The 256,507-nt window shown below is 40.7% G+C and overlaps 2 protein-coding genes, 9 non-coding genes and 1 pseudogene across 18 annotated transcripts; 11 read left to right on the top strand and 1 right to left on the bottom strand.

Annotated features, from left to right (window-relative positions):
* Positions 1 to 41,119: 41,119 nt before the first annotated feature.
* LOC102269773 (ubiquitin-conjugating enzyme E2 N-like) lies at positions 41,120 to 41,556 on the top strand (annotated as a pseudogene).
* Positions 41,557 to 48,951: 7,395 nt separating this feature from the next.
* PPEF1 (protein phosphatase with EF-hand domain 1) lies at positions 48,952 to 207,045 on the bottom strand. Of its 8 annotated transcripts, XM_070366535.1 has the most exons (22): positions 206,689 to 207,045; positions 205,905 to 206,148; positions 204,958 to 205,010; positions 177,331 to 177,414; positions 173,130 to 173,227; positions 172,064 to 172,137; positions 166,138 to 166,302; positions 137,318 to 137,445; positions 134,659 to 134,719; positions 125,279 to 125,439; positions 117,840 to 117,954; positions 112,856 to 112,902; positions 86,697 to 86,863; positions 83,835 to 83,871; positions 82,614 to 82,763; positions 78,500 to 78,643; positions 67,603 to 67,788; positions 66,076 to 66,218; positions 57,209 to 57,315; positions 53,693 to 53,856; positions 50,805 to 50,889; positions 48,954 to 49,609 (listed from the first exon to the last, which is right to left on the bottom strand). In XM_070366535.1, the coding sequence occupies exons 7-22, from the start codon at positions 166,208 to 166,210 to the stop codon at positions 49,401 to 49,403; spliced, it is 1,977 nt and encodes a 658-aa protein (XP_070222636.1). In that variant the 5' UTR covers positions 166,211 to 166,302; positions 172,064 to 172,137; positions 173,130 to 173,227; positions 177,331 to 177,414; positions 204,958 to 205,010; positions 205,905 to 206,148; positions 206,689 to 207,045; the 3' UTR covers positions 48,954 to 49,400. The 8 variants fall into 8 exon arrangements, with proteins under 8 accessions (XP_070222641.1, XP_070222642.1, XP_070222636.1 ...); XM_070366534.1 differs by lacking the exon at positions 172,064 to 172,137; XM_070366537.1 differs by lacking the exon at positions 172,064 to 172,137 and having other exon boundaries at positions 206,827 to 207,045.
* A 123-nt stretch (positions 207,046 to 207,168) lies between these two features.
* On the top strand, positions 207,169 to 207,241 carry TRNAV-UAC (transfer RNA valine (anticodon UAC)). Its single transcript has one exon. It is a non-coding gene; the product is annotated as a tRNA-Val (tRNA).
* Positions 207,242 to 211,108: 3,867 nt separating this feature from the next.
* Positions 211,109 to 211,181, top strand: TRNAF-GAA (transfer RNA phenylalanine (anticodon GAA)). Its single transcript has one exon. It is a non-coding gene; the product is annotated as a tRNA-Phe (tRNA).
* Positions 211,182 to 212,496: 1,315 nt separating this feature from the next.
* TRNAF-GAA (transfer RNA phenylalanine (anticodon GAA)) lies at positions 212,497 to 212,569 on the top strand. The gene has a single exon. It is a non-coding gene; the product is annotated as a tRNA-Phe (tRNA).
* A 1,168-nt stretch (positions 212,570 to 213,737) lies between these two features.
* TRNAF-GAA (transfer RNA phenylalanine (anticodon GAA)) lies at positions 213,738 to 213,810 on the top strand. The gene has a single exon. It is a non-coding gene; the product is annotated as a tRNA-Phe (tRNA).
* Positions 213,811 to 214,216: 406 nt separating this feature from the next.
* On the top strand, positions 214,217 to 214,292 carry TRNAF-GAA (transfer RNA phenylalanine (anticodon GAA)). The gene has a single exon. It is a non-coding gene; the product is annotated as a tRNA-Phe (tRNA).
* A 5,006-nt stretch (positions 214,293 to 219,298) lies between these two features.
* TRNAF-GAA (transfer RNA phenylalanine (anticodon GAA)) lies at positions 219,299 to 219,378 on the top strand. Its single transcript has one exon. It is a non-coding gene; the product is annotated as a tRNA-Phe (tRNA).
* Positions 219,379 to 220,276: 898 nt separating this feature from the next.
* On the top strand, positions 220,277 to 220,351 carry TRNAF-GAA (transfer RNA phenylalanine (anticodon GAA)). Its single transcript has one exon. It is a non-coding gene; the product is annotated as a tRNA-Phe (tRNA).
* A 416-nt stretch (positions 220,352 to 220,767) lies between these two features.
* Positions 220,768 to 220,840, top strand: TRNAF-GAA (transfer RNA phenylalanine (anticodon GAA)). The gene has a single exon. It is a non-coding gene; the product is annotated as a tRNA-Phe (tRNA).
* A 405-nt stretch (positions 220,841 to 221,245) lies between these two features.
* On the top strand, positions 221,246 to 221,320 carry TRNAV-GAC (transfer RNA valine (anticodon GAC)). The gene has a single exon. It is a non-coding gene; the product is annotated as a tRNA-Val (tRNA).
* Positions 221,321 to 230,712: 9,392 nt separating this feature from the next.
* RS1 (retinoschisin 1) lies at positions 230,713 to 245,957 on the top strand. The gene is made up of 6 exons (XM_070366624.1): positions 230,713 to 230,740; positions 231,211 to 231,236; positions 231,815 to 231,920; positions 240,675 to 240,816; positions 242,976 to 243,171; positions 245,592 to 245,957. Exons 1-6 carry the CDS (start codon positions 230,713 to 230,715, stop codon positions 245,742 to 245,744), a joined length of 651 nt encoding a protein of 216 aa, XP_070222725.1. The 3' UTR covers positions 245,745 to 245,957.
* Positions 245,958 to 256,507: the final 10,550 nt, after the last annotated feature.

Here is a 256,507-nt window from a genome sequence, read left to right as displayed (position 1 = left end):
TGGCAGGCTGTGGAACAGCCTAGTTAAAAGCAAGAGACAAAACAAGCAGGTCAGCAGGGAGAAGGGTCAAATCAGAGCTCAGAGCAAAGGTTCACTCTGAGCATGGCACCGGTGGAGGCTCTGCAGAACACGCTCGCCACCCTTCACCAGGACCACCCTGTTTTCTCAAAGATGACGCCAGAGGAAGATGAGAGGGCAGCCCTGAATGCTCCCCTGGATGCCACAGGCCTCCCTCTCTGCGCAGTCAAGGAAGAATAAGATAGCCGCCAGGGAAATGTTCTGGGTGATGGGGCAAGAGCTTGTCAAGAGTGTAAGGATGTCATCTACTGACCAGTACTGGACCTTGGCCTACAGCTGGCCAAACCCTAGGGGGCTTAGGGGAGGGCTCGAGACCAAGCCCATCTCTCTGTCTCCATGGAGCTTGGCCAGCAGGGCGGAGAGTCCTCCTTCCTGTCCTGGCTCAGACAATAAACCAATGAGCAAAGATGCATAATTTGTTGGGATGATAAGAGGCTGTCCTATGGGATGAGCAGAGAAGACCTCCGATAAGGTACAATTTGATTAGAGACGTGGAGGAAATGAGGGCCGGAACGTTCTTCTGAGGGAAAAAATGTGCCAGGTCAGGGGAACAGCCAGTTGCAAAGGTCTTGAGGCAGGAGTGCAGCCACCACGTTTCTGGAACAGGAAGGGGTCCAGAGAGTGCGAATGGCCCTGTCAAGTGTTGGAGCATAGACTTTGACCCCAAGTCACTGGGGGGCTGGGACAGAGGAATGCCCACCCTTCCAGAGAAGGGGCCTGTGAGGGCAGAAGGGAGAAGGGTTTCATTTTACAGCAGGTTTGGAGAGACGGGTGGGGAGGGTGAGAGGAAGGAGGCAAGTGCCCAGGACAATTGCACTTCTTTCCACTCCTCTTGGGAAGCACACAGGCTCCTCCTGGAGCCGGGAAATGGAGGCAAACAAATGACTGAACAGAGGGAAACTATTCCTGCCCCCTTCCTCAAGCCTCCTCCTCCTCAGGCTTGAAACCCTGTATGGCCCTTTTAGACCATTTTCGAGCAAATGTACACACGTGCACCCAACCATCAGCCCACCACGGCCAAGTTTCCTGTGCCAAGGCTGCGAGTCCTGCAGCAAGGGGCCACCAAGGGAACCAGGCTGGACCTTGTCCCTGGGGCTCCGCCTGAGGCTCGCAGTCTCCTGCTCTCCCTACCCCAGCAGAAAATTCTCCCAGTCCGCACCCCAGGGGACATCAAACCTTGTCTCTACCATCTGCAAGTGCCCAGCTGCCTTTCAGGTCGGGCCTTAGAAAGCATGAGGAAAATTGGGGGCCGAGGCCTTCCAGGCTCTAAAGGGTTCATGCTCTGAACTTTAAATAGCTGTGCTATGCTTTTAAATTTGACACATTTCTTTTTCTGAACCTAAAAACAGCACAATGGAGCAAGCAAGCAAGAAATGTAGTGAGTCATCCTCAGGAGGAAGGGAGCTAGGAGGTGGTGGTCAGGGGAACATGGGGTGGGGGGCAGGGTAAAGAGTGCAAACAGCAGTGGGAATACATGAGGCCAGTAGGATTGGCTGTGAGTCCTCTCTGGAATAAGTGACACTGTTCTCTGGGTGTCATCTGACACCTGGCACTTACCACTGACATCTGGTAAGCCTCGGGTGTATTGGAAAGACAGAGGAAGGTGGCAGAGATTTAAACCCAACATCTGCTCGAGTAGCACACCCCTCAGACATTAGTAAAGAACGCACTTTATCGCCATACATCCGCTTGCTTAGATGACCCTTCTCAGCACCAAGATTTTACAGTTGAGGAAACTGAGGCACAAGAGGCTTGTGAATTTCATAAATTCTCCCACATTAGGTCAGAACTAAAGCCTGGGTTTCAAGACTCCATGTTTACCTGCTGCTGCTACTGCTAAGTCGCTTCAGTCGTGTCCGACTCTGTGTGACCCCATAGACAGCAGCCCACCAGGCTCCCCTGTCCCTGGGATTCTCCAGGCAAGAACACTGTTTACCTAGATTTGGGCAAATACTGTGTTTCCTTTACAAACTTCTGTCAGAACACAGCCTCACGTTTTCTTGGATTACATAAAATTTGGACAGCAGGTATGGAGCGAACTACTGCAGGGGAAGGGAATTCTTGGTTTAGCATATAGGGATTAAAAGCCTACTGCAGCCTAGGATGATCCAAATCATGCTTGCAAACAGGCAGCCCAGATGCCTTCCAGCCAACTTCAGAACCAGTCATACCTGGAGGGGTGAATGCCAGACAGGCCTCCAGTGGGCACAGAGCTCAGGGCTACACTGATAGCACTCTGGGCATGGCCTGCAGTAGGTCCGGTGGCCCTTAGCTCCCAAGCTAAAGCTGGGAGGCCACGGCCTGCTCCACTTTCTCCAAGCACCCATTTCAATTCAGAAGAATCATGGTTAGTGCTTTGGAAACTGCAAAGCTCTTAGAGTATCTGTTTTAATGTAGACCCTGCCACTCAAGAGACCTTGACCACATGGTGAGCCTTTGACAAAACTGGGAGATGGAGGCAGCAGTTGTCTTAAGGCATCAAATCTGGCTTGATTGCATCCTGGGCCCCCGGCTCTTTCTCCACCAGGTGCTCTGGGGTCAGTCAGGCAAGAAGTCAGATCCCCACATTGCTGCTTGGAGCTGGGCATCCTTGGACTGTACATAGTCTCTTGGTGCCTCTCAGTTTTCTTGTCTATGAGATAGGATGGGGATTATATAAACTGTCCTCACTGGGAAGTTCCAGAGATTAGAAGGAAACTGTATGTAATAATCATCTTCATGTATATATCATAATGTCATATGATAATGCGTGTAACCACTGGCACATAGCAAAGGCTCAGTAGACAGTGGCTTATGCACCTCCCCCCTGGAGTCCCCACAGAGGCCTGCAGACTCTCAGTCCCCATGGGAGGCAGCCCAGTGCTTTTGAATGTGGACCATCAATTCAGACAAGCTTTTAGGTGCGTGCCTGTGGACAGCAAGTCCTTCCGCTGAGCCACCTTTCCTCATGAAAGGATTCAAAGGACCATTAAAAATTAGATAATAGGAATTAAAAACTTTTTAAAAGAAGATCCATCAGGACTGCAAGTTGGCAAAGCTTGGGTTAAGCCAAATTCAGGTGTTACACTCTACGGAGGTTACTGCCCTCTGCTCCGCCCTGAGCAGGGCTCTCTGCTGTGGACCAACAATCGAGCCGGGCAGATAGAGGCAGGAAGGGAGGTTGGCACTTTGGGGCTAAGCCAGGGAGCTGGCAGGACATGGTGTTGCTTTGCCAAGACCGTGAGAGATGCGTGGCTCATGAACAGTTCAGAGCACCGCCTCGGAGCTGGCACCCATGTATCTGGTCCAACGCCTCTGAGAAGTGAGCCTCATGAGAGCACCCCCATCTTCTATGATTGTTACAAGGATTAAATGCATTACTTCTTACAGTGCTTGGCTATCACTTGGTACCACAGTAAGTACTAAGTAAATGTTTGATTTTTTTCTAAAAAATCAGATAGTGAGGATAAAGCTCCTGGAAACTAGCAAACGTTCAATAAATTCCTGTGTAAAATCAGCCCCCAAATGCCATCTCTCCGCCACTGTCCTCACTCCAGCCAGTCTTTTGTTTCCTCTGAGAGGGTCCATGTTGCAGAAGTGAGTGTTAGAGGAAATAAGCCTTGATGGTCATTGGTCATTCCCAGCCCTTTCAGGGGTATTTACCTTTCACAAACCACATTTTACCCTCAGTGAAAACAATAACTTGTGGAATTTCCAGCCTCTGAGCTTGACAGTGTGATGCGGAGCTAAAGGCGAAAAGAGATGGGAGAGTCAAAGGCCTTCAACCCCCGCCTGTCATGGTTTCTGCTTGAGTATGGACTGGCACTAGGGTGTGCAGGCGGTATCCTCTGAAGACCTGTCTGTTCCCAGAACTCTAAAAAGCAGGACAAGGACTTCCCTGGTAGTCCAGTGGCTAAGACTCCACACTCTCAATGCAAGGGGGCAAGGTTCGATCCCTGGTCAGGGAACTAGATCCCACATGCCACAACTAAAGATCCTGCATGTCACAACTAAGACCCAGTACAGCCAAATAAGTACATAAATATAAAAAAATAGAACAAGCAAAATTTTACGAGTGGACAGATTCCTCCATGATTTCTCAGGGTACTTTCAGCTATACGTCATACACTACCCAACTATCAGTGGCTTAAACAATAAGCATCACCTCATTTAACAAGTCTGGAGCCAGGAGGTTGCAGGGTTGGTTCAGTGGCTCAATAATGTCATGAATGATCCATGTCCTTCCTATCTTCCTTTTCTATCATCCTCAGAATGTGTTGCTTCCTCTTCTCATGGTTACAAGATGGCTGCCACAGCACCAAACACCACACACTTAAAAGACAACATCCCACCATGAGTCAGAATCTCTCTTTCCCACCCTCTTTCTCTCTCCCCTCAACCCATTCCAGGCAGGGAAATCTTTCCCACAAGCCCCCTCATAGACTTTCCCATAATTCTAATTGGCCAGAACTGAGTCACATGCCTATCACTGATCACTGGCAAAGACAGTAAGGATTAACAGGATAGCTTTAGAGCTACTATACTGTTGAATAAACAAGCATTTGTGGTCCTGGGGGAAGGAGCCATTTTCTGAGACATCACCTGTCAAATGCCTGAAACAAACTTGGGTCCTATTAACAAGGAAGGAGGGGGATGGTTGCTGGACGGGCAACTTGGAGCCTGGCCTGAAACTGAAACCATCTCCCTTATCTCCCTACTTCCCCACATGGTAGGCTAAAGCAGAGAAACATAGACAAGATGAGACAAACCACAATACAGGTGAAGGTGTTAGAAAAAATTCTACAACAGAATCATGATCAAATGTTCCAGACTCACCAGTTAAAAGACAAATGTTGACAAATCAGGTTACTATGGAGAGATATGTCCTCTTTATTAAGCATATAGACTTGAAAGATTTAAAGGAAAAGGATGAAAAAGGACCCATTGGGCAAATATTAACAGAAACAGAGCTGGTATCACTGTGCTCGTGTCAGGTAAAATAGATTTCAGTACAAAAATTTAAAGTATTAAGGATTAAAAAGGTGACTATGTGATGATAAAAGCAAATTCACCAAGAAGATATTTCCATGTTAAACATGTATATACCCAACAAAATATTAGGAACTCCAAAATATATGAAGGAACCATTGATAGAACTACAAGGAAGAATCAATAAGTCAATCTTCCCAGTGCGAGATTTCAACACATGTCTTGACTACTGACAAGCACAGCATAACAAAATATCATCAAGGACAGAAGACTAAATGACACGATTAACCTTGATAAGAGGGACAGATAGACAAGTTGACAGAAGAGTGAGAATACACACTGGGGTCTCCATGAACATGTGGAGCATTAAAATTTTGATTATATACTAAGCCATTAAGAAAAACACTAATAAAAAAAAAGCTGGAGGAATCAGGCTCCCTGACTTCACAGACTACACTACAAAACTACAGTCATCAAAAGAGTATGATATAGGCACAAAAACAGATACATAGGTCAATGGAACAGAATAGAGAGTCAATAAATAAACCTTGCAACAAATTAATCTAGGACAAATGAGGCAATAATATATAAAGGAGAAAAGACAGTCTCTTCAAAAAGTAATGTTGGCCTAAAGCAACTAGAAAAAGAAGAAAGGAAAAACTCTAAAGTTAGGGGAAGGAAAGAAATCATAAAAATCAAAGCAGAAATAAATGAAAAATACATGAAGGAAACAATAGCAAAGATCAATAAAACTAAGAGTTGGTTCTTCAAAAAGATAAACAAAATTGACAGACCATTAGCCAGACTCATCAAGAAAAAAAGGGAGAAGATTCAAATCAACAAAATAAGAAATGAGAAAGAAGTTACAACAGACAACACAGAAATATAAGGGATCATAAGAGACTATTACAAGCAACTATATGCCAATAAAATAGACAACCTGGAAGAAATGGACAGATTCTTAGAAAAGTTCAACCTTTCAAGACTGAACCAGGAAGAAATATAAATTATGAACAAGGCAATTACAAACACTGAAATCAAAACTGTGCTCAAAAATCTCCCAAAAAAGCCCAGGGCCATAATGGCTTCATAGGTGAACTCTAGCAAATGTTTAGAGAAGGGCCAACATCTGCTGGATCATCAAAAAAGCAAGAGAGTTCCAGAAAAACATCTATTTCTGCTTTATTGACTATGCCAAAGCCTTTGACTGTGTGGATCACAATAAACTGTGGAAAATTCTGAAAGAGATGGGAATACAAGACCCCCTGACCTGCCTCTTGAGAAACCTATATGCAGGTCAGGAAACAACAGTTAGAACTGGATATGGAACAACAGACTGATTCCAAATAGGAAAAGGAGTACATCAAGGGTGTATATTGTCACCCTGTTTATTTAACTTCTATGCAGAGTACATCATGAGAAATGCTGGGCTGGAAGAAGCACAAGCTGGAATCAAGATTGCCAGGAGAATATCAATAACCTCAAATATGCAGATGACACCACCCTTATGGTAGAAAGTGAAGAGGAACTAAAAAGCCTCTTGATAAAAGTGAAAGAGGAGAGTGAAAAAGTTGGCTTAAAGCTCAACATTCAGAAAACAAAGATCATGGCATCTGGTCCCATCACTTCATGGGAAATAGATGGGGAAACAGTGGAAACAGTGTCAGACTTTATTTTTCTGGGCTCCAAAATCACTGCAGATGGTGACTGCAGCCATGAAATTAAAAGACGCTTACTCCTTGGAAGAAAAGTTATGACTAACCTAGATAGCATATTGAAAAGCAGAGACATTACTTTGCCAACAAAGGTCCATCTAGTCAAGGCTATGGTTTTTCCAGTGGTTATGTATGGATATGAGTTGGACTGTGAAGAAAGCTGAGCGCCGAAGAATTGATGCTTTTGAACTGTGGTGTTGGAGAAGACTCTTGAGAGTCCCTTGGACTGCAAGGAGATCCAACCAGTCCATTCTAAAGGAGATCAGTCCTGGGTGTTCTTTGGAAGGAATGACGCTAAAGCTGAAACTCCAGTACTTTGGCCACCTAATGCGAAGAGGTACTCATTGGAAAAGACTCTGATGCTGGGAGGGATTGGGGGCAGGAGGAGAAGGGGACAACAGAGGATGACATGGCTGGATGGCATCACCGACTCAATGGATGTAAGTTTGAGTGAACTCCGGGAATTGGTGATGGACAGGGAGGCCTGGCGTGCTGCGATTCATGGGACTGCAAAGAATCGGACACGACTGAGCAACTGAACTGAACTGAATGCCTATCCTTCTCAAACTCTTCCAAAAAATTGCAGAGGAAGGAATACTTCCAAACTTATTCTATGAGGCCATCATCACCCTGATACCAAAACCAAAGACACCACAAAAAAGAAAATGACAGGCCAATATCACTGATGAACATAGATGCAAAATTTCTCAACAAACTTTTAGCAAACAGAATCCAACAACACATTAAAAAGATTATACATCATGATCAAGTGGACTTTATCCCAGGGATGCAAACATTCTTCAATATTTGCAAGTTAATGTGATACACCATATTAACAATTTAAAAGATAAAATTATGATAATATCAATAGATGTAGGTAAAGCTTTTGACAAAATTCAGCACCCATTTATCATAAAAACTTTTCAGAAAATGGGCAGAGAAGGAAATTACCTCAGCATAATAAAGGCTATATATGACAAGCCCACAGCAAACATTATTCTCAATGGTGAAAAACTGAAAGCATTTCAAGATCAGGAACAAGATGAGGGTGCCCACTCTCGCCACTATTATTCAACATAGTTTTGAAACTCCTAGCTGTGGCAATCAAAGATATAGAAGTAAAAGGAATCCAGATTGGAAAAGAAAAAATAAAACTTTCACTGATTGCAGATGACATGATACTATAGATAGAAAACCCTAAAGATAGGATCAGAAAATTTCTAGAGCTAATCAGTGAATTTTGTAAAGTTTCAGGATACAAAATCAATACACAGAAATCCCTTGCTTTCCTACACAATAAGATGAAAAATCAGAAAGAAATATTAAGGAATCAATCCCATTCACTGTTGCAACCAAAAGAATAAAATGCCTAGGAATAAATCTACTTAAGGAGACAGAAGACTTATATACAGAAAATTATAAGACATTTGAAAAAAATCAAAGGCAATACAAACAGATGGAGAGATATACCATGTTCTTGGATTGGAAGAATCAATATTATGAAAATGACTACACTACCCAAACCAAACTACAAATTCAACGCAATCCCTATCAAATCACTGATGGCATTTTTCACAGAACTAAAACAAAAAATTTCACAATTCATATGGGAACACAAAATACTCACATAGCCACAGCAATCTTGAGAAAGAAAAATGGAGCAGAAGGAATCAACCTTCCTGACCTCAGACTATACTAAAAAGCTATAGTCATCAAGACAGGATGGTACTGGCACAAAAACAGACATATATACCAATGGAACAACATAGAATGCCCAAAGATAAACCCACACACCTCAGGGCACCTTCTCGTTGACAAAGGAGGCAACAATACACAATGGAGAAAAGGTAGTCTCTTCAGTAAGTGGTGCTGGGAAAACTGGACAGATACCTGTAAAAGAATGAAATTAGAACACTTTCTAACACCATACACAGAGATAAACTGAATGGATTAGAAACCTAAATGTAAGACCAGAAACTATAAAACTCTTAGAGGAAAACACAGGCAGAACACTGTATGACCATAAATCACAGCAAGATCCTCTATGACCCATCTCATAGACTAATGGAAATAAAAACAAAAATAAGTGGGACCTAATTAAACTTAAGAACTTCTGCACAACATAGGAAACCATAAACAAGATGAAAAGAGAACCCTTAGAATGGTAGGAAGTATTTGCCAACAAAACAACTGACAAGATTAATCTCCAAAATCTATTAATAAAAGCAGATCATACAGCAGGCTTCCCAGGTAGCGCTAGTGGTAAAGAACCTGTCTGCCAATGCAGTAGATGTAGGAGACTCAGCTTTGATCCCTGGGTTGGGAAGATCCCTTGGAGGAGGGCATGGCAACTCAGTGCAGTATTCTTGCCTGGAGAATCCCAGGGAAAGAGGAGCCTGGCGGGCTATAGTTCTTGGTGTTACAAAAAGTCAGACACAACTAAAGCAACTTAGCATGCACATGCACGCATGCAGCTCAATATCAGAAAAACAAACAACCCAATTAAAAAATCGTCAGAAGACCTAAATAGACATTTCTCCAAAGAAGACATACAGATGGCTAATAAACACATGAAAAAAGGCTTAACATCGCTTATGATTAGATAAATGCAAATCCAAACTACAATGAGGTATCATGTCACACCAGTCAGAGTGGCTACCACCAAAAATCTATCTGGAGAAGGAAATGGCAATCTACCACGGTAGTCTTGGCCTGCAAAATTTCATGGACAGAGGAGCCTAGTGGGCTACAGTCCACAGGGTTGCAAAGGAGTTGGACACGACTTAGCAACTAAACAACAATTTTATCCATGGTCTCCAATAAGCAGGATTGAAAATGGTTCCTGTTGGGAACAGGAGAAAAGATAGGTGGTCCTTAGCAGAATGGGCACAGTTTGGACTAGGTTATTACTTTATTTCAGAATTCAGAAGGTGCAATGACCATGGTCTAGGCTTTTCTGTGAAATTCTATTGCAACACACAGACACACAAAAATCTATAAACAATAAATGCTGAAGAGGATGTGGAGAATAGGGAACCCTCTTGTACTGTTGATGTGAATATAAACTGACAAAACCACTATGGAGAACAGTATGGAGATTCCTTAAAAAACTAGGAATAAAAACCACCACATGACCCAGTAATACCACTTCTAAGCATATACACTGAAGAAACCAAAACTGAAAGACACATGCGCCCCAATGTTCATTGCAGCATTATTTACAATAGCCAGAACATGGAAGCAACCTAGATGTCCATCAACAGATGAATAGATCAAAAAGCTGTGGTACATACATACAATGGAATATTACTAAGCCATAAAAAGGAATGAATTTGAGTCAGTTCTAGTGAGATGGATGAACATAGAGCCTGTTATACAGAGTGAAGTCAGAAAGATAAAAACAAAAATCATGTATTAATGCATTATATATATAAGCTATATACATATATAAAAATATATACAGATATGTATATATACACATATATACAAAGCTAGTGGACATGATGAAATTCCAGCTGAACTATTTCAAATCCTAAAAGATGATGCTGTTAAAGCACTGCACTCAATATGCCTGCAAATTTGGAAAATTCAGCAATGGCCACAGGACTGGAAAACGTTAGTTTTCATTCCAGTCCCAAAGAAAGGCAATGCCAAAGAATGCTCAAACTACTGTGCAATTGCACTCATTTCACATGCTAGAAAAGTAATGCTCAAAATTCTCCAAGCCAGGCTTCAACAGTATGTGAACTGAGAACTTGCAGATGTTCAAGCTGGATTTAGAAAAGACAGAGGAACCAGAGATCAAAATGCCAACACCTGTTGGATCATAGAAATAGCAAGGGAAATCCAGAAAAACATCTACTTCTGCTTCATTGATTACACTAAAGCCTTGACTGTGTGGATCACAACAAACTGGAAAATTCTTAAAAAGATAGGAATACCAGACCACCTTACCTGCCTCCTGAGAAACCTGTATATAGGTCAAGAAGCAACAGTTAGAACCAGATATGGAACAACAGACTAATTCAAAATTGGGAAAGGAGTATGTCAAGGCTGTATATTGTCACCCTGCTTATTTATCTTATATGTTGAGTACATCATGTGAAATGCCAGGATGGATGAAGCACATGCTGGAATCAAGATTGCCAGGAGAAACAGCAATAACCTCAGATATGCAGATGCCACCACCCTTACGTCAGACAGCAAAGAGGGTCTAAAGAGCCTCTTGATGAAGGTGAAAGACGAGAGTGAAAAAGCTGGCTTAAAACTCGACATTCAAAAAACGAAGATCATGGCATTCAGTCCCATCACTTCAAGGCAAACAGATGAGGAAACAATGGAAAAAGTGACAGACTTTATATAGTCAAAGCCATGGTTTTCCAGTAGTCACGTATGGATGTGAGAGCTGGACCATCAAGAAGTCTGAGCACCTAAGATTTGATGCTTTTGAATTGTGGCACTGGAAGACTCTTAAGAGTCCCATGGACTGCAAGGAGATCCAACCAGTCCATTCTAAAGGAAATCAGTCCTGAATATTCATTGGAAGGACTGATGCTGAAGCTCCAATACTTTGGCCACCTGATGTGAAGAGCTGACTCACTGGAAAAGATCCTGATGCTGGGAAAGATTGAAGGCAGGAGGAGAAGGGGACGACAGGATGAGCTGGTTGGATGGCATCACTGACTTGATGGACATGAGTTTGAGCAAGCTCTGGGAGATGGTGAAGGACAGGGAAGCCTGGCGGGCTGCAGTCCATTGGGGTCACAAAGAGTCAGACATGACTTAGCAACTGAACAACAACCAGGTGGGTCCACAGGATAGAGTCTGGCATGTACGGTGAGTTCAGTTTCTCAAATACCCTCAGACTTAAAAAAGAGCCAAATGAGATTCAACTTTAATTATGAATTATTTAGCAGGAATCGTGGTATAGACACGTGGAAAACAGTATGGAGGGTCTTCAAAGAAACTAAAAATAGAACCATGATGTGGTCCTTGTCACATGGTCCCCACCCCATTCCATGCCCCATCCCACTCCTGGGTATACATTCAAAGAAAATGAAACATTAATTCAAAAAAGTACATGCACCCCAATGTTCTAAACAGCATTATTTACGATAGCCAAGATACGGAAGCAACCCAAGTTTCCATCAACAGATGAACGGGTAAAGATGTGGTAAATATGCACACACACACACACAATGGAATACTACTCAGCTGTAAAAAGAATAGACTTCTGCAATTTGCAATAGTATGGATGAACCTAGAGAGCATTATGCTTAGTGAAATAAGTCTGACTGAAATAGACAAATACTCTATGTAATCATTTATATGTGGAATCTAAAAAATAAAATAAATCTATATTAAAAAACAGAGACTCACAAATACAGAGAAGTAATTAGTGGTTACTAGTAGGGAGAGGGAAGGGGGAGGGCCAAGATGGGGTAAGCAATGAAGAGGCATCAAATACTATATATAGAAATAAACAGGGCTTCCCTGGTGATTCAGTGGTTGGGAGTCTGCCTTGAAGTGCAGGGGACTCTGGTTTGATCCCTGGTCCAGGAGGATCCCACGTGCTGCGCTGCAGGGCAACTAAGCTCATGTGCCACCACCACCTACTGAGCCAGCACTCTAGGGCTTGTAAGCCACAACTACTGAGCCCACGTGCTGCAACTACTGAAGCCCGAGTGCCCTAGAGCCCCTGCTCCGTGGCGAGAGAGACCACTACAGTGAGAAGCCATGCACAGCAAAGAGTAGACAAAGCCCACAGGCAGCAACAAAGACCCACCACAGTCAAAAAAATAAAAAATAAGCAACAAGGATATACTGTACAGTACAGGAAATATAGCCAATATTTTATAATAACTATAAAGACCACAATCCTTGACCTTGAAAAATGTAAATAATCCCAAGACATTTACAAATCTTTTAAAATGGCTAAGTAACTCACAGGCAAAAGAGGAATTCAAATGACAGCTTCAAAATATCCAGACGTAAATGAGAATGGTGCATATCAAATCTTGTGACATACAGAAAAAACAATGCTTTGAGCGAAATTTATAACCTTAATACTTGCATTAGAAAATATGAAAACCTCAAGAAAACACAGGCAGAACACTGACATAAATCGCAGTAAGATCCTTTCTGAACAACCTCCTAGAGTAATGAAAGTAAAACAAAATGGAACATAATTAAACTTAAAAGCTTTGCACAGCAAAGGAAACCACAAACAAGATGAAAAGACAACCCTCAGAATGGTACAAAATATTTGCCAATGAAACAACTGACAAAGGGTTAATCTACAAAATCTATAAGTAGCTCATGCAGCTCACTACCAAAAATACAAACAACCCAATCAAAAAGTGGGCAGAAGACCTAAACAGACATTTTCCAAGGAAGACGTACAGATGGCTAACAAACATGAAAAAATGCTCAATATCACAAATTATTAGAGAAATGCAAACCAAAACCACAGTGAGGTATCACCTCTCACTGGTCAGATGATCATCATTAAAACATCTACAACCAACAAATGCTTGAAAGGATGTGGAAAAAAGGGAACTCAGGCACTGTTGATGGGAATGTTAACTGATACAGCCATTATGGAGAACAGTATGGAGGTGTCTTCAAAAACTAAACATAGAACTACCATATGACCCAGCAAAACCAGGGTGTATACCCTGAGAAAAACACAATTCAAAAAGACACATGTACCCCATGGAAAAGAAATGCAAAAAAGCAAAATGGCTGTCTGGGGAGGCCTTACAAATAGCTGTGAAAAGAAGAGAAGCCAAAAGCAAAGGAGAAAAGGAAAGATATAGGCATCTGAATGCAGAGTTCCAAAGAATAGCAAGGAGAGATAAGAAACCCTTCCTTAGCGATCAATGCAAAGAAATAGAGGAAAACAACAGAATGAAGACTAGAGATCTCTTCAAGAAAATTAGATACCAAGTGAATATTTCATGCAAAGATGGGCTCAATAAAGGACAGAAATGGTGTGGACCTAACAGAAGCAGAAGATATTAAGAAGAGGTGACAAGAATACACAGAAGAACTGTACAAAAAAGATCTTCATGACCAAGATAATCACAATGGTGTGATCACTCACCTAGAGCCAGACATACTGGAATGTGAAGTCAAGTGGGCCTTAGAAAGCATCACTATGCACAAAGCTAGTGGAGGTGATGGAATTTCAGTTGAGCTACTTCAAATCCTGAAAGATGATGCTGTGAAAGTGCTGCACTCGATATGTCAGCAAATTTGGAAAACTCAGCAGTGGCCACAGGACTGGAAAAGGTCAGTTTTCATTCCAACCCCTAAGAAAGGCAATGTCAAAGAATGCTCAAACTATCGCACAACTGCACTCATCTCACACACTAGTAAAGTAATGCTCAAAATTCTCCAAGCCAGGCTTCAGCAATACGTGAACTGTGAACTTCCAGATGTTCAAGCTGGTTTGAGAAAAGGCAGAGGAACCAGAGATCAAATTGCCAACATCTGCTGGACCGTCAAAAAAGCAAGAGAGTTCCAGAAAAACATCTATTTCTGCTTTACTGACTATGCCAAAGCCTTTGACTGTGTGGGTTGCAATAAACTGTGGAAAATTCTGAAAGAGATGGGAATACCAGACCACCTGACCTGCCTCTTGAGAAACCTATATGCAGGTCAGGAAACAACAGTTAGAACTGGACATGAAACAACAGACTGGTTCCAAATAGGAAAAGGAGTACGTCAAGGCTGTATATCGGCACCCTGCTTATTTAACTTCTGTGCAGAGTACATCATGAGAAACGCTGGGCTGGAAGAAGCACAAGCTGGAATCAAGATTGCTGGGAGAAATATCAATAACTCACATATGCAGATGATACCACCCTTATGGCAGAAAGTGAAGAAGAACTAAAAAGCCTCTTGATGAAAGTGAAAGAGAGTGAAAAAGTTGGCTTAAAGCTCAACAATCAGAAAATGAAGATCATGGCATCCGGTCCCATCACTTCATGGAAAATAGATGGGGAAACAGTGGAAACAGTGTCAGACTTTATTTTTTGGGGCTCCAAAATCACTGCAGATGATGAAATTAAAAGACGCTTACTCCTTGGAAGGAAAGTTATGACCAATCTAGATAGCATATTCAAAAGCAGAGACATTACTTTGCTAACAAAGGTCCATCTAGTCAAGGCTATGGTTTTTCCAGTGGTCATGTATGGATGTGAGTGTTAGACTGTGAAAAAAACTGAGCACTGAAGAATTGATGCTTTTGAACTGTGGTATTGGAGAAGACTCTTGAGAGTCCCTTGGACTGCAAGGAGATCCAACCACTCTATTCTGAAGGAGATCAGTCCTGGGTGTTCTTTGGAAGGAATGATGCTAAAGCCGAAACTCCAGTACTTTGGCCACCTCATGCAAAGAGTTGACTCATTGGAAAAGACTCTGATGCTGGGAGGGATTGGGGGCAGGAACAGAAGGGGACGACAGAGAATGAGATGGCTGGATGGTATCACCAACTTGATGGACGTGAGTTTGAGTGCACTCCGGGAGCTGGTGATGGACAGGGAGGCCTGGCGTGCTGTGATTCATGGGGTCGCAAAGAGTCAGACACAATTTACAATAGCCAGAACATGGAAGCTACCAAATATCCATTAACAGATGGATGGATAAAGAAGATGTACTACATATATACAATGGAATTTTAGCTATAAAAAGGAATGAAACTGGGTCATTTGTAGTGATATGGATGAACCTAGAGTCTGTCATACAGAGTGAAGTCAGACAGAGAAAAACAAATATCATATTAATGTATATATAAGGAATCTAGAAAAATGGTACTGAGGAACCTATTTCCAGGGCAGGAACAGAGATGCAGATGTAGAGAACAGACTGTGGACACATGGGGGAAGGAGAGGCAGGGGGAAGGAGAGCATGGGATGAACTGAAAGAGTAGCACTGACATATACACACCACCATGTGTAACACAGAGAGCTAATGGGAAGCTGCTGTACAGCACAGGGAGCTCAGCTTGGTGCTCTGTGATGATCAAGATGGGTGGGATGGAGGGAGAGAAGGAAGGAAGGTTCAAGAGGGACGGGTATATGTATAACTATGGTTGATTCACTTTGTTGTATAGCAGAAACTAACACTGTAAAGCAATTATACTCCAATTATAAAGAAAAAATGAAGGACTTCCCTGGTGGTCCAGTGGCTAAGACTTTTTGCTCTCAATGCAGGGGGCCTGGGTTCGATCCCTGGTCAGGGAACTAGATCCCACATGCCACAACTAGGGGTTCTCATGCTGCAACTAAGACCCGGTGCAGCCAAACAGAAAAAGAAAAAGAAAAGATAAGAACATCAAGATTGATGAGCTAGGTTTTCATTTTAATAAATTAGAGAATGAAAAACCAAAGATAATAAAATAAGCACAGATTACTGAAACAAAAGACAACAATATCAATACGCAAAAGATCAACAAAGCCAAAAGCGGCTTTTTTAGGAAAAGTAATGAAACAGGTTATTATGCAATATTGTTCTTTACAGCATTGGACTTTACATTCACCACCAGACACATCCTCAACTGAGCATTGTTTCTGCTTTGGTAAAGAACAATACTACACAGTAGCCTGGAATGTTAGGTACGAGAATCCTGCTAAATTGGACATGGTCAAGCAGGAGGTGGCGAGAGTGAACATCAACATTTTAGGAATCAGTGAACTAAAGTGGAAGAGAATGGGCAAATTTAATTCAGATAACCATTATATCTACTATCATGAGCAAGAAACCCTTAGAAGAAATGGATTAGTCCTCACAGTCAACAAGAGTCCGAAATGCAGTACTTGGGTGCAATCTCAAAAACTTCAGAATAACCTCAGTTCATTTCCAGGGCAAACCATTCAAAATCACAGTAATCTAAGTCTATGCCCCAACCACTAATGCTGAAGAAACTGAATTTGAATGGTTCAATGAAGATCTACAAGACCTTCTAGAACTAACACCCAAAAAAAGATGTTCTTTTCACCATAGGGGACTGGAATGCAAAGGTAGGAAGTCAGGGGATACCCAGAGTTACCCAGACTCCAAGGCAAGTCTGGCCTTGAAGTACAAAATGAAGCAGGGCAAAGGCTAACAGAGTTTTGCCAAGAGAATGCACTGGTCATAGCAAACACCCTTTTGCAACAATACAAGGGAAGGCTCTACACATGGTCATCACCAGATGGTCAATACTGAAATGAGACTGATTATATTCTTTGCAGCCAAAGATGGAGAAGCTCTATATGGTCAGCAATAACAAGACCTGGAGCTGACTGTGGCTCAGATCATGAGCTCCTTATTGTAAAATTCAGGCTTAAATTGAAAAAAGTAGGGAAAACCACTAGGCCATTCAGGTATGACCTAAATCAAATCCAAGAACTTCCAGATATACAAGCTGGATTTAGAAAAGGAAGAGGAAACCAGAGATCAAATTGTGAACATTTGTTGGATCATAGAAAACGTGAGGGAATTCCAAAAAAAAAAAAAAGTCTACCTGCGCTTCATTGACTACACTAAAGCCTTTGACCGTGTGGATCACAACAAGCTGTGAAAAATTTTCTAAAGAGATGGGAGTTCCAGACTACCTTACCTGTCTTCTGAGAAACCTGTATGCAGGACAAGAAGCAACAATTAGAACTGGACATGAAAAAACAGACTGGTTCAAAATTGGGAAAGCAGTGCATCAAGGCTGTATATTGTCACCCTGCTTGTTTAACATCTATGTCAACAGAGTACATCATGTGAAATGCAGGGTTGGATGAATCACAAGCCGGTATCAAGATTGCTGGGAGAAATATCAACAACCTCAGATATGCACATGATACCACTCTAAAAGCAGAAAGTAAAGAGGAACTAAAGAGCCTCTTGATGAAGGCGCAAGAGAGTGAAAATGCTGACTTAAAACTCAACATTCAAAAAACTAAGATCATGGCATCTGGTCCCATCACTTCATGGTAAATAGATGGGGAAACAATGGAAACAGTGCCAGATTCCATTTTCTTGGCCTCCAATATCACCACGGATGGTGGCTGCAGCCATGAAATTAAAAGACACTTGTTCCTTGGAAGGAAAGCTATGACAAAGCTAGACAGTGTATTAAAAAGCAGAGACATCACTTTGCCAACAAAGGTCCATATAGTCAGAGCTATGGTTTTTCCAGTAGTCATGTACAGATGTGAGAGCTGGACCACAAAGAAGGCTGAGCACCGAAAAATTGATGCTTTCAAACTGTAGTGCTGGAGAAAACTCTTGGGAGTCCCTTGGACAGCAAGGAGATTAAACCAGTCAATCCTAAAGGAAATCAACCCTGAATATTCATTGGAAGGACTGATGCTGAAGCTAAAGCTCCAATACTTTGGCCACCTGATGCAAAGAGCTGACTCATTGGAAAAGACCCTGATGTTGGGAAAATTGAGGGCAAGAGGAGAAAGGGACGACAGAGGATGAGATGGTTGGATGACATCACCAACTTGATGGACATGAGTTTACTTGAGCATGCTCTGGGAATTGGTGATGGACAGGGAAGCCTGGCGTGCTACAGTCCATGGGGTCGCAAAGAGTGGGACATGACTGAGCGACTGAACAACAATGAAATACAATGAAATGAAATGTATACAACAACAATGAAATGTTAAACATCATCTAGTTTGCACAAGAGAAGAAACATAAAAAGTATTATGAAAAGGGGGACATGAGTACAGAAAAACTAAATGTGAATAAAAAGATAATAAAGGATACTAGCAAATTCAACAATATGGCAGTAATTTTTAAGGTGAGAAAAGAAGTGTTGGCAATGCCTGTGGCACACTCATCATGAAGGCAGATGCCTGCAAGGGCTTCACCTGCCTGTAGTAAGAATAGCTTCTTGTGGTGGGATTTTTAGAGGGATTCAGAATGAATGAAAAGATTCAGAATGAATGGAAGGATTCAGAATGAATGAATGTGTGATGCAGCAACGTAAATGAATCTTCACAAAATAGCAGGACATCCAAAAGATTACAAACAGCATGACACTCTTCTTAAAAAATTCAACACATACACACACATTTTAGGAACAGATGCATATGAAACCCAAGAAAAGCAAAGGAGAGAGGAACAAAGCATTTGGGCGTCTTAAGATTCTGTCAGCTGGTAAGATGGGCATAGGATGGGGTTGAGGACCATGTGACGAGGTTTTAGTTAGTGTCGGGGTCCTGACTTTTGTTTGGGGTAGTGGGTTTGCATGCGCTTATGGTTAAAAATAGCTAGCTAAATAATTAAATAAATAGGAGCAGGCCATACCCGACCAATGATGCAAGCAGGTCGACCGGAGAAAAGAAGGTGGCAGAACAGGTACTGAGTTGGCAACCAACATCACTGTTCTTCCACACAATCTAGGGGACAGACAGAGTTGACACTGCTGAGCAGGTAAGGAGACAGGGAAAGTGAGCCACTGCTGGGCAAACAGAGCAGCTGAGATCAGCGCCTGATTCTGACAGGAACCAAGAGCCCCTGAGGATTCTATCTGGACCTTCCCTGATACAAACTAATGAAGGAAGAGAGGATTCCTGAGAGGGTAGTTTTAGCCTGAAACTATAAGGACCAGGGGACAGGCCATAGAGACCTTGGAAACATCATTCAGGCATCTCCTAGAGTCAAGTGCCTGGCTGCTGCAGGTGGGAGGTGGGGACCTCCATCAGCCTGGGGCAATTCAGGGGACAGGACAGGCAAGCAGCTGTATTTAGTGATGGAGTGGGGAGGGGTAAGGGGGTGGGACAAAGGTGCCCTCGTGGCAGGGATGTGAGTGGCACTGTGCTCCTGTGCTTCCCCAACCTGTGCGTGCCAGGCGCTCAGCTTTTCTTTCACCTGCACCATCCTTGCTGCTCTTACTTTCATTTTCCATGAACAAAAATAGAAGCTCAAGTCATTTTCCCCAGTTTCAGAGCTCCTTAGTGGCAGAGGGACAGAGGGGAAGAAATTGTGCAACTGCCAAGTGCTGAATAGGGTTGCTAAAGTTAGCAAATAAAAGCACGGAATGACAGTTAAATTTGAACTTCAGGTAAACAATGGATCAATTTTCAGTACATGCATGCCCCAGGCTAATATCTGGGACATGCTTATATTAAAAAATTATTTGTTGTCTGGGATTCAAATTTAATCAGGTGCTCTGTGTTTTATCAGGCAACAGTGAAGCCCGGGTATCAGGTCCCTCTGCCACCATTAGTTACTTAAGAAACAGACGGCAGTTCACCAGTTCATGTGAATTACGCCCAATGTTCAGTAGTGGAGGCAGATGTCCTGTTTTCCACTGAAATGCACTCTATTGCTTTCCCACTTTGCAGGGGTAGGGGAATTACTGGTTTTTCTGCTATCGAAGATGTAACTGGGTGTGTGGGGGGGTGCTCATCCCCTTGTGTGAGCTGATCCCCTTCCAAGGCAGAAGCTCCAGAGTCAAGTGGGGAGAGGAGGAGGCACCGCACGAGGCAGGCAGCCTCGGGTTTCCCACCACTCCGGCGCGAGGGAGCTTTGTCTAAATCCTGTTTCTCTCCTTCCATCGATCACCCCAGACACCTCTGCTCCAACGCTTGTGAAACTCAACTCCAGCCTCTGCATGAAAGGGAAGCCCAAGATGCAAACCTCGCACAAAGCTTTGCGGGCTTGTTGGAGGAGGCCCCCTCCTTACCCATGTCCCCTCAAGAGCTGTCTGCCATGCGGGATGTGACACATGGCCCCTGTGGAAAACCATTTCAGCTCTCGGGCCAGCAGGTTGGGCGGGTGGTGGGGGGAGCTGGGGTGCGCTCTGGAGACTTAGCGAGGCAGCCGGGAGGCGAGGCTATAATTAAATCAGACTGTGAACATATTGTTCGCGGAAACCTTGGCTGAGCATGAGTCATGATGTGGAAGTGCATCACACAGCTTCAGAATCCCCATTTATATTAGGGTTATTTGGGGTCTTCATACTTCGGCTCAGGATCCCCTGACAGATCCTTCATATTGATTCCCCCTTGTTGGGGGAAAGCCTCGAGCCTGCTAAGGGTCCAACTGGGCAGCCAGGAAGGACAGCAGACCCACCCCAGGGGTGGATGTCCGGGCTGCCAGGAAAGAAAAGGAGGGGAAATCTGTCCATTTCGACAAGTGTTAACATTTCAATTGTTTAAAGTGAAGTTTGTCAAGAGGTTGAAACTCCAGGTTAAAATGGACTTGCCAGGTCCTTGTGCAGGTTTTGGTTAACTGAGCCTCCAGAACAGGTAGCCCAGTGAGCACGCACAGGCCCGCCTCCACACCCCAGGCCCAGCAGGTGCTCACAGCCCTTTACACCCACTACCAACTCAATGTGTGACCCAAGTTGAATGGCTTCATCTCTCTGTGTCTATGAAATAGTAGTGATGGGAATAATATTTCCCTCTAGGGTGGCTGTGAAGATTCATGAGGTAATATGTGTGAAGTGCTTAGCACTTGGCTCAGCGGAAATGCTAATGTGTGACCTTTCAATACCACCACCAGCAGTGGACCTGGGGGCACTGCCAGGACCTGGGAATAGGGCCACCCAGGCTGTACAGAAGGCCACAGGCCAGAAACCTGGCAGAGGCAGGATGCACCAACTGGGGAGCCTGTAGGCCTGCCGTGCATCCTGTCCAGCCAAGATGGTTGCAGATGAGGAAATGCACCTTACGAATGTGAGCAACCAAATGTGGCACAGCCCCCTTCTGACTCCCCATCGGGTGCTCTTCCCCGCACTCCCTGAGGGCCCTGCTACACTGACTATTGGAGAGGGAAGCAGGTTGTGCCTGCTGGGAGATTTGCAGTGCACCAGGCGAAGAGGGACTATCTGCCACTTTGAGCCACACCAGGCTGGGGGCAGAGTCCCCTCACCACAAGGCAACCACCCTCATCACTCAGCTCACATTCAGGCTGCAAGTTCCAGCACTGTCACCTCGTTCCGATCCTCACACCAAACATAGGGGCCTTGGGGACAGGGAGGGAGGGTGCCCCGCTCTGTGGATTCCCTGGGTGCTTTTGAATCAAGAGCTGTTTCATCCACTGAGACCCAACATGTACCTCATGTTCCCTATGCTTTAAAAGATATTATCTACCATGCTGCAAGTGATAAATTAATTTGTTCTCCTCTAATTTATTAATTGGAGACCAACATAACGGCCAAATGGAGTTTTTGTACAGCAAGAAATAGTGTTCCCAAGCTGAGGAGCTGGGATTCCTGCCAAAAGCAAAGAAATGTGACATTTTTACTGGCCCAAGATGACTTATCAGAGCTCCAAGAACAGTCTCGGGAAGGCTTTATAAAACGACAACATCTCATGGACTCCTGTTATGATGACTGCCCTCCCAAGAGGTCCAGAGACCCCAGGAAGGGAGCCACAGGCTCCAATCCCACCATGGCAGTCTAAGCCTGCCCCCTGCCCTGCCCCCCACCCCGCCCCCTGGTGATAATGGTTGGGTGAGGACCCAAGGAGGTGATAGTGCTGAAGAAGAGGAAGGGACCTAATATCTGCTGCTGGGGTCAGGGCCTCCAGCCTATACCCAAGGCAGACTACCCACTCTGATAACTTGGGCCCTCGCCCCTTGGTGACAAGCCAAAGCAATAAAGGGACCAGAATATCACCTTCCTAGACCTTTAGACATACATGCCAAAGCTCTACCCTGTCCTAAGATGCTTAGGGTCTCAGGGAGTACTTCTACAACGGAGGAAATCCAGAGCCTTCCTAAGGATCCTCCTGGAGAACACAGCCAACAGGCCTGCAGTTCTCACCATATCAAGCCTGTGGAGCCACCCTTCCCATTCAGTATGCTCAGTTCTCACTCATTAGACATTGCACACACCTCACAGATGTACCCTAAAAGAGAGGAACAGACCCTGACTCTAAGCTGACCTAAGCATAAGCCATGTTTATTCAGTTACAAATTCTTGGCTTTGCTCTAAATCTCTGGTATTGTGGAAAGATCACTTGGATTAGAGTCAAAAGGACATCATATGGAATTTATCTCTGCTACTCTGTCACTTCAAACTCTGTGAAAGACTTAAAAATAAGACAAAACTTACACACCTATAAGTTCCATTAGAAGTCCATTTACCAGGCTCCTAGTGGTCCCATGGTAAAGAATCCACTTTGCAATGCAAGGGACACGGGTTCAATCCCTTATCCAGGAAGATTCCACATGCTGTGGGGCAACTGAGTCAGTGAGCCACAACTAATGAGACTACATTCAGGAGCCCAAGAGCCGCAACTACTAAAGCCTGAGCATCCTAGAGCTCATGCTCCACAACAGGAGAAGCCTCACTCCAACTAGAGAAAAGCCCACATGAATCAACAAAGACCCAGCACAATCAAAAATAAATAAATAAATATATAACAGTCTATTTATCCATAGTAAGTATCAATAAGGGGAAAAATGTAATGAGTGGCAACTTAAATTAGAAAAAAGAATAAAACAATTTAATAAATAAACACAAAGTAAGATGAGTAAAGTAAAATCTAGCCTAACAGTTCACCAAAGTTAATTACACTGAATTCACCCAATAAAAGAGTTAAAAATAAAAATGCAGGTATACGCCATTTAGAGGAAAAACAAAATAAAATGACAAAGACTGAAAATAAAATGCCAAAAACATATCACAGAAATACAAAAAAAGAAGAAAGCAGGAATAGCAGAGGTAAGGAGAAAATTAAGCCATATACAACAAACCCACAACAAACATTATCCTCAATGGTGAAAAACTGAAAGCATTTCCACTAAAAATCAGGAATGAGACAAGAGTGCCCACTTTCACCACTACTATTCAACATAGTTTTGGAAGTCCTAGCCACAGCAATGAGAAGAAAAGGAATAAAAGGAATCCAGATTGGAAAAGAAGAAGTAAGACGCTCCCTGTTTGCAGATGACATGATCCTCTACATAGAAAACCCTAAAGATATCACCAGAAAATTACTAGAGCTAATCAATGAATACAGTAAAGTTCCAGGATATAAAATTAATACACAGAAATCCCTTGTATTCCTATACAATAATAATCAGAAAACAAAAAGATAAATTAAGGAAATAATCCCATTAACCATTGTAACAAAAAGAATAAAATACTCAGGAATAAATGTACCTAAAGAAACAAAAGACCTAAATATAGAAAACTATAAACACTGATGAAAGAAACCAAAGATGACACAAATAGATGGAGAAATATACCATGTTCGTGTATTGGAGGAATCAATATAGTGAAAATGAGTAAACTACCCAAAGCAATCTATAGATTCAATGCAATCCCTATCAAGCTACCAACAGTATTTTTCACAGAACTAGAAAAATAATTTCACAATTTGTATGGAAACACAAAAGCCTCGAATAGCCAAAGCAATCTTGAGAAAGAAGCATGGAACTGGAGGAATCAAACTGCCTGACTTCAGACTATACTACAAAGCTACAGTCATCAAGACAGTGTGGTACTGGCACAAAGACAGAAATATAGATCAATGGCACAAAATAACAAGCCCAGAGATAAATCTACGCACCTATGGACATCTTATCTTTGACAAAGGAGGCAAAAATATACAATGGAGGAAAGACAATCTCTTTAACAAGTGGTGCTGGGAAAACTGATCAACCACCTGTAAAAGAATGAAACTAAATCACTTTCTAACACCATACACAAAAATAAAATAAAAATGGATTAAAGATCTAAACGTAAGTCCAGAAACTATAAAACTCCAAGAGGAAAACATAGGCAGAACACTCTCTGACATAAATCATAGCAAGATCCTCTATGACCCACCTCCCAGAGTAATGGAAATAAAAACAAAAATAAACAAATGGGACCTAATTAAACTTAAAAGCTTTTGCACAACGAAGGAAACTATAAGCAAGGTGAAAAGACAGCCTTCAGAATGGGAGAAAATAATAGTGAAAAAAGCAACTGACAAAGAATTAACCTTAAAAATATACAAGCAGCTCATGCAGCTCAATAGCAGAAAAATAAATGACCCAATCAAAAAATGGGCCAAAGAACTAAACAGACATTTCTCCAAAGAAGACATACAGATGGCTAACAAACACATGAAAAGATGTTCACCATCACTCATTATCAGAGAAATGCAAATCAAAACCACAATGAGGTACCATCTCATGCTGGTCAGAATGAGTGCCATCAAAAAGTTTACAAACAATAAATGTTGGAGAGGGTGTGGAGAAAAGGGAACCCTCTTACACTGTTGGTGCGAATGCAAACTAGTACAGCCACTATGGAGGACAGTGTGGTGATTCCTTAAAAAACTGGAAATAGAAATGCCATATGACCCAGCAATCACTGCTGGGCATACACACCAAGGAAACCAGAATTGAAAGAGACACATGTACCCCAATGTTCACTGCAGCACTGTTTACAATAGCCAGGACAGGGAAGCAACCTAGATGTCCATCAGCAAACGAATGGATCAGGAAGTTGTGGTACATATACACAATAGAACATTGCTCAGCTATAAAAAAGAACACATTTGAGTCAGTTCTAATGAGGTGGATGAAACTGGAGCCTATTATATGGCGTGAAGTAAGTCAGAAAGAGAACCATCAATATAGTATATTAACGCATATATATGGAATTTAGAAAGATGGTAACAATGACCCTATATGTGAGACAGCAGAAGAGACACAGATGTAAAGAACAGAGTTTTGGACTCTGTGGGAGAAGGCGAGGGTGGGATGATATGAGAGAATAGCACTGAAACATGTATATTACCATATGTAAAATAGATGACCAGTGCAAGTTCAATACATGAAGCAGGGCACTCAAAGCTGGTGCTCTGGGACAACCCAGAGGGATGGGATGGGGAGAGAGGTGGGAGGGGGTTTCAGGATGGGGGGACACCTGTACACCCATGGCTAATTCATGTTGATGTATGGCAAAAACCACAATATTGTAAAGTAATTAGCCTCCAATTAAAATAAATTAATTTAAAAAAAAGAAAGCAGGAATAGTAAAGGTAAGGAGAAAATTAAGGCTCAAACACTAAACAAGATCAAAAAGGACACTGTGTATGATAAAAACATATGAGATGTCAATTCATTCTGTGGAATTTTTTTTCTTGCTACTCCTTCTCTGTGGCTGCTGGGTCTCTTTCTAAAAAAAAAAAAAGAATATATAATTTTTATACATTTATGTTTATTAAGTAACACAGATGCCAAAATAGGCAAAAAAACACTATAGAAATGCAAAAAGAATATAATAAAAATGCAGTGTTAGAGGAATGCTTCAATTCACCTCTTTCAGAACTATTATACATCTAAGAAGCAAAAAGTTAGCAGAAGCATGGATGAGGTGATTGATTCAACTAACAATTTGGGGTAACAAATACATAGAGAGCGTGACATTCTTCAAATGGAAAATATACATTTTGCTTCTATGTACATGAAACACAGAAATAGGTTAGGTACATGGCTGCAAAGAAAATCTCATAAATCTTTAAGGAATAATGAAAGAGTGACACTTTAAAATATAGACTATTTTAAATGTGGAAAGAAAAACATTCTACTAGAAACCCCTTAAAGAGGATATTAAAAGGGGAATTATTGCCCAGAACCTAATGAAAAAGAGAACATTTCATATTAAAATTTACAGGATACAGTGAAAGCAGGGTTTAAAGGAAAATTTATAGCCTTAAATATCTTCATTATTCTAAAAACTGTCTAAAAATGAAGGACCTATAACCAATGTTAAGAAATTAGAAAAAAAAAAAAATAGCAAAGTACTAAACCCAGAGAAATCAGAAGAGAAAATCAGTATAGATAAAAGCACAGAGTAAATAAGTGTCCCTCCCCCAAAATAGTTCAAAGGAAAACTAAATGTAAAAGCTGGAACTTACAAAAGACAAATAACAAGGTCTTGTAAGCCCCCTTGCAAGGCAGATCAAGGGGAAAAGGAAGCAGCAGCAGTTCACAATAGAGGAATAAGAAAGGTGAGAAAACCACAGATTCAGTAGAAATTAATAGGACTATGAGGGAATTCCCTGGCAGTCCAGTGATTAGGACACCATGCTTTCACTGCCAAAGTCCCAGGTTCAATCTGTGGTCAGGAAACTAACATCCCATCAGTGGCATGGCCAAAAAACCACAACTATAAGAAACAGTAACATGTAATTGTAAACAATGTATAGGAAATGGATGATTTCTTTGCAAAACTGAAGCCAGCAAAACAGATCAACCTATTAAGATCAATTACCATGGATGAGGTTGGAAAGGAGAGTAGCTGTCCACCATGAAAAATGCACTGAGACCACACAGGCCCACAGATGAGGTTTGGGGAAAAATGGGTCTGCTGCTTTTTGTACCTGCTTCTCTCTAACTGAATGTATACACAAACGATGTATGGCTCCTATCAAAATGCAGATTTGAAGCCAGTAGGTCCACTGGACCCAAGACTCTGCATTTCTAACCAGTTCCCAGATGAGGCAGATGCTATTGGTACATGGACTCCACTTTGAGTAGCAAAGATTTAACTATTTTAGGCAGTGGAAAAAAAAAAAAAAAAAAGGGAGATTGGTTCAAGACGGCAGAAAAGAACACGCACTCGTTTCCTCCTGCAAGAGCACCAAAATCACAACTAGTTGTCAAAACCACCATCAAATAGGAGGACACTGGAACCCATCAAATAAAGTTTTCCCAAGTCCAAAGACAAAGGAAAAGCTTCAATGAGATGGTAAGAGTGGCACAATCACGATAAAATCAAATCCCATACTGGCCAGGTGGGTGACCCACAAGCTGGAGAACAACAATACCAAAGAAGTTCTCTTACTGTTGTGAAGGTTCTGAGCCCCATGTCTGGCTTCCCAGCCTGGGGATTAAAAAAAGGGACTGAGAATCCCCAGGGAATCTGACCCTGAAGGCCAGCGGGATTTGATTATAGCACTTCCACAGGACGGGGAGGGTGATGGGCGTCAGAGACTCCAGTCTCAAGGGGTACAAACCAAATCTTGCCTGTACTAAGACCCAGAGGAAAGAAGCAGTGACTCCACAGGAAACCGAGCCAGATCTACATACTAGTGTTGGAGGGTCTCCTGCAGAGGTCTGGGTGGACAGTGGCTCACCATGAGGATGGGAGCCCACCAGTCGTGAGAGGTGTCCTTGGTGTGAGCCCTCTTGGAGGTCACCATTAACCCGATCATACACTCTGTAGACCCCAGGGCTGGGTCACCTCAGGCCAAACAACTAAGAAGGAAGAAGCACAGCCCCAGCCATCAGCAGACAATAGGATTAAAGTTTTACTGAGCATGGCCTTGCCCACCAGAACAAGACCCAGTTTTTCCCACCGCCAGTCTCTCCGATCAGGAAGCTTACAGAAGCCTCCGCCTCATCCACCAGAGGGCAGACAGAAGAAGCAGGAAGAATCACAATCCTGCAGCTGCCAGAGTGAAAAGCACATCACAAAAAATTAATCAAAATGAAAAGGCAGAGTTATGTCCCAGATGAAGGGACAAGATAAAACCCCAGAAAAACTAAATGAAGTGGAGATAGACAACCATTCAGAAAAAGAATTCAGAATAATAACAGTGAAGATAATCTAGGGTCTCAGAAAAAGAATGGAGAAGATGCAAGAAATGTTTACCAAAGATCTGGAAGAACTAAAGAACAAACAGAGATGAACAATACACTGGAAGGAATAGATAGCAGAATAACTGAAGCAGAAGAATGGAAAAGTGACCTGGAAGACAGAATGGTGGAAATCACTGCCTCAAAACAAAATATACAATAAAAAAATTTTTTTAAATGAAGACAACATAAGAGATCTCTGAGACAACATTAAAAGCACCAACATTTGCATTGTAAGGGTTATAGAAGGAGAAGAGAGAAAGGACCTGACAAAATATTTGAGGATATAATAGTGGAAAACATCCCTAACATGGGAAAGGAAATAGTCAACCCAAGTCCAGGAAGCACAGAGAGTTCCAGGCAGGATAAACCCAAAGAGGAATACATCAAGACACATAGCAATCAAACTGACAAAAATGAAAGACAAAGATAAAATATTAAAAGCAACAAGGGAAAAATGACAAATAATATACAAGGGATCTCTAGAGATTTCTTCAAGAAAATTAGAGATACCAAGGGAACATTTAATGCAAAGATGGGCTCAATAAAGGACAGAAATGGTGTGGGCCTATCAGAAGCAGAAGATATTAAGAAGAGGTGGCAAGAATACAAAGAAGAACTGTACAAAAAAAGATCTTCACAACCAAGATAATCACGATGGTGTGATCACTCACCTAGAGGCAGACATACTGGAATGTGAAGTCAAGTGGGCCTTAGAAAGCATCACTACGAACAAAGCTAGTGGAGGTGATGGAATTCCAGTTGAGCTATTTCAAATTCTGAAAGATGATGCTGTGAAAGTGCTGCACTTGATATGTCAGCAAATTTGGAAAACTCAGCAGTGGCCACAGGACTGGAAAAGGTCAGTTTTCATTCCACTCCCAAAGAAAGGTAATGGCAAAGAATGCTCAAACTACTGAACAATTGCACTCATCTCACACGCTAGTAAAGGAATGCTCAAAATTCTCCAAGCCATGCTTCAGCAATACGTGAACCGTGAACTTCCAGATGTTCAAGCTGGTTTGAGAAAAGGCAGAGGAACCAGAGATCAAATTGCCAACATCTGTTGGATCAGAGAAAAAGCAAGAGAGTTCCAGAAAACATCTATTTCTGCTTTATTGACTATGCCAAAGCCTTTGTGTGGATCACAATAAATTGTGGAAAATTCTGAAAGAGATGGGAATACCAGACCACCTGATCTGCCTCTTGAGAAACCTATATGCAGGTCAGGAAGCAAGTTAGAACTGGACATGGAACAACAAACTGGTTCCAAATAGGAAAAGGAGTACGTCAAGGCTGTATATTGGCACCCTGCTTATTTAACTTCTATGCAGAGCACATCATGAGAAACGCTGGGCTGGAAGAAGCACAAGCTGGAATCAAGATTGCTGGGAGAAATATCAATAACCTCAGATATGCAGATGACACCACCCTTGTGGCAGAAAGTGAAGAGGAACTAAAAAGCCTCTTGATGAAAGTGAAAGTGGAGAGTGAAAAAGTTGGCTTAAAGCTCAACATTCAGAAAACTCAGATCATGGCATCTGGTCCCATCACTTCATGGGAAATAGATGGGGAAACAGTGGAAACAGTGTCAGACTTTATTTTGGGGGGGGCTCCAAATTCACTGCAGATGGTGATTGCAGCCATAAAATTAAAAGACGCTTACTCTTTGGATGGAAAGTTATGACCAACCTAGATAGCATATTCAAAAGCATAGAGATTACTTTGTCAACAAAGGTCCATCTAGTCAAGGCTATGGTTTTTCCAGTGGTCATGTATGGATGTGAAAGTTGGACTGTGAAGAAAGCTGAGTGCCGAAGAATTGATGATTTTGAACTGTGGTGTTGGAGAAGACTCTTGAGAGTCCCTTGGACTGCAAGGAGATCCAACCAGTCCATCCTAAAGGAGATCAGTCCTGGGTGTTCATTGGAAGGACTGATGCTGAAGCTGAAACTCCAGTACTTTGGCCACCTCATGCGAAGAGTTGACTCATTGGAAAAGACCCTGATGCTGGGAGGGACTGGGGGCAGGAGAAGGGGATGACAGAGGATCAGATGGCTGGATGGCATCACCGACTTGATGGACATGAGTTTGAGTGAAGTCCAGGAGTTGGTGATGGACAGGGAGGCCTGGCATGCTGCGGTTCATGGGGTCGCAAAGAGTCGGACATGACTGAGCGACTGAACAGAACTGAATATACAAGGGAACTCCCATAAGGTTATCGGCTGATTTCTCAACAGAAAACTCTACAAGCCAGAAGGGAATGGCATGATATATTTAAAGTGATAAAAGGGAAGAAACTACAACCAAGAATACTCTACCTAGCAATACTCTTGTTCAGATTTGACAGAGAATCAAAAGCTTTATAGGCAAGCAAAAGTTAAGAGAATTCAGCACCATCAAACCAGCTTTATTATAACAAATGCTAAAGGACTTCTCTAGGCAGGAAACACAAGAGAAGGAAAAGATTTACAAAAAACAAACCTCCAAAATTATGAAAATCATAATAGGATCATATATATCGATAATTACCTTAAGTGTAAATGGATTAAATGCACCACCAAATCACACAGACTGGCTGGGTGGATGAAAACATATGCATGTATTCACTTATACTTACCATATCACTCTACTTAACCTCCCAAATTGTATATAATTATTTTATATTGTTAGGTTAATCATGTTTTCATTATGGATTGCAATTAAATTTTATTTTTATCTGGCTATTGACTATGAAAACTGATAAACCATCTTTTACTATTGTGATTTGTTGTTGTTGTTTAGTCACTCAGTCGTGTCCGACTCTGTGACCCCATGGACTATAGCCCGCCAGGCTTCTCTGTCCATGGGATTCTCCAGGGAAGAATACTGGAGTGGGTTGCCATGCCCTTCTCCAACTACTGTGATTATGCAGCTATTATTCATTTTAATACCACTGTATCATGATGGGGCAACAGAAAATATTAACACTAGAATTCTGTATCACTAAAACTACCATTTAATAGAAAAATCTGTAATCACTTTTTAAAATCCACATGCACATTAGAACTATCTTGGAATTTTTTGAAAAGTACAAAAACGGCCAGCTATTGCTTTTCTTCCTCCAAATCTTCAAGTGTGAGTCTAATGAGCAGCCATGTTTAAAAACAACTAGATTACATGATGATATTTTACTTCTATCTACTTTGTTTCACTTTTTCTATTTCATATTGAGTGCTCTCATTTGTTTGTCCACTTATCCTTCTCATTTTTCTATTGTTCTTTCTCAAGCCTTTATTTAGTAAAAAAGCTTTTGTATACATATATATATATATATATATAGTATATATATCTATTTTTGAAAACTTATGAATTTTTGCCTACCAAAAAAAACTTACAGGACATTTTGGTTCCACTTGTTTAAGTGTGAATAGAATGCTAGATTTCTAATTTATATTGACTCAAAACTTTGATATTGTTTCATTTATTCTGATATCTAGTGTTACTGCTAAAAGTCTAGAAAGCTTATTATCTTAGTGATTTTTAAAAAAAAAATTTAAATGAGACTTAAAACTTCTAATCCAATTCTGAGAATATAAAGAAATACTATGTTGTAAAAAAAGAAAAATAAGAAATTAACATGTGATATATTAACTAAAATACAGACTTTTGTCCTAATTTCACAATATTTTATACTAGCATCAATTATTTGCTTTTATATCTTATTCAAGAGTCTACATTGTATTTAGTTGCATTGAGCAGCTTCAGATGCATGCAACAAATTCTGACAAATTCTTTTCATTTTTATTCTGTTACAATTATTTTCTAATTTTGTTATGGCTTTTTAGATACACCCATCATTTATAAGTGGACATTTAATTTTCAAATACATGGGATTTTATTTAAAGTATCTTTAATATTAATTTCTCATTTTGATACTTATTTCTCATTTAAATGCTTTCTTCTCTGCAATCACCCTCTGTTTTTTTTCAGTTTAACTTTATTGAGGCTTTTGATGGCTAAGTTGAAGATCACTCTTGGTAAATATCACATTGCACTTGAAAATATGTGGGTTATTGCGGGGAGCCGGTGAGGCATTCCACTCGTGACAAAGGTCATGAGGAAGGAGGCTCGGCATACGCAAAGGCGGGATCGAGCCTCAGGAGTCCCCCCGGATATTCTCGAGCATTTTCCCCCAAAAAACCAGAGTCTGCCTACTTTATTGCTTTGTGCTCTCACCTCTGACTTTACTGGGGGCTGTCCCCTACCACCATCTCGCTCTCTCTGTCAAAGAGTTAACTTACAACTTCAATTAATAAAGTTCCTGGGCAATTAGGAGTGTTTAAATCCAAACCCCTCTGATGGCTCTCTAACTCGCCTGACAAGTTTACCCGGACTCCTGCAGCTATGCATACGATTGTTTACAGTCTCCCAGCCTCGAGAGGCATGGGAAGCTTAAGATATTCAAATAGCTTAGAGCCTCTCAGAGAGTTAAAAACTGTCAGAATAAACTAGTAAAGGATTTCATTGATGAGTCAATGCTTGTTGCCAAGTTTTCACATCCCCTGAATTGTATCCTTGAATATGTATCAATTAATAGTGGGTATGTAGAAAAAATAAGTAGTGGCCTTGGTGTTAGTAACTTTAGACCCTTAAGGTAATAAATTCTTTCTTTGTTGTAAACCCATTACACATCCGCCCTATAGGAATGCAATTTTATCTTTGGAAGATGGTGCCAAACCTTGAAATAATTACTCTTAGAGAAAATAAGTCTTTGTTGATAAGTCCTTGTCAAGAGTCATAAATGTTAGTAGGCCTTCTGGCCAGAAGATGATGTAAATCACCTAAACCATTTGTATACGATACATTTGCAGGAAAGAAACCTTGGTTTTTGATAAGAACCAAAGACTGCTGACTTTGCATCCCCTATTATCCTCTATGTGTAACTTAGGGTATAAAAGCCCCTGTTAAAAATAAAGCTATGGGCCTTGCTCACCAACGCTTGGTCTCCCCATGTCATTCTTCCTTTAACTTCCAGCTGAGTCTCCATCTGGAGCGCTGAACCCACCACGCTTACTAATCATGCCTGGGCTTCTAAGACCCACTGAGAAGGTGTCTAGGTGAGACACCTTCCGCTATTCGAGAGAGGCGCCTGCGCCTACGTAAGTGGTGCAAACTTCTTGTCTTGAAGTTTTATTGGTCTCCCGCGTAAACCAAGCTACTCAGCTTCTTTTCTCCACTGAATTTTCCTACTGAGCTATCCTCATTCTATTGTTCTCTATATCTCTAATTAGCATATAAATAGTCGCCGACGCCGTCTCCCCTTCGAATACCCTGGATCAGCCGGGGCTGGTCCTCGGCAGGTTATTTTAAAAATCTTTTGATATTGATTTCTAACAGAATTATACAGTGATAAGAGAACAGACTCTGTATGATTTCAATACCTGTACACCATGAAATTTTTGCACTTTATGTCCCTAGATATGTTCCATTGTCTTTTACTTTATAGTCCATGGGAACTTGAATAGAATTTGAATCCTACAAAATAAATAAATAAATGCTTTCTTCTCTGCAATCATCCTCTGTGGTTTTTTTTCAGTCTTTTAACTTTACCAAGGTTTTCAATGGCTAAGTCAAAGATTTCTCTTAGTAAATGTCACATAGCACTTGAAAGTAAGTGGGATATATTCAAGTATCTTTTGATATTGATTTCTAACATAATTTCACAGTGATTAAGAGAATAGACTCTGTATGATTTCAGTATCTTTAGATAATGAAATTTTTGCACCTTGTTTGATGTCCCTGGATGTTTCAGTTTCTCCTAGTTTACAGTATATGGGAACTTGAACAGAATTTGTACCCTGCTGTTGTGTGAAAACTGTATAAATCTTACTTATGTTGAACAGGTTCACAGTGCTTTTCAGGTCTATTATATCCTTCAACTTTTCTGTCTATTCTATTAATTTTTGAGAGTTTGATATTGAAACTCCAACTAAAAATCTTAATTTATCTACTTAAAAATAATTGCAATATATAGTGGAACTATATGTAACTTTGTTCTGTGTTTTCCAAGTCTCCTGTAAATGTGTTATCGTACTTTCATAATTTAAAGTATAAAGAAACAAAAAACTTTTTTTTAAAGATAAGGTTTACCAATTCATTTTACAAAGCCAGCATACCTTAAATACCAAAACCAGACAAAGCTAATTTCAAGAAAAACAAATTCTCAACCTCAAATTCATTTATAAATATAGATACAAATTCTAAAAACAGATTAGCAAATAGACTTAGATATGAAATTTTAAAAATCACAAAGCGTTTCAGTATGAAGAAACCTATCAATACGAGTCTTTGTTTTAATAAACTGAGAAAGAAAATATAAGCATATTGATAGATGCTAAAAGCAGCCATATCCCGGGGACTTCCCTGCTGGTCCAGAGCTTAGGAATCCACCTGCCAATGCAGAGGATGTGGGCTCGATCTCCGGTTCAGGAAGATCCCATATGCCATAATGCAACTAGGCCCGTGTGCCACAACTAAAGAGCCTGTGCACTGCAATGAAAAGATCCTGCATGATGCAACAAAGATCCTGTGTGCTGCAACTAAGACCCATTGCAGCCAAATAAATAAAATACAATAAAGATAAAAGCAGCCATTCCTAATAAAAACTTGAAGGAAAATAGGAATACATGAAAACTAAGGATATTTATTTAAAAACCAACAGCAAAGATTATCTCAAATGCCAAAACCCTGAAAATATTTCATTAAAATCAAGGAGGAGACATGGGTGCACACTAATACCATTATTATTTAACACTGTTTTAGGGCTTTAGTGGTTCTCAACCCTGGATGCTCATAAAGAATCATCTGGAAAGCTTTCCTGAAATATATATCAATTTAATCTCTGACCATAGAAGTCTGGCACTAGAACTTTTTAAAAAGCTTCCTGGTTGATGTTAATGCAACCTGGGATTGGAATCATTGTCTTAGAAGCGTCATCAAATGCAGTATGCAAAGAAAATAAAACAGGTATAATCTTTGGGGAAAAAGTAGGCTTGCCAGAAAAATACTGAACATCTAGTTAAATTTGAATTTCTAATGAACAATGAATACACTTTTAGGATAACTATGTCCCATGCAATATATATTTCCAGACATAATTATTCTAAAAAATTACTCATTGTTTATCTGAAATTATATTTAACTTGGCATTCTGTATTTTTGCTTCCTATCTCTGGTAGCCTTGAATGAAAATATATAAATCAGATCTGTTTGTTGATACTGTAACTGTCTACCCCCAAAACCCAAGAGATACTATTAAAAAACTTTTAAAATTAATATTTGGTAAGAAGGTTGGATATCAGATATATTACAGTAATATATTGATGTTTTTTTACTCTAACAATAAGTACCTAGAAATGCAAATGGGATAAGTTTTCATTTATAATAGTGGCCAAAATGATAAAATACTTAGGAATATATTTAAGAATTTGTAACACAAATAACAAAAGTTTAATTTCTATACTATACAAAAATATCTTACAAACTGATAAGAAAAGGATGAAGAGAAAAAAAGAAAAAATTAAAAAAAGCAAAACAAGAAAAGGATGAAGAGCTCCAAAGAAAAGTAAGCCCCCCAAAACATGAATACACAATTCACAGAAGAGCAAGCCAGAACACATGAAAAGATGCTCAAATTCTTTAGTAGTTGGGGAATATAAATTAAAATACTTATGTGATGTCATTTTATACTCAGATTCATAAAACATAGAACTGTAATATCTAATGCTAGTAGAGACGAGGAAAAGGGAATTTTCATACACTGCTGAGGGAAATGGCACTGCCAAAGACTTTCTGGAAGCCAATGTTGCAAAAGCGTTGGACCCAACTTAGTGACTAGACAACAACAATACAGCAACAGCCTTTAATTTTAATATTAACCAGCAATTCGACTTCTGGCAGTATCCCTTTAGGAGGGCTGGATTAGTACTCCTACATAGGAACATACATTCAAAATTTATTGCAGCTTTACCTGAGTGGTCAAGAGCTGGAAACAAAGTAAAAAGCACCTATTAAAAAGCAGGATGGCTAAATAAAGGGTGATCCTTCATAGTGTGCATGTGTGCCAAGTCGCTTCAGTCATGTCTGACTCTTTGTGACACTATGGATTATAGCCTACCAGGCTCCTCTGTCCATAAGGATTCTCCAGGCAAGAATACTAGAGTGGGTTGCCATGCCCTTCCCCAGGGTATCTTCCAAACCCAGGGATTTAACCCACATCTCTTACGTCTCCTGCATTGGCAGACAGGTTCTTTACCATTAGTGCCACCTGGGAAGCCACTTTCATAGCACTGAAGTATAATAAATTAGTAAGAATAATAAGAAAAATAAATTAATGATCAAAAACATTCATGGCAGCACTGTCCATAATAACCATAGAGCCTATCAGTAGTACAATGGATAAATTCCAATATATTCAGTTCAGTTCAGTTCAATTCAGTCGCTCAGTCGTGTCCGACTCTTTGCGACCCCATGAATCGCAGCATGCCAGGCCTCCCTGTCCATCACCAACTCCCGGAGTGCACTCAAACTCACGTCCATCAAGTTGGTGATGCCATCCAGCCATCTCATCCTCTGTCGTCCTCTTTCGTCCTGCTCCCAATCCCTCCCAGCATCAGGGTCTTTTCCGATGACTCAATTCTTCGCATGAGGCGGCCAAAGTACTGGAGTTTAAGCTTCAGCATCAGTCCTTCCAATGAACACCCAGGACTGATCTCCTTTAGAATGGACTGGTTGGATCTCCTTGCAGTCCAAGGGACTCTCAAGAGTCTTCTCCAACACCACAGTTCAAAAGCATCAATTGTTCGGCACTCAGCTTTCTTCACAGTCCAACTCTCACATCCATACATGACCACTGGAAAAACCATAGCCTTGACTAGATGGACCTCTGTTGGCAGAGTAATATCACTGCTTTTAAATATGCTATCTAGGCATAACTTTCCATCCAAGGAGTAAGTGTCTTTTAATTTCATGGCTGCAATCACCATCTGCAGTGAATTTGGAGCCCCCCCCAAAATAAAGTCTGACACTGTTTCCACTGTTTCCCCATCTATTTCCCATGAATTGATGGGACCAGATGCCATGATCTGAGTTTTCTGAATGTTGAGCTTTAAGCCAACTTTTTCACTCTCCACTTTCACTTTCATTAAGAGGCTTTTTAGTTCCTCTTCACTTTCTGCCACAAGGGTGGTGTCATCTGCATATCTGAGGTTATTGATATTTCTCCCAGCAATCTTGATTCCAGCTTGTGCTTCTTCCAGCCCAGTGTTTCTCATGATGTACTCTGCATATAAGTTAAATAAGCAGGGTGCCGATATACAGCCTTGACGTACTCCTTTTCCTATTTGGAACCAGTCTGTTGTTTCATGTCCAGTTCTAACTGTTGCTTCCTGACCTGTATATAGGTTTCTCAAGAGGCAGGTCAGGTGGTCTGGTATTCCCATCTCTTTCAGAATTTTCCAGTTTATTGCAACCCACACAGTCAAAGGCTTTGGCATAGTATATTCCCACAATAAGAAATCATACAGTAATCAGTGAGAAAACTGTAACTCCATACATTCCGAATGTCATAAATACGTCATTAAAAAGGAGAATGTACTGAAAGGTTCCATTTATATAAAGCATAAAACAGTCTTAGAAGAAAATCTGTGCTGTTCCAAGTCAGGATAATGGTTAGTGTCAGGTGGGGGTAGAGTCGGGTATGTGGAAGGAGGTGTGAGGGGGATTCTGGGACACTGGTAGTGTTCTGTTTCTTGATTTGGGTGCTGGTTACATGGGTGTATTCACTATGGAAATTCACCAAGCAATACCCTCATGATTTGTACATTCAAAAAGAAAAGAATTAGAGCCATTACAGTTTACAGGGGTCTCAACTAGATGTTATTAGTTGAGAAATGCAGAATGCAAAAAATAATGACTACTAAAATACCATTTTATACACCATATAATAAACTACCTTGATTATATATTACTGTATACATAAATATATGTATATCTGATGACAAATATAGCTCTATATAGGTCTGTGTGTGTATTCCCAGTCATATCCAACTCTTTGAGACCCCATGGACTGTAGCCTGCCAGGCTTCTCTGTGCATGGGATTTCCCAGCAAGAATACTAGATTAGGTTTCTATTTTCTTCTCCAGAGGATCTTCCTGACCCAGGGATCGAACCCACATCTCCTGCATCAGCAGGAGGATTCTTCACCACCATCACCTGGCAAGCCCTCTATATAGGTCTACATGGGATAAATAAAAATATGGAAGACCACACAGTAGGTTAACATGGCTTCCCTGAGTGACAGAGAAGGGAGGTTAGGCCCTTGCTTACGTTAGAGAAGGAAAGCTGGAAGGACAAAAAAAATGTGCTCCTGTTTTTAAAAAAGTGTATAATATGATCCCATTTATGTTTTAAAAAAAACAGTAAAGAAGAAAATTATTTATTTAGAAATAGTTCTGCTGCTGCTGCTAAGTTGCTTCAGTCGTGTCCGACTCTGTGTGACCCCATAGACAGCAGCCCACCAGGCTCCCCTGTCCCTGGGATTCTCCAGGCAAGAACACTGGAGTGGGTTGCCATTTCCTTCTCCAATGCACGTAAGGGAAAAGGAAAAGTGAAGTCGCTCAGTCATGTCCAACTCTTCACAACCCCATGGACTTCAGCCCACCAGGCTCCTCCGTCCATGGGATTTTCCAGGCAAGAGTACTGGAGTGGGGTGCCACTGCCTTCTACCAGAGCTTAAAAACTGAGATCCAGTAAATGACACATATTGCATAATTCAAATACCATGGCTTATTATGAACACTGTTCAGGTAAAAATATGAAGTCTCAAGATTATTAACAAATAGCAGTGGATACAAAATGTCTAATTACTACCTTCCAGCATTATGGTGGACAATCTGAAGATTCTTTTATTATATTTACCTAGAAGTACTGAGTAAAATGTAACAATTACATTTAAATGTACAGCTAAGCTCACAAAAAATAAAAGCAAATCCCCAGGTGCCAAAAACAAAGATGGAAGTGAAAAAGCACAGGGGTGAGTGCTTAAATAGGGGGTATTGGTCTCTAACATCCAGGGTTTTGGTGTTAATTCCCACAGAGGGGTAGCAAATGAAGTTTTGGGAGGCTAGAATTGGAAATGAGAACTTTCTATAAAGCCAAGACCCTCAAAAGACTATTCTATTTATGTAAGGATTGAAAAACAAGAGAGACCACAGGACACAGGGCTTTGGGTGGGGGGGGGGAGGGGAAGAAAAGCTCTCCGAGAATTCAAAACCACAGGACTACAATTCACGCTGCTTTTACTCTACCCACATAGTTCAGAAACTCCAGATGAAAAAGCCACGGTAGAATTATTCCTCAAGCAGTGATACTCCTGGGACACAAAGCAGAAGTAAAAAAAACACTCTGAAGAGATACTTCTACATCCCAAATACCATGAGATTTTCCAAGTGGGGGGTGGGGGTGGGAAATATATATATTATATGTGTGTGTGTGTGTGTGTGTGTGTGTGTGTGTGTATAAGCCCTGCTAATGATGAGTTCACAATAAAAAAATGCCAAAGCCCCTGAGTGAACAATCCAACCTGGCCTAGTCTACATGTACAAAAAACAAACAATTCTACCCCACTAACTGCAAATACAGCAGGAGAGAAACAGAAAGTGCTTATAAAGGAAATACACATAAAATGACTGAAAACCAAAAAGGAAGCAATCAAATCCTAATAGAACTAAATTCTCTGAAATTAGGAACTTTTTGAGAATATAAGGAACTTCTAGAGAATACAGTTGATCTTATTTGCCTAGTTACATAATCGCTATATAATGAATTAGTGAATACTGAAGTTTACTCCTCCAGGAAATACAGAGTTTGGTCCTTGTGAGCCTATGGTCACACATTTCTGTCAATCAATAATGTCACCTTGTTTTGAGTGTGCTTCTGTTTAAGGACACCTCATGTAATATATTTAGTTGATTCCTTAACACTGAACTCACGGCAGCAATGTAACTCAGGCTTGAGCAAACCTTATCTAATACATGTATTTTCTTCTTAAGGTACCTCACAACCTTCCTGCACTCAGGAAAACTTTAGATAGCACTTCAGCACTATATACTAACGCATATATATGGAATTTAGAAAGATGGTAACAATAACCCTGTGTACGAGACAGCAAAAGAGACACTGATGTATAGAACAGTCTTATGGACTCTGTGGGAGAGGGAGAGGGTGGTAAGATTTGGGAGAATGGCATTGAAACATGTAAAATATCATGTATGAAACGAAAAAAAAAAAAATAGCAAGATAACCAACAAAAAAAAGCACACAAATTTATAAAAAACCAGCACTAAATGCACCTCAGAGAGGTGACTTGTTTATAGTATGAGAGAGACAAGAAAGCAGACCACCTCCTTGCCCCACCACAGCTGGGAATAGGTGCAACCCCAAACAATTGCTCCTTTGCATATGACCACCATAAACATTACTTTTGGGTTACACACAGATTTTTAGAGACTAGGTGAATTCGCAAATACAGAATCTGCAAATAATAAGGATCCGTTGTGCATCTGCTGTATCTTTATATTTCCAGAGTTGGAAAGGATATTTTTGGTTTTTGACAAGATGCAAAAAGCACAAATTATAAAGGAAAAGACTGACAAACTGGATAAATTAAAATAAAATAAATTGAAATTTAAAACTTTTGCTTCAAGACCAGAGGCCGAACTCGGGATCTGACAAGATGGCTAGGCTGCCCTGCAGGGTTATCAAGGAAACCTAGAGTCTGCTGGCAGAACCAGTTTCCGGCATTAAAGCAGAACTAGATGAGAGTAACGCCCATTATTTTCACGTGCTTGTTGCCAGGATTCCGCTTTTGAGGGAGGGAGTTTTCAACTTGAACTATTCCTTCCAGAAGACTACCCAATGGTAGCTCCTAAAGTACGATTCATGACCAAAATTTATCATCCTAATGTAGACAAGTTGGGAAGAGTAAGTTTAGATATTTTGAATAAGCGGTCCCTAGTACTGAAGATCTGAACAGTTCTGCCATATATCCAGGCTTTGTTCAATGCTCCCAATCCAGATGATTCATTAGCAAATGATGTAGTAGAGCAGTGGAAGACCAATGAAGCCCAAGCCACAGATACAGCTAGAGAGCATGGCCTATATATGCCATGAATATGGCATGAATAATATTTACATTGACCCAGTCACCAAGTGTTCTAAGACTTTCTCCTTTTTTGTTTGCATTTAATGAATACAGTCTTACAAACACTGCAGAATAAAATTCTAGAAAGCTTCAGTCCTTTGGTGATTAAATGCACATTAGCAAATCTATGTCTTGTCCTGATTCACTGTTGTGAAACATCAGCAGAGGCTAGAAGTATCATCAAAACTGTTGACAAACTTTTACAAGGGCCCCACTCTGCTTTTATTTATTTCCTCCATCATGGTTTAAGTATAAAGCACCGGAAATGAAGGAAGTTGTCAGGGTTAGCTGCAGGGGTTTGGGTATTTTTATTATTTTTTTGTGTGGGGAGGTAGTTTTAATTTTATGGGCTCCTTTCCTCACTTTTATGGTGATCTAATTGCACTGGTTAAAGCAGCTAACCAGTTCTTTAGATATATGCTCTCTATCCAAATCTAACTTTATTCAGATGATGTAGATAGACAAACTTGATTGTTTCAATCAAAATGGGAACATTAAACAAACATCACAGCCCTCACTCTGCTGTCAAGTGTAGAATCCTCTTCAAGAAAAAGCTTGTAACCATTTTGGATGGCTTTTCTGAAAACTTCTGTAAATCTTACTTTTTAGTAAAATATTTTTTGTTATTCTACTTATACTACTTTTGCCTTTGTACAGTTTATTGTGTATTTCATGGTTACAGTGTGATAATTCTATTTAAAAACTGATGGAACATTCTACAAAATAAAGGAAAACTTTTGCTTGAAGACATATCAATATATCAGAAAGTGAAAAATCAAGTCACAGACTGGACTAAGTTATCTGCTTCCCAAATTTAGAACACAGGATTAGTACCGCTCAATCAGCAATGTATAAAGTGTATTCAAGACACTTCTCAGAGCATATTATTTTGATGTCACTACACCAAATGTTTATCAAAAGCTTGAATCAGATAAAGAGTACTTCTGGAGGATTCCCTGAAGGAAGTGCAGATCACCCACCCCTCTAGACTGGTAATTACAAACTCAAAGGACTAGAGAAGCCAAGAAAATAACAAAATTAAATGAATGTAAATATGTGACCCATGGAGGTCACAGGCACATCTAAGGAACAGTTATTCACTCCACAGAACACTTTTGAAGGTTGATTTTTGCAATCAGATTGAAACAGAATGGGACCTTCTGGTCCTTGCCCCCCATGTCCTCTGCCTGCTTTTTGTTCATGGAAAAACTTTAGCCAAGGACTAAGTTTAATCAGAGAAATGAGAACATTTGAATGAAATGTTGTTCTCTTCTGAAAACAGTCAAAGGAGATCAAATAATAATAATGTATCTCTTTCAATTCTGGTTTCCTTGGTGTGTATGCCCAGGAGTGGGATTGCTGGGTCATAAGGCAGTTCTATTTCCAGTTTTTTAAGGAATCTCCACACTGTTCTCCATAATGGCTGTACTAGTTTGCATTCCCACCAACAGTTAAGAGGGTTCCCTTTTCCCCACACCCTCTCCAGCATTTATTGCTTATAGACTTTCGGATCACAGCCATTCTGACTGGCGTGAAATGGTACCTCATTGTGGTTTTGATTTGCATTTGTCTGATACTGAGTGATGTTGCGCATCTTTTCATATGTTTGTTAGCCATCTGTATGTCTTCTTTGGAGAAATGTCTATTTAGTTCTTTGGCCCATTTTTTGATTGGGTCATTTATTTTTCTGAAATTGAGCTGCAGGAGTTGCTTGTATATTTTTGAGATTAGTTGTTTGTCAGGTGCTTCCTTTGCTATTATTTTCTCCCATTCTGAAGGCTGTCTTTTCACCTTGCTTAGTTTCCTTTGTTGTGCAGAAGCTTTTAAGTTTAATTAGGTCCCATTTGTTTATTTTTGCTTTTATTTCCAATATTCTGGGAGGTGGGTCATAGAGGATCCTGCTGTGATGTATGTCAGAGAGTGTTTTGCCTATGTTCTCCTCCAGGAGTTTTATAGTTTCTGGTCTTATGTTTAGATCTTTAATCCAGAATTGAAAGAGACACGTGTACCCCAATGTTCATCGCAGCACTGTTTATAATAGCCAGGACATGGAAGCAACCTAGATGTCCATCAGCAGATGAATGGATAAGAAAGCTGTGGTACATATATACAATGGAGTATTACTCAGCCATTAAAAAGAATACATTTGAATCAGTTCTAATGAGGTGGATGAAACTGGAGCCTATTATACAGAGTGAAGTAAGCCACAAAGAAAAACACCAATACAGTATACCAATGCATATATATGGAATTTAGAAAGATGGTAACAATAACCCTGTATGCGAGACAGCAAAAGAGACACTGATGTATAGAACAGTCTTTTGGACTCTGTGGGAGAGGGAGAGGGTGGGATGATTTGGGAGAATGGCATTGAAACATGTATAATATCATATATGAAACAAATCGCCAGTCCAAGCTCGATGCATGATACTGGTTGCTTGGGGCTGGTGCACTGGGATGACCCAGAGGGATGGTATGGGGAGGGAGGAGGGAGGGGGTTTGGGATGGGGAACATGTGTATACCTGTGGTGGATTCATGCTGATGTATGGCAAAACCAATACAATATTGTAAAGTAATTAATCTCCAATTAAAATAAATAAATTTATATTAAAAAAAGAAAAACAAAAATGAAACCAAAATCTTCATAATCAACTGAATTCCCATTGTGAACACTTAAAATATAAAATTATCAAAATAATACATAAAATAATTTATGAAAATAAAAATTAATAAATAAAATAATAATAATAATGTAGTGATTAAGCATAGTCAAGGACCTTTAGTTCTTTCTCAAGGCCTATAGATAATATTCAGAGCCATATCCTGTCAGGTGTCTTATAGATACTGAAACCCCAGGTAGAGATGTTAACTACATGATGACCAGACTGTACCCATGACATAAGGGGCCACAATTCTGAGAACTGGCCTTAAAGAAATGGAAACAAACTGAGCCTGGAAATGAAGGTCAACTGTACTTAAAATAATGGAGATGACACTGGTTAAACCACTGATGACCAATTTGAGGTGATGGAATTCCAGTTGAGATATTTCAAATCCTAAAAGATGATGCTGTGAAAGTGTTGCACTCAATATGCCAGCAAATCTGGAAAACTCAGCAGTGGCCACAGGACTGGAAAAGGTCAGTTTTTATTCCAATCCCAAAGAAAGGCAATGCCAAAGAATGCTCAAACTATTGCACAATTGCACTCATCTCACATGCTAGCAAAGTAATGCTTAAAATTCTCCAAGCCAGGCTTCAACAGTACATGAACCATGAACTTCCAGATGCTCAAGCTGGATTTAGAAAAGGCAGAGGAACCAGAGATCAAATTGCCAACATCCTCTGGATCATCAAAACAGCAAGAGGGTTCCAGAAAAACATCTATTTTTGCCATCTAGTTTTACTTTATTGACTACACCAAAGCCTCTGACTGTGTGGATCACAACAAACTGCAGAAAATTCTTAGAGAGATGGGAATACCAGACCACTTGACCTGCCTCCTAAGAAATCTGTACGCAGGTCAAGAAGCAATAGTTAGAACTGGACATGAAACAACAGACTGGTTTCAAATAAAGAAAGGAGCATGTCAAGGCTGTATATTGTCACCCTGCTTATTTAACTTATATGCAGAGTACATCATGTGAAATACCAGGCTGGATGAAGCACAAGCTGGAATCAAGATTGCTGGGAGAAATATCAATAACCTCAGATATGCAGATGACACCACCCTTATGGCAGAAAGTGAAGAAGAACTAAAGAGCCTCTTGATCAAAGTGAAAAAGAGGAGAGTGAAAAAGTTGGCTTAAAACTCAACATTCAGAAAACTAAGATCATGGCATCCGGTCCCATGACGTCATGGAGAAACAGTGAGAGACTTTATTTTGGGGGGCTCTGAAATCACTGCAGATGGTGACTGCAGCCATGAAATTAAAAGATGCTTGCTCCTTGGAAGAAAAGCTATGACCAACCTAGATAGCATATTAAAAAGCAGAGACATTACTTTACCAACAAAGGTCTGTCTAGTCAAAGCTATGGTTTTTCCAGTAGTCATGTATGGATGTAAGAGTTGGACCATAAGGAAAGCTGAGCACCAAAGAACTGATACTTTTGAAGTGTGTTGTTGGAGAAGACTCTTGAGAGTCCCTTGGACTGCAAGGCGATCCAACTGGTCAATCCTAAAGGAAATCAGTCCTGAATATTCATGGAAGGACTAATGCTGAAGCTGAAACTCAATACTTTGGCCACCTTATGTGAATAAATGACTCATTTGAAAAGACCCCGATGCTGGGAAAGATCGAAGGTGGGAGGAGAAGGGGATGACAGAGGATGAGATGGTTGGATGGCATCACCGATGTGATGGACATGAGTTTGAGTAGGCTCTGGGAGTTGGTGATGGACAGGGAAGCCTGGCGTGCTGCAGTCCATGGCGTCACAGAGTTGGACACGATTGAGTGACTGAACTGAATTGACCAATTTGAAGATGACTGTAAGAGCTGACTATTCTGTTTCTTCATGAACCCTTCCTCTGTCTATCAAAGCTCTTACCCGCTGCTTGTTGGGGGCGGGGGGGTGGGCGGTGGTGGTGAGCTGGCCTTTGGATAGATGTCCACCCCCACGTCCTGCCCCCCACCCTAGTTGCCAGCACCTGAAATAAAGCAAACTTTCCTTTCCACCAACCCCGCCTGTTTATCGGCTTTTGAGAGGCGAGCAGCTGGACCCCACCTTTTGGTAACAAGATGACCACTTTAAAATCATGTATTTAAATTAACCAAACTAAGACACCCAAACCACATTTTTCCAATTTCTATTAAAATATAATTTTATGGATTCTAATATATTGTGAATATAACAGTCTACACTGAGGAAATTCAAAAATAAAGATCATGAAACATGTAAAAAAACAAACCAAAAAAAACCCCACAGAGGATTAGCACCATGAAGGGTTTTAGAAATCAATAAGAAAAAGATAAACAGATATTAGAAACACAAGCAAAGGATAAGAACAAGCATTTTCTTAGAAGAAAACAGACTAACCAACTAACTAATGAAAAGATGCTCAATTTCATTTGTAATTAAGAAATATAAATTTAAAATGAGAAATTTCACAACTCTATATTAATTGTATAACATATATACACACATACTTTGTAAAACTGAATTTTAGTTAAGCACAACTCTTCTCAAGCATAAGTTTGTGACATTAAATGATAATGTTTAGTAAAATCAAAGTACATTTTTTAGGTAAAATTTCCAACAAAGGCATACAATTAATCCCAGAGATTAGAAGCCCAAGGGAGAAAATGAAAGCTGTAGAAAGAAACCCAAGAATAAATAACCAAATGACATTCAGGAAGCAACAAAAAAAGACTCATCTGGTACTGCCAGAGATTGGATATTTCTTAAAACAACTATTCCAGGATAAGCAGTGGATTTTCATGTGAGATAATGCAGCAGAAGCTCAGCACACGTCAGCTTATACACAGTCAGAGTACTCGTTTTTTTTTTTTTTTTCAAAAATTATTTTTCCGGAACCACTCTCAGTACCAAATTCTGTATCAATCAGAGTTCAAACAGAGGCCAAACCAGTGAGGGAGGTGGGGAGAGGGGTGTGTGTGTGTAGACGTGGTTTATACAAATGTGGAAGCTGGTTAAGCAGGCTCTGTAGGGCTGTCGACAACATACCTGATTCTGGAGCTCGATGTCCACAGGGTAGGCAGGCAGGGCAGATCTGGAGCAGGCTCAAACCCACACGCACAAGCTGGCACCTCACAAGAACTTGGCATCCTGAGGAAGCCAGGGCCCTCCATCATGGCGCTAAACATACACTGGGCCTGAGGAACTTCATCACGGACCTAAACACACACCTGGCCCAGAAATTGCATCATGGCATTGAACACACACACCTGGCCCAGGTGCTCATCCTGCAGCTAAACCCACACAGTGGTCCCAGGAATAAGAGCAGCTGACATGGGATCCCAGGGAATACAGCAATTGCAGGCCTAGCTGCCGCTTCACACCAAGGTCAATCAGCAGTTCAGCAATAGCGTATAGGAGCTACACCATGGCTGCCACTTCTCTTTGCCTTCCAAATCTCTTAAGAATCTCCACCATGGTCCACCTTAAACAGAAACATGCAAGAAAGGGAATTCTGAGAACTGTAGTTCAGCCTAGCCAAATTGACACATTCTTTAATGGTTATGTGTCTCTTCAGATTCCCCTATTGCTCTTGAGTTAGCTGTAGCAAATTCTTTTTTTCCCTAGGAAAATTATGCATCATGATCAGAAAATGTAGTATCTTTGTTATTGATTGCTTAGTGTTTGATATATGTTTTGTGGTCTAATACATGACCAGTTTTTATAAATGTTCCATATGAGCTTGAAAATAATGTGTATTCTCTAAAACTGATTGCAGAATACATATACACATACATGATCAGGTAAATTAATTAGGTTGTCCAATCTTCTATACACAAGTTTTTTATGTAAGTGATCAATTACTGACAGATGTATATTAAAAATCTCCCTCTATCAATTTCTCCCAGCAGTTACGTCAATTTTTACACTATCACTTTTAAAACTCTACGTTTTTAGATGCATAATTTTATAACTATTATATCTTCCTGGTGAATCATTCCTTTTAGCATTCAGTAGTGACCTTTTGGGAGAGGAAATGGCAACCCACTCCAGTATTCTTGCCTGGGAAATACCATGGACAGAGGAGCCTGGTGGGTTACAGACCATGGAATCGCAAAGACTTAGACATGTCTGAGCAACTAAGCAACAACAATGACCTTTTTATCCAAATGATATTCTTTTCTAAAGTCTATCCTGTCCAAATGTAATATCACTGAATAAAGCTAATATCACTTAAACCATAGTAATAATACCATAATAGCAATTTAATTATGCTTTTTTTCACCTTGCCTTTGAGGTTTCTTTTACTTACCTGCCAATTCAGCAATGCATTTTTAAAAGATATTTGTTACATGTGATCCATTATTTCTGGTGTGTGTAGCAAGCAGGCATATTGATATTTAATCTGGCATATTGATAGATCCTGAAGTTCCCAAACTTAGAGAAAAATGAAACATGCACTCACCTTTAGTAGAAATCTCTTATGTTTGATATGCAATCAGAATGGCAGAATAAACTACACAATGTATACACAACCAAGCCCCATCTTACCAATGAAGGTGTCAAACTGTATTAATTATAGGGTTCCATCTGGATGTATTCACTTTTTATCTCCAATAGACAAGAAAAATTATGCTTTTTCAAACAATACACTCCAACACCCTCCCCCCAAGATTCTGATATGGCCCCCATCCCTGAAGTGTGGTTCTCCCACAACAGAAAATCACTGGTTTATGGTATCTCCAAAGAAGATTACAGTTTAAAGATGGAAACACTTTATTCCATTAATAGTTTTGTATTCCTCCTCCCAGCCCTCAGCCACTCACAGATGCTGTACTTTCCTCTGGTGTTCTGTGGGTTCTTTTCAATATGTTTCCAAACTGCTCAGGTCTCCTGGTCAGGTGGCATCCAAGAGACCAACACTAGGCTTAAATTCAGTTTCTACCCGACAATGTGGGACTCCCACTACTGGAGTCAAATTCTATAAGCTGACATTTAACCTAGTCTTACCAATAACAGCTTACTAGGGACTTACAATACCCACATTATACATCTACTTATGGCATAAATTGGGGTCTACTTCTGTCTACTGTTGAGTATGGATTTCAAGGGTCATGGTAAGGACTGTGTCAGAGATTTGGGCCAACTATTTCAAGGAGGGAAAGCCCTAATTCTTGTTATGCAAGCTTGGTGTCTGATTTGTTCAACTGGTCAAATTTATGCACTACATAGAAAGCCTTTAAAAACTCATTAAAGTCAATGCTTCCATCTTTGTTTAAGTCCATCCTTTCGGCGAGCTCATCAAACTGGGAATCATCAATATGGACACTGTAGTGACTTTTGAAAAGTTTCCACATGCTACGAAATTCTTCCATGGAGATCAGGCCTGAAAGAATATAGAAGGCTGTGAATAGTCATTTTTAAGACCCATCCTAGGGAGGGGTGGGGTTTCCCAGGGGGCCCAGTGGTAATGAATCCGCCTGCAATACAGGACACATGAGTTCGATCCCTGAGTCAGGAAGATCCCCTGGAGAAGGAGATGACAACTCACTCCAGTATTCTTGCATGGGAAATCCCATGGACAGAGGACCCTGGCAGGCAACAGTCCATGGGGCAGCAAAAGAGTCGGACATGACTTATCAACTAAATAACAACAAAAATGCCTGGCCGTTGAGAAACTGAAGGAAATGGAAAAGTAAGATTGTAAATGAAAGAAACAATATGTCAGTTTAAATTACCAAGTGATCCTGAGATTTTTTTTTAATTTATTAGTATTTTTTTACTTTACAATATTGTATTGGTTTTGCCATACATTAACATGCATCCGCCATTATTCTAAAGCTGGAATGAGTAAACAGTGAACCAAAGGTGGGGGAGGGGACTGCAGACTGTGGTACTAATACATGTAATGTAGAAATTACAAGATCTAAAACCTAAGGGCGAGGGACACGAAGGATGGTAGAGAGGAGAGCTACATCAAAGGAAAGGGAGAATTAGCCCTGAGACTCAATAAGAGGATTGTAAACAATGGCTCCACCATTTTCTATAGGCAGTAACTTACTTTTGTGTTTTGATTAGTGATTTTTTGGTATTTAATGCTCTCTGCAGTTGGGGATTATTTGATGATATTTTTTAAAGCTTCAAGATTATCTGATGATATTTTTTAAAGCTTGAAAATAAATAATTGTGCATCAAACCTAAGCAGAAAGAGTTTTCATAGTCCTCAGTCCAAAAAACAGAATCAGAACTCTAGGAATGATTTTTATTGCCAGAAATAATTATGATTTTTAAATGGACAGTTAATTCTTTTTCCATCTGTGCTGGTGATTTATAAAAGGAGCTGGTCTTATCTGACTAATGGATACATAAGCCTGTACCATATGGATTTGAATAGAGAGTTTGTGGCCAAACTAAAAAAAACAGTAATATTAAACATGAGTTTATCCCCATGCTCTCCTCTCTTCCCTGAGTTAAATCAAGTTTGGATGAAGAATGCATTAGATGAAAACAGAGTTCTGGTTTCAAATAAACAGACTAGCCTTTGCTTTCTACTGCTACTGAACCAATCGAAGCAAATTTACCTGAGTGATCAGAGTCAATGATATTAAAGATGATTTGCAGGTCAGATCGGTATCTGTACACTGTTTCAATTAGAGAAGACTGAACCTAAAATAAAGATTGTCTAAATGTTAAAACATACAGAATAGCAGATCAATTTTAGTAAAAGTAACAAACACACAACATGGTCACCAATTCAGAGTATGTGATTTAGATAGAAATTTGAGAAGGCAAGCCTTCCTTGGAGACCCAACCCTCTTAAATCAGATAAAAGACCATGCTCTTGTGTTCTGTAGTGTCTTCAGCCTATGTTCCTCAGAGGATGGTCCAAAGTGAATCTGGAAGGAGTAAATAACAATAGCCAATATTTATTGATAGCACCTGTGTGCCAAGCTCTGCATTCAGAGTGTCTATGGATTATTTCATTCAGTCCTCAAAAACAGGCCCAAGGAACACAACCATTATTGTGCCCATTTTACAGACTGGAAGACAAACAGGTAAAGTAAGTTTCAGAAGGTTCACATAATTGGTAAGTGAGATTTAAATCTTGGCCTGAAGCCAAGACCTATGAGCTTAGTCACCATGGTAAACTGTCTCTCAAGTGAAGCCAAAAGTCTCCTTCCTGTGGATATTTTAGCTTCCCATGTGTACATTTACTTCCTTTTCTCTAATCAACTTTTCATCTCCCCTGCAAACAATCACCCCAGTCCTAGTTCCCATCAGCTCACTTTCAGCCCAATATTGTAACTAGTTACTGATGAGTACCGAAGGTCTGACAATTCTCCCTGGGGTATTCCCATTTTAATAAGAAATTCTAAATTTTAAAATTCTTAATGTATAAGATATCAATAAGTCTATACTTTGTTGTTGTTGTTCAGTCGCTCAGTTGTGTCCGACTCTTTGCGACCCCATGGACTGCAGCACACCAGGCCTCCCTGTCCATCACCAATTCCTGTAGCCTACTCAAACTCATGTCCACTGAGTCGGTGATGCCATCCTACCATCTCATCCTGTCGTCCCCTTCTCCTCCTGCCTTCAATTTTTCCCAGCATCAGGATCTTTTCCAATGAGTTGGCTCTTCGTATCAGGTGGCCAAAGTATTGGAGCTTCAGCATCAGTCCTTTCAGTGAATATTCAGGGTTGATTTCCTTTAGGATTGACTGGTTTGATCTCCTTGCTGTCCAAGGGACTCTCAAGAGTCTTATCCAACACCACAGTTCAAAAGCATCAATTCTTTTGACATTCAGCCTTTATGGTTCAACTGTCACATCCGTACATGACTACTGAAAAAGCCATAGTTTTGACTAGACAGACCTTTGTTGGCAAAGTGATGTCTCTGCTTTTTAATACGCTGTCTATGTTTGTCATTGCTTTTCATCCAAGGAGCAAGTATCTTTTAATTTCATGGCTGCAGTCACAGTGATTTTGGAGCCCAAGAAAATAAAGTCTGTCACTGTTTCCATTGTTTCCCCATCTATTTGTCATGCAGTGATGGGGCCGGATGCCATGATCTTAGTTTTCTGAATGTTGAGTTTTAAGCCAGCTTTTTCATTCTCTTTCACCTTCATCAAGAGGCTCTTTAATTCCTCTTTGCTTTCTGCCATAAGGGTGGTGTCATCTACATATCTGAGGTTATTGCTAGTTCTCCTGACAATCTTGATTCCAGCTTGTGCTTCATCCATCCCAGTGTTTCTCATGATGTACTCTGCATATAAGTTAAATAAGCAAGGTGACAATATACAGCCTTGACATATTCCTTTCCCAATTTTGAATCAGTCCATTGTTCCATGTCTGGTTCTAACTGTTGCTTCTTGACCTGCATACAGGTTTCTCAGGAGGCAGGTAAAGTGGTCTGGTATTCCCATCTCTTTAAGAATTTCCCACAGTTTCTTGTGATCCACACAAAGGCTTTAGCATACTCAATGAAGCAGAAGTAGATGTTTTTCTGGAATTTTCTAGCTTTCTCTATGATCCAGCAGATGTTGGCAATTTGATCTCTGGTTCTGCCTTTTCTAAATCCAGCTTGTACATCTGGAAGTTCTCGGTTCACATACCATTGAAGCCTAGCTTGAAGGATTTTGAGCATTACTTTGCCAGCATGTGAAATGAGTGCAATTATGCAGTAGTTTGAACATTATTTGGCATTGCCCTTCTTAGGGATTGGAATGAAAACTGACCTTTTCCAGTCCTGTGGCCACTGCTGAGTTTTCCAAATTTGCTGGCATATTGAGTGCAGCACTTTCACAGCATCATCTTTTAGGATTTGAAATAGCTCAGCTGGAATTCCATCACCTCCATTAGCTTTGTTCATAGTGATGCTTTCTAAGGCCCACTTGACTTCACACTCCAGGATGTCTGGTTTTGGGTGAGTGAGCGTGCCACTGTGGTTATCCAGGTCATTAAGATCTTTTTGTATAGTTCTTCTTTGTATTCTTGCCACCTTTTCTTAATATCTTCTGCTTCTGTTAGGTCCATACTGTTTCTGTCCTTTATTGTGCCTATCTATGCCCAAAATGTTCCCTTGGTATCTCTAATTTTGTTTCTTGGTATCTATACTTACTGGCAGTTAATAGGAGTGTGTTGAGTGTTTTAAAAAGTGTATTACATGAAATGCAGATTTCATATCTGCTCTTCTGCTGAACAGAACTTAAGACAAGAATCACATATTTGACAGAGATTTGCTCGCAGAAACTTTTTCATTCTTCTCATTTTGGCTATCCTTACAACACACAAATTTCCTGAACAGATCACAACATACCTGGAACACCCCCCCTTAGCTGTTTTCCTAAGACTGCCATGCCCATCCACTAGCCAATTCCACTTTCAACTTTTTCAAAGAACTAAGGAACTCATAAGTTGTCCAGAGGATATTCAGTGCCAGCCAGGTTTTAACTGGTGTTATTTCACTTACCTCTTTCACAGGTTTCTGAATGTGGACATCCTGGAAGCCAGACATGTAGTCAATATTTCCATCTTTGTCTGTGGTTACCAGATGAGAACTCAGTGATCTCCATGGTAAGTTCAGCCCCAAAACATTCTCCATTGAAAAAGCCCACTGGCCCATTGAAAGTTTTCCTAATGGCAACAACAAAGCCCATATAATTGGTTGATAAGTTGATTTTTAAAAAATGCAACCTCATCAATGGAGCAAGCAGACAGCCTGGGTTTTGAGGTCTGGGTGCCTCTGCTACCCTTTATCATCTGTCTACCAGACCCCACAGCTCTGAGGGAAGATTAACTAAAGAAAGCCTTAGAGGTTCCATGGATCTTTTCCTTACTGTTATGGGTAAGTGATCAGAATTTGGGTATGCTAGATCTTTTTCCCTTTTTCTTACTAACAAAGTAAGGTATAATTATAATAGAAGACTTGAAAACACAAAAGGATATAAAAGATAAGATTACTTTTAACATTTGAGCATATTGCTCATGTCTCATTTTCTTAGGTAGTATCCTTTCATCCTCTAATATTACATGTAGTATTTAAAAATATACTTTTGCTTTCTGATTATTAAAGATACGCTCATTTGAAAGGATTTTGAATAAACAGAAAACATTACTATTTCTACTGTTTTTCTATGTATATAAACATGGACATAAAAAAAGGTACAATATTTTATATTTCTTAAAGCCAAATATACGTTGTACCATATGTTTCATATATGTGTATTACATATGGCAACACACACATACACAACAAACATAGATATTCTAACCTGATTCTTTACTTACAATCATGGACATGCATCTATGTTAATAAACATAAACCTACATCATTCTTTTAATGGCTGTGAAATTATTCCATTATTTTCTTAGGATCATTCCTAGAAGTAGAATTGCTAGACCTAAAGGTATGTACATTTTAAGGCTTCTGATATATTTTGCCAAACTGCTTTCAAGAAAGAGTAGTCATTTGATACCCCCACCAAGACCATTCACCACACACTTAGCTGCTAAGGACAAAGGTTATTTAGAAGTGTATTCCTCATTTCCAAGCCCAAGGGGATTTTCTAGCTACCTTATGTAATTAAGTTGTAGTTAATTTCACTATGTCAGAGAATTTATTCTATATGTTTCCAATACAAAATTTGTAGAGATTTGCTTTATGTTCCACTTAATGGTCAAACATAAATGTTCCATTTATGCTTGACAAGAGTGTATATTCTGCAATGTTGGATAGAGTTCAACATATGTCTTTTACAAAAAGTTTGTTAAACTTTTGTCTGTTTATACTTTCAGTTCCTGAGAAAAGAGTGTTACAATCTCCCACTATGACAATAGATTTTTCAACTTCTACTTGTTCAGTCCATTTTTGTTTTACACAGTTTTTAAGGAGACTATATAAATAGGTACATACACATTTCAAATGGATTCAATTAGAAAACTGAGTATTATTATAAAGTATCTCTTTATAGTTCTAATAATGTGTATCTCCTTGAAGTCTACTTTGTCTGATATTAATAGAGTTGTTCCCACTTTGTTTTTTTTCAATGTTTTGTATAGATCTTTCTAGACTTAAAATGAGGTTATAGCCCAATAAACCTATAATTAGTTGAAGATATAATAAATAAAAAATGCATTTAACACATCTAACCTACTGAACAACATAGCTTAGCCTAGCCTACCTTAAATGTGCTCAAAACACTTACATTAGCCTAGAGTTGAGCAAAATTATCTAATACAAAGCCTATTTTATAGTAAAGTGTTGACTATCTCATGTAATTTATTGAATAATGTTCTGAAAGTGAAAAATTGGCTGTATGAGTACGGGATGGTTGTAAATGTATCAGTTGTTTACCCTTGTGATCACCTGGATGGCTGGGAACTGTGGCTCAATACTACCACCCAGCATGAGAGAGCATCATACTATATATTGCTCGTCTGGGAAAAGGTCAAAATTCAAAATATGTTTCTCCTCAATGCATATGGCTTTCATACAATTTTAAAGTCAAAAACTCGTAAGTCAAACCACCATAAATTGGGGACAACCTGTACATATGATTCCACTGTCTACTGGCTTCTGTTGCAACTTTTGAGAAGTCTGATGTCACTCTAACTGTTGTATCTTGAGCAATGTGTGTTTCCTCTGGTTGCTTCTAAGATTTTCTTTTTGCTGTTGGTGTGCTGCAGTTTCACCACAAGTGTGTATAGGTGTGAATTTGATTTTATTTATCCTATTTGAGAATCACTGTTCCTCTTTACCTGTGAGTATGAGTTCTTTCAACAATTCTGGAAAACTCTCAGCCATTATCATGCAAAATATATTCTCTCTTACTGTCTCTCCTCCTGGGACCATGCTTAGATGTATATTAAACATTTTATTCTTAATCTTTCTAATTTTTTTTAGCAATATCTAATTTTGTATTTAACCCATTCATTATGGTTTTTAACAAGTTATTTTTATATCTATATAAAATAAAAATGGTTTTTTAGATCATTTTAAAATGCATACTTGTGACTCCATCTTTCATTTCTTTAAACATTTTCTTCCCTAGTAATTTTTACTTTGCATTTGATAATCCCAATATATGATATCCTTGGGAAACTAAATCTGTTGCTTATTGTTCCTGCTGACTCTCACTCATGCTCTCCTTGTTTGTTTGGGGATCTTTGGTTGCGACCTCATATTAATTGATCTCACTCTCTGGATATATTAGTGGTGCAAATTAGGGATACTTCCCATGAACATGGATTTACATTTGCTTGCCAGGAGTCAGGGCACTACAGACCTAGGATTACTCTGGTCACTTTGAGGATCTAGGCCTAATGTTGGAAGTCTCAAATTCAGCTTACTCATCTTTTCTACTATCCTACAGTTAATCCCAAGATTGACTGCTACAGCAATATTAGCATTTGCCCCCAAGACAATCGAGCCTATGATGCTTGCTTGCTGCTCCATGCTTTAACATGCAGCTTTAAAAATCCACTAGCAGGGAGAGGAAATATAGCCTAGAGATTTACTTTAATTACTGTGAAGCTCATAAATGCATTAAAATCCGGCATCCTCTAGAATCTGTCTCTTTTTTTTTTCTTTCTTTTATTTTTTTTACTTTACAATATTGTACTGGTTTTGCCATACATCAACATGAATCCACCATGGGTGTACACGTGTTCCCAATCCTGTACCCCCCTCCCACATCCCTCCCCATACCATCCCTCTGTCTCTTAACAGGAGGACTTTTGAGAGTATCTAGTCTCACATACTACCAGAATAGAAGTCAAATTCAGGGTTGTTGTTGTTAAGTTGAAAGACGCTTATTGAAAAGGAAGAATATGCTTTTTTCCAAGCATATAATGGATTATATTTTATCTCTATCATCCTTCAGTGGTAAAAGTAGAAAACTGAGCTTTTAAGACAGCAAAGAAAATGAAAACTAATCTGTATAGAACCTGGTATGTTCAGAAATGGTAAGCATTAAATTTTTTTTACCTGATTTATTGCGGTCTTGAAGTTGGAAAGCTCGAATGAGGTCAGTTTTTCGTGAAATCATTCTCTCTTTTAACATCCTGATGGCACTACTTTCAATAGCATTCACCCTATATTAAGAAAAAAACTGTTAGGTGAAAGTTACATAAGTCATTCTGTTCTGTTTCATTTTAATATACTGTGTTGCCACTTATCAGATTCTACATTAAATAAGTTTCTTAACCTCACATGTAACATATTATTAGGTGGTGAATGTGTTTATATGTGTGTGTGCACATGTTTTGTGAAATTTTAAAAGGATTATCACTGGTGTTTTCTTTTTGGTTTCAAAGATTCACATGAACAATTAGTGCATGAGAATGTCCAAGACAAGAAGGAAAACAGAGGGACTTGCTATAGAAGATGCTGGAATTTATCTTAACTTACTTAAACTAAAGAGCAGGCATTGACACAAGAGAAGACAGACACGTACCTGAATAGAATATAATGGAATTTTCATAAATACAGCTAACTATATATGGGAACAATATATATGATGAAGCAAGTATTAAAATTCAGTAGAAAAGGACAGTTTTTAAAATGGGGGCTAGCATAATTAACTCAATGTCTGGATGCTAAATTTCTACCTCAGACCATTTACAAAAATAAATTCACAATAAAGGAAGAACAGAGAAACAAAGTAGTTATCAGTCACATATCCCTCAAAAAAGCAAAATGGCATACGCAAATCCAACCATATCAAAAATAACATCATAGGTGAATAGATAAACAAATTTAAAAAAAAAAAACAGAGATTGTGAGACTGGATTAAAAAAACAAGATCCAACTATATGTTGTCTATAGGAGACACACTTTAGCTTCAAAGATACAAAGAGTTTGAAAGGAAAAAGTATACCATGTAAACACCAACCATTAGAGAGTTAGAGTGGCCAAATTTATAGTAAACAAAATAGATTTTAAGACAAAAGCTATTACTAGAGATAAAGAGGGATATTTTATAATGATAAAAGAACCAGTCAAGAAAATGGCAATAGCTCCAAATTGATCTACAGATTCAAAATAATCCCTATCAAAATCCCAGTGGGCATATTTTGCAGAAGTTGACAAGCTGATTCTAAAATTCACATGGAAATCAATCTTAAAAAAGAAGAGCCAAATTCAACTCACATTTCCCAATTTCAAACTTACAAAAAACCTTTACTAATCAAGACAGTGTGTCACTCACATTAGGACAGATATATAGGTCGATGGAATACAACTTAAAGTCCAGAAATAAACCCATACCTTTATGGTCAATTGATTTTGGACAACTGTGTCAAGAAAGTCAAATAGGGGAGGGATAGTCTTTCTAACTGATGTTGCTGGGACAATTAAATATCCACATTTTAAAGAATGAAGTTGAACCCCTACCTCATACCATACACAAAAATAAACTCAAAATGAGTAAAATATAAATCAAATGTAAGAGCTTAATCTATAAAGATAATTTATAAAATTATTGGAAGAAAACATAGAATAAATTTTCACGACTCTGAGTTAGACAATATCTTTTTAGATACATCATCACAAGCAAAGAAGAGAAAATAGATATATTTGATTTCATCAAAATTTAAAACTTTGGTGCTGTAAATAATAACATCAAGAAGGTAAAAATACATCCTACAGAATAGGAGAGACAATTTACAAATCCTATATCTAATAATCCCTTCATGGATCACAGCCTTCTTGAGGTGAAGGGGCTTGCATAACTCAATGAAGCTATGAGCCATGCTGTGCAGGGCCACAGAAGGCAGACAGGTCATAGTGGAGAGTTCTGACAAAATGTGGTCCACTGGAGGAGAGGATGGCACACCATTCCAGTATTCTTGCCATGAGAATTCCATGAACAATATGAAAAGGAAAAAAGACATGACACCAGAAGATTAGCCCCCCACATCAGAAGGTGTCCAATATGCTACTGGGGAAAAGCAGAGGGCAATTGCTAATAGCTCCAGAAAGAATGAAGCAGTTGGGCCAAAGCAGAAACAATGCTCCATTGTGGATGTACCTGGTGGTGAAAGTAAAGTCCGATGTTGTAAAGAATAATATTACATAGGAACCTGGAATGTTAGGTCCATGAATCAAGGTAAACTGAATGTGGTGAAGCAGGAGATGGCAAGAATGAGCATCGACATCTTAGGAATCAGTAAACTAAAATGGATGGGAATGGGCAAATTTAATTCAGATTACAATTATATCTACTACTGTGGGCAGGAATCCCTTAGAAGAAATGGAGTACTCCTCGTAGTCAACAAGAGTCTGAAAAGCAGTATTTGGGTGCAACCTCAAAAACAACAGAATGATCTCAGTTCATTTCCAAGGCAAACCACTCAGCATCACAGTAATCCAAATCTATGCCCCAACCACTGATATAAAAATGCTGAAGTTGACCTGTTCTATGAAGACCTACAAGACCTTCTAGAACTAACACCAAAAAAAGATGTCCTTTTCATCATAGGGGATTGGAATGCAAAGGCAGGAAGTCAAGAGATTTCCCAGAATAACAGGCAAGTTTGGCCTTGGAGTACAAAATGAAGCAGGGCAAAGGCTAACAGAGTTTTGTCAAGAGAACACACTGTTCACAGGAAACACCCTCTTCCAACCATACCTGGGAGGACTCTACACATGGATATCATCAAATGGCCAATACTGAAATCAGACTGATTATGTTCTTTGCAGTCAAAGATGGAGAAGCTCTATATAGTCAGCAAAAACAAGACCAGGAGCTGACTGTGGCTCAGATCATGAGCTCATTACAAAATTCAGACTTAAGGTAGGGAAAGCCACTAGGCCATTCAGGTATGACCTAAATCAAATCTCTTATGATTATACAATGGAGGTGACAAATAGATTTAAATGATTAGATCTGGCAGACAAGACTGCCTGAAAAACTACTGATGGAGGTTTGTAACACTGTACAGGAGGTGGTGACCAAAACCGTACCCAAGAAAAAGAAATGTGAGAGGACAAAGTGGTTGTCTGAGGAGGCTTTACAAATAGCTGAGAATAGAAGAAAAGAGAAAGGCAAGGGAGAAAGGGAAAGAACTGAATGCAGAGTTTCAAAGAATAGCAAGGAGAGATAAGGTCTTCTTAGTGAACAATACAAAGAAATAGAGGGAAACAACAGAATGGGGAAGACTAGAGATCTCTTCAAGAAAACTAGAGATATCAAGGGAACATTTCATCTAAAGACAGACACAATAAAGAACAGAAACAGTAAGTACCTAAGGAAGGAGAAGAGATTAAAAAGAGGTGGCAAAAATACACAGAAGAACTACACAAAATAGGTCTTAATGACTCAGATAACCACGATGGTATGGTCATTCACCTAGAGCCAGACATCTTGGAGTATGAAGTCAAGTGGGCCTTAGGAAGCATCACTACTACAAACAAAGCTAGTAGAGGTGACAGAATTCTAGCTGAGCTATTTCAAATCCTAAAAGCTGATGCTGTGAAAGTGCTACACTCAATATGTCAGTAAATTTGGAAAACTCAGCAGCTGCCAAAGGCTGGGAAAGGTCAGTTTTCATTCCAATCCCAAAAAAGGGCAATGCCAAAGAATGTTCAAACTACTGGACAATGGCATTCATTTCACATGCTAGAAAGGTTATGCTCAGTATCCTTCAAGCTAGGCTTCAGCAGTATGTGAACTAAGAACTTCTAGATGCACAAAGTTGGGTTTTGAAGAGGCAGAGGAACCAGAGATCAATTTGCCAACATTTGTTGGTTCACAGAGAAGGCAAGGGAATTCCAGAAAAACATCTACTTCTGCTTCACTGACCATGTTAAAGCCTTTGACTATGTGAATCACCACAAACTGTGGAAAACTCTTAAAGAGATGGGAACAGCAGACCACCTTATCTGTCTCCTGAAAAACCTGTATGCAGGTCGAGAAACAACAATTAAAACCAGACATGAAACAACAGATTGGTTCAAAATTGGGAAAGGAGTATGACAAGGTTGTATATTGTCACTCTGCTTACTTAACTTATATGCAGAGTATATCCTGCGAAATGTTTGGCTGGATGAAGCACAAGCTGTAATCAAGATTGCCAGAAGAAGTATCAACAACCTCAGATATGCAGATGATACCACTCTAATGGCAGGCAGTGAAGAGGAACTAAAGAGCCTCTTGATGAGGGTGAAAGAGGAGATCAAAAAAAGCTGGCTTAAAACTCAGCATTCAAAAAACTAAGATCATGGCATCCGGTCCCACCACTTCATGGCAAATAGATGGGGGGAAAGTGGAAGCAGGGACACATTTTATTTTCTTGGGCTCCAAAATCACTGCAGATGGTGACTGGAGCCATGAAATTAATAGATGCTCCTTGGAAGAAAGCCATAACAAACTTAGTGTATTAAAAAGCAGAGATATCACTTTGCCGACAAAGGTCCGTCTAGTCAAAGCTATGGTTTTTCCAGTAGTCATGTACGGATGTGAGAGTTGGACCATAAAGAAGGCTGAGCGCTGAAGAATTGATGCCTTCCAACTGTGGTGTTGGAGAAGACTCTTGAGAGTCCCTTGGACAGCAAGGAGATCAAACCAGTCAATCCTGAAGGAAATCAACCCTGAACTGGGAGGACTACTGCTGAAACTGAAGCTCCAATACTTTGGCCACCTGATGCAAAGAGCTGACTCATTGGAAAAGACCCTGATGCTGGGAAAGATTGAGGACAGGAGGAGAAGGGGGGGCAACACAGGCTGAGATGGTTGGATGGAATCACGGACTCAGAGGACATGATTTTGAGCAAAGTCCAAGTGATCGTGGAGGACAGAGCAGTCTGGCATGCTGTATCCCTCAGGTTTGCAAAGAGTTGGATATGACTTAGCAATCAAACAACCACAATATCTAATAAGTGACACAAATATAGGATATATAAACAACTCTAACAATGTAATAGTAAAAAGTGTAATAATTCAATAAAGAATGAAAAAAGGTGGGAATTCTCTGGCAGCACAGTGGCTAGAACTCTGATTCTTTCATTGATGGGGCTTGGTTCAATCCCTGGTCAGGGATCTGAAATCCCATAAGTCACATGGAACAGCCAAAAAAAAGGAAAAAGGATCTGAAACAGACATTTCTCCAAAGACAATATACAAATGTCCAATAAGAACCAAAAAGATCTTCAAAGTCAATGGTAGGTAAGGAAATACAAATCAAAATCAAGACCTCACATCCACTAAGATGGCTATAATCAAAAAGATCATAACAAGGGTTGTCAAGGATGTGGAGAAATTGGAATCCACATACATTGCTGATGGGAATGTAAAATCATGCATTCCCTTGGAAAAGAGCTTTCAAGTTCCTCAAAATATTAAACGTAAGAGTTGTTATAATTCTACTTTCAGGTATATACCCAAAAGAAATTAAATGTATAACAAAACCTTGTCCACCAAAGTTCAAAACATTACTCACAGTAACCAAAAAGTAGAAACAATCTACATTTCTCTTTTAAAAAAAATTATTTTATTTATTTATTTATTGGCCACGTGGCATGTGGAATCTTAGTTCCCCAACCAGGGATAAAACCCATGCCCCCTGCATTGGGAGCTCAGAGTCCCAACCACTGGGCCACCAGGAAGTCCTAATCACATTTCTATTAGCTGATAAATGAACAAAGAAAATGAGGTCTACTGATACAATGCAATGTTATTCAGCCATTAAAATAAATTGATACATGTTACAAAGGGAATGCCTTGGAGGAGTGCATGGCAACCCACTCCAGCATTCTTGCCTGGAGAATCCCATGAACAGCGGACCCTGGCAGGCTATATAGTCCATGGGGTTGCAAAGAGTCAAACATCACTGAAGCGATGAGCACATGCATACAACGTGAATGAACCTCAAAGGCAGCGTACTAAGTAAAAGAAGCTAGTTACAAAGACGACATATTATTTAATTTCATTTACATGACATATCCAGAATAGGCAAATCTATACAGAGAGAAAACAGACTGGTAGTTGACTAGAGTTGTGATGAGGGAGGTGATAATGATGAATGACTACTAATGGATACAAGTTGTCTTTACAGAATGGAACAAACATTCAACAATTAGATTATGGTAGTGAGAAGGCAATGGCACCCCACTCCAGTACTCTTGCCTGGAAAATCCCATGGACGGAGGAGCCAGGTGGGGCTGCAGTCCATCAGGTCGCTAAGAGTCAGATACAACTGTGCGACTTCACTTTCACTTTTCACTTTCACATATTGGAGAAGGAAATGGCAACCCACTCCAGTGTTCTTGCCTTGAGAATCCCAGGGACGGGGGAGCCTGGTGGGCGGCCGTCTATGGGGTCGCACAGAGTCAGACACGACTGAAGCGACGCAGCAGCAGCAGCAGCAGTGTTACACAACTGGGTAAATATACTAAATATCACTGGATTGTATACTTTAACTTAGTAAGCTATCATGAGAAACGCTGGGCTGGAAGAAGCACAAGCTGGAATCAAGATTGCTGGGAGAAATAGCAATAACCTCAGATATGCAGATGACACCACCCTTATGGCAGAAAGTGAAGAGGAACTAAAAAGCCTCTTGATGAAAGTGAAAGAGGAGAGTGAAAAAGTTGGCTTAAAAGCTCAACATTCAGAAAACGAAGATCATGGCATCCGGTCCCATCACTTCATGGGAAATAGATGGGGAAACAGTGGAAAGTATCAGACTTTATTTTTTGGGGGGCTCCAAAATCACTGCAGATGGTGATTGCAGCCATGAAATTTAAAGACACTTACTCCTTGGAAGGAAAGTTATGACCAACCTAGATAGCATATTCAAAAGCAGAGACATTACTTTGCCAACAAATGTCCATCTAGTCAAGGCTATGGTTTTTCCAGTGGTCATGTATGGATGTGAGAGTTGAACTGTGAAGATAGCTGAGCGCTAAAGAATTGATGCTTTTGAACTGTGGTGTTGGAGAAGACTCTTGAGAGTCCCTTGGACTGCAAGGAGATCCAACCAGTCCATTCTGAAGGAGATCAGTCCTGGGTATTCATTGGAAGGACTGATGCTGAAACTTCAATACTTTGGCCACCTCATGCGAAGAGCTGACCCATTGGAAAAGACCCTGATGCTGGGAATGATTGAGGGCAGGAGGAGAAGGGGACGCCAGACGATGAGATGGCTGGATGGCATCACCAACTCGATGGACATGGGTTTGGGTGAACTCCGGGAGTTTGTGATGGACAGGGAGGCCTGGCGTGCTGCAGTTCATGGGGTCACAAAGAGTTGGACACGACTGAATGAACTGAACTGAACTGAATGTAAAATTAATATGGAGACATTTTTCTATCACAGGTGAAAATCCAAAAGATAAAATGAAATTATAAAAATGTGATTTCATAGAACTAAAGCAATATCACGACATCAACAAAATATATATAACATGCCTGTAAAAGTCCTCCATCCCTCAAATGCAAAAAATTCCTAAAAATATATCAGAAAATGACAAATGGTCCAATGTAAAATGGGGGAATATGATAAACAGGAAATTCAAAGAAAAGAAAACACAATGTCCAAAAACAAGATGGATAAACTCAGCTGTATAAAAAAATGCTAATTAAAATAATTAGATTTACCATTTTTATCCATCAGTTTGTCAAAAATGAAGAAGGGTAATAAAACTGGAGATTAATGAGGATGTGGAGAAATTAATATGCTGTTTTCCAGATTGTTAACTGTGACAACTTTTTTGGAGTACCTAGCAAAATTTCAAACATATAAATCCCACATTTTAAAATTTCATGTTTAAAACAAGCACTAAAAACTTATGAATATGTGTATATATGTATGTACACATATACACACAGAGGAATGTTTGTTACAGTACTGCTTTTAAGTACAACACCCTGAAACCAATCTGGATGGCCATCAATTGAATACAATTTAGCTATCCATAATTGTTATGGCATACATATAGTATAGAATATTATGCATCTACTACAAAGAATGGGTTAGGTCTACATGTATGAACTCGGAGTGATGTTCATGATACAGTCTTTAGGGAAAGAGTCAGTTGCAGAATAGACTGTGCAGTGTGATTCTATCTTTGTTAAAAAAAAAAATGTATGTATGTTGTTTACTGTCTTTCTCCTTCCACTGGGATATGCTTTGATGATGAAAAAGACTTTTGCCTATTTTGTTTATTTCAATATCACCTGTGCCTAGAACAGTGTCTGACACATAGTAGGTGCTCAACATTTAAGTTCCATGAATGAGAAATTGCTAGTCTGTTTTTGTAGGAGCAAGGAGAAGAGGGTGGAAGGGTCCCCTCCAGGCTATTAATTTCAGCTGCCTCTGAGGAAAAAAATTACTGAGAAGTACTGGGAGAGATCACTAACATTTTCTTTATACAACTTTGTTTTAGCACACCTAACAACAAATATATTTGTTTTAGAATACAAAAATATTAAAAAGATAATGTCAAAGGGGGGAAATGAAGGTAAGGGATGCATGCCATCACACAGTGAGACACACTCAACTCCATCATATACACTTCTGGGTAGAGAAGGGACAAAGAGGCCAGAGCCAACTGGGTTGTGTTTGGGGGCAGAAAAGGCAAGAGCTTACGGGACTGGGTAGGTACAGAGACCTCCTTTTCCTTATATTCAATTAGGGACTGTTCATGGATGCTGACTGCTTTAGAACTACTGCTCTTGGTTTCAAATAAGAGCACATTCACCACTTGGTTTCCAGAATTATTTCACTTTGTTTCTACTAATGAGTAACAGGTAAGTTGTTTTCTTCAATCCCAAGGCTGCTCTTAGGCACTCTGGACTGGTTCTACGTGGTCACCATTACCAGAGCTCAGAAAGCTCCTTAGAGTATACACACCTTTGGTAAAGAGGCCTGAAGCATGTTGCCTTAGTTATTTGGTACTGGAAAAATCGAGGGGTCGTACCAGAACTCATTCTGATGTAAGCTCCTCGATTGCTACCTTCTTCATAATAATTAGACGCAGAAAATACAGTAATAACCTGGTTAAAGAAAAAGAACGTCAGGTTCACATAGTTCTCAAAATGTCCTTCAATAAAGTCAGAAACAGCTTAATTCTTAAAAACCAAAAGTTATACAAAATTCAAAATTCATACAAATTATCAAAGTCTAATGGGATTTCCTGTGATTCCACTGAAGAGAAGCAAGGTTTTTAAATCATTGTCCCCATGAGTACTAACTTCTAGCCACTCATCCCCACAGTGCATGGCCTTGCAATCCTGTATTCAATTTCAGTTCCTTACTGCTCAGTTTTGTAAATTCCAATTTTCCAGCAGGGTAAAGCTTTTATTTTTCTTTCCTTGTGATATTTGACCATTCAAAATAAAACTTGTGTAATATCACAGTCCTTTTCTTTTGTCTGTAGCTGACTGATTTACAGGGCTCAGGGCCCCCATCAAACCAGTGCTTCAAGGTCAGAGAAATAGTGGCTAGATAAGGGACCATGATCACTCTGTTGGGAAGGAACCAGTCTTGGGGGTGTGATGGAAGATGAAGAGTCTTGGAGCATAATACTTGTTAGTGACAGGAAAGCTGATTTAGACCTAATCCTGCCCAAATGCACATGTCACTTCAGACAAGCCACTGCTTTTTTCTGTTTTTTTTTTAATTACAAATAAACCCTAAAGAATACTTGCCTTACCATCCTGCAAAGGATGAGACTCCAATGAATTAAGAGAGTTAAGAAAAGTGAAAGTGTTGAAATAGAAGGAAAGGCCATGAAATTTGGTATTTCTTTTTAACTACTGCTGTTCACTAAGAGAAAGGGGGGCATCCCAGGACAACTTGGGGCCAGAAACCAGCTCCTCAGACCTCACCTCTCTAGCCTATCAGAAAGCACGGAAGAAGCAGAACACACTCCATTTCAGTGGTTGCTGCCAAACTGCCCACAGTGAGGGACCTGGCAGAGCTCCCCTAGTCAGTGAATAGAAGGGCAGTGTGTTTTGTGGCTCTGTTCTGCACAGGCAAGTACAAAAGGTAAAAGAGAGCAAGTGATTCACTGCCACCTTTCTGTGTTCTGGGAGGATACATACACTCTTCACCCCACTACTGGAGACTTGCCTTGCGATCAGCATAAAATAAAGCCTTTGTGTGTGTGTACTTAGGGTCCTATGTCAGTTCCTATCGCTGGGATTAGGAAGATCGGGGAAATAAACCAAGTATCTCTTGGGTAAGGGACAATGAGGCTCCTTCAAATAACCTCTGTGAACCCGACAGTCTCCTGTTCTTGTCTACCAAAGCATGGAGTTCTGTTCTGGGACTAGGGAAGACATCTTCCCATGGCCTTGAAGTCAAACATCCTGTAAAGAAAGACTAGGCCTCGAGGGAGGGATGTCGGTGAGGAGGTCACCCACACCGTTAGCTTACCTTCCCATCGTGGCAGATTTCATACCCTTCAGGCTTACACTCATGAGATCTAACAAGCATCTTCAACTGGTATTTATTAAGAATCTTGGAGGTAATGTCTGGTCCAAAGTAGCAGCCCCCTCCTCGGTTCGTGTTTGGGTAGCAGCCTCTTTTGCCTCTGGGATCACTCCAAAGGATATCGATAACCTTGGAACAACAAATTAGATTAGGCTGTCACTGACAAGTGAGAGTTTATCCTTCTACGTTCAACTTCTTTTCCAGAAACATTAACCCAGTTATCACAAAGTCTCACTATTTCTCACCATTTCCTAACTCTAATCCTCTTTCAAAACTGTTTCATACTCACCTCCTCCATGAATCTTTTCCAAAATAATTTCAATGCCCATAGCCACCACAATCCCATTCTACTCATCCCCAGTAACCAAACACAGCAATATTTAGTAATCACGAAGAATCAGCCTTTGGGCTTTTTTAAAATCTACATTTTTAAAATTCTATCTCCATTATTTCACAATTGCTGAATCTACAAGCTCTTTTCTCTTAAAAAGAACTTCACTGCCATGTTAAAAGCAGAAAGTCATTCCCCACAATGAACACACATTTATTTGGTGTTTTCAATTATGTTCAAACAGGTATGCTAGGTCTCCCAGCTATGGTTTTGGCCCTGGTTTTTGTCCTATTGAATAAACAGAATGAGAAGGCCTTTCCCCATCACAGATATAGTCAACTGTTCATCCAAGAATAGCTTCTAAAGCATCACCTTCACTTTTTGCCCCACCACCCCCTTGATGAGTTCATTCTCAGCTTCAGCAGTATATTTAGCCACTGACTGGTTTCCACAATGTGTTCTCTTGAATCCACAAGTATGTTATTAGTATAATATTTCCTTTTGGAGTTGAAACAGCAAATGCAGGCTGCATGATACTCAGGACTGAAGACCCAAGTTTCTAAGAATTTTTCATGAAATTTGGGGGCTCCCTGTTTGTACCTCTAATCTACATGAAACATTTCTTTATTTAAACATCTCCTATGGCATCCGGTCCTATCACTTCATGGGAAATAGATGGGGAAACAGTGTCAGACTTTATTTTTCTGGGCTCCAAAATCACTGCAGATGGTGACTGCAGCCATGAAATTAAAAGATGCTTACTCTTTGGAAGGAAAGTTATGACCAACCTAGATAGCATATTCAAAAGCAGAGACATTACTTTGCCAACAAAGGTCTGTCTAGTCAAGGCTATGGTTTCTCCTGTGGTCATGTATGGATGCGAGAGTTGGACGGTGAAGAAGGCTGAGCGCTGAAGAATTGATGCTTTTGAACTGTGGTGTTGGAGAAGACTCTTGAGAGTCCCTTGGACTGCAAGGAGATCGAACCAGTCCATTCTGAAGGAGATCAGCCCTGGGATTTCTTTGGAGGGAATGATACTAAAGCTGAAACTCCAGGACTTTGGCCACCTAATGCGAAGAGTTGACTCATTGGAAAAGACTCTGATGCTGGGAGGGATTGGGGGCAGGAGGAGAAGGGGACGACAGAGGATGAGATGGCTGGATGGCATCACTGACTCGATGGACGTGAGTCTCAGTGAACTCCGGGAGTTTGTGATGGACAGGGAGGCCTGGCGTGCTGTGATTCATGAGGTCACAAAGAGTCGGACACGACTGAGCGACTGAACTGAACTGATGGGAGCTTCAGTAGTAGTGTGAAAAACTAGCTTTAGAGCTAAAGCTATGCAACCTTGGAGATCAAACCAATCAATCCTAAAGGAAATCAGTCCTGAATATTCTTTGAAAGGACTGATGCTGAAGCTGAAACTCCAATACTTTGGCCACCTGATGTGAAGAACTGACTCATTTGAAAAGACCCTGATGCTGGGAGAGATTGAAGGCAGGAGGAGAAGGGGACCACAGAGGATGAGATGGTTGAATGGCATCACCGACTTGATGGACATGAGTTTGAGCAAGCTCCAGGAGTTGGTGATGGACAGGAAAGCCTGGTGTGCTGCAGTCCATGGGGTCGCAAAGAGTCAGACACAATTGAGTGACTGAACTGACTGATGCAACCTTGAGAAAAATCTCTGGGTCTCATTTTCTTTAAAATCAGAGGTTTGGGCCAGATGACTTGTAAAGTATTGCAAAGTTCTAACAGACTTTTTTTCTAATTTTTCATAGTCAAATAGACTGTATTTTCCACATGTTTCCTTGGAGGGCATGAAGAAGCATGTATTTTAAGTTGTGCAGTTATTCCAGTGAATCCAAGTCAGATCTTAAAATGAAGACCATCTCACACCAGTCAGAATGGCTGCCATCAAAAAGTCTACAAACAATAAATGCTAAAGAAGGTGTGGAGAAAAGGGAACCCTGTTACACTATTGGTGGGAATGCAAACTGGTACAGCCACTATGGAGAACAGTGTGGAGATTCCTTAAAAAACTGGAAATAGAACTGCTTTATGATCCAGCAGTCCCACTGTTGGGCATACACACCAAGGAAACCAGAACTGAAAGAGACACGTGTACCCCAATGTTCATCGCAGTACTGTTTACAATAGCCAGGACATGGAAGCAACCTAGATGTCCATCAGCAGATGAATGGAGAAGGAAGTTGTGGTACATACACACAATGGAACACATTTGAGTCAGTTCTAATGAGGTGGATGAAACTGGAGCCTATTATACAGAGTGAAGTAAGTCATAAAAAGAAACACAAATACTATATATTAACACTGCTGCTGCTGCGTCACTTCAGTTGTGTTCGACTCTGTGTAACCCCAGAGATAGCAGCCCACCAGGCTCCCCCGTCCCTGGGATTCTCCAGGCAAGAACACTGGAGTGGGTTGCCATTTCCTTCTCCAATATATCAACACATATATATGGAATTTAGAAAGACAGTAACAATGATCCTATATGCAAGGCAGCAAAAAAAAAAACACAGAAGAACAGACTTTTGGACTATGTGGGAGAAGGCCAGGGTGGGATGATTTGAGAGAATAGCATTGAAACATGTATACTACCATATGCAAAATAGATGACCAGTGCAAGTTTGATGCATGAAGCAGGGCACTCAAAGCCAGTGTTCTGGGACAACCCAGAGGGATGGGGTGGGGAGGGAGGTGAGATGGAAGTTCAGTATGGGGGACACATGTATACCCATGGCTGATTCATGTCCATGTATGGCAAAAACCATCACAATATATAAAGTAATTATCCTCCAATTAAAATAAATTAAGTAATCTTAAAAAAGGAAAAAAGACCTGAAATGGCTGTCCCACTAAACCTGACCCATTTACAGGTTTGGTATTGAAGGGGAGCTAGAAATAAGTAAGGGGAAAGACAGTGAGGTGGAGAGAAAAGAAAAACTGCTCTAGAATACTAAGTATCTCGTCAGAACTGGAGAAACCCTGCACCAGGCATATCCCAAACACTTGAAGATGACTGATTTTTTGATGACCGATTTCAGTGAGAATTAAAACCACACAAAGAAAAGTAGTATCATGATTCTCCTTTCTCCCCCATCAAATTCTAACACGGGCAGAACCCTACCCTACAAATAAATACAAAGAAATCTATTTATTTTGCTGGTGTTCATAACAAAAATAACATTTGCACTTGAAACTGAGTCATATCTGAATTTTACACCATGAATTCATGTTTTGGAGACATGATTTGACCTTTAATAAAATGAAAGTGAAAACATGGAACACAAAGAGGTGCATTTTATAAGGAGAGAATTAACTTCTAAATTCCTACCTGAGATGCAAGCCATTTACAGCCAAAATTACCCCAGGAAAACATTCTAAATTACTCTTAAAGCACATTATACATGATTTTGTATACAAAACCTTATACAAACATAGGGATGAGTGAACATTTTATATATGTGATAATGTACAATATATGATGAATTATATGAAACTAAAATTTTACACTTTTTTCTTTTTGCCAGATGCATATAGTTGAAATCTACATAAATTAAATGTACACATGCTGGAATTCTGTTGAACTAGAATAAGCACTGGCCATGAAAAGCTCTTCAGGTGTCACCTGGGAACCTACTCGGGCCTTAGCTGACTCCTCAACGAAATGAGGAAGATAGAGGTAACATTCACTTTTCTTTGGTTCAAAATCATAAAGGGTCATAAGGGGTATTAATTTTATAAAAGTGAGCTTCTTCAGAATCATCCATTCAATGAGTTCTACAATTCTTTTCTTTGCCAAGAATTCATCCACTTGACTAGGTTTACCCAGTCCATGACCACAATACAGATCTAACTCTGAGGCTCACAAAGAATGCTATAAAGGGCCCTTTGCTGGTGAAACAAATTCCTCTCTCTTCTCAACATCCTCTCCTCTGAAATGCAAGGGCCTTTGGGGTGGTGAGGGCATGAAAGAGTATTTACAACATTTCATCTTGAAAATTTTCAAACTAAAAATTGGAAAGGTTTTACTTTTATATGACCTAGTCAACAAAACTCTATTTGTGTCTCAGCCTTTAAACCTCTTAAATCCAAAATAAATCCTGCAAGAAGTGTCCCATGCCTGTCTACAGTTTTAAGTAATTCTGTTTTCAAAAGTATGCTTTGGGGAGAGATACTAGCTCAGAAAGATATATTGAAAAGCTTCTCTTCTAAAACACTAATACTGTAGATTCACTTCTGTATGTTCCGTTAGTTATGTGTCTTCCTTCCAGCTTTTGAACATGCCATTTTAAAAGCTGTGCTCATCACAAACCTTCCAGCAGGTACCTAGATGTCGTCAGAGGCCTACTCCTGTCTACCCATCACCTCGTTGAACAAGGGGAGACTAGAGTAGATCATTTCTTTCCTGAGACCTCCTACCACTCTTGTCATCTTTCCCTTCAGAAAAAGAGCATGGGCATTAAAGTCAAGCCTGGGATCAAATCCTGCTCAAATCAAATCCAGTGACTAGCCATGTGACTATAAAATTTAAATTGCAACTATTTAAAATTACAACTCTGTCCCCTACACCTCAAGTTCATGGTTTCTCCTAACCTTGTTCTAGTTTTAATTTTTTCCACAGAACGTCTCACTTAACATATGTACTTACTATTATATAATTATATATGTAATATAAATAACATGACTTCATATATACATATATATTTATGTTATTTAGCTCCTACGCCTAGAACGTGAACTCCATGAGGGAATAGATCTGAGTTCAATTACTTTCTCAAAAGCTTAGAACAGTCCCTGACACATAGAAGGTACTCAACAAATACTTGTTAAGCAAATTAAGAGAAGGAAGTCACTCAGGATATAAATAATTAAAATTATTTTTTAAACCTTTCTGGCCTCCTCCTTCTTACACATCTGTCCTAAAGAGGTTACGCTTGTTTCTATATGATGACTCAGCTTTGAGTACACACATTCCCCCCACATCTCAGGGAATATAAGATGAAACTTACATTATAGTCCTCTGCCAGGAATCATGCACTTCCATGATTATGGAACAAACAGCCTATGATCTTTATTGCAATATGGCCCATAGATATTAAGAAATAAAGCAATTGTGTTTTTAATCTGAAAATTTCAACTCTATCTAACTAAAGTGTGCATGACCATGACATACCAACAAATGAGGGAAAAAAATTAAAGGTACAATTGAAATTATTAAAATATTGGGAATGAAATCCTGGTCAATTTTATCCTGTGTCAGTTCCAGTCATGTACACTGAGTCTGTAAGATGCCTCATCTATATTGTTGGAATGAGGGGAGGTTCTATTATAGAATAATGGTCACCAGTTTCCTCCCTCCCACTTCTTAAGGCTCTATTCCTCTATAATTCTAACTCATCCAGGCTTCCAGATGTCATGATTTTCTTCTTGTGCAACTGCAATCTTTTTGGCATCATCCTTTTTATTCACCATAACCTTTGTTCTTTGGATTATGGATATCAAAATTTAAGGAGACATCCTTTCCTACTTGCTGTAGGATGCCTCTTATACTTGGTTTGACTGTTAAATATTTTGGATGCACAAGTCAGTGATGAATTCTATTTCTCCCTTACCATCTCTTCCCTCTCCCTCTCTATCCTCCCTCTTCTCCTTCTCCTTATTGATTAGACTGTGTTTTACATTTTCTAGAAATCACATTTTCAGAAATCACATTTTAGGTCAACATTTTCAGCAATCAAGGTATAAGGGTACAGAATCAAGAAATGAAGACTTCTTGGAAGTAAGCAATTAGAAGAAGGCTGCTGCTGTTGCTGCTAAGTCGCTTCAGTCTAGCAGTTTCATAATACTAGTAGCAAGAAGAGACCAGCTAGACGTTTAATTGATAGAATTAGGGGAAGGAACAGATAAGAAAGAACCTTCTGAGGGCCAGAACAAGACTTGATGATTGTCAACACTCTCTTTCCTGCAAAGGAGTTCAATTTTAATGTAATCAGATTGTGGAACTATTTTGTGAGCCCCAGGGCATTATTAAAAACAATAGCACAATCAGCTAGCAATTAGTGAAGGCTAATACTGGGTCTGATACAAAAAGAGGCAAATGGACCAAAGCTTAAAGGAGAAATCAGGGGAAAAGATAGTTGAAGAGAGCCTAGCTAAAGCTACAACCATCCATGGTAGTCAGGGAAACTGTGTGCATGCCCAAGGCAAGACCTCATGACGCATGACATCAGAAGCTACACAATGAAAAGGAACAGACTTCACCAAATTAGTCCAGACAAGCCAGTAAACAAATAAATGAGCAAAAAAAAAAAAAAAAAAAAAAAACAACAAGCCCCAGAGGAGCATGGGAATAATTAAAGTTACTGCTGCTGCTGCTGTTGCTGCTAAGTCGCTTCAGTCGTGTCCGACTCTGTGAGACCCCATAGAAAGTTACTATATTGCCTAAAATATCCAGTTTTCAACAAAAAATTACAAAACGTGCAAGAAAAAAATTTCACAGGGAAAACTAAGCAGACAATAAGCCTTTGAGGATTAGGAGTAGACAACAAACTGTGGAAAATTCTTAAAGAGATGGGAATACCAGACTACCTGACCTGCCTCTTGAGAAATCTGTATGCAGGTCAGGAAGCAATAGTTAGAACTGGACATGGAACAACAGACTGGTTCCAAATAGGGAAAGGAGTACGTCAAGGCTGTATATTGTCACCCTGTGACAATTTAACTTACATGCACAGTACATCATGAGAAATGCTGGGCTAGATGAAGCACAAGCTGGAATCAAGATTGATGGGAGAAATATCAATAACCTCAGATATGCAGATGACACCACCCTTATGGCAGAAAGCAAAGAAGAACTAAAGAGCCTCTTGATGAAAGTGAAAGAGGAGAGCGAAAAAGTTGGCTTAAAACTCAACATTCAGAAAACTAAGATCATGGCATCTGTTCCCATCACTTCATGGCAGATAGATGGGGAAACAATAGAAACAATGAGAGACTATTTTCTTGGGCTCCAAAATCATTGCAGATGGTGACTACAGCCATGAAATTAAAAGATGCTTACTCCTTGGAAGAAAAGTTACAACCAACCTAGTCAGTATATTAAAAAGCAGAGATATTACTTTGCCAACAAAGGTCAGTCTAGCCAAATCTATGGTTTTCCCAGTAGTCATGTATGGATGTGAGAGTTGGACTATAAAGAAAGCTGAGCACCGAAGAATTGATGCTTTTGAACTGTGGTGTTGGAGAAGACTCCTGAGAGTCCCTTGGACTGCAAGGAGATCCAACCAGTCAATCCTAAAGGAAATTAGTCCTGAATATTCATTGGAAGGACTGATGCTGAAGCTGAAACTCCAATACTTTGGCCACCTGATGCGAAGAACTGACTCATTTGAAAAGACCCTGATGCTGGGAGGGATTGGGGGCAGAAGGAGAAGGGGACGACAGAGGATGAGATGGTTGGATGGCATCACCGACTCAATGGAAATGAGTTTGAGTCTGTTGGTGATGGACAGGGAGGCCTGGCGTGCTGCAGTCCGTGGGGTCGCAAAGAGTTGAACATGACTGAGCAACTGAACTGAACTAGCAGACAAGTATTTCAAACCAATTATTATACATATATATAAAACACTTCACTGAATAAGAACAGAATACATTTTCTTCTCAAGAGCACACAAGAGCATTTTTCAAGATAGACTAAATGCTAGAGCATTAAAAAAAAAAAAGGCCTCAATAAGTTTTAAAAGGATTTCAATCATGTTAATATGTCCTTCAACCACAAATTCAAGTAAAAATAATTAAGAGAAGGAAATATGAGAAATCCACAAATATGCAGAAATTAAACAACATATTCCTAAATGACATATATGTTAAAGAAAAGTAATTAGAAAATTCTCTGATATGACTGAAAACAAAAGCACAACATAGCAAAATTCACAAGATGGAGCTAAAGCAGTACTCACAGGGAAATCTATAGCTTCGTTGGCAAAGGATAAAGAGTTCAAATGAAAGACACTAACTTTCACCTTAGGAAACTAGAAAAAGAAGACCAAAATAAATCTAAATCAGAAGGCAAGGAAAAAATAAAGACTAAAGCAGAAATAAATGGAGAGAACAGAAAATAGAGAAAAATAAAAATAAACAAAAATTGATTCTTTGAAGAGACCAATAAAACTGAAAATTTTAGTGAGACTGACCAAGCAAAAAGAGACTCAGATTACTAAAATCAGAAATGAAAGAGGAGGCATCGCTCACAAAGAAATTTCAAAATATATATTTTTAATAAATATATTTCATATATATGTATATGTTACAATCAACTTTAGGCCAACAAATTAGATAAACTAGATGAATGGACAAGTTTCAAGAAAGACACAAACTATCAAGGATACCAAGACACAACTACTCAAAAAGTAAAAAATCTGAATAGAACTATAGCAAGAAAGAAGACTGAATTAGTCATTTTAAAACTGCCTACAAAGAAAAAAGTCCAGGCTCAGATGGCTTCACTGATGAATTCTACTACATATTTGAAGAGTTAATATCAATACTTCACACAAACTCCTCCAAAAAAATAGAAGAGGAGATAATGCTTCCTATCTCATCCTATGAGGTCGATTTTACAATAATACCAAAGACATCACAAGAAAGAAAACTATAGACTAATATCCTTTATGAATATAAATATTAAAATCCTCAAAAAGTAGCAAAATGAAGCCAACAACAGACAAAATGGATTATATGCCATGACCAAGTGGGATTTATCCCAGAAATGTAAGATTGGTTTAACATCTGAAATCAATCAATGTAATACATCACATTAGTAGAATAAAGAACAAACAATACATGATTATCCTAACAGATACAGAAAAGCATTTGACAAAGTCCAACTGAACTGAACTGAACTGAACACTCTATCATGGTAAAAAACACCCAAGAAAGTAGGCACAGAAGAGAAATTCCTCAATCTGTTGAGGGATAGTTAACATATAAACAAACAACTAATATATTTAATGGGAAAGACTGAATGCTTCCCCCTAATATTAGGAATTAGACAAGGATGTCGACTCTGACCACTTCTATTTTTCAACACTATACTAGAGGTTCTAGACAGGACAATGAAGCAAAAAAAAGAAATAAAAGGCAGCCAGATTGGAAAGAAAGAAGCATGTTCTTGTTTATATTTAATACAAAGTCCCAGGGAATCCACTAAAAACCGTTAGAATAAACAAGTTTATCAAGGTTCACAACATGAGATCAGTATATAAAAGTCAATATATACCAGCAATGAACAATCCAAAATGTAATTAAGAAAACAATTCTATTTAATATAGTGTCAAAAGTATTTGGGAATAAACTAGGAATAACTTTAATAAGTGTTTCCATGTATGTGATCACAAAGCACTGTTGAAATGAAAGATCTAAACAAATGGAAAGACATCACACATTCATGGAATTAAAGATACAATATTGTTAAGATTGCAATAGTAACTAAATTGATCCACAAATTCAAGGCAATCCCTACCAAAATTTCAGCTCTTTTTTTTTTCATAAAGATTGACAAGCTGATTCTAAAATTCATATGGAAATTCAAGGGACCCAGAATAGTCAAAACAATCTTGAAAAAGAAGAAAGCTAGAGAACTCACACTTTATAGTTTCAAAACTTTCTACAAAGCTATAGTGATCAAAACTGTGTTATCCTGACATAAGGATAGACATATAGATCATCGGATAGAATCAAGAGTTTAGAAATAAACCTTCATATTTATGGTCAATTGATTTTTCATAAGGGTGCCAAGAAAATTCAATGAGAGGAAGTCTTTTTAACAAATGGTGCTGGGATAATTGGATATCCACATGCAATAAAATGAATTTGGACACCTACCTCACACTATTCACAAAAATTAACTCAAAATGGATCAGACACCTAAATGTAAGAGCTGAAACTATAAAATTTTCAGAGGAAAACATAGGAATAAATCTTCACGATTTGGGGTTAGGCAATGGCTTCTTAGATACAACACCAAAACTCAAAGCAAAAGCACTAATCTTTTATTCTGACTGAGTAAAAGGAGCCAGAGACAAAAGATCACACACTGTATGGGTCCTTTTCTATAATACGTCCAGAATAGACAAATGTACTAAGACCAAAAGGTCTAATCTGCAGGGATGGGAAGAGAATGGGAAGTGACTGGTAATAGGTATGTGAAGTTCCTTTTTCAGGTGATGAAAATATTCTAAATTTAGATTGTGGGGACAGTTGTACATTTTGAATATACCAAACTCAATGAATTATATACTTTAAGTGAGTGAATTATATGGTATGTGAATGATATTTCAATTAAGCTGTTAAAATATAGTAATGGATTTAGAGAAAAGGATATGATCTGCTGAGAAAGGCAAGCCATTTTTTATATATTACTAGGGACAAAATCATCTATGCTGCATCTTCACTGCCACTTTAGTGAACAGTCTGATTACTTACCTGCTCCCATTCCTGCTTTGTTAATTGTTCAGAAAAGGATCCACTTGTTCTGATTCCCAGAGCCACAGTGGCTGTACCCAGTTTATTTTTCTTCTCAGCACGGTCTCCATCCATTGGAATTGGCGGCATCAGCACAGATCTCATCTACAAAACAAATTCACGCTTTAGCCAAACCCTATGCTTAGTGTGCTGCACGTAGAAACTTCAGCACTAGTTGCTATTTTGTCTATATTATTGTGCCTCAACTCAATGGAAAATACATGATCACCTGTTCCATCTCACCTACCTCCTTCATCTTACTGATGCACTGATCTCTATAAACTGGGCCTGTTAAGCTCTGTTTGTACATTTTTCAACTAGAGACACTGTCTTACAGGGAAAGTTTCCCATTAGAGTTTCTAAAAGACCTCAGAGGCACAGATGTCAGTGGAGACATGTTCTTTGGCATTGTGACGGGAAATGGAAGATGCTAAGGGAAAATAAGTCTCCCTCTGAGCCTTTATCTATACATGGAGCTGAGAACTAATAGGCCTGGAGTTCAGAAACACCTCTTAAGAGGATGGCTGCTTTTCTTTTTGTTGTGTTTTCCAGGAGAAATGAGAGAAAGTATATCTATGTCCAAGAAAGTTCACAAAGGGGACATAAATTGAAAACTTTGGAAGCCTTCTAACTTGAGTGCACTGGGTTCTCAGTCTGAGGTGCCAGCAACTGAACATTATATCTAATCCTAGTAACAAAGGCGATGTATTTCTTTGGAAACAAAATGTCTTTCTGATAGTAGATCAATTACTATAATCCATTCTATGTTCCCTTATATAATTTGAGACTGCAATTTTATACTTGTTTCTCTGTAGCACCATACCTTTACACAAAACAATTTGAAGCAATGGTTCTATTACATTGGAAGCCTTAGTTCAGCGATGGACAATTCTCTGAGGTAGGCACTTAAGTTTCTTCTATAAACTACGGTGTCTATAAAATCTTACCTTTATTTTTCAAAAATAAAAGCAAACCGTATTCTGAGGTCCTATCTCATTGAGACGGTTGGAATTCAATTCAGCTGTTATTAGTGAGCTCACAGCCTACCTCCCTGTCTCCCCCCCAGCAAATGTCTCCAGGTCTTAGGCAGAGCAGAGTATTTTGGGAGAACACTCTGAACTCGGGGTCCACACAACTCACTTCTGATAAGGTCATCGGGCAGGACAAAGCCACATGGTCTCTTTAGTACTGTGGCTCTTCTGTTTTCAAAGCCATGTGGGATCAGGACACTTTGCCCAGTCCCTGCTGGGTGCCACATCATCATTTTCTCCTGGGGGTCCTACTAGCAATCTCTTCCCATAACCTCTGCCAAGGAGTTTGAAGAATACTAAACCAGAGGCTAAAGTATTATAGTCTTCCTTCTCTGTCCCTCTGCATTCACCACCCCATCCTTTCCAACCTGCCCACTTTACAAAATACCTTTAATGAACCTGCAGTGGAGGTTGTCATTGAGTTCCCCCAACTCTACCCCTTCCCCATGAACAACTAAATCATACAGCAGGTGTAAACGAGGAAGCATGTTCACCCCTACATTTGGAGGTCCAAACAGATGGGCAAGTGGGGGTTATAAAACTAACCTGAAACTCTGTTTTTGTATCTCATCTAGTAGAGTTCCAAAGGCTTAAACCTACTACTTTCATTACAGTTCAATTATATTTCACACAAAGAACACGTGCTACCAGTTCAACTTCATTCCAGCAGGGTAGACAAAAAACATACAAGTCAAATTTCTACCTTTAAAGCCAGTCTTAACAGTAGGTGGAACAATGATCCCCTAAGGGGGTGAAATGTGAGGTATCCTGGGAAAATTTCTGGCCTCAAAATTTCTTCCCAGGGTCTCTCTTGGTGACTGAAATTTAAACCTCAGTTTTAAGTATCATGAAAAAGAGGACAGAGTTGGAGAAGAGAGCTTTATGTTCAGAGCTTACTCTATGCCATCTTTTTCATCTAGGTAATTATATTTAATCTTCCCAGCAATTCAATATGGCAGGTATTTTTTAGCTTTAATGCATAGATGTGGGAACTGAGGCTTAGAAATCACTGGCACCTTACCCAGTCACCCAGCCAGGAAGGGGCAGAAGCAGGATGTAATAGATGCAATGTTAGCTACATCTGTCTGATGTCAGAGCTTCACAGTGTTTACTAGGTTAAGGTGGCTCTCAATTTAGGGTCGCCACAGAAATAGTAATGGACATTTCAGAGAAATGCTCTTAATATCTCAAAAAGCCTGAGAGAGGACTGGCTTCTCAGGCTAACCTCAGGAAAGGAAAAGTTTTCAATCTGATTAATTAGTAGTGGCTGCCACAGCTGATTAGTGCTGTTGTCACAGGGCCAGTGGTGGTGGAGTGTCGCATTCCCGCCATGTGCTTGCCAATATTTGACTGACAAAAACATCATGTTCCCTTGCTCTTGGCTAGAATCATATCCACTCATTATGTTAACAATTACTATCTCATGTTGATTCAAACAGCTTATTGGCTTGACTATTTGCTGAGATCCTAAAAAAGGTACCTTAAATTAGGGTGGCCTTAAAATTTATTGCAACTGGGGTGCTTCTGAGAGTAAAGGGAGGTGGTATTAACACCTACACCAAGACAACAGGTGTAAACCAGGAAGTATAGTTATCACTGGGTGAGGCTGGGGAGGGGGTATGTAAAATCAGCACAGAATCAGGAAAGGAGTTGTAAAAAAAAGTTTTTATCCAGTTTTACCTTAGGTTTGCCCTATTTCAGTCTTAAATCTCTTAGGAAATATTCATCAAACATTAATACTGACTACATCTTAGGTGCTGGAGTTATATCAGTGAACTAGAGAAGCAGGGGAAGATGATAAACAAATAGTACCACAATTGCTTATTTAATTTTGGTAACTGTTATGAAGGATAGGTACAAGGGGCTTGAGAGCATACGGACGGGGACCTGATCTAGTCAGGAGGTCGTGGAGGGCTTTCCAGGGGAGGGGTAGGTTTAAGCTGAAATTAGAAGGATGAGAAGGAGTTGGCGACAATATAATCATTCATATGTATATAAAGGTATAAGGACTCTAAAAACTCAAGGTGAACAGGAATCACATGTCCACATCAAATTAAATTCTGGTTCTAGATTCCCCTTGCCTGGATTGGTAGGAATTTGATTAACAGTCCTGAGGAGCAGGGTTCAGGTTTCTCACTAGGACCGCACATGATCACCGGGCTCAGAGCTGCCACTGGTCGTCATGCCCAGGTGGTTCCCCTGTTCCCCTAGTCTGGGGGCATTGGCTGGGCTCTTGACAGGCAGAAGGCAATTCCAGTCACTCTGCAAAGCCCCACCAAAGAAGCCTTTCACTAAGCCTCAGAGCTTCAGGCTCCACACAGCCACTTCCCTCAGAGGGTCAATATATATTCCTGCTTTGCTTCTGCTGTATTGAATATGGTTACTTAAGTTTAAAATATTAAACTATCCCCCCCCTTAAAAAAAATATGAGCCATTTAGAATACATATGGGAAATCACACCAATTCAGAAACAAACTGCTGTATGATTCTACTTCTAAAAGGCTCCTGGAGGAGTCAAATTCTTAGAGCTATAACACAGAATGGTGGCTGCCAAGGGCTGGGGAAGGTGGAATTGGGAATTAGTGTTTAATGGGTATTTTCAGTTTCAGAAAATGGAAAGTTTTAGAAATAGATGGTGGTGACAGTAGTGACAGTGGCACAATAATGTGAAAGTACTTAATGCCACTGAACTGCACACTTAAAAACGGTTAAAGTGTAAACTTATGTTGGTATATTTTACCACAACATTGATTAATTAGAAATTTTAACTTTTCAAAAATCAAGATTTTTCACTTTTAGAAACAATTATGAAATGCCAATATTTTCCCACTTTCACCATGAATTTTTAAAAATATTTTTTCTATGCATAGAAGTTATCAATTTAGTTCTTTATCACTCAATCATGGATTTTCTTAAAATTTTTACTCATTTTTTCAGAGTTATAGCAATCACTAAAACACAAATCTATATAAAACAATACATGAAAGGAGGTATGTATCCCTTTGTAAATCTGAGACAACATTCATGCAAACATTGCTTCTTACTTTGTTTCTTTCTATACGGTGGAGTAAATTCAAGTCTGTGGACTCTGATATCCCTCCATGTATGACCAGGACTTCATTGTCAATGATTGTACCAATTGGGAGCCAGGTATAGACCTCTTCCAAGATTTGTAAGATTTTTTTTCCATGCAGCTGTAAGTAAGAGCTTGAGTAAGTTTGTTTTTCTGATAGGTTCAATTTTACTCAATAGTCCCAACATATGGACAAAAACCAACAGTTTTCATGCCACCCAAACTAGGTCAGGATGGACACACTAACCAACAAGCATGCATGAATCATCTTTTAATTCTCTTTTTTTGATACTTTGACTTGCTGACCCAGGGGAAGAGACTGCCCCTCCCAAGGCTAGTTAATTCCTAGAGATAGAAAGGAGTTGTCTTTTGTATGTAAAGCAGGGTGCCTTTCATATGCAAATAAACCTAATCAGAGCCCATCCTCCCAACTAGTCCTTTGCGGATTTAACCAGCCTGCCAATGCAGGAAACATGAGACACCTGGGTTCCATTCCTGGGTCAGGAAGATTCTCCGGGAGGAGGGCATGGCAACCCACTCCAGTATTCTTGCCTTGAGACTCCCATGGACAGAGGAGCCTGGTGGGCTACAGTCCATGGGGTCACACAGAGTCAGACACGACTGAGCAGCACACCCAGGGCCACTATTTCCTGCTCTAATCACCCCAGGGCGAGCCAGATACCAGGCAACCATGGACAGCTTGTAAACCCCAGAGCCTGCTGAGATTACTCAAACGAGCCAATCCTAAACCTGCTTACACTGCCTCACCCATTTCTTCCTGAGAAAACCACAATAAAGGCTCTTGCCACTGCCTCTGACTGACCCTGAGGCGCAGCCCCATACAGTGTGGTGCTCCACTGACTTCAGTTTCTAAGGAATTGTGAGTAAAAACCTTTCCCTTCATGACAGTCATTTTCATGTTTTACCAAACCTGAGTAAAAAAATCCCAGGTATCTTTGAAACAACAGAGTCTGTATCTGTGTTAAAACTCACACAGAAGTCACAATGAAAAAGCTTCGTTTAGTCCAGAAAGAAAAACAGGTCTTCACCATGGCCAAGGCTTCCTTTTGTGCTTTTATTGGCCTGGATTCTGATTAATTTTCCCATCATCCTTCTTGAAGCTTTTTCTTTTTTTAAACTTCTATGTATAAACAGCAAAGAGGATGTAAAAAAAAAAGTAGATGAGTCTTACCTTATATTTATGTAAAATTTCTTTCGTGAAGCCATACCTGAAAAAAACAATGGGATTTCAACTCTCTCACTGAATGTTGATAACTCCCACTTACCTGAGTCAAGTCATGCAAAAAAGCGAGTCCTTGACATCTTACTATCACAAGTATCAAGAACTCAAGCAACTAGACTTCAGTTGGAACTGTTACTTACTCAAGTCTTTGCTAGGCACTATGGGAAAGAACAAAGGCAGCTGATGACGTCATCCCTACCCTCAAGGAGTTTAGAGTATAGCTGGGAAAAGAAGATAAATTTTCATGAAACCAATACAAGACAACTTAAGAAATATGTGGTGGGCACCCATGTCTGAGTACTGCAAGTATTCAGAGATGTGTGCTGTGGCCACTGAGGGAAGGTGTGTGGGAGAATGTTTTTCATTTAGATAGAATTTCTCAGACATCCTATACCTTATGGTAAATGAATGATTAGGAGGGAAAAAAGACCAAACAAAGACAAAGAAAAGCCTAGAAGGTAATAAGTTGGTTCTTAATACTCTCTCTGACATAGCTCATGTAATGGTATTGAGCGTTTTAATAAAAAGTATCAGGAAGTTTAATGCCTGAATAGCAGTCACTAAAAGGGATTTAATGATGAGATGTTTTTTCCAATACTTTCCTTGCCTTAAGATAATAATATATACCTTGAACACCCAACAAAGTGAAGTCAGAATGCAGCATACTCACTCCAGGTTTCCACACAAATCATGTCATGTGAAGCTTCTACAGTGTAACATGATGTTTCCTGAAATGAACTCAGTCCTGCCCATTCAACAGCACCTCAAATCTCAAATCAGCTTACCCCCAACTGAATTCATTATTCTCCCTCAGCCCACCTTTCTCCTCTTATCATGTTCCCAGTATCAGTGATATTGCAAATTCAACCTAGGAATCTGGAGGTCATCTTGATTCTCTCTTCTTTCAAGTCGTCCATATCATGTTACCAAGCCTTAAATCAATGCCTAAACTCCTCTTGAATCTATCTACTTCTTTGCTTCTCCATCTCCCAGTCTAAGTGAGAGCCCATCATCTATCTCTTCAACTCTTATATTTCCTACTGGCATCCCCATATCTATTCTTGTCCCTCACCAAACTACTCTTACTGCTGCATCTTACAACACAAATTTTATAATACTCTTCAATGATTTTCTTCTGTCCTCAGAAGAAAGCTCAAGTTCCTCTACAATAATTTCTTATGTCTCCAGCTCTATCAGGTACCATTCTGTTCTTCAGTTTATGCTTCTCCTATCTTGAATTTCTTTCAAATCTAAAAAGTCCTTTCTCAAGCTCTGCCTAAGTTGTCTCTTCACTGTGGAACACTGTTTCCCATCCACTCTTGCCATGGTCCTCTCTTGGTTTCCTAATTCATCCTTCAGGTCTCAGGCTAATGTCATATTTCTATGGGAGAACCTTCCAACCACCTCTCAGACAGGTTGGATCTCCCTCTTTACAAATTCATCACATTTGAAAAACCTGCTCAACTTGTGTCTTCCCTGCTAGATGTAAATTCTAGAAGGGCAGGGGCCATGTCTCTGTCAGTAACCATTCAGCCCTAGATCCTGAAGCTGAAGCTCCAACACTTTGGCCACCTGACGTGTAGCGGTGACTCACTGAAAAAGTCCCTGATGCTGGGAAAGACTGATGGCAGGAGGAGAAGGGGGTGACGGAGGATAAGATGGATGGATGGCATCACCAACTCAATGGACATGAGTCTGAGCAAACTCTGGGAAATGGTGAAGGACAGGGAAGCCTGGCATGCTACAGTTCATGGGGTCACAAAGAGTCGGACGACTAAGCGACTGAACAGCATCAACAAATAGAACTGAAGAGCTAAATAAATGGAAGAATAAATGGCATGCCCAAATAAATGTTTTGAGCTATATTACATATATGTATTGAGCTATATTTTATATATATATATATAGCCTCTGAAAATAGCCTTGGGAATTTTTTCCTTCATATTTAGCATTTTCTTCCATACCTTAGGGTTAGAATTGAAACTCTTGTTTTCAGGCCAAGTGCCAAAACTGCCCCAAAGAGAAAACTCATCAGTTGCTGAGCTTTGATGCAGTTACTCAAAAGCCCAGCACTGAAGCATCTAACATGCCATGCCTTCTACTTCCCTAGTGCAAACTGGATTCTGTTTTTTCATAAAACAAGAAACAAAAGGAAAAGAAAAGGAGGAGAGGAAGAAGAGAAGGAATGGAAAGGGGAAAGGAGGAAGAGGAAAGAAAGGAAAGAAGAACATTTGTCACTTACTATGCCTTTCACAGCAAAAACTGGTAAACCACTTAACCAATCTTTATTCCCCCAGCTTCCATTGAGTCAGATAGCTGAAATGCTATGTTACCACTATTCTCCAATATGTTTACGAACAACTATGCCAGAAGCCATCACCATGTCATAAAAAAATATACACATCAGTGAAAAACACAGTACTAGTTTCCGAGACAACTTCTGAGGCAAGCCAAAAGAGTATCGAGAGAATGAGTCCATCTAAACTTGCTCATAGAACAACCCCACCTCCAAACCTGGCCTAACACGTCTAGAAAGCACACAATTTGACTTGGGAAGGGTGGGCATGGGGGGAAGAACATAATAGAAGGGAGAAGGAAGGATTGGAAGAAAAGATAGGAAGGGAATTTTAGAGCAATTTATACTCACACAGTAGAGGATTGAGGGAGCTAAACTGGGATAAGAACTGAGATCTTCCTTGAGATTCTCATCCCTACTTCTCTACACTCACCTCTAACTCTCTGCTAGGAACTAAACATGGTAGCATTTTCCAGAACAGGAAACAAAAGAGGAAATCTACAGGGCTAGGTTACCTCATATTCATCATAAAATCCTCATGGTTGCCTCTGTTCAAGTGCAGGTCATTTGGGTACACAAGAAAACTCACAAACAGGATCATTAGGATCTCCATGGAATTTTTTCCTCGATCTACAAAATCACCATTAAAAACATATGGGTTGGTCACTGAGGGGAGACCATTCTGTGGAAGGAAGAGGGGGGAAAAGGAGCAGTTAAAAGAATGTACTTTTTAAAGTAAGGTCTTGTACTTAACGTTCACACGGATATGGAGAAAAGAGGCTGAGTCAGTTCTTCCACTGGGAAAAATCTGCTTACCCACTCAAGCCTATTTGACTCTTCCAGGGCAAGGGTGAAAGGTTTCACTCTTCTCCTGCAAGAGACCTTTTGGAAGTAAAGAATTAGCTTGGGACAGGAAGACTCCAGGGGGGTGGCTCATCCTACTCACTCCCACCCATGAAAACTATGAGTTTTCTCTGAAAGGACCTGATAATTATCCTATTAAAAATGGATTCTTTCATCTCTTCCTTGGGTAAAGAGGGAAAAACATTGAACTAAGTAAGAGCCAGAAGTCGTTCATTCTAAGGGACCCTCTGTTTAATTTCTCTAGGCTGTGATTCTCTCAATTTGTAAAAACAACTCCATCCCAGATCAAAAATGAGAGATAGGATATGAATGTACTCAGGAAAGTGTAAGGTACTGTCCAACTGTGAGCAGAGCTAATATACCATCAGTCCACTCTGATACAATTACACCAGGTGTTGGAGGCATGTGTTCTTGACTGCTCACCAACCAGAGCCATATTTGTTGTTTAATATGTTGATTACCACTCCTGAGCATAATACTTTAAAATATAGTGTTAGCATAAAAAAAGACTGGGATTAGGACAAAGGTCTTTATAGCGGCTATTCTTTCCTTTACTTCTGTACTAGTAAACTCTAAAATAAAACACGCCATGTCTGGTAGAGAAATGGTTGAGTGCATTTTTATTGCATAGTAAGATAATTCAAATGTCTAAAAAATACATTACAAAAAGAAAATTTTAAATACTTATATATTCTAATATATGTCCTCTTTCCAAAAAGTTACCTTCAAGAAGTAATTCACATATTCTAGATATGTTAAACTTTTTCAAATGATTTTTGATTTTCTCTTTTGTTAAGTTTCAAATTATGTAAGAAAATATTACTTTATACTCACCACCTAGTATTTATATACATTTTAAATTGTTCATATCAATATGACAAAAATAGTTGAAAAAAATAAAATACAAGTTGTAGCATATAACTTAGGAATTCCAGAAGTCAGTATGCAACAAAACATGTTCTAAAGGCAACTGGAAAACAGCAAGCAAGCAGTGGTGTAGCATTCTGGGCCAGAAGACTTATTCTCTAATTCAACTCCACTGTTACCCATGTGTCCCTGGGCAAGTTATTTGATCATTATGAACTCTAGTTTCCCATCTGTTAAATTATAACTTCCATGCTTATCATACAGGGCTACTTTGGAACTCACATGAGACTGTAGTGTGTAAAAACTACAGTGTGCTTTTACTATAGTGTGTAAAAATTATAAAGTACCACACAAACTAAGAGATTCATTTTATTATGACCTCCATGTTATTTCTAACTTTACAATCCCACTAATTTATATTGTCTTATACATGAATTCACATAACCTATTCACACTGGGCTTAGATAGTGTGAGCAATTATAAAACTATAGGTTATTGTTCATCAAAACATAAAGGAAAAGGCAGTGATTCTGCATCTCTAATACTCTTCCTTCCCCCAGACTTCAGCTGGCTGCGATGAGTAACCTGGAGAAGTCTGAGGAGTGCTGGAGGCTATAGGTTCTATCGGGATGTCCAGGACTGAAGGGGGCTTAAGGAGCAGCAGAGAGCCATGGAAGAACTAGGCCTGAGGGGACATGTAGACTCTGTGATTAAGGGGACACTTTGTCTCAGAGCATGTGTGTGGTCTTGGTTGTGGGGGAAGGATCTGTATCTTACCGGAAAGGCAGGAGAACTTTCACATCTCTGAAACTAAAAGAATACTAACACTTCATTTAGAGACACCTAGGAACACAGAGACTTCCTCTCACACTCTTGATGCAGAAGCAGAAAGTGTTGTTGTGCCTCCAACTATGGAGAAGCTTAAGCAGAAAATTAAAAATGGAAATAACCTCATATTTAAGAGGATCCAGTAACCAGAGAGAGGCAGACCAATCAGACCTACTAAAGTACCATTCCCTAATGAGGTAACAGTGCTGGAGGAGACAGAGGCCAACTTTTTAAAAAATGAGAGTACCATGAAATAAAGAACAGAAAGTCAGTAATTCTTGGCATTAAAAATATACTATTGAAATTTAAAATATCAATAGACTGGTGATAACTAAAAGATAGAATGGTTGAAAAATACATTGCTGACCTGAAAGAGCAAGCAGATGAAAAATCTCTCACAAAGAGCAAAAGGCAAAACGATGGAAATCATGAGGGATGAGTAAGACATTAGAGTTCAGAGTCAAGAGAACTAATATGCCAACAATAAGCATTCGAGAATCAGGAAAAAGGAACAGATGGAGAAGAGGCAATAATTACATAAATAAGAGAGGGAATTTTCTACGGTTTAAAATGAGACTTCACCCTGAAGTTTGAAAGAGCTCATGACTCCTGTGTTCAATGAACCTGTACTGATTGCTTGTTATGCACCAGACATAATTTTAGGTGTTAGAAACACAGAAGTAAACAATACGAAGTCCCTGCATTTAAAGAGTTTCCATTTAAAGAACCTAGCATCCACATGCCCCACAAAGGAAAACACTCAAGAACATATTTTAACCAAATAAGAGCAGTAACAATAAAAAGTCCTTAAGCCTGGGAAGACTAAGAGAAAAGATTACAGATGTGAACAGTGAACCTTGCAATACATAATTAAATATAAATCAATAGCAATAATGTAGAAATTGTTTTCTCTGAAACAGCTAACAGAAAAACCTAAATGAACTTTTTGGCCAACCCGATACAAAACAAGGATTCAAGAAATAGAAGAGATGTCGTATGAAGGAAATCTGATAATGGTCAAGAACTAAAAATCTGGCATGAGCCAAAACTAAGGATTTGTAGGGGATGTGAAGGGAGAAAAGTAAAATTCTCTACAAATCTCATCTGAATGGGGAATGTACATGGAAAGTGCGAAAACACATATTTATCTTCCTGGAGGAGAGAGAGGATGATGAAGAAGGAATAAAGTTATAGCTATTTGAGAAGTATACACGCATACATCATTTATTAGAAATGTCAGGAATGGGTAATGAATAGGAAAGCATGGTAAAAATGCCAAAGAAAACAATAATTTAAAAAACTTCACCAAAACAGCAAAAGGAAAGACTACTTTAAAGCACAAAACTCCAAGTATGTATAGTTTGTGAGAAATACACATGAAAAAAAATAAAGGGAGACTGAAAGCAAGGTAAATGAAACAAAGAAAAGGTAAAGATGAAAATATTAATATTTGACAAAGTGGAATTTAATATGCAAAGTGCTAAAAATTATCACAAAGCAACATTATATCATAATAATGGGCACTTTATAAAGAAAGTTTAATTTATAAACTTGTATTCAATAAACAAAAGAACAAGTTTTTGCTTCATATATTTACTATAAATGCAAGAAGAAAATTTTTAAAAACACAGAGTAAATTATTCAAACTTAATTATTGGTTTAAAATAATGTCCACAAATTATTTGATACTCCCTTTAAAAGGTGAAGCCTAACACCACTCCCTGAACGTGGGCTGGACTTAGTGATTTGCTTCTAAGGAAGGAATAAGAAACAAAAGCAAGAATGCCGGTGTGTAACTGTGGAGACTAAGTCATAAAGGAGACTACAGCCTCCTATCTGTTCTCTCGGATCACTCACTCTGGGAAACGCTACTGCTCTGTCATGAGAACACTCAGGTACCCTGTGGAGAGGACCATGTGGCTGTTCTGTCAGTAGCCAGTAGGGAGCTAACTGAAAAGCTGTGTCTGCAGCCATATGAGTCAGCAATCTTGGAAGTGGGTCCACCAGGTCCAGTCAACCTTACAAATGACTGCAGCCCTGGCCAACAGCTTGATAGCCAGCTCATGAGAGACCTTCAGGCAGAACCACCCAGCTAAGCTGTACTCACATTTCTGAATCACAGAAACTGTGAGATACTAAACATTTGCGGTTTTAAGCCAGTTAAGTACTGGGGTAATTTGTTATACAGAAATATATAATACACATATTTTAAAAGATACAAATGGAAAAAATTGAATGTATAGTTTACCCTTGAACATTGAGCGTTTGAGCTGCAAGGGTCCACTTAAACACAAATTTTTAGTGTAGTAAATACTACACTACTGCATGGTCCATTGTTGGTTGAATCTATGGATACAGAGGAACTGCTGATGAGGAAGGCCAACAATCAGTTATACATGGATTAACTCTTATATTGTTCAAGGGTCAACTGTATAACTAATGAACTTAATAGATAGAAATACGAAGAACTCTACATCCTATGAACAGCGGGTACAATTAATTTTTCATTTGTCCACGGAGGTTTCATGAGAATCTATCATATACTTGATTTCAAAGAAATTCTTAACAAATTCAAAATAATAAACATTTCATAGGATGCAGTCTCATATCATAATCCAATAAAACCTGAAGCAAATAATATGATGCAAAAAATTCTAGCTTTTTGAATTAAGGTCCTTGGAAATTAAATATTATGGTCTTCATACCATTGGATTAAAGAAGAAATTAACAGCAATATTATAAATTTGACAGAAGGCTCACTAACAGCTAAAGTAAGAAAAAATGTGTAGTCTTAAATGCCTTCATTATTAAAGAAATGCACATGAAAGACTATATTCACCTTAACACATCAGAAAAATAAAATCAATTAGATAAAGATAAAAGCTGAAATTAAATGGAAAACAAAAAATGAAAGCAATATAATCCAAAGAGTGATTCTTTGAAAGAACTAATAAAATTGATGATAAAACTCATCATAAGCTTGATTAAGGATAAGTAAAAAAAGATAACAAAAAACATTTAAGATTAAAGATTAGAAAAAGACAAAGATATAGAGAAGTAAGTTTTAAACTTATATATATATAAAGAGAATATAATATTGGAATCTGTGGCAATATACTTTGACAATCTAGAGATATGGAAGATTTTCTTGAAAATTAGAAGCTACTAAAACTGATTCTAGTAAAGATACTAAAACTGATCCTAAAACTGGAATGCGTGAATTTAACTCAAATGACCATTACATCTACTACTGTAGGCAAGAATTCCTTAGAAGAAATGGTGTAGCCCTCAGAGTCAACAGAAGAGTCTGAAATGCAGTACTTGGATGCAGGCTCAAAAATGACAATGATCTCTATTTGTTTTCAAGGCAAACCATTTAATATCATAGTAATCCCAGTAATCCAAGTTTACGCTCTGACCAGTACTGCCGAAGAAGCTGAAGTTGAACAGTTCTATGAAGACCCATAAGACCTTCTAGAACTAACACCCAAAAAAGATGTCCTCTTCATTAAAAGGGACTTGAGAGAGTCAGTTCCTAGGCAGGTTGATAGGGAGTCTAGGGGTCCCCAAAGAGAGAGGGGTCTGGAATTCTCAAGGAGGAAGAAAGGACAAACTTTTTTTCTTTCTCCACATTCCTTAGGATTATATAACAATAATGTATCCTGCCTAAGGACAGTCTTTGGATTAAACCTTCTGTTATCTTAAAATGTTAATTATGGGAGTAGACCTGGTCTTTACAAGGATGTATCTTGCCTGAGGACAGTGTTACCTTAAAATGTAAATTATGGGAGTAGGTCTGATGAGGTCTTTACAACCTCCAGACATTCTTTGGATTCATTAGACAGTATATAACTTCATTGTTAACACTAGCAAGCGGGTACTCTTTCTGCCCCCTTCTGATGCCTATGTCAGAAGCTTTCTCTATCTCCTTTATACTTTAATAAAACTTTATTACACAAAAGCTCTGAGCGATCAAGCCTCGTCTCTGGCCCCGGATTGAATTCTTCTCCTCCGGGGGCCAAGAATCCCGGTGTATTCACGTGATTCAACAACAACCTTTCATCTTGGGGGCTCGTCCGGGATCCTTCAGGACAAGGTAAGGATGCTTGGAGCTTTAGTTCTTTGTTCTCTTAGCGAACACGTTTTCTGCCGTGCTTTACTAACTCTACCGTGTGCTTGTGTGAATGAATGGCACGCCCTGCGTGAAGCAAGTAAGGGGCCCTGCTTGCGGTTCTACGGTGATCTCATACAGCTTATGGCAGAAACCTGTCGGGGCGTTATACCGACCTGCCAACGCCAAGAGGTACCCAATGTCTATTTCGGGAACCGACCAGAAATGGGCAAAGCGTGTGGACGAACTCTCCTTTCTTGGTCAAACTTTTCAGTTTCTTTGACCATTTCATAACTCCTTGGGAATTAGAAGTACTAACCTAATCTATCGGATCATAGACTTTCAAGGGACTTGTGATCTATACTGTTATTGTGTACTGTGGCTTAGGTCCCAAACTTAGATTGGTAGTCAAGAAAGTGCCTAGCCTCGCTAGAAATCGAAAGTTCGGAAGCTAGATGGAGCTCTAGCTCCCAGAACATCTCTGAGGTTAAAGGTTACTCAGATTGGGACTGCGATGGGTTTTTTTCTTCTTTGGTAATGCCGGCTCTTAGTGGATCAGAGGAGGCTGTTATACTGGTGTGGTGATGCTTGGAAAGAACATCTCAGTTTTATGTTCGCGTCGGTCTTATTGTGGTCAGGAAATACTCAGGGTCGTGCACAGGCACTCAGGTGACAAATGTTTCCCCCGGTAGTCTTAGCTTGGGAGGCATTCCAGAAGGTTACTCTGATTCACCCCGGGTGACATCAGAGGCAAACAAGGTTAAGGGTGAAGAGCTGGACGTCAAGTAGGGATGCTATCAAGTCTACCCCTGGTACATCCCCACCCCATCTCGGTGGTAGAACCGGGAGGGACGAGCACGGCCCCTGCGTCGGTAAGGGACAGACTAAGTCCGACCAGGAAGGAAAAGCTTTTGGTGTAACGTCTGTCTACACCCCCATCTACAGCAGGGAGGGACGCCTCCGGTAGAAAAAATGGCGCTGGTCGCTTTTTTTTCCTCTCTTACAGATGGGAGCTAACAATTCCAGCCTCACTCCTTTGAACTGTATCCTGAAAAACTGGGATAGATTTGATCCCCAGGGCTTAAAGTAGACACACCTGGTCTTCCTGTGTATACTGCATGGCCACGGTATCCATTGGAGGACGGTGAACGGTGGCCAGTTGGAGGGTCTCTTAAGTATAATACTGTTCTACAATTAGACCGGTTCTGTAAGGAACAAGGGAAATGGGTAGAAGTAGCATATGTGTTGCCCTTTTTCTCTCTGTGAAATATGCCAGACTTATGTCCTAAGGGTATAGATTTGGGCGTGAAATCTTCAGCTCCCTCCTATCCTCTTACTTTGCCCCCGTACCAGGGACTCCAAACTGGGATTCAAACTGCCCACATGGAGGTCCAAACAACTCCTGTCTCAATACGACCTCAGACTACTCTGGTTTCAGTAGAAACTCAGACCATCGAAGTAAGAGATGAGATGGAGGACAGGAGACAAAGAGAAGAGGAAAAACAGGTTTCTCCAATCTATCCCTGGGATCATATGCACAGAGCAGCCAGAGAGACTGAGGAACAGCCACACAAGCTGTTGCTTCTTTATGAAACACCCACCGGGAGAAATAATCAGTCTGTGAGAGTTAATAAGCCTTTTTCTTATCAAGAAATACAAAGAATCAAGGAGGATCTGGGAGACTATTTAGAGGACCCAGAAAAATATATTAGAGCTTTTAAAGGTGTTACTCTGCTTTATGACCTCACTTGGAAGGATGTGATGTATATCTTGGGACAAACGCTGACTCCTGAGTCAAAGACTCGAATTTTGGGAAAAGCGGTTGCTTATGGAGATGAATGGCTTGGTAATGAATCAGTAGGGAAGAGGGAGAACGAGATAGCGGCCCTCCCCACTGGGAATCAGGCAGTCCCAACTATAGAACCAGACTGGGACTACAACACAGCTAAAGGAAGATGGGATCAGAGTCATTTTGTTAGATGTATTCTTGAGGGACTTAGGCTGGCTCGTTCTAAGCCTTTAAACTATGGCAAATTGGCAGACATAGAACAGGAGGAGAAAGAAGCTCCTGGTAAATTCCTAGATAGACTGAGAGAAGGCCTTCGCAGATTCACTGAGATTGATCCCGAAAGTGAAGAGGGAAAAGTGATCTTAAAGGATAGATTTCTCACTCAGTCAGCTCCAGATATCCGCCGTAAGCTATTAAAACAGGCGTATGGACCAAATCAGTCTTTATATACTCTGTTACAACTGGCTCAGACAGTCTATTATGGTAGAGAATATGAGGAAAAGAAAGAAAGGCAAAAAACGACAAAGGAAAAGGCGGAAGCCTTGCCATGGCTATGAAAAACAGCCTGAGGAAAATGCCCAGAGGGGCCCAGGTGAAAAGGGATGGGCTTGCTACTACTGTGGAAAGGAGGGGCACCTCAAGCGAGATTGCCCTCAGGCATCTAAGCTGCCCCATGTCTAGTCTGCAAAGGACCACACTGGAAGAGAGACTGCCCCCAGAGGCGTAGGTCTCCCGGGTCGGACTCTCAAGACAAATCAGGACTGAAGGTGCCCGGGGGTCCCCACACAAGCTCCCGTCCTAATTACACCTGAGGAACCCCGGGTATTAATAGTTGTGGGGGGCCAATCCGTCGATTTCCTTTTAGATACTGGGGCAACTTATTCTGTGCTTACTGAAGCCCCTGGCCCACTTTCTTCCCGATCCGCTTCCGTAATGGGACTGTCTGGACGAGCCAAAAGGTATTATTTCAGTTATTCTTTATCTTGCAACTGGGTTTCTGTGCTGTTTTCACACGAGTTTCTGATCGTGCCAGAATCTCCCTCACCCCTTTTGGGAAGGGATATACTGAGCAAGGTCCATGCCTCTGTTTTCATGAATATGGAGCCCTCCCTTTCTCTCCCTTTAGTTGAACAAAATGTAAATCCTAGAGTATGGGCTGATGGAAAATCTGTGGGTCAAGCACAAAATGCTATTCCTGTAGTTGTCAAGCTCAAAGACCCACATAAGAAGTATCCACTGAAACCTGAAGTTAAGGAAGGGTTAAAACCCATCATCAAAAATTTAAAGGAGCAGGGACTATTAATTCCCTGTAACAGTCCTTGCAACACTCCTATTTTGGGTATAAAGAAATCGAATGGTAAATGGAGACTAGTTCAAGATTTACGAATAATAAATGAGGCTGTAGTTCCTTTACACCCCGAGGTGCCTAATCCTTATACTCTATTGTCTGAAATTCCTGAACGGGCCAAATATTTCTCAGTAATTGATTTAAAGGATGCCTTCTATTCAGTGCCTTTGGCGGAAGAAAGTCAATTCCTATTTGCCTTTGAAGACCCTACGCAGCCAGCTTCTCAGTTAACCTGGACAGTTTTGCCCCAGGGGTTTCGTGACAGTCCTCACTTATTCAGACAAAGTTCGTCACGAGATCTACAAAACTTTAATAGCTCTGAAGCAGTGGTGTTACAATATGTAGATGATATTTTGCTCTGTGCTGAGACAGAGGAAGCTTGTTCGAAAGCTTCAGAGGATTTCTTAAACTTTCTGGCAGGCTGTGGTTACAAGGCATCAAGAGAAAAGGCTCAGCTTTGTCAACAATCGGTTAGATATCTGGGCCTAATCATATCAGAAGGGACTAGGGCCATAGGCCCTGAGAGAATTAAACCTATACTAAATCACCCCCTACCTATGACTTTAAGACAATTGAGAGGATTTTGGGGAATCACAGGTTACTGTCACATTTGGATTCCGGGTTACAGGGAACTTGCTCGGCCTTTATATAAACTTATAGCTGAAACTCAGCAGGCCCAAACAGACAAACTGGTTTGGTCTCCAGAAACTCAAAAGGCTTTTAAGGTTCTTCAGACTGCTCTCCAGCTCTGAGCTTGCCCACAGGGTCAGAATTTAATTTGTCTGTCACTGAAAGAAAAGGTGTGGCATTGGGAGTTTTGACACAACCCCGAGGGCCTCACCAACAACCTATTGCTTATCTAAACAGAGAATTAGATGTAGTTTCACGTGGGTGGCCCCACTGCCTAAGAGTAACTGGGGCAGCGGCTTTATTAGCACCTGAAGCTTTAAAAATAATTAATGGACGAAACCTTACTGTACTGACTTCTCATGATGTGAGTGGAATCTTACATTCTAAGGTTAATATTTGGATGACAGACAGTAGGCTTCTTAAGTATCAGTTATTGTTGTTAGAAGGACCAGTAACTAAGCTTAAAGTTTGTGGAAATTTAAATCCTGCCTGAGAAGGAAAATGAAACACCTGATCACGATTGTTCTCAATTCCTAACTTTGAGCTATGCAGCTCAGGAGGATCTAAAGGATACCCCATTAGACAATCCTGACATGGAAATATTTACAGATGGCAGTTCTTTTGTTCAGGATGGAAAGCGTAAAGCAGGTTATGCTGTGGTGACTGCTGAACAGGTTTTGGAAGCAAAATCTCTCCCCCAGGGAACCAGTGCTCAGTTAGCGGAGCTTGTGGCCCTGACCCGAGCTCTAGAGTTAAGCAAAGGGCAGCGGATGGGCCTGATAATCTATGTGAGTCTACTTCTGCTGACTCCAAATATCCTGAGTCTGCTGTTGTATCCTCAAGACAATATATTCCTGTCCTGGGCTCACTCATATGCTACATTCCACAATCGGTCTAACTGCTGGGTCTGCAGAGAGCTCCCCTCTTCGTCAGTGGAAGGCTTCCTGTGGTGGACATCCCCACTTCAAGAAAAAGACTTTCTCCAAGTCTGTGAATACCTTCGACAACAATCACATGCGATGCCTCTTCTTCATCTGATGACGTCTACCAACCCTAAAATGGACTGGTGCAACTTTGTACTCTAACTATGGACATAATGTGACTTTTAATTTTGATTCCTCAATTGCCTCACTTTGGGAGACATTAACTAGTTCCCCATGGTGGACAACTATCTTAATTACAATAATTCTGGTGTTTTGTTTTGCTGTTTGCTCCTGCATCTGTAATTGTATAACTGGATTTGTTTCTAGCCATGAAAACTTTTAAGTTACAAATGGTTGCTCAAACTCCTGCTACTGCTGTAGCTTCCTCCAACTACTATTTGGGGCCCCTGGATCAGATATCCTCAATATGAGGATTAGGAGAATATGTTGCCTCACCAATTTAGGGACAACGCCCCTTATCAGCTCGGAAGTAGTTTTGGAACGAAAACGACGCCCCTTTTCCCTAGGCAACATAATTCTCCTAAAAGAAAAGGGGGGAATGAGAGAGTCAGTTCCTAGGCAGGTTGATAGGAGTCTAGGGTCCCCAAAGAGAGGGGGTCTGGAATTCTCAAGGAGGAAGAAAGGACAAACTTTTTTTCTTTCTCCACATTCCTTAGGATTATATAACAATAATGTATCCTGCCTAAGGACAGTCTTTGGATTAAACCTTCTGTTATCTTAAAATGTTAATTATGGGAGTAGACCTGGTCTTTACAAGGATGTATCTTGCCTGAGGACAGTGTTACCTTAAAATGTAAATTATGGGAGTAGGTCTGATGAGGTCTTTACAACCTCCAGACATTCTTTGGATTCATTAGACAGTATATAACTTCATTGTTAACACTAGCAAGCGGGTACTCTTTCTGCCCCCTTCTGATGCCTATGTCAGAAGCTTTCTCTATCTCCTTTATACTTTAATAAAACTTTATTACACAAAAGCTCTGAGCGATCAAGCCTCGTCTCTGGCCCCGGATTGAATTCTTCTCCTCCGGGGGCCAAGAATCCCGGTGTATTCACATGATTCAACAACAACCTTTCAGACTGGAAGGCAAAAGAAGGAAGTCAAGAGATACCTGGAGTAACAGGTAAATTTGGCCTTGGAGTACAAAATGAAGCAGGGCAAAGGCTAACAGAGTTTTGCCAAGAAAACGCACTGGTCATAGAAAACACCCTCTTCCAACAACACAAGAGAAGACTCTACACATGGACATCACCAGATAGTCAATATCGAAATCAGAATGATTACATTGTTTGCAGCCAAAGATGGAGAAGCTCTATACAGTCAGCAAAAACAAGACCGGGAGCTGACTGTGGCTCAGATTATAAACTCCTTATTGCCAAATTCAGACTTAAATTGAAGAGAGTAGGGAAAACCACTAGACCATTCAGGTATGACCTAAATCAAATCCCTTATGATTATATAGTGGAAGTGACAAATAGATTCAAGATATTGAGTGCATATTGCATATTGAGTGCAGCACTTTCCACAGCATCATCTTTCAGGATCTGGAATAGCTCAACTGGAATTCTATCACTGCTGGGAGCCAGTGCGAGGAACTCTGCCCATGACAAAGGTCATGAGGAAGGAGGCTCAGCATACGCAAAGGCGGGATTGAGCTTCAGGAGTCCGCCCAGGAAATTCTCGAGCATCTAGCCCCAAAACCAGAGTCTGCCTACTTTCTGCTTTGTGCCTTCACCTACACCTCTGACTTTACAGGGGGCTGTCCCCCACTACCTCTCTCTGAAAAAAGAGTTAGCTTACAGTTCCAGTTAATAATTCCTGGGTGTGACAGTGTTTAACCTACAAACTCCTTTGGAAATCCTCTAGCCTGCCTGAATAGGTTTTTCCGGCCACATGTGATTGTTCAGAGCCTCCCAACTGTGAGAGGCAGGAGATGTTCTAAACTGTCTAAACACAGATTCTTTTGAGTAGTTAAAAGATTGATTAGAAATTGTATTGGTGAAGGGATTTTCACTTGTTGGGCCAATGTTTGCTGCTAAGTTTCCATATCCCTTACCTGCTGTGTCCCTGGCAGTGTATTGATTAATATAATTTGTGTAAATAGTAGCTTTAATGTTTGTAACCTGGGACCCTTGAGTTAATTCTTTTTCTTGTTATAGCCCACCACACCTTTGCTCTGTAGGAATGCAACTTTATCTAATGCTTTTTGGAGGGTGGCTCCTGACCAATCACCTTTAGAGAAAAATAAGTTTTCTGAAGAAAGGGTCTTAAAATGTTAACAGGCCTCCGGGCCAGAAGATGATGCAAATCACCTAAGCTTTTGCATATGATAAGTTTGCAGGAAGAAAGCCTGGCTTGCTGCATGACTCTACCCCTTCCCCCATTATCCTCTATGCATAACTTAAGGTATAAAAACTACTTTGGAAAATAAAGTGCGGGCCTTGTTCACCGAAATTTGGTCTCACCATGTCGTTCTTTCTCTTACCTTCTGGCTGAATTATTCAGCCTCTTTCTTCACTGAATTTTCCTACTGAGCTATCCTTATTCTATTACTCTTTATATCCTTAATTAAAGTTTAATTAAGCAGTTGTTTCCTGATCATACCCATTTGAATGCAGAGTTCCAAAGAATAGCAAGGAGAAATAAGAAAGAAAGTCTTCCTCTGTGATCAATGCAAAGAAATAGATGAAAACAATAGAATGGGAAAGACGAGAGATCTCTTCAGAAAATTAGAGATACCAAGGGAAAATTTCATGCAAAGATGGGCTTGATAAAGGACACAAATAGTATGGACCTAACAGAAGCAGAAGATATTAAGAAGAGGTGGCAAGAATACACAGAAAAACTGTACAAAAAAGATCTTCATGACCCAGATAATCATGATGGTGTGATCACTGACTTAGAGCCAGACATCCTAGAATGTGAAGTCAAGTGGGCCTTAGAAAGCGTCACTATGCACAAAGCTAGTGGAGGTGATGGAATTCCAGTGGAGCTATTTCAAATCCTAAAAGATGATGCTGTGAAAGTGCTGCAATCAATATGCCAGCAAATCTGGAAAACTCAGCAATGGCCATAGGAAAAGGTGAGTTTTCATTCCAATCCCCAAGAAAGGCAATGCCAAAGAATGTTCAAACTACTGTGCAATTGCACTCATCTCACCCGGAGCAAAGTAATGCTCAAAATTCTCCAAGCCAGGCTTCAGCAATACATGAACCGTGAACTTCCAGATGTTCAAGCTGGATTTAGAAAAGGCAGAGGAACCAGAGATCCAATTGCCAACATCTGCTGGACCATCGAAAAAGCAAGAGAGCTCCAGAAAAACATCTACTTTTGCTTTATTGACTACGCCAAAGCCTCTGACTGTGTGGATCACAACAAACTGTGGAAAATTCTTAGAGATGGGAATACCAGACCATCTGATCTGTCTCCTGAGAAATCTGTATGCAGGTCAAGAAGCAATCGTTAGAACTGGACATAGAACAACAGACTGGTTCCAAATTGGGAAAGGAGTACATCAAGGCTGTAAATTGTCACCCTGCTTATTTAACTTATGCAGAGTATATCATGCAAAATGCTGAGCTGGATGAAGCACAAGCTGGAATTAAGACTGCCAGGAGAAATATCAATAACCTCAGATATGCAGATGATGTGACCCTTACGGCAGAAGGTGAGGAAGAACTAAAGAGCCTCTTGATTAAAGTGAAAGAGGAGAGTGAAAAAGTTGGCTTAAAACTCAACATTCAGATAACTAAGATCATGGCATCTGGTCGAATAACTTCATGGCAAATAAATGGAGAAACAATGGAAACAGTAAGAGACTTTATTTTGGGGGTCTCCAAAATCACTGCAGATGGTGACCGCAGCCATGAAATTAAAAGACGCTTGCTACTTGGAAGAAAAGCTATGATCAACCTAGACAGCATATTAAAAAGCAGAGGCATTACTTTACCAACAAAGGTCCATCTAGTCAAAGCTATGGTTTTTCCAGTAGTCATGTATGGATGTGAGAGTTGGACCATAAAGAAGGCTGAGCGCCAAGAATTGATGCTTTTGAACTGTGTTGTTGGAGAAGACTCTTGAGAGTCCCTTGGACTGCCAGGAGATCCAACCAGTCAATTCTAAAAGAAATCAGTCCTGAATATTCATTGGAAGGACTGATGCTGAAGCTGAAACTCCAATACTTTGGCCACCTGATGCAATGAACCAACTCATTTGAAAAGACCCTGATGCTGGGAAAGATTGAGGGCAGGAGGAGAAGGAGATAACAGAGGATGAGATGGGTGGATGGCATCATCGACGCAATGGACATGAGTTTGAGTAGGTTCCAGGAGTTGGTGATGGACAGGGAAGCCTGGCATCCTGCAGTTCACAGGGTCGCAGAGTCGGACACAACTGAGCAGACTGAACTGACTGAAAACTGATTCAAAAGAAATAGAACACTAAAAAAGTGCATTGGCTGCATACAGCATTTTTTTTAAGCATTTTTTGGTCAACTTTTTAATTTATTTTTTTAACTAGAAGATAATTGCTTTACAATATTGTGTTGGCTTCGCATGAATCAGCCATAGGTATATTATGTCCCCTCCTTCTTGAACCTCCCTCCACCTCCCACCCCATCCCACCCCTTCAAGTGGTCACAGAGCATCACCTTTCAGCTTCCTGTGTCATACACTAAATTTCCACTATCTATTTTACATATGGTAATGAGTACATCATGAGAAACGCTGGACTGGAAGAAACACAAGCTGGAATCAAGAGTGCAGAGAGAAATATCAATAACCTGAGATATGCAGATGACACCACCCTTATGGCAGAAAGTGAAGAGGAACTAAAAAGCCTCTTGATGAAAGTGAAAGAGGAGAGTGAAAAGTTGGCTTCAAGCTCAACATTCAGAAAACGAAGATCATGGCATCCGGTCCCATCACTTCATGGGAAATAGATGGGGAAACAGTGGAAACAGTGTCAGACTTTATTTTTCTGGGCTCCAAAATCACTGCAGATGGTGACTGCAGCCATGAAATTAAAAGACACTTACTCCTTGGAAGGAAAGTTATGACCAACCTCGATAGCATACTCAAAAGCAGAGACATTACTTTGCCAACAAAGGTCTGTCTAGTCAAGGCTATGGTTTTTCCTGTGGTCATGTATGGATGTGAGAGTTGGACTGTGAAGAAGGCTGAGTGCTGAAAAATTGATGCTTTTGAACTGTGGTGTTGGAGAAGACTCTTGAGAGTCCCTTGGACTGCAAGGAGATCCAACCAGTCCATTCTGAAGGAGATCAGCCCTGGGATTTCTTTGGAGGGAATGATACTAAAGCTGAAACTCCAGGACTTTGGCCACCTCATGTGAAGAGTTGACTCACTAGAAAAGACTCTGATGTTGGGAGGGATTGGGGGCAGGAGGAGAAGGGGACAACAGAGGATGAGATGGCTGGATGGCATCACTGACTCGATGGATGTGAGTCTGAATGAACTCCGGGAGTTGGTGATGGACGTGAGTCTCAGTGAACTCCGGGAGTTGGTGATGGACGTGAGTCTCAGTGAACTCCGGGAGTTGGTGATGGACAGGGAGGCCTGGCGTGCTGTGATTCATGGGGTTGCAAAGAGTCGGACACGACTGAGTGACTGATCTGATCTGATCTGAATGTATATGTTTCCATGCTACTCTCTCAATTTGTCCCATCCTTTCCTTCTCCAGCTGTAAAAAGGAATGCATTTGAGTCAGCTCTAATGATGTGGGTGAACCTAGAGCCTATTATACAGAGTGAAGTAAGTCAGAAAGAGAAAAACAAATATCGTATATTAACGCATATATATATATATAGCATCTAGACGGAGAAGGCAATGGCACCCCACTCCAATAGTTTGCCCAGAAAATCCCATGGACGGAGGAGCCTGGTGGGCTGCAGTCCGTGGGGTCGCGAAGAGTCAGACACGACTGAGTGACTTCCCTTTCATTTTTCATTTTCCTGCACTGGAGAAGGAAATGGCAACCCACTCCAGTGTTCTTGCCTGGAGAATCCCAGGGACGGGGGAGCCTGGTGGCTGCCGTCTATAGGGTCACACAGAGTCGGACACGACTAAGTGACTTAGCAGCATGGCATCTAGAAACATGCTACTGATGAACTTACTTGCAGGACAGCAATGCAGATGCAGACATAGAGAACAGACTTGCATGTGGCTTTATAGCAGAGCTCTCTTTCCATTTTCAAAAGCAAATAGTTTTTTTTTTTTTTAAGCAAATAGTTTGAGGTTCCTTCAACCAATGATTCCCATCCTTGCCTGCATATTAGAATCACATGATGATTCCTAGGTGTCCATCAGCATCTCTGGGAGTGGAGATGTACATCTCTCAGTAGTTTGGTGTTTTTTTTTTCCTATTTCCTTGGGTGATTACAAAGTTTAGCTAAGTTTGAGCACAAGGGATTTAAGTTCTAAACCACAGAAAAAGATGTAAATCTCTCCAATTTATCTGATAAGATCAGTATAACCTTAGTATAAAAATTTGAGAAAAACAGCAGCCAAAATTTGAACAAAGATGTAAACTATTTTTCACTGGGATGACCAATTTTCTGGTAGTAGAATTCATCTCCAGTTAAATCAACTTCGTTTACAGGTATTTCACCTCTTCTATGAGCCATGAATAGTGAATTTCTTTAGTCAAAGCTAATTTTAAGTCCCATATAGTAATGATCAGCTAAGCCATACACCTTACATAGCACACTTGACACCCAATAAGCTTTAACCTTTTCAAAAAAAATCACATGTCTTCAAAAGAATAAGGTTTGTGATAATGAAGCTCATTCAGTAGAAAATGTCACTGTCTCTGAAAGTGATTCTAAAAGGAGTCCTAATTATATACTGAACTTCTGTTAAGTGTTGAGCCTCTGAAGGCAAAGGCAAGACTTATTTGGGTGTATAGGATCTGCACTTAAGATACAACTGGTCCAGGACTAGTTGTATTACTTTACACAGTCTGAGTTCAAATACATTTTAGTCTTAGAATAATAGGAGAATTGGAAAACAGATAAAAAGATGATCTAAGTCTTCTGGGACGTGGGTCTCTAGGATATTTAGACTTCTGGTTACTGAGGCTTCTCTGGATTTCTTTCAAAAGAGGACTTACTGCCGCTGAGTGAACCCATCCTTCACTCAGTTCCAGTAAACCAAACTCTCTGGCTTATTCCGCAGCTGATACACTGACAGATATAGAAAACCCAGGGTTAACTACGACTCTGCACAGCATCAGATGACCTTCAAGGGGAAAAGCAGCAGACCACAATGAACTGAGTAGAGATAGAGAGTCCTATTTCCCTCTGATATATTTTACATAAGACATCTAGAAATAACTGCAATTTTTTTGGATATTTTCCCAAAGCACATCAAATAACCTCTGGACCTCAACTCCACATTATTTTAATTTTTATTTCATTTGCAAACTGTATTTAAGAGATCTGTTCCGATTGTAACATACTGTCTTAATTTTAAAGGGTAAAGAATTGACTGCTGTGGCAGTAGGAAGCATATCAGCAACAGAGAAAAAAGAAAATATTTAATGACCTTCACAGCTGGCAAATCTGGGTCATAAGGGGTGGGATGGAGGATGGTGGGGAAGAGAGAAAGAAAAGGAAAACAAGGCTGTGTGGCTCCCACGGACCGCATCAGTATGACACCGGCAGGGTTGAGAAGCAATTAGCTTCTCTCTGTCCATGTACATCTCTCTTTCAACTGCAGGAGGTCTCCACAGACAGCATCAGTTTAACAAACTAACTTTCCAATACTTAGTCTAAAATTTCCAGCTTTCTATTCAATGAGGAAAAATGTCTTGTAATTTTAGCAAGGCTAAAGTTCTGAATGAAGAATTCCAAATTGGTCACTTCAATTAAGCGAGAGTGCTGATTAAAATTAACCTTTTCAGGAAATAAAGTCTAAAAATAGGACCTAACTAATGCCAGTGGAAACAGTGACAGATTTTATTTTCTTGAGCTCCAAAATCACTATGGATGGTGACTGTAGCTATGAAATTAAAAGACGCTTACCCCTTGGAAGAAAAGCTATGACAAATCTAGACAGCATATTAAAAAGCAGAGACATCACTTTGCCAACAAAGGTCAGTATAGTCAAAGCTATGGTTTTTCCAGTGGTCATGTATGGATGTGAGAGTTGGACTGTGAAGAAAGCTGAGCGCTGAAGAATTGATGCTTTTGAACTGTGGTGTTGGAGAAGACTCTTGAGAGTCCCTTGGACTGCAAGGAGATCCAACCAGTCCATCCTGAAGGAAATCAACCCTGAATATTCATTAGAAGGATATATACTGAAGATCCAATACTATGGTCACCTGACGTGAAGAGCTGACTCACTGCTAAAGACCTTGATGCTAGGAAAGATTGAGGGCAGGAGAAGGGGGTGACAGAGGATGAGATGGTTGGATGGCATCACTGACTCAATGGAGATGAGTTTGAGCAAACTCCGGGAATTAGTGAAGGACAAGGAAGCCTGGCATACTGCAGTCCATGGGGTTGCAAAGAGTCAGACACAACCTAGCGACTGAACAACAACTAATGCCACGTAAATCTGTTCACTTGATGATATCCAAAGCCATATAAAGTTGAGATACTCTTTTAGTAAAGGTGTATCATGGTTAATCATATGGCATGCAAAGGAATTCCTTAAAACCTGATAGGATTGTGAGCTGAAACTGTCTAGCTTGGTCTTAAGGTGCTAAATTATACAATTTGTAAGGATAACCAAATATTAAAGAAACTAAAATGTCAAAACAAAAATGATCACTTGTACAAATTCCATCATTTATTGCAGCACACCACAAAAAGGGTGTGGGATTAATCTTTTCTGATTCTTCAAAACTTTCCTTCATGATTAGGCACTTACTAAATTACTAAAACTCTGTGAAGGGACTATCTTAATGTCACCTTATCCAGAAAGTCTCCCACGACTTAGGTGCCCCTCCAATGTGCTCCCTTGGAAACATGCATACCCCAATTATAACATGTCGTACCCTGAACTATCTTGTCTTTTTATTGGTTGACCTACCCCACTAAACTGTGATGCCTTTGGGGCCAAAAGTTGCATCTTAGTCATACTGTATCACCAACATAGCACAGTATCTCATTTATAATAGGTATTTAATAAATATATGTGAAATGAAATTTATACTCATCTTTGTATCTTCCCACAGTTTTTACACAGGGCTTTGAACACTGTAGGGACTGGATAAAAGTTTACTGAATGAGTAAATTAGTGGACAGATGCACTTCTGCATATGATCAGTTGTAACAAATAGAAGTCTTAAACTGAACCAGTCATTTGGATGAAAAGGGTAATATGGCAAGGCATCTCAGCGACCCTACATTGTAACTCTCCCTCTCAGGCTATGCCCTGTGTTGGCCCTGGACCAGCCCCAGCCCTGCAGCCTACTCACTCTATACTATAAAAAAGAAATGATGAGGGAGAAACTGTCTAGCAAAACACCAACTGAAAGATGAATTACAATTATGTTTTAATTCAAAGCCTGAGTTTTTCCTGGTTTCTCTTTTAGGTTGATGGAAAGAAAAAAGTTAGAGTACAGTATAAGCTTTGGCCACTTATAGCTTAAAAAATCTCCCACAGGATATAGTTTCCAAACTATTCCCTAAAATTCAGGTTCAACCAGAACTTAAATAAAATAAACCAATTTTAATTAATAATAAAGTACTTTTAATAAATTAAATAATAAGTTAAATAAGGATGAGTTAAAGCCTGGTCACTAGCTGCTTCTAGAAAGAAGAGAGTGAGCCCATGGCTTACACTGAGGTGCCTTAGTCCTGTGTGCTCCCATGAATGAACCAGAGGAGAGCGTCACATGCGGGCATTACCTATCACTGGGCTTTAACACATTGCTGATGCACTGAGTAACAAGAACCAGTCACCATCACAGAAACTCTACCTTTTCCTGAAGCAATCAAGTGACTGCTGTGGTCACAGTGAGCATTTGCTGTAATCCTCATGCAGGCAAGCTCTGCATCTGATGCCTCGAGAGAAACCCACCACTCTCTACCTCTCTCCTCATTTTTAAGGTGTTCTTCCTTTCCTCCTCATCTGCTTTCCTGGCCTATTACTCTTTCCTCACCTGATCTTTCTTTTTTTCATGCTCTCTCATCTTGTACCTAAGAACCAACAACACTCCTCATACTGCAGCACTGCTCAAACGAATTTTCCAGATCAATGAAGTTTATTCCTTTAAAAGCTAAAATACATTTTTAAATTACTTAACCATTCTGGCTAAGAGTTCTGAAAATGGGCCATTTGGTCTCTCTACTTCTTAACAGAGTGTACATCATAGAACTTCAAACTTTCTTGACCATGCAGGTTCATCAATCTAAGCATCCCCTCAGGCACATCCCCTCAGAAGGGCTCAGGACGGAGCTCTTCCCGACACACACAGCCCCATAACACTTAATGTTACTGCTTCATTTCTACCTCATTTTGATAGTTTTAGATCTCCTCGTACTGTCAGAAAGAATTTTATTTTTCATCGTTCTCATTCTATCTCACTTTTCCTTTCCCCTCTCACTCCCTAATCTGTGGCAGCGTGGGTAACCAGACAGGCAAACTTACAGGAATAATGTGTCAGATAAGGTTTTGCAGATATATGGTCATTGGGCATTGAGTAAGGGCCTAGAGCTCATCCCGTGAGTAAAGTTCATTGGATTTCTGACAGTGATTTCAAGAGTTCAGAGACCCTTTTTACTTAATTCTGGACTTGGAACCATAGGAGTGATAATAAGATGGGAGTTTGTTCTTTGGACAGGTGGATATCACTGTCCTTTGTATTCAGGTAGAAACGTTGTACCCAGAACAATTTCTGTTCATGGTTTTAGGCCTACTCTACTTGTGTGATCTACCACCATTACTCATTTAAACTTTGGATAAAAAGTAAGACAGAAAAGGCAAATTGCTGACTGTCACAAGTTACAGATCACCATACAGCATAGCTTCTTGAGATGCGTCTGTGTCCTGCCCATTCCTTCCTTGGCCTCTAACTTAGCACACTCCTTACCCACAAGCTAAGTGTCTCACCATCCTCGCAAGGCCACCAGGTCACTCTCCCTTCTCAGACACCATTAATTGCATCATCTTTTCAGTTTCTTAAGATGGAAGCCTGCTGTCATCAATGGCTCTCCCCTTAGTTGTCTTTTTTAAACCAGGCAATTTCAAGATTCTGGTGCATGTAGTTTATTCCATGTCCAGGGTACTTTTTATCTGCTCCTCACTCAAGTCTGTTAAAATTCTAACTCATGGCTCTACTTTCCAAATATCTTATTTCCAGACATTCCTCTCACCTCCCTCTACTCAAATCTATCCCAAATAACAGAGCTTTACTCTTTCATCACTGGGCTCTCAATCTCCACTTCCTGAACACCATCATTGGTTAACTCTCAAAATATTTCTTGTTTTCATGTGAATGCTATAATTTCACCTTAAGTCCTTTTTATAGTACTTCTTACCACCCACCTCCTCCTGTTCAGTCTTTACATTAGAACTTTCCAGTTTTATATATTCCATTTAGTTTTGCCAATGAAATTAAAGAAACATTCTCTTCTCGTGTCTGTGTACTCCAGTGTCCCTTCCCTGATCACACCTTAGTATCTTCAACTACCTCTTGAGAAATTTTCTTTTCTAATTGCCTAGGAAGTCACTTTTCCCATTTAATTTACTCAACTATTTTCCCTTTTCTGTATTTCCCCCAAACCTCCAGAGAAATAATTATCAGATATTCTGCTGTGGTTATTACCCACATGCCTCCACCCTTCCTCCATCCTCAGACTGTAATCGTCAAAAATAACAAGACTGCACTTCTGAACATTTATATGGTGCTATGTGTAGATTTAAACAAATCCCATTCCTCAAACTGTGTAAATGAACTCCCTTCTGCCTTCAACTCATTCAGCAAGACATCCCTCTGGAAATCTTGGCCTCCCTTAGGAACGGTGCTGGACTCCTGACTCCTGCAGGCCTCTGGAAGGAAAGGACCCATTCCTCCCCAGGATGGAGACCTCAGGGTCAGGAGCTGGAGAGGGTTCACCTGCTCCATAGGGCCACCAACAGACCAACACTTTGCCAGTCTTGGATAAAAGCCTCTCGTCCTTCTAGGCTCTGACTAAACTTCCTCTCCTGCTTTTATCTCTCAGGCCTGTGGCCAACTCACTCACCACACCTGCTATTCACATGCTTGATCTCCTCATCTCCAATATTCTCTTTCATTCACTTCAACCACCGACATTCTGGACTCCACCTTGGACCCATTCATCTCCTAGGACTATACCCCTTGCAACTTCTCAACCATCCTACTTCCTGGGTCTTCACCCCAGTAAGCCTGCTCCCTGATAAATATATACACACACACATGGGCTTCCCAGGTGGCACAGTGGCAAAGAATCTGCCTGCCAATGCAGGAGACACAAGAGACTCAGGTTCAATCCCTGGGTCAGGAAGATCCCCTAGAGTAGGAAATGGCAACCCACTCCAGTTTTCTTGCTTAGAAAATTCCCTGGACAGAGGAGCCTGGCTAGCTACAGTTCATGGGGTCACAAAGAGTCAGACACGACTGAGCGACTGAATACACACACACACACAAATACACATACATATGTATATATGTATATATACACATATACACATACGTATATACATAAACATATATATGAATCACTTTTCTGTACACCTGAAAACAATATTGTAAACCAACCATATTTCAATAATATTTTTTTAAAAAAAGAATATTGCACGTGGAGAGGCACAGCTGCACAAACCGTAAGTTCCTGCCTCGGGTTCCCAGCTTTCCCTCAAGGTGAGCTTGAGCTAGTCCCTTGTTCGCTCCCACGGACCCGCAGTTCTATTTGCTGCCCTAAAAGGAGTTATGGGACCGCGGGCTGGAGTGAAGGCTGAAGCAGGGGAGGAGCCAGCTGGGGCCACGTGCTCCAGAAAGAGGCTGCGGGACCGCGCTGTGGACGCAATAATGCAGCGAACCACGGTCTGCCGCTGCTTGGCACTGGACGTGGGGTCCCCTCTGGAGGTGCCAGGGCGTGGTGGGCCAAGCAAGGGACCGAAATGGGGCTGCGGGATGGTGGTCAGTGTCCTTAGAGGAAGGGCACTTTGACCCGAGCACCAGCTCGGGGCTTCCATTGTCCGCTGGTCCAGCCCTCGAGAAATTGCTCAGATTTGGAGATGAGGAGACGTGCAGTCACGTGGCGGGGTCAGCTCTCCGGTTTTCAGTGTATTCTCAGGCTTCCTAAATACGCATGTTGACGTACCGTCTTCTTACTTATGGAGCATTTTGGTTCTTGCTCTCAGGCTCGGGTGGACACGGGTGACTTAGAGGATAGGAGACCAGGGAAACCAGGTGTGTGAGGGCCTGAGGCCATTGTGAGCTGAACCAGTGCGGGTGGAAGTCATCTTGAGGTAAGCTGATCCCCTTGGCCACCTCTGGTGTCCACTCCGTTCTGGTCATCTTGGCGCTGGATAGCATCTGGGGCCTGAGGCCCTCAGGGCAGGAGGAGGATGAGCACCCTTTAGTTTCCCAAGTCATTTTCCTAAGAGAGCTTTGGTCCTGCTGTTGTGTTAGAAGAGGCAGCTTCAGCGAGTTGGGGACCCATTCGCGAAGCCACGGTGAGGTTCCGAACCTGTGCTTGGGAGGCGGGTTTCAGACCCCAGACACTGGGCCCCTTTGTGGTATTGGGCAAGGGCTGGGTGACGAGCCTTCTCTGTAAGTGTGGGACCCCTGGGAGTGAGGTGCTCCTGGAAAGCAAGCACTCAGGCAATAGAGTGAGTCCTCCAGCTGCAGCTGGAGGAGGCCAGTGGCCAGACGTGAAATGGAGAGGGACCCCATAGGGCAAGGAAGACATTATGCCCTGGGGGTGCTGGGTAGGCCTTGGGCGCCACTGACCCAAGGGCGACCCAGCACACCTGGCTGTAACCCCCAGTATCACTGCTGACTCCAGAGTAGTACATGTGGACCCTCTGTCCCAGAGCTGCAGACTCTTGAGTGTCTGCGTCAGGACCGACTGGGGCCAGGACCCTGAGAGGAGGAAGCTGTGGAAAGAGGAGAGGTCAAGGTCATGAATCCAGGGGAGTTCAGGGCAGGGGGAGAAAAGGGCCAGGCTGGGGCTGCCAGCCAGTCCCTTTCCTGTGCAGACAGAGTGTGATCAGAGCTCAGGCCACGGCACAGAGTCCCAGGGCTCTGCTTCTGCAGTCCCAGCACCGGACTAGGGTCCCCACACCCTTCATATCTCCTGCCTCACCAATGGGAGAGGCCTCTGTGCACAGCTGCTCCCCAGATCCTGCCAGTGACACCCCATCAGTGAATCTGCCTACTTGGCCCTGTGCAGGGCAGGCAGTACTGGGAGGTTTCAAAAAAAAAAAGAATATTGTAGGCAAAAAAGGAATTAAGGGTCATGGAGGTTACGTGGCTTACTCAAGCTCTTACAGTCCCCAAAGAGTAAAACTGATTTCCCGTCATAATAATCAGACTATATTTTCTTTCAGGCTATTTGAGATACCTATGCTGTGACCAATTATTTGACATGCTATCTTGTGGGGAAGACGTTCCGATCAAAAAGAAAGATGAAGGGGACACCACTCTAAAGGTAGAAGTTACCTCAGGATCAATTTTCTATATCTAATCATCCCATAAGCAAATATTTAGGTTGCAGTGCTAGCTCAGAGAGAGAAATGAATTCAATCAAAGAGATGCACAGAAACTCCATGCCAGCCAAGCTGCTTTGTGCCCTCTGTGCAGGCTTCCACAAACAACACTCAAACGAAAAGGAGTCACAGCATTGGAAGAGCAGCTGAGCCCAGCAGTGGTGAATCAGGGTGGAGAAGAGAGCAGTTTGGAACTTTCTATGGGGGACTCCTTTCATGCACAATTAGTGTGCACTGGAGGAGAAGACTGCTGTGGCCTGCTCACTTCTGAACAAAATAACAATAAAGTAAAAAACTGCTCCCCTCTCCATCCTGTGCCATCTACACATTTACAAAGTAATAAAGAACATAAATACCATCAGGCACAAATCCTAATGGATCTACAGATAATACTAATATTAAACAGATACTCAAATCTTTAACTCTTTTTGTGGGAAAAAAAAACCAACAAAACTTTCAACTTCTTGAATAAAAAATATCCTATTACATCTGTATTTGTACATATCCCTAATAAAACTAATACTGTTATCTGCTGTAGTCCTGCCTTCCCCCAACAAAAATGTAAATAAATATTTAGCAAAACAATAATTTACCTTATAGAAGATCAGAAAAAGGTCATCTAGCTTCCCATGCAAATCACCTGAAAATGAAATGAAAAATATCAGTATTCAGGAGGAAACAAGAAAATGCCCTTTGTACAAAAGAATTTAAAACCTGAAATACTGCTGATACATGCCAAGCATTCTCAGGGCATTGGGTTGCTATCCTAAGATGATATTAATTCAAGAGACGGTTTGTTTCCATAGCACCCTGTGGAAACTTCATCCCTTTTCCTATAGGGGGCAGCATCCAATGTCACGATTTCCTATTCATTCCTGCCATTTATGCTGTGCTTAGCTGACTCTGTGCCAAGTGCCAGACTAAGGGTTTACATGAACTATCTTGTTCAATCCTAAAACCACTAGTCAAGTATGGATGTGAGAATTGGACTACAAAGAAAGCTGAGCACCAAAGAATTGATGATTTTGAACTGTGGTGTTGGAGAAGACTCTTGAGAGTCCTGTGGACTGCAAGGAGATCAAACCAGTCAATCTTAAAAGAAATCAGCCCTGAATATTCATTGGAAGGACTGATGTTGAAGCTGAAACTCCAATATTTTGGCCACCTGATGCGAAGAACCAACTCATTGGAAAAGACCCTGATGCTGGGAAAGATTGAACGTGGGAGGAGAAGGGGACGACAGAGGATGAGATGGTTGGATGGCATCACCGACTCGATTGACATGAGTTTGAGTAAGTTCTGGGAGATGGTGAAGGATAGGGAAGCCTGGCGTGCTGCAGTCCATGGGGTCGCAAAGAGTCGGACACGACTGAGCGACTGAACTGAACTGATAACCACTCTATGAGATGGGTATTGTTTTCACCATATTCATTTTACAAATGAGGCTCAGAGTAGTTAAGTAACTTACAAAGTTGTCCAGCTACCAAGTAGCAGAGCTGGAATTCAAACTCAACTTTATCTCACTTCAAAACTGTACTGTACTCTACTGCCTACACTAGGAGAATCTCTAGAAGAACAGCAATATTACTTATTTATCATTAAACCCCTAAATGCCTCCTATAGTACCTGCTGCATAGTAGGCATTCAATAATTAAATTCAATTGCTAAATGCACAGCTTTTTAAAGCCACGTTTTCAAGGACATGCAGTAGAATCTGAAACTTAAAAATTCTGAGTAGATATGTGACATTCTCTTAATGAGACTATTAGCAAAAATAAAAATGAAAGCATTGCTTTATAAAACTCAAGAAATCATGTAAATATATGAAGCCATTAATTTAAAAACAAGAGCAAATATGTGAATATTCAAAAGCCATATTTGGATAACTATTTCTAGGTAAATATTTGTCTTTCATAAGCTCTGATCATAAACTTTTATTCCTTATATCCAACTTTATTACCAAATGTAATTTAATTTAGGAATACTTTCCCCAGTTGCTACATTCCCCAAATGCTACAAACAAAATTAACCAAACATATACAAGAGGTAAGTCTAATTATTATGGGAGTAACAAAATAAAAATATAACATCACCAGCACTTATTTATAAAATGACTACAATATTAATATTAAGCAAGGAGATCAAACCAGTCGATCTTAAAGTAAATCAATCCTGAATATTCATTGGAAGGACTGATGCTAAAGCTGAAGCTCCAATCCTTTGGCCATCTGATGCAAAGAGCTGACTCACTGGAAAAGACTCTGATGCTGGGAGAGATTGAGAGTGGGAGAAGGGGACGACAGAGAATGAGATGGTTGGATGGCATCACTGACTTAATGGACATGAGTTTGACCAAGCTCCGGGAGTTGGTGATGGATAGGAAGTCCTGGCATGCTGCAATCCATGGGGTCACAGAGTTGGACATGACTAAGCAACTGAACTCAACTCATTTACATATTGTCTAGGGCTGCTTTTGAGCTACTAGGGCAGAGCCGAGTAGTTGGCCACAGAGACCGTATGGTTTACAAAACCAAAATGTTTATCATCCTGTTCCTTAAAGAAGAGCTTGTCAAGCCCTCATCTACAACAACATCCCTCATGGTTAAAGTCACCCGTGTTAAAGATCTTGGCTAAAACATACTCATATGGCCAAAAGTAAGCACTTCATATGGGCTACGGTAGAAGAAAGTTCTGGAGAGCTGTTTTTGACACCTTGATACTGTTTCTTGCTGGGTAACCCAGAAAAGGACCCACCACTTTGAGCTCATCAAAGTGAGATGTGATGATCTTCTCATCAGCAAAGTGAAGATAATACAAACTTCTCCACCCACTTCAGGGGGACATGGGGAGATGATGGATGCCAAGGTACTCCACAGACCATGAAGAGCTACAGGAATGTCCAGAGGGGTTGCTGCTGCTGTTCTTAATGTTCACTACTATGTGCTGTTGCCACTGGATCCTACAGAGACCCTGGAACTTTTCCGTGATCAGCAAGGCAAGGATAGCACTGGTCACTGGGAGATTTACCAGTCGGCAAAAGCCATTTGTGGAGCTTTCGGCAATATGGAAATCAAGAGAGTCACTGGCTTCATCTTTAGGAGCTTTCAAAATTGTGTCAAATAGAAAAATGTAGTTTGGAAAAAATGTGACTTTTAAATTGTTTCCAATTTCACATTAGGAGCTTTGAAAAGCTCCTATTTAAGGAGAGCAGCCTTAAAATGGGACTGCAGAGATGAGTGGTTCTTAGTTCAAGGCAGATCCCAAGGATCCCCAGTATCTCAGGTTTCTGGGAGATAGTGAGGAACAGGGAAGCCTGACGTGCTGTAGTCCATGGGGTCACAAAGAGTAGGACATGACTTAGCGACTGAACAACAAGAAGAATATTAAGAGCATATTAATACTACTTCATACTTAAATCTCATTGCTCTCACTCCAAATCTAAGGAAATAAAAATGGAAGAACTTTACTTATTAGTTAAATATATATTTTTAATTATTTTGTTTTCCTAATTCTCTTCAGGATGACTTGTCTTTCAAAGCTTTGGGTAGTCAGAAGTGTTGTAGCTAGCAAGCTAATAAATGAATTGGTTTCAGCATATTAAGAGTTGAGGTTACAAAGATATAACCAACTTCTAGTTGGACAGCAAAAGATAACACTCGATATATCATGTAAAAGCCACAGAAAGATATTTTCACTGCATATAAAAATATAAGTACATACATGGTTAACTTTTATAATATAAATGTAGACTAAAACACCTATATTTCATGCACATTAAGAACCATGAGCATGTTTAGATGTGCATGTAAAAAAACTGCAGCTGGAAATTAAAATAATGGTAAAGGTTCATCATAATTTCTCTCCCTTTCCTAATACTGTCTTAAACAGAGGATGGTTTTGAAAATGTGGCCCCGATTTTAAATGATGGCCAAATCTTTCTAGGTTCAATCGGGCTATTAAAGACAATTTAATGAAATTTCCTATGCTATGGAAATGTATGAGCCTGGATTTTCCTTCTACCAATGGTGCTATGTGGGAAAAGTCTGGAAATATTAATAAATGCCCAAGATGTATCTTTTAAAAAATGCAACTGTCCAATCAATCCATTCCCTAATCCCTGTCTTGTGATGGAAAATGAAACACCAGTCAGAGCAGTGCATAATGGGACTGGGATAGCAGATATGGGACTGGCTCTAACCTGGGATGCAAAAGATCTGAAATTCTGACTCTGCCACTAACCAGCTGAGTGAGCTGGGGTGGAGAGAAGAGGACAAGTTATTACATAGAAATGCATGGAAGGCAATACCATTTCTGAGCCTCAATTTTATCCATAAGAACAAGGGATAGATCAGCTGACCTCTGTAAGAACCATTCAGTCCTTACACTTTGTGATTCTAGAACTTACATGCCCTCTAATTAATTCATGTCTTCTTCTAAATCCTTTTATGCAAAGACAAGTCTCCAATGGCAACTGGAGGTGTACTAGAAACATACAGGAGCAGATCACGGTCTCTGTTTGGCTTATTATATTACACTTTGAGAGCAAATCTTGCCCTGGCTCCACAGGCTTCATTGGCTGGCCTAGCTTCCTAAGCCTCATAACTCCAAATTCTTTATCTGCATGGAAAGTAAAAGCCAATGAGGCCTTGAATAAAAGTTCCCCCTGCTGAGATGCATCATCTGGTAGGCAGAGATGTGGTAGCCTGATCAGGTTGAAACTGAACCATTAAGGACTCATCAAAAGCCTGAGTCCGGGCATGACATGGAGCATATACTGCTACATCAAGTCTCTGTCACCACTATCAGATGCTAGAAATGGAAATGGTTGAATTAGATTGTCAAATCCATTCTACCTGCCAGAGTAAAAGAAACATGGGCTAATAAGTGATTTGGAAAATAACAATCACTGTGTTGTAACCTAAAGGCTTAATTAGAAGTTAAGAGAATTGCTGTTCCTTCCACACACTCCATTCTCAGACAGTTGCAAGCATGCTGAGCACCAACTGTGTTGAATTTCAATGTGTACTGCTTCCTGAAGCAATATCCTGCCAGGCTGGCCTATATGATAACAAAATCTCAGCTCTTGTTATTTAGAAGAACAAGGAAAAGATTTCTGGGACATTCTCACTCTTCTAAAAGCTGCAGATACCAGCTGAAAAATCTCAAACAGCAGCCGAGGGAAGAGAAGAGTTTAATCTCCACCCTGCCTTGGGCTTTTCCCTTCCCAGCAGAAGTGGCATGCAGAGGCCCATCTAGAAAAAGCAACATGGAACAAAGACAATGATAGCTAGATGGAGAGCAAAGAATGCTTATTCCACCCATGGGTAGTTTTCTGTATTAAAATGCTGCCTGCCTTTATAAAAAGCTAAGAGTTCTTTAATTTCTCACATAATTAATTCCTGCCAGCTGGTATGCAAAACAAAGACAAGATGGGGAACAGTAGTATCATGATAGATAACTTTATATTAACACTTTTCCCTCAATATAGTCCAATTTACACAGTTTTCAAGTTAGGCCAATGATGTAGAACCAAGAGGCTCCTAAATATTAATCTGGCAACTGGGCTCTGGAACTTACCACAGATTGTTATCTCTTTGGATGGAGATGTGTTTGTATGAGTGAAATTCGGCATTTGCTGCAGGACTTTCTTGGTTTCAAACAGCACCTCTAAGACATAATAAGCATGAAGTATCTGTGAGGGTGAAGAGGAAATAGATATAATGAACTAGGAAGAAAGGCATGAGTGCATAGAAAGCAATGTATTATCCTGGCACAGTATCTGGCACATAATAAGCCCTCACTAGAGATTTGTACGGAGAAGGCAATGGCAACCCACTCAAGTACTCTTGCCTGGAAAATCCCATGGATGGAGAAGCCTGGTGGGCTGCAGTCCATGGGGTTGCTAGGAGTCAGACATGACTGAGCAACTTCACTTTCATTTTTCACTTTCCTGCATTGGAGAAGGAAATGGCAACCCACTCCAGTGTTCTTGCCTGGAGAATCCCAGGGACGGGGGAGCCTGGTGCGCTGCCGTCTATGGGATCGCACAGAGTCGGACACGACTGAAACGACTTAGCAGCAGCAGCAACAGCAGAGATTTGTAAGTTGAATGAACGAATGGTTCCTAGCATGTCTATAGTCTCATGTTCTTAATTAACATCACCCATTCACAAAACATTTCTGATGATTCTTGGTCCTTAGAACCCAAGAGAGGAAACAGGGAAAAAAGGAGACTCCCCTGGCCTAAGAAATTAGCAGGCAAAAACATAAAGAATAAAAGGAAAGGCAGGAAGAGAGAAGGAGAAAGAAAAAGAGGGAGAGAAAGATTGGACAAGAGGGGCTTCTTTGCATTTCTGTGCGACTTCCTGCCCCCAGGCTGGAAGCTAGGTGGGGGTGCTGGGTTAGGAGACCTCACAAGGCAGCCAGACAAGCCTCAAGGGACTCCTGAGCCAGGTGTCCCTGCTGTGGCTCAGTATTTGGTACACAGATGTGAGGGTACAAGCCAGCAAGCACATTTATACACAAGTCTAAGTGTAAAACGTACTGCAAAGTCAAGTAAACAATTCCGATTATCTCCTGTGATGACTATTCATTCCTTGGTCTCCTCCAGTTACAGTGTTGATAAAAGCATTGTTTTGGACAGATTTACTGGGTTTTCTCCTCCAGGCTTTTTGGTTTATCATTCTCTTTTTTAATTATAAAATATTCCAAATACATAATCCAAAAAATGATGTAGCTGATACAAACATAGGTTTCTCCAGTGGTCACATATGGATGTGAGAATTGGACTGTGAAGAAAGCTGAGCGCCAAAGAATTGATGCCTTTGAACTGTGGTGTTGGAGAAGACTCTTGAGAGTCCCTTGGACTGCAAGGAGATCCAACCAGTCCATCCTAAAGGAGATCAGTCCTGGGTGTTCTTTGGAAGGACTGATGCTAAAGCTGAAACTCCAATACTTTGGCCACCTGATGCAAAGAACTGACTCATTGGAAAAGATTCTGATGCTGGGAGGGATTGGGGGCAGGAGGAGAAGGAGACACCAGAGGATGAGATGGCTGGATGGCATCACTGACTCAATGGATGTGAGTCTGAGTGAACTCCGGGAGTTGGTGATGGACAGGAAGGCCTGGCATGCTGCGATTCATGGGGTCACAAAGAGTCGGACACGACTGAGTGACTGAACTGAACTGAATACCACTTTATGGTCAGAAATGTTTGTACCTGTATTGTCCAATGCAGTAGAAACTGGTCACATGGGGCTATTGACCACTTGAAATGGGGCTAGTCAAAACTGAGACATAATATAAGCACAAAATACACACTGGATTTTAAAGATTTAGTATGAAAAAAAAGTAAAATATCTCATTAAAAACTTTTAATACGATTACATATTAAAATGATAATTTTACATGTTGGAATACATAAAACACATTATTAAAATTAATTTCACTTTTTTCTTTTCACTTTTATAATATTGACTACTGATGGTTTAGTTGCTAAGTTGTGTCTGACTTGCAACCCCATGGACTGTAGCCCGCCAGGCTCCTCTGTCCATGGGATTCTCCAGGCAAGAATACTGGAGTGGGTTGCCATTTCCTTCTCCAGGGGATCTTCCCGACCCAGGAATCGAACCTGGGTCTCCTGCATTGCAGTCAGATTCTTTACCTACTGAGCTATGAGGGAAGCCTAATATTGACTACTAGAAGATTTTAAATATGTATGTGGATCACATTATATTTCTATTGGACAGCACTGACTGGTTTAGATTATTGGAGGCTAAGAGAGGTTGTTATCTACATACTGTTCAGATAATGCTTTAGGTGAGCTTCCTAGATGGCTCAGTGGTAAAGAATCTGCCTGCCAAGCAGGAGATGCGGGGTTTGATTCCTGGGTTGGAAAGATCCCCTGGAGGAGGGCATGGCAACCCACTCCAGTATTCTTGCCTGGAGAATCCCATGGACAGAGGAGCCTGGCAGGCTACAGTCTATGGGGTCACAAACAGCTGGACACAACTTAGGGACTAAATAACAACAACAATGCTTTGGGTATCAGATTTAGGACAGATGGAACCCTTTGGAACAATCCTATCTCATGGTGTCCTGAAGTTTCCATTTCCAATTAAAATAATGAAATTATTTTCTAATCAAAAATATTTAAGTTTGGAGACTTTTCATGATTAAATAATTAAAACAACAACAACAACAACAGGAAGCAGGATTTGAAGCAACGTGAGAATTAGGAAGAAAGAGAAGGGACCCTGGATGTTGATTAGTAGGGAGCAAGCCCTATTTCCTGTCTCCCCACACCTAATGGACTGATAAGGATTCCCCCCACAAAAGCATTTTAAATCTATTCAACCTGATAGGGTGAGTCAAATCTTGAATGTAACCTTTCCTTTAGCCACATTTTAAAGGAACAGGCAAAACACTTTGATAAAATGATTTACTAATATATGAACTGGCATTTATTTAATTTACTGATTCCTAAAACTGGCTTCAGTGTTACCTTAGCTTGCCACTGTAGACTTTTTGGACCATTTGTAGCATTAATAAGAGTAACTGCTGCCTGAAAAGGCAGCTGTTTTAAGTTAAATTAACAAATATTCATTGAGGATATATTGCAACAACAGAAAATTCCTATTATGAAAATAGTTTTTCTGGGTCCTTTTTCAATTGTCTAAAATCACGTTGGTTATATTAGTCCCTACAGAGCCAGTGTACTTCTCTTTCAATAGCATTTTAATTGTGTTTACAATTGCAATATTAAATACTACTCAAAAGAGTTAACTCATGTTGGTTTATATGCTTATAAATATATTCAGATTAAATGGCAACTCAAATAAAATATTCACATTCTTTTTAAGGCACTTAGAGAGGAAAATAGTACTTTTAAAGGATTTTCTTTTTTAAAAAGTAACTAGGGAATTCCCTGGCTTCCCAGTGGTTAGGACTCCATGCTTTCACTGCTGAGGGTGTGGGTTCAAGCTCTCGTTAGGGAACTAAGAGCTCGCAAGCTGTGCAGCATGGCCAAAAAGAAAAGCAACTAGTTTTTAAACAGAAAAAGAAAAGTTCTTTGTAAAGTTGAAATACAAATTTAAATAGCAAAAAGAAGCATAACAATGAAAAGCAATTCTCCTTCTTTGCCAGACATCAGTCCCCTTTCCCTATCCCACAAAACAGCCACTGTTTGGAGTATCTTTCCAAAAAATATTCTATGTACTTGCCAGCCTATAAAAATCAATATAACTACATATGAATATGTAAACATATAATATAAGCACATAATTCCTTAAATAACATGTGGTATATTCACACAAAGGAATATTATTCAACCAAAAATAGGAATGAGGTACTGATACATGCTACAGTATGACTGAACCTTGAAAACATTATGCCAAGGAGAAGCCACCAGGCACAAAAGGCTACATATGATTCCATTTATATAAATGTCCAGATTAGGCAAATCTGTAGAGACAGAAGGTAAACTGGTAGTTGACAGGGGCTAGGGAGAAGGGAGAAATGGGAAGTAACTGCTTAATGGGTACCAGGCTTTGTTTTGAGGATGATAAAAATGTTCTGGAATTAGACAATGGTGATGGTTGTACAACACCGGGAATATACTAAAAACCAATGAATCATACACTTCATTTAAATTGGTTTAAAAAATCAATTTTATGTTATGTGACTTTTATCTTAATTTTAAAAAACCAATATATATATATATATATAATGCTTATTAATTTTGTTTAACAAATAGGAACACACTGTACACTATGTTGAATCTTTTCGTCTTTCCTTAACAACACAATCTTTTCATTTTTATAAAATCAAAACTGTCTATCTTTTCAGAGCTCCTTGGATTTTGGTCTTATCTTTTACATCCTTGAGCATATTAAGCGTACTTACTTTAAAGTCTGAGTCTGATAATGCCATTATCTAAAAACTCTATAGGTTTGTTTGCACTGTTTGTGGTTCACCTAAGTTTTCTTTCGTGAATCTTGCATCTTCCTATGCTTGGTTAACACTTGTATTAAGTTCTGGATATTGTATATGAAAACTTGAAGAAATAACTTGAAGCCTATTTTCTTACAGAAAGGATTTATATTTTCTTTTGGCAGGTGGCTAGGAGCATTAGCTGTCCAGGATGATCTCAATTTTAGGAATTAGATGATTGAAAATTTTGCTTCAGACCCTACAGAGCCAGTACTTTTCACTCACTCTTACTCCTAGGGTATGCCCTTAAGGTCAAAGTGATGGTTTCGGGGTGATGTCAGAAAATAATGGAGCAGGTAGTTCCAAGATCCCATCCCTCTGCAGAAACACTGAAAAATCAAGCCAAAAAAACAGATCGAACAAACAAACCAGTCAGATCCAAATTCATCAGAACTCTGGAAAATAGTCAAAGCTCACAGCAACCAAGGAAATGCTGAATCAAGAAAGAGACAACTTAAATATGGTTCAATCACCTGGTGGCTCAGATGGTAAAGAATCTGCCTGCAACGCAGGAGTCCCAGGTTCAATCCCTGGGTCAAGAAGATCCTCTGGAGAAGAGAATGGCTGCCTACCCACTCCAGTACTCTTGCCTGGAGAATTCCATGGACAGAGGTACAGTCCATGGGGTCACAAAGAGACACAACTGAGCAACTAACACACTAAGTAGAAAGCAAAGGCTATGACAGATTTGTAAACAGTCAAGCCAAGTGGTAAAGGAGTAGTATACCAACACAGAGCCAGTCTGCAGAGATTAGATTTTTCGTCCTTCCCTTCTTTCTTTTCCCCTTTCCTCCTTCCTTCCTCTGGCCTTTCTCTCTCTTTCTTTCTTTCTTAATGGCTCTTGGTGTTCAAGGAAATCCTTATCAAAACATTAAGTGAGTACAGGCTAAAAGAAAAGAAATTTCAGGGGATTTCCCTGGTGGTCCAATGGTTAAGACTCCACACTTCTACTTCAGGGGCACAGGTTCAATCACTGGACAGGGAACTAAGATCCTACATGTTGCACGGTATGGCCAAAAAATAAAAATATTAATAAAAGTAATAATAAATAAAACTAAAAAAGAAAAGAAACTTCAGATACCCCTCATACAACTATACCTAAAAGACATCTACAGAATACTCCACCCAACAACAGCAGACTACACATCTTTACAAGGGCTCATGGAACATTCTCCAGGACAGACCAGATGTTAGGCCACAAAATAAGCCTCATTACATTCTAAAAAACTGAAATCACACAGAGTATCTTCTCTGACCACAATGGAATGAAACTAGAAATCAGTAACAGAAGGAAAACTGGAAAATTCACAAATATGTGGAAATTAAACAACGTACTTTTGAACAACTGATGGGTTAAAGAAGAAATCACAAGGGAAATGAGAAAATACTTTGAGATCAACAAAAATGAAAACATAACATACCAAAATTTATGGGATACAGTGAAAACAATGCTTAGCAAGAAATGTATGGCTGTAAATGCCTACAAAAACAAAGAAAAATCTCAAATGAAAGCCTAACTTAATGCTTAAGGAGCTAGAAAAAGAAGAGCAAATTAAACTGAAAGCCAGCAGAAGAACTAGAGTGCAGATAATTAAATAGAGAACCAAAAAATAAAAGAGACAATCAACAAAACCAAAAGTTGGATCTTTGAAAAGAGCTACAAAGTTGAGAAAATTTTACCTAGACTGGCCAAGAAAAAAGAGAGAAAAAGCAAATAACTATAATCAGAAATGAAAATGGGGACATTACCACTGACCTAAAAGAAATAAAAAGAATTACAAGAGAATATTATGAACAATTGCATACTAACAAATTAGATAACTTAAAAAGATGAAAGGGACAAATTCCTGGAAACACACAAATTATCAAGACTTACTCAAGAAGAAATACAAAATCTGAACACATCTAGAACAAGCAGAGATTGAATCAGTAATCATAAAGTGCAAGACCCAAGAGCTTCACTGGTGAACTCTACAAAACATTTAAAGAAGTAACACCAATCCTTCTCAAACTCTTCTAAAATACAGAAGAGTAGGAAGCAATTCCTGACTCATTCCATGAGGCCAGTATTATCTTGATATCAAAACCAGATAAAGACACCACCGGAAAAGAAAATACAAACCAATATCCCTTACGAATAAAATGTAAAAATCCTCAACAAAACACTAGCAAACCAAATCCAACAGAATTTTTAAAGAATTACATACAATGACTGTGGGATTTATTCCAGGAATATAAGGGCGGTTCAACATAAGAAAACTAATCAGTGTAATACACAGCATTACTAGAATGAAGGGGGAAAAAAACACACAATAATCTCCACTGATGCAGAAAAAGCATTTGACAAATTCCAACACCTTTTCATGATAAAGCCACTCAGAAGACTAGGAATAGAAGGAAACTTCCTCAACTTGATAAGCATCATTTATCAAAAAAAAAAAAAAAATACAGAATATTAGCCAGACATTAAAATAAAGGAGTACTGAAACATAGTATGCCATGAATGAACCTTAAAAACATTATGCGAAGGGAAAGCAGCCACATACAAAAGGAAACATATTATATAATTCCATTTGTATGAAACGTTCTGAATAGAAAAATCCATAGAAAGTAGAACAGTGATTGCCTGGAGTGGAGGAGGAGGGAATGGTAATGGGTGTGGCACTTCTTTGGGAGGCAAAGAAAATGTTCTGGAATTTGATATTAGTGATTGTTGCACAATCTTGTGAGTATACTAAAAAGCACTGAATCATACACTTTAAAATGGTGAATTTTATAGTATGTGAATTACATCTCATAAAAAGAACAAGGAAATACTGTGAGCCTATAGACAGAAAGGAGGTTTTTGTGCACCTTAAGAAACTTCTATTTAAATGGTTAAACAAAGCAGAGGGTAGCGCTCACTTTATGTGAAGTTTTTTCCCCAAGGGAATGCATTTCTGCTGTAGTGTTTTCATTCATTCAATAGATAGTTATTGAACACATGTTATGTACAAGAATAAGGACAGTATCTGCTTCCACTTGCCTGTTGTTGCTTGAAGGCCTCAATAAGTAAATCAATGTCCGTAAAAGTGAGAGGAAACTGCAGCCGAGGACCACAGTAGGAGTCTGGGATTTCTATCAACCCCAAATAGTCTTGTCTATCCTTGTCCTGGATGCTGCTACCAAAAAGGCGAGTTACTAATCCTGGAAATGGAAAGACAGGAAAGGGCGGGGGAATCAACATTCCCATACTTAAAATACAATTGATACCTTCTTGAGTATCTAGCCCATGTAAAGCACTGTGTTAAATGTTACACATACCAAGATATCCCACACATAACCATGAGGAATGACTTGTTCTGAGATCAGTAGGTATATTCACATGAATCATCATTATTCCTTCCTGGGTGGACATTTTACCAAAGCAGTGAGTTCATTAGTGAGGAGGAGAGGATGGCGCACAGAGAAAACTGATCAATCAAGGTATTTTGATGCTCTGAAGGGCTTTCCAAGTGGCTCAGTGGTAAAGAATCTGTCTGCCAACGCAGAAGACTCAGGTTCTATCCCTGGTCTGGGTACATCCCCTGGAGAAGGAAACGGCAAGCAACCCACTCCAGTATTCTTGCCGACCAAATCTCATGGACAGAGGAGTCTGCCAGGCTGAAGACCATGGGATAGCAAAGAGTTGGACACAAGTGAGTGACTGAGCACAGCACAGCTCCAGTTCTACCTTTTTTTTTTTTTTTTTTGCACACTCTAATATCTTAGAGTTTTACAAATGAGGCTGAAGATGCATTGTATTTGATTCAAACATCTGTAACTTTTCAGGATCCACAGAAAATTAAATGGCAACATTCAATTTTTTCCTGTTAAATACTTCAAATTTTACTTAGCTGTAACTGATTTGTTTCTCTCATCACATAAAAATAAATTTTCTGACATGATTTTTCTTTCTTCTTGGTAACAAAGTAGATAAAGTTACATGACCAAACACAGGCAGAAATTCCCAAAGGGCCTCTCTCTGGCAGAGAAATTTCTGTGTAACAGATTACCTGCACTGCTCATTTCAGTAGGTGCTGAAACCCAGGATCTCTTTCTTGCTAGACTGCCTATGAAACAAGAAGAGAAATCTGGCCAATTCAGGTGGAGAAAGATGAAAAGGGATATGGCAGACTGATTGCAAAAGTATCCCCCATTCTCTATTCCAACCTCTGGTCATGCCCTTTTTAAATAAGATTCTGCAGCCACCCTCATTCAGAGCCTCTTTCTCCAGTCCTTGAAGCTGGGTTGGGTTTGTGACTTGAGTTCGATTGAAGAATGTGGTGGAAATGTTATGTATCAGTTCTAAACCAAGGCCTCACGGCGCCTTGTATGCTTCCATGAAAGCATGCCACTCCCACAAAGCCAGTCTACTGAAAGGTCCAAGATCATGCAGAACAGAACTGAGTCATCCTAGCCAAGGACACCTAGATCAGCCACCAGCCAGCAGACCTGCAAACACATGAGTGAACTCCAGCCAAGACCTGAAAAACTCCCAAATCAAGTCTGCCGAGATCTGTAGAAGTGCTCAACTAATCTGTAGACTTGTGAGCAGAAAGAAATGTTTATTACAGGCTACTGAGTTATTGTGGTTGTTTAATACACAGTATTATTGTGGTAACAGATAAGTGACATGGAGGATGATAACATACTCTTCAATTCATTAACACTGAATTGCTACTAAGCTCATTAATCAGAAGCTCTCTATAGGCTTGGAAGGTACAATGTCAGCAGATATAGACAGAAAACACCGCTTTTCATAATTCAGTTAGAATGAGAGATTACAATTAAAAACTAAATGAAATTTCCTTCTACAGTCATTATATTTGGTAATTTTAAAATGCTTTCTAAATTATTGTGTACCCCAATATTTTGGGGGGACAGTTGATGATGCTTTATAAGAAATTAAATTTAGGAGTAACAATGTCTGTCTTCACTGAGATACAGCAGAGGCTATTTTTCTCATTTGGATACGGTTTGAAATTTGAAAAAAATTACTATTTCATTTTATGTTTGAAAACTAGAAATGCAGAGAAGCTTCATAAATTTTATCTCAGGTTCCTTTTGTAGGCAGAAAAGCCAAAATATTCTACCTATCTTAATGATCATTTCTACTTGGTAGTCTTTCTTAGAATTGCAGTTTACTAAAAAAACAAACAAAAAAACCCTTTCCTCTTAACTCTACATACTGAAAAATTAAGCTCTTCTTGGGAAAACACAACAAACAAACAAAACCAAAAACAACCCTGTAGTTTCACTATATCATTTTAAAACTAACTAACTGAGTAATCCCAACTGGTGAGGTATAAACAAGAAGTGACTCTCTTTTCCCGATCACTGCCTTCACCAGTGTTCTGTCAAATTTCCCTTTCTCATCAGCTAAGTGACACATCATGTCAATGCCATCAGTTCTGGTTATTAAAACTCAGTCATGTTATTTAAGACCATAGTAAAAATATTGTTTTTCTTCTTCAAAAGAAATACAATTTGGTCCTTCCTTTCATGCATCTGATGATTCTCACTTCTTTTAAGTTCAGTGATAAATACATGAAAAAGCACCATTTCCCTAAACCTATTCTTAATCAAAACTGCTCAATATAAAGTATCAGTAAACATCAAGTCATAATCCTTCTGCTGTTTTTTATCCACATAAAAAAGAATAAAATAGATTCTCTTCCAAATATGGGTAGCTAATGTGGGTCAATATATGAAAACAATCAAAAGCTTTAACATTTCTAATTTACGTACTATCCTTCTGGGCTGTAACTATTGTAACAAGTAATAATAATCTAATGAATGCCAGCAACATAAGAATATTTGCAAAACATATAATTAGAATTAATCCTTACCTATTTGGTTTACAATTCTATCAACGTGAATCTACAGTAATTAAATATAATAAAATCCTGAATTACAATAGAATTATGCCTTTACAAGTTGTTCTAAAGAAAATACCTCACAAATACCCCCTACATACAATCTTTTCTTTTACCCAGTACAGACTCAAAATCTGGACAGGGAAAAATCTAAAGCCCATAATTTAAAAAAAAAAAAACAACACAATTTCTGCCTCTACCACCCACATGTCACTTTGAAAACAAGCTCCAGACATTGCTGGAAAAAGAAAATCACCAACTGAACCATGTTTATAGTTACTTCATTTCTGAATTATGAATCTGGATTAAAACCTTGAGTGTCCATACAGTAAGTTAAATAGATGTCAAAATGACATTTTTTAAAATTCAACACCTGTTCTTGATTTTTTAAAAAAACTCAAACAACTAGGAATGGAAGGCTACCTCCTTAATATGTATTTTTTAAATGCCCACTTTCACTGTTTCATTTTAACACTGTTCTGCTATCTCCAGCAAATACAATAAACCATGAAGCAAAAATAAGAGCAGTGACTACTGGAAAGAAAGATACAAAAATAAACTTACTTTAGATATTGAAATATCTAAACTCAAGGAAATCAACTGAAAAACTTCCAGAATTGATAGGAGAATTAAAATAGTACAGAGGTTAATCTCACTGGTTTGAACCACAGCTCCACCACTGATAAGATGAGTAACTTTGTGAGACTACCTTTGTAAGACTTAGTATTATAAAGACGGATGATAATAATATTAATTCCACTGGCTTGTCATGAAAACTAAATGAAATATCTGAAGCACTTGAAGACATGGCACATGGTATTTAGTAAATATCAGTAATAATAAAAATTATTATTTAATGTTACTGTAAATAGTAACACAGTATAAAATAAACAGAAACCAAAAGCTTTATTAAATACTAATCCGGTCCCATCACTTCATGGGAAATAGATGGGGCAACAGTGGAAACAGTGTCAGACTTTATTTTTTGGGCTCCAAAATCACTGCAGATGGTGATTGCAGCCATGAAATTTAAAGACGCTTACTCCTTGGAAGGAAAGTTGTGACCAACCTAGATAGCATATTCAAAAGCAGAGACATTACTTTGCTAACAAAGGTCCATCTAGTCAAGGCTATGGTTTTTCCTGTGGTCATGTATGGATGTGAGAGTTGGAATGTGAAGAAAGCTGAGCACTGAAGAATTGATGCTTTTGAACTGTGGTGTTGGAGAAGACTAGCGAGTTGCTTGGACTGCAAGGAGATCCAACCAGTACATTTTGAAGGAGATAAGCCCTGGGATTTCTTTGGAAGGAATGATGCTAAAGCTGAAACTCCAGTACTTGGGCCACCTCATGCGAAGAGTTGACTCATTGGAAAAGACTCTGATGTTGGGAGGGATTGGGAGCAGGAGGAGAAGGGGATGACAGAGGATGAGATGGCTGGATGGCATCACTGACTCAATGGACGTGAGTCTGAGTGAACTCTGGGAGTTGGTGATGGACAGGGAGGCCTGGCGTGCTGCGATTCATGGGGTCGCAAAGAGTTGGACACGACTGAGTGACTGAACTGAACTGAATAATCATTAGGTTGAGATAGTGGGGAAAATATCTTATGACAGCAACAAAAAATATAAAATACCTGGCTTGATAGGACATTTTGATTGATCTGGGAAGTAGAAAGAGAAGTCAAAATAACACTTTCACTCACTCCATCCCACTCCCCACTTCCACCAGCCTCTGTTAAAACCACTGCTATTAATATATATAGGCTTTCTACCTGTGAGAGGAGGCTAATGCGAAAAAGCAACCTGGGGAATGGATGTGTAGAGTCTCCCCATCAAGTCCTATGGATTAGTTTTGAGCAAGCAGTAGGACATGCAGATCACCTCTCACCTCTGGAACACTTAGAATATCTCAGGGTACTCGGTGGCTCAAAGTCAAAACCATTAATCTGGCCCTCGTATCTGGAAATGTTAAAGTGACCTTGTGGTCCCTAAATATATCCTGCTTAAGGGTCACAGCACTTCCGCCAAACAGGCCTAGGTACATTTGGGACATTCCCACAAAAAAGGGCTAACAGAAAGCAACCTACAGTAATGTACAGCATGGTGACTCTAGTTAACAATATTCTACTCCATATTAAAAAGTGCCAAGAGAGTGTATTTTAAAAGTTCTCACCACACACACAAAATTATAACTGTCTTTGATGCATGTATCATTAAATAACTAACACTGTGGTAATCATTTTGCAATATATACATATATTAAATCATCATACTTTACACCTTAAATGTATGTAAGATTATGTGTTAATTATATTTTAATAAAGCTGGAAAAAAAATTTTAAGTGAAATTAACATATAGCAATAATATGTAAATCTCTTTTTCTGATACATATAATAACTAAATCAGTATGATTCATGGACTATATAACAGAGAGATGTATAAGATAACAGACAACCCAGAAATATATCCTATTACACATTTTTAAATGAATATATTGAACATTATAAAAGAGTCACTACAAATTACAATGAAAAGATACATTATGAAATAAATGTAGGAAAAATTAGGTAAACTACTTGGACATTTGCTTTGCAGTTGTGTTTTTTAATTATTCTCAACTACTAGGCATCAAAATTTCCTTGTTAGTTTGTCAAAAATTCAAAATCTATGAAATGTTAACATTTTTAAATTCAAATCATAAAAAACTAGAAAAATAGGCATAGTCATCCACATTTGAAATATTTTAGGGCCTTCTAAGTTAAAACCAGGAGTCACAAAGAAAGATATTTAGGATTCATTTTGATATTTGGCAAAACTAATACAATTATGTAAAGTTTAAAAATAAAATAAAATTAAAAAAAAAAAGATATTTAGACTTGAAAAGAAAAATATTTTAAATAATTAATGGATGAAAATTTCCTAAACCTGACAAAAATATCAACTTCGATATAACAGAAGCTCAGTAAACCCCACTCAGGATAAATAAAAACGAAACCTCATCAAGGCATTTTATGGTTAAAACACTATTTTTCAATGATGTCACTTTGGTTATTTTGTTTCTTCCCCACCTCCTTCAGATGATAGAAGGGGACGATAGAGGATGAGATGGCTGGATGGCATCACCAACTCAATGGACATGAGTTTGGGTAAACTCCGGGAGTTGGTGATGGACAGGGAGGCCCGGCGTGCTGCAGTTCACGGGGTCGCAAAGAGTCGGACACGACTGAGTGACTGAACTGAACTGAATACAATTAAGTTCACTTGTCACAGTGTGTATTCTATTTGGGAATCACATTCTCTCTTTCTTCCTGTTTTTAATTATTTTTTTAGGGATGTGAAATATTACTATGGTTCTAAGAATCAGAACTACAAAAAAGGTATTCTCAGAGAAATGTCACTTTTCTCTCATCCCTCCTACCTAATCCCCATTCTACCTGTTCTTTCTTCCCTGCTCCCACTCATCCCTCCATTCCCTCATTCCCTGTAGGTAAATATTGCCTTTCATTTCTGATTTATCCTGTAGGTTTCTTCTGTATTTTTACACAAATGAGCATACACACACACACTCATATCAGGCAAAGGTTTCTTAAGCAGGATACAGAAAACATTAACCATAAAAGAAAAAAACTGTTCTACATTAAAATCAAGAATGTCTACTCATCAGAAGATACCACTTAAAGACTAAGGGGATGGATAAAAGTCCTAGATGGGGATCAATATTTGCAATAAATTTATCTAACAAAGATTCACAGTCTCATATTCAGAATACTTACAGAACTCCTACAAATTGGTAAGAAAAAGGCAGATAATCCAAAAGAAAAATGAGTAAAAGACCTGAACAGGCATTTTGACAAAACCAGATGTCCACATGACTGTTAAACATTCAAACAGGTGAGCAACTTCTCTGCTCACCAGGGAAATGCCAATTAAAGCAGAAATGTGGTATCACTACATACCCACCAGAATGGCTAACATGAAAAGGACTGATAACTTCAAGTGTTGATGAAGACACTGAACTACTAGAACTCTCCTACACTATTGGCAGTATAACTTGTAACAACAATTTTGTAAAACTGTTTATCAGTACCAAATAAGGCTGAACATATGTATGCCCTGTAACTGCAAATCTCCTTTCCTGGGTTGTGGTACATCTTTATAAATAAGTGAAAGTGAAAGTGGAGTCGCTCAGTTGTGTCCAACTCTTTGCGACCCCATGGACTGTGGTCTACCACACGTCCATGGGATTTTCCAGGCAAGGGTACTGGAGTGGGTTGCCATTTCCTTCTCCAGAGGATCTTCCCGACCCAGGGATTGAACCCAGGTCTACAATGCTGTAGGCAGACGCTTTACCATCTGAATGCTGCTGCTACTGCTCCTTCAAGAGATGGATCTTTCCTAACCCCTTTGAATCTGCACCTAGTCCTGTGGCTTGTTTTAACTAAGAGGATATGGCAGAACTGATTTTGTGTGAGCAGAGGCCCAAAGAGGCTTGCTGCTTCTCCCTTTGCCCTCTTGGGATCCAGAGGCCATGTGAATAAGTCCAGGAAATACTGTTGGGCAGAGGCTACATGAGGAAAAGTGAGATATCCAAGTTCATAGCTAACATCAAACTTCCACACGTGTGAATAAAACCATTTGGACCTCCCTCCCCAACCCGGCTATGCTGAGTAAGCCCAGCTGATCACAGACAACACACAAGCCATCCCCACTGAGCCCTGTTCAAACCGACAGAATCACAAGCAAAAAAAATGGCTGTTGTTTTTAAGCACTAAATTTTGGGGGGGGGGCTGGTTGTTATACAGCAATAGATAACTGAAAATGAATATACAGCAAAAGAAAATAATACATGTGTTCACTAAAAAGGACAGGTACAAGAATGTGCATAGTAGTACCATTTAAATTATCAAAACTGAAAACTCAAATGTCTATAAACAGTAGAATGGATAAATTTTGGTATATTCATAAAACTAATTATTATTCAGCAATAAGAATGACCAGATGGATGACTCTCACAAATACAAAGTCGAGTAAAAGAAGCAAAACTATACGCTTTCATTTATACAGAGAAGTTCAAAAACAAGCAAAACTAACCTAGGAGGCAGAAAAGTAGTGACGGGGTGCAGAGACTGGGTGGTGAGTATAGGAAGATGGGAGGCGGTTTCTGTGGTTATGATGATGTTATACTTCTTGCTCTGGGGGCATGTTACAAGGCTGAGTTTACTCTGAGAAAATTTATTAAATAATATATTTATCATTTGTGTACTTTTCTGTAATGTGTATGCTTTTCTTCCAGAGAAGTTTATATAAGATTATAAACTGCTGTCTCCTTCTCTGATAAAATTTTAAAAATATTTTTAAATCACTTACAGAATTTTTTTAAAAGCACATTTTAAAAAATACAGAGCCTGAGTAAATATCTTTGGGCTGGAACCCAGCCATCTGTAGTTACGAATCTCCATTAAGTGATTCTGATGCATAGTCCAGATTAAAATATTAGGTCATTAGCAGAAGAGGGCTATTTCATTTCATCATTATTATATTTCCTCTCAGAAATGTTTTTGCCAAAGAACATGAAGCACAAAAAACTGTCTTCAAATTGTAATTATCTAAAAGAAAAAAAAAATGGCAAAATGCCCACTTCTACCCACTCCCCACTCCTCCAGTTTGGCTATTCTACCATTCAGAAACCTTCCACAGATCATTAAATGCTTCAATTAGTTTCACACATATGTACTTAGCTCAGAGCGTACCATTAAAACACCATTCTTTTGCCACTTTGAAGGGCGCCCGATAGATTAAAAGATGCTCTTAGATGTCATACACATTTTTAACTAGAGCAAAAAATGGCTGGTCCAAATTAAAGAATAGGTTTCTAAGTCAAGTGTCTACCTTGACAATAACAATAGGCAGATTAATTTGCAAGAGGAATACATGACTTGTGAATAACTATAATTTTAAAATCATTTTGAATCACACTTATATTGTCTATATCTGAAATGATTTATTTAGTCATCATTCCAGAAGGACTAAATAAATGACAGATAAATAGATAGACAGACTGACAGATAGCTAGCTAGCTATGGAGAAAACAGAAATATGATGGTGCCCACTGTGTTTAATCTTCCATACCCCCTCAGATCTGTTTCATGAAATATTCAAGATATTTTGATCTCTCAGCACAAAAGTTCTGTGGATAAAAAATAAGATCTTTACTAAGTTACTATTGTACATCTTTAGGTTGTGGTTCAGAGAAGATACTCAACATACTAATGTAGAATGAAATCTAATTCTTTTTTTTTTTAATAAAAAAACTAAATGGTCAATTTAGTTGACACCAATCAGGGATGGAAAAAGCCAGTTGAACTGATTTTACCAGTTGTTTGGTGTCACATAGACAATATCTTTTTAATTTCTTAGTGTTCTCCCATTTTCAAGAGTTGACATTCCTTGATGAAACAATTCAATATTTAATGACTGCTTTTCAAAAGACTAGACTTTCTACTTACCTGGCTCTTTCTCCGGCACATTTGTATAGTTTTCCAACATGAAGGAGAAGAAGTTTGAGAGCTGTACAAAATAAAAATACACCGATCAATTAATGAACCCCAAACAGGTACTGTGGCAAACGTTGTTGGTGTTCCATGCGAGTCCCCTTTACTTCTCTGAGGTTCTCATCTCCAAGCTGCCACAGATGCTACTGGGTCCTGTCTTCACCAGCCCTCCTCCTCCCTAGGACTTTCCTTGGCCGATGGGAAAGTCCATAGGCCCCGCAGAGTCGCTTAGGATATCAGATATCCCCCTCCTGGGGGACCGCCCATAGGAAATGACTAACTGAAGCAAGGGTATCACAGCCCAGACCACCTCCTCTTTTGCCACTGGTGGGACAATCTGACACATTTCACACTTCAGATCTCCCAACAGGATCAGGCTGAGGTCAGACTTTTCCAGAAACCATATTTTTGCCTAGCTTTTTCCCCCATCCTATCTTGCTTTTCACGCTCCCTTACAGGTTTTTCCTGTGAATACCCTCTCAGGAAGTCACTTGTACAAGAAGCCCTATCTCAGACTCTGATTCTAAGAAACCAATCTAAGACAACTACTAGATATTTTTTCATTATGTTCTTCTATTCCTTTTTATGGTGAGAGTAAGAGATATTCTTAAATGTCAAACATATTTGGGAAAGGAAGGAAGGGAAGGAGGGAGGAAGGAAAGATGGAAATCTACCAGCATTCCAACCATCACCAAGATACTTCCTCTGTGACTACAAATTATCTGCAAAGACCTGCATGTATATAGCACAAATAACTTCCAAGCCTCATCTCCTATGAAGAGTGAACACTAAGGAACCTTATCAATCTGGGAGTAGATCTGGGAAGGAAAACCTTCCATACAAATACCAAAATGTATGATTTTAAAGCTGTTGATGGATTTGTCAATTATGAGTCAATAGAAATCACAATGAGACACCACTTCACATATACTAGGATGACTATCATCAAAAACATAAACAACAAATGTTGACACAGATGTGGCAAAATTAAAGCCCTCATACACTGCTGGTGGGAATGTAAAATGGTGCAGCTGCTTTGAAAAACAGTTTAGTAATTACTCAAAAAGTTAAACTCAAAGACTCAGAATTTCCACTCCTAGGTATATATCTAAGAGAACTGAAAAAAAAACATGTTCACAGAAAAATCTGCACACAAATATTCATAGCAGCATTATTCATAATAGACAAAAAAAGTAGAAGCAACCCAAATGATGTATTCACTGAGGAAAGGATAAACAAAATGTCCTAGATCTATACAACAGAATAACGTTCAGCAATAAAGAGGAATGAAGTACTGACACATGCTGTAACATGGATGAACCTTGAAGGCATTATGCTCAGTGAAAGAAGCCAGTCACAAAGGATCGCATACTATGTGACTTTATTTATTTGAAATGGCCACAAAAGGCAAATCTAGAAAGACAAAAAACAGATTAGCCGTTGCCAGGGACCGCAGAGAGCAGGAATGGGGAGTGAGTGCTAATGAATATAGAGGTATTTTTTGTTGTTGAAGGGGGTGTTGATGAAAGTGTTCTAAACTATACTGTAGTGATGATTACACAACCTGTGAATAAACTAAAGGCCACTGAATTGTCTACTTTAAATGGGTGAATTATACCCCAATAAATGTTATTTAAAAAGACTCAATATTTAAAGAATGTACTAATACTGGAACATTTGTGCATAAAGCATATCAATTTAAGAGCTCACTCTCTCTTAATCTCCGTCACTATATTCTACAGTGCTTAAAAAGACAGTCAGTGATGTGAACTGCTAAGGGAATATCTGACTAAATCATAGTATATAATTTTTATAGCTACTAAGAATAAATCCAGCAATTTCTTTAATTCTTTTTGAAATCTTAATTATTTTTAATTATAGTTATTATTTTTATATAACATTTTACTTAAATTATATTGTGTGATACATTTATAAAGACACAATTGTTGAAAAATACAAATGATACAGAATAAAAATGAGAAGTCCCCTCCTACCTACCAATACCATGCTTCTTCCCAGAAATGGACACAGTAAATACTTTATATCATTTCCAAACTTTTATTGTATGTTGCATTTTCTTTCACATATATGGGATAAAATTCTTCATATTGTTCCACAAGTTGATTTTTCATTAACAAATATATTGTAGATCTTTCTGAGATCTTTTTCTTGTTAAAGCTGGATTTACATATTGCTTTTGCAAGCTTGAAAAAGTCTTTCCCCACTCATCTATATTTTCTTCTAGAATTTTCCTATGTTTGACCCCAAGAGATTCTTCCATTTATTTAACTCCTTAAAACATTTTTTGCTTCATGAAGTAGCAACTTTACTATTAGGGCACATATTGAAAAAAAGAATAAGACCATTTTTTTTTAGTTAACTGGACATCTAGTAGCTGTCTTAAAAATATGAACTTCAGAACTGAAAAACACTATCCTGTTCCCAAATCATACTCTCTCAATAGCTAGTTCCAAAACAGTGTCACTATATCCTCTATAAAAGTCTTTCACCAAGGTTCCTCTGCTATTAAAATGGACTCAATCTTTCATGCTTTCAATAAAAGGAGTAAAGAGAAGCATTTTATCAAAAGAAGAGACAAGCTTGCAAAACAGACCTGCAACTGGCCTTGCTCATCAGCGTATTCGATGGACTGGAAGATAGTGAGGGCATAGCGCTGTCTGGTCTTCAACCGGGCGCTGTAACCTCGGTACCAGTTCTGTATGACCAATGCGGCTTTTAGTGCTGCAGACCCACAGGATATGAAAGACAAAGAAAAACAGTTACTATGGAGCTTTGGTGGGGAGGGGCGCGGACGATAAGTGCTTCAGAAAAAAAGTCAGTCCACCTGGATTCCTAGGTTCTAAGAACATAAAAACTACAGACAATGAGATGTAACTTTATGCTTCTGTACAATGTCCTCAAGTCTCAAATAGGACTAATGATGACACAGCCATCAGAGTAGAATTTTTGAATCCTATCTCTGCTGATTACTGTCTATGTGATTTGGGGGAAGTTATTAGAGCTTTCACAGCTTTAGTTTCCTTCTCTGGCACTACTTAGGCATATGAAGTCTATGCATGCCCTATGAAGCAGCAATTCCATCCTTCACTATATACCCCAAAGCAATTCTCACACAGGTCATAAAGGAGACATATAGGGATACAATAATTCTTTGTTGGTGGCAATAGGGAGTTTGACACCAATGCAGCCTGGCTGTCTACTGCTAGGAAGGAGAAGATGTGATTGTGGTGGATGCACACCATGGAGTATTATGCCACAACTGGAAGCAACATATTACAATGTGGATGGGTCTTAAAAATACAGTACTTCAGTCAGAACAGTTATTAGAAAATGAAAGACAGAATGAAATATAACATACCATTTTATATAAATTTTCAACACACATGAAACCACAAGGTATGTTTCATAAGAATATACAGAAAGGAAAATACATGAAAAATAAGAGATTGGTTATTTGTGAGGGGTGGGTAAATGAATGAGCATAGAGTACATGGTTAAAGGGGAATAAGCTAGTGAACTACCATAAGAAACGGTCTTGTGCAGACCAGTATGACAATGTACAACATACTGAGAAGTATGATTCACTCTACCTTCTGCACCTGTGATTCAACTGTTAAAAGAACACACCCCCTCTCCTTCACAGAGTTACTGCTGCTGCTGCTACTGCTAAGTCCCTTCAGTCCTGTCTGACGCTGTGCGATCCCATAGACGGCAGCCCATCAGGCTCCCCTGTCCCTGGGATTCTCCAGGCAAGAACACTGGAGTGGGTTGCCATTTCCTTCTCCAATGCATGAAAGTGAAAAGTGAAAGTGAAGTCGCTCAGTCGTGTCCGACCCTCAGCGACCCCATGGACTGCAGCCCACCAGGCTCCTCCGTCCATGGGATTTGCCAGGCAACAGTACTGGAGTGGGGTGCCATTGCCTTCTCCACACAGAGTTACTATGAGGATGAAATGAGATACCATAGGTGAACAGTTTAATCCAATGCCCAGTGTAAAACACTTGATAAATAAATGGCAACTATAGTGACAAGTACTGTTTTGCTTGTAGATTATTCAGGCACACTGGCTCTCTTCTGGGGCTGGGAGCCTCTGAACCATCCTGCAGCTTCACAGCTTTGAAGAAAGAAATCAGGTGAGAGATAATGAGAGTTAAAATATAGTCTCTTATGTCTTTCTCAACTTTTAGAGTGACGAGTAATCAACACCAGCTGGCTTCTTTTATTCAGGCTATAATTTTTCCCAGTTAGCACATAAGAATTAAGAGTTGACTCTAACAAGAACAATCTGAGTTCGGAAAGCAGCAATCCAGCCTCTCAGTTTAGTACTGCTGTGGTACAATGAGTATACACTAGTCATCTGAGGGTATCTGTTTGTGAACTTCTCCAACGTTGTCAGGTTCCAGAGACTGTCATTTCATTATTCAGCTTCCAGAAAACCCCAGGAAATAGGCATAAGGTCAAGTATCATTACCTTTACAGGGGAAAACCAGAGGGAGAAGAAATCAAGTGACGTTCAATATCACAAAGCAAGTAATTGTTGGTACAATGTCTGAAAACTCAAGTGTTCTCACCATATCATTATGTGCAGCCCAGGCACACCTGAAAGGCCTCTTCTGTGGGACAGTCATTGTCATAATCAACCAACTCTCATCTCAGGGGCTCTCTATTCACCAAGCATAACAGAACTCTTCCAGGGCTATTTCCTGGGCACGTACTGAGGGCCAGGCAAGGAATTCATCTCTGTAGTCAGTCCTTACCACTCTATGAAGCTGGGGGAGACTTACTTAAGGGCACGTAGCCAGTAAGTGGAAATGGACAGCAATGAATTGAACCCAGGTCTCAATGACCCCATGGCCCAAGATCTTAACTTCCATAGAGCCATTGATCTTTCCAGTGCCTCTTCATCTACATAGTGATGTCATAGAAAAAATGACCACTAAAATCTCTTCTATTTAGTATTAACAACACCAAAAAAAAAATCAAGTTTATTGTTATTTCTATAACAGTAGGGCAAAGTAGCACCATAAGTTCAATAGTCTATTATAAGACATTCAGTTCCACAAGTATTATCATCTCCATGTTACACATAAGGATACTTCAGCTTCAGAGAGGCTAGCAACTTCTAGTACCCTCAAAGACTTTCTAATTATATGTAGTATTTCATTTACAAATTCACAAATTACTGTGAACAAACAGGTTACCATCTCAGAAACCAAGAGCCAAAAGAGCCATGCAAACCAGGATGCACAAGACTGCCTCAGAGTCCACGGTCTTGGCTCAAACATCACCTTCTCAGTGAGGCCTTTCCTGACTACCCCTTGAAAATGGCACCCAACTCCCCACTGCCTATCTCCTTTATTTTCTCTCCACAGCACGTGTCACCATCTGATAGAGCATATGTTTTACTCATTTGTTACTGTCTCCTTTCACTAGAATGTAATCTCCATTAAAGCTGGGATTTTGGTCCACAGGGTTAGCTGCTATATCCCCTGGGTCTGGAACCATCCCTGGAACATAGTAAATGTGCAATAAATATTTATTAAATGACTAAATGAATGAATGAAATTACTGTTCAGTTAAAACTTACTGTCTTGTGTTTCTCTTCATGCTAATTGGTGAATCTTATGCTTGGTTTGGTTTTTTAAATAGGCATTTATTCGACAGTCCTTTAAATAAGAAGTTTTATATTCAGAATGATAAGGCATTTAAAGACTCTGCTTTTGAAATTCTGCTGGCAGAGGCCTCCTGAGGAGGCAACAGGATGTGTGAATATTTAATGTAACTTTAAGTCAGGAGAGAGACACGAGTGTGATACAGCTGATTAAAATGAATTCAAATGAACTGGAAAAAGAATGAACCGTCCAGAAGCAAAAGACTTTAAACAAGAAGGGAAAGCATCTATCGCCTCAGCTGTTCAAAGCACAGAGAGAATAGGGTATGGCTCAATTCTGGGACCACAGTTTTCACTGTCACTTTTGTTTACAGGTGTCTGCCATCTGCTAGAGTATATGGCTGTTCCAGTGAGACTTCCAACTTCATCAGAAAAACAGCTCAAAGCACATACACGCCCAGCAGACAGGAGATGGTCGGTCACAAAGCCTGCTTCCTGAGCAGCAAGCAAGGCAGGGACCCTATGAGGCTCGCTCCTCCACAAACTCTGGCATCCCTACCAGCAAGCGCACAATACAGCATCCTTGTCCCTGGAAAGCATTTTTCTTAAACAAGAGATAAATAAGAGGAAAGCCTGAGGTCCAGCCTTCAAACAATGACAGATGCTTTAAACAAAACTATCACTTTTCCAAATGACAAAAGAGATCATAGTTTTATTATTCTTGGAAACATCTGGCCTTCCAGTCAGAGAAGGGGAAGAAAAAGAAGTCATTTCTCTGACTTTTTAATTACTCACACACTTGCCGACCCACCAACCCATTCACATGGGATAATAAAAATAAGTTCTGAATTTGTAACCTGGAGATTTCCATTTTGGTCCTAACTCAACCAGGTGCCAACTATGTAGCCTCAGGCAAATCGCTTAACCTCTCCGATGCTCAATTTCTCATATGAACAATGAGAATTTGGAATTATATAATCTCTAAGATTCTTTCCAATTATAAAATACTCTAGTTCATTCCTCTTTTTTTTTTTTTTTTGGTAGTGCCCCAGCTGCAGCCTACCAAGCCTATAGCAAAGCTGAAAATAACCATTAAAGGATAAAATAGGGTGTGTAAATGTGAAACTCAAATTTCTAAAAAAAAAAAATCTGAATTATGCGGTAGAAAATTCAAGTCAATTACTGAATTAGACAAAGCAAAATCAGAAGAAATAGATGTCTATCTTCTTTGACCACAAAATTAAAAATATTTTAATAAGTTCTGAAGACAACCTTTTTTCAATTTCTTTTTGGTCTAAGGCCATTTTATAAAAAAAAAAAACCTCTCCGATCTTTTTTTTTTTCTTTCAATTATAAAATACTCTAGTTCATTTCTCTTTTTTTTTTTTTTTTTTGTAGTGCCCCAGCTGCAGCCTACCAAATAATAAAGCTGAAAATAACCATTAAAGGATAAAATAGGGTGTGTAAATGTGAACACTCAAATCAGAACCTTCTGGGCACAAAAGACAAATTCTTAAGGCTACTAAAAAAAAAAAAATCTGAATTATGCGTGTAGAAAAATTCAAGTCAATTACTAATATCCTTGGCTTTCCCATCAAGAAACTATAGCCATCATAAACCATTAGACCAAAGCAAAAATCAGAAGAAATAGATGTCTATCTTCTTTGTGAGTTGTACCTTTTATCATTAAAAATATTCATCTTTGTTTCATTTTAAAATAAATAAATAATTTTAATAATGAAAAAAAAGAACTATAGCCAAAGTTTGCTAGCAACTGGTCTAGGAACAAACAATTCACCTATTACTCTTGCGTTAAATGGCCTAAAACATGATTACTGTGTACATTTGTTAACTGGTTCAAGTGATAGCCAATAGAAGATGGGGAGAAATGGATGGGGAAAAAAGTAAAGAAAGGGTGGGGATACAGAAACAATGGGAAGTCCAGAAGATTCAATGAAAATTGAGAGATTATGAGAATGGGATAACAATCATTTGATCATAAAGATCCCAGCGAGGTCGAGGTGATCGAGGTGGCCATGGTAGCCAGGAAATGGGAGGGAGCAGCTGAAGTGGAGCAGCAGAATGATTGTTCTAAAACAATCATTATCATGAAAATACAAATTTTTAAAATAATTATTGTAGAATAAATTTAGCTATGTAAAAGATTTACTATTATTTTAAATGATTAAAATATTTTCTTGTAAGAAGTATGTTGTATTTAACAATTCAATAATGACCTTTAATCCTCACTCAAGAAAAAAAATTAAATACCTTAACTACAATTTCATTTTACATCTTCTGTTATTAATTACTAATTGGAGTTATACTGCCACATTCATTCACCCAGGATCAAATACAATTAGCATTAAATCTTCAAATTTTGCAGCTGCTAGAAAGATAATGTAGTATAAAGCCATAATCATATAGAAAAGTGTTCTGATTACAGGAAACACAGGCATACCTTGGAGAGATTTAGGTTCCAGACAACCACAATACAATAAATAATGCAATAAAGAGAGTCACATAAATTTTTTCCTCAGTGCATATAAAAGTTATGTTTATACTATATTGTATCCTACTAAGTGTACAATAGCATTAAGTCTTAAAAAATGTACATATCTTAATTTAAAAAATACTGCTAAAAAAGTCAAAACAATTACAATAGTAACATCAAGGATCGCTGATCACAGATCACTGTTAACAACCATAATAAAATGGAAAAGTTGAAAAAACTGTCAGAATTATTAAAATGTGACACATGAAGTGAACAAATGCTGCTGGAAAAATGGTGCCAATAGGATTGCTACAAACCTCAATTTGTAAAAAGTACAATATCTGCAAAGCACAATAAAGCAAAGTGCAATAAAACAAGGTATACCTAAAATTGGCAATTGGGGCTGAGGTACTGCCCTTTCTTAAATTGAATTGATATGTATCTGTAACAGGATTTTCTAGTAATTAACAGGATCCAACTACAAGGCTGGCTTCTTGGTGAATTTAGTCAAGGCTGGAATTTGGCCAAAAAAAGTAAAGAAGTGGGACTTCATATCCTTTCAGCACTACCTTCTACCTTCTAAAGTACTAGAGTGCTATCTAAAGAGTCAGTGTCAGAGTCTCATAATACTTGACATCTCTAAAGCAGAGATGGATTAATTACACAGTAAAAAGGGAAAAGATGAAAACGAATTTAAGTGGTATAAAGAACAAAAAGGTTGATTGGCTTTTTGTTTGCCTATTTCATGTAAGCAATAGCTGTGTGTAGTGTTAATCCTACATAAACCATAAGGCCAACATGTTATCATATTAAAAAATGAGTAGATCAGCCCTGGGATTTCTTTGGAAGGAATGATGCTGAAGCTGAAACTCTAGTACTTTGGCCACCTCACGCGAAGAGTTGACTCATTGGAAAAGAGTCTGATGCTGGGAGGGATTGGGGGCAGGAGGAGAAGGGGACGACAGAGGATGAGATGGCTGGATGGCATCACTGACTCGATGGACATGAGTCTGAGTGAACTCCGGGAGTTGGTGATGGACAAGGAGGCCTGGCAAGCTGCGATTCATGGGGTCGCAAAGAGTTGGACACGACTGAGTGACTGACCTGATCTGAACTAAAAAAAAATTGTTATTGAGAGGGATCGTAATTTCAGATGGAGACCATAGTCTCCTTTTACAAAGAAATGTACTTGTCTAAAATGATTCCCAATCAAGGCCAACGAACCAGAGTTTATAGTATATGATACGAGCTGAAAATAAAGATACAGCAGCTGTGACATATTGATGATAATTAAAGCCACAGGAGTAAAGTCACTCAGGAGAGCATTAGAGTGACCAAGTAAGAGAGCCGAGATAAACCCAGAGAAGCCCCAATATTTAGAAGTTGGAAGAAAATGAAGCCCTCATAAATAGTTCAAACAGAGACATAATAGGAAAACCAGGAGAAGAGGCTGTCACTGAAGCTAAGAGCCATTGAGTATTTTAAGATGGAAGTGTATAGGAGGGCCAGGTATCGCCAGGAAGTCAAGCAAAATAAGTACTGAAAATGCTCCATCGGATTTCGAGGTCATTCAAGAACTTGTCTAAATCATATTCCATGGGGTGGGATAAATAAAAACGTAGGAGACAGCAGTGTGAATGCACCCTTCAGGGGCAAGCTCAGAAAAACAGGCAAGAAAGCAGAATGAATGGAGAGAACAAGAACGCTAGGGAAAGCTCTTCTTCCAAAGGGAAAGAAAACACAGCTACAAAAGCACTTCTGCACAACTGGGGAATTCTGAATATGAACTATATGCCAGAAAATATTACTCTATTAATTTTATTTTTTCAGTGTAATATAGTATTTTAGTTATGTAAGAGAATATGCCTCTTTTGGGACATTCAGTTCAGTTGCTCAGTCGTATCCAACTCTTTGCAACCCCATGAACCGCAGCACACCAGGCCTCCCTGTCCATCACCAACTGCCGGAGTCTACCCACACCCATGTCCATTGAGTCAGTGACGCCATCCAACTATCTCATCCTCTGTCATCCCCTTCTCCTCCTGCCTGCAATCTTTCCCAGCATCAGGGTCTTTTCCAATGAGTCTGTATATATTACCCCTTTTCAGAAACCCAGGCCAATCCACAGCCCTCATTTTGGGGGTCTGCTGGTTGTGACTTTTCCCCAGTTCCCAGTGGCCAATTTGGGAATTGCTGGTGGTGCACACAGTGCCTTCTCTTGGCCAGTTCACTGTCAACATCTCGGTTACGGCTGTTGTGATGAAGTACACAGGTCTGTTTGTCTTGTTTTGTATGGATAAAGGCTACTGCTAATAGAAATCTTGGAAGCCAAAAAGAAAACAGCTGCGAAAATTGGTGGGCATAAGTGGAATACTTTGAAAGCTATCAGAGTACTTGCCACCTAACTCTAAAATACCCTCATGTTAGGACAAGGTGGTCACTGAATGGGTTAGACTGACATTAGGTTGCCTGCCAACCTCAAGAAAATTTGTGTAATGAGTTACACTGTAAAACATCACGCAATTTCCAATACAGCAACATATTCGTCTTTCTTAGCTCTGAGAAATCCAAGATCAGATCAGATCAGTCACGCAGCCGTGTCCGACTCTTTGCGACCCCATGAATCGCAGCACGCCAGGCCTCCCTCTCCATCACCAATTCCTGGAGTTCACTGAGACTCAAGTCCATCAAGTCAGTGATGCCATCCAGCTATCTCATCCTCTGTCATCCCCTTCTCCTCTTGCCCCCAATCCCTCCCAGCATCAGAGTCTTTTCCAGTGAGTCAACTCTTCGCATGAGGTGGCCAAAGTACTGGAGCTTCAGCTTCAGCATCATTCCTCCCAAAGAAATCCCAGGGCTGATCTCCTTCAGAATGGACTGGTTGGATCTCCTTGCAGTCCAAGGGACTCTCAAGAGTCTTCTCCAACACCACAGTTCAAAAGCATCAATTCTTCGGCGCTCAGCCTTTTTCACAGTCCAACTCTCACATCCATACATGACCACAGGAAAAACAATAGCCTTGACTAGACGAACCTTTGTTGGCAAAGTAATGTCTTTGCTTTTGAGTATGCTATCTAGGTTGGTCATAACTTTCCTTCCAAGGAGTAAGCATCTTTTAATTTCATGGCTGCAATCACCATCTGCAGTGATTTTGGAGCCCAGAAAAATAAAGTCTGACACTGTTTCCACTGTTTCCCCATCTATTTCCCATGAAGTGATGGGACCAGATGCCATGATCTGAGTTTTCTGAATGTTGAGCTTTAAGCCAACTTTTTCACTCTCCACTTTCACTTTCATCAAGAGGCTTTTTAGTTCCTCTTCACTTTCTGCCATAAGGGTGGTGTCATCTGCATATCTGAGCTTATTGATATTTCTCCCAGCAATCTTGATTCCAGCTTGTGTTTCTTCCAGTCCAGCGTTTCTCATGATGTACTCTGCATATAAGTTAAATAAACAGGGTGACAATATACAGCCTTGACAAACTCTTTTTCCTATTTGGAACCAGTCTGTTGTTCCATGTCCAGTTCTAACTGTTGCTTCCTGACCTGCATACAAACTTCTCAAGAGGCAGATCAGGTGGTCTGGTATTCCCATCTCTTTCAGAATTTTCCACAGTTTATTGTGATCCACACAGTCAAAGGCTTTGGCATAGTCAATAAAGCAGAAATAGATGCTTTTCTGGAACTCTCTTGCTTTTTCCACGATCCAGGGGATGTTGGCAATTTGATCTCTGGTTCCTCTGCCTTTTCTAAAACCAGCTTGAACATCAGGAAGTTCACGATTCACATATTGCTGAAGCCTGGCTTGGAGAATTTTGAGCATTACTTTACTAGTGTGTGAGATGAGTGCAATTGTATGGTAGTTTGAGCATTCTTTGGTATTGCCTTTCTTTGCGATTGGAATGAAAACTGACCTTTTCCAGACCTGTGGCCACTGCTGAGTTTTCCAAATTTGCTGGCATATTGAGTGCAGCACTTTCCCAGCATCATCCTTTAGGATTTGAAATGGCTCAAGCGGAATTCCATCACCTCCCCTAACTTTGTTCCTAGTGACGCTTCCTAAAGCCCCCTTGACTTCACATTCCAGGATGTCTGACTTTAGGTCCGTGATCACATCATTGTGATTATCTGGGTCATGAAGATCTTTTTTGTACAGTTCTTCTGTGTATCCTTGCCATCTCTTAATATCTTCTGCTTCTGTTAGGTCCATACCATTTCTGTCCTTTATCGAGCCCATCTTTGCATGAAATGTTCCTTTGGTATCTCTGATTTTCTTGAAGAGATCCCTAGTCTTTGCCATTCTGTTGTTTTCGTCTATTTTTTTGCACTGATCGCTGAAGAAGGCTTTCTTATCTCTTCTTGCTATTCTTTGGAACTCTGCATTCAGATGTTTATATCTTTCCTTTTCTCCTTTGCTTTTCACTTCTCTTCTTTTCACAGCTATTTGTAAGGCCTCCCCAGACAGCCATTTTGCTTTTTTGCATTTCTTTTCCATGGGGATGGTCTTGATCCCTGTCTCCTGTACAATGTCACGAACCTCCATCCATAGTTCATCAGGCACTCTATCTATCAGATCTAAGCCCTTAAATCTATTTCTCACTTCCACTGAACTCCAGAAAGAATGAAGGGATGGAGCCAAAGCAAAAATAATACCCAGCTGTGGATGTGACTGGTGATAGAAGCAAGGTCTGATGCTGTAAAGAGCAATATTGCATAGGAACCCGGAATGTCAGCTCCATGAATCAAGGCTAATTGGAAGTGGTCAAACAAGAGATGGCAAGATTGAATGTCGACATTCTAGGAATCAGCGAACTGAAATGGACTGGAATGGGTGAATTTAACTCAGATGACCATTATATCTACTACTGCAGGCAGGAATCCCTCAGAAGAAATGGAGTGGCCATCATGGTCAACAAAAGAGTCCGAAATGCAGTACTTGGATGCAATCTCAAAAATGACAGAATGATCTCTGTTCGTTTCCAAGGCAAACCATTCAATATCACAGTAATCCAAGTCTATGCCCCAACCAGTAATGCTGAAGAAGCTGAAGTTGAACAGTTCTATGAAGACCTACAAGACCTTTTAGAACTAACATCCAAAAAAGATGTCCTTTTCCTTATAGGGGACTGGAATGCAAAAGTAGGAAGTCAAGAAACACCTAGGGTAACAGGCAAATTTGGCCTTGGAATATGGAATGAAGCAGGGCAAAGACTAATAGAGTTTTGCCAAGAAAATGCACTGGTCATAGCAAACACCCTCTTCGAATAACACAAGAGAAGACTCTATACATGGACATCACCAGATGGTCAACACCGAAATCAGATTGATTATATTCTTTGCAGCCAAAGATGGAGAAGCTCTATACAGTCAGCAAAAACAAGACCAGGAGCTGACTGTGGCTCAGACCATGAACTCCTTATTGCCAAATTCAGACTTAAATTGAAGGAAGTAGGGAAAACCACTAGACCATTCAGGTATGACCTAAATCAAATCCCTTATGATTATACAGTGGAAGTGAGAGATCCAAAGATTTAACTAAATATAAATAAATAATAACATCATCTAGGGTCCTTAAATTCAAGGAGTTAAGTGTGCCACTTTCTGACACATGTTTATGTCTAAAAACTATAGTTCACGAAATTTTAAATATCTACGAAAAACGACAAAACATTTTTGTTGTTTTGTTGTTATCAAAAACAATCTGGAATTAGACAAGATCATTGTTTTGGATCCTGGGAACTTAGCTTGAGAGCCATCAGGTTAGGGGCCCAAAAATACGGCTGAAAGAAATGTGGGTTGTACCCCATGTACAGCGAGATATGGCTGGACAGAAATGTGGGTTGAACTTCATTTGCAGCTGAGGATCCTACTAAACTGTTACCAGCCCTCAGGGAAATTACAACGGCCATTAAGAGGAACATTCCAATTAGATAAGATCATTTAAGAAGTGTACTTGAAAGCAGGGTTCCTAAATTAAACAAACAGAGTGGGACATCTATTTTAATTGGTATGTAGAATTCCAAAAAGCTTCATAACTCCAGAATAGCTTCATTGAAAAATTCACTGAAAAAGGCCAACAAAAAATTAGACACAAGAGATACCTAAAACAAAAGACTGCAAGACAGACGCAACTTGTACTACCCGCCACCTTTCCTCCTCTAGCTGAGTACTCCTTCTAGTAATCCTCAGTCTAAACCATCTTTCCACTCTAAAGAGACTACAAGACCTTGAAAGTCGGCCAAGTTACTGGACTTACACCCCCATATCTACCCTTGAAGGAGGGCTCTCATGTGGATCCCTCTCAGAGTTGATGAGACTCTGAGGGACTTTATGGGGAAACTGCTATGTTATTCCCTTAAACAGCCAAGGGAAACTAAATTAGTGAAAAATCTTGGCGTCTGGCAGATATTAGAGCTATACCCTCTACATTAAATCCCCCTCAGAGTCTGCAGATGGGACCCTGGGAGAACTGTCAGAAGCCAGCTAAAGGTGAGAATTCTTCCCAGAGTCAGCTCTCCCAAATCACTGCTTATAGTACCCAAAAAGAGAAAAAAATTTTTGTACCTTCTATGGGGATGCCTCTTAAGTCCAAGGGGTTGTCAACATTTACTGCCTGTGTCAACTGAAAATTGGGAAATGCTTACTGTTTGTCCCAAGTGAAAACTGACAAGATATTTAAAAGGATTTTTTAAAAGTAGCACTATGGTCTGATGTTGGCCAGAAAGTGAAAGCTGATATTCAGAGTCTGATAAGAATATTTTTTTAGGTCTCCTCCACTAAACCAAAATGAACTATGTACCCAGAGGGAAAGAAAAACCTTCTAAAGCCTCTGTGAAAGGATTTACCAAAACCTTTCAAAGGCAAACAGCTCCAAGTCCAGAACATAGAAATCTTTTAATTTCCATCTAGGTTAGAAATCTTGTCCCTGATATACAGAGGGGTATGTGAGGGGCTGTGTGTGTACACACACACAGAAGAAAGCAAATTAAGAATAATGTAGCTGAATGGGAGGATCAGCCTATGATGTCATTTTAAGTTGCAACCCAATTCCCTGAGGACATGAAAGCAACTATCCTTATCTATAAATCTTTGTAAAACTGAGAATACAACTCCAGAGGCAGTTCACAGTCCACCCATTCCTTTTACAAGTCCCCATAAAGAAAGCTGAGCACCAAAGAATTGATGCTTTTGAACTGTGGTGTTGGAGAAGACTCTTGAGAGTCCCTTGGACTGCAAGGAGATCCAACCAGTCCATCCTAAAGGAGATCAGTCCTGAGTGTTCACTGGAAGGACTGATGTTGAAGCTGAAACTCCAATACTTTGGCCACCTGATGTGAAGAGCTGACTCATCTGAAAAGACCCTGATGCTGGGAAAGATTGAGGGCAGGAGGAGAAAGGGACGACAGAGGATGAGATGGTTGGATGGCATCACCAACTCAATGGACATGAGTTTGGGTAAACTCCAGGAGTTGGTGATGGACAGGGAGGCCTGGCATGCTGCAGTTCATGGGGTCGCAAAGAGTCGGACATGACTGAGCAACTGAACTGACTGAACTGACTAAACCTCCCCTATTTATCTCAAAAAGCTTGTAAGTTTTGTAAAAAAAAAATCTGGCCTTAGGAAACCAAAGTACCCCTTAGTGGAACTTGCATTCTTTTTCTGTACCTTTGAGATATAAATGTTCTACAAACTTTTTCATTTGACCATTTCCTTATGGTAAAGGAAAGGGAAAACAGTCAAATAAAAAAATCTTCTGTCTTCCCCCAAAAATATTAGTAAAAATGCTTTACCCACCTGAGCAGATAACCTTAGCTTGCTCTACCTACCAGAAAAAACAATTTAGATTCAATTTATTTTACAACTAGTGAATTACTGTACCCAATTCATGGCAGTAATTTTAAAACAGAAGCTATTAGGTCCCTGCTAGCAACTGTCTATTTATGTGTGTTTATGTGTGTATTATAGATGTACAGTATTTTCTATCTTCAGAGGGTACTGCCAAAATTACTATGTAAGAGAGCTCTATTTAACTGGCTCAAAGAAATGAAGCACTTATATAAATTAAATGAAATAAGTAAACTGAATGGATGCAAATGGGATAAAAGTTTTTAGGTGAACTTTCCTTAATGCTTTCTCCATATCTTTTTGGTAACTTGAAATCTTAAAGTTTTGCTAAGTTAAATTAAATGATGGATAGTCACTGAATATTCAGATCATTTCCAAATAAGGTAAAATAATGAAATATTGATTACTGAACATAGGTTTACTACTTTTGGCTTCCTTTTACAGGGAAACTAAAGATATTTGGGTTTCTAGTAAACATAGCTTCTGCCACACTGAAAAATTTACTGAGAGAAAATTTAATTATAAAAAGTATAAAAAATTATAAAAGTATTTAGAAATTTCCCAAACCATAGAATGCTAAAAGAGAGTTCATAATTGGTTACTTATTTTCACTAAAAATTAAAGTTTTTAAGGGTTAAGAATTCTAATATATGTAATGAAAGCTACTAAAAATGAGGGAAATTATCTCTGTATATAAAGAAAGTAAGATGCATGCTTTTAGCAAAAGAGGGTATTAGGAAAGGAAACACATGTTGTTGAGGGAAAGGGAAGCAATTTTATCCTAAATTGAGGCTATTTCAGGAGAAAGGAAAAAAATAGGGCAAGATTTGAATGTTAAAAAAAAAGTTTTTGTAAAAATTTGTGCCCCCACCCCCAAATCTCACAAAACAATTTTATGTGTGGTCAAAATGACTAAGATTAAAATCAATTTATTTAATTTTTTAAAAAGTTGATGGGTTTTTAATTTGGTTTTCTCTTTGTTAAAAGGACAGGTTTTATTGGATTCTTTGTCTTCTCTTGAAAGTGAAAGTGAAGTTGCTCAGTAGTGTCTGACTCTTTGCAACCCTATGGACTGTACCCCACCAGGCTCCTCCTCTGTCCATGGGATTTTCCAGGCAAGAATACTGGGGTGGGTTGCCATTTTCTTTTCCAGGGGATCTGCCTGATCCAGGGATCGAACTCAGGTCTCCTGCATTGCAAGCAGACTCTTTACCCTCTGAGCCACCAGGGAATCCCTGTTTTCTCTTAGTAAGACATTGAAAAAAGCTTTTCCTTACCTTTTAAAGTAATCTGCCTAGACAACAAAGATTCTGTGTTTTGTCAAAATAATTTGCCATGTTGTCTTTATCAGGTCTTTGATTACTAAAGAAAGCTGAATCTTCTCCATTAAAAGATCTAAGGTGTTTACTGCTGTATTTAAAATGGTTAACCAACAAGGGCCTACTGTATAGCACATGGAACTCTGCTCAGTGTTATGTGGCAGCCTGGATGGGAGGGAAGTTTGGGGGAGAATGGATGGATACATGTATATGTGTGGCTGAGTCCCTTTGCTGTTCACCTGAAAATATCACAACATTGTTAATTAGCTATATCCCATACAAAATTAAAAAAATTTTTTAAAGACCTAAGGTGTTTAAAAAATAACTTTCTGTGTTTCTCTGCAAAGTCTTTGTCACTACAATTAAATGGATAACTAAGTTATCATTTCTCAGTGACCTATGATCCTATTTGACAAGTGTTTTAAAACTTTTTTGATAATTCTGACAAGCTTCCCCAAAATAAAGTTCTGAATGAAGTTTTTTTTAACCTCGAACTAACTTTGGTATTTTCCAGAGGGCCTCTAGAATATCTCAAGAGATTTGTTTCCTCTCCTCAAAAAAATGAAGATGTTAAACTAATCAGACTTATTTGATAGTTTAAGTTACATAGCAAGAATCATCAAATAAGAAGTAATACTAAGCCTTTATGTTGTACTTGTGTAAGTTATAAATGTTTTAGAAACCATATGCAATTCCTAAAGTCTGAATGAAATGTCCTGGAATAATATTATCATCATAATTCCAGTTATCATTTGACAATGTTGAGTGTCACAGAAATAACCACATTTCCTTGTCAATTCCATTATAATAAATTCTCATTAGAGAATAAATGCTCATTATAACAATGGGCATTTTTTAAAGTCTTCTGTCATTTACACTTATTATTTTACTCAGATGCTTCTGCAAAAATGTTGCTGCAGAAGTGACCCATCTTCAAGGAGATTCATGGAAAGAATTTGGCAAACACAAGTTTCTGATAACTTTAAGATCATAATATTGAATTGGTCATCTCACAGTAGTCAGAATGGCCATCATCAAAACGTCTACAAACAATAAATGCTAGAGAGGGTGTGGAGAAAAGGAAACTCTCTTATACTGCTGGTGGGAATGCAAACTAGTACAGCCACTATGAAGAACAGTGGGCAGATTCCTTAAAAAACTTGGCATAGACCCGCTATATGATCCAGCAATCCCACTGCTGGGCATGCATCCCAAGAAAACCAGAATTGAAAGAGACACATGTACCTCACTGTTCACTGCAGCACTATTTACAATAGCTAGGATATGAAAGCAACCTAGATATCCATTGGCAGATGAATGGATAAGGAAGTTATGGTACATATATACAATGGAGTACTACTCAGCTATAAAAAGGAGCATCTGAGTCAGTTCTAATGAGGTGGATGAACCTAAAGCCTGTTATACAGAGTGAAGTAAGTCAGAAAAAGACAGACAAATACTATATATTAATCCATATATATGAAATTTAGAAAAATGATACTGACGATCCTACATGCAGGGCAGCAAAGGAAACACAGATGTAAAGAACAGACTTTTGGACTTCATGGAAGAAGGAGAGGGCGGGATGATTTGAGAGAATAGCACTGAAACATATACATTACCACATGTAAAACAGACAACCAGTGTGAGTTCGATGTACGAAGCAGGGTACTCAAAGCCAGTGCTCTGGGACAACCTAGAGGGATAGAGTGGGGAGGGCAGTGGGAGGGGGTTCAGGATGGGGGGGGACACATGTATACCTATGGCTGATTCATGTTGATGTATGGCAGAAACCATCACAATATTGTAAATATCTTCCAACTAATTTAAACTAATTTAAAATAAATAAAAATTTTAAAAATACTGAATTGGGTAAGAATTTCTAGAACTAATGGGGGAAAATGGATTAAAGCAGAACAAGAATAAATAACCTAGAACTGAATGAACTGAAAAGGGTGATTATAATTTTTATTCCTTCTTGCTTGAAGCACTGCTGGTTCTTTAATGTTTTGCTTTTCTAGATTTGAGGAAACTTTGTCTCTTAAGCTATCTATGACTTAAAACAATTTGGTAAAATACAATTTTGTAAACATTAACTTTTTCTCCCTACCTGACTCCTCCAAAATTTGGAGACTCTTGAGCATTCTTTTTATGGCAAAATAGTTATTTACATAAGCTGAATGAGAATCTATTATCCTTGTAACAGGACACAATCAGAAGCACTGGTTACAAAAGCTTTAACTGGAATGTCATATTTGAGAGAGATGTACATAGACTCAGATATGACCAGACTGCTTTAAAGAACTAAGGTTGACTTTATGGAACCAATAAAGTCCCTCGGAAAAGTCGACCTGGTACCTTACTTACAAGGTTCCAGCAAAGCAGGCTTAAAAAGAACCCATATGGTCAATTACTATTCTTGCTGCACCTATGTAAATAATCAGGCCAAGTATAACGCAAATAAATTAGTTTTACTGTGATTATCTTTGATTTTATTTTTATCTTTGATTTTAAAAAATGGGGGTAATTCTAGAAAGAAAGATGCTTGCACCTTTGTAGATATTATATCCAATTCATTGTCTTTGAGATTTTGTTAAATACCTATAAATTAGACCGGATCCTATATTCTTATAGTTTCCTCAAATATCTGGCTATAACTCATCAAACTAATGTTTCCAATTTTCTGCTACCCTTTTGACTTGGAATCACTAAGAACAAAGACTGCCCTTGAATCTCCTTGGAAGGGACTATCCCAGATATGCTTCACTACCCAGATGACAGCCAAACTTTAGGAACTTGAACCTTGGGGACACATTTCACAGCCCAAGAAGGCTTCACCTGGTTATCTGTCCTACACAAATGCTAGCGACTTCCAAATCAGACTGACAAAAAGACAAATAGCTGATATTAATATGGACTGCTTTCTCCCAAGATGTTGGATCACGACTTCATACTTAGGGACTTCCCTGGTGATCCAGCGGTTAAGACTCTGTTCTTCCACTGCAGGGGGCACAGGTTCAATCTCTGGTCGGGGAAACAAAGATCCCACATGCCTCAAAGGGCAGCCAAAAAAGTTTTAAAAAAGCAGACTTCATACTTTAAACATGAAACCCTTTCTTCTTCTCTTTCTTTCCTTCACTCTAGGATTGGCCTGGAAAGGTAACACCATCCCCAGTATCTCCCAGCCCATTGCCAAGGGGAGGGATAACCTTTCACTGCTAAATTTGTCATCATCAAAAAACCTGAGCTGTCTCTTTACAGTACTACCTTCTTGGAAGTAGTTTGTGCCCTGACAGGATTTATCTTTGTCCATGGTGATTAACATTCTCCTTGGGTCTATGAATACCTAGATGACTGTGCATAACTGGGCAATATCTCTTAGGTGACCTAACTGTTCCCCTAACTGTCCACAGAGACACCTCATTGGTCAACTCCCCTGAATTTGCATTGTCAAGTTATAAAGAACCTACCAGGAGGCTTTCATGATTTAGGATTTGCTTTCTTTGGCTGGTCCCTACTTCCCTGGTCAGAAATAAATGTAAATAGGCTATGATCAGGAATCTCTCCTAAACTCTTTATCTTACTGCAGAATTTGTTGCTAAAGGAAAAGCTGCCCAGTGAAAATCCTGAGACTCTATGGCCAAAGTTGCTCTTGGTAATTGGATAGCCCTTGATTATGTGTTTTTTTTTTAATTAAAAAAATTTTTTTTAATTGAAGGATAATTGCTTTACAGAATTGTGTTGGTTTCTGCCAAACATCAACATGAATCAGCCATAGGTATACATATGTCCCCTCCCTCTTGAACCTCCCTCCCACTTTCCTCCCCATCCCACCCCTCTAGGTTGTTACAGAGGCCCGGTTTGAGTTCCCTGAGTCATATGGCAAATTCCCGTTGATGGATAGTTCTTGATTATCTTTCAGCTTTGTAAGGGAAGTGTCTGCTGTGGCCAACACCATCTGCTGCACCTAGATTAACATTTCTGGCAAAGTTGAAACTCAGCTACATAAGATCACGGAACAAGTCACTTAAAAACGTAAATCCTTCAAGGGTCTTTCCTTGACTTATTTGATTTTGATTGGTTTGCGTCTTGGGCACCATGGTTTTGAAGTATACCGCAAACACTGGGAATTATCCTGCTTATCATAATCACAGTAGTCTCCCTGGAACACTGTATCCTCTAAAAAGCTTTAAAAGAATGATTGCAGCCATTCATCACTAAGCAAATGAACTCTCTAGCACTGGAACATCAGAAAAGGAATAAAGAAAATGACAGACTTAAAAATTGTGAACGTGAAGTCATGGCCTGTGCATATCACAGAGATTAAGCAAATAACATTGACCTGTGAATAGCACACAAAAGATCAACAAAAATTGTAAGAACTCAGAGATTAGCTGGGAGTGGTACTAATGTTTTGTTTTGTTTCATATCTTTCAGGCTGAGAGTCTGATGAAAACAGGGGAATTGGTTAAAAAAAAAAAAAAAGAGGCAACAGGCCCCAAATGGAGTCACTTGTACTAAGCTCCATGTCAGCAAACAGAAACTTAGTACCTAACCTAATTGCATTTTCAGCCTCTCCTAGGAATGTAATCTTAACCTGTCTAGAATTTTCTGGCCAGCACTAGTGAGGTAATCAACCTGATAGACCCCTGTTTTTCCCCAAAGGAAGCTGACCTTGCCTGAAATAATTCTTTTCATTTATGATTTCCTTGTCCCACTCCCTTTCTGACTTTAAAAATCTCTCCTTTTCTGCAGCTTTTTGAAGTTCTTTTCTGTTTTCTAGATGGAATGCTGCCTGATTCATGAATCATTCAATAAAGCCAATAAGATCTTTAAATTTGCTATGTTGAATTTTATTTTTCTAACAGATTGCTATTTAGTATTTTTACATTTTTAGGCAAAAATAGAGGACAAATATTTTTTAAGAGAACAATATCCATTAGAGAAAATTTCCATTGTCATAGCTTAAAAGCATCAAACTTCAAAGCCAAAAATGCTAGATAGCCTTTGTAGGAGACCTAGCACTTAAATGAATAAATGCATTTCTAAGTGGTCTCAAGGGAAGAAATAAAAGAAAATATAGTGTTTTCAAAGTGCTCTACAGGAAAAAATAAAAGGTAATAGATTATTCATTCAAAACCCATCAATATAAAACTTTAAGTGTAAAGTGAAATTCAGGAGAAGGAAACTACAATGTTTAATTTCTGTTTTTTTGGATAAATTCCAGTTTTACATGTCAGGGCAGCATATCAAAAGGAGCATGAACTTTGGTATCTGTCAGAGCTGGTTCCAATTCAGACTCAGACATCAACTAGTACATGACTTTGGGCAGCTCTTTAATCTAAGTCTCCATTTCCTCATGAAGAAAACGAAATTAATCAAAGCTTCCTCCAAGAGTTTTGGCAACAACTATTCTCTCCCATACTGCATATCACAAAAGAATCAAACTAACAACAATAACACAACAACAATGCTACTTCTCTACATGGAAGGCAGATAGCCCACAAGAAAGGGATAGCCTCAATTTTATATGTAGGCTATTCTTTCTCAAAAATGCCATGATACTCTGGAGGCAGAATGCTGCGGTGGGGCTCAATGACCAAGGTGGGGAAAAAATCCATCACACTAGTCAGAGGTAAGCTCTAGGCCTGGCTCTGCCACTTACTAGTTATGTCTTAAGCAAATCACTTTGCCTCTCAAAGCCTCAGTTTCCTTTTCTGCAAATTGAGAACAATCCTTCACAGGTTGTGAAGATCAAATATATGTGAAAGATTTTGTCCAACTATAAAAGCACTATGCAAATAAAAGGTACTTTACATGCATACATTTAGCTAGTTTCCAAGAACAGCAATTTTGGAAGGCACCATGAAAGGGTGTAATGGTTGATGGCAAAAAACACTGTATTCAGAACTCCCTGGGTTCAAATCCCAACTCGGGGATAACCTTGACAAGTACTTACCTAATCACTGAGCACAAGATTCTTCCTCAGTACAAAAAGTAATGATAACACTTTACTCAGGTTTACTGCAAGGACTAAATAAAATATATGTAGAATATTGTCAATACTCTGTAATACAGTTAGTAATAAGGAAATAATAACTATTCTTTTCTATCAAGAAATCTTTCAAAACTTTCATAGCCCTTGACACAGAAATTTCATGTCAAATCACCTAAATATGGAAATAACCCAAAATAAGGAAAAATCTTTACATGAAGAAATTATTCAATGTAAATTCTTCAAACCTAAATGTCAAATATTGAGGAATAATTAATTATATTATGGCCTATCCACTAATGAGACATTTAGCAATGGCTAAAATGTTTACAAAGCATAACAATTTGAGAAATGTTTACACAATCATGTCTCAGTGCCAAAGCAAGGCTATAAAAAAATTACTATTTAGGATGATCAAAAATATACACTATATAAAAAAAAAACTGGGTAGCAGAATGATGATTATTATTTCCAGTTGCTTTCTCAATCTTATATTTTTGAATGAGAAAAACCTTTTATGGTAAATATAAATAAACACATTGTATCAGTTTCCATAGATTACTATGGAATTTATAATAAACATTGATTGATATATTCAACAAAAGATAATGGAAGACTAAAAAGAATAAGGGAAGACTCTGAACAAGTATGTGCTAAGAAATAATTCAGATGATGTCAGGGAGTGTTTAACAGGAGGATTCCTACGTGCTGTTTCTCACAAGTCCTTTGTTTCTTTTTATTAGATTAAGGGGTGCATTTATCACATAAGGTCTTAATGTTGTAGGTTGGCCTTTTGGTCTTTCATATGGGTAGATTTGAAAATTTTGATAAATTTCTTGTACTTTGATTTGAGAAATTCCTGCAATTTGGCAAGAGACCTTTTGTATAGGCCAGGATTTGGGCCATAAGTGTTTGGAAATAATAGTAATATTAGATCCAGTGTCGAGGAGACTAGAAAATCTTTTATTATTAATTTTGATATTTATATTTGGTTGGGCATATTCAGATACCAATGATGTCCATAAGGATTGTCTTTCATCTGTACTGCTGAATCTGCTTGTCCATACATTATTAGAGGAGTGAACAGAAATGTAAGGCAAAAGAAGTAATTGAGCAATTTTGTCCCCTTTTTAGAATTGCCATAGAATCTGAGATGACATCATAATTTGAATTGCTCCTTTATAATTTGAATCAATTATTCCAGGGTGAACAGTAATTCCTTTAGAAGCCAAACTAGATCAGCCAAATAAAAGACTGAAGGTTTGTGGAGGCAGGGGTCCAAAAAGTCCAGTAGGTACTCTAGAAGGGACTGCTTAAGGGTAAAGGAAAAAATCATCTAGGGCTGGTATATTAACGGTAGCATTGCCGGATGTTGATGGTTTGAGGGAAAAGATAGAATTTGCCCCTGGTTTTTGTTGTAGGGGACCAGGGGGGTCCCCTGTTTGGAGTTCCCTGGAATAGGTTTTCCATCAATATCAAATTTAAATTTACAGTCTTTGGCCCAATGCATTCCTCTATGGCAGTGAGGGCGAATTCTTGGAGGTTTTTTATTAGCCTTCTTAGGGCAGTCCCTTTTTAAATGGTTTTTATCTCTACATGTAAAGCATCCTTCATTTCCCTTTTTAAAGGTAGTTGCCATTGTTTCAGCTAGCATTTGCATCTTTTGAGTTTCTGATCCTAGATTGTGACAAGCCTTCAAATAATCAGTAATAGTCCCAGTCTCATGAATTGCAGCGATAGCTCTCTGACATTCCTGATTTGCATTCTCATAAGCAAGTAATTTCTCCAGCTGTTTCTTGGTTTCTTCTCTGATTACAGTATGGGAAATAGCAGTTTCTAATCTCACTAAAAAATTAGTATAACTTTCATTAGGTTCTAACAAAGGAGAGACTTTTGGAGTTGCGCCTGTTAGCAGAGGAGGAGCATTTGGAGCAGCCGGGGCAGGGCTAGTAAGAAAATTTTGAAATATTTCATGTTGTTCTAATTGGGCCTTTTGTAAAGTTTTATCATCTAATTCATATTCATGCAATAAGTGTTCTGTCTGTTGTTGAATATCGTTGAGGGCTAGAAATCAATTGGAATATTTTTTCCTTGCTTGGCGGCTCATTCAACATTTTCTTTGACCCAGTGCCAAATTTCTAAATCAAAACTGCATTTATCAGGGAATCAAGGATTACATTTAACCACTGTTTGAAAGCAAGCCTCTATTCATTGGCGCTAAACCAAAAGTCCCTGAGCTTTAAACAAATGGTGAAGTAAAGTAGAGAAATGATGGGGCTTTCCAGCCGTTTGACCCATGTCTTAGTACTTACCGACCTCAATAGGTCCCGAGTCCCTCCGACCAAAATGCCACATATACCAGTGTCCCTGTTCTGGGGCGCCATTTGTTGGGGTCCTTTAATGGACCGGGACCTGGCGGTCCAGAGTTGATGATAAGAAAGTGAAAGAGAGAGCCGAAGGGAGGGAGAAAGAGAGAGAGAGAAAGAAAGACACGGGGACCCCAAGCTCTGATGGAGCAAAGGTGTTTTAATGATTTCTCTGTGAGTATATAAAGGCTGTGGTACAAGAAGTTCCTTTTGACAATGATAAAGATCAGAAAACCAAATGTACAGCAACTGTTACCAAGGGAACAAGGGATTAATAATGGTCACAAGGTCAGGAGACAATCCATATCTCAAGAAAGGGGATCGAGACTAAGCAGTTTTGTCGTAAAGAGAATGTTTACTAAAGGAGATTCAAGCCTGCCTCACATAATGACCTCAGTTCCTGGGAGCAGCGTGCTGTTCCACTTAAAAAGAAACAAAGGACTTGTGAGAAACAGCACATAGGAATCCTCCTGTTAAACATTCCCTGACGAGATGAAATGAACCAGTTCTTCAAGGACACAAACTACTGAAAATGACTCAAGAAGAAATAGAAAATATGACAATATACTTTATTATAACAAGTAAAGAGTAGAAAAAGTAATCAAAAAACTACCCACAAAGAAAGGCCCATGCCCAGATGGCTTCACTGACAAATTCTACCAAACGTTTAAAGAATTAATTCTAATTCTTCACAAACTCTTTTAAACTATAGAAGAGATGGAATACTTTCCAACTCATTCTGTAAGACTAGTACTACCCTGATATCAAATTCAGACAAAGACATCAAAGGAAAAGGAAAATAGAGACCAATATATCTCTTGAATATAGAAGCAAAAATCTTAAACAAAATGCTAGCAAACTGAATTCAGTAACATATAAAAAAGATTATATACCATGATCAAGTGGGATTTATGTCAGGAATACAAATTTAGTTCAATATCTGAAATTCAATTAATATACTCAATAACACAGAATAAAAAACAAAACTACATGATCTTCCCAATACATGCAGATAAGGCATTAGACAAAGTTAAATATCATTTTTTAATTTAAAAAAAATCAATAAACTTCCTCAACCTGATAAAGAGCATCCATAAAAAAAGAAAGGTCACAGCTAATATCACACTTAAAGGTGAAAGACTGAATGCTTTCCCCCTAAGATCAAGAACAAGACAAGGAAGCCTACTCTTGCATTTCTATTTAACAGTAACAGAGATTGCAGCCAGGACAGTCAAGCAAGAAAGTGAAATCAAAGGCAAAGAATAGAAAGGAAGAAGCAAAACTACCTTTATTTGCAGATGACATGATTTATAAATAGAAAATCCTAAGAAATCCACTAAAAATCTATTAGAGCTAATAAATGAGCTTAGCAAAGTCTCAGGATATACAATCAATCAGCATTCAAAGACCAACTGTTTTTCCGCACACTTGCAATGAACACCCCAAAAATGAAGAAAACACATGTACACCCATGGCGGATTCATGTTGATGTATGGCAAAACCAATACAATATTGTAAAGTAATTAGCCTCTAATTAAAATAAATAAATTTAAATTTAAAAAAAAGACAATATCATTTACAATAGCATCAAAAAGAATAAATACCTGGGTTAAATTTAACAAAAGAAGAGTGAAACTCAAACTCTGAATACTACAAAACATCATTGAAAGAAATTAAAGACCTAAATAACTGGAAAGATACCCCATGTTCATGAATCAGATGATTTAATGTTTAAGAATACTTCCCAAATTGATCTACAGATTCAAAATAATCCACACCAACACTCCAGCTGGTTTCTTTTAAGAAATTGATTCTAAAATTTATATGGAAATGCAAGGGACCCAGCCAAAACAATCTTGAAAAAGAGAAAGTCGAAGGATTCACACCTCCAATTTCAAAACTTTCTACAAAATCTACAGTAATCAAGATGGTGTGATATTGGCTGGACATATTGGATGGTCCAGGCAGGACACAGGATTGGACATATAGATCAATGGAACAGAATTGAGAATCCAGAAATAAAACCCTGACATTTATGGTCAACTGACTTTTGGCAAGAGTGCCAAGATCATTCAATGGGGAAAAAATAATCTTTTCAACAAATAGTGTTGGGACAACTATTCACATCCAAAGGATACATTTGTATCCCCACCTCATACCGGGGCTTCCCTGGCAGCTCAGAGGTTAAAGCGTCTGCCTGCAGTGCGGGAGACCTGGGTTCGATCCCTGGGTCAGGAAGATCCCCTGGAGAAGGAAACGGCAACCCACTCCAGTATTCTTGACTGGAGAACCCCATGGACGGAGGAGCCTAGTGGGCTACAGTCCACGGGGTCGCAAAGAGTCGGACACAACTAAGCGACTTAACTTTCACTTTCACTTTCTTTCATCACACCATATATGAAAATTAACTCAAAATTGATCAAGAACTAAATGGAAGGGCTAAAAATACAAAATTATTGGGCATCCTTAGTGATCCAATAGTTAAGAATCCACTTGCCAATGCAGGGGACATAGGTTGGATCCCTGGTCCGGGAAGATCCCACATGCCGCAAGGCAACTCAACCTGTGCACTGCAAGGCAACTCAGCTGGCGCACCACAACTACCCGAGCCTCGCTCTAGAACCCTGGAGCCACAATTACTGAAGCCCATGCACGTACAGCCTGTGCTCTGCAACAAGAGAAGCCACTGCAACGAGAAGCCCGCAAACCACAACTAGAGAGTAGCCCCTGTTCAGTGCAACTAGAGAAAGCCAGCACACAGTGAAGAAGATCCAGTATAGCCAATAAATAAATAATTTTTAAAAAATTCTTAGAAGAAAACAGAAGTACAAATAATCTTGGATTTGACCCAAAAGCACAAGTAACCAAAGAAAAAATAAACTGGACTTCATCAAAATTAAAACTTTTGTGCTTCAAAGAACATTATCAAGAAAATGAGAAGACAACCCACTGAATGGGTAAAAATATTTGCAAATCACACATTTGATAAGGAACTTGTAACTAGAATATATTTTAAAGTCTTACAAAAAATAATTTAAAAATTAGCAAATGATCTGAACAGACATTTCTCCAAAGAAGATCTACAAATGGCTAATAAATACATGAAAAGATGCTCAGCATCTTTAGTCATTAGGGGCATGCAAATAAAAACCCTAATGAGATACCACTCCATATCCACTAGGATGGTTATAATCAAAAGGAAAGACAATAACAAGTGTGGCTGAGGATATGGAGAAATAAGAACACTCATACCTTCCTGACAGGAATACAAAATGGTGTAGCCACTTGGGAAAACAAGTTTAGACGTTTCTCAGAATGTTAAACATTGAGCTACCAAATGACCCAGCAATTCTACTCAAAGGTCTATAACCAAGAGAACTGAAAACATGTATTTACATAATAACTTGTATATGAATGTTCATAGTAGCATTGCTCACTATAGTAAAAAAGTAGAAACAATCTAAATACCCATTAATTGATGAATGGATGAATACAAGGTTACATATTCATACAATGGAATATTATTCAGCAATACAAAGGAATGAAGTTCTGATTCATGACATGACATGGATAAACTTTGAAACACTATGCTGAATAAAAGAAGTCAGACATGAAAGACCCCATATTGTCTGATTATGTTTATATGAAATGTCCAGAACAGCCCAAATTTACAGACAGAGGTAGATTTGTGACTGCCTAGGGCTGGGGAGGTATAGCGTAAGAGAGTAACTGCTACTGGTTTGGGGAGCAGGGGGATGAAAATGTTCCAAAATTGATTGTGGTGATGGTTTATACAGCTGTATCAATATACCAAAAAAGTCACTGAATTTTATACTTTAAACTGGTGAATTGTGTAGTATGTGAATTATATCTCAATAAAGCTGCTATTATTAAAAAGTGATCCAGGAAAACAGTTTGTCATTTCCTTAAAAAGTCAACCACAAAATAGCCAAATGACCCTGAAATTTCATTACTAGGTATATACCCAAAAGAATTGAAAACACAGACTCAAATAAGTATACATACACTCATGTGCATAGTAGCACCATTCACAATAGCTAAAAAGGTGGAAAAAACCCAATGTCCATCAAATGAATGGACTAAAAAATGTGATACAAAAAAAAGTAATACATACACATGATGAAATATTATCCAGCCTTAAAAAGGAATGAAATATTGATGCATGCTACAACATGGATGAACCTCAAAAACATTATGCTAAGTAAAGGAAGCCAGAGGAAAAGGTCATATCATCTATGATTCTATTTACATGACATGTCCAGAACAGGTAAATTCATAGAAAAAGAATACAGATTGGCAGTTGTCAGGGTCTGAGGGAAGAGGGAAATATGCAGAAACTGATTAATAAATAAGGGATTTTACTTTGCAGTGATGGAAAAGTTTGAGAACTAGATGAAAGTGGTGGTTACACAGCTTTGTATACATGCCACTGAATTGTTCAGATGGTTAATTTTGTCTTACATGAATTTCATCTCAATAAATTATTTACAAGAAACAGCAACCGAAAATTCAAAATTAATGTTTTCATTTACATGCAACATTTCAAAAGCTGAAATGCATTTCAGAAAAAGAATCTACATTTACATGTTGGGCTTGGCTTTTTTTTTTTAACCTAAGAAATCTGGCTACATTTTTAAAACTCTGGGTAATCTCTACTCTCACAATAAATTACTACCATGGAATTAGTTCAGTTGGAGCTCTTGAAAGATTTATTTCATGACATGCTTACAGATTTCAAAGACTTAGTGCATCTCTGTTACTCTACTGTCAAGGATTAATTTGCTAACTCACTGGCATTAAGTCAGCTGGGAGGGAGACCAGCATTTGATTTCCAAAGGAAAACATCCCACACTAATTAGGATAGAATACTCTGTATCCTAAACTCTGCATGTTAAGCCTGAGTGAACTGCTAAAACAAAGATGTGGAATAGAAACTGGGAAAATTATCTATTAATACAACCAAAATAACACAGGAATGGAGTTTAAGAGCAAGTTATTCACACAATCATCCTAGCCTGTTTGTTTTGGGTTTAATTTGCATGTGGAGACTATGTCTATTAAAGAAACATTCAAGTGAGTTTCAACTAGATTCTAGTATCTGTGAGAAAGAACCTCAGTACAAAGTAAACAAAGGAAATACAGAAGCCTCTAATTACATGGGGGGGTAGTGGGGGGGGGGCACATCATCTATTTAGAAACAACATACTTTTGGGGAAGCAGATGATCTAGCATTTCTCAAATTCTACCTAGAACATTCTGAAAACATGAAGCAAATCTCATGAAGTTCTTTTTTTTTTCATGAGGTTCTGTACTGAACAGCTATAAATAATAATCTGATCACTGAGTTATAAAATCTAATAAAAATTTAATGATGCTACCAAATGTCACATAGGTATGGATAGAGCTATTTATAAGTGTATTGAATAAACAGATATAAATTTACAGAGAGGCTTTCTTGTTCCCTGCCACTGAGTTTTAAATTGAGATTTTATATTGGTACATTTTCAACTGAAATCAAATCAAACATAAAATATCTCTCAGATAATACTTTATGGCACATTATAAATTCAGAGCTACCTCTTCCTAAAGGTAGTTACCAACATTATCCCAATATTTAACCTTCAGTTCGAGTGATGATGTCTGGTGAAAAATCTCTCTGGGCAGCTTGAGAACCATGTGAGTAATTGAGAAAGGGGCAGAGGATGAACCCAGCTCGCCCTCCCCTTTTCATTCAGGAAGGCAGGCACACTCCTGGAACTCACCTTTCTCAGATTTCTTGTCTTTTGTTGCAGATGAAGTGCCACAGCCCATGTCTTCTAAATTAGGTGTGTTCATGAATTCAACTTCTCATTCTAAAACAGTGTGAAAAGTGCTTCCCTCTGCGCTGTGAAGAGCCCCTCCTGACTGATTCACCTGGGTCACAGATCCTAGGAGGAGGACACACAAGGTGGGGAGGAAAGCGCCCGTTAACAACAAGGTATCTACGGGCTGCTCAGCAGGATTCATTTTTTGCTTCTCCTCAACTGCTGTTCATCATGTGATGTGGAAAGTGATCAGACATAATCTAATCCTGATTTATTTTCCAAAACACAGCAGCAGCAACACAGCAGATATAGGCTGCATTTCTGCAACACATAAATTATAGCTTGCCCGTGTCTAGGTCAGATCAATACTCTATAAAATAAAGCATTAAAATGAAAAGTAAAATGGAAATTTAAGAGCAAACAATTTTATAATTGAAATATAGGTAAGGCACTATGAAGGATCTGACACAAATTAACAGCTTTGGTTTTAAGCTCAAAATAGTTATTACTATATCTATCTAGGCTTTTAAATACACAAATTGGAAAATGACTATGAGACAACATATTTATACAGTTATGCCAAAATTCAAACCAAAATGATGTCAACTACAAATTGGGGTTTGTCAAGGGCATTTGCAGTCAGCTTCTGCTGAGACTGAATCCCGTGCTGCTGCGGCTGTTGACCTTCGACACACCCTAAAGGGAGTTCAGGGTGGAGAGTGAGGCACTCTGTCCTCCAGGGAAACTAGTGGAACAGGCCTCTAGACAGTCAGCTATTTTCAGGAACTGATTTCATGATCCCAATCCTTGCATCTCTTCATATCTAAAAAAGCCCAGAAAAGCACTAAATCCCCTTATGATGACATCAGCTCATGACTAGCAGAAAACCTTTTGTAAAATAAGTGTTTGATTGCATTAAACTCCCCATTCACCGAAGTCTTATATATTGACCTGCCTCTTTGGAGCAGTCTCTCAGAGCTATCTGAGGTGCTGTTTCCTGGGCTGCAGTCCTCATTTTGCCCCAAATAAAACTTAGCTCACAACTCTCATGCTGTGCATCTTTTTTAGTCAACAATGAGTTCTCTGACACTGTTTCTCAGAATCAGTTGGCATACTTGCTTTAAAAAAACAGAGGCTGAAGGCCTCCCTAGAAAAATGCCCTTTTCAAACAAGCTCTCCAGGCATTTCTGAGGCCCCTCCAAAGTCTGCCCTCACACTGACCGGGCCTTTTGATGGGTTAGCTGAGACTGCTATATTGGATCTTTCACAACCATCCCATGGGAGTTTTCAACTAAATTCCTTTCTATAGTAACCCCACCTCATGACTTGTGGGATGTTTCCTTTATTTCATGATGCTCCAAACCAGCTGAGCTAATCTATTTGCATTTCTTGATAGTAACAAAGAGAACAACTGACTTGGGACTCTGCCAAGCCTGCCTATTTTTCTTTTAGTACTACACTAAAAGCTTCAAAATGTGAATCAATGAAAGAAAGGGGCAGAAAGAAATGAGGAAAATATTTGAATTATGGAAATATTTTTAAAACAACTATAACCTTAATAAACAGATATTCTGATCAGAGCTAGGCTTGATTCTATTACGGAATTAATTAACCCTCCTAAACTATGGGTTATGGAATTAATTAACTCTCTTAAACTTTGGGTTATTTCCAAATTCGATAGGCATTTCTTACATGTCTCTCTTATCCACATCATGAGTAAAAAATGTTAATAGGGTCAGCTTCAAGGGCAGAAAACCCTTGTGGCATTCCACTCCAGACCAATCTCCAGGGTTAGTACAGACCCATTGCAGTCACACTCTCCCAGCATATTCATTTAGTCAGGTGGCAAATTTACCCATCATAAGTATCCACTTACTTATCTATAAGATGTATTGGGAAATTTCGCTAAATATTTTAATGAAATTAAGATACATAATCTGACACCTTACATTCCAGGCTGGGTTTCCCTCATGGTTCAGACGGTAAAGAACCTATCTGCCTGTAGTGCAGGAGACCTGGCTTTGAGCCCTGGATCGGGAAGATCCTCTGGAGAAGGGAGTGGCAACCCACTCCAGTATTCTTGCCTGGGAAATCCATGGACAGAGGAGACTGAACGGCTACAGTCCATGGGGTTGCAAGAGTCAGACATAACTGAACAACTAACACACACACATATTCCAGGCTAGCCAGCAACAGCAGAAGATAAAGAGGAGGAGGAGAGGAAGGCAGAAGGAAGGAGGGAGGGAGGGAGGAAGAAAGAAAGGAAAATAGTTTGCCATTATTTTTATTTAGTAACAGAATCATAGACATTTAAAGGTGGTGCATGTGTGCGTACTAAGTCTCTTCAGTCATGCCTGACTCTTTGCAACCCCATGGACTGCAGTCCTCCAGGCCCCTTTGTCCATGGGATTCTTCAGGCAAGAACACTGGAGTGTGGACAACCATGCTACCCTCCAGGGCATCTTCCCCACCCAGGGATTGAACCTGCATCTCTTATGTCTCCAGCATTGGCAGGCAAGTTCTTTACCACTAGCACCACCTGGGCAGCCACTTTAAAGGTCACAGAGACTTTTAAAATTACCTAGAATTTACACACAGTGCAAGAAAACCAAGATACTTACCTAACGTCATATAGACAAACCAGCTGTCAAAGTCTGTTGCATATTAGCATCACCTGGGAAGCTTTTAAAACTCTCAATGCTCAGAGGCCACCTCAACAAATTAAGAGTCTCTGGGGATTTGAAGAATAGTGATGCCTGGGTCCCATCCCCAGAGATTCTGATGTCACTGGTATTGAGTGCAGTTTGGGCATCGAGAGTATTAAAAGCTCCCCAGGTAATTCTAATGTGCAGCAGAGCTTGACATTCTCTACTGGAAACAATGTTCCAGCAAACCCACAACGATGCCTAGTGATTATCATATTTTCCTCTAAATGCTTTGACTCCATCTGTTTGGAACAGAATTTTTCCAGAGGTCATGTCAGGCTTATAAGGTAGTGGCTTCTGGGATCTACTCTTTTCTTGTTTTTGAAACTGAAGCACTATTTACCCATTGCCTCTGTTCTCTCCATCCTCAGACATTTCTCAAAGGTTATCTACAGTGCCTATGAGAGCATGTCTGCTGGATTTTTCCTCAACCTTTGAAGTAGGACATTTGGTCCTGGAGAGTTTCTCCATGTGCCTAGATCCATACTCTCCTACATGAGCACTGCAAAACTTACCAGGGGAGATTATTTTAAAAGGCACACTCCCAATACAATCCAAGTATTACTGCCAATACTTGGATTCAAGCAGTCCAAGGGGGCCTAGGAATTTGCAATTAAAAATGCACCCTTCATGGAACTTTGACACAAGCACTCCCCATATCTCAGTCTGAGAAACACTGCTCTGCATATCTCCCTTGGGCTCTGCTTCCATTTTTATACTACTTTTTTCTACCCCGTTTTACGAATACACAGAGTTAGACACTGAGTAGGCAACACTGATGCAATGACAGGAAGTGATATACTTCAAACTCAATTTTTTCCCCAGGAAAAAAATTTCTCTCTCTAAAGGCATTCGGTTCTCAGCCACTCCTCAGTCAACTCATTACACAACAAACAAAAGTCCATATAAAAGATTCACTAAGAACTAAAAAGCATCAAACTTGAGTATATTTCTGCTAGATTGTAAGCTCCATGGATACCTTTCTTTCTAAATACTCCTTGAATCTCTGGCACCTACACAGTGCCTTTCACGTAGCAGGTGTTTGAAAAATGCCAAGTGAATGAATGAATGAATAAGGGAATAAATATTTGTAATCCAGGGCCCTTTAAAAAATGAATGCTAAAAGTAATTATTAGTCCATCATTCCATGCACAAATACATGCTATTTAATTACACAAAAGTCTTTTATTAAACCAGAAAATGGGTAGTACTTATATATTCATTTTTAAAGAAAAATTTTAAATCATGACAGAAAGAAATGAGAATTGTTTGAGAATTTTGGGTTATTTAGAAAAAATAATTTGCTATTGGAATTTTTACATTATTAATTGATAATAATTTAATTTCCTCAGGTAACAGGTAAAACAAAACAAAGAAGAGTCACCGCATTTTATTTCTCACCAAAACAAGAGCTGATTATGGCCAGGTGCCACTCACTACTCCCACACACTACCCAACCTAGACTGCAATCACACATGTTTGGAAGCAATGTAAGTGCCTTTGAAGACAACCCTGGGTGGTATAAAGCAGATAAAAATGATCTTGGAATTTTCCATTATGTGGGACAATCTAAGCTCCTTCCATTCCCTGCCCTCTGTCAGTGGGAGATAAGTACTTAGTGTGCTAAAGGAGTCTGAAGAAACGATGCCCTAGGGCCTGAAAGGGGTTCTCTGGCTCAAGAGGCGGGGAGTCTCTGCAGCCTTCACCAAGACCTGAGGATACCATGGTCAGTGATAAAAACCACCAAAAAGGTGGATCTTGGCAAAAACAGCTTGAAACTTGCTCAGTGCTGCTGCCCCTACCAATACACACCAAGGATGATTCTAAAGCATAAACATAAAATAGTGACTCATCATTGGCACTCACTCATAATCTGCCAAAGGAAAAGTCTTCTGAGGTTTCTGCTAAAAGGTTTCTGCTACTGTGGGGGACGGGGGAGGAGTAGAGGGAGCCGGGAGAACTGGAGGGCGAGACTGTTTGACATGGCTCAGTTCCTTTCCTTTAATCACTATTCATTTCCCAATGCAAAAATACAAGGAAAGAACAAACGATGGCCCTTGGAGCCAATCCAACCTTGGCCTTCAAGCACCCTTCAAGTACTAGCCCAGGCTCCCTGAGTTGTTCTTACTTATTCTTGGTTTTCTTTCTAAGCACATCTCTACTGAAGGCCCACACCTTCCTCAGCCACCATGACCTTGATTCTGCTCCACCTCTGGCATTCTAGACGTGAACTGCATGGTTTCCCATGCAAGAAACTCAGCTTTTCCTAGAGATGCTGACTTCTGTGAGAAATCTGTACTCCAGCTCTGGCCCCAAGAACCCCAAATTCAGAACCCACAAGAGATGAGCACATCTAATTGTTTAGTTCTCCCCGCTCAGAGCATGAGACACGAGCATGGAACACAGACACCTCTTCAGGCTCACTCTGCTGCAGCATGCTTTTTGGCATCCGCTGAAACAGAGGTTCTACAGCCTGAGGTCTGTGGACTAAACATGACGAAGGGGCATAGAGGAGGTAGAGGAGTCCCTGGCAGACTGCTCTAGAAGGGCCCCTTCCACCACCACCCTTCCAGTATAATCCTATAAGCATGTACTCCTGTCTGGGGTCTTCAATGAATAAGGGGAATTCTGTAAGACAAAGCTGATGATTATGCCTGGGTCCATGAAAGGGGAAGAAAAACAAGGAAACCATACTGACCACCAGAAGCTATCCAAGGGTGTGTGCTATTCTCCCAGACAGGATTGTAATCAGGAGGCAGCTAGGCCAAGTGCCAGGTTTTCCAAAGAACGTTTGTGGGAGAATTCTATGTGGTTTATGATTCTCGAAATTAGACCAAAAAAAAAAAAAAGCCCCACCATCAAATAAGTTCAGGAGAAGCAGTATTCAACAGGTTCCTTCACTGCAGGACTTCCCAGAACCTTCTGAATGTCAATGTGTATCTCTAACATGAATCTCTAAGAAAAAGCTAGAGTGTTCACTTTTTCCCAAACAGCCAAACAGGGGACCCTCTTGAGGTAAAGTATTTCAAGAACATCTATCATTCATAACTGCTAATGCTGGCCCAATGGAGACTGGGGTTTAGCAGTCAGACAAACCAGAGTTTAAATTCTTCTCAGCTAGTTATTAATTTATCTGCACTTCAGTTTTCTCATAAGAAAATAGAGATAAAAACACTTACCTTACAGACTTGTACTAAAGACTAATGAGAAGACTGAGGATGGAAAAACAAAACTGGAACAGAATTCTTCTTAGCTGAGGGGTTAAGAAGAGCCATGCATGACTGGTACCTATTGCGGTCAAAGTGTTGAAACAAAACCTGTTTGCTCTTATCTCTTTCTTCAGAATGCACTGTCTGGGGACCTCCCAGAGACTAAACCCTGTGGGTGTCTACTGGTTCTGGGATAACTGTAGATTCACAAAGAAATGGACTCTTTTCCCCCAAGAGAGCTTTTTTATTATTACTGGTAAAGAAAAAACGCTTTACCAGTAACAATAACAGTTAAAATCACAACTGTTTATTAAGGGACTATTTACCCAGCACAGTGGATACTTTATATTTCTATTATTCCAGTTAATCGTCACAGCAAATTTCAAGGAGTATCATCACTCTGTATTAAAGATGAAAAAACTGAGACTGAGAAATTAAATATGAGACTCCATGGCACAGCTGATCAGTGCAGGACTGAAGATCCATTCTATTTAATGCTTTAAAAAAAATGTCTATCCACCAAAAAGTTAGCTGTGCTTTGGTTTCAGGATCCAATTTGATCTACAGAAACACAAAATCACCAAAAAGAAATCTTGAACATTGCAAGGGATTCTGCGTCCCTTTTTTACAGACAGATGGAAATCCTGTGGTCCTGTGCAACAAGAGGGCAAGGAAAATTTCTGAATCTTCAGTTGTGTAGTGGGCAATGCCTATGAAGGGTCTGGAAGAGTTTCTCAAAGTATCCCTTCTCTCATTTTTTAGCTCTCACCCAAGTGACCACAGAGTCTTCCCAAGTATCGAGTTCATTTGAAATAGGCTACATTGCTTCAGAATGCAAATTCACCTGTACATCTTTTGTAAGACAATGACAACTGATTTGCAATCACCATCTTCGAGAAAAATCATTCTGAGAAAATGCAAGGCAATGAAATAAACTTCAAGGAGTGCACATTTCCCATTCCATTGCTACACAATGTATGTTTATAATGTAGACTTCTGCTTGCCCAAAATACCTAAGAACAAACAAACATATTACCTGCTTCTTCTGCTTGGCCAATGTAGAAGTTTATCCTCACCCCAGGTGCTTCAAGAGAAACAAAATCAGGAAAAAACTTCTCTGAGGGATGCAGAGATCTGAAAGAAAAGAGGTACAATTTCAACTCTCTCTGGATCATCCCCCTACATACACACACACACACTCCATACATCTCACATCTCTACAGCTCTGTGCAGGGAGAGCTCTTGATTAAATATATCAAAAAACAAATACATACACATACACACAAAGAAGTAACTCAAATAGGCTTTGCCTTTCAGCCTGGAAGACGAGCCCAGAGCTGCAGATCTGGGAGAGGCTGCGCTGGCCCGTGAGCCGCAGCTGTCTGCCCCAACCCTGCCCTGTTCCCAGCAAAGAGATAAAGGGAAGCACTCAAGTAATGGGCTCTGGTCACATGACTGCTTCCAAGGGGACCAGGCTTTGTATAGGCAAGACTGAGCCACTGTTTGCATAAATAATCTGGTCAGTACAAAATACAGAATGAATTTTGGTAAGTAAGGGCAGAAAAGCATTTAGTAACTGACTTTTAAGTCAACTGAGGATAATTTTCAGGAAACATTATAGTAAGCTAGGCACAATTAAGAGAAGGAAGTGGGAACACTAAACATTCCTTCTTAGGACTTGAAGAGGTGTGGGTTTAAGGGAGTAGCCTTTGGGTGCCACACTACAAATTTACTTCTATGGCATTTTTTCCTCTGCTTGTTGGAGAACATGAAACTGACTCCTCCTAAAACCAAGTTCCTCTGTGGAGTTTATGATTAACCGCTCTATCCAAAACTTTATTCCCTTTCTTAATCTGCACCTGTTTCCCTGAAGTTGAGGAGTATCATAGAAAAGGAAGGACTGAAACTGAGCAGGACTGTGCAGAACCCTCTCAGACACAAAAGCCCCTCCATGTCCTGTTTCTTGTTTGTAGAAAAAGGTCCTGGTCTCCTAGCCTCCTTGAGTTCAAAGAGCAGATGAAAGCAGTTAATGATGTGGACAACAGAGTCACAGGACTCCTAGTTCCTCCCAAAGTGATACAGATAATCTGACGCATTATCTCAGAGTTGTTCTGCAGAACTAAGATCCCTTACCCAGTGGAGGATGGTGGCTCCATGCTGACTACAAGCACGTAGACCCCAGACTAGTTGGAATCAGAAGGTGGAGATCCCTGAAACACCCCACAGCTACCTCACTAGCAACCAGTCAAAGGAAGATCTACAAGCAGATCATACATGCTGTGACCCTCACCCCAACACTGTCTTTAAAACCCCTGCCTGAAAGCCATCAAGGAGTTCAGGTCTTTGGAAGCATGAGCTGCCTGTTCTCCTTGCCTGGCCCTGCAACAAACCTTTATTTTGTTACAAATGCCTGCTGCCAGTGTTTGGCTTTCTGCACCGTGGCCATGTGAACCCTTGCTCAGTTAAAAAAAAAAAAAAATATCTGTGAGAGGGAGATTCACCTCCCATCATCAGCATAATGGAAGCGGAAAGCTGACCTGTGGTTCTGCTGAGTTTGAGAAGGAAGAGGAGGGAGACACGACTGAAAAACTGAAGTGCCAGTGTCAGTACTATATGTCACCAGCCTCAGTTCTGCTATCTTTGGAGGCAATTCAGGGGTGAGAGATCTTGGTCCTCAAGTCTCAAGTTGCCTGCTGCTGCACCAACAGCAATATTCCTCCCAAACTCTTCCCAGCTGGTTACACACCACATGTGTTTTTGAGCTTACTGGCCTTAGGCATCCTGCTGCTGCTGCTGCTAAGTCATCCTGAGCTAGGATTTAAAGGTCTCCAGCCATAAGCATTTCATAACCCCACCCAAAGCTGCTCTTTAGCCAATTCCTTTCTGCAATTGAGAGCCGCAGGAGATCCAGTAAAGTGGTTACCTAGCTTACTATTTAATCTAATGGAGTCACGTTAAAAAAATAACTGGAAAGGCAGTTCTGGGCTTCAGAACTCCTATTAGCATATTAAATATTACCAGAGGGCCTCATTATGAGGCTATTCAACCATATAGGTCTCCATGGCAGAGGCTCCAGGACTAGAAACTGGTAAGGCTGCTATAAGTACTATAAACGATAATACAGTTACCCAGGCTCCCCCAAAATAATGGACAATGTCACTATACGGCTGGGTTTCCAGCCAAATGCCTATTCAAGCCACGTGATTAAATGATGCCTATGTCTATCTACAGTTGTTCAAATGTCACCTCCTCTGTGTGAAGCCTTTCCTAAATCACCAAAGTGGAGTTAGTCATTCTGTCTTCTGGCTCTTCAAGCCATGTGTGTGTCCAATTATAGAACTTCCCAAAGTGTGCTGTAATTTGTCCTTTTACATGTGAAATCCTCAAGGAAAAGGATCCATTTCATTCCTCTTGGCATCTCTGCCTCCAAATGCATAAGAGCATTTGAAGGGGAGCAGGTTTTGCCACCCAAAATATGCCATTTTGGCATAGGAATAATTTTGAGCTAAAGGCAATCAAAAATCCAGCAGATTCAGGAAAAGCTCTTTACCTCCCCCTCAACTGCCTAAATTTACATTGGAAAGGGGCCTTGTACCAGGAAGAGAACTATTACCAGAGATACCTTTTTACCTAAGAAACTTATTTGCGTAACAGGGCAACCCTTGTTTTCCAAATCTCTCCTCTGCCTTCCTGTGAATGTCCTTCCTTTTCTCTGTATCCCCAGACTCCCACCCCTTTCCTTAGCTCAGGACGTTATATAAGTTCCAATTGAGTACATGCACGTGTGCTCAGTCACTCAGTCGTGTCCGACTCTTTGTGACCCCCTGGACTGTAGCCTGCCAGGCTCCTCTGTCCATGGGATTTCCCAAGCAAGAATAGTGGAGTGGGTTGCTATTTCCTCCTCCAGGGGATCTTCCCTATCTTTTGAGTCTTCATATGTTTATAGGGTTTCTGTATATACATAATTAAATTTGGTTTTCTCCTATTAACCTGCCTTATATAAATATAACTATTATACTAGCCAAAGAACCTAGAAGGGCAAGAGAAAATTTTTCTGCCCCTAGAGTACTCACTAAATATTTAATAATAGAAAGAAAGGAAGGAAAGAACTTATGATTTAGGTGGTTGTTTTAATAGCCAGTCTCTGGACCATGAATTGGACTGGCTGTGAACTTTACATGATTTGTCTAAAATTTAGAGTTTGTTTACAATGAAGACCTTTACCATATTTTTCCACTGTATGAAGAACACTGAAATGTTACTTTGAGCACCACACAGACTCCTGTAGCCAGCCTCAAATTGTTAAATGAACCAGCACTGACATATGGGAACAAATCACAATGATAACATTTATTGATCACTTACCACGTTCTAGGCATTTGTTGATTTTAAAGGTGTTAATCTTATTTAATCTACACACTATCCTATGAAGTATATACTATTATTATTCCTACTTATGCATTAGAAACTGGAGCCTAAAGTCCAACAGCAAATGAGTGGCAGAGCAGGGATTTCAACTTGGGCACTTTGACTCTAGAACTTCTACTTACAATCATTATGTGGCAGGAGGTAGATGGGCCCCCCTCCAGGGTAAAATGATTTGAGATTCATTCCCTGTGGACTAAAACTCCAAGATAAGAACAGCAAGACAATTAAGGGAGAAGGCCGGGCCCTGCCCAGACCACATATTTCTCATTCTCAAAGTGAAGAGACCTCCCCAACCACACATGTGCAGAAAGGCTTCTGGGAAGTCAAAGGGGGAGTGATGCCAAGGAATGCTCTACCCAGACGCCTTTTCAGTAGAATCCATCTTGGCTAAAAGATGCCTGCACACACATGGGAGGATCCTGAGATTTACCAAATACGGACTGTGAACCAAGCAAATCGAAATGACTGGCCAAAGGAAATCTGGAAGAAATGTCCCATAAAAATAATTCAAACTGTCACGAGGGTGCGACTCAGTAACTCTGAGTCCACTTGTGTATCTATCCACACATACTGTACTCTTTTTCCTGTTAAATACTTTACTTGTTTCACTACTTTCTTTGTAGGAATTCATTTCTGCAAAGCTGAAGGGCCAGGCCTTTGTCACTGACCACTGGTCTAGCGGCTAGGATTTGGTGCTCTCAGCACCGCTACCCGGCCTCAATCTCTGGCTGGGAACCCAAGCCCCACTCCAAGTCACTGCAGGCCAAGGCCATCTGAGATCAATTACACTATACTGCTTCAGTCAGCACCTGTGTGTTTTCAAAATGAAGCTGCCAGCCTCTTCGGATGCTCTCCTCCTTTCCTCCAGCTAGGCAGGGATGTATTCCCCCAGCCTGAAAAAAGAAAATATAATGGGCAAAATAACGTTAACTCACCCAATAACAGACTTATACCCCCAACAGGCAAGGTGGGTCAATTTATCTCTCAATGGGCACAGTGTCATATGAAAACAGCCAATGGAAAGGTGAGAGATCGGTTTCCTCCTTGGAAAAGGCCATAGAAAAATCATTCTGAACTAAGATGCACTGTGCTTTTCTATGCAATTCAACACATTTTTATTGCTCTCCCTCTATTTGGCAGGCACTGTGTTGAAAGGACAAGGACATAAATGGTAAACAAAATGGATATGATTAGGTGAGGCAAACACACAGGTAAATAAGAAATCAAAATAAAATTACAAATAAAAGTACCTCTGGTATTGGAATATAAGCACCAAGAACCTAAAACACTGCCAGGCACATAACAAATGTTTATTACATGAATAAATGAAAGCAATACAGTATGACAAAATCTCTAATAGGACAGGCAGGGGGCACAGAGAAAGAGCCCTACCCCTGAGAGGAGGGTGAAGCAAGGCTTTCTAGAAGAAGTGATACCCTAAGACTGGAGGATTACATAGCCAGAAGTTAAGAGTTAACCAGAAGAAGAGAGTGAAGGAGAAAAAAAGGCCTCCTGTAGATATGTACCTAACAAGGATGTGCAACGGTAGCAGTGAAACAAAAATCAGAACGAACTGAGTTCCTAATTATAATGCTGCAATTAGACTTATAAGCAGATAAGAGAAAACTATCCATCTGCTATGACTGAAAAATGGTGGCTGCACAACCTGTACAGCCTGGACTCACTGACTCTTTCTTGGCTGTCTTGGTGGTCTCTCTTTCTCACTTCCCCACTCCCCTATTGAGTTTCCCTTCACCTTTCAAATAAACTTGGTCTCAAATGTTTGTCTTGGGGTCAGCTTCTGAGGGAACCCAAATCAGGACACTCGGTTAGTCTATGGCAGTAGCAAGCTATAGCAAGGCACAGAGGAACAGAGAAGGCTGGTTTTCTCACAAGGGAGAAATTGGGCATTGCAGGTAAACCTCTACTATTTCACAAGCTTCCTGGAGCTGGCCACAGTTCCAGCTTCTATAAAGGAAAAGTCATCTAATGAGCAGCTCCTATTATTGGTTATGACACAGCCAAGGAAAACATGCTAGAATCCAGGCAAAGCAACTGGACTTGGGAACAGACTGAGAAGAAATGGTGTGTGCAGATATGCTTGGTGCTGAGTGAATAGTACTTAAACTAAAGTGTCTGCCTGCTCATGGTGCCTGATACCTTAACACCTGATAGCACCAAAGTGGGGAGCTCAGATTGGGCTGGCCTCCCAGCTCTGGCGACTCTCAGCTAGCCCTCTAGTGCTGGGGTTGTTCCCAACTAAGGCTCAGCAGCTCACGCAAAAGCCAATGCTCAAGAGATGAGTGGTGGTTGGAAGAAAAAGGCTGTTTTATTCAGGAGACCAACAACCTGGGGAGAAGGTGGACTAGTGTCCAAAAACCAACTCTGAAGACTCTGCTCAACCATGAAAGTGTTTAAAGGGAGAATCATTTGGGGAAGGGGTCAGAGTCTCCCTTATCTTCCACTATGTTCAGACTTTCTTCTGAATGGCTGTTGGCGAGGTAACAGGGTGGTGTTCCAGGATGCTTGTGCATGGCCTGAAACTGCCATCCTCTGCCCGGGTGGGGCCTTAGCTCCTGCAGAAGAGCTCGGAGACACCATTCTGTGCGCCCCCTGAGGAGGAGCCAGGACCCTGCACTGCTGTTTCTGGACCGCTCCTCCCCAGTTTCTGCATTTCCTCACTTGATTAGCAACTGTTCAAAGCTCGCCTTTGGGACTCAGGGAAGAGCAAGGGGGCTGAATGAAGCCTGTTTCCTACAAACAAGAAACAGGGGACACAGAAAGGATTTGCACCCCAGACAGCCCCACAGGATCCTGCTCCATTTCAGGGCCAGTGATAAGCAATCACATCCAATCCCAGCTTCCTGGCACCTCTTGTTGTTGTTGTTTAGTCAGTCGTGTCGGACTCTTTGCAACTCCATGGACTGTAGCCCATCAGGCTCCTCTGTCCATGGGATTTCCTAGCACCTAATAGTCTCCAAACTGAGGTACCTGCCCCATAGCAAAAACCAAAAGATCTGCTGGACAATAAAAAGCAAAGTAACAGAACTCATATTTTCTAATTCTTTTTGAATTTTCTATTTTCATAATGTACATTTTTGGTAATATACACAAAATATGAGTTCAATAGTATTAGCTGTATATAAATAAATATAATTATCAGACATCCATTCTCAGAAAGCTTTCACTGAGAGAAGTTCATGATCAAAAACATTTGAAGAACCTTGATTTAAAGAGCCTGCTTCTTTTGAAGAGAGGGAAGGAATACTAAGTAGTTTTATATTTTAATAAAGAGAAAGGATCAAGCCTATTTCCAGGGATGATTTCTGGGTATTGAAAAACCACATTAAGTAGGAGAAAAGAGAGGCCAGATTTGGCAAGTCATTAGAAAGTTATTAAAATAAATCAAAGATGGGTTATAAGTCACTATCAGGTGAAAGAAATTCATAAAGGCCAGTTTTGGCCACATCTGTCTATTGGGGTCACCTGGTCAGCAGCCACAATGACAGGCTGAAAGAGCTGTCATGTGTTGAAGTTTATAAATTCATCACTGAAAAGGCTCCATCTTGAGTACAAAAGTTGAGCTTTCCATGGTTGTCACTTAATAAATAGCATATTAGTAGATATTAGAATTTAACCACTGGTAATCTAACCCTGCCAGGATAAGATGGCTGGATGGCATCACCAATGCAATGGACGTGAACTTGGGCAAACTTCGGGAGATGGTGAGGGACAGGGAGGCCTGGCATGCTGCAGTCCACAGGGTTGCAAAGAGTCAGACATGACTGGGTGACTGAAAAACAACAGTCGAACCCTAGCTTTGTCCAAGATGGCATGACTCAAAAAACAAAACTCCTTAAATTAACCTTGAATGTTCATAAATCAAATGAAAGAGTAAGACAGAGTAAGGACACTCTACCCTGTCTCTCCCATAGAATAAAGCTATAAAACCTGGACAGAATCCGTGGACCAGCTGTTTGAAGACTGTGGTAAATTTCAAGATGGCCCCCAATGATCCCTGCCTCCTGGTGTTCATGCTTTTGTGTCATCTCCTCCCTTTCAGTGTAAGGCTTGACCTAGTGACTGACTTCTAGTCAGCAGAATATGGCAAATATGTTGGGCTGTTACTACTGTGACTAAGTTATGAAAGATTGTGACTTTCTGTCCTATAAGCAGACTCTCTCTATTGCCTTCACAACTCGTGTGTTTTTGATGAAATAATCTGTCGTGCTGGAGAGGCCCCCATGGCACAGGACTGAGGGAAGTCATGGGCCAAAAGCCAGCATGGAACTGAGGCCCTCAGTCAAAGAGACCTCAAGAAACTGAAATCTTGCCAACAACCATGTGAGCTTGGAAGCAGATCCTCCCCCAGTGAAGCCTTAAGATGACTGCAGCTCACCTGACACCTTGACTGCAGCAGCTTGTGAGAGACCCTGAAATAGAGGGCCCATGTAAACTGCACCTGGATTCATGACCCAAAAAAGCTGTGAGATCATAAATGTGCATTTTAAGCCTCTAGATTTTGTTATTACAGCAATAAATAAGTACCACAAAGAGTTTGGAAAGTAAACAGCAGAAGGCATACTGAGAAGATAAGAGTTTGAAGTACTGCCACACTGGTGGTGAGTTAACCATTTTTTTCCCTCCAATTTCCACAGCCTGGATTCAAGGAAGCTTAAATTCATATCAAAAGCACAGTGAGCTAACACTGAACACCTATTAGATTTTTTTAAAACTCTAATAATACCCAGCACTGGCTAGGATATGGAGCAACTAGAACTCTTATACTTTGCTGGTGGGAATACAAAATAGTGCAGCCACTCTGCAAAATAGTTTGATAGTCTCTCATACAGTTGAATATGTACTTGCCATATGACATAGTAACCCTACCCCCTGGATATTTACTCTAAAGGAATGAAAGTTTATATTCATATAGAAACCTGTACTCAAGTTCATATGGTCAAATACTTAAAACAGCCCGAATGTCCTTCAGTGGGTAAACAGATATACAAACTGCAGGACAGCCATACAATGGAATATTACTTACCAATAAAAAGGAACAAACTACTGATAAAGACAGCCTGGATGAATCTCAAAGGCATTATGCTGAAAAAAGTCAGGCTTAAAACGTTGAGTACACTTACATGACATTCTCAAAAAGACAAAACTGTAGTAATGGAGAGCTGACTAATGGCTGCCAAGGTTTATGGGGTAAGGGAGAATGTGACTACAAAGGAAGAGCAAGGAGTTTTGGAGGTGATGTTCTGTATCCTGATTATGGTGTGACACTAACCTACCCAAGTGTTAAAATTCACAGAACTGTACAAGTCGGTTTTACTGTACACTAATTTAAAAATAAATTTTTAAAAAACTTCAGAGCTGCCCTTTGTGCCTTAGTGCCTTTGGGTCTGCAGACATTAAAGTCCGCATGGGCTGACTGTGACTGCCAAGGGTCTTCCTAAAGCAATGCCAGAAGCAGTGCCTGCCACTGTAAACTATGAGCACCAAGGAATACACTTGTCCTTCCATTGGACTTCAGTTTTAGCTATCCATGGACAAAACTCATAATCAGAGACCCCAGTGAGAAAATTGCAACCCATCCATCCTTTACCTAACAGATACTTACTGAGCAAGTTCCAGCTATGAGGGGGCAGATATAAAAAATGAATACATTCTGATTCATTTCCCTACCAGATTCATAGTGTAACGAGGGACATGGGCCATCCACAGATAATTTTAAGACAGAAGGTGTAGGTATGAGGCAGGAGACAGACATGCCCCAGGCTGAACAGTTTCTCTGCAATGGACAGAAACTGCATAAAAGCGGAATGATGGAGGAGGTTGGGCCCTACCCAGATAAGAGATAAAAGACCACATATTCCTACTTCTCAAAGTCAAGGAGACCTCCCTGACTACACATGTGCAGAAAGGCTCCTTGGAGGTAGAAAAGGGAGGGGACATCACCTCACAGTAAGTGATGTCAACTTCCCATAAGCCTCTTCACCAGCATTCACCTTGGCAAAGAGATGAGCATGCACACAGGAGAGGATTCTGAGATATGCCAAATACGGACTCAGAACCAGACAAATCAAAATGACTGGCCAAAGGAAACCTGGAGGGAATGCCCCACAAAAGTGATTCAAGGGGCTTCCCTGGTGGTCCAATGGTTAAGAAATCCACCTTGCAATGCAAGGGACACCAGTTCAATCCCTGGTCTGGGAAGATCCCACATGTTTCGGGGCAACTGAGCCCATGCACCACAACTACTAAGCCTGCATGCCTAGAGGCCGTGCTCTGCAACAAGAGAAGCCACCACAATGAGAAGCCTGCGCACTAGAACTACACAGTAGCCACCACTTGCCGCAACTGGACAAACCCTGCGAGCAGCAACAAAGACCGAGTGCAGCCAAAAGTAAAATAAATAAATAATTTTTTTTAAGTGATTCAAACCACCAGGAGGGCACAACTCTCTCTGAGTCTGCCCATGTGTCTATCCACACGTACCGTACCCGTTTCCTCCTAATGAACACTTGACTTGTTTCACTACTTTCCATTTTCGTGTGAATTCTGCAGAGCCGAAGAGCCAGGGCCTTGTCACTGACCACTGGTCTAGTGGCTGGGATTCAGCGCTTTCACCATCTATAACTGGCCTCAGTCTCTGGCCAGGAACCAAAATCCTGCTTCAAGCCACTACAGGCTGAGGCCACCCAAGATCAGGTACAAAGATATGCCATGTACTACCACAGCCCAGAAGGATACGAGCCCTGCCAGGACAAGTCAGGAGACATTTCCTAGAGCATACAAGGTAGAGAACGGCACTCCAGGGAAATTGGGAGCACACTACATTTGAGTTATATTTCCTGAGACTGGGGTGGGTAGCATGTATAACAGCAGAAGATGGGGATGTGAACCTGAGGAGGTAGACTGGTGCCAACTGTGACTGTTCTCATAAATCACAGCAAACAATTCATACTTTTATCTGTCAGTCAGAGACTGCAATTTCAAATGCTGACATGGGCTGGAATACATAACAGAAATGAATAAAGCAGCCTGGGTGGAGATGATGGGACATTGTAGAGAGTGTCTATCTAAATGAGGCAGCAGTTGTCCAAAAATCCCAACCCAACATTACCCACTGTAATTTTTCAAAAGAAGCTGAACATACTTTTATGTAAAATCTCTGTATTTTTAAATGCCAGTATGAGTATACCTCTACAAACTTAAGATGCCATCGATTACAAGGCATATCATTATTTTATGTACCAATAGGAAACAAAAAAGCAACTCATCAAACTGTGACACACCATTGATTTTAAGGCACATCCCAATTTCAGTGGTGCTAAAATGTGAAAAAATGTGTCTCTCAGAATCAATGAAATGCAGCAGTGATTCTCACTTTCTCAGAACACTGTACAGACTCCAGTGTGAGGCTGCCAGATTGCAAACTCTGATTAAGTGAAGAGGAGCCTGAGAGTAATCTCATTAGATTCACACTTTAGGAAGATGACTCTGCGGGTCACATGGCAATGACCTGGTGAAATGCCAGCCAGAGGAAGACCAATGAGGAAGCACCTGCAATGATCCAAGAGATCAAGGATAAGGGCTTAATTAAAGCAGTAGCAGTGCAAATGGAGAGGAGAGGCCAATTGTGAAAGCCCTTTAGGAAATAAACCCACTGGTCCCAGACTGGGTATAGGGAGTAAGGGGGATAGAGGCATCGATAAGGATTCCAAAGTTTCTAGTCTGGAATACTAGATGGATCCATCACATCTTCACCAATGCTCACTGGGTATCTACCAGGTGCTGGGCACTGCACTGCACCCTGGGGGTACAACGATGGACAAAACACACATGGTCCCTGCCCTGTGGTCATTTACAGTCTAGTGAGTGACACCCTAACAAGTTAAAATGTCCCATAGGCAGCAGAGGCTCTTTTTAAAGCCCAGAAAATAAATCAGGTCTGCAGATTCTGATTAAAGAGGTTATCAGGTTATCGGTAACAGCTAAAGTGATCAGAGGGAGCACTTGTAAAGTTAGAGGCAACAGGGGCAAAATCAGATGCCTAGGAACAGAGACATTTAAAGGGAATGAGGAGGAGGGATAAAAAAAGGAGACTAAAAACAGAACAATCTGGAAAGGAAAAGGCTCAGGAGAGAGGGATATCTGTAAACCAAGGGAGAAACGTATTATCATGGAATCTAATATACCTTTATCTATAATTAATGCACAGAAGTAAATAACCTTGGCAAAATGTACAATTCAGATTTTCAGAATTATGGGTGTTTGGCGTTTCACATGAATTCCAAATAGCCTTATCAGAACTGCTTCTTATTTAGAGAGTTGTGGATATTTTTAAATATCGCCACAATCTGTTCTTTCAGCTTGTTATTGTGTCTCTGTTGACATCTAGCATGAGTCAATGGCAGAGCAATGGTAATTCCTTACTTTTTTTTTTCCTTCAGCAGGAGCTATAGTCCATCATTCTAAGACAAAAGTGAAACAAAGAATATACATTTATACTATCCCCTCTCATGTCAAAGCACGGGGAATTGGGCAAAACTGATCTAGGCCAGACAGCGGAGTCCCCTTACAAGATCATCACAAGGGTCATGTCCCAGAGCCCTGCACCAGGCTGTGATGTGGTAAGATACTCTGGTCCTCTGGACTTGTTCAGAAAGGCCCTTTATTTTCTGAGAGAGGAAGTCAGGCCCAGAGAGGTTAAGTAGCCTCCCAACATCATCGTCTTAAGACTTGGTGGCCAGTACTCGTCCCATTACATCAGTGATCCAACTCTACCCTAATAAAGACAGCTTCAATACTACATACACTAAAGTATGACAAACTCAATACATAAAACATTAACTCTACTAGATCTGGCCAAACAACAGGAAGAACATATAGTTCCATGTCTACCCAGATTTCATTCAATTTATCTGCTCCTTTAAGAGTTCTTATCCTTCCCTCTAAGTTTTACCAGTTCCACACAGGTTGAAGGAAAGTAAAACTCCTAGATTTTCACGTTGTTGGTTGCTGAATCTTTTAGCCTGACCTGCAGACTCAGGACACAATCCATCATCACGCTTACAGATCTTACTTGAAGAGGAGTCCTCAGCCTCACCTGGAATTTTCCAGATGGAGATTCTAGAATGACTCTTTAATAGGTTGCCTTGGCAACTCCATAATGATGAATGCAGGTATGACTGTACCTGCCAATGGAATGTGAACAACACAACCTGGATGAGAGAACCACTTCCTGCTTACTGAGAAGGTAGCTTCCACGTTCTCCAAGCTTACTTTTCGCCAACCATTACCTCCCTGTCAACCGTGTTTGTTTTCATGAACATAGAGAACAAAGAACAGTTGGTTTCTTGGAGGAATGTCGAAACTATTAGCTAAAGCAAGGCCTAGGAAATACCCATGGCTTTCTGTACAAAACATTTGTTAGTATTGCCTCAGATGACTACAAGTTTATGGTGAAGACTTTGGAAAGGTTTTTAGAGAATTTTGTTTAAGAATACTTACTCTTGTCTTGGTTTTATTCATATATTCATCCAACAAATATTTGTTGAGCCCCTACTGTATGCCAGACACTGTTCTAGACCCTGGAGTATGTAAGTGGACTCTATGATTTAGGGACTTTCAAAGGAAAAACTAGGGTTTAATAAGTCTTTAGTTTACTAAAGCTGAAGTTAGTATTTTCACTAATATCCCCCAAAGGGCAAAAGTTATTCATTTACATAAAACTCTCTAAAATAGTGCTTCTCAAACTTTGATGTGCTTATAGACAACCTGGGGACCCTGTTAAAACACAGATGCCTGGGCCCAGCCCCTAGAAGTTCTGATTCAGTAGGTCTGGAGTTGGCTCATGAGTCTGGAGTGCTAATGAATTCCCAAGGGATGGTGAAGCATACTTTGAGAGGCACTACTCTGTAACACTGTATTTTTTTTTAATCTCTATTTCTTTTTCAACCCACTCTTCCACAGCTTTTAAAGTCAAATATATTCTACAATGCTTTTGTGATTTTCACGGTCAACTCAGTATCAGAAGAACATGAGAATGTTGTGATGTATAAATGAAACAATGCCATAAAGATTTCAAATATTTGGAAAGAATGAAAGAAATAACAATCATAAGCAAATTGATGTATCAGTAATGTACTAAAACCTCACTAATTTGCCCTAGTGAGGTGGATTGTTATTCTTATTTCATAAGTCTGATTTACAAAACAGTTTTAAGGATATGTATTCAAATTAACCTGATGTAACTAAGAACAGGAAAATTCTACATGTTTAATGACTCTCTTACTTTAACAGGGAGATAAGAGCTATTTGTAATGAACATACATTTCGAATGAAGCTCTGGATTTTATATTACACGAGATACAAATAACCTCCCCACTTAGGCCTCTGTTTCTCACCACTAAACCGGTATGTCTGCCTCCTATGCCATGCTCCTGCTGATGTGGTTATGTGAAACGGATACTAGGTAAACGAGCTGGTGGCAGATTCAAGATTTGTCTACACTGTTTTTCCTAAGAAGGCTATAAAGTTAATATAGGGTCTGGAGAAAGTACTGTCATTTTTAAAAATTAAAAAAGTCTCTGTGCATGGAAGAACAGGAGGGTTAGGAAAGGGGACCAGGAGTAAATTCTCGCAATTTCAAGGGAATATCAGCTCTGTCACTTATTAATACAAGCCGGGTACCTTAGGAAACGTTTATTATTTCTCCGTGTGCCTTCTCATTTTAAAAATGGGGATAATATTTAAATGGAAAAATCTAAGTGGAAAATCCTTCATAAACTATAAAGTGCTAAACAGATATTAGCTACCATTTCTAGGCGAGGCCTACATTTCCTGAGTGGATACACATCCTGGAGGAGAAATGTGGCCTGGTCTGTGGGTCAGGATGTGCTTAGGAGCATCAGACACTTCAGTTTCACAGTCAGATTGCTTGGGGTCATTTTCTACAGCCACCACCTAATAGTTGTGTCTGAGCTTGGGAAAATTACACAACCTCTGTGTCTGCTTCTTATAAACTGAGATAGTAATAGCACTGCTCACACTGAGTTGATATAAGGAATACATGGGTTCATACACATTGTGGCAGCCACGGATAGTTGCCTAGCCAGTATCTATTCTCCTTTTCTTCCATACCAATAAAGCCCTAATTTTGCTTTTGATGGCAATGGGCCCAGCCACCAAAACTTCATTTTCTAGGATCCCCAGTGGTTAGGGGCTCTGTTCTGGCCAATGAGATATAAGGAGAAATCTAGTGGTTGAGGCTCCCAGAAAAGCCATTTTTCTGATTAAAAAAAAAAGAGATAAGACTTAGCTGTCAGAAGCCCTTTGCTTTTATCCTTCCCCCACTGTGTCTGGAACCATGACATAATGCCTAGAGGAAAAGCAGCCCTTTTGAGTGCATTAGGACAAGAGGCTAATGCTGAGAATGATAATGCAGAAAGGCTGAAGGAGAGCCTGGGACACAAATTATGTGAAGTGGCTTCTTTCCTGACTTAATGTCACCTGAGGTAAAAGCCAATCCCTCTGCATTAAGTCCCTGTTATTTCACTTACCTCATCACATGCAGCCAAACACATTCTCTAAATAATACACTTGTAAAGCAGTTTTGAGTAGTGCCTGGCTTATAGTTAGTATTCAATAAATAATATTATTTGCCCATCATTCTGTTGCCTAACCAAGTGGCCGACAAATATTGCCCCTTGATCCCTTACAATAGTACCCTAGTTTTCCTTTCTGAGCTCAACTCTGTCCCTATACTAAGCCCTGTGGTTTGCATGGGATTGACACCACCCTCCACTCTAAGTGTGAGATTGAACTGGCTTAATTCAATCAGCATGAGCCCACTTGCCAAGCAACAATGACTGCCCAGGGCTAGGCACACAACACAGGCCTAGGCAGCTCACACATCCTCTTCTCCCAGCAAAAGGGAGGGTTCAGGTGGGCATGTAACTAAAGACAGGCAATATGAGTAATCTCCAGGCTCCTATTTAATCTACTTAATCAAATCTACAGTCAAGCACAATAAAAATTCATATCCAACTCACCTTTTCCAAAGAAAAGAACAGCAATAAAATGTACAATTTTCAATTGTGTGAATTCTTTCAAATTTCTCTTTGAAAAGAGAAAAAAAAAAAATTAACAGCGAATTGAAATTGTTTTGTTTTTGTTTTTTGTAAACACATCCAGGAGAACGCCTTTAAGAATAGATGTGCATCTGGGTTTTAGAATGAACGCTGGACCCAGAGGCAAACACTGGAAACCTATGACTAATATTGAAATAATATTCATAGACAGTTGTCATGGCAGCCTGCTCATTCTGCACAAAATAGAACCCACTGCATTTTAACAAGATTTAGCAAAGGAAAGCTGCTAGCCTGCAGACAGCCTCTAACTGTGTTAAACAACCTACTAATTGGTTTTGGTTTTATCATTATATATAGTCTTCAGACTATACCCTAATTGTATCCCAAAAAGTCACAAACACTTAAAATCACTAACAAAAACACTAAGATGATCTTAATTTAACACCTCCACCACTCTTGAAATCTTCCCATCAAACTATGAAGAAAGCTTATAGGCAAGTCCCATTGTGTGCACAGTTGAATCCACTTAGAAATCTAAAGACAGTAAGTTTGGGAGAATCAGAGGGAAATGTCATTTCTGTCACCAATTAGCATTGGCTGGGTGCCACTATCAGTCACTTCCTTTTAAGCAGGGTTCCATAGGAGTAGCCAATTTGGGGAGTAGCCAAACTGCTCTGTGCTCAGTTACACAGTCCCAGGGGAGTGACTTTAGAAACTGGAGGCATCTTGACTCGTTGAAGTAAGGGAGGGGGAGACAAAGTATTTTCAGTTGATCTGTTTCTCTCTTGAGTGGCTATCTATCAAGTCTAAGCTCACTGAATGTGACTGCAGGTGATTTTGTAGATGACATATAGCTGTTGTCGAGAGGAATACCCCACAAAGCCATCTTTCCTAATAGATAGGCTTTTGCATATCACCCTGCCCCGCCTCCTGCCTTCTCTTTAAGAGAGAAGAGACAGAGTCTAAAAGTCAATAATAAAAAAATTCAGTAACATCCAAAGTTAGGAAAAACATATCAAGCCATTATCATCCATTAACATCTTGAAACAAATTAGTCCTTTGGGTTAATTAATGTTCTCTAAACTCCTTGAGATGGGGCCATGTCGTACACTTTAAAAAAAAACAAACTCCAAACAAACAAAAACACTGAACTCGTAGACATACTGCAGGTATGCGACAATAAACAAAGGAACTGAGACACTGAGGAGCGGTCCCTCAGTAACTGGTGGGCAGATTAAACACACTGTCAAAATGGTATAGGAGAGAAATGTGGAAATACTGCATCAGTGGGGATTGTGTTTTCCTTCATATAACTGAAACTCTCACTAAATAGCAGCATTAAAAATTAGTAATTTTATTTTTTAAGTGTAATCGAGAGTCTGGAAGTAGTAAATTTGGGGCTGGGACCCAGGTATCTTCCTTCTTTCTGCTGAGCAATGTAGCTTTCTTCTTCACAATTGTCAGCTCATGATCACAAAATGGCTGCTCTCCCTCCAACATTTTATGTGCATTCTGAGGAGAAAGTGAAACTAAGGGCAAAATGGGGCATACCAACTGAGTCGACCTCCTTTTAAAGAAATGGTTTTGGAAGCCCACCTACTTCTATACAAGTCATTGGCCAGAATTACGTCACACAGGCTCTTCTAACTGTAAGGGAGCCCAGGAAATCAATCCTAGTTGGACACATTCCTGAGTCAAACAAAATCAGGAAGTGTGGTGTAGAGGTTAAATACAGATAATGGAGCCAGATGGCCTGGGTGTAAAACCCTACTCCTTTATTTACTTAGCTTTGTGACTTAGTTACGTAATTATTCTGTGACTCAGTTTTCTCATCTGTAAACTAACCATAGTAACAGTACCTTTCTCACAGGTTTCTTGGGAGGATTAAATGAGTTAATATGAGTAAAGAGTCTGAACAGTCTCTAATACATAGCAAGCATTCTAAAAATGATTATTTTTATTACTGACAAAAAGAAGAATGAATATTGAATAAGCAACTAGCAGTATCTGCTGTAGATGTGTTGGCCACTCTGTAGCCTCACCCATCCTGGTTACTGTAATCAGTGGGGACAAGTGGCCTGCTGCATCTGAGAACTGATGGCTCTCCAGGCCAGAAAACCAAAATCCTGAGCTGTCAGAGCAGCCATTCCCATGACCATCAGCCTCTGTCCTCATTTCCTCAGAACCAAGGGCAACAAAACTTCCAAGTGAGCCAAGAAGGCACTGCCAGCCCACTGTGGTGATGCCCATCCATTCTAGACATGAGTCATCAGGACTCCTGTTGCAAGAGTCAGTAAGGCCAACTCCTGCTGGCCTCAGCAAAACTGGAAATGCACCCTTCTGACAGCTGACGAGTCAATGAGGAGATCTAAGGCCTGACTTGGTCAAGGCCTTAAATGACAGTACCAAGTCACTCTGTTTCTCACCTCCAATTCCTCACTGTTGGCTCTATTCTCAGGCTTCAAACTGATGTCTCTCAGACCTTGCGATCATCCACATTAACTTCTCAACATCCTCCCTATGTTTCAGTAATTCTCCACATTTGAATCCTTGAGGAGAAACAAGAAATTTGCTCTCCCAACCTCTTTCACAGCAGGAGCACAGGTGTGTAACCTAGGCTCTGCCAGAGACCTCAATTTAGAAGAGAGCAACAGAAGGAGTCAAGGGATTATGAAAGCCATCATCTGCCAAAGTTAGTTTGCAGAGACAGCAGTACCAGAGACTCTGGGCCCCATCACTGGCTTGAGTTTCTAAGTCTGTATTCAAAAGGGGTAGCCGTGGGCAGGTATCTCTGCTGGTACAGCCTTGCAATGATATTCAGACATAATTCCTGGCTTTAGAGTCTCCAAAGCCAGCCTTCTCGGAGAGCCTCTGGGCCACCAAATATCCTTTAATAAATATTTTGTTCTTAAACTAGGAGAAGTGTTGAATCAGCTTAGATGATGTTATACCCTAAATCTCAGTAGTTTACACTTCTCAAGGTTTATTTTTCACTCCTGTTTTGTGCAGGCTGGCGGCAGTTCAGTAACATGATCTTTCCTCTAAGACTTGGGCCAACCTCTCTCTGGGGCATTGCTATACTCATGCTACTGCTGCTAAGTCACTTCAGTCCTGTCCGACTCTGTGCGACCCCATAGATGGCAGCCCACCAGGCTCCTCCGTCCCTGGGATTCTCCAGGCAAGAGCACTGGAGTGGGTTGCCATTTCCTTCTCCAATGCATGAAAGTGAAAAGTGAAAGTAAAGTCGCTCAGTCGTGTCCGACCCTCAGCAATCCCATGGACTGTGGCCTACCAGGCTCCTCCATCCATGGGATTTTCCAGACAAGAGTACTGGAGTGGGTTGTCATTGTTATACTCATAACAAAGGGGAAATATCAAAGCAGCACCCCACAAGCTGGCCCTTCACACCTCTGCTGGGAAGTGAGGCACATCAATTGTGCCCACATCCAACTGCTGAAAATAAGTCACTTGGTCAAACCTATCCGTGGGGCAATGGTATAAAAATCCCACCTAGGAAGAGCAGTAAATATCTGGGGCAAAAAGCTTCCACTGTAGGCCACTCAGAGCCCGTGTGATACCATGCAGTAGTCAGATGACAAGAGAATCCCCAGCCTCTGGATTATCTGACACTGAGTCCAGGGTGAACAAGGAAATGTCTCCTCTCAGGAATTCACACAAAAGGCCCAGAATAAGCTCTGACTGGGACTGACTGACCTAGCATGAGTCATCTCCAATCTTGAACAGCTCCATTCAAGATATTTTTATGGAATGGTTACTATGTAACAGGTCCTACTTAGGTTCCACAGAATGTAACAGTGAACAAAACCAAATCCATGCCTCACAGAACTTTCTGGTTGAGAATAAGGGGCAGAAAATATTTAGAAATAAATAAATATCTAGAAAATTACATAGTGGTGCAGTATATAGAAAAATAAAGCAGGAAAGGGGGATATTGAGTGTCCAGGGTAAAGGGGAAAGGAAAACAGCAATTTTAAACAGGGCAGTCAGGGGAGGATTGCTAAGAAGATATTTGGGCAAATACCTGAGCAAGGTGAGAGAGCAATGCGGTGACACAGAGAAAGAGCAGTAAAGGCTGCGAGAATAGCATGTGCAAAGGCCCTGAGGCAGAAAAGCCCTACTGTGTTTGAGGGACAGTAAGCAGGCAAGACCCCTTCATGGATAACAGCCTTGTCACGATGAAGGGGCTTGTGTAACTCGATGAAGCTATGAACTATGCCATGGAGGGCCACCCAAGAAGGAAGGGTCATAGTGAAGAGTTCTGGAAAAATGTGGTCCAGAGGAGGAGGAAATGGCAAACCACTCCAGTATTCTTGCCTGGAGAAGCCCATGGACAGTATGAAAAAGCAGAACAATATGACACCATAAGATGCATGCCCCTCCAGTTGTAAAGTGTCCAATATACTACTGGGGAAGACCAGCAAGCAATTACTAATAGATTCAGCAAGAATGAAATTGCTAGGCAAAAGCAGAAATGATGTTCAGTTGTGGATGTGTCTGGTGGTGAAAGTAAAGTTCGATGCTGTAAAGAACAATACTGCATTGGAACCTGGAAGGTTAGGTTCATGAATCAAGGTACACAGGATGTGTTCATGCAGGAGATGGCAAGAATTAATATCAATATCTTAGGAATCAGTGAACTCAGATGGACAGAAATGAGAGAATGTAATTCAGATGACCATTATATCTACTGCTGGGCTAGAATCCCTTAGAAGAAATGGAGTAGCCCTCATAGTCAACAAGAGAGTCCTAAATGCAGTACTTGGGTGCAATCTCAAAAATGACAGAATGATCTCAGTTTGTTTCCAAGGCAAACCATTCAATACCACAGTAATCCAAGTCTATGCCCCAACCACTGATGCCAGAGAAGCTGAAGTTGACCAATTCTATGAAGACCTACAACACCTTCTAGAACTAATACCCCAAAAAGATGTCCTTTTCATCACAGGGGACTGGAATGAAAAAGTAGGAAGTTAAGAGATATATGGAGTAACAGGCAAGTTTGACCTTGGAGTACAAAATGAAGCAGGGCAAAGGCTAACAGAGTTTTGCCAAAAGAACACACCAGTCATAGCAAACACCCTTTTCCAACAAGACAAGAGATGACTCTACACATGGACACCACCAGATGATCAATACTAAAATCAGCCTGATCATATTCTTTGCAGTTGAAGACAGAGAAGCTCTATACAGTCAGTAAAATCAAGACCAGGAGCTGACAGTGGCTCAGATCATGAACTCCTTACTGCAAAATCCAGGCTTAAATTGAAGAAAGTTGTGAAAACCACCAAGCCATTCAGGTATGACCTAAGTCAAATCCCTTATGATCATACAGTGGAAGTGACAAACAGATCCAAGAGATCAGATCTAGTACACAGAGTGCCTAAAGAATTACAGACAGAGGAGGCAATGACCAAAACTATGCCAAAGAAATAGAAACTGCAAGAAGGCAAAGTGGTTGTCTGAGGAGGCTTTAAAATAGCTGAGGAAAGAAGAGAAGCAAAAAACAAGGGACAAAGGGAAAGATATACCCAACTGCATGCAGAGTTCCACAGAATAGCAAGGAGAGATAAGAAGGCCTTCTTAAATGAAAAATGCAAAGAAACAGAAGAAAATAATAGTATGAGAAAGACTAAAGATCTCTTCAAGAAAATTGGAGATATCAAGGGAACATTTCTTGTAAGGATGGGCATAATACAGCACAGAAACAGTAAGGACCTAACAGAAGCAGAAGAGATTTAAGAAGAGGTGGCAAGGGACTTCTCTGGTGGTCCAGTAGCTATGACTTTGAACTCCTAATGCAGGGGGCCTCAGTTCGATCTCTGGTCAGAAAACTAGATCCCACGTGCCACAACTAAGAGTTTTCATGCCACAACTAAAGACCTAGAGCAGTCAAATAAATAAATATTAAAAACAACGAAAAAGAGAAGGTGGTAAGAATACACAGAAGAACTACACAAAAAAGGTCTTACTGACTCAGATAAGTGTGGTCTGGTGCTTTCACTCACCTAGAGCCAAACATTCTGCAGTGTGAAGTCAAGGGGGCCTTAGGAAGCATTACTAAGAACAATGCTAGGGGAGGTGATGTATTTCCAACTGAGCTATTTAAACTCCTAAAAGATGAGGCTGTTAAAGTGCTGGACTCAATATGCCAGCAAATTTGGAAAACAACAGTGGCCACAAGACTGGAAAAAGGTCAGTGTTCATTCCAATCCCTAAGAAGAGCAATGTCAAAGAATGTTAAAAGTACCATACAACTGTGCTCACTTCACATGCTAGCAAGGTTATACTCGAAATCTTTTAAGCTAGGCTTCAGCAATGTGTGAACCAAGAAATTCCAGGTGTTCAAGGTGGATTTAGAAAAGCCAAAGGTATCAGACACCAAACTGCCAACCTCCATTGGGTCATGGACAAAGCAAGGGAATTCCAGAAAAACATCTGCTTCTGCTTAATTGACTACACTACAGCTGTGAATGTGTAGATCACAACAAACTATGGAAAATTGTTAAAGAGATGGGAATAACCTACCAGCCTACTTGTCTCCTGAAAAACCTGTATGCAGGTCAAGAAGTGACAGTTAGAAAAGGACATGGAATAAAGGACTGGTTCAAAATGAGAAAGAAGTACAACAAGGCTGGATACTGCCGCCTTGCTTATTTAACTTAGATCAGATCAGATCAGTCGCTCAGTCGTGTCCAACTCTTTGAGACCCCATGAATCACAGCACGCCAGGCCTCCCTCTCCATCACCAACTCCCAGAGTTCACTCAGACTCATGTCCATCAAGTCAGTGATGCCATCCAGCCATCTCATCCTCTGTCGTCCCCTTCTCCTCTTGCCCCCAATCCCTCCCAGCATCAGAGTCTTTTCCAATGAGTCAACTCTTCGAATCAGGTGGCCAAAGTACTGGAGTTTCAGCTTTAGCATCAGTCCTTCCAAAGAAATCCCAGGGCTGATCTCCTTCAGAATGGACTGGTTGGATCTCCTTGCAGTCCAAGGGACTCTCAAGAGTCTTCTCCAACACCACAGTTCAAAAGCATCAATTCTTCAGCGCTCAGCCTTCTTCACAGTCCAACTCTCACATCCATACATGACCACAGGAAAAACCATAGCCTTGACTAGACGGACCTTTGTTGGCAAAGTAATGCTTCTGCTTTTGAATATGCTATCTAGGTTGGTCATAACTTTCCTTCCAAGGAGTAAGCATCATTTAATTTCATGGCTGTAGTCACCATCTGCAGTGATTTTGGAGCCCAGAAAAATAAAGTCTGACACTGTTTCCACTGTTTCCCCATCTATTTCCCATGAAGTGATGGGACCGGATGCCATGATCTTCGTTTTCTGAATGTTGAGCTTTAAGCCAACTTTTTCACTCTCCACTTTCACTTTCATCAAGAGGCTTTTTAGTTCCTCTTCACTTTCTGCCATAAGGGTGGTGTCATCTGCATATCTGAGGTTATTGATATTTCTCCTGGTAATCTTGATTCCAGCTTGTGTTTCTTCCGGCCCAGCGTTTCTCATGATGTACTCTGCATAGAAGTTAAATAAACAGGGTGACAATATACAGCCTTGACGTACTCCTTTTCCTATTTGGAACCAGTCTGTTGTTCCATGTCCAGTTCTAACTGTTGCTTCCTAACCTGCATACAAATTTCTCAAGAGGCAGGTCAGGTAGTCTGGTATTCCCATGTCTTTCAGAATTTTCCACAGTTTATTGTGATCCACACAGTCAAAGGCTTTGGCATAGTCAATAAAGCAGAAATAGATGTTTTTCTGGAACTTTCTTGCTTTTTCCATGATCCAGCGGATGTTGGCAATTTGATCTCTGGTTCCTCTGCCTTTTCTAAAACCAGCTTGAACATCAGGAAGTTCACGGTTCACATATTGCTGAAGCCTGGCTTGGAGAATTTTGAGCATTACTTTACTAGCGTGTGAGATGAGTGCAATTGTGCGGTAGTTTGAGCATTCTTTGGCATTGCCTTTCTTGGGGATTGGAATGAAAACTGACCTTTTCCAGTCCTGTGGCCACTGCTGAGTTTTCCAAATTTGCTGGCATATTGAGTGCAGCACTTTCACAGCATCATCTTTCAGGATTTGGAATAGCTCAACTGGAATTCTATCACCTCCACTAGCTTTGTTCGTAGTGATGCTTCCTAAGGCCCACTTGACTTCACATTCCAGGATGTCTCGCTCTAGGTCAGTGATCACACCATCATGATTATCTGGGTCGTGAAGATCTTTTTTGTACAGTTCTTCTGTGTATTCTTGCCATCTCTTCTTAATATCTTCTGCTTCTGTTAGGTCCACACCATTTCTGTCCTTAATCGAGCCTATCTTTGCATGAAATGTTCCTTTGGTATCTCTGATTTTCTTGAAGAGATCTCTAGTCTTTCCCATTCTGTTGTTTTCCTCTATTTCTTTGCATTGATTGCTGAAGAAGGCTTTCTTATCTCTTCTTGCTATTCTTTATATGCAGAGTACATTATGTGAAATGCCAGGCTGGATGATTCACAAGCTGGAATCATGACTACTGGGAGAAATATCAACAACCTTAGATAGGCAGATGATACCACTCTAATGCCACAAAATGAAGGGGAACAAAAGAACCTCTTGAGGAAGGTCAAAAAGGAGAGTGAGAAAGCTGGCTTGAAACTAAACATTCAAAAAACTTAAGATCATGGCATCTGGTCCCATCACCTCATGGGAAATAGAAGGTGAAAAAGTGGAAGCAATGACAGATTTTATTTTCTTGGTCTCCAAAATCACTGCAGATGGGGACTGCAGCCATGAAATTAAAAGATGCTTGCACCAATCATACTGTTCATGAACAGTCTCCAAAATCACTGCAGATGGTGATTGCAGCCATGAAATTAAAAGACGCTTACTCCTTGGAAGGAAAGTTATGACCAACCTGGACAGCATATTAAAAAGCAAAGACATTACTTTGTCAACAAAGGTCCATCTAGTCAAGGCTATGGTTTTTCCTGTGGTCATGTATGGATGTGAGAGTTGGACTATAAAGAAAGCTGAGTGCTGAAGAATTGATGCTTTTGAACTGTGGTGTTGGAGAAGACTCTTGAGAGTCTCTTGGACTGCAAGATCCAAGCAGTCCATTCTAAAGGAGATCAGTCCTGGGTGTTCATTGGTAGGACTGATGTTGAAGCTGAAACTCCAATACTTTGGCCACCTGATGCAAAGAATTGACTAATTGGAAAAGACCTTGATGCTGGGAAAGTTTGGGGGCAGGATGAGAAGGGGATGACAGAGGATGAGGTGGTTGGATGGCATCACTGACTCGATGGACATAGGTTTGGGTGAACTCCAGGAGTTGGTGATGGACAGGGAGGCCTGGTGTGCTGTGGTTCATGGGGTCACAAAGAGTTGGACATGACTGAGTGACTGAACTGAAGTGCACCAATCAATTTGATACACCATATTAACAAATTAAAAGATAAAAACCATATGATCATCTCAATAGATGCAGAGAAAGCTTCTGACAAAATTCAACAGCCATTTATGATAAAAAAAAAAAAAACTCTCCAGAAAGTAGGCACAGAAGGAACATACCTCAACATAATAAAGGCCACATACAACGAACCACAGCAAACATTATTCTCAATGGTGAAAAACTGAAAGCATTTCCCCTAAGATCAGGAACAAGACAAGGGTGCCCACTCTCACCACTACTATTCAACACAGTTTTGGAAGTCCTAGCTACAGCAATCAGAGAAGAAAAAGAAATAAAAGGAATCCAGATTGAAAAAGAAGTAAAACTATTTGCAGGTGACATGAATTCTTTACATAGAAAACCCTAAAGATGCCACCAGAAAATTGTTAGAGCTAATCAATGAATATAGTAAAGTTGTAGGATAAAAAATTAATACACAGAAATCCCTAGCATTCCTATACACTAACAATGAGAAATCAGAAAGAGAAATTAAGGAGACAATCTCATTCACCATCGCAAACAAAAGAATAAAACACTTAGGAATAAATTTACCTAGAAAGACAAAAGACCTGTATGCAGAAATTTATAAGACACTGATAAAGAAATCAAAGATAATACAAACAGATGAGAGATGTACCATGTTTGGATTGGAAGAGTCAATATTGTGAAAATGACTATACTACCCAAAACAATCTACAGATTCAGTGCAATCTCTATCAAACTACCAATGGTATTTTTCACAGAACTAGAAAAAATAATTTCACAATTTGTATGGAAACACAAAAGACACCAAATAGCCAAAGCAATCTTGAGGAAAAAAAATGGAGATGGAGGAATCAAGCTTCCTGACTTCAGACTATACTACAAAGCTACAATCATTAAGATAGTATGGTACTGACACAAAAACAGAAATATATACCAATGGAACAAGATAGAAAGCCTGGAGATAAATCCACACACCTATGGGCACCTTATCTGTGACAAAGGAGGCAAAAATATACAATGGAGAAAAGACAATCTGTTCAATAAGTGGTGCTGGGAAAACTGGTCAGCTATGTGTAAAAGAATGAAATTAGAATACTTCCTAACACAATACACAAAAATAAACTCAAAATGGATTTAAGACCTAAATGTAAGACCAGAAACTATAAAATTCTTAGAGGAAAACATAGGCAGAACACTCTTTGACATAAATCACAAGATCCTCTATGACCCACCTCCTAAAGTAATGGAAATAAAAACAAAAATAAACAAATGGGACCTAATTAAACTTAAAAATTTTTGCACAACAAAGGAAACTATAAGCAAGGTGAAAAGACAACCCTCAGAATGGGAGAAAATAATAGCAAATGAAACAACCGACAAAGGATTAATCTCTAAAAGATACAAGTTCATGCAGCTCAATACCAGAAAAGCAACCAACCGAATCAAAAAGTAGGCAGAAGACCTAAACAGATATTTCTCCAAAGAAAACATACAGATGGCTAACAAACGCATGAAAAGATGCTGGTCATCACTCATTATTAAAGCAATGCAAATCAAAGCTCAATGAGGTATCATCTCACACTTTTTGGAATGGTTATCATCAAAAAGTCCACAGACAATACATGCTGGAGAGGATATGGAAAAACTGGACCCTCTTGTTGGTGGGAATGCAAACTGATACAGCCACTATGTATGGAGATTCCTTAAAAAACTAAGAATAAAACTATAATATGACCCATCAATCCCACTATTGAGCATATATCCTGAGGAAACCAGAACTGAAAAAGACACATGTACCCCAATGTTCACTGCAGTACTATGTACAATAGCTAAGACATGGAAGCAACCTAGATGTCCATCAGCAGATGAATGGATAAGGAAGTTGTGGTACATATATACAATGGAATATTACTCAGCTACAAAAAGGAATGCATTTGAGTCAGTTCTAATGAGGTGGATGAATCTAAAGCCTATTATACATAGTGAAGTAAGTTAAAAAGAGAACGACAAATATTGTATATTAATGCATATATATGGAATCTAAAAGATGGTACTGATGATCCTACATGCAGGGCAGCAAAGGAGACACAGAAAGAACAGACTTTTGGATTCAGTGGGAGGAAAGGGTAGGATGATTTGAGAGAATAGCATTGAAACATATACATTACCATATATAAAATAGATAGCTGGTGGGAGTTTGATGTATGATGCAGGAAAGCCAAACCCAGGACTATGTGACAACCTGGAGTGATCGGGTAGGGAAGGAGGTGAGAGGGGTATTCAGGAGGGAGGGGACACATGCATGCCTATGGATGATTCATGTTGATGTATGGCAGAACACATCACAGTATTGAAAAGCAATTATCCTCCAATCAAAATAATTTAATGTAAAAAAACATATATATATATATATATATATATATATGGAATCTAGAAAGATGATACTGATGATCCTGTTCACAGGGGAGCAAAGGAGACGCAGACATAAAGGACAGACTTTTGGATACAGCAGGGGAAGGAGAGGGTGGAACAATTTGAGAGAATAGCACTGAAACATATACATACCATACGTAAAACAGACAGCCAATGGGAATTTGCCGTATGATGCAGGAACCTAAAGCCAGTGCTCTGTGACAACCTAGAAGGGTGGGATGGGGAGGGAGGTTTAAAAGGGAGGGGACATATGTATACCTATGACTGATTCATGCTGATGTATGGCAGAAATACCACAGTATTGCAAAAAAAATTATCCTCCAATTAAAAACAAATTTAAAAAAAAGACACTTGCTCCTTGGAAGGAAAGCTATGACAAACCTAAACAGTGTATTAAAAAGCAAACATCACTTTCCAGCAAAGGTCTGTATAGTCCAAGCTATGGTTTTTCCTGTAGTCATGTACAGATGTGAGATTTGGACCATAAAGAAGGCTGAGGGATGAAGAATTGATGCTTTCAAACTGTGGTACTGGAGAAGACTCTTGAGAGTCCCTTGGACTGCAAGAAGAGCAAACCAGTCGATCCTAAAGGAAATCAACCCTGAATATTCATTAGAAGAACTGCTGCCTAAGCTCCAATATTTTGGCCACCTGAAGCAAAGAGCTGACTCACTGGAAAAGACCCTGAAGCTTGGAAAGATTGAAGGTAAATGAGATGGTTAGACAGCATCACTGACTCAATGGACATGAATTTGAGCAAACTCTAGGAGATAGTGGAGGACAGAGTAGCCTGGCATGCTGCAGTCCATGGGGTTGAAAAGATTCAGATACAATTGAGTGACTGAAAAACAACAAAGCAGCCAAGTCTGGTCCTGTAAGGCAATGTAACAGGATATATGATCAGAGGGGTAATAAATGGAAGATCAGATCATGTAGCGCCTTGCAAGCCAGTGTAAGTCTCTGGCTTCCATTCGAGTTAAGGTGGAGAGCTATTGAAGGGTTTTGAACAGAAAAGTGACATGATCTAACTTAGGTCTTGAAAGGATCACTCTGGTGGCTCAGTGATGAAGAATCCACCTCCCAATGCAGGAGACATGTGTTCGATCCCTGGTCTGGGAAGATCCCACATGTCAAGAAACAACTAAGCCCTTACGCCGCAACTACTAAGCCCACGCTCTAAAGCCGAAAACCACAACTACTGAAGCCCGAGTGCCCTAGAGCCCATGCTCCGCAACAAGAGAAGCCACCACAATGAAAAGCCCAAGAACCAGAGAGTAGAGCCCACTTGCTGAAACTAGAGAAAAGCCCACGCAGCAATGAAGACCCAGTACAGCTAAAAATAAATAAAGTTTTTTTTAAAAAATCCCTAGGTGACAAGGCCTGAGAGAAGATGCCCAGCAAGTAGGACTTAAAAAAAAATAAAAATAAAAAAGATCACTCTGGTTACTGTGTGAAGAATAGTCTGTAGGGAGAAAAGGGCAGAAGTTGGGAGGCCAGAATTTGAGGTTCTTGGCAATGACCCAGACAAAAATGATGGTGACTTTGATTTGTATGGTAGCAGGGCATATGGTAGAAAGTGATTAGATTCTACATAGCTCTTGATGGTATAGACAAAAGGATTTGCAAGTGAGATTAAATTTGAAGTGTAAGATGGGAAAAAGAATCAAGTATGATTTCTTCCATTTTTTCTCCATTTTAGGCCTAAATGTAGAAAGATGTACAATTTTGTAGAAAAATGTAAAATATACATTTTAGGCCTAAATGTAGAAAGAAAAATGTGGAAAGATGAGGTTGCCCTTATCTGAGACAAGGACGATAAGGAAGACTAAGAAAGGCAAGGACACAGGCAGAACAGGACTGAAATACCTATTAGACATCTAAATGGACATGTTTTGCAGGAAGACTGGGAGTTTGAAAGAAAAGTCTGGACTAGGGATATAAATTTCAAAGTCATCTAGGTTATTGACCATATTTAAAGTCATTAGATTAAATGAGATCACCAGAGTGGTGATAATGAATAGAAACATCCACAAACTGAGGCCTGTGGAACACCCATGTTTAGAAGTCTAAGAGATGAGATCTAGCAAAGGTGACTGGGAAGGGGTGACCAGTGAAGTAAGAAACAAAATCAGGAGAGAGTGGCATCCTAAAAGCTGGGAGGACAAAAAACAAAACCAAAAAACTGGGAGGGGTAATCATTTCCACAAGGAGAAGAGGTACTGGAGAGAGCACCTAGGGACATATTTTCTAAGAGTTTTTCTTTTTTCTATAAAAGAAAGCAGAGAAATGGGAGTAGCTGACGTGGAAATGAGATTAAGAGATGATTTTTTAAGAATGAGAAAAATTACAGCATGTTTGTATGCTGACAGGAATGATCCAATAGAAAGAAAGTAGATAATAATGAAGGAGAAAGAAGGGAGTTGTTACGGTACTTTCCTTGAATAGGCAACAGCAGGTGGTTGGGTGTCAGGAATGCAGACAAGTCATCTAGGGCAGGAGTTCTCAACCAAGGTACTAGTGACTTTGGGGGCACAGATATTTCTTGTGGTGGGGGCTGTTCTGTGCATTGTAGAATGTTTCACTGCATCTCTCCTCTCTACGCACTGGATGCTAGCAGCACACTAGCCCCACCACCGCAGTCATGACAGCCCAGAGCATCTCCAGACATCGCCAAATAGCCCCCGGGGAATGTTTTGGGTTGTAACAACTTGGGGAATGGTGCTATCGGCATCTAGTGAGTAGAGGCCAGGGATGCTGTGAAACGTCTCACATTACACAGGACAGCTCCCCCACGACAGAGTTCCCCAGTTCCAAATGTCAACGGGGCTGTGTTCAGAAAGCCCTAATCTAGAGGCAGGGCCAGGTCTAGAGCTACAAGGGCACAAATGCAGGCAAGTGAGCAGAGTGAAGGGTACTACCCCTCTTCAGGTTGCTTCCATTTTTTTTTTTTGCATGGAAATAAGGAAGCAAGGTCATCAGTTGTAGGTGAGGTTGGGGCAGGAGGTACAGGAAATTTAGGGAGAGAAGACAAGAACCTGTCCTCTAGGTGAGGTGGAAAACGACTGAACAGGGAAAGCAGACATTATTCTGGGCTGCATTAAGAACACGCTGAGGTACTCTGTCAAGAATTTAATGTGAAATCAGTAGGCCTGAAGGTGTGCTCCTCCTGGGGCCATATTCAGAGATGGATTGGGAAAGAGTTGGATTTAACAAACTGGTTTTGCCAACAAGGACAAGCAACCAAGAGGCAAAGGAGTGATAAAAATGACCACAGAACTTGAACTGGGTAAAAAGACAGAGGGATGTAAGCGACTGTGAAAAGGCAGGTGGGCAAAAAGTAACAAATACCTATTCCAGGGCTTCCCTGGTGGCTCAGTGGCAAAGAATCTGCCTGCCAATACAGGAGACATGGGTTTGATCCCTACCTTGGGAGGATCCCACATGCTGGAGAGCAACTAAGCCCATGCGTCCCAACTACTCAGCCTGTCCTCTAGAGCCGGGAAGCCACAACTACTGAGCCCACGTGCCCTAGAGCCCATACTCCGCAACAAGAGAAGCCACCACAGCATCCAAGAGTAGCCCCTGCTCTCTGCAACTAGAGAAAAGCCCGCGCGGCAACAAAGACCCAGCACTGCCAAAAAAATAAATAAATTTGTTTTAGAAAAAACACCCATTCCAACAGACTAGTTTCAAATGTCTTGATGAGCTGTAAAAAGGGAAAAATAAGGTGAACTCTGTCATACTAAGTTAACCACTCCCTTTCCTTAGTGAATACTTGAAAAAACACTGAAGGAGTACAATCACATTTAAATGAAATCAAGTCAGTGGAGCTTCCTAAGTCAGCTCAATGTTTGGGGCTGTGGTTTCCTTGGTTGAGTCACCCTCCATCAGTGAGGCCTAATGCTGGGGAAACCATACCAAATATCTGAGCAATCAGAGGACTCAAAAAGTTTAAAGAGACTTCTTGTCTTTATTTGCTAGTGTATCTATTTCTCTGGTAGTTGTTCAGTGATTATTGGCAGACCTGGGGGCAACAGGCCTCACAAATCTATCTGACTAGACTGAAGTGCAAGGTGAAATTGTGGCCAACTGTGGCACTAGCCATGATGCTAGCAGTGTCAAGGTTAAAAGTCATCAACAGTGATTGGCTACAGGCTATTGGTTCCAGCTTTTGAGGATTTCATTTAAAAATTTACAAAAGAGGGTGGCAGGAAGGCACAAAAGAAACAGAACATATATAAACTTCTAGCCGATTCACGCTGTTATACAGCAGAAACCAACACAACACTGTAAAGCAATTATCTTCCAGTTGAAACAAATTATAAAAGACAAGATATTATAAGAGACCAATGGCACTCTTAATACAAACATGCAGCCTTTAGGAATAAGGGCCTCCCCAAATCACATGGCTATCAGAAAACTGAGTATGAGCCCCGCCCTGCCACTCACCAACAGAATGGTCTCGGCAAGGCACTGGAACTCTTCAGCTTCAACTTCTTCAGCTGAAAAATGGAGACAGTAGTAGTTACCATGGCTACCTCATAGGAATGGATGTGAAAATGCTTTGTAAACCATATAGCACTTTACTAATAACAGAGACTGTGAATACACCTTGAAGGCAGCTGGGGAGTGTAACAGAAGTCTCCTTCCTTTTCACTAAAGGCAGAATCCTATGTCGCGTGCATCAGAGGTGCACCAGCCTCTTTTCTATGTGTGGGAACCTGGCCAAAGCCTGCACGTGGCAAACCAACCCTTAGAGCAAGGGCAGACAGAAAGCTCAAGAAAGGGCAAAGCATTCTGTAGAGACAAACCAAAACACATCCGGCAGGTGCAATTTAGGCCTAATTCTTGGCAGCCTTGTTTTCAACTGACAAGGGTTTGGAAACAGGTGAAATACACTGATTACTAGGCATCGTGGGAGTCATTATGGCTCACTGGCAAGAAACACAGACTTTCCATGAATTCATCCTCTGGCTAGTGGCTGTCCACTCATAGTCATCCCATGGCTCACACTCTCAGTGTCAAGTGCTCAAGAGGCCTCTGGAAATGTTATCAACAAAAAGGCATTCTGGAAGGGGCCCATGTAAACATTACAGGGAGCTAATTAGGATACAGGAAACCTGGTACTAGAGAACCTAACCCCGCCCCTAACTACTCCTGTGGAAAAACTTAACACGGCAGATAAGTGCCTCCATTTTCTCAACCTGGAAAGTAGAGATAACATTTAGACCCAGAGGGGAAAGCAAGGGTGTCTAGTTCAACCCACACATTTCACAAAGGCAGATACACAGAGGCTTGGGAGGTGAACTGACATTCAAGACTAGACAGCTAGTGAGTAGCCAAGGCAGCACTAGAATCCAGATAACCACCCTCAGATTAGTGCACCTTCCACCCACCTGTTTCTTCCAGGGGGCCTTCCCAGGAAGACAGGAGTTGGCCAAAAGGGATGCTTTCATACAATCAGTATCGTTTCTCCATTATTTTGCCAGCCTCAGAGGAAGACGCCTGGGAAGAGGACAGCCATAGCCTTCAGCCATGTCCAACTCACCACTTAAAAAGGCCCCTCAAATGGTTTTAAGTGGGTTTTCAAGCTTGAGGATGGTGAGCAATCCTAGGATAAGGAAGATCCATCCAGAAGCACTGGGGAAAACAAACGGCACCGACAATGAAAACCAGGAAAAAAGAACACACACACGCCCTTCATAATGGATGATCCCAGCACTTCTTGTGGACCAGAGTCCTGGAAGCACAGCAGCAGGCTCATGGGCTGCATTCCCTCGGGTCGCGCTGGGTTTAATGCTCTCCTGTCATGATTTTGGAATTTTTAGTAACTTAAGATCAAGGAATCTGATATTTTACTTTTGCATTGGGCCCCTCAAATCTTGTGGCCGGTCCTGCCTCACCCCCGCCGCACCCCACCCCCAGCCATAAAGGGGCGGCTGGTCTCTACTGCCCCCGTCCCTCCCCACACAAATAAGCTCAAACAAAAGCCCCTGGAGCTTCAGGAGGGGAAGGATGTAGTGGAAAAGGTCTGGGGAGCATTAGGAGTCTGTATCCTAGGGCAAGAGGCCGACTGACCAGCTGCCTTTTCCATAGCTGACAAAACAAAGATCAATATAAAAATGACCCCCCGCCCTGGGCCACCCCACCACCCCAGCCCCGCGCTGCCTGAGTCTTTGCCTGGCGTGATGCTCCTGTGCGCCCTGCTCCGGACTCAAGGCTTCCAGTACTGACGGAAGCGGCTCAGTGTGCCCGTGGGGAAAGTGGGGAAGTGCGAGTCCCTCACAGGCTGAGAGAATCTACTAGAAGGGGCCGCACCGCGGGCACTGTCCGCTTCCGCCCGCAGGGTCGATCTCGCGAACGCCGCGGCTGCGGGAAAGTTTAGGGACGGTTGACTAGTGGCGCGGCGCTCTCGCCAGGAGGGTAACCTCTCGCCTCGGCCTCCCCGGGTCTCAAGGGCGAAAAACCTAGAGGACACGGAGGGCGAGCGCTCCAGACGTCGGAGCCGGAGTCCGGCGCCGGGCCGCGAACACCAAATCCCGCAGGCGGCGCGGGGCCACGGTGGGGGCGGAGTTACAGCGTAGGGGCGGGGTTTCAGCAGAGGCTCTGGTTCTCTTGTGACACTATGAATAAAGTAACGACGCGAGTGTTCTGTATAGAGGTTCCGTAGTGTAGTGGTTATCACGTCTGCTTTACACGCAGAAGGTCCTGGGTTCGAGCCCCAGTGGAACCAAGCCGGGAAGGCTTTTTTTTTTTTTTTTCATTCCTTAACGATGGGAAAGAAAATACGAGGTGCTTTTCGTTCTCCGTTAAAATTGTTTTTTTTTTTTTTTTCATTTTTCTCTACTTTCTGGCATGTTTTTATAACAGAAGCGTAGTGACAAATACCCTCTCCTTCCATCCCCACCGCCCTCGCCCGACCTAGGAAACTGCAAAAGTGGGGGTCTGGCCGGGCCCGAGTCCTACCCCCACGTCTCCTTCGGTACTCGAGCAACCTAGGGAAATCCAGCGCTCGTGGGAACCAACGTCACCCGGAGCCGCCCTTCCCCTGCAAACCAGGGCAGCCCGGACCCCCCGCCGCGCCGCAGTCTCCAACTAAAATATAGTATAGAAGTGCTTTGACTGCAGTTCTATTATTAAGGTTTATTATTATTATTTCTACTACTAAATTTTTTTTCCCCATTAAACTCTAAAATACAGAGCAGAGGAAAAAAATAGTTCATTTCTTTGTAATGCTGCAGTAGGGTTTGTTGAATAGACTTTAAATAGACCGTCATCTGTTTAATGAAGAATAAAATAAAAAGGTATGAAGAAGCCATGCATAGTATAGAGTAAGCGTCAGGCTTGTGGACACCCCCAAAATGCTAACTAAATGATTAAACATTACTCTAGTTCCTTTTTGTTCTTCTGTATTAATTCATCGCTTTTGAAAAGGTGGGGGGGCTTATTGTTATCTTTTTAGTATTGACCTTTTTCATCTTCAACAAGAGGAATGAAGCAAAGGTGTCTGGGATCCTGGGGCACTGAGGTGGGATAATGGTTGCTGCTGCTAAGTCACTTCAGTCGTGTCCGACTCTGTGTGACCCCATAGACGGCGGCCCACCAGGCTCCCCCGTCCCTGGGATTCTCCAGGCAAGAACATTGGAGTGGGGTGCCATTTCCTTCTCCAATGAATGAAAGTGAAAGGTGAAAGGGAAATCACTCAGTCATGTCCGACCCTCAGCGACCCCATGGACTGCAGACTACCAAGCTCCTCCGTCCATGGGATTTTCTAGGCAGGAGTACTGGAGTGGGGTGCCATTGCCTTCTCCGGGGATAATGGTGGCCAAGAACTAAAAAGGGAAGGAGAAACTCAGTATTTTTTCCTGCATTTTTCCACATTGTTTTTGTTCATACAGGGGGTAAATTTGTGTCCATTTCTAACTCAGGAGTGTAACACGATTGTCCCTGTTGTTATAATCACTTCATTAACTTAAAAAAAAAAATCTTAACTGTTTTTAAGTGTATAGTTCAGAAATGCTAAGTATAGTCCCATTGTTGTGAAAAAGATCTCCACAACTTTTTTATGAAACTCTGATCCATTAAGCAACTCCCTTACCCCATCAACTTTATTCTTAATGGCTGTACAGTAATAATAACTAATTATGTTCAACATTATTTTTATATATATATATATATATATATATCTCATCCCATTTAAGCCTCAAACTAACTCTATGAAGTGAAGTGAAAGTCGCTCAGTCTTGTTCAACTCTTTGCGACCAGTTCCCTTCTCCAGGGGATTTTCCCAATCCAGGGATCAAACCCAGGTTCCCACATTGCAAGTAGATTCTTTACCAGCTGAATCACAAGGGAAGCCCAGGAATACTGAAGTGGGGGTAGCCTATCCCTTCTGGAGTGGGTAGCCTAATCCTATAACTCTATGAAGTAGGCATTATTTTCACCATCTTCCAGAGGAGAAAACCGAGGCATAGAGACCTTACCTGTCTTTCTCAAGGCCACATCACCACTGGTTGAGCTGGGATTTGCATCCAGTCCAGTCTGTCTTGGGAATCTGAGTTCTTAAACCTGCTTGGTGTTTTGAATCCCCACCTTGATGACCATGTAGATTGTTTCCAATTTTGTCTTGTTATAACAACACAGCAATGTAAATGTTTGTCTGTAACTGACCACCCTCCCAATTTACTGTTTTCCTGAGTAAATAGGCATAAACATGATGCCAACTTGCTTTCTGAGTGGGGAATTCATGTCATTTTCATAGAATTCAAGAAGTTAGTGCTTACTTGGCAGGAAATTGCTCAAGGTCACCCCCTAGAAGATGATGGCAGAGAAAGGATTAAGACCTGGGTCTTCTGATGCTAGTTTCTATTTTCCTCCTCTGCTTCGCTTACATTTAAACATAGAATAATGCCAGTATCTTCCTTTGCTAAACCGACCTCAGTTGACATTAGCTTCCTCTCTGAGACTTGTTGAGGCAGGTAACTATGTGGGTTAATTTAGCGGGGCTCAGCCAAAGCCCTAAGAACTAAATGGAATAAGATGCTTAATGAGGCCAGTGCTTAAGTTAAGCTTCTGTTCCTAGGAAAGCTCTCCACTTTGATAAGGAAGAGCAGCAGCCAAGGACAAGGGGAGAATGCCACGCAAGATAGAAGGCTTCTTGTTTTTACTTCTCTTCGGCTATGAAGGTATGTGCTATCAAACCATTAGCACTCATTAAATACTTAATAATGCAATTGAATTAATCATATAGCTGATTAATAGAAATACAACCAGAATAATTAAAATATTACTAATGAGCAAAGGATCCTAATTACTTAATATGTGTTATTAATGAACAATAGTTTTCTTTGTGTGATGCGGTCCTCTTTGTCTCACCATTGGCTTTCGGGTTCTGTAAGGAGCCATCTAAAGTTCAAAGGATGCTAAAAATGGGACAGAAAGAAGAAAGGGTCTCAAAATTGTGTAAAATAACTATAAATTGCAACAATTAAGAAAGTCTGGTATATTCTTGAATGTTTTTAGGAGCCAAAATTAGGGTAATGATAGAATTTAATCTTCCAAACCAGGACACTACTGAGTGGCAGAGGATGCTATTAATAATTCTACTGGGACAACAGGTGTAAACCAGGACTGTCCTAGGCAAATCGGGATGTGAGGTCACCCTAGTTTAAATATGGATTAACATAACATGCCGAATACCACTGGACACTAAGAAAGCATAATCCAACTGAGAGTCAGGAATCCCCAAAGGCTCAATACACTCAATCATTTTAAAATTTCTAAATATAGCCTGGGCAGAGTGAAATGCTTAATTAAGGAGAAATTAAAGGCAAATCTCTAAAATGTCATCGAATTCAAATTTTAAATTCGATGTCAATCTTTCAAATCATGCTCTTTCATGGCTCTCTCATCTTTCAAGGACCCATTAACTCAGAATTCCTTTTTAGGTTTTTACATACATTAGAAATTGGTCCTTTGTGGTCACTGTATATTTATGCGTGTTACAAGAAATAAATAAGGAGGGCAGGAAGAAGGAGACTTCACTCTGCCAATGACCTGGTAGACAGATAACAACAAAACTCACACGGAGTCAGAATTCCTGATTTAAATAATTTTCTTCTCTGCTAAGCTGCTAAGTCACATCAGTCGTGTTTGACTCTGTGTGACCCCACAGACGGCAGCTCACCAGGCTCCCCCATCCCTGGGATTCTCCAGGAAAGAACACTGGAGTGGGTTGCCATTTCCTTCTCCAGTGCATGAAAGTGAAAACTCAAAGTGAAGTCGCTCAGTCGTGTCCAACTCTTAGTGACGCCATGGACTGCTCTACTCTCTCATTATTTTATTGGTAGAATACTCACTTTCATGATTCCCCAATCTTACAACTTTTGTTATTTAGTCACATTTCTCAATATTTGGGAAGACCTATAAAAATATAACTCCAAGGTTATTTTGCAAACACCCAAGATAAATTTCTAAGTAGGGATCTTTTAGATCCATTATCTGTTTGCAAATAAACAATTGCAATTGTTCCCTTGTAATTAAGAATCTGCAACTCCCCTAAGGACCCCTTAAAAATGCCTTGAGGTGGGCATCATAAAGAGCTGGAAAAGCTCAGTTGGGAGAGCATTAGCCTGAAGATCTAAAGGTCCCTGGTTCGATCCCGGGTTCTGGCAGATTCAGTGTTTTCATCTACATCGAAGAGAAAGTGCAATTCTTGCAACCTCACGATCTGAGCTCTCTCAAGGATGTCTTAGCCTACATCCAGGAGGAGGAGTCCTATGTCTAATAAAAGAAAGTGTTGGTCGCTCAGTCGTGTCTGACTCTGTGACTCCATGGACCACAGTCCGCCAGGCTCGCTCTGCCCGGGAAGGGGTGGGTTGCCATTCCCTTTGCCAGGGGATCTTCCCAACCCAGGAATCGAACCCAGGTCTCCCGCATTGTGGGCATATTCTTTACTATCTGAGCCACCAGGCATTGCAATTGTTCCCTTACAATTAAGAAATAGACACGCCTCTGAAAAATTCTTTAAGATACCTTGAAAAGAGGGTTACCAAGGTAGCCTGAATACCTCAGTTGGGAGAGCGTTAGACTGAAGATCTAAATGCTCCCTGGCTTGATCCCGGGTTCTGGCAGGGTCAGTGTTTTCATCTACATATAAGGAATGGGGCAATTCTTGCAACTTCGCGATCTGAGGTCTCTCAAAGATCAAGTGTTTTAGCTTACATCCAGGAGTCGTCCTGCATCCAGTGAAAGAAACTGTTAGTCACTCACTCGTGTCCAACTCTGTGGTTCCATGGACCACAGTCCAACAGGCAAGAACACTAGAGTTGGTTGCCATGCCCGTCTCTCCTGAGGATCTTCCCAACCCAGGGATCGAACTCAGGTCTCCCGCATTTCCAACATACTCTTTACTATCGGTTCCACCAGGCATTCCAATTATTACCTTATGATTAAGAACCAGCGACTCCTCTGAGAAACTCTTTAAGATGCATTGAGGGACCTTCCACAGGGCAGCCGGAATAGATCAGTTAGGAGAGTGTTAGACTGAAAATCTAAATGTTCCCGGTTCAATTCGGGGTTCTGGCGAAGCCGCTGTTCCCGTCCACAACCCAAGGAAAGGCTCACTTCTTGCAACCTCGCGATCTGAACTCTCTCAAAGAGCAAGTGTTTCAGCTTACATCCAGGAGTCCTATATCCAGTGAAAGAAAATGGTCTCATAGTCGTGGCCGACACTGTGACTCCATGGACCACAGTCCACTGGGCTCGGTCCTTCTGTGGAATTCTCCAGGCACGAATACTGGAGTGGGTTGCCATTACCTTCGCCAGGGGATCTTCCCGACCCAGGAACTGAACCCATTTCTTGCGCACTGTGGGCATATTCTTTACTATCTGAGCCACCAGGCATTGCAATTGTTCCCTTGCAATGAAGAACCAGGGACGCCTATGAGAAATTCTTTAAGATACATTGAGGGTGGGGCTCACCAGGGAGCCGGAATAGCTCAGTTGGGAGAGCGTTAGACTGAAGTTCTAAAGGTCCCTGGTTCGATCCCGGGTTCCGGCACCCCTACTGTTTTCATCTACATCCAAAGAAGTGGCATTTACATCAAAGGAAAGGCACAATTCTTGCAATCTCCCAAAGAGCAAGTGTGGCGCAATTCTTGCAATCTCGCAAAGAGCAAGTGTTTTAGCTTACATCCAGGAGGAGTCCTATATCCAGTGAAAGAAAATGTTAGTCGCACAGTTGTGTCCGACTCTGTGACTCCATGGACCACAGTCCACCAGGCTCGGTCTGTCCGTGGAATTCTCCAGGCAAGAATACTGGAGTGGGTTGCCATTTTTCTCTCTTGAGGATCTTCCCGACCTGGGGATCGAACCTAGGTCTCCTGCATTGCAGGCAGAAGCTTTAACCTCTGAGCCACCGGGGAAGCAATTCCAGTGAAAGAAAGTGTTAGTCTCTCAGTCGTGTCTCACTCTGTGATTCCATGGACCATAGTCTGCCAGGCTCCCTCTGCCCATGAAATTCTCCAGGCAAGAATACTGGAGTGGGTTGCCATTTCCCTCTCTCCTGAGGATCTTCCCGACCGGGGGGTCGAACCTAGTTCTCCAGCACTGCAGGCATATTCTTTACTATCTGAGCCACCAGGCATTGCAATTGTTCCCTTACAATGCAGAAGCAGGGACGCCTCTGAGAAACTCTTTAAGATATTTGGGGGGGGGGAGGGTGAGGGCGGGGTGGGGGGCTCTCAAGGGGCCGGAATAATTCAGTTAGAAAAGTGTTAGACTGAAAATCTTAAAGGTCCCAGGTTCGACCTCGGTTTCCAGCAAAGCAGGTGTTTTCGTCTATATTCCAAGGAAAGGCACACTTGCAACTTCGCATTCTGAGCTCTCTCAAAGATCAAGTGTTTTAGCTTACATGTAGAAGGAGTCCTAATTCCAGTGAAAAAGTGTTAGTCGCTAAGTTGTGTCTGACGCTGTGATTTCATGGACCATAGTCCGCCAGGCTCCCTCTGCCCATGGAATTCTCCAGGCAAGAATACTGGAGTGGGTTACGATTTCCCTCTCTCCTGAGGATTTTCCCTACCCGGGGATCGAACCTTAGTCTCCCGCATTGAAGGCATATTCTTTACTATCTGAGACATCAGGCATTGCAATTGTTCCCTTACAATGAAGAAGCAGGGACGCCTATGAGAAATTCTTTAAGATACATTGAGGGTGGGGCTCATCAGGGAGCCGGAATAGCTCAGTTGGGAGAGCGTTAGACTGAAGTTCTAAAGGTCCCTGGTTCGATCCCGGGTTCCGGCACCCCTACTGTTTTCATCTACATCCAAGGAAAGGCGCAATTCTTGCAACCTCGCAATCTGAGCTCTCGCAAAGAGTAAGTGTTTTAGCTTACATCCAAGAGGAGATCTATATCCAGTGAAAGAAAATGTTAGTTGCACAGTCGTGTCCAACTCTGTGACTCCATGGACCACAGACCACCAGGCTCGGTCTGTCCGTGGAATTCTCCAGGCAAGAATACTGGAGTAGGTTGCGATTTCCCTCTCTCCTGAGGATCTTCCCTACCCGGGGATCGAACCTATGTCTTCCGCACTGCGGGCATATTCTTTACTATCTGAGCCACCAGCATTGCAATTGTTCCCTTACAACGAAGAAGCAGGGACGCCTCTGAGAAACTCTTAAGATACGTTGAGGGAGCTTCCACCAGGCGTTCGGAATAGCTCAGTTAGCAGAGCGTTAGACTGAAAATCTAAAGGTTCCCGGTTCAATTCTGGGTTCCGGTGAAGCCGCTGTTTTTGTCCACATCCCCAGGAAAGGCGCACTTCTTGCAATATCTCCATCTGAGCTCTCTCAAAGAGCAAGTGTTTCAGCATACATCCAGTAGAAGTTCTATATCCAGTGAAAGAAAATGTTAGTTGCACAGTCGTGTCCGACTCTGTGACTCCATGGACCACAGTCCACCAGGCTCGGTCCTTCCGTGGAATTCTCCAGGCAAGAATACTGGAGTGGGTTGCCATTCCCCCCTGACCCCGAGGATCTTCCCAACCCGGGGATCGAACCTAAGTCTACCGCATTGTGGGCATACTGTTTACTATCTGAGCCACCAGGCATTGCACTTGTTCCCTTACAATGAAGAAGCAGGGACGCCTCTGAGAAACTCTTTGTGTGTGTGTGTGTGTGTGTGTGTGTGTGTGTGTGTGTATGTATAATAAAGTTTTATTAAAGTGTAAAGGAGACAGAGAAAGCTTCTGACATAGACATCAGAAGTGGGTGAGAAAGAGTACCTGCTTGCTAGTGTTAGCAATGGAGTTATATACTCTCCAATGAATCCAAAGAATGTCTGGAGGTTGTAAAGTCCTCACCAGACCTATTCCCATAATTTACATTTTAAGATAACAGAATTAGCCAGAAGGTTTAATCCAGAGACTGTCCTCAGGCAGGATACATAATCCTAAGGAATGTAGAGGAAAGAAAAGTTTGTCCTTTCTTCCTCCTTAAGAATTCCAGACCCCCCTCTCCTTGGGTACCCCTAGACTTACCAACCTGCCTAGGAAATGACTCTGTCATTCCCCCCTTTTCTTTTAGTAGAATTATGTTGCCAAGGGAAAGGGGTGTCATTTTGATTCCATAACTACTTTCTGCTGTTTAGGGGTGTGTTCCCTAAATTGTTGACGCAACATATTCTTCTAACCCTCACATTGAGGGTCTCTGATCCAGGGGCCCCAAGTAATAGTTGGAGGAGGCTGTGGCACTCATAGGATCTTGGACGCCATTTGTAACTTAAAAGCCTTCATGTGACTACAACCAAATCCAGTTACACAGTTCCAGATGCGAGGCAAAATAGTCATTGAAAGTGAAAGTCAAGTCGCTCAGTCGTGTCTGACTCTTTGCGACCCCACCAGTCTCCTCCGTCCATGGGATTTTCCAGGCAGGAGTGCTGGAGTGGATTGCCATTTCCTTCTCCAGGGCATCTACCCAACCCAGGAATCGAACCCAGGTCTCCCGCATTGTGGGCAGACGCTTTATGTCTGAGCCATATGTCCATAGTTAAATCAGTCCATTTTAGGATTGTTAGATGTCATCAGGTTAAGAAGATGCATCACATATGATTGTTGTCAAGGTATTCACAGACTTGGAGAAAGTCTTTTCCTTGAAGTGGCGATGTCCACCATGGGAAGCCTTCCACTGATGAAGAGGGGAGTGCTCCGCAGACCCAGCAGTTAGACTGATTGTGGAATGCAGCGTAGGAGTGAGCCCAGGACAGGAAGGCATTGTATTGAGGATCAAATGGCAGACTCAGGATTTTTGGAGTCAGCAGAAGTAGGCTCACATAGATTATCAGGTCCATCTTTTGGCTCGTCCAGTGGGCCAGGGGCTTCAGTAAGCACGGAGTAAGTTGCCCCAGTGTCTGAAAGGAAATCGTCGGATTAGCCTCCCACAGTTATTAATACCTGGGGTTCCTCAGGTGTAATTAGGACGGGAGCTTGTGTGGGGACCCCCAGGCACCTTCAGTCCTGATTATCTTGAGAGTCTGACCCCTGAAACCTAGGCCTCTGGGGCCAGTCTCTCTTCCAGTGTGGTCCTTTGAAGACTGGACATGGAGCCAGGGGCGGCTTAGATGCCTGAGGGCAATCCCCTTTGAGGTGCCCCTACCTTCCACAGTAATAGCAAGCCCATCCCTTTTCACCTGGGTCCTTCTGGGCATTTGTCTCAGGCTGTTTAAGAATGGTTTTCATAGCCATTGCTATGAAAGGCTTCCACCTGTTCCTTTGTCTTTTTCTGCCTTTCTTTCTTTTCCTCATATTCCCTACCATAACAGACTGTCTGAGCCAGTTCTAACAGATTATCTAAAGACTGATTTGGTCCATACGCCCATTTTAATAGCTTACGGCAGATATCTGGAGCCGACTGAGTGAGAAATCTTTTAAGATCACTTTTCCCTCTTCACATTCTGGATCAATCTCAGTGAATCTGTGAAGGGCTTCTCTCAGTCTATCTAGGAATTTACCAGGAGCTTCCTTCTCCTGTTCTATGTTTGCCAATTTGCCATAGTTTAAAGGACAAAATTTATTTTGTCTTTTATTTTTTGGGCTCCAAAATCACTGCAGATGGTGACTGCAGCCATGAAATTAAATGACGCTTACTCCTTGAAAGGAAAGTTATGACCAACCTAGATAGCATATTCAAAAGCAGAGACATTACTTTGCCAACAAAGGTCCATCTAGTCAAGGCTACGGTTTTTCCAGTGGTCATGTATGGATGTGAAAGTTGGACTGTGAAGAAAGCCTAGCGCCAAAGAATTGATGCTTTTGAACTGTGGTGTTGGAGAAGACTCTTGAGAGTCCCTTGGACTGCAAGGAGATCCAACCAGTCCATTCTAAAGGAGATCAGTCCTGGGTGTCCTTTGGAAGGAATGATGCTAAAGCTGAAACTCCAGTACTTTGGCCACCTCATGCGAAGAGTTGACTCATTGGAAAAGACTCTGATGCTGGGAGGGATTGGGGGCTGGAGGAGAAGGGGATGAGAGAGGATGAGATGGCTGGATGGCATCACCGACTCGATGGACGTGAGTTTGAGTGAACTCCAGGAGTTGGTGATGGACAGGGAGGCCTGGAGTGCTCTTTGCAAAGGCCTGATTCTTTGCAATTCACGCAAAGAGTCGTAAAGAGTTGACACGACTGATCGACTGAACTGAACTGAAAGGACAAAATGACACCAATCCCATCTTCCTTTAGCTGTGTTGTAGCCCCAGTCTGGTTCTGTAGTTGGGACAGTCTGATTCCCAGTGGGGAGGGCGGTTATCTCATCCTCCCTCTTCCCTACTGATTCATTACCAAACCATTCATCTTCATAAGCAACTGCTTTTCCCAAGGTAGACATCACATCCTTCCAAGTAAGGTCATAAAGCAGAGTAAACACCTTTAAAAGCTCTAATATATTTTTTAGGTCCTCTAAATAGTCTCCCAGATCCTCCTTGAGTCTTTGTATTTCTTGATAAGAAAAAGGCTTATTAACTCTCATAGACTGATTATTTCTCCTGGTGGGTGATTTATGAAGAGGCAACAGCTTGTGTGGCTGTTCCTCAGTCTTTCTGGCTGCTCTGCACATACGATCCCAGGGATAGATTGGAGAAACCTGCTTTTCTTTATCTCTTTGTCTCCTGTCCTCCATCTCATCTAGCAAAGTAGGAGGACAGGAGGGAGCTAAAGGAGTCGAACCCAAATCTGTACCCTTAGGACATAAGTCTGGCATATTTCACAGGGAGAAAAAGGGCAACACATATGCTACTTCTACCCACTTCCCTTGTTTTGTACAGAACCGGTCTAATTGTAAAACAGTATTATACTTAAGAGACTCTCCAACCAGCCACCATTCGCCATCCTCCAATGGATACCGTGGCCATGCAGTATCACATAGGAAGACCAGGTGTATCTTCTTTAAACCCTGGGGATCAAAAAATCCAGTTTTTCAGGATACAGTCCAAAGGAGTGAGGCTGGAATTGTTAGCTCCCATCTGTAAGAGAGAAAAAAAAGTGACCAGTGCCATCTTTCTACTGGAGGCGTCCCTCCATGCTCTAGATAGGGGTGTAGACAGATTTTACACCAAAGCCTTTCTTTCCTGGTCAGACTTAATCTGTCCCTTACTGACGCAGGCGTCGTACTCATCCCTCCTGGGTCTACCACCAAGCCGGGGTGGAGATGCACCAGGGGTAGACCTGATGACATCCCTAACTGACGTCCAGCTCTTCACCATTACCTCTGATGCCACCTGGGGTGCAATCAGAGTAACCTTCTGGAATGCCTCCCAGGCTAAGACCGCTTGGGGCACCGTTCGTCACCTGAGTGCCTGTGCACGACCCTGAGTATATCCCTGACTACAATAAGACCGATACTAACGTAAAACTGAGATGTTCCTTCCAAGCGTCACCACACCAGTGTAAGAGCCTACTTTAGTCCACTAAGAGCCAGGGCTACCAAAGGGAAAAACCCCATTGCAGTTCCAATCCGAGTAACCTTTAACCTCAGAGATGCTCTTGTAGCTAGAGCTCCATCTAGCTTCCGAACTTTTGATTCCTAGCGAGGCTAGGCGCTTCCTGACTACCAATTCCTCAACTCCAAGTTTGAGACCTAAGTCATAGTACACGGTAACAACATAGATCACAAGTCCCTTGAAAGTCCATGATCCGACAGATTAGGTTAGTACTTCTAATTTCCCAAGGAGTTATGAAATGGTCAAAGAGACTGAAAAGTTTCACCAAGAAAGGAGAGTTCGGCCCACATGCTTTGCCCATTTCTGGTCGGTCCCCAAAGGAGATGTTGGGTGCCTCTTGGCATTGGCAGGTCGGTATAAACTCCCGACATGTTTCTGCCATAAGCCGTATGAAGTCACTGTGGAACCACAGAGCAGGGCTCCTCACTTGCTTCATGCAGGACGTTTCATTCATTCACGCAAGCACACAATAGAGTTAGTAAAGTACAGCAGAAAACTTGTTCACTAGGAGAACAAAGAACTAGAGCTCCAAGCATCCTTACCTTGTCCTGAAGAATCCCAGACAAGCCCCCAAGATGACCGGTTGTTGCTGAATCATGCAAAGACGTCAGGATTCTTGGCCCCTGGAGGAGAAGAATTGAATCCAGGGCCAGAGACGAGGCTTGATTGCTCAGAACTTTTGTGTAATAAGTTTTATTAAAGTATAGAGGAGCTAGAGAAAGCTTCTGACATAGACATCATACGAGGGTAGAAAGAGTACCCCTCCGAGAAACTCTTTAAGATACATTGAGGGCTGCGTTCACTGGAGAGCTGAATAGCTCAGTTGGGAGAGTGTTAGATTGAAGATCTAAAGGTCCCTGGTTCGATCCCAGGTTCCGGAAGCCCTATTGTTTCCATCTACATCCAAGGAAAGGCGCAAATCTTACAACCTTGCATTCTGAGCTCTCATAAAGAGCAAGTGTTCTAGCTTACATCCAGGCGGAGTCCTATATCCAGTGAAAGAAAATGTTAGTGGCACAGTCGTGTCCGACTCTGTGACTCCATGGACCACAGTCCACCAGGCTCGGTCTATCCGTGGAATTCTCCAGGCAAGAATCCTGCAGTGGTTTTCCATTCCCCGCTCTCCTGAGGATCTTCCCGACCTGGGAATCAAATCCAGGTCTCCAGTGTTGTGGGCATATTCTTTACTATCTGAGTCACCAAGCATTGCATTTGTTCCCTTACAATTAAAAACCAGCAACTACTCTGAGAAACTGTTTAAGACTTTGCGGGGTGGAGGGGATGCGTTCACCAAGGAGCCGGAATAGCTCAGTTGGGAGAGGGTTACACTGAAGATCTAAAGCTCCCTGGTTCGATCCAGGGTTCTGGCAGAGCCACTGTTTTCATCTACATCCAAGGAAAGGCACACTTCTTCCAACTTCCCACTCTGAGCTCTCTCAAAGAGCAAGTGTTTTAGCTTACATCCATGAGGAGTCCTAATTCCAGTGAAAGAAAGTGTTAGTTGCTCAGTCGTGTCTGACTCTGTGATTTCATGGACCATAGTCCGCCAGGCTCCCTCTGCCCATGGAATTCTCCAGGCAAGAATACTGGAGTGGGTTGCCATTTCCCTGTCTCCAGAGGAGTTTCCCGACCCGGGGATCGAACCTAGGTCTCCCTCATTGAAGGCATATTCTTTACTATCTGAGACATCAGGCATTGCAATTGTTCCCTTAAGATGAAGAAGCAGGGACGCCTCTGAGAAACTCCTTAAGGTACATTGAGGGTAGGCCTTACTAGGGTTCCAGAATAGCTCAGTTGGCAGAGCGTTTAGACTGAAAAATCTAAAGGTCCCTGGTTCGATCCCGGGTTCCGGCACCCCTGTTGTTTTCATCTACATCCAAGGAAAGGCGCAATTCTTGCAACCTCGCAATCTGAGCTCTGGCAAAGAGCAAGTGTTTTAGCTTCATCAGGGGGAGTCCTATATCCAGTGAAAGAAAATGTTAGTGGCACAGTCGTGTCCGACTCTGTGACTCCATGGACCACAGTCCACCAGGCTCGGTCTATCCGTGGAATTCTCCAGGCAAGAATCCTGCAGTGGTTTTCCATTCCCCGCTCTCCTGAGGATCTTCCCGACCTGGGAATCAAACCTAGGTCTCCCGCATTGTAGGCATATTCTTTACTATCTGAGTCACCAGGCATCGCAATTGTTCGTTTACAATTAAACACCAGCGACTACTCTGAGAAACTGTTTAAGATACGTTGGGGGGTGGAGGAGACGCGTTCATCAAGGAGCCGGAATAGCTCAGTTGGGAGAGAGTTAGATTGAAGATCTAAAGCTCCCTGGTTCGATCCAGGGTTCTGGCAGAGCCATTGTTTTCATCTACATCCAAGGAAAGGCGCACTTCTTCCAACTTCCCGCTCTGAGCTCTCTCAAAGAGCAAGTGTTTTAGCTTACATCCATGAGGAGTCCTAATTCCAGTGAAAGAAAGTGTTAGTCGCTCAGTCGTGTCTGACTCTGATTCCATGGACCATAGTCCGCCAGGCTCCCTCTGCCCATGGAATTCTCCAGGCAAGAATACTGGAGTGGGTTGCCATTTCCCTCTCTCCAGAGGAGTTTCCCGACCCGGGGATCGAACCTAGGTCTCCCACATTGAAGGCATATTCTTTACTATCTGAGACATCAGGCATTGCAATTGTTCCCTTAAGATGAAGAAGCAGGGACGCCTCTGAGAAACTCCTTAAGGTACATTGAGGGTGGGGTTCACTGGGGTCAGGAATAGCTCAGTTGGCAGAGCATTTAGACTGACGGTCTAAAGGTCCCTGGTTCGATCCCGGGTTCCGGCACCCCTATTGTTTTCATCTACATCCAAGGAAAGGTGCAATTCTTGCAACCTCTCAATCTGAGCTCTGGCAAAGAGCAAGTGTTTTAGCTTCATCCAGGAGGAGTCCTATATCCAGTGAAAGAAAATGTTAGTCGCACTGTCGTGTCCGACTCTATGACTCCATGGACCATAGTCGTCCAGGCTCCCTCTGTCCATGGAATTCTCCAGGCAAGAATACCGTAGTGGGTATTCTTGCAACCTCGTAATCTGAGCTCTTGCAAAGAGTAAGTTTTTTAGTTTACAGGAGGATTTGTAGGAGGAGTCCTACAACCAGAGAAAGAAAATGTTAGTCGCACAGTCTTGTCTGACTCTGTAACTCCATGGACCACAGTCCACCAGGCTCGGTCCATCCATGGAATTCTCCAGGCAGGAATACCAAAGTGGGTTGCCATTCCCTTCACCATGGGATCTTCACAACCCAGGAATCGAACCCAGGCCTCCCACATTGCGAGCATGTTCTTCACTATCTGAGCCACCTGGCATTGTAATTGTTCCCTTACAATGAAGAAACAGGGACGCCTCTGAGAAACTCTTTAAGATACCCCCCCGGGGGGGGGGGGGGCGGGAGGGGGCGGGGGGGGCTTGCCAAGGCACTGGAATAATTCAGTTAGAAGAGTGTTAGACTGAAAATCTTAAAGGTCCCTGGTTCGATCTCGGTTTCCAGGAAAGCAGGTGTTTTCCTCTACATCCCAAGGAAAGGCACACTTCTTGCAACCTCGTGATCTGAGCTCTCTCAAAGACCAAGTGTTTTAGCTTACATCCAGGAGTCCTATCTCCAGTGAAAGAAAGTGTTAGTCGCTTAGTCGTGTCCGACTCTGTGATTCCATGGACCATAGTCCGCCAGGCTCCCTCTGCCCATGGAATTCTCCAGGCAAGAATACTGGAGTGGGTTGCCATTTCCCTCTCTCCAGAGGAGTTTCCCGACCCGGAGATCGAACCTAGGTCTCCCGCATTGAAGGCATATTCTTTACTATCTGATACATCAGGCATTGCAATTGTTCCCTTACAATGAAGAAGCAGGGACGCCTCTGAGAAACTCTTTAAGATACATTGAGGGCAGGGCTCACTAGGGATCCGGAATAGCTTAGTTGACAGAGCATTTAGACTGAAGATCTAAAGGTCCCTGGTTTGAACCCAGATTCCAGCAGAATCAGTGTTTTCATCTATATCCAAGGAAAGGCACAATTTTTGCAACCTTGAGATCTGAGCTCTTTCAAAGAGCAGATGTTTTAGCTTACATGCAGGAGAAGTCCTACATCCAGTGAAAGAAAGTGTTAGTTGTGCAGTCGTGTCCGACTCTGTGACTCCATTGACCATAGTCCTCCAGGCTCCCTCTGTCCATGGTATTTTACAGGCAAGAATACCAGAGTGGGTTGCCATTCCCTTCTCTCCTGAGGATCTTCCTGACCCAGGGATCAAACCCAAATCTCCCACATTGCGGGCATATTCTTCATTATCTGAGTCACCAGGGATTGGAATTGTCCTCCAAGAAACCCTTTCCTAAGCTACGTTGAGAGGGCATAGCTCAGTTGGGAGAGCATTAGACTGAAGATCTGAATAGTCCTGGGTTCTGGCAGAGTGAGTGTTTTTGCCTACATACAAGGAACAATTTCTAGCAATCTCACAATCTGAGGTCTCTCACAGAGCAAGTATTTTAGCCTACATCCAAGTGGAGGCATCTATACCCACTTGTTGCTCAGTCGTGTCTGACTCTTTGCCCCCCACCCCCATGGACTGCAGCATGCCAGGCTTCACTATCTCCTGAGTTTGCCCAAACTCATGTCCTTTGAGTCAGTGATGCCATCCAACCATCTCGTCCTCTGTTGTCCTCTTCTCCTCCTGCCTTCAGTCTTTCCCAGCATCAGGGTGTTTTCCAACCAGTTGTTTCTTTGCATCAAGTGGCCAAAGTATTGGAGCTTCAGCTTCAGCATCAGTCCTTCCAATGAATATTCAGGGTTGATTTCCTTTAGAATTGACTGGTTTGATCTCCTTACAATCCAAGGGACTCTCAAGAGTCTTCTCCAGCACCACAATTTGAAAGTATCAATTCTTCAGCGCTCAGCCTTCTTCATGGTCCAACTCTCATATCCATACATGACTACTGGAAAAACCATAGATTTGACTAGATGGACCTTTGTTGGCAAAGTAATGTCTCTGCATTTTAATATGCTGTCTAGGTTTGTCGTTGCTTTTCTTCCAAGGAGCAAGCGACTTTTAATTTCATGGCTGCAGTCACCATCCACAGTGATTTTGGAGCCCAAGAAAATAAAGTCCATCACTGTTTCCATTGTCTCCCCATATTTGCCATGAAGTGATGGGACCCAATGCCATGAACTTAGTTTTTTGAATGTTGAGTTTTAAGCCAGCTTTTTCACTCTCCTTTTTCACCTTCTTCAAGAGGCTTTTAATTCCTCTTTGATTTCTGCCATAAGGGTGGTGTCATCTGCCTATCTGAGGTTATTGACATTTCTCCTGGCAATCTTGATTACAGCTTGCACTTCATCCAGCCTGGCATTTCGCACGATGTACTCTACACATAAGTTAAATAAGCAAGGTGACAATATACAGCCTTGATGTACTCCTTTCCTAATTTGGAACCAGTGCATTGTTCCATGTACATTTCTTACTATTGCTTCTTGACCTGCATACAGATTTCTCAGGAGGCAGGTAAGATGGTCTGGTATTCCTATCTCTTTAAGAATTTTCCAGTTTGTTGTGATCCACACAGTCAAAGGCTTTGGCATAGTCAATAAAGCAGAAGTAGATGTTTTTCTGGAATTCTCTTGCTTTTTCTATATCCAGGAGAAGAGCAATTCTAGCAACCTCACTATCTTATAATTGAACTCTGATGAGCTTGGCACTTAAGCAAAGGGAAATAGCCGCAATAAGAGTCCTTCCTTCTCACTTATATGCATAGCAATTGCAAAGCCCTGTGGATCAGGGCTTCCCGGGTGGCTACAATACATAGGGTCGCATAAGAGTTGGACACAACTGGAGCAACTTAGCACGAAGGGTTTGTTGTTTTCCCTTTATTCCTTGTTCTTTTTTCAGCAAGAAAATCTAAACAGAACCTTTCAAGACTTAGCTCCCAATACCCTTGGTTCTCAGACATCCACAGGGCTCACCCTCAGATTCCTCTTACCTGTGATTGGCATTGAGATTCATTCATCCATTGATTCATTCAAGAATCCATTGATGTCATTTCAAGAATCCATTTCTGAGTTTCTGCTATGATAGGCCAAACATTATGTAAGAACTTGACACACTGGGCAGATCCTTATTTTCGCTGTGCCCACTCTAAAAACTTTGTTTTATGACCCCTAACTGGGAATAAGCCCTAGAAAAGGTTATCATTTTTCAATTACATGCACACAGTCAGGGGATAACTGTAATAAAAGACACTGTCAGGAGGCACAGAGCAGGACACTCTCTCCTGTTCTATAGCTTATCAATGTTTGTGCCTGGCTGGGGAGCTCCAAAAATTTCCACAAAGAACAGAGAATCGCATCTGTCCTGGCAGAATAGAACGTGGTCCAGCAGATAGGCTTGAGACACTTAAATCTCTTATCCACCTAACACATAACCCAGGCCCTCCACCCTCACAAGGCATCAAAGGAAAGCAGCCGCCCCAACACTCGGCTTGGCAACCTAGGTGTGCTCTACCCTGAGCTACAGGGGTATGCCAAGAGAGAAACAGCAGGATACAACTGCTGCAGTTAATCAGGGTACAGTTCCAGAGAGAGAAATAAGGCTGCTGCACAGGGGAAAGTTGTATCCTACAGAACTGGGAGCCTGAAGACAAAGGATCTTTGTCTAATTTACTCTGCTGTTTCTGTCCCATGGCTGCAGTGGCTCCTTATTATGGGGAAATAAGGTAAATAGATTAACTCCACTTGTGTGTTGGATGAAGGGTCATTTCGGAATACACATATCATTATAGTAAAAGCACTACCTGTGTCTCTTTAAGGACCCATCAACTCAGGCTTCTATTTATCTTCCATTATACATTTTGGATTCAATGCTGAGGATGATTTTTAAAACATCCATCTTACTAAAGTATATTGTTCCACTGTTTGGTTGTGGCTATTATATAAAAACAAGTTAAAAAAAAATCACTAAGCCTCATCTCACAGGTGAGTGTGTGTCCTTCCTTGCTGGTGTGTTAGCATCAGGGATAGCAGATTTTTTTTTTCAAAGCAGCTTTATTGAGATGTAATTTACATACCATTAAATTTGCCCATTTAAAGTGTGCAATTCAATGGTTTTTAGTGTATTTACAGATTTGTGGAGCACACAATCTAACTTTAGAACATTTTCATCATCCCCCAAAGAAACCAGTAGATATTAAGTGCTCACTCCCCATTTCCCCTTCCCCCAAGTCACTGGCAACCACCGATTTACTTTCTTCTTATAGATTTGCCTTTTCTTACATTTCATTTAAATGGAATCATACAACATATGGTCTCTTGTCTTTCACTTAGCATATGTTTTTGAGATTCATCTGTGTTGAAGCATGTACAGATAACAGATTTACCCATGAATATGTCTGTTGCTTAAAATAGTAACACTTTCATACCAGAAGCAATTTCCTTCTTTCTTCTTCACCAGAGGGACATTACTGCAGCCTGCTACGTCTTATTCTTATTTCTCAAGTAGATTGGAAGCTAGTTATAGACAGCTTCTATCATTCATAATTTTATGCCTTTCTCTTCAGCTTCACCTGTTTCCATGGGAAGGAAAACTCCATATTTAGTAAGAGCCAATCAAACAAACTGAAATAGTCTTTCCTAAGTGTGTCTAATGCACACTTTGCTTTCTGGGTTTGCATTTTGAGAAATAGGCATGCTTGAATTTTCTGGCTGTGGTAACAAGTGTTTCCCTACAGAGTGGCCCTTTGAGCAAAAGGGCAGAATGCTCTCGTATTGCCAAAATCTAAGGCTGGTGAGGGGCAGACCCTCTGGTGGAAAACTGTAACCTGGAGGAACCCCAAAGATGATCTGAGTGGGGAGAAAAATAGGCAACCATGTAAGTGAAATCTTGTCCTTTTTCCTTTAAGGGCTGACCTGTTTTTCTCATCCCAACAGTGTTATTTTCTGGTATTATAAGAAGTTGTCACCAAACACGCTTTTTGCTTTTGTTCACCAGCTTGGGATGATTAAATCATTTCAGGGATGACAGCAGCCACGTTGCTGCTCCCTTGGTGACAGCTTTTCCTGTAAAAGGCTTGTTGTTCCTTCTCTCTCTGCTCATTTCCATAAGATCTGGTGCCTCAGGACCCAAGGCTGCCTACAGACAAACACGTTCTGGGGAGAGGAGCCCAGGCAGGGAAACAAAGGCAGCAATCTGAATGAACACAGATGGCAGCTCTGCAAGCAGGCCTCCCTCTTGGGTCTCTTCCTCTCCACAGGTAGAACCCCTCCTCGCTCTGCCCTTTCCTTTTTGCCTTCTGTTCTGTTGCCATGCAGTGCAATTCAGAGCCCTCTGGGGGCGCACCTGAGGACCCACCTAGTTCAAAGGCCCTGAACTCTGTGACCATTATGGGCTTCATCTGAAATCTGGGTTTGCTCAGTTGCAGCCGTGTAGACCCTCTTCCTGTGACAGGACATGGCTTCCAGGCCAATCTGACCTGGTTATTAGGGCCACTCTGTTAGTGACCGACTCACCTCACCTTTGGTCTCCCAGAGCCTTTCTGCCAACCCAGCAGGTCTTGAGGATGGGGTGGAGCTGAGTGCCTTCTGCATCAACAGTCCCATAGGCCTCTCAGAACATCTCTATCCCATCTGCCCAAATCCCTGTCCCCCTAGAGCCTTCTCCTCCCCTAGTAAATGGTGGCTTTATCTTCCCAGGTGCTCCAGCCTTGAACCTCTCCTCTCTTTATTTCACACTCACTTCATTTGTCAGCAAATCCTGTGGGCACTACCTTCCAAAGACAGTGAGAATCCAGCCGCTTCTCATCACTTCCTCTGCTACCACCCTGTGTCCAAGGTGCCATCATCTCTCCCCTAGACAACATGCCAAGCACCCACCCACCTGAGGTTTTTACATGCTATTGGCTCTGTCCACAGGTATCTCACCTCCCTCAGGTCTTTGCTCCAACATCACCTTCTCAGTGAAACCTTCCCTAAGCCCCAAAGTACCACTCCCAGTCCCTTCCCCCTACCTCCCATATCTCTGTGCTTTATTTTTCTCTACAATAGTCACCATTCTTTTATGTACTATATATTTTATTCATTCATTCTCTATCTCCTAACCTTCCCCCCACCCACATTAGACTCCTAAGTTCTAGAAGGGCAGGTGTTTTTTCCTGCTTTGTTTACTTCTATATCCCCAGTGCCTAAAGCTGGACCTGGAATATATTAGATGCTCAATGAAAATTAATGAATGAATGCTTTGGGACCAGTCATTATGAGCCATCTTTTCTATCAATTTCAATAACTGTACCGGTGGACAAGAAAGACATAGGACACAAAGGCCAGAGCAAGTGGTGAGTTCTATGTGAGGGACTGAAAAGGTCCTCTTCATAGGGAAGGGGATAAGCAGGCAGAAAAGTTGGGAGGGGAAGGCATTTGAGGCCAAGAAATCATGCACCAAGGCATACAGGCATGAAACAGCCTGGCACATTTGATGAACTCAAATATTAGAGAGTGCAAAAAATAAATCTGCAGAGATAGGCAGGAGATAGATCATGGAAACTTAAAGGACACATTACTATTATACCCATTTTAGAGATGAAAAGTGGAGGGATGCAGTCATACAACTTATGTCAGATGTGAAACTGGGGCGATGATAATAGGAACCTACCAAAGGATTTGGAGCAGATGACACAATCAGGTTTGCCTTCTATCCCATTGACAGCATAGAGGATGGATGAGGCAAGGTCTCTCTTTAGGGGAGAGAGGGTGGGGGCCTAAAACAGGAAGTGGCAGTGGGGGTGGAGAGGAAAGATGGCCTGTAATAGACACTGGATATGGGGGTTTAGGCGGAGAAGGCAATGGCACCCCACTCCAGTACTCTTGCCTGGAAAATCCCATGGATGGAGGAGCCTGGTAGGCTGCAGTCCATGGGGTTGCTAAGAGTCAGACACGACTGAGCGACTTCACTTTCCCTATGGGGGTTTAGGAAAAAGAGGTGATTAGGAGGAGTCCCAGATTTCTGGATGGGGTGGTAGTGAATAGTGGAGCCATGCAGTAGGATAAGAAATAGAGAAAGCAGAACAATCTGAGGAAGGATGTAATGAGTTCAGTGTTTAAAAAATTTTTTTCCTAAAGTATAATATACATACAGAAGAGTATAAGTAAGTGTATGCTCAATGAATTTTTACCACTAAACACACCTAAGTAGCCAGTGCTCAGATCAAGTAACAGAACTTGACCAGCCTCCCAGACACCCTCCCTGGGCTTCCGCCTTGCCACTCCCTGCCCCAAGTATAACCAGGACCCTAATGTCTAGTGGCATAGATGACTTTTGTACATTTTAAATGGATTCATATAGTATGTCCACTTCATCTGCCTTTCCACTCAGCGTTGTTTGTGAGCAGTGGTCATATTGTGGCGTGGAGTTGTAGGTCATCCATTTTCATTGCAGTAGTGTTCCACTGTATGAATCTACCACGTGTATCCATTCTACTCTTGATGGACATATGAGTGTTTCCAGTTTGGGGTTTTACAAATACTGCTAGTACAAATAATCTAGTATTAATACATGGTTTTGTTTGGCTTATTGGATATCTTCTCATTAATTATCTCTTGCTACCTAAAACTGGACCCAACCAAGTGCTGGCTAGGTCATAAAGCAACCTGAACTCCCATATGTTGCTTGTGGGGTATAAGTTGGTCTAATTTCTTTGAAAAAATCTTTAGTAATTTGTACAAAGGCTGGACATATATGTGCCCAACAGCCCAGGAATTCCATTCAAGTATTTACCCACTAGAAATGCATACATATGTTCTCTGACAAACAAAAACATATATTATATTGCACAGGGAACTCTACTCAATACTCTGCAATGGTCTATATGGAAAAATAATCTTAAAAAAGAGTGGATAGATGTATATGTATAACTGATTCACTTATCTGTACAGCAGAAACTAAGACAACATTGTAAATCAACTATACCCCAATTAAAAAAAAAAAAAAGAAGCCCTTGGCAACTTCCTTTGCCAGCTCAGAGTTTGCCCTCCTAACAAGATAATACTCCCTAGTGTTACATTGCTACCTGAGAGGGTCAATTCTGCCCATAGCAGGTGGACCAATGAGTCTCTAGGAATGAATCATCAATGGATAAGGCCCAGGAGAGACAGCAGTTTGTTGACCATAGCTGAGAGGTAGTGCTGAATTTGCTCAGGCTGAAAGATATGCCCCCTCGACTACCCTTACAGCCTATGCATAACCCAGCAGGGGACTCACCATGTGCGCAGTCCAGTGATCTGTCTTCTCCTGGGTCCTCAGGCCCCTTGTGGGCAGAGAGCAAGGCTTCCATTTCAGAAAGCACAGGCCCTGGAGCAGAGCCAGGCTCACAGTGGACACAAAAAAGTGGTGTGTGGAAGGATACATATTATTAAAGAAAGGCACAATTTGAAAAAAAAAAAAAAAAACTAGCTTTATAATTCTAATGAAAATGATGAGACCACTCCTTTACTCTCACAATCTGAAAGTTTTTGGTGGGCATCAGATTCAATTTTTAGACAGGAAAGTGGTTAAGGAAGGACTTTTATATCTACTACCTATACTTGGGTTTTGTTTGAGATTTTTATAATAGGTATGTGTTGCTTTTATAATCAGAAAAGAAATAAAGGAATTTGTTTCGTTGAAAATGGAAAATGGAGCTTTGGTGCAGTAAACTAGCACTGTCTAATGGAACCTTGGGTGATGACAGAAATGTTATATATCTGTGCTGCCCAGTACAGGAGCCACTATGTCACGTGGCCAGCAAACACTTGAAATTTGGCTGTTATGACTGAGGAATTGAATTTTTAATTTTATTAATGAATTTAAATTCAAATAGCCACATGAGACTAGTGACTACCGCAATGGACAGTGCAGGTTTAAGTGATCCGCTTATGCTAACACAGACAAACTCTTTTCCTATTAAATTATGCATTCACTCTATTTATTCATACTTCTATAGAGATAGGTTAAATGTTAGTATTTTGTTAAATTTTGCAGATTTTCAATTTTTCCACATCATTTATATGGTATTTATACTTTGACTATGGTTTGATATTTCTTGTAGATAATAAACAAACCTAAAAAAACTTTAAAAAAATGATGTCCTAATTCTAAATCACCTAATTATGTCACAAGGGGGTCTAGGAATCAACTCTTTAATAGCACATTGGGCAGACACTGGGAACCATGATGATGAATGATAAGGAGTTAACAAGTAAAGGGAAAAACTCTCACTGACAATGTTAAATGGAATAAGAATGTCATAAACTTAAAACATTGTTTAGATAGGTTCTCAAATATGTTCTTAAAATATGAAAGAAAAGAGAAGAAATTTACAGTAAAATGTTAATAGTGTTACATTTGGTGGTATATTTATATGTGTGTGTGTGTGTAGAGAGAGAGGTGCCTTTTTTTCTATTTGTAACATTAATGTATTTTTCCAAAATTCTATAATGAACAAGATAATTACCATCATCTTTGTCTTTCTATTTTACTGTCCCTAGTTTCTAAGCCTCCGTGGATGTTTTTCCAGGCACATATTTACTCACTTTGACTTCTTCCAGAAGGGGTCTTGTTAACTTCTTATGTGACTATTATCACTTTGCTTTTCCGTGTAATGAGTCATTTGTTGAATTTTTCTTTCTTGTTTTAACTTGATTTTTCCTCTCTTGTCCTTTTGCTCAGCCACACTGGGATTATCATCTACTGAGGTATGTTACAGTAAGAAGGCTGGAATTCATACAGATACTGTTTTTGAAGATTTTTGTAGCCAAAAACAATGTATAGGATTACCACTTCTTTAAAAATGTATTTTTAAACATATATTTTTTTCTGGTGGTGGAAATAGCATGTTTTATCTGGACAAAGTCCAAGACTGATTCAGATAAATGAGATAATGCAAGTGGACCAGGTCTTAAGTCAGATGGCAGAATCTTGAATTCAGTCCCTTTTAAAATTGGATCCCCAGAAGGGACCTCTAGGAGATGCGAGGAGCCTGACTGGAAGCTCACTACAATGGGGTGGACATGGCTCTGTACATAGGTGTGTCTGTGAAGTTTTTAGCTGGTCATCCACAGTGACAAACATTTGTCTATCTAGACTCAAAGATGAGCGGTGACTGTGTTAAACTGGGTTCATAAGTCAGTTGCACTGCTGTAGAGTGAGAGCTGCCCTATACAATAGGAACTGAATGAGTGAGGTTTGTGAATGCAAGCTTTTCCAGTAGTTCTGACCACAGTTGCCTTTGACTATGACTTTTCTGAAGTCCCTGCCCCCTGACTTCCCACAGGATGAGGGTGAAGATCCCTGGTACCACAAAGCGTGCAAGTGCGATTGCCAAGGAGGTGCCAATGCCCTGTGGTCTGCAGGTCCCACCCCCTTGGACTGCATACCGGGTGAGTGTCTCCTCTCTTTGGGGCACCAGATCCGTGGGGTGTCCTTGGGAACACCCTGTTTCTCTTCTTTCTTTCAACTTTGATGAATTAAATCCCTGAATGCCACAGTCGGGTTTTCACCAGTTGGTCTTTAAACTGCAAATTTCAGTGGCCACTGCTTCAACAAATGGCACTGCTATCATTGTTCAGAACAGTTTGCTGGATCTCTACTTGACCTCTGTGAGATGGTAAGATGGGACCTAAATTTCACTGAAAGAGATAACAGAATTTATCTAAAATAAACTAATGGCAATTTTGAGAAGAGCACAGGCTTCTGAGCCAGAAATACCAGGCTTGGAATCTTGGCTGCATCACTGCTTAACTCTGGGACTCCACTCTGGCCTTTCTCTGTCAAATGGAGGTGATACTACTATGCCCGGACACTTACTGCTCACCAAACCACCATGTGCCTCACATTCTCAGCCCCTTCACAGTCAGGTGGCCTCACAGGAGCAGTTCCAGCTGAAGGAAGCCGTGTCTCTTCTGAAATGGGGTCCATTTCCCTGCTGGATAAAGTGGTTTCTCCTTTCATCTGGGAGCCAGGGAGGTTAAATGTAGCAGAACCTCCTGCTGACCTCACCTAAGTGAAAAATCAGTTTGTTGTGTTAAGCCTTTGAAATTTCTGTGACAATTTTTTCTGCAGCCTCTGCTGACTAATATGAATGCCTTCCTCTAAGGCAGGGGCCAGAAAACTTTGTCTGTAAAGGACCCGGCGGTAATTATTTGTGGCTCTGAGCACTGCAGGGCCTTGACACCTCAAATAGAAAGCAGCCATAGACAGTATGTAAATACATGAGCATGGCTGTGCTCCAATAAAACTTTATTTATAAAAACAGGCACGGAGCCACATTTGGCCCACGGGCCAAAGTGTGTGGAACCTGCTCTAAGGAGTATTTCTGAGGAATAAAATGGATGAGGCATTAAAGTGTCTTATCCTGGACCTGGCAAACTGTAGCTCCTTTTCTTCCTGCCTCCTAAGAGCTCACATTCTGACTTTCAAGTGGCCTAGCAAACTTTTGCCAGGCTCAGTATTTACCACAGCTCCGAGTCTCTTAGTCTCTTTCGCTGAAACTGTCCTTGCCACCCCTTTCCAGAGTTATGCTGGAGCCCTGCGGTGTCATTCACTTTACATAATCGCCTAATAATAGCTCCAGGAGAGAGGTTTAGTGTGCAGTATGTGAGTTTCTCTGCATTATTTCATTAAATTTGCATTAAAATAGCAAGTTGTGGGGAAAGGGGATCTACAAAGGCTTTTACTGCCTGCTTTCCTATTTACTAAAGGGGTAGGAATTGGTTTCTGAAGGAAGTCTCCTGGAAGGAAACAGTGGGGGCCCGGTAGCCAGGAAAGCAGTAAGTGCTGATGAGTTCAGGGGCTTCTCCCTTGGGAAGGACATCCCACTGAGCTCCTGCAGCCCTTCTGTGCTGGGGTGATCTGCCCAGTCATGACTGAGGCAATCTCCTTAATAAATCCATTTAGAATTCAATTCCACCCTCTGTCATCATGTGCCTGTTATGTGCTGATGGGAAGATAAAAAATGAACCACTGTCTCTACCCTGAAGGAGTTTACCCTTTAGTGGAAACAAATGTTCTCTTCACTAGAGACAGGAGTCCTCCTGGAATTTCAGTCCAAGGAAGCTCTTTCTAAGAAGAAATTGAGAAGAGATTATTTATATGGATTAGTTTCACTGACCCCATCAACTGTGCAGCTGAGGAGGGCTGTGTATCTGAGGAACATGAAGATGGCCTGGGTGGTTCAGGCCCTCTCCACTACACAGCTGCCATGAACTTGAAGTTCTGAAATCAGAAATTCTTTTAGCTTAAGTGTTTTCCTTGCCCCACTGGGGTTTTTGTTTTTATTTTAGCAATACAGATATTCCCTGGAAAGAAAAAAAAATGCAATTTTAGTGTTACATGGTTGATTCATTTATGTAAGTTGGCTTTTCCACAAAAGAGATGATTCGGGACAGCAGGACTGGCCACAATTTTCCAGAATTCACTTGCCCATCAGTGCCTCAGATCCTCATTAGAACATCAAGAACGTGGCCTGGTCTTTCTGGATCCTGAGATTGAGTGCTTCCACTAGAGTCTGCCTTATGAGGGAAGGAGAGCCTAGAAAGCACAGGACAGGAGGGTCATTCAGAGCTGCCAGGAGGTGCTGGCAGGTGCACACTGTCTGTTACTGCCAGGGGGCCCTACCCACAGAGCAGAAGGTGACCAACTGGCTGCATTATGGCCTATTAATCTTCAGCCTAACGCTCTTATAGTAAAAGGTCTGTCTTTTTCAATGTTGAGCCAAGATTACCTCGTCACTCTGAGAGGGGGGGAATAAGGTAGGGAAGGTATCAAAGTATAAGACATCCAATGACTCAATACTTTATATTTCCATATTATATTCAAGTTTATACTCTATTCTTTTATAAACATTATTCTGTATTCCACTACATCATCATACAGATTCAAGTCTAACACATGTGCATAATAATAGTCACATGTCTTTTGTCAAAAATGGCCCTGAACTCTCTTTGTGTTCCTTTATGTTAATATTCTTCATGTCTGACTTTCATATGTCTACATATGGAAAAATTATACACTGAGTAAGAAAGGCTAGTATGTTAAGCGTGCATAGCCCGATTTAGCAGTACATATGATGATGCCTAGAGCCAGACATCCTGGAATGTGAAGTCAAGTGGGCCTTAGAAAGCATCACTACAAACAACGCTAGTGGAGGTGATAGAATTCAAGTTGAGCTATTCCAAATCCTGAAAGATGATGCTGTGAAAGCGCTGCACTCAATATGCCAGCAAATTTGGAAAACTCAGCAGTGGCCACAGGACTGGAAAAGGTCAGTTTTCATTCCAATCCCAAAGAAAGGCAATGCCAAAGAATGCTCAAACTACCACACAATTGCACTCATCTCACACGCTAGTAAAGTAATGCTCAAAATTCTCCAAGCCAGGCTTCAGCAATATGTGAACCGTGAACTTCCTGATGTTCAAGCTGGTTTTAGAAAAGGCAGAGGAACCAGAGATCAAATTGTCAACATCCGCTGGATCATGGAAAAAGCAAGAGAGTTCCAGAAAAACATCTATTTCTGCTTTATTGACTATGCCAAAGCCTTTGACTGTGTGGATCACAATAAACTGTGGAAAATTCTGAAAGAGATGGGAATACCAGACCACCTGATCTGCCTCTTGAGAAATTTGTATGCAGGTCAGGAAGCAACAGTTAGAACTGGACATGGAACAACAGACTGGTTCCAAATAGGAAAAGGAGTACGTCAAGGCTGTATATTGTCACCCCGTTTATTTAACTTATATGCAGAGTGCATCATGAGAAACGCTGGACTGGAAGAAACACAAGCTGGAATCAAGATTGCCAGGAGAAATATCAATAACCTCAGATATGCAGATGACACCATCCTTATGGCAGAAAGTGAAGAGGAACTGAAAAGCCTCTTGATGAAGGTGAAAGTGGAGAGTAAAAAAGTTGGCTTAAAGCTCAACATTCAGAAAACGAAGATCATGGCATCCGGTCCCATCACTTCATGGGAAATAGATGGGGAAACAGTGTCAGACTTCGTTTTTCTGGGCTCCAAAATCACTGCAGATGGTGACTGCAGCCATGAAATTAAAAGACGCTTACTCCTTGGAAGGAAAGTTATGACCAACCTAGATAGCATATTCAAAAGCAGAGACATTACTTTGCCAACAAAGGTCCGTCTAGTCAAGGCTATGGTTTTTCCTGTGGTCCTGTATGGATATGAGAGTTGGACTGTGAAGAAGGCTGAGCACCGAAGAATTGATGCTTTTGAACTGTGGTGTTGGAGAAGACTCTTGAGAGTCCCTTGGACTGCAAGGAGATCCAATCAGTCCATTTTGAAGGAGATCAGCCCTGGGATTTCTTTGGAAGGAATGATGCTAAAGCTGAAACTCCAGTACTTTGGCCACCTCATGCGAAGAGTTGACTCATTGGAAAAGACTCTGATGCTGGGAGGGATTGGGGGCAAGACGAGAAGGGGACGACAGAGGATGAGATGGCTGGATGGCATCACTGACTCGATGGACGTGAGTCTGAGTGAACTCCAGGAGTTGGTGATGGACAGGGAGGCCTGGCGTGCTGCGATTCATGGGGTCGCAAAGAGTCGGACACAACTGAGCAACTGATCTGACCTGATCTGATCTGATCTGACGATGATGCCTCGGAGAAGGCAATGGCACCCCACTCCAGTACTTTTGCCTGGAAAATCCCATGGATGGAGGAGCCTGGTAGGCTGCAGTCCATGGGGTCGATAGAGTCGGACACGACTGAGCGACTTCACTTTCACTTTTCACTTTAATGCATTGGAGGAGGAAATGGCAACCCACTCCAGTGTTCTTGCCTGGAGAATCCCAGGGACGGGGAAGCCTGGTGGGCTGCCGTCTTTGGGGTCGCACAGAGTCGGACACGACTGAAGCGACTTAGCAGCAGCAGCAGCAGCATGATGATGCCTTTACCCATCTAATGATCACAAGAGACAGTTGTGCCACAGAAGATGCAGGTTTTTCCATAAGAGTAAAATGAGTGCACAAAAAGGCTTAATAGCTTATAGTAACCTCCACTGAGCAGAAAGCTTGGGACAGACATATTCTGTGTGTGTGTGAAGTGGATCGCTTTAATTCCTCTAGCAGCATTGTTTATGTTGTTTAATACTAGTTTAGACTCAATTGACAGTTTTTGATGAGACCAATGGGGAATTCTCTGGGCCAGTCAACTCCCACTACCTTCCTGAACTCCCTGCTTCCTCTTCCTGCCATTATCTCTGCGTATCCCCAGTGGCCACCCAAGATGAGGTGATGAAGTTTGTTTATCCCTCCATTCATACATCCAATCAATATCTATTGAGTGCCTAGCACACACAGGCATTCTGCTCAGCTCAAGATAGAATGGTGAGCTAGACAGACCGGGGGAGCTGGAGGCAGCATCTGGAGTCCCTACCGGCTCAGGGTGGGCAGGGGAAGTGGGAAGAGAGCCAAAGGATGAGAAGAGGTGGCCAGGTGAAGGGGAAAGGAGGAGCCAGGGAAAACAGTAAGAATGTGAGTGGACTGCGCTTCATTCCAGGGCACTAAGAGCAGGAGAAATGTTACATTTTCTATTTTTCCAATTTTTAGATAACTCTGGTTTGACTCCTCTTTTATCATGGGCTGTGAAGAGTCTAAAGACAGGATTGTCGAAGGTCCTGCTTCTCCCCCTTGGACTATACTCCCCTGCCCCCTGCCCCTTGGGGGCCTGCCAGGGCTGACTGGGGGCAGCTCTCTGCCTGACTGGCCCTCACAGGAGGGCAGACACCTTGTTGGTGGCCCTTCTCATTCTGAACCAAGCTTAATCCTGGGGGATTTTCCCAAGACTCTCTCAGAGGTGCTCAGGCCCCTATCACGAGTTCTCCCAGGTCCCAGCAAGGCTCAAAGCCCAAAGCCTCCAGCCACCTCATCTGGGAGAGTCACCTCATTCCTGCTGAGGCCTGGACCTTCCGAATCCATGAGCCTGAGGGATGCTAGGCTGTCAATAGGCCTCTCCTGTCTCAAATCACATGCATGCACTTGTAAACATCTTACTCCTTTGTGAGGCAAGGAGAGTCCAAACCTTTAGAAATAGGAAGCTGACCTTCTCAGACAGATATAGGGAGGATGACGGGGGTAGAGAGGTGCTAGATTATTTCCCCTGGTGAGTTTTCACCATAAAAAAAAATAAATATATATACAACTCAAGACATTAATATACTCTCACAAATTCACACTACACCAGCACTAGCTGATTATTTTTGGCCAGGCAATAGAGGCTCTACACTCTACACTGTTTTAAACAATCCCAAATCAACTTTATGGAGGCAGGGACGACTGTTGTACCCATTTCACAGATGAGGAAACAGACCCAGAGAGGTTGAGCAGCTTGCCTAAGCTCACTGAAGGGAGAGTGGGATCCCATCCTAGGTTGAACTGGCTCTAAGTGGCATTCTTGAGCTTGGCTGCCCATTAAAATCACCTGCAGCTTTACCCCATGCCCAGGTCCTGCCCCAGAGCAAGGACATCAGAATCGCTGGTGGTATGGCCTGAACACCAGCACTTTTTAACTTTCCAGGTGATGTCCTGGTTGAGACCCATCACAGTCTCTACTTTGTGCCTTGGGCCCAAACACTGGGGTTTTTGGGTTAGCAGATTCGTAGCTGGAGGCGCCAATGCCAGAGTCATGGAGCACTGGACAGGGGCAGGCTTGGGGCTTGGATGCTGAAGGACTTAGTTTTGGATAGATGAGTGTGAAGCATCTTTAGGTCACCCAGATGGAACTGTTCACCTAGAAAATATCCAGGAGGCAGTGGAATGGAGCTTGGGGCCTGGGAGTCACTCTTTGGCTTTCAGACACCAGCTGAAGCCATGGGGATGGTGAGCTCATCATCTGCCCTGGAGAGTATGGGCAAGATCCATGTCGGGACAAGCCCTCACAGGCCACCAAGGACATTGCCATTGGCCAGGTCGCTGCAGTGTAACTAACTGTTAGATGGGCTAATTGGGAAGAGATGGCAAAAGAGATGTGAGGGGGAAAATAGAAAAAGAGCCAAATGGCAAGAATAAAGCAATCAGGAGAGGTGGCCATGGCTTTTCCTTTCCCTCTGCCTCTTCCCTCTGAGCTGGTGGCCCCAGAGTAAGAAAAGGGAGGTTCAGGATGGAGGGGCCCCAGGGACATCCATGGTTAGAATTTAAGTGGTTTACAACTGAAACCTAGCTTTCTGATGCTGGGGGCCTTGTCCCTCCTTCTGGTGGCTGGGCTCATTTTCCAGGTCAGAGGGGGAGGTGAGGAGGTGGATGAACCCCCAAGGCCACAGAGAGCAGGCCCCCTGAATCCTCCAGCCAACAAAACACCTTCCTGGCAAACCAAGGTTTTCAAAGTGTGCTTTCAAAGTGTGTTCATTAAAAATGCGGCGGCTCTGGGGGTGGAATCCTGGAACCGGCATTCTTAACAAGCCCCTCTGATGATCTGACCACATAAGGCATAATAGAGTGGCCCAGAAAGCACTCCTATTCTCTCTCTCTTGACATTAATAGGCCACCCAAAGCTTCGAGTACTTGATAAACTACAAATGCTGTCCTCGGACCCCCAGCTCCACTAAGCTGCAGCCACTGGTGGGAGTTGGCCCTATTCCTTCAGTGCACTGGGTAGCAAAGCAGTTAAGCCACCTTGGCCAGAGGCCCGAAGCTGTCCTTTTGTCTTCGGCATCTGAGGCAGGGCAGGACTATCCCTACAGGCATTCCAGAGCCTCAGGATGTCATTCAAGCTTTTATAAGCCTCATTCAATTTTACTGATGCTTGAAAATTATCTGCTACAAAGACATAAGCACTCATTTTACCGTTGAAGGTGACAATGCCTTAGTAAATACACTCGGCTTTTTAATCTGAACTTACATTTACACATGGTGAGAAAGTAATTTGATCTGCCTTACTTGAAGTTTATCATTCACAACTGGAAAACTAGGAGAATGTATCTGCCTAAATTTATTGCTTGTTTTCTAAAGAAATTTAGCTAGAATCTGGGTTTGTTTATAAATAAGAGACCCCCTAAATAGTGGCTTATTGAAATAGTTTTGCTTTGACTCACATGGTAAAAAACTAGGGGTAAGGAATAGCTTAAGGATATCAGGGCTGAGGTCTCTTCAGTTCTCTTGGCCTTACCATCATTGTGCAAGATGGCTACTGTTGTACCAGCCATCGGATCTTTCTTTTAGGCAAGGAAGAAAGAGGGGGCAAGCAAAATTTGATTCGCAATCACCAACAGATATCTTCTCCTATCTCATGGGTCAGAAACTGTGTCATATGGTCAATTCTAACTGCAAAGGTGACCGGGAAATACATACATATATATACATATACAGCTCGCTACATTGCTGCACCCAACAAAATTAGGGTATTTTAGTCAAAAAGAAAGGGAGAATAGATGCTTGGTTGGCAATTGGCAGTCTCTGACCAGGTAACTCAATGCTAAATATAAGAGGAAATACATGAGAAGCAGCAGAAAATTCATATACAAGCACCAGCTTCGTCTAGTCTTATTTGGAAAAAGCAGTTCCTTTCAAATGTTCCTATTCAACAGTCACTTAGGCGCATTTCATTCCCCTCTCCTTTTTTCATTAGAATTTCATTAGACTAGTGAGAAAACTGCAATTTACAAGTAGGAAGTCAGTCTTAATATATAATTGCCCTTCTTGCCTCTCACCATTGTTTTGTTCCTATAATTGGCATCATATGCTGCCTGAGGACAATTAGGGACTCTGATGTCATCATGTGGGATGGCTAACCAGTATTAATAAGGAAAATAGAGAGTATGGCATTTAAGTATGATATTTTGCTACAAATCTCTTAGTTTTTAGGTCTCTGAGTTTGTGGAGGAGGTGAAGTATTTCTCAAAATTCCCCCCTATCCAAGAGGTTGCCATAGAGCTACTTCCCTCTGCTTTTATGAATGTTGTGAGTCTCTATGACAATCCCTTTACTTCATCTTCACTCTCTTCTCACAAGAGCAGTGAAAAGAATGAAGACCCAGTCCTATCCACTGAGAATGGTGCTGACAAAGGAAAACATCTTCCACCTCACGAGAGGGTCTGATTTGTCATTTCAATCATGTCATGTTTGTTGAGTCTTGCCATGTGATCTGAGTGTTTCAATGTGCCTTGTTTTTTCCTTTGCCAGAATGCCCATACCATAAGCCCCTGGGTTTCGAGTCAGGAGAGGTTACACCAGACCAGATCACCTGCTCCAACGTGGAGCAGTACGTGGGCTGGTATTCTTCCTGGACTGCCAACAAGGCCCGGCTTAACAGTCAAGGCTTTGGGTAAGCAGGGCATGCAACTTGGGTGATTATTTTTTCCATGTAATTTGAAAAAGTATGTCTCTGTGATAAATGAATGACATAGAATGCATTTATTTATTTAACAAATATTGACCGAGTGCCTTCCATGTGCCAAGGACCATGGATATAGCAGTGAACAAGGTGGATGAGCTCCTGGCCTTTGAGAAGCACTCAGTTTAGAGGGGGGACTCTAAGCACACTGTCACACAACTGGCTATTTGCTAAGTGTGAGGAGCACTGTGGAGGAGATGAAGAAAGACCTATTTGATTTGAAACACCAGGAAAGGTTTTCTAAGGAAAAAAATCTTTGCCCTGAGAATTGCAGTTGGCCAGGTTGGGGGAAGGTTGGAGAGAGGCACAGGGCACAGCAGATGCAAAGGCCCTGAGTTGGGAAGATCCCTCAAGTGCCTAGACGATGAGATAAGGCCAGAGAGGTAGGCAGCAGTCAGATGGTATGGGCCTTATAAGTCATGTTAAAGATTGTGGTCCTTATTTTAGGGATGTTGGGAGAACCCTGAATGTGCATGAGTTAGAATACAGATTTGTGCTGCTATAACAAACAGGCCCCAAATACAGAGACTTAATCAACATGAAGGTGATTAGGCAGTCTAGAATTGTTATGACAGCTGGATGGTATCAGGGACCCAAACTCTTTCTACCTTGTTCTCTCCTCCTTAATAAGAAGTTTCCATCTTGGGGCCCAAGATGACTGCTCTAGCTTCCACTGCCATATCCACAGTCTAGTCAGTAGGGAGAGAAGAGCACGGTGCAGACACTTTTCCTTTAAGGATATATATACAATCCTACTGGCCACTGCTGCCCACATCTCATTGATCAGAATCTGTTCAGACGGTCCCATCCAGCTGCAAAGGAGACTGGGAAATGTGATCTTAGCTGAGTGGCCACTCGTTTGCAAAAATCTCAGGGGTTCCATTACTAAAGGAAGATGGGTAGAGGATATGGGGAGACAACCGGCAGACTCTACCAGAGAAAGATTTAAAGTTGGGGAGTATTACAATTGGATTTATGTTTTAAGTAAAAATTTCTGGCTCTTACGGGAAGAATGGTTTAATGTGCAGTATGGGTTGGGGGTGAGGTGGGGAGAGGAATCCAGAGAGACTAGTTAAGTAAGCTATGCCAGCTGTCCAGGCAAGAACTGAAGGTGACATGGGCTAGCATGGTGGCAGTGAAATGACTTTGAGGAACATTTGGAGATGGACCCAAGAGATGGATTAGATGGTTGAGGTGACAGAGAGGAAGTGGTAGCATTCAGAGAGAAGAACACTGGAAGGAGAGGCTGGGGTTAGGATAATTAAGAGCTCTTTTTAGACATGTTTTGAGATGCTGTATAGCATCCAGGAGAAGTTGAATAGCTGGCAATTGATTCTTGGGATTTGGAATTTAGAAAAGGTCTGGAATGGACCTAAAAATTCAGAAGCCACCCAAGGAGCAAGTCCAGAATTAGAAGAGAAGGCAGCCAAGGGCTGAGAGTCCTGAGAAGCTAAATCAATGTGTGCACACACACATACCACAAAGGGAAACTATAGGTTTCCACAAATTATGAGGGATATAACTAAAACATAAATCAGTTCCTTCATTGGTTGGTTTGCTTTACAATTGTGAGAAGGCCTTCCAGAGCCACTTGGTTTCATGTTCTGTACACAGTTCCTACCATGGTGTGGGTGACAGCACCTGAAGGAGACACAGATAAGGTATGAAGAGATGAAATTAAAGAGAAAAAAGACAACTTATGGAGAAAGAACATCAGGAGAGACTAATGAAAAAGGAAGGGGGCCAGTGGGTGAAATGACCATGTATTTGCATGTTTTGAAGAAAAACATGCTCAACCACACCCCAAAGATGATTTTAGCTACACTTGAAGGCATTTCTTTGACAAATTATTTGAGTCTGGCAATTCTTCCTTGGGTGGTGGAAGTGCAGGGAGAGAGAAACTACAGAAGGATCAGAGGCCAGATATTTCTTGAGGACAAGCCTCTGGGTGCTTAACAGATTGCAGCCCAGGCTGCCTGACCTTTGTGGGTGCTCTGCAGGTGCTGGTGTCCCCTCAAAAGACAGTGCCTCCCAGCTCTTCGGAGGGGCTCACGGGGTAAGGCTCCTGGTGACTTGCTGTGTCCACACAGGTGTGCCTGGCTCTCCAAGTTCCAGGACAGCAGCCAGTGGTTACAGATAGATCTGAAGGAGGTCAAGGTGATTTCGGGGATCCTCACCCAGGGGCGCTGTGACATCGATGAGTGGATGACCAAGTACAGTGTGCAGTACAGGACCGATGAGAGTCTGAACTGGATTTACTATAAAGACCAGACCGGAAACAACCGGGTATGTCGGGCTTACCCCAAACCTCCTTCCACACAGCCCTTCTGGGACTTCCCTCCCATCCATCCCTGTGTTTCTGTCGTCATGCTCTGTCAGAACTCTGCCCCCCCAGCATGGTGAGTCATCCATGCTTCCTCCCCACCACACAATCTGCTCTCTGATAGCGATATCAACACAGGTGTCTTTTCTTGTACCCCTCATGCCTAGCACAGTTTGTCTGCCAATGAGTGCCATCATATGTGCAAAAGAAATCTTTGTCTGAATTCTCACATCAGCAGAGATGCTTAAATAATCAAGACTGGTCATTTGGATGCTTCCAAACTCATTGGACCTTGAACACTGCTGCATGGGTTTCCTTGATCTACTACTGATGCGGCTAGGTCCTCGTCCCTTTATGTATCAATAGATATGGCTTCTCCTAACTGTTGACTGAGACAATCTCAACAAGTTAGCCACTAAACCATGTAAATGGTTAAAAGGACTCTAGCTGAGAAGAAATAGAATCACTTAAACCTTTGAGAAACTTTATATCCTACTAATCTCTGAGGGCTGAGACCCAAGTCTTGTTCAACACAGACTGAACACAGTAAGCTCTTTAGTTTATATATATTATATATATATCAGTGAAGTTGCTCAGTCATGTCCGACTCTTTGCAATCCCATGGACTGTAGCCTACCAGGCTTCTCCATCCATGGAATTTTCCAGGCAAGAGTACTGGAGTGGGTTGCCATTTCCTTCTCCAGGGGATCTTCCCGACCCAGGGATTGAACCCAGGTCTCCCACATTGCAGGCAGACGCTTTACCGTCTGAGCTACCAGGGAAGCTACATGAAAGTGAAAGTTGCTCAGTTGTGTCTGACTCTTTGCGACGCCATGAACTATACAGTCCATGGAGTTCTCCAGACCAGAATATTGGAGTGGGTAGCCTTTCCCTTCTCCAGAGGATCTTCTCAACCCAGGGATCGAACCCAGGCCTCCCGCATTACAGGCGGATTCTTTACCAGCTGAGCCACCAGGGAAGCCCTATATATATATATACACACACATATATATAGTCAATATTTTACATATATATAAAATGCTATCTGCAGTGAAATAAAAACTCACCAGCTGTTTGGAAAAGTTAATTGTCCTTTTGCCTGAGATTGAGGCCTCCCCAGCTAATTCAGACATTTCATCAGGTTAAGCAGACATGTGTAGCTGAACATCAGAAGGCTCTGTACTCTCTGATGACAATTTGTACAGCAAAACATTCACAGGTTGAGATTTCAAGGAGTTTGAACACAATAGGAAAAACCATCTCCATACTTGGACATTGTATTTCATTTTTGTTCTTATTAGTTGGCTTTTCAAAAAGATACGCAAATTCTTTTTCAAGCTGAGTTTCTGAAGGCCTTGATGGTTCTTTGCAAAGAAGTGCTCCACTGTGGCAGCTGTGTGGAGTGGGCCTGTTCCGTCCTTCCTCTTCACCAGGCTCCTGACTTAAATAGGTTCAAGAGCAAACAGCTTGGAGAAGAGGGTGTGGGGTGTTGCTACTGGGAAGAAATAAAGTCAAGATCATGGCAGCTGAAGTCCTTCTTGATTTGTGTATGGATGAGGTCAATGTGACAGCCAAATTTTTTATAGGAGATAATCCCAGAAGGAAATGAAATGTTCTAGTGTCACGGGGCAGAGCACTTAGGACTCTGGAAAGAGTGCAAAGAAGTTTCTTTGAAAATATAGGCAAATAGCCACTGTGTCCTATGTTATAGCTACTGCATAACAGGAAGCAACCCCTTTTTCTATTTTGGGCACTGCTCTCCCACTTTGAGAATCTTCTCTCTAGTTTTTATGTCTTTTTCTTTTTAAAAAACACTTTTTTTCCCAAGTCTAAAAAGTACTTGCCATTTGTATCAATGCAGACACACACAGTTAAGCTTTGGCTCACAACTTCAGAGCCAGTTCACAAGTTTTCACTTGAGCCCCACTGTGGATACCTTTGGAACATGAGAACGTTCCTCTTTTAAGCAATGTGGTCCTTTTCAAAATTCTTGTCAAAATGCAAAGGATTAAATCACAAAATTGGTGATATGAACCAAGAGGCATTTTCTATCAGCACCATCCAGTAGAACTTTCTGCAATGAAGGAAATGTTATCTGCAGTATCTAATATGGCAGCAACGGATGACATACAGTACTAAGCATTTGAATAGCAGCTAGTGTGACTGAGGATGTGTTGTTACCTAATATTAATTCATTTCTGTTGATGCCTGGAGCATGTAGGTGCTGACAAACACTCAAGGTCAGATTTTGGAGGATATCAGCAAATTCTCTACCTTTTAAGCACTGAGATTTTCCATAGTTAAAAGTTGGAGCCAAATCCAGACAGGAAACGTCTTCCTTTTCTCTCTGCTGTGATGGTGATAGTATTTCCTTCCTCTTTAGGTTTTCTATGGAAATTCGGACCGAACCTCCACAGTCCAGAACCTGCTGCGGCCCCCCATCATCTCCCGCTTCATCCGGCTCATCCCGCTAGGCTGGCATGTTCGCATTGCCATCCGGATGGAGCTGCTGGAGTGCGTCAGCAAGTGTACCTGATGTTGCCTCGGCTCATACCTGCAGTGGGTGAAGGGTGCAGAGCGGCCCATGGGGGAACGCTGACTTATCACTGTGACCAACAGGGCTGGATTTTACAGGCTCTTTTCAGCGCAGGGCTGGGCAGAGAATACTATCTTTTTTGCATAGTTTCCAATTTCAGTGAGAGAAAATGAAAATGAACTTATTCCCCATTCAGGGTCAAAGAAAATAAGAATAAAGAAAATGTCTCTAAAAACAATTTTCATGCAGAAATCCTAAGTAGCAGCAGTAATTTGCTGCTCTGGGGGTGTTGTTTTTGTTTGTTTTTGTTTGTTTTTGTTTTTAGTCTCCGACGCAGTGAAAGGTGCAGTTGCAGGGGAATGCAAAGCAGCCCTCATAATTTGAAAATTCTTTTTCTTTACCATGCTCAAAACAGGAACATACTGTTTTATAAAGCCTCTCTTTGAACACAAAGGGGGAGCAAGCTTGTGGTTTCTCCTAAGTTTTCATTAAAGTATGGTCTTTTAGGACTCTAGAGCATTGGGTATGGAGTTTGGGGATGATTGGGTGGCGCAGATGAGTCTGGTAGATGGGAGCTGGTGTCCCAGTCTTGTGATAGCTTTGCATGACCAAACACCCCAGAGGTAGGAAGGTCTCCCCTGCTCTGAGCTTTCACTTCCTATGCCCAACACTGCACGCAGTGGCAGGGGAGGTTCAGAGCTCTCATTACAGACAGCTCCACTCTGCATGCCCTCAGATACATGATCCCAGTCTGTGGTCAGTATTTAACTGAATAACATGGGACAGGCTACACATGTAAGGAACAAAATTTCCCTGTATTTAGGAAACCCAGATGACCAGAACACACCAGAACATCCTTTTATCTAGGGCTACCATTCTTCAACAAACTTAACACTGGGAAAACAGTTGGCCAGGAGCTGTCATTGGCTACAGAGGAGGCCCATCAGCCAAGTACACTCTGCAGGAAGTGATCAGGACCTACAATCTGAGAAGCGTGATGTAGCCAGGCCGCTGCTGAGCCCAACCTTCCAACCTCAGCCCCCTTGCTTTGTAAAGTATGGGCTGGTCTGGCCTTCCCCTCCCAGAGGAGCTCTGTAAGCAGGCAGCTGGGGGAAGGACAGTCCGCCTCTTCTGCCGTTTATAGCTCAGCCTGTTTTCAGGCACTTCCCCAGAAGCAGGGCACGTGGGCAGGAGAGGATTTGAAAGTAGGAGCCAGGAAAGGGTGGAATCTGAGGATGAGGGACCCCAGTGAGACGAGGGAATCCAAGACTGTTCTGGCCTTGACACAGTGCAGCCTCTGCTAGCAGAAATTCATTTCTCTGAGTTAGTTTTCAGACGACAAGCTTAGTGAATGGACACCAACATGATCCTGGACATCATATTCACCTTCTCTGTGAATGGCCAGCCTCCTAAAATCCCTTAATCCCTTCTCTGGTATTGTGGGTCTTAGATCAGCTTATTTAACCTAGCATCTTTCTAATACCCATGCTGTATACTTAAACCTGGAAAAACACCTTTCTCTGCTCAATCTTCTCTCAAATATAGAGGTTATCAATTCAGGGTAGGGAAAAAAAAATCCTTCTCTGGCCTTAGGATACACGGACAAATCCACTTTGAACAGAATGCCTACAGAGATCCTTACTGGGAAAGATGAATGAACTCTTATTGTGATATGGACTGTCAGAGAAAATGGTGGTATCCTAAGAGTTCAGGACTACAACTGGCACACCAGACCCAGATGGGGAGTACAGTTAAGGGGAAAAAAAGAAAAGAAGTAAACAGGGTGAGGCAGGGATGAAAGTTCTCCAAATAACTGTTTATATTGGAAACTTCTGTTTTGGAATAGCTTTATTGAGATAAAATTCACATACCATACAAATCTCACTTATTTACAGTGTATAATTCAATGACTTTTAGTAAATTCAGAGTTGAGCTACCATTATCACAATCAATTTTAGAAAATTTTTATCACCTCCAAAAGGAGCCCTGTACCCACTAGCCATCACCCCTCCAACCCACTTGCCCACCCCAGTCCTGGGAAACCATTAATCTCCTGTCTCTGTAGATTTACCTATTCTGGACATTTCATATAAATGAAATCATACAATATGTGGTTTTTCCTGTCTGGCTTCTTTTACTTAGTATAGTGTTTCCAAGGTTCATGCAGGTTGTAGCATGTATCAGTACTTCATTCCTTGTCATGGCTGAATATCATTCCAGTGTATGGATACACCACATTGTATTTATCCATTCATCTGTTGATGGACATTTGGATTGTTTCCATTTCTTGGCTATTATAAATAGTGCTGCTATGAACAACTGTGTACAAGGTTTTGTGTGGACATGTTTTCATTTATCCTGGGTATATACCTAGGAGTGGAACTGTTGGGTCATATGGTAACTTGATTTAACCTTTTGAGGAACTGTCAGACTGTTTTTCAAGGTGGCTATACCATTTTACATTCCCACCAGCAATGTATGAGGGTTCCAATTTCTCCACACTTATTATTATCTGTCTTTTTTGATTGAGGCCATCCTGATTTGTATGAAGTAGTATCCTTCATTGTGGTTTTGATTTGCATTTCTCTAATGACTAATGATGTTAAATATCTTTTCATGTGTTTACTGTGTTTGTACACCTTCTTTGAAGAAACGTCTATTCAGACTCTGCCCATTTTTGAAATTAGGTTGTTTTTTAAAATATTGAGTTGTAAGAGTTCCTTATATATTCTAGATACCTCACCAGATAAATGATTTGCAAATATTTTCTTCTATTTCATAAGTTGTCTTTTCACTCTCTTGAAGGAGTCCTTTGAAACACATTTTATTGATGAAGTCCAGCTTATTTTTTCTCTTTTGTTATTTGTGCTATAGGTGTCATATCTGAGAAACCATTGCCAAATCCAGATCATGAAGATTTATTTTTGCTTTTTTCCCCAAGAATTTTATAGTTTTACCTTTTAAATTTAGATCTTTGATCAATTTTGAGTTAATTTTTATATATGGTATGAGGTAGGGGTCTGATTTAATTCTTTGCATGTGAATATCCAAATGTCCCAGCACACTTGTTGAAAAAACTATTCTTCCCCAATTGAATGATCTTGAACCTTTACCAAGAATCAACTGACCAGAGGGTGAGGGTTTATATTTCTGGACACTCTCTCTCTCTCTCTCTATATATATATATATATATATTTTTTTTTTTTTTGCCATGTCACTTGTGGGATCTTAGTTTCATTGCACCCATAGCAATGAAAGAACAGAGTCCTAACCACTGGACCACCAGGAAATTTCCTGGACATTAAATTCTATTCCATTGGTCTATATGTCTATTGTTATTCTAGTACACATTGTTTTGATTACGGTAGCTTTGTAGTAAGTTTTCAAATTGTAACACATAAGTCTTCCAACTTTGTTCTCCTTCAAGATCATTTTGGCTACTCTGAGTCCCTTGAGTTTCCATAATATTGTGGGGATCAACTTGTCAATTTCTGCAAAGAAGTCAGCTGAGATTTCTTATTGGAAATTTCTCAATACTTCAGAGTTTAATAAACAATGAGATTTGTAAAACATTTATCTATTATTTGTTTATAACAGCATTTGAATTTCTTACTTCATTTAATTAATGACAGAATGTATAAAAAATAAAACTTTTATTGAGGGACACCTGAAGCCCAACAGAATCTTGCTATTAAAAATATAAACTATGTTTGTAGTACTATTTCTTTTGTGGGGGAAACTTCCAGTTAAAGTATATGGGCTTCCCCTGGCTCAGTGGTAAGGAATCTGCCTACCAATGCAGGAGCCGTACAAGACGTGGGTTCAATCCTTGGGTCTGGAAGATTCCCTGGAGGAGGGCATGGCAACCCACTCCAGCATTCTCACTTGGGAAATCCCAGGACAGAGGAGCCTAGTAGGCTACAGTCCATAGGGTCACAAAGAGTTAGACACGACTGAAGCAACTTAGCATGCACACATACACACACACACACACACACACACACACACACACAGTGACTTGTTTCAATGAAATTTTCTACTCTCAAATCAGATCAATTACCACCTGATGGGAGATGGAAGGAAGGGTGGTACATGAACTGCCCCACGGCACAAACCCATGTCAGTTTCTATACGTGGAAACATAGTGATCGCTTAGTATAGTAGTGTTAAAGGGTATAGTCTTAACAGTGAAAGTACTTGGTTTCAAATCCTAGCAGGGTAACCTTGGGTAGGTTAATGTAAACGCCATAAACCTCAGTTTCCTCATCTACAAATGGGGATACTATCCACTTTGTTGCCTTCCGAAAAATAAATGTATTAATATAAGTAAAATACTTGGCAATTTGCCCAGCCATAGTAAGTGCTATGAACATAAAAAAGTGACAAGCTTCAGTTACTTTGAGTCAATCTAGATAAACAGTATAGCTGAAACCATAGGCCACAAGTCTGTATGACACTTGAGAAACTTGGAGTGAAGATTTGGTGACACAGTTCTGTAAGAAAGTGTTTTAGCTCCATCCTTTGTTTAGAAAGATAAAGAAAGTTGGAGAACATTTACACATGTTATCACAAAATTTAAGTTCTCCCCCTCACCCCATTTACTTAGTTGGTCTTCTTATCCTTAAAGACAAAGTGAGGGCCTGAAACCGGTTGACAAATCTGGTCCCCTGCCTGTTTTTGTAATAAAGTTTTCCTGGAACACAGTCACACCCATTCATTTACATATCATCTATACTACTTCTGCACTACAATGGCAGAGTTGCATGGTGAGTAGTCAGAAATCCAATGACTCATAGAGCCTCAAATATTTACTATCTGGCCCTTTACAGAAAAAGTTTGCCAACCCCCTGTTCCAAAACATGAAGAAATCCTTATTAAGTTGTCCACCTTTGCTTCCTCCAATGGCACTATGCAGGAAGTTGACATCTTCCCATCTTCCCCAAACCACCAAGTGAGTGTCTAGCAACGTAAAAAGGAGGCAACACTCAAATGTAAAATAAACCAAAGTTTTCAAAATGCCAGAAGGGGGGGAAAAGCTTTATAAATACAAAAAAATTATCAACATCAGTAAATAACAGGATTTGCCCTGCTTTACAATAATTTCTGTCCCTTAAACTGATTCCAACTTCAAAGACCCATTATCCTTCATTTGAATTCAAACGAGTTCTTTACAAAGAAGGAATGACCGCAGAGCTGCTTGCTGTTCAAACAAGAGGGACCACAGTGCTCACGATGGGGATGGCCTGGCAATCACATCAGTCAGTGCAAAATCTGCATTTTATTAAAGACATTTGGGAAGGTCCATTCAAAAATACATTGTGCTCAGTAAAAATTAACCATTTCATGCTGATAATTAAGGTTACCACGGAATAGATATTTGTATAGTATTTACAGCAACAATAGAAATTTTACAGAAGTTTAGAATGGAATACATGCCAGAAAAAACTTGATAAGATGTACCAACACATGATACAAAGAGTTATATAAACACTTTACAAATGGTACATAATTAGCTTGTGAGGAATTTAAATATTCAACACTTTAAATTCAGCTTGGATTCAAAAATTAAAAAGGTTAACACCACGTCACACCCTTGCCACAGTACAAAGTATGGAATTACACTTTTTATTATGGATTATAAAGTCTGTGCAATTAAGAATTTCAACTGATTCTTCATCTACCACAAATTTAGATGTTACATCACTCTGGCTTATCCCTATTTTTGTTTTCAGGCACAAGCAGGGTTTTCAAAGTCTCCCTGCCCTGTGTCTTCCCAGATACCCACTTCAAACTTCCTAGAGATTGAAGAAGCTCAGAATAGTCTTCTAAATATATACAGAATAACTACCTGAATTCAAAATGGCACAAAGCAATTCTTGGAGATAGGAATTAGGGGCAACTATTTTGTTCGGTTTGTTTCTGTTGATCAATCCACATTTACGTGAGAATTTACTTCTTACAATCACAGCATTACCCCTCCAGCCCGACTCAATCAGTGACCAAGGAGGAAACAAGGAGAGGGAAATGAACTGAGTTGACTATAATCAATTGTATATTAATACTTCTAGTGAAAACAGATTTTATACAAGCTTTACTTTCCATTTTGGAAAATCTAAGCTGTAGAGAACTTAAAAGTTCTCCAGAAGGAAAAGCATCTTTTTTTTTTTTTTTTTCCCTTGAAACTGAATGTGTTATAATTGGAGCTTTTGACAACTCTGGCAATAAATACTTTAATCCCCAAACGGGGACAAAAGTCAAGGCATCTACCTTTTCTATTCCTGGGTTTTGTCTGATTAGCCCTGAAGCAGAGCACTGGGACAAACTTGTCTATGCCTGAAATGAATCACATCAGGCTTTTGGGAATGTAAAATCCCAAACCAAAGGAAGTCCTGAGGAATTCTTAGCAGTCTGTCAAAATGGAGGGGATGGAGGAACAGATAAGGCCTCTTTCTCCCTGATACTCTGTGCTGGAAGAGTAGCGAACAAGGCAACTTCTAATCTGCATACAACATGGAGACCGATTTTTAAGATTCCAAAGGAAGATCAAAATACAACCCAAGGATCAAATGGGGTTCAGAGAGCTTAACCTTGTGGGTAATGAAGGGCCTTAGAAGAGATACCAGTTTTACTGCTGTAGTTCTCTGGCCCTAGAAATCCAACGTGTAGACTATTACAAATTTTTTCTGGCAAAATAAAAGACAAACCTCCCTCAAACTTGGGAGTAAACAGTTAGTGAATGAAAGTACAAGGCAGGTCGTGATTATATTTAATACCCTATAGGAAATACATAGAAAGGTGGATCAATGCCTGGAGTGGAGAAAGGTAGAGTCAGGACCAGGCCAAATGCTGATGTATTAACAAAGCACTGTGGGAAATGAATATTCATGTAGTAACTGACTTGGCACAAAATTCTATGACTGTTTATAGTACATTCAGTTAAAAAAGAAGAAATAGAATAGAATAGGGCAGCAGGCCCACAGTTTTCTAGCCACTTTACTACTATCACATTGTGTGTATACAGAAAGACGTCGGACTCATCCTGTCATGAATTCACTTTCTTGCATTTACTAGTGGTTTCTAAGACAGTATTTTTTACCCAGCTGAATCAGACCTCAAGATATTCTGCATCTCAGCTGGTCAAGACGCAAAAGGAAGAAATCAGAACCACTTACAAGTTTTTATTTTGTAAGTTGGCCCTTCAAGTCTCTAAGAGAACGTTCTTGTGAGATTCTGACCCTGGGATTAGCGACAGGACATTTAACAACATTTGTACTGTCGTTTCTGCAGCCTCTTTTAAAGAAACCATTTTTTTAAACTGCAAATTAGTTTTCTCTGCCTACACACTTTATTAGTGATGAACTGAAGGAGGCAAGGAAATATTTCATTATTTTCTGACTTGGTTCAGTGTATCATACCACATTCCCAGGTCACAAAAGTACGAGTCTGTGGATCTTAGTGCTCGCATGGAGCTCAATGTCCTATTATAATGCAGGAGGTAACAAACTTCTAGATATAAAAGCAGTGCTCTCCAGAAAAAAATGTTCTGACCGGGAGAGAATATGCAGATTTCTGAGTCCCAGCTGAGCTCTAGGAATAAGTTGCAATGAGCCATTGCCCTTGCTAAAAGTTGAATCACCACCAGGACCTAGGTGAACAGAAATGGACAGAGCCTTCTACATACTTGAAAAGTAATCCTCTGGCCTTGAAAAAAAGTTGCACACTTATGAGTCATTCTCATACATAGCTACAAGAAAATAAATGGCTTTTTTCCTTATTTACTCTAAAAACTAGTTTAAGAAGTGAGGGTACTATGACGTTAACTAAGAGGTGCAGGGAGGGGAAAATGGGATAGCATTTCGTAGCAAAGCCCACTAATTTTCAGGATAGGAACATGCTAAACTGGCTAACTTTACACCACAAGGTACTTTATAATACATGACGTGACTAGAAACTAACCAGCATAAATCTGAGCTTAGAATTAAAGTACAACTGCATATGGTGAATCTTAAAGTATGTTTTAAAACAGATTTAACCAAAGCATACGGCACAAATACTCCTATTACAGCCACATCATGACCACCAACTAAGAGTTTTTTGCTTCTAATTGGTCTGTCATACGCCAATGTTTGTAAAGAGTTATTAGATGACTTGAATAGAAAACAAAGACATTTTCTTGTGGGAGACACAGCTAAAGCCACGTATGCCTTTGAGCAGTTGGTAAAAATCATGCCAATCTGCCAGGCTGCTGCTTGCTTCTTAAATATAAGCTTCATGGCTCTATGAAAGAGTTTCTAAGGATGCTGACCTAGAATTTAAGTTCTCAAACACCTATGAAGTGACTCTGATCTCTTCCCAAAAGATGCACCTTTTAGCAGGCCCAAGATAATGGAAACGAACAATAGGATTCCAGGGATTTGAGAATGGTGGTAGAAGACTCTTTAAGAGAATGCGACGCTGAAGAATTCATACCTGTAGTCTTGTAGCCTGCAGAGAACCAGGGCTGAGCCAAGTTCTGCGGGCGGGTGGGCTTGGAATTCAGGAGAGCAGGGTTTCTCAACCTCAGCGCTACTGACATTTGGGGTTGAATCATTCTCTGTCTTTGTGGGAGGGGGGAGGTGTTCCTGTGCACACAAGATGTTTACAGCATCCCTGGCTTCTACCTACTGGGTTCCAGTAGCATACCACCACCCCAGTTGTGACAATCAAATATGTCTCTGGCCATTGCCAAATGTCCCCAGGAGGCAAAACTGGCCCTGGTTGAGAACTGCTGCTGTAGAGACAACTCACTTGAGCTCCTCAAGATGCAGCACTTGTTGTCTTGGGCTCTGGAGAGGCTAAACCTCTGACTGAGGCCAAAAAAGGTTCAGTAAAAGTTCATTCAGAACTTCTGAGAAGAATAACGAGGATGGCAGTAAAGCAAAGGTAGAAAAACAGCGAAGCAGTTTCTTTGCAAAAGATTAGTGACACTTTCATAAAATAAAGCAATTCATAAGCCTTCATTTGACCTTTTAATCCTTTAGGAAGTTAGGGCAGATAATAGAACATGGATGCCATAAACCTCCCTTCCTAAAGAAAATGCAGACTTTTGAGACTTTTAAGTCCTTAATCTCATCACAGATAGCAATCTTTGTGAGGCCAATAATTCATCAACAGGAGGAAAATGAGTTAAAAGCTAAGAGAGGGCCCATTAGATTTGAGAGAAAGCTTTATAATTCCCCTCTGCAAGCAGGAAGAGAATCATGCATGCTAGAAATGTGGATTGGAGTTCACTTACAGCTTACTAAGGTCAATGAAAGTCAGAATGGACAAAAGCTGAGAAGAGGATAAAAGAGCTACCTCAAAAACACTAGTTGAAAACATTGTAGATATTTTCTGGCTCAAATCTGGGAATGTACGAAAAGTATGTATTGACTCTTCATCAGTTAGGTTTACTTTACTCTAGGTAGAAGGCAATTATTCTAGCCCTTCTTTGAAGAACCATCAGAATATAAATGTTCTGCAAACATCTGAGATCCCAGTGTTAGCAAGGATGAAAACATGGGAAACCAGCCCCTAGGTGACAACGAACCTCAAATGCCACAGCATGGCAATGTGACTGCGCAGTTTCTAAGCGCACAGCACAGTGAGAAGTCTTTCCAGAGGAAAAAATGGAGTTTCTGGTTTGCAAGGGGGAATATAAGGTACAGATTGAGTTTAAAAAAGAAGAGTTACACACCCTTTTAGTCATTAGTATCCAGGCAAAAACTGCTAAGGGTCCACGTCACTATATAACTGAGCAGCTGCCTGGAAAAAGCCAGAATTCAGAGCTACTCAGACAGCACTGAACTGGTGAAAGCAGTCAGATATAAAAAGAATCGAAGAGCATGCAAACTATTGGTTAGAATCAAACTGTTTCAATGATAGTACCCAGTTGAGTTTCATTTTAGTGCCTATTACACTTATTAAAATTAAATTAAAAGCACCTTAAAATGACCTCTATATATAATCAATACACATCATTATAGTAGTTATATAAAATGCAATATGCACACAGTTTAAGCTTCAAAGTAACTAAGACCTTTTTCTTTATAATCTTCATAATCATCAAAGCTATGATTCTTAACATCTTAGGGGAGGGGGAACAGTAACTCAGCACATTTCGATTATAGCTGACTTGATTCAGGGGCTGATACTCTCACAATCCTGGGCCAAGTAATAAATACTGAGAATATCTCTTTGAGGGGTGGGAGGGGATCTTTAAAAATATTATTGCTAAGAGACTACTTCCGAAAATCTAATACATTTGATGAATGACAGTGTTGAGGGGATTTCTGTCAAGGATGGCCCAGGGACATGGGGCTATGCCCCTTTTGGCCAAAGGCCTTGATGATACTTGGAAATAACATGGGAGTTGAAGGCGATCAAAGGAGGGAAAGATAAGTCCTGTTCTGGCCACATGTGTGCATGTGTCTACTCATGTACATGATAACCTTGTTATAAATGGACCATCCCAGGAAGACGAGTACAGCCATTTTCTCTACATCTGGAATTGCTTCAGGAGCCTTCTAAATATATTGGAAAGAGCAATAACAACAACAAAAAAAAACCATTTAGAAACCGAAGTGCCACACAGGTATCTCCCATCCTACCAGCTGCAAGTCTCCAGTACAGCACGCGGGATTCAGGAGCATAGAGCTGGTATGCAAGATCTGCAGATTGATACCTCTAACAACGTCACAACTAGGAATGTTCACTGGCAAATCTTTGGTCTACGCTCTACACTA

This window comes from Bos mutus, chromosome X (genome assembly GCF_027580195.1).
Source record: "Bos mutus isolate GX-2022 chromosome X, NWIPB_WYAK_1.1, whole genome shotgun sequence".
Lineage (NCBI taxonomy): Eukaryota > Metazoa > Chordata > Mammalia > Artiodactyla > Bovidae > Bos > Bos mutus.
The sequence above is the reverse complement of the archived record's forward strand: the minus strand, read 5'-3'. Positions and strand labels throughout refer to the sequence as shown.

Bases quoted from the DNA above. Each gene is read 5' to 3' on its own strand.
- PPEF1 (XM_070366535.1), bottom strand. From the start codon at position 166,210: ATGAACACACCTAATTTAGAAGACATGGGCTGTGGCACTTCATCTGCA. The intron at 50,890-53,692 runs GTAAGTGAAATA...TCTTTATTTTAG, and splicing joins TTCAGAAACCTGTGAAAGAG to GTTCAGTCTTCTCTAATTGA. The intron at 49,610-50,804 runs GTAAATTTGCTT...ATATTCTTTCAG, and splicing joins CATTGACTCTGATCACTCAG to GCCTGATCTCCATGGAAGAA.
- RS1 (XM_070366624.1), top strand. From the start codon at position 230,713: ATGATGATGAATGATAAGGAGTTAACAA. The intron at 231,237-231,814 runs GTATGTTACAGT...GACTTCCCACAG, and splicing joins TGGGATTATCATCTACTGAG to GATGAGGGTGAAGATCCCTG. The intron at 240,817-242,975 runs GTAAGCAGGGCA...GTGTCCACACAG, and splicing joins CTTAACAGTCAAGGCTTTGG to GTGTGCCTGGCTCTCCAAGT.